This window comes from Cavia porcellus, unplaced genomic scaffold (assembly GCF_034190915.1).
Source record: "Cavia porcellus strain 051 isolate PalLab524CR breed Dunkin Hartley unplaced genomic scaffold, mCavPor4.1 scaffold_18, whole genome shotgun sequence".
NCBI lineage: Eukaryota > Metazoa > Chordata > Mammalia > Rodentia > Caviidae > Cavia > Cavia porcellus.
In genome coordinates, this window is record NW_026947501.1 from 57,114,961 (window position 1) to 57,344,001 (window position 229,041).

General features: G+C 43.4%; 3 protein-coding genes and 1 long non-coding RNA gene across 5 annotated transcripts; all 4 read left to right on the forward strand.

The window, feature by feature from the left end:
- The first annotated feature begins 5,626 nt into the window (after positions 1–5,626).
- LOC101787739 (uncharacterized) lies at positions 5,627–71,644 on the forward strand. Of its 2 annotated transcripts, XR_010040822.1 has the most exons (7): positions 5,627–5,758; positions 18,759–18,863; positions 22,401–22,546; positions 25,027–25,182; positions 54,556–54,637; positions 69,589–69,660; positions 71,294–71,644. It is a non-coding gene; the product is annotated as an uncharacterized LOC101787739 (long non-coding RNA). The 2 variants fall into 2 exon arrangements; XR_216201.4 differs by lacking the exons at positions 5,627–5,758; positions 18,759–18,863; positions 22,401–22,546; positions 25,027–25,182; positions 54,556–54,637 and adding an exon at positions 68,773–68,818.
- Positions 71,645–77,574: 5,930 nt separating this feature from the next.
- On the forward strand, positions 77,575–81,811 carry LOC100733580 (amine oxidase [flavin-containing] A-like). Its single transcript, XM_005001555.4, has one exon. It carries the CDS (start codon positions 77,590–77,592, stop codon positions 80,197–80,199), a length of 2,610 nt encoding a protein of 869 aa, XP_005001612.3. The 5' UTR covers positions 77,575–77,589; the 3' UTR covers positions 80,200–81,811.
- A 33-nt stretch (positions 81,812–81,844) lies between these two features.
- On the forward strand, positions 81,845–144,709 carry LOC134471457 (liprin-alpha-1-like). Its single transcript, XM_063230350.1, has 21 exons — positions 81,845–82,676; positions 94,730–94,831; positions 95,219–95,383; positions 95,789–95,863; positions 96,186–96,281; positions 103,679–103,830; positions 104,868–105,040; positions 105,431–105,506; positions 106,403–106,676; positions 114,505–114,626; positions 124,626–124,707; positions 124,808–125,008; positions 127,312–127,374; positions 127,873–127,895; positions 132,002–132,181; positions 132,407–132,504; positions 134,987–135,162; positions 135,457–135,525; positions 138,974–139,139; positions 141,890–141,959; positions 143,100–144,709. Exons 1-20 carry the CDS (start codon positions 82,416–82,418, stop codon positions 141,946–141,948), a joined length of 2,613 nt encoding a protein of 870 aa, XP_063086420.1. The 5' UTR covers positions 81,845–82,415; the 3' UTR covers positions 141,949–141,959; positions 143,100–144,709.
- A 3,076-nt stretch (positions 144,710–147,785) lies between these two features.
- LOC111757938 (src substrate cortactin-like) lies at positions 147,786–173,859 on the forward strand. Its single transcript, XM_063230030.1, has 8 exons — positions 147,786–148,056; positions 155,139–155,225; positions 155,350–155,423; positions 157,404–157,533; positions 160,066–160,167; positions 161,147–161,257; positions 167,083–167,152; positions 172,911–173,859. Exons 1-7 carry the CDS (start codon positions 147,916–147,918, stop codon positions 167,128–167,130), a joined length of 693 nt encoding a protein of 230 aa, XP_063086100.1. The 5' UTR covers positions 147,786–147,915; the 3' UTR covers positions 167,131–167,152; positions 172,911–173,859.
- Positions 173,860–229,041: the final 55,182 nt, after the last annotated feature.

The following is a 229,041-nucleotide window of genomic DNA, read 5'->3' on the forward strand; positions in this document are numbered from 1 at the left end:
TTCTGAGGTTGGTGACACTGTTTCTTTACGACATCTAATTCCATCTCCCTTCTCATTGATTCAGACAGATCACTTGAGCACTGTGCCTGCATTTGTCTGTTATGATTAAAGTCCATTTTTGTTTCACAAATAGAATGACTAGGAAAGGAAAGCAAATACAGAGGTGGAGAGAGGGACTATGAGACAGGAAAGAAAAATGAAGGGAAACAGATTTCTTTTATGATATTAAAAAGCTGTCGTGAGTTCGATCCCTGGTACCGATAAAAAGGAAAAAGACAAAAAAAAAAAAAAGCTGATATAATAAGCAAAATAGTTCAGGATCTTCAACTGCACCAGATCCTAGGAGAAAGAGACAAAGAGAACAGGAGGGCAGGAGGTTCACTTGAGGAAAAGAAGGAAACAGAGGAAAAGTGGGAGAGGCTGACAGTTATCTGTGTTTGTGAGGCCCCAAAGTACTATTCACTCAGGGTACTGGCTGGGTAGAACAGTGGTGGATCACAGGGTTCTGGCAGAAGGAATGAGGTATTTGTAAATTCAGTGTTCATAATTTGAGACTGTATGTTGTTTTGAGATTATATGTTATATATAACAGTCAGGTATTAAGAGAGGTTACACTGGTGATGGGAATAAGTTATTCTTTTACTTTTATTATAAGGTGAGTGTCATCCAATTTTGTATCAACTAATTGATGAATTTTATTAATTCACTCATCACACATGAATTGAGTTTCCACTGTGCTGTAGTTCTTGGGGCACAGTTGTGAGAAAAAAGAGACAGGGTGCTTCCTCTCCAGGACTTACAATCCCACATAGCAGATAAGAAAGAATGAAATAATCACCGAACATGTACATCTGCTTTGGTCATCAATATGATCTACAAGGGAAAGCTCTGGCCTGGTCCTTTATGCAATGAAGCTCCTCCAAGGAGATGATGCTTGAACTGAGTTCTGAAAGGGGACAGAAGGCACTGGGCTAAGATGCGAGACAGAGCGAGAAGAGCAGAGTGGGCAGCAGGTGCAGAGGCCACACAGTGGGAGGAGCCACGTAAGGAGGGGACCCTCCAAGAAGAAAGAAGAGGGTCAGAGTGCAGATCTTGGTGGGTGGGTCCCATGCTGGAGTTACAGATGAGGCACCTGAGGCTTCTGTTATTTGAGCGATATAACACAAAGGAGCCAGAGCTGGAGTGAATCTTATAGCCTAGAAAAAAGCCTATGGCTCTGGTTGACGTTTCCTCTAATGTGTCTGTCTGAGAAGGGCCATTTTATTATCCCTGATTGAAACATTAACAACATTATGCATTTCTAATCAAGCATATAGAATACATATACAACACCATGCTAAGTCTTCTACTAACAGAAGTGTTAACTAAGAATGTCCATAATAACCACACACAACCTTATTTAACTTCCTGACATGCTTCTAGAGTATTTCCAGTTAAGGAAATCTCAACAGCAAGAATAACTATGCTATTCTAAGTTGAGAAGATCATCTCCAGCCCCATGGGAAGATGATTTCAATGACCACAGCACAATGGATTGCATGCAGTGCTTCCTAGAACATATGCTTCGGGTCATCACATATTAGCAAACATCTCTAAGTTCAATATGGGAAATCCAAACTCTGCAAGTAATCCAAAGAAGCATTTTATTAGAGCTGTATTTGATGCATTTATGCCTTTGCCAACCAATTTTTTTAAAGTATGGTTTTCCTGCCTGTCACTCACATTTGAGGGCTTTCTTTTGAACACTTTAACAAGGCCTTTGCTGTCTGTGTGGGAGAAGGTGTAGATGTCTAGGTTGATGTCTAGGTTCATACATACACAGTTTTAAAAACTGGCACTTACCATAGGATCTATAACTAATATTATGCATACTTCTAATTGACTTTGGCTTTCTGTACTGGGTCAAATGTCCATCTGCTTTGGCATAGATGATTCAGGATGATTCAGGGTGGCGACCTTCAAAGTGTGCTTTATCTGCAATGTACTTTACCTCCCTATGGCCTGTGCCAAAAGCCACTTCTCACTGCAACCTTAAATGCCCTCCATATCATTTCTCAGCCTCCCTGCTCTTACCTGCACCGTGTCTGACTCCTTTCACTTCCAGGAACCCTAAATGCATCGCCTATCTGTCCCCTCATGGTTTTTTGCCTAGATCTTTTCCTTCCCTGCTCAAATGTGTCTCACAACTTTCACTCTTCACTTCTTTTTGTTAACATTTTGTCTTTCATCTTGGAAAAAACCACTGATAATTTACAGAGTCACTTATTCTTTCTTGAGGGACTCCGGAATAGATGTGGCCCAGATACTGACTGGGTATGGAGCTAGATGCTGGAATAAAAACTTTGGAAGCAAGCAGACCTAGGTTGAATCTTCATTCCACCAATCACGACTGTACTGCCTTGGCAAATTATTGAAAATCTCTAAATCTCAGCTTCTTCCTTAACTATGAAACGGTATAAAAAATCGCAGCATTACCCCATTCTCTTGTTGCAAAGATAAAGTACATAAATTACCTGGCACACAGTAGGTGATAACACTTGGTAACTCTTATTTTATTTCTAACAGGGCAACATAAAATAGGAAAATCCTAAGGGTGAACTTAAAAGATCAGAATTTTGCCAAGAGGGCGGGATGGTAGAGAGCCAGGAAAGAATGACACTAAATTAAGAAGTGGACAGATGATGAATAGGTTAACTTTGAGGAAAGATGGGAAAGTGCTCACTGAGCACTGGCTTCCAGGGTCCTACTGTAGTTGTGGTCATGATCTATTTAGGGGCAGGAAAGCAGTGTTGCGATCAGGTAAGCCCTCTGCATTCCTCTTATACCAGTCCAGCCCCTTCCTCCGCCAGCCAACCTGATGGACTTGTGTTCTTCCAAACATGAAACTGCTTTCTGTATGACTCAGTTTCTCCATGAGCTGTTCTTATTTCAACCAAAATAAATTGAAGTCTGTGTCACTTTGAGTGATTAGGCTACCAGTCAACTATTTTCATTTCTAAAGCTGAATTTCCACCTGGCTCGTCCACAGCATTAATCCTGGCAAGTCACAAGTTTCATGCTATAAAACTGTGATGGTTTTATTGACCAATTAATGTAGGTTAATGATGATTGTTTTTATGAAAGTTGGCAGGTCACTTTCTGGACGGCAGGCGAAGCAATGTCATCTCAGTCCTAATCAGAGATCATAAAATGCTAGAGCTAGAAGGGTCGCAGAAGCCTGTAGTCCCACCCTCTCAGTTAGGACAAGGATAATAAGGCCAAGAGAGGTAAACCTCTGGGTTAAAATTGCCAGCAAGAGAGTGACAGACAGGAAAACATCCAGAAAGACAGTCTTTTCTTCCAAATAGCTCGATAAAAAAAGCTCTAATCTTTTTCTCACAACCACAAAATTTAGGCCTTTCAAGTGCCAATGGCAAAAATGACCCTGGTAGGTTCTGTAAGGAACTGAATATTTTAAAGCCTAGATTTTCTCTAAGATTTTGATCAACCTTGACATTCTGTGGTGTTATATTGTATGAGATACATGGTACTGCGTGTATAATGACTTGTTTAAATTCTTTCTTTCCTGGACAGAAACTTCTCAAAACCTTAGTCCATGTCTTAGGCACTTTTCTCTCAATGAGACATAATCCCAGACACCCATAATTTATAGGAGAGAAGCTTCATTTTGGTTCACAGTTTCAGTCCATGATTGTCTGGCATCCTGGTAGAAACAGATGTCACAGGATCATGGTGGAGGAATTGGCATTCAATTTATGGCAGCCAGGAAGCAGACAGTGAAGGGAAGAGCTAGGGAGGAAGACAGCCCCTGCCAGGTCACACCCCTAGTGACCACCTCACCCAGGCCCCACCTCCTAATAGCATATTCAGCTACTGACCTTCTCAGTGGATGAGCATAGTGCCCCTGTGATCCAGCCCCCCTCCTCACACAGGAGAATTTTAGGGGGCATTTTAAATCTAAACCAAATCAGACTATGTTGTTTATCTTTGTTTTCCCTGTAGCCTTACTTATCTAGCATGTGCTCAATAAAAGATTTGCTGAGTGAATGAATGGATGAGACTTTTTGGAATTCTGTGAAGAGTAACCAGCTCCTTGACATAGAGGGCAAAGTGAATTTTAGAGCAGAGTACACTCTCATTTGGCCAGCAACATTTGAAGAAAGACCAAAGCTACAGTCAGATAGAGAAGGCTTCATTTTGCATTGAAATAATGAGAGCTTCAGCCTATCTTTGCTTCTTTTTCTGGAAAGATGACAATCTTTTCAAATCCTACTGGTATTTGTTTAGCTCAAGAAAAGTCTCTGAAGACAAGCTGAGATGTGGAGCCATTTTGACTGGGAAAATAGGTTTTATGGGTGAAGACAAAGTCAGGAAAACATGGCTGAAGGCCAGGCCACAGGTCTCGGTAGCTCTGGTAGTAAAACCTGAGGCTTCTGACCCAGCTTGCTACCCTCTTTGGGCCTAGCTCACCTCTACATTCTGCTGCAAATTCTTACCCTGCCACAGAGAAATGGACATGACAATCTGAGGTCTCCCACTTCTTTGAGGAAAACAAAGCAGTGGGAGAAACATTTCGACTCTACTCACACTTCAATAGATGGCATTTTGACTACCCTCTGCAGGGTTCTAGACCCTTTAGGCTATCACTGTGCATGTGCCATCTGGTGACTGTGTTGTCACCTGGACACCCCTATTGTAACTGAGCTGGAGGACTCTGTTGCCAGCACCCCTGTTCTGCCTGGCAACCTCTTGCTCTGAAATCTGGTTGCAGTGCTGATGGATTTCTTGAATTTTACTGGCTCTTGCTCAAGGCTGCTGATCAGAGCAATCTTAATCTTCCAAATGAGTCTGCCGCTGCTACTCCACACCAGCAGTGTACACCCAGCTTTCCACAGTGCTGGCTTCAACACAGGGCACTGAGGAGGTAGAGGCTCCCTCCCCAGGGCAGCAAAGGGAGACTGAATCTGCTTCCTTGTTCCTGGGATGTGACACACGCTGGCAGACTGGAGAAAGGTCTTCTACCTTGTTCAGAGAGTGCTGATCCCACTGAGAGCATGTCCACAATCCATCCTCCCTCCACTGCCTCTTCCTTCGGCTTCTCTTCTTCCCTTTCCCCTCATTTCTCCTTTCTTCCTTTCTCTGTTCCCTTTCCTCCCTTCCTCAAATATTTATTTATATTTATTTATTTATTTATTGAGAAGCTGCTGCACACCAGATATTAAATTGGGAGAGGGTGTCATGGACAGAACGAATACAAAATTTGGTAGAATCTGCCCCCTTTTTCAGGAGAACTCTGCATAGTCACGTAGTAGAGAGAGAGAGAGAAAGCAAAGTTGTGCACAGATGTAGCTGTCTGAAACCTACACGGAGAATCCCCGTTGTGTTACAGAGCTTTGGCAGAGCAGCACAAAGCAGTATATTTCTACAGAAGAAGGCATTTAAACAAAGCTGGGCATCTAAGAAGCCATCAAGTGGGGTATGGCTCTGTAGCCAGAAGGATGGGCATGGCCCATATTCTCCATATCCAACAATGTTCCTTCTGTTCTCTGATGTCTGCAGCCCTTCATCTCCTCCCCCTTGTGGCATCTGCTCGCTTCTGGAGAGCTCTTCTCTTCTGGGAGGCAGATCTGGCTGCCCCTCTTGCTAAGGGACTGTACTTAAGGACCATGACTCTGAGACTCAGAGAACCAAGGTCCCAGTCCCCACAATTTAACATATAGTGCAGACAGTGACAAGGACCTCTGTCTTCAGGACCCAGGTAAGACTATGCATTTTGAAAACAAACTTTAAACTCAGCCATCAACATTAAATCAACCTAGAAGCACAATTTTTAAAAGAAGATAAAAGTAGTTTGGGGACAGTTTCCAATAAGGAACAGTAGTACATTTTGGGAGGATTTGGAAAACAGCCTTTCAGTCCAGAGCCGATCAGAGAGAGTTTTATGAAGGAATTTGGGCTTCGGAACCTGACAGGAAGCCAGAAATTGAGCCAGAAGGTCAGGGTGGGAATTTTTGGCTGTGGAGAGCTCATCAGACTGGAGCTCCTCGAGGGCAAAGTCGACAGTCCTAGATTCCCTGGTATCCCTGCCTTGTCAAAGGCAGGAAAGGTGGCTGAGAATGGAGGTACTGCAAAGGGGGTGAGCACACAGGGCTGGGATAGAGCAGGGGTTGATGGCAGCCTGGCAGAGGGCCTTGAGGAGGGAGGCACTTGCGTGGCAGGCAGCCAGGTGCTACCCTGGGGATTCAGAATCCTGTCAGGTGGAGCTCATCCAAGGCATGGGCCACAGGAGCCTAGGGTCCGCTCTGCCTGAGAGAGGCTGTGACTTAGGGCAGGTTCCCTCACTTCACCCGTGTTCCCTGCCTTCTCTAGGAATCCAAGCTGGTGACAAGGCCAGACTAGAGCAGGCTGAGTGGCTTGGAGAGGCAGTAGAACCCATGACTGTTGCTGAAAGAAGAGAGGATAAAGCTATGAACTAAACTGCTGGCACTGAGGCATTGAGAAAGGGAGAGAAGCTACTGTTAGGTAACTAATTTGTCAGGAGTCAGTACAAAAATATCACAAATCAGGAAAAAGACAGCATCGATAGCCACTTGGTAGGTGTTTAATTTGTTTCTGGTGCTATAGATATGTTATCTGCTTCTAAAGTGGCCTTACTATCAAATCTGTCTCCCATCTCATGGACGGAGAAGCTGAGACTTAGGAGAGCAAAATGACTGTCTGAAGGAAACCCTGTAAATAAGGGATAGAGCTGGAATTTGCAAGCTTGAGTTTTCACTCTCGCCAGAAGACTTGGCCACTGCTTTATTTTGCCTCCCCAAATTGATTCACTCTTTTGGGGTTTTAAATGATTTTGTGCCATGGTGCTTCATGAGGCAAAGGGGGTGCCTGCAGCCCTCTGAGTTCAGACCCTGAAATCACTGACTGTGTGCACTTTCTGCAGGGCTAGCTGGAAGCCCAGCAGGGAAGCAGGGTCTGTCATCAGAAGGGGGCAAAGAATAAGAAGTCCTCTCCCTGGTGAAGTGCTTTCACAGCTTTTGCCTTAATTGATTCTCATGACAGCCTTGGGAACTTGGCATAGATTTTTTGCAAATCCCCATTTTCCAGTTGAGGAACCTGAGGCCTGGAGAGGAAAAAAGAATTGTTTAGGGTCATCTTACTGGAACATGGCAGGAGAGGAGAAACTGGTTCTCTTTTTCTGGTGTTTTCATCAGCATTGAGGTCTCCAAAAGGTGCCAACTTGCTGCAGGATTAGAAAGAAGACGAATGGAGCATGTAGGGCTGGGGTCCTAAGAGCTGAGGTGGGAGAAGTTCCCAGGGATGTGACCTTGTTCTCAAAGTCCTGACCAGAGTGAACCAGTCCCTGGGAGAGCAGCATAATCGTATGCCCAGAGCCCAGACGACAGTGCCAATGACAAGCAGCTCAGGAATGAATGAGCCACCTGGACTGGAGTACCCTGTGGTGTCCTCTCCAGATCTGAAGCAGCAGAAGAAGGACCCTTTACCATCCTAACTTTCCTGCTGCCTTAAGTCAAAGGTTGTCCAAAAAGTTCTGCTGATGGGTGTCTGCAAAAGAGACAGAATGCTCTGGATCCAAATCTCAGCCTTTCCACTTCCTGCTGTAGGGATTTTGTGTCTCTATAAAAACTGCTTTTTTATAGTCATAGGTGCAACCTAGTGAATACATATTCCTGATAGCAAAGACATTTTGCTTACTACATGAGTCCACCACTTGCTAGTGCTGTGCTGAGACCTGGGGGTGGCTCTGTGAGAGCCCTGCCCTCTTGCATTTGACAGTGGGCCCAACACAGCATCTCTACCCCCAGCATCATTTCCCCTCTCTGACCTGAAAAGGTCACTCTTTCCTGTAGAGTTGAGTTTCCTGCTATCTGCTGGGGGGGGGGGGGGAGAGGAAGAGGAGGAGGACCAGGAAGAGGAGAAGCTAAACCTGACCCTCAAGCATGTTCTGAGCCATAGTTTCAGAGCAAGCTGGAGCCAGAGGTCGGCAGGGGTGGCACTAGGGCATGAAGTGGTGAGTTGGCACCTTCGGGACCCTTTATCAAGCTGTCCTTGCACCAGAAAGCCCAGAGAGCTTGCTGGTGATGATCTTACTAGTGTTCCAAAGCTTCCTGAGGGAGGAGCAAGGCTAAGGGCAGAGCAGAAAGCACTGGGGTGTGCTTGCATTGACAGCTGCTGGTGTCTGGCTCAGGATCACAGGCTACAGGGGTGGCAGGCAAGGTGGTGCTGAAGACCCAGCACCCCTGCCTAGGGACCCATGGCCAAGTTCACCAGCACAAACTCAACAGAGCTGCTTTTGCTAAACCAATAGTGCTCATGGTGGCCTGCTAGCTGTTTTTCCATATGGTCGCCCCTTTCCTCACTCCCTAACTTGAAAATCAGGATTCCTAATATCATTCGCTAAATGGGGAAACTAGGCTCAGAGGCGTGAAGTGGCTTGGCTAAGGTCACACAGCTCCATCCTAACAGGGTACAGGTTCCCCTACATGTACCCATCACCCAGCAGGTGTTGCAGCGACTTCCAATCCAGGCTGGCTAATACTAGGAGGAATCAAGTGAGGACCCACCTGATCACAACCTGCCTCCTGCATCCCTCCAGCCTGGGAGGACAGGGGGACAGCACTCTCCAGTACCTCAGAGCTCAGGAAGATGGGGAAGGAAAAGGATGGGAACCTCCCACCATCCTTACTGGGTGTTCACTCGTGTATCAGATGCCTCTTTTCCTTCTTTTAAACACCGCCTTTGACTCCATTACTTGGGTCTCTATTGCTCCCCACTGATTCTGGGCTGTTCCTCCCAGTGTTTTCCCTTCCTTTGTCAGACGTCTCTCCCCTTTCCTCCTACTCCCCCTTCCCCTCTTCCCCCCTTCCCGTCTTCCCCTCCACCCCTCGACTTCTCTTTGTCTCGCCCTCCTTTCCCTCGAGCGCCCTCCCTGCGCGCGCGCTCCATCTGCGCCTCCAGCTCCATCCCCCGCCTCCCCGCCCCCCACCTCCCTCCGCCTCGGGGCCGCGGCTCCCCCTTCCCTCTCCGCTCTTGCTCTCCGTGATTTATTACTTGCCCTGCTGCTTCTGACAAACTATTTGTAGGAAAATGAGATTTGGTCCGCCCTGGATGGCTCCTCTGGGAGGCAGGCGTGGGGGTCGGGGGTCGGGGCCCCCGTGCGGTGCCCCCACCGGAGCCCACGGCGCTTACGGAGCTCTTTAAGATAAATGAGCAAAATTAAGAGACTCACTGAGGGAAGAAAACACTGGTGGCAGCGAGCGAGAGCTGATGGTACATGGTTTCCTCCCAGAAAGGCACCCACGTGCGCCACACGGGGCCTCCCCCATCTGCCGTGGACTCTAGGGAACTCCCTCCCCGCTAGAAGAACTTCCAGCCCGGGCGTGCTTCTTCCTTCCCCAGGCCGTGGCGCTGATGCAGGCTGAGACCTCTTAGCAAGGTGCAAGCAACAGATTGGGGGAAGCAGCAGGTCTCCGGAGGTGGCCTGGGAGAGGGCCCCGGGGGAGGGGAGGGGCGGGGCAGAGCAGCGGATGGGTGGGCAGTGAGATGGGCTGCGGGGGCACCGGCATGGACTTGGGGGACTCGGTTGGGAGCCGAGGCTTCTTCAGCTACACCCTGATCCCAGGGCACCGCAATAGGCTTCCTGAGCTGCATCCTGATAGCCCCACCTCAGAGGCTGCCCCCAACTGCTCTGCCTTCTGGGAGCAGAATTCTTGGGTTCTCAGGGGAGAGGTGGGGCTGTTTGGTTTCCCAGATTAGGGCCAGATCAGTTGGCCTGAAGTATTCCTGAAAAGCAGGTGAATGCTTGAGTAGGAGTGTGTCTTGTAAGCCCCAGGCTCTGTTGGGATGTGCAATGGAACCAGTTTCTTCAGAGTATTTTATTTTTCTTCTTTTGAAAAAGCAATGCACTTCTCTTTTTGACAAGCACTCAGACAGCAGAGATATGTGCGTGGAAGAAGATAGCTACGATGCAGCTCCTAGGTGGAAGACTACCACACCATCACACTCAGCAGGGGAGGCCCAGGTTCCAGCCCCAGCAGAGAAATAAAACACAACAAGGAAGGGTATAAGCAAACAAAACAAAACAAAACCCTGCTATCCTATTGATATCCCACTATCTGTCCTATATTACAAGGTTGGGGATTTAGCTCAGCAGCATAAGCCCCTGCCTGGCAAGCACAAGATCATGAGTTCAATTCCTGGTATCAAAAAAAAAAAGATTATATTACAAACATTTTTGGCTTGATTTAGCTACTTGACGTTGTGTTATGAATGCTTTTTACAGCATATAAAATATTTGTTCTAAAACAATTTTAAGTGAATGTGGTGTTTCACTGAATGTATTTCTGTGTGTTATTATTTTTAACAGGGCCTATATTTTCATTCAGTTTGTAAACGTTTGCTCTTATAAAGATATACAAACTTTAGCATTTACCGAAGAGATCATCTTATTTTTAAAAATCAATATCAGTGATAAAACAATGTATTTCACCTCTCTTTTGCTTCCTAAGGACAAGTTGTGACTTATTCCTAACACCGTGGTTGAGAGTCCCCTGGGCTTGGTATATATTCCCATCCTAGATCTTCAAGAAAAGGCAATCTGAGAATGTTCTGGAAGAAAAGAGGTGGCTAAAGTTTCCATTGTCTTAAGAACCAAAGGCAATATGGTGTTTGAAGATAAAGATTACGCAATTTGAATCTAAGACATTTATAAATAAAATGTATGCTAAATTACACTGGTAGGTGGAATCAACCTCCAATTGGCACTGTGTATATTATGATACTAATTTCAAAGTGTATTAAAATGTAAAACTTGAAAGTGGTGATATCATACTAACATCCCATTATGAAGTGTGTAGTATCATGAGTGGAGGAAAAAGTGGGGATTTGAACTGTAAAGAGCACAGGGAAAATAAATCAAAATTTTGTGACCTCGTACAGGGGACTGCCATATTGACATGTGCAGGGTCGCCTTTCTCCCTTGCAAAAGAAGATGTGTCAGTGATGTCAGTTTGGGGCATGTGGGTTTCAGGAAGCCTGGGTAGCAATGCAAAATACTTGGGTCATCTGGTTTTTGTGTGTTGCCATCAGCATGTTTGTTGTAAGCAAAACGTTGTACTGAGATTTCCACTACTTGACCCTTCCTATCAAACTAATCTTGGAGTTTCTGAGAAAACTTAACACCACTTGTTCTAGACATCAGTGCCCTGGTTTTCTGAGCAGCAATCTGAGACAGTGATGGAATGGGGAGGGATGGAAGTCCATGGACTTCTTTCAACATTGTCTTACAATAAATCGTCTTGGGCTAGCAAAATGTCATCTTTTTCTGTTTTGAGTTGACTTATACCCAACTGTGGGAGTACATACTATCTCAAATACATCACTCTGATTGACATTTTTTCTTGGTTTTTGATTACTAAACAGATTACCAATTGTTAAATAAACAGAGTCTGTTTTTTTCTCATCATGTAAGAATTCATGGTGGGCTAAAAAAGAAATCTTTAATGGGACAAGTTTGGAACGAAGAGTATAGCATTCAACTATAGCTCTCTTTACTGTCTAGCTATCTTTGAGGCAAAATCTCTCTAAACAAAATAGAACACTTCTGACAGTCAATTTGACAGTATGGTAGGAATTTTCTAGAAAAATCCATCTAAATCTTTTTCCATACCCAGATCACGAAAAAGAGAGGTGGGATCTGTTAGAGTTGGTACAGGACCAAAGATATCTACTGATGACCAGAGAGAAGGCAGAGATATGAAAATACCAGGACCGAAGCCAAAAAAAAAAAAAAAAACCAAACCATGATTCACAGCTGATTCAGCCTAGCAACCCCCCCCCACTTCATTTTATTAGCAAGAAAAGATGTGGTGGTGGCAGTGGCAGGGGGGACAGAAATTAAAACACCATGATACTTTTAATACAGCCCAAGATTTACTCTGCATAATCCAGTCATATTTTTGATAGGAAATTCATGGCTCCTCTGTCCCCAGTAACAGAACGGTGATCTTTATGGGGCCAGTGTGAGGAAGCCGGCGGGCACAGCCCCCATCCCATTAAACTGTCTCAGTGAAGAGGCAATTTGTTTGATATTAAGAGTTATAAAAATATCAGTGCAGTGCAGTGATGCCGGGATATTGCACAAGCCAATCTGAATTTTAATGCAGTGTGAGCAGTAAGCACTGTGGTCGCCCAGCTCGGGCCAAGCTCCCTCTGTGCAAATATTTGAAGAGCAAAAAAGCAGAAGCTTTGGGAGTCTTGCTCTTCTCCACTCGGGCCTCTGCCAGGCTCCTGTCTTATCAGTGGGAACTGGCAAGGATTTCTGGGTGCCTGCGATGGGAATTGTGGGGCACACAGCTGGAAGAGCCAGGAGCATCCTTGGCATTGTGAGAGGACAGGGTGGAAGTTGGGGTCATGGGGACCAGTGCCTCTCGTGCCCCTTACTCATGCAGGCAGCAATTCCAGTGCTGCCAATATCAAGCCCTTTTGCCCACCAAAGTCTCAGGATTTCCTTCTACAGCATCCTTAGTATCCTCATGCAACAGAACTTCACTGTCCAAATACTGCCTGCCCCCAAGACCCTCCCATCTGTCCTAAAATGTCCTTCTTATCCTCTTGGCAAGCCTCCTCACACTGGTCTCTTTTTTTTTTTTTTTTTTTTTTTTTTTTTTTTTTTTGCTTTTTTTAGTGGTACCAGGGATTGAACTCATGACCACACACTTACAAGGCAGGCGCTTATGCCACTGAGCTAAATTCCCAGCCCCTACACACTGGTCTCTTTATCTCACTTCTTGGCCCATAGGAGCATACTCTGACCTCTCCCCCAGTCTCCTCCCCTCAGTCTCCTCATTATTTCCATTACTGCCATTCCTCTCCCTTCACCTCCCAGTCACCTCTTCCCAGCCTCTTCTCCCATAAATATCCATTCGGCCTTATAGACACATTTTCCTGAAACATGCTAACTGATTAATTTCACTTCACAAGGAGAGCCTACTCTGTGTAAGGCAGCTGAAGACCTGCTGAAGGAGACACAGACACGGTGGGCTCTGCTCTGCAGGGACTCTTAATTTGAAGGGAATGTGGGGTGCATGCCTTGGACACGTTGGGGAGCCAGCACAATGAGAGGCAGAGAGACATGAGATCCCAGAGAGGGGACCGGCAAGGCAGTAGAAGGTCTAAGGAGGAGAAATGGATGTGACTGGGTGGGCCTAGGACTGTGTGTTTGACAGGGTCACCCGTGACTGACAGAATACATCATGGCAGGGTGATCAATGGCTGGGCCTCCAGGGAGGAGTACAATGGATAGCAGGCAGTTGGCGAACTGGCTGGAAAAAAAATTATTTCAGAGCAAAGGAAGACTGGATGAGGGGTGTCCCTGGGGACTCCTTAAGAGCCAGTGAGTCATCCAGCTTGGCTGAGGTTTGGAGGAGCTCAGGGCTTGTTACACTCAAGTTAATGAAAAGTTAGTTGGAGCAAGTGCCCAGTCTGATTCCCAGCTCAGGACACTTTTCAAGACCCCACAGAAGTCATTCTCAGTGTTGTGTGGGACCTCTGGGCTTCCGGAGACCTTTTCAGGGGCCGCCAACACTGTTTCAAAGTCACTACCCTTTGCAGAAAAATCTGCAAAACCCAGGGAACCTGCATTTTCCGAGTAAACTGCATAATTTACAAATCATTTTAAAGCGAACACAAAAACTTTATTGATGCAATGACAGATTTTACATTGACAATAGGCTTTTGCAAACTGCCATCTGTTGAGTTTTGAGGGGTTTTAAGAGAAGTATGTCCATGATTATCAAAAAAAGTGATTCATATAATCCCTTTTCTAATTATGTATCTGTTTGAGGCCCGATTTTTTTCAATGCACTTGGACCAAAACAATGTATCATAGCACTGAATGCAGAAGCAGATATGAGAATCCAGCTATCCTCTCCTAAACCAGACTATGAAGATATAAATTATAACGATATGCAGTAATTTTTGAAAATATGGAACCTGGGATTTAGCTCAGTGGCACAGCCCTTGCCTGACAAGGGTGAGGTCCTGAATTCGATTCTTGGTACCTTGCCACCTCCACCAAAAAAAAAAAAAAAAGAAAAAGAAAATACAGTCATTTTCTATGAAAAATATGTTATTTACATTAACATGAATGAATTTATTATTATTAATTATTTAAAATAATTATTAATTATTAATGATTTTGTATATTCTTAAATGTTTCTGTTTTTTATTATTATTTTTGTTATATAAAAATATTTTTTGTTTTATATATGGCAACTATTAATAGGTATAACCCACATAAACAAATGTTTTTGGACAGAATTTTTCTAAATAAGTTTTTTAGACCATAGAAAAGTCATATGGTCAAGTTTTTGGGAACTAGTGGGTGACAGTTTTTAAAAGGTTACTAGTAAGGCTGGATTTGGTTTGGCTTAGAAATAACAAATCTCTCTCTCTTTCTGTCTGTCTGTCTGTCTCTTTCTTTTCTCTATTTCTCTTTGCTGCACGTTTTCTCCTTCCCTCCTCCTTTCCTTCTCCCTTTCTCCCTTCACTCTTGTTCTCACAGTACCTGTGCTCCCCCATTACAGCAGCTCCATTCTCAAACACCTTTACCTGGAAATTTTCTTCCTCCTCTGCTCCCCAACTACCCAGCCACAGCACCTGCCCCCACAGTGCTTCCTTTCCCACTCAAGTCCAGATCTCCACTCTGTAGACCCCTCAAGCTGGCCTCCCTCTTCCCCTGGCTCTGATCTTACCCAGGTCTCCCTTGCTAATCCCTCCTAGTTCTCCTGTGGACACACTCCCTGTTTCTCTAGAATGGGTGGAAGCTGTACACACTCTCCACTTCTCCTCAGTAGCTTCTTCTCAAAGTCTTTGCTGCTGGTGAGAGGTACTCAAGTTTGTGCTGAGAACCATCTTCATTGTTTCTGGGAGCCAAAGGACTTTAAGCCTACCCCTGGATCAACCTCTGGAAAAGAGGAGGAATGTTATAGCTATAGTGGAGAGAGTACAGTTTGGAGACAGGCAGGACAGGGTGAGAGCCCAGCTCTGTACACATTAGCACATGGCTTCCACTGAGTCCTTCCACCTCCTTGAACTTGAGATTCTATTTTATAAATTAGAGGACAGAGTTCTTAGGGTAAGTCTGCCAGAGAACATGTATGTGGCAGAGGAGTAATGGTCACGAAGATCTGCTATTGTCAGAAAGAAACATGGTGGCCATCAGTGGCTGTGGGTATTTACAAACTAGTGAATTACCTGTCTGGTTAATTGAAATTAAAATAAGCTGTCTTAGACTACTTGTTCTCAAACTTCTACGTACAGAAGAATCATTGGGGTGGTTTGTTGACTCTGAAAACATCCAGAAATCTGTTCTGTAGTCAGTATGTGTGGAGTCTGCACATCTATCAGTTTAAAGACCTCAGATACACACAAAACAATGTCTACAATGAAATTTTCCCAAACCTTACATTTCTGCATCATTCTACAAGACTGCCCAGTCCTCAAGACCTGTTGTGTTTGGTAGTGGTTACCAGTGTCTCACAAGTTGTTTGTGCATTATATTCATCAAATGGCCGATCTCAGAGCTTTGCCTAGTTAGCATCCGTACTAACCTGTAACACTCTGTCTCCCACTTTAGCACAACCTGATATTCAGGGGACTCCAGAGACCACAGACATATTATTTAAGATAATATGCAAAACGTCTGTGTCTTTTGTTTTTAAATTGAACATAGCCCTATTTTGTGAGACTATTGTGAGAATTATGTGGGCTTCATATGTGTATGGGTCTTCTACAAATTATATTTTTAATTATTTTCCTTTTTTTTTTTTTTTTTTTTGTCTTTTTCCTTTTTATCGGTACCGGGGATCGAACTCACAACTGCCTGCTTGCAAAGCAGGCGCTTATGCTGCTGAGCTAAATCCCCAGCCCCTAATTATTTTCCTGTGGAAAAGTCCATTAACCTCTCCATGAAAAGGGTCATTGTTCTCTGGGGCTTTCACTCATTTAAATCTACTCTAACTCCCTGCCACTCTGAGGATAGTAATGGTTTACGCTGGGCTGTGTAGACACCAGTGTATGGCTTTCTGCCCTTTCTTCTTCCTCCCATCCAGTCCTGACCAAGTGGCACCCCTGTCCCAGCATGGGCTTAACGCTTTGGAAGATCTTGGCTTTGTTTTTTCTTTTCTCTCTCCTTAATCCTTTGTTCTTGGTCCATGTACTTTGAGCTGGAGGATTCCTTAAATAATCTAAATTCTCTTTCACCTCACCTCACCACCTGGGAGTAAAATCAGGTCACAGGGTTCTGTGGGTTTGGCTCTTGGGATAAGAAAGTTCACATTTGGAAGCTTGTAGGTATCACCATCCCTCTCCTCCACCTGACCCTACTTCATGGCTTCTCCCATTCATCTCAGGAGTTGCCTGGAGGTGTCACAATGCTTTCATGAATCTCTTTGCTCTTCTCATCTGCTGGTTCCACTTCTTTCTCAGCTGTGTGCACTCTATCACTCTGTTTGGGCTGCCTCTTTCAGGGTAGTCACTGCCACATATTCTGGGTGACCATTTGTAAGCATCTAAAAATAGGCAGGGAAAGGTTCCTGTCTTCCTGCATGACTTCTTCACAGGATTTTGAAACAGATTTCCTGATCATGAGCTGTTACAGCTATTTCAGGCTTAGAAGTCCATGGCATCTTCTCTGCAGAGGGACCTGTAGATTACTAGAGTTGACTGAACTCAAGTAGTGTCATTCTTTACAGGCTAATTTTGTCCGTTGCTCAGGTCCACTCCAGACTGATTCATAATGGTGGGTCACTGGCAGCATCTTGAAGTTTCTCACTGTAAAATGACCTCTGTAAAGACCCTGCCAGTGTCACCAGTCATGTCTGTGTATGTTGGATTCCCACATTGTTTTCCAGGAACCATATTTGTTTTGCATAAGTCAGCCAGCACACATAGACCCTGGGGGTTGTTGGGTGCAGGGAGCCCAGAGTTTACTCTGAAATATACAGTTGTGCCAGTAACCATGGAAAGGTGTGCGACTCCTTCCCAGCACTTCACACAAGAAGCCCTTTTGGGTAGAATCAAATTAGAGTCTAATCTACTGGTAAGAATAATGACCTGCCTTGCCTATGTGAACAGATATATTTTTTTTTCTTTTCATCATTTATTCACATGGAAGATGGTGCCCCAGGGTAAACGTTGAAGTGGGTAAGGCACTTGAAGTGCCTTCTGCAGAAGGTGAAGGAGTAATCTGGAGGCACAGAAGCAGAAGGCCAGTGGTCAGGAGGAATCAAGACTGTTAGCTCCTGTAGGCAGACTGCTGAGTTTACTAGCAGACTATACCGTGTACTGTCATGATGTGCTGATGAGTCCAGTTGTATGGATATTGCATACAATAAGAGTGATATTGTAGAGGTAAGAGAAAGAGTGATGCTGTGGAGGTAGGGCAGGGGAGAAACTTTCCAGATTGGCTTAGGAGCTGGATACACTTGCATTCAGTCCTGCAAATGACTGCTTTAATCATATGGGGCGAGATACAGCAGAGGAGCCCTCTCCGGAAGAAGTGGATGCAGGATCATGTATTGTTCCCATCATCCCTCATCTCGTGCTCAGGGAGTGCTCCTTATGACAGTGCAGACAGCCCACATCCACTTTTGAGCCCATCTTGCAAGGGTGCCACCAGTAGCTGCACCAATGTTCATGCAAAGCATGAAGGGAGACGCTCAGGGGTCCCAGCAGAGCGAGAAGCAGCCTGGGTCAGAGAGTACTTTGGCTGGGAAACCTTGCTGAGAAAGAACAGACAGGATTCATAGAGGCAGTAAACGCCAAGAAAAGAGAAAAATGAAGAGCAATGACTGTGCGGTCCTAAGGCTAATTGGGCTGCCAGTAATAACGGAGAAGCTGGGAAGGAGCCCTGGTTAGGAAGGAAAGATAACAAGTTCTGTTTTGGATGACTTTCACTGCAGGGATTGGAAGGTCAACCAAATAGAGATCTTCCATTGACAGTGAGAAATATGGGTTGGGCTGGGGCAAGGGTCAGGGACCCAGACAAACCAAACAGGCATTGGATAATGGAAACAATGCTGGGCTAGGGAGGCCCTTCCTTGCCTATCTCAGAGATATTCACTGAGTGCCTACTGCGTACCAAGCATGCCCTGACACCTGGGAGCACTGCGAGGAATCACATAGAGATGGCACATTGAGTGTTTCATGTAGATGACCAGACTAAGTGTCACCAAGACACAAATGGGACCAGTGGAAGGAAAGTGCATTGAGGGAGAAGCCAGCCTGGGTTGCAGGAGGACAGGAGAGAAATGAAGAGGGTGATGGATCAGTTAGGGTCTGAGTGGACCTGCATGTAACAGAAAGACCGAACAGAGCGAAGGCCTATGAAGTTCTCACAAAGCAGTTTATGTGGAGGTGATAGCCCCCGACTTCAACTTCAGCAGGTTAACAAGGACTGAGATCAGGGGCTGCACGCACCTGCCTGCCTTGTGTGATCTGGGTGTCAATCACAGTCTCACTGCTTCCCAGCCCTAAACCCTGACTTTCTTCCTTCTCTGGTTTAAGGTTGTGTCTTCCACAGTGTGCTCCAGAGAGCTCTAAGGCACTGTGCAGATGCCTCAGAGGAGAATGTGGGGAATGATGCTGGGCAGGCCAAAGGGGCTGAACTTCAGCATGCTTGGCCACATTGGAACCAGAACACTTACATTATTTTTTGTTTGTTTGTTTCTGTTTTGCAGTGCTTGGAGTAGAACTGAGGCACTTGCCTGTACCAGGCAGGCATTCTACCATGAACTGAATTCCCAGGAATATTTCACCACTGAGCTACATCCCAAACAGTGTTGGTATGTATTGTTTATTATTTTATGTAGTTTAACCATCAATTGTTCCCTCTCTGAAGAGCCCCTAAAGTTACTCAAATTTTCTACAGTGAGTAGAGATTCACTTGCTGAGACCATGGCTGCTGGACAAGTGGTCTACTGAGCCACCTTTCTGGCTCAGTAGTGTGTGTGTGTGCATGTGTGAATGCTACACATGTGTCTCCAACCTGTGTGCTCTCACCTGTGTATCCCTCAGGGACCTGAACCCTTGCCTCTCTAAAGATCACTGCATTCTGCCATCACAGGGCATTTCCAGCCAATTCTGAACCTGGGATCTTCTCTGAGCTTCTGGTTTGAAAGCATAATGCCATGTCATCATCATTAGGACTTGCAGACGTGGGTATTTGAAGTAGGGAGAGAAGGAACATTAGAGGAGGCACAGATGCCAATTCATGGTCTCAGAAAGAAACCTTACTTGGAGGAATTACAGTCATATGACCATATACAGCCCTGTGTCTTTATTTTTATTTTATTAAACAAAATTCAAATTTTACAGCAAAGTAATGATAATAACAATACTTAACACACTGTGTATCATAATCTTAAAAGTAGTTACTCAAAATATAAGATATAGACAAAAAGACTCTCTCTTAACAAAGAAGAAGCAAACAGATAATAGCACAAAACTTTCTTTTCAATGAACCAAGTATGGAGATTCCTTGAAAAACCAAAAATGAAAATTCTGGGGAGAGATGTCTCAGCATCTCTTGGGAGGATGATCTTCTGTTTGAAGGTAAAGGTTGTTTTCACTGTTTTGTTTTGTTATGTTTCTTCTGCTCTATTCAGTATTCTCAATTGGTTTTATAATGTTCTATTTTTGGCTTGATTTTGCTATACCTAATTGACTGGACAACTATTGTGAAGTTAAAGAGATATATCATGGTACCTATTACTACTATCCCAGTATCCTACTGTGAAATCCTGTACCAGTTTCACTGCATTGTCTCGATTGGCTTTGTTCTGTCTTGTGCTGTTGCATTTTTACTACTTTCAAAACAAAATGTAAAAAAATGAAAATTCCATTTAACCCAGCTGTCCCTTTGCTAGGTATCAACCCAAAAGGAGTTAAGGGGATACACACATACCCATATTTATATTTATAGCAACACAATTTATAGTAGCCAGACCTTGGAAACAGCATATGAGTCCATCAACAGATAAGCAGATAAAAAGAATGTGGTATTTATACACAACAGAGTACCACACTGCCATAAGGAAAGATAATCTTGAAGCATTCTTAGGCAAATGGACATTTTTCGAGAGCACAATGTTAAGTGAAATAAGGCTGACACCCAACCTTCAATAGTGCATGGTTTTTCTTCTATAAGAAATTTTTAAAAACATATATACAAATAAAGAGCATTGATAAATAGGAAGGAGGGAGAAGTTCAAATAATCCCACAATTTACCTATTCTGTTTCCATTCTCCTAATTGGTGCAATCACTTTCCAAGAGCTGGGATGGACCCTCATGTTTGGAGGAAGTGTGAACCATGTGCTTAGCATGGTCCTAGGGATTTCCTACGATCATTTTGCCTGCTTATCGACCCTGTGAGGCACCAATTTTATGCTCATTTCATAGATGAGGAAACGTTGCTCTGTTTATAGATTAAGGCTGCTGTGAAAGCCAATGCAGAATGCAAAAGAAAAACACAGAAACCAAGAGGAGATGTCCACATTCTGGGTTGTCACCAATGGCTAACTTTGCATCTGAGCCATGAGACAATTTAGTACCCAGGGGAATTTGTTCTCCCTCTTTCTGCCCTTTGCTTTTTGACCAGGAGAATGAACTGGGAAGAGGGGGTGATGTGAGAAGGTCCAGCAGGATTTCTTCATGGTAAAGGGGTGAGATACAAGGGCTGTGTCTTAGTTACTCTTCTACCTGTGCAGAGATGAAATACCTTACACTATTTGTAGAGGTTTCAGTTTGTAGAGGTTTCAGTCCTGAACTGGCCTGGCTGCAAGGCAAAGGGTGGTGTGGCAGACAAGACTCAGAGAGAAGAAACACTGATGGCTGGCAGAAGGTAGCAAAGAAGGGAGGGAGATTTTAGCAGCTTTTATCTGCCTATTATATTCTCTCTAGGATACCAAGATTAGACTGTTGTCAAGCCAATCAGTGGATTGATTCAGTTATCACACATCCTTTATCCCAGCATCACACACTCCAAATTCAGGCATTTCTGAAAAAGTTCCACCTAAAACTGTATGAGGGTTTGAGGATTGAGACACAAATCATAACAGGCTGTTCTAGACACCTGCAGAGAAGCAGTCCAGAAAAATAGCCAGATTTGGGTTTGCATTGCAGACGTACTCTATGGTCTTTGGTTATCCAATCTATTGCAACCTTTGTTTTTCTTCTGTATAATGGGGTTCATTATTGGATCTATCTCATGAGATTGTGGTGAGAGATAAATAAGTGAGTACATAAAAAAATAGTGTTGCAGTATCTGTCACAGCGAAGACTAAATATAGAAACCAAGAGGAGCTGTCCACATGCCTGGGTTGTCACCAGTGACTAACTTTGCATCTGAGCCATGGGACAATTTAGTATCCAGTCCCAGTATGGAGACTGCCCCGGGGCACTGAGATGGACCACTGACCTGACCTGAGTCTGGTAGGAAGGAAGTATGTGATGGCGGGGTGACTTTGCGTGGTCACAGAGCTTCCAGCAGTTTGATCATTGCACTGGCCCCATGGGCCAGGATGGAGACACTGGTGACTTAACCATTAAGGGGAGGGATGCTGAGCAGAGGAAACACAGACAATCAGAGGGGAAAATTATGTCTGGTCTTCACTTTCACTTGGGGTCAGTCCATTTTTTTTTAAAGACAGTGGACCTGGCAATAGAGATGAGCAGGATTATGGAGATGAAAAGGGAGAGAAATCAGGCAATAACACATAAAACAATGTGTTAAGGAATAAAACCCAGTGGTAGGATTTAATGGAGAAGTCAAGAGATCTAGAAAAGAACACCAAAAAAAAAATGTAGCCCGTGCATACGCAATATCTATAATCATAGGAGTCTTTTGAAATAACCCTCTTTTCCTTTTTGATGCAAAGGAGCCTGTAAGAGAATTGGTTCTCACATCCTTAAGGCAAACCTTGAGCTCTGCCTCTCTTCCTACCATGCATCCCTGGTTCAACCCCTCCCTTCCCCAACTCTCAGGACCAATGCTAGGGCTCCCAGATAGCACCTCTCACCTTCATGGGGTGCATAATCCACACACAGACTAAGCTCAAAGAGCACCTGTGTAAGGGGTTGTGATTTGGTTCAATGTATTAACATTTGCCACTTTTATTTTCTCTTCTTCTAACCTGGGTGATTCCGCTATATTTAAACAAATATAGCAAGGTAAAGCAACAACCTTCATAAACAGTATATTCTCAGTATCTTGAGTCTCTTTGGTCTCTGGGTTTAGATGAAGGCACTTGAATTGTGAATTCAATTTTGCTATCTTTGAGCTTCTACCTGCTCATCAGTTTCTTCCTGTGCTCTCTCCAGACATTTTTGGACTACCCAGGAGGTGGATGTTGGAGAATTTTTATTCTAGACTACCATTTGGTGCTGGCTTCTGTTGTTTTGCCTATCACTTCCTCTACTAAGAGACCTTACTCTTCATGCTGCTACCAGGAACTCTGCTCTCTGAAGTAAGTGCCAGCTGGCTTGACAACTGACTTCAGAAACAAGCTTATTGTACCCACTGTGTTCTATTGGAGAGACTCTCAAACAAGGCTTGCCTGTACCTCAATTAGTCCAAATTTAGTACCAAACAAACAAAAAACCCCAAACACTTCTTCCTATTTGCAAATACATGGACCAATTACTCTCTTTGTACCTTCAGGATAGCTGACTTGGGCTAAGCCTGTAATGTAACACAAATCCTGCACCTAGAACCACAGTGACCTCTAAGCCTCTAAGCTTCTTCCCTGCTGCTGAGTGTGGCTCATTTTGAAAGACTTTCTCCCTTATGGTGAATTAACCTACAGCTCCCTGTCATTATTGTCTGCAAATAGACTTCTATGAGGAAGCACCACATAGTGCATCAACCAAATCTGTTTATGTGCCAACTCCAGCAGATGCAGTTAACGATCCTGCTGGGAGGCACTGAGGTTCTGCCATAGTCCAGCATGCAGAGAGATCTTTGAGACCGAGCAATTTTCCAGGTCTGTCTACCAGACTATATTTCAGGTTCTTCTCTGGTCCAGCTAGGACACCTTATTATTCCATTTACCAGTTTTATGAGACAGACATCTCAGTCCAGAACTTTCCTGAAATCTGCTGAGAACTGAAACTAGATACGGTTTTATTGAACGTGTCCCGATGCTATCATGAATTCTAGGACTCTAAAAGCTCTAAAGGCTAAATAAATCACATCTCCAGGACAAGGCATGCTCCCAATTTCCTGTCCCATGTCATTTGATCAGCAAAGATCTTCAGTATACTTGGAAACTGTTACCTTGTTTTCTTTCATGCAACAGGGATGCCAGACATACAGGAAAGAAAGATGTCTTAATATTCACCGATTATGATGCTTGGTAACCGCCACCATGTACGAGTCTGCTTAGAGCAGAGTGGGAGTTCCAGAGAAAAGCAGACATTCCTTTCTTTCAGACCCATGGAGATTTCTGCAAAGCCTTCTTCTTGGTCACTTATTACCTGTGGGCCAGGCAGTAAGATGTGCTTCATGGGATCTCCTCAGACCAATAACAACCCCCACTTCCCTGGCATTTCTTCTCTTTTCTTTCCTTCCTTTCCCTCTGTTTCTCTTTTTCTTTCTTTCTTTCTCTTTCCTTTGTTTGTTTCCTTCCCTATTAATTTCTTACTATATGCCTCACACTCCGCTGGGATCAAAGAGATGAGGGATGGGTAAGAACTGTCCTTGCAATTGAAGGGCAAGCGCATTACACAGTGGGGAAGGCAGATGTGTACACAATTAACTATATTAAAATATGGTGAGCGATATAATGGAGATCTGCCCAAAGTGTCATGGGAGTGCAGAGGAGGGAGCAAAGGAGCTGCCTTAGAGGTCATCAGGAAAAGCTCTACTGAGAAGATGATTTCTGAGTTGCCTTTGAAGAGTGAACAGAAATTTTCCAGGTGAACAAAGATGGGAAGGACATTCCAGGCAGGGCAACAGTGAGTACAGGACATGGCAGGGAGTCTGCTTTGGCCAGAGTATAGAGCGAGGTTCACAGGGATATTTTGAAAGGTAAACTAGGATTGGGACCGGATGGGCTATGAATGTCATGATTAGGTGTAGATATTTTGTTTATGATGGAGACCTGTGTGCAGAATCACTCTTTGGGCAACATTTCTTTGCTGGCAAGGCTAGCAAAGAAATGATACTGAGTTTGCATTGTGCAAATGTGTATATGTAGTGTTTAATCAACCAGTTGATTACGTTTTTTTTTTTTTTTTTTTTTTTTTTTAGTTAACAACCAGTGTGTATGTCAGGGCCTGTGTTGGTTACAGTGATACTGTATCACAGGCATCATAATTCATGTAGTGAGGAGTTCAGAGTCATTCACATTAGAGAAATCTGGGGTTGGAAGGAGGGATTGGATGGTTGTGAGTTAAGGTGGGAGACAGCAGAGAAGCCTGATTTGACTTCTTGGGGGAGGGCTCTGAGGAATCACTGAGGAGCCGTCCTCCACAGGGAAGGCTCACAAGGAGTCTTGCATTGAGCACGTGTGGAATCTGGCCTGCCTAGACATGCACTGATACATTGAGAAACAAGATCAATGCAGAGATGAGATCAGAAGCAGAGGGTCTTGAAGTCAGGTGCAGCATCACAGGACTCCAAAGTGGGAAGGAACTTTAAATGCCTCTGAGGAAAGCTCACCCTGCCTCGTAAGCCCTACGTGAGAGTGTGTTCTACAATATCCATACACACAATCATCAATTTTTTTATTGGAACATAGAGATGGTAGCGGTCATTTTCGTATGAGATGCCTTGGCCTGTAGGAAGTTTCTGATAGGTTCTAGTTTATGTTTTTGTGTGTGTGTCTCTTGGTTCTGGATGGATTTTACCATGTCAGTCATCATTTCTCCCCTTCTGCTGCCAAACCACACTTCTAGTTTTTAAATTAAGCTCTGCAAATATTTAACTTCCTTTTTTTTTTTCCAGGTTGGCAACTTTCAGTTTCTCCAACTACTGAAGGAGGCTGTTGGCCTTGGGTTTCCTTCTAACAATGGCCGCTGTTTGAAGACACTGCTCAGGGGCTCGATTCTCCTTTGAAGTGGGATCTGCTCAAGGTCGTGCAGTCTGGACACAGTTGAGTAGGTGAGGACCAGCCACAGTGAAACAACCTGTCGGAAGTGGTCTCTTGTGAAAAAGAAGCAGGTCTCAGGGTACAGGATGGATTGTGAGAATTTCACAAGGCAGTGAAAGTTGGAGAGTTGCTGGCGAAAGTCCAGGACTTAGATCTGCATCAGAGGGACTCAGGGTCAGCAGTGAGTGGGAAGGAATGAGACCAGGAGCCATGTCACCACTTTGATAAAAGAGAAAGACAGTAATGAGTCTAAATTTTCTGATGTGAGAGCCTGAAAAAAATGATAATTGCATGGGCAGAAATAAGGTGATGGGGAAAGGCAGCTGTAGGGTATGAGGCTGAATTTGTCACGAGCAGGGCTCTGGCTCTGGAATGGTGAAAGGCAGGGAGCCTAGAGGGCATGAAAATACACAGAGAAGGCACAGACCGTCAAGGAAGGCTCCTGGGGAAGGTTTACAGTGTGTAGACTGGAAACCAAAGAGACTCTTGAGGGAGACAAGCAACTGCTGCCTTCATAAAGCAGCAGTATGAAGGATGTTCAGGGAATGGAAGCTTCCAGAAAGACTGGTTCAGTGACACACAGTGTTTAGGTAGACAAAGAAAACAAGGTCACTGGATGGGCCAATGGGGAGATCAGTTCAGTACCTCGGTGGAAACCATGGCGACACTGGAGGATGTTTAGAAGGGACTGTGTAATCTAGAAACCCCTCCCCACACCCTACACCCTACACCCCACACCTCAAATGCCACACCCCACCCCAAGAGGGCTGCAGTTATCCTCTCATTGCCCTTCTACTTTCGCTCCCTATTCTCCAGTGGCAGAGCTGGCCAATCAGAGGCAGTGCTCTTCTTGGTGGCATAGCTGGATCACCTTCCCAGTGGGGAAGCTGGGTCCCTCTCTGCAAGGAACAGCTCCTGAGGGTGGCTGAGAGATTCTGGCAGCCCACCCTGCTGTGAGGGGAGAGTGAGCAGAGGGTTGGCCTGCCTGGCCCATGCAGGAGGCTGAGGGTGCCCCTCTGGCCCTGCAGCTTCACAGGTCCCTGGATAGGCAGCTGAAAGCCCACATCTATTATCCTTGACATCTGAGTGCTGTGGTTCCAGGAGGCAGAGGGTGAGCGTGGCGAATATCCGCCTCTATCTCTTCCTGGCCTGCCCTTTCCTGTGCTTGGGCTGTCCAACTCACCAGCCTCCTTCCCACTCACCCCTGCATCCCTCCCTTCTGACAACTTCCTCCTACTTCCTAGAGCCCAGTGCTCATCTCACTGTGTGTGCATCAGCTTTTCACAGTTTAGGAGTTCCAGGTGAAAACAAGGGCAAATGTCTGTAGATGTGAAAGGGCTATTTCCAGGCTTTCTCTGCAGGGACTCCAGAATTCTAGCCACAACTAGGCAGGTCCTGCCACCCCGGCTCTTCCCAGGATGCACTGGGAGCCTGGGAACTAGGAGGGAGGGAGGAGGCTCAGCTGAGGAGCTCAGGATTTAATTCTATGCATCATTAAGTAGTCCTCTGAAAGTAGTGTCCCCCTATACATCATCCATGCTTAGTAAACAGCACGCTGACATTACATTAGCGGCTGGAAATGAATTTTCTCTTTTATAGGGAAATTGAGAATCCGCCAAGAAGAAAGAAAGAAAGAAGAAAAAAAAAAACCCTCAAAACCAATTATCTAGGCATTTATGAGTTCCACCCTGGTCCCTCTCTCTTCTCTCACTCAGATGCAAAGAAGCATTTAATATTTAATATATTAAGAAAAGAAAGAAACTTTGATAGATTATGTGGAATCTGGCATTAATTCCCTCTGCCCCTCCTTACTTCCAAACCCATGCTTGGTTCTAGCTGACATTTAAATGGATTAAGGTGTTCAGATTTCCTTAGTAGTGTTGACATTTTGGAAATATTTCTGGCTTTTTTTCTGTTCTCAGAATAATAATAATAAATAAATATCTGAATGAATCCTCCACCTCCACTCGACAGGCAGGCTCCAGCTCCGCCACCCTTTCTGGTATTGGCAGGATTTACATTTTCCAATCTTATTTACAAGATTAAGGATGAAGAGAAGTCAAAGTCCTCCTTGGCGGTCTGTGGGGCTGAGTGTGGGAGCTGTGTGCCACTGAGTCAGAAGGAATTGCCCTGGTCACCAGGTTCTTCCCCAGGCCAGCATCTCCTTTCCTTTGTCCCCTTACCTCTGTCTGCCTGTCTGGCCCTGTTATCTGCTTCTTTCCTTGGTACTTTCTTCTTATAACTGGACTGCCCTTTCTCTGAGCAGTGTGGACTGGCCCACTGGCCTCACAGGCCAGACAGATGCGTACAGGTCCCTCCCCTTTGGGGAACAAAAGAAGAAGGAAATGGGGCGCCCCTTTTTCTTAGGGAGCAGCGTTTCCGGCACTGCAATGTGATACATTCTCACAAGATCTAGATGCCAAGCTCCTGAGTGTGGGCGGGCCCATGTCATTTGTATCTCTCTATCTCAGCGCCTAGCACAATGCTTGGTACAGGGAAATGATGTCAGTGATGCAGAAGAGAGAAGACAGGGAGGAAAGAAAGGAAGGCTGAAGAAAGGAAGAGAGGAAGGAAGGAAGGAGGGAGGGAGGGAGGGAAGGAAGGAGGGAGGGAGGGAGGGCAAGGCTACAGTGAAAGAGCTCAAAGCTCAAAATATAAGAAGTATCTGCTCAAAGGTTTAGAAGGATAAATTAAAAATAAAAGTCATATAAGAATCTAAAATCAATATATAAATACTGAATTAAGAATTAAAATTATTTCTATTTCCTTGATTGGTTAGAATTTTTTTCCACTGAATATGTTTGCATTTGATCTGGTTTAGTATCTTTTCTGAATTGTTCTTATCTTTGGGCTTGAAAAGAAATGTTGTAAGCTTGTCAGTGCAAATTTACTGTAATTGTATCTTATTTTATTTTATTTTTACAAATAAAGATGTTTTGCAAAACAACAACAAAAACAACAAAAAAGGTAGAAAGGAACAAGGGGTGGGAAAGAAGAGGAAAAGTAAAGAAGAAAGTCTCCAGAAGTTGAAGTCTCCATTGGTTAACGGTTTCACAGCCCTGCTGCCCTATGTGGCTTCCAATAAAATTCCATCAGCTCACATGCTGAATTGTCTGGTGTCCAGCTCCGTGCTGATGCCTGCCCACTAATTCTCTGTGTTTATGTTTACTCTCCTTGTAGGCAGAAATAACTGACAATGCTTACCTAGAGCTGCTGTTCCTTAGAGAGGACTCTAAAAATATCAACTAGGAGGAGATTAAATCAAATAATCCTGGAGAATAATCACATGGATGTGCTATATGATCCCTCCAAGTCTTGGTTTTCTCCTATAGAAAACAGAAAGTATAGTAAGTGAAATAAGTTGTACATGGAGAGTTAAATATCACACATGTTGTCTTATAAGAAATCTGCAATATAAATAAATTAAACAAATGAATTAGTATCATAAAGGAGACATGGCAAGAGGAAATGAGAAGGAAGGATTTTAGAAATGGGAAGGAAACAATGCAGGTAGAAAGGAAGAGTAAATTTATCAAAAAATGATCCCAATATATTATATGAATTAATCAGTTCCTCCAAAATGAGCATAACTGTTATTCATTGTAAATGTGCTCTAATAAAGCAGTATCAGCAGATACTATTAGAAATATGATGAAGATAGTGCACGTTGGCTACTTCAGTTAGGGCTTGCATATAATGTGGGGTCAACAAGTTGGAACTGCTTTGTTGTAATGCTAGGTACTGTTTGGGTGCTGGATGTTTTATCACTCATCAGGCCCAACTAGCCAAGATTTGGTAATAACCCTAACAGGAAGAAGAAAATAAGTCATCTGAGTCAACTATGTGTTCTAACCTAATTGCTTCCCCAAGTTCTATGCTTAACATTTGGATACAAGAAAGTGTGTATGGTATAAACAAAACTAAAGAATTTGCAATAATTTTAGTTTCCAGCCATTTCTACTAGAAGAATTTCAACAAAGTTTGGGAACCAGACCAGACAGTAGTGCATGAACAATGTGGCCTGAGAGATGAGAACCTTCATTAATTGAAGCATTTGCATTTGCGTGTGACCTCCCCACCCTCCACACTTGCCTGCCTGTGCTCCTGTACTTTCACTGGGCCTTTTTGCTTTGTACCCTTCCAGGGTGCATCCATGTGAATGCTTCTTATAGCTAAATACCAAAAAAATAATTTTCATTTGGAATGTTGCATTTTTACAAACCTGACTTTTATTTCATCTTCCAAAGACCTCGCAGCTCAAACTTTATGGAGCCACTTTCTGCCTGAGTTGTGTGTGGCCCGCAAGGTATCTCACGAGCACCAGGGCTTGGCTTAGCACAGGACTCAGCAAGACTTCAGGGCTTAATTTAAATTGCTTTTTTATATCTTAACCATAATCAGCCTAGAGCCTACTTTGTATTTTCACCCTTTCTTCTGATTTTGAGATTCCCATTCTGCTAATCTATTAATTCTGTGTTTTGAGTCATTGACTTTAGATTCAGTACCTTCATGGTCTGTATTGCAGCGTCTGTTAGTTTCAAAAGAGTTATGCATTGTCTAGCACACATGATCTGCCAAGTGCTATAATAGGTGCAGGATTAGCTGATGAATAAGGCACATTTCCCTTCATTGAGTTTATAGCCTAGAAGGTGCTGGAAGAACATTAAACTCACAAACCAGTAGACATTCTCCACAGACAAAGTGCATTCAAAGGATTGCCTTGGCATTGTTTGGCAAACAGGGTTCAGGACCGCGTTGGAGAAATCCAGAAAGAAGAGGCCATTCTGCAGACAGACTGGGCGTGGGTGGGAGAGTGTCATGCAGGATTAACATACACATACTCTTCTTTCCATTTCAGAAAGAAGGATTTACTTAGATTTATGCTAAATTGCATGACCCTAATTTTATCTGATTGAGTGCAATCAGGAGACAGGAGGAGCATCCTGGTCATGAACCCCACATCATAGCCTTATTTGGTTCTCTCAGTTGCTGAGGGCTTCTATTAAACACTTTACAGTTATTTAGGCTTTGAGCCAGTGACTCTATTCATTCACCCATGAACTCATCCACCCCTTCAACCAATCCTCCACCACCCGTTCCCTCATCACGTTATTTTTATGTTTCTATGCTAGCTAATGTATGAGGCACTGGCTATGAAGTCCAGTAAGAAAAGCTTAGAGTGTTCATACTGCTAGGTCGGGATGTGCAGAGAGTGCTAGATGGCTGTTGTACTGTTTTATAAATATTAATTTTCCCTATCTCATTCCTCTACCAAACTCATATTTATAAAACAGCCTGTAATGGCATATAAAAGGTGAAAACACTGACTTAATAAACAACAGTGCAAACATCATGTAATTTGAGAGATCAAACAGTGGAGGTGCCAGGTTCCTTTCCTGCAGGGTTGACCACTATTTTGAAATCTGGATTTATTATTCCTTTACTTATCTTTATAGATTAGCCTTATAACTATGTATTTCAAAAAAATTTTATTCTTTTATATTTTTACGTTTTAATTAAACGATGTCATGGAATATGTGTTGGTATTCTTGGGCAGCTTAGCATGTCCTTGATTTGTTCAGTAGTGTATTTGCAAAGTTCCCCTCTGCTGAAGTTTGCATCTGTACTTTCCTCTCATGGCTGTGGCATAGGCATAAATTTTCCTGAAAAACATTTGGTTTTGCTTATTTGTGTCCAGTTTGTTTTTAAAAATTTTTATTTAAAGAAAGACAAAACAAAATAGAAAATGGGCAGAAATAGTACATACTTTCAAAGAAAAGAAGTAGACAGTAATAAATCACTAGCTGATGTATACATATTGTCCTCCTATAAATAGTTGTTCAAGGTACACAAGTGGAACATATAAATGGGATTTCAACCAGGGAGACGGCAAACAGTTCTGTTCAACTATCCAACAAAAACTAAGTAATATGGCTATCAATCCTATAGTTAGACATGTATGCATTTATCCATATCTTCATTTATGTTGAGACCTAACACAGCTTATTAGATTAAAATCTTTCTGACCAAAGATTAAAATATTGCTGGATTTCACATCATAGCACTCCAGAATCAGGATTGTGTACTGCAGTGCCACTTTCTTTCCTTCAAAGTTTTTGTTCATTTCATCATGTGTCATAAGATCAGTTCTCATAAACTGTTTATAGGTTTTACGTAAGCATGAGTCTTAACATGTATTTCTATCTTTTCTATATTAGAGGCAGAAACTTAACAAAGCAGGACAGAACTAAACTTTTTCCTATAGACATATAAAACTAAAAAGACATATAAATCTGTTGTATAAGGAGTTCTACCATGGTCACTGTGCTGTTTCTCATTATCATCAACAGAATTGGCTATATCATCAGATAAGGTATAATTGAGCATATCAGTACATTACAGAATTAATAGAAATACAACTTTGTAGATAATGTAGAGCTACAAAAACAGGTAGTAATCAAATCAGAATGGATATCATAGCAAATCATTGTCATTTTCAGTATAGTTGTCTATACTCCTCAACTTGTTACCATCAACCTTAAAGTTTTGAAGAAAATCTGTCCATAATAAGCAGCAATCAAACAAGTCAGATTTAACTAAGATCAGTCATGATACAACAGTATAAGTCATACATGGATCCTGATTGAGTTAATAGGGAATTAAAGATGTCCCCTGTGCTATGGACAGCTGTCTGTGCCCCTCAGATCCAGTGCTTGTATACAAACTAGAATGAAACAAGTTCCAACCAAGCAGAGTGGTGCAAGCAATGGGGTTTTAATTCCTGATACACTATTAGCTATATCTTCTGCTGTTTGTTTTTTGAGGACTATTCCTCCCCTTTACTCCCCCAGAATGAGCTGTGTATTTTTGGGTCTCCCCAACACTCATGGTTTTGTATTGGGGGGGAGCAACCTGCTATTTACCTAAGTGTTTCTGAACTTTCTCACTCCTGGGCTGGATTTCTAGTTATATTTCTTCATTTATTAAATCCTGTCTGTTAAACCTATGCATAAATACTGGTCTAGTTACCCCTAGTACTCTCTGGTTCCCTATCATACCGAGTTCCATTTTCTCATGTTTGATTTTGGTCCATATAACTTTCTTCAAGCTAATTATATTTCCTACAAAGAGTTTCTCGGTGGACCCTATCTCTTGATCCACTTTGCCTGCAATTCTCCCTTTTTTCCCTTAAGTTAGTGTATCTAGGCCATCTATATTAGAAATTATATCCAACCTTCTCTGCCTCATTTTTGTTGAGCTCTTTTTCTGTCATTAGTTGTCAGTTTGTCTTCTTCATTTCGCTTTCTGCTCCATTCATTGTGGCCTCTCTGCCACTGTTTCTGGAATCTTGGTATTTTTCTCTTTTAGACTATCCTGAAGTATTCTCTGTAGAGTTGAATTGGTGGTTGCAAATTCCCCTAGTTCCTGTTTATCCTGGAAGCACCTTGTTTCTCCATTAATTTCTAGAGACATTTGTGCAGGATATATCAATTTTGGCTGGAGGTTATTGTCTTTCAAAGCTTGAATTATTTTGCCCCATGCTCTTTGTGATTTGATGGTTTGTGCCAAGAAGTCTGCTGTAATTCTGATGTGTTCCCTTGTAAGTGATCTGTTTCTTGTCTATGACAGCTTTTAGTATTCTGTTCTTATAATGGATTTCTGGAATTTTGATTATTATATGCCTGGGTATAGCTCTGTTTGGGTTGTAGGGGGCTGGGGTCCTGTATGCCTCATACATCTGAGTATCTTTACCTTTTCCCATATTAGGGAAGTTCTCCTTGATTATTTCTGTGAATAGTCTTTGCAGTTCATTTGTTTTTACCCCTGCTTCTTCCTTTACATTCTTAATTCTTAAGTTATAGATCCTCATATCATCTTCTAGCCTGTGTATTGTTACTGCTTGTTTCCTTGTTATTTTTAAGAAGTTTTTCCTTTCACACTCCCACATTACAAATCTGTCCTCCAGTTCAGATAATCTATCCTTAGTTTCTTTCAAGCTGTTATGCCAGCTTTTGATAGAGTTTTTAGTTTCCTGGTAATCTCTTTGATCCTGCTTCACGTATTCTATGTTTTCTCTATTTTCTCCATCAAACAATTCTCCCCTTTTTTTCTGTTCTTCCATTCCACCATCTGTTTTATCTTGGGAGGTGCTTAGCATTTCTTTAACTATCCTACTTATATCTTGCTTTACTTGGTTAAATATTTCACTTTTGAACTCGTCTATGAGGTCCCAGAGATATCGCTTTATGTTTATTGGTGCCGTGTCTCATATTGCATGTTTTCTGTCCTCATTCTCCTTTGTATTTACCTTTCCTGGATCAGTGTTCTCAGGATTGGGGACTGAGGACCCTTTCTTGTTGCTCCCTTTTCCCATATTTTTTGTTCCTTTCATACAAGCATATATAGGAGGCCCAGTTTCTTTTGTCAGTTACAGTTTGTTTGAATCACACTGGATAGGTGTTCCCACCCACTGCAGTGTACTAAAGAGACACAGACCTGGGCAGCCTATCCTGGCGCTCCTCCAGGTCAGTCAACCTGCTGAAAGCTTCATTGCATTAGAGTGTACTGACAGGTGCAGGGACCCGGTTTGGGCTAGCCTACTGGGTCTTAGTCCACGGCATCACCCAGGTCAAGCACTCCCCACCAATCCCGCTTGAGAGGGGAATATGTGACTGAAGGCACTGCAGTGTCCTGTTCCGGCTAGTCTGCCCGGTCCTAGAATGTCCTCTGTTGGAGCTTCCTAGTCTATGTAAGGATCCCCGTTCCTCTCACTCACTGCAGGTCAATGCAGAGCTCCCCACCAGCTCTGCTCTTAATTTGGTTCACCGATTCCCAGTCTCAGAGTTTTCACATCTCTATCACTGCTGTGCCAATTCAGATGCAACAGTGCCGGCAGGAAATTCAACCCGCAGTTTCCAGAGGCATGGGTTCTGGCTTTGGCACTGAGACTTTTGCTGTTCCAGTCATAACACCATGATTGCATTTTCAGTTGGTTTCTCTCAGCTTAGCTCGTTCCTGGGTTGGCAGGGTATATCTCCTCCTGCTTAGGACTCCCCACACTGCACCATTCCTGGAATCTCTCCAGTGTTGCAATAATATTTTGTTGCAATAATATTTTTGAAAAATTTTTCCAGTGGCTTTTTGGTCAAGTTTCTACGTCTTGAGTCAGTGTCTCTAAGTCAAATGGAGTGTGTGTGTGTTTGTGTGTGTGTGAGAGATGCTCCTATGCAACATTGTAACTTGGGAATCACAGGCTAAGCATGACTTCAAACATATTAGATAATGTTGATTTTTAAAAATGTGATTATATCAACTTCCAGTCCCACCAGCAACGTTTGTCTGTTCCACTTCACCAACACTTAGTATTATCAGAGTTTTAAATTCTGAGATATTTGTCTTTATGATTCTAATTTTAATTTTCTGGATTATTCATGAAGTTAAGTGGACTTTTGTGTTTTTATTGGTAGCTTGTGTTTCTTCTTCTACGGATGACTTCTTTTAGATTCTTTTGTTAGGTTATCTTTCTCTTGCCTCTTTGTAGAAATTCTCTTTTGAAAAATCTGTGGCTGATTATATGGACTGTAAATATTTTTTTCCTAGTTTGTGTGGCTTGTCTTTTCATCTGCTTTATTGTATTTTTTTTACAAATCCATGTTCTTGATTTCAACATAATCAAGGTTAACAATCTTTACTTTATGAGGTTTATTTTATTAATTGTGTTTTAAAATAGATGTATCTCCTATCTCGAGATCATAAAGATGTTCACCCATATTTTCCTGTAAAGTTTTAGGTTTTGTCCATTACATTTAAGTTAGTAAGGCATCTAGGATTGATTTTGTGCATACTGTGAAGGAAAATTACACTTTAGTTTTTCTTTATGGTTAAACAGTTGGTCCAGTGAGATTTGTTGAATAGTCTCCTTTCTTCATTGATCTGCAGTGTTCCTTGTGTTTTTATTAAGCAATGTCCCTACACATCTGGCTCTGAGTTCTCTAATCTATTCCACTGGGTAGCTCACCTGGCTCATCTCTGTTAATGAACCAGCAGGTGCAAGGACACTCTTGAGTCAACATACTATGTGAAGAAGCCAATATAATTCATTTGGTTCACAGTGATTTTTCTTTAAAGAGGCCTTTTACCACTGGGCAGAATACTGTACATAAAGGAAAAGATTAAGATCCTTGCTTCTTTATGTAATTTTGGCCACCAATTTTTTTTCAGTATTTCTGAGCCCACATCCCTTCTTCTGTTAAGTGGAATAATGACTTCAACCCCAAAGGCTGAATAGAAGCTTAGATTAAATGTTGTCTTTTAAAGGATGTGAAAGTGCCAGCATTAGACTGAGTCAGAGGATGCTCTTTGTGACACTCTTCTCCCAAGGCCACATAAAAGTTTTCTAATAGCTTTAGTCAAAATCAAGCTCAGCCTTGGAATTACCCCTGCAAGAAAATGAGGCATAGATACCAAAGTGAATGACTTGTTTCAGCTCACAAAACTCTCTCCCTATACTTCCTTAGTTTCAAAATCAATTTAGAGAGGATAGGACTGATGGGGCTGTGACTTTCCCTGCTAAAAATGATGGAGAATAATTGATAAGAGAAACTCACTCTGTATTACAGAGTTGGGAATGTCAGATAAAGAAGTGAATTATGCAAGGAAAGTCATCATCATCATCATCATCATTTGAACTCCAGGCTGTTAAGTCCAATTTGAAGAAAAGATCTCTTCATGTACTGGCAAAGGCATAATACAAACACAAAGTTCTATAATTGATGATGTGTTCCTGTATATTTTGGTAGACTGATCTATTTTGTTGTCTTTAATTTATGAAGTCATCTCAAATCAGAGGTCAGCTGCAGGAGCCTGAGACAGGCTTAAGTTTTACACAGCAAGAGACTGAATGGTACCAAGACTTAGACACAGGTTGGACAATTGAAAATATTTTTGTACTACACAAATATGACTCTCTATGGATGTGCTGGGACAATGTAAAATATATTGTTTCATCGTTCTCTTATGTGCTTTTGTAGGTCAGATTGCACAGCTCAGGCTGAGGTTGAGAAAACATTGTTAGCAACTGAGCCAAGATTTGTAAGAGAACTAGGGTTGGGCAATTTCCCAGGCAACTGCCAAGCTCTCTGAAGCCCCTAAAATGCAAGCAGCTCTTTAAATATTATTTGAATGGAGATGGAAATGCTTTTGATTGGGTTTCCCCCTTATGTATTTGCTGGAAATTTCCAGTCAGCACCATGGTGCTCCAGTGGCATACAGATCTCTGGACAATGGCAAGACAAGTAAGAAACCTGCTCACAGTGTCAACATGGCACCAGGAAATCCAGGCTGGGTGTAGCGAGCAGGATGTTGAGAGCTAAAATCTTGGCAGCAAAAGGAATTTGCCAGTCACCTGAAAGAATTATATGTTTCTGAGCCTGCCTACCTGCCCCAGACTAACTTACACACACACACACACACACACACACACACACACACACACACTCATGTGTATTGCTCTCTGTGTCCCATTACCAGCAGGCACTGGTTTCAGGACACCAAAGACTTTCTTATCATCTTGAAGTGTCAGTACATTCAGCCTCTTTCTCCAGCATTGCTTATAATTGTCCCACTTTTAATTGAAATGCTTCTTCCTACCAGCCTAGAAGATAGTCCTATGGCTCACCATGCTCTCCTTGCAACTTAAGATTTGGGCCTCCTGCTTTTGTCCCTTGTAACCCATTTCCTCCTTGAAGATAATCTCGGAGTTCTCATTACTCATACCTGACTATTGAGAATTTTACCCCTCTTTTCCAAACACTTGCTCAAGGCTTCCCACTCTTTCCTAAACTCATCTGGCCTCATAACGTAATGCTTCTGATTTTTCTTTATCCTTCAGTGTTAGCACCATTTCATTGGTGATCAGGGGTTATCTCTGACATCTCCCCTCTCTCTGATTCTTAAAGTCTTCCCTGCAGTCCAATTGTATCCATTCTTCCCTTCATCGGAGCTCTTTCTTGCCATCTTGGCAACACCCTAGCCTAGGTTTCTGAAACCATGTTCTTATAATCTTCTGATTTACTTTCTCATGGGTAATTACAAGATTTTCAACTCATCTTCTCTCATCATTCCTCTTCCTCATGTCAGATTTTATGAAACCTTCCTCTTCTGTCACTCTGGAAGAGTTTTCTTGCCCTTCTAATGATGGGGTTTGACATTATGCAAACATATTCATTAGCACTGTGACTTCTGAGTGGTCTCTGTAGTGACTTTTACCACTGAGCTTATAGACATGTGAAATTCTGACCACCCATCCGTGGAGTTTCTTCCATATTCTATGGATCTCTATCCAGGCATTTTATGCTTTGGTTGTGCCTCTCTCTCATAGCCACTGCCCTGATTTATGTATATCATATACCTTCTTCCCTGTCTCTGTCCAAAATAAAACCCTGCCTTGAGTCACCTACTGTTTCTTTGACACACAATAACACATAGTGTTCCTTTGACAAGTTTAGTGGAATAGACAGACAGATTGTTGATTCTCAGAATGCAGGAGAATGTTGGCACTGGGTTCTTTTTGGGTCAGTGCAATATTAGTCTACCTTCCTTAATACTCTCTGTACTGCTAGATGAACTTTGAATTCTTTCCTCATTGACTTCTTTTCCACAACTACATGTTCTACCTTTTCAGCTGTTCTTAGCTTCTAACCCTTTTCAATAATCCACTTCTCTTAGTTCTGCTTTGGGACACAGCCTCAGTTCCCACTTTATGGAGCTGTCTAGGAAATAGTGCAATAAGTTTCTACCATACATTAAGGAAAAGGGGATGCAAAGTCAGAAAAATTTTATGACCACTTGTGGCCTTGGAAAAGTCATTTGCTTTTTCATATACTGTATCTTACATGAGCTAGAATTAGTAGTGTTTCCTTCTAGTAAATGGCCCAAGGAAATAATGAGCATTAAAAATCATTTCAAACCATAGAACAGTAAGTCGAGGCTCTTCTCTGCACCACCAGAGTCTCAGATATTTCTGTCTTTACCCCTAAAGAGTTTTCTCCGTCTTACATCTCACCCACTTTCTGCATTTTTCCCTGGTCTTTCCTCTCTAGTGACAGCCCCCACCCCTACAGCACACCACCATTTTACTTCACCCTGATGCCTGCTCCGCCTCCACCTCCCCCAGCCGGCACCCTCCTCCCTTTCCTTTTGTAACCAGAGAGGAAAACAAGTGCTCACCCCAGCCAGCTCATTGCCTGCCCTTTCCATAACTCCTGCACTTCTCAGCTGCTCTTCCCAAACCAGAGATCTTTCTGCCTTTTCAGTTCTTATCTCCTTAAGTCCTCTGCAAAACCTAACCCTGCAAACCACTTCTTGCTTCTGAAATTCCCTGTTCTCTCAGTTTTCACCACACTCACATTGCTATTGTGTAGCTTTCTTGTAGTCTCTGGTTCTTATAAACACATTGTGCCTTGTCCCTTCTCTGACCTGGTATCACTCTCATTTCCTTCTTTGAGGGCCTTTCCCCAGGTCCAGTCTTCTGCCTGTTCTGCCTGCCTTGGACTAGGAAACAGCATCTCATTTTACTCATGTTATTTGAAACAGACCTGAAGTATTGTGTTTACTTCTAGGTTTCACTTTCAGTGAGAGTTACTATAAATCTAATGCTATTCAATAAAGGGTGACCAAGATGGTGAAAGAGCTAAAAATATCTTATGGAACACAGATATATTTAACACACAGAACAGAAACTTCTGAAGAAATATAGTCTTTGCACTGTCAACACACTTGAAAGATGCAAAAGCATTTCCACCTACCAATTCCTCCCTAAAAGAGAATTTGGTAGACATTACAGATAAACAGATATGGAATCACTAGTAAGCAACCACTTCTAGTCTTGTGAAGGCTGTGTAGCCAGATAACATGGGTCAAATCCAGCTCTGCAGCTTCTTAGCTGTGTGATCCTATCCAAGTTATTTAATTTCTCTGTGCCTTGGTTTCATCATGTGTAAAAATAAGGGTGCATAATGACAGCATCCATGTCCTAATGTTCTTTTGAAGACTAAATGAGGTAATTAGTGTAGAGTGCCTCATAGAATTCCCAGTGCAAGAGGACTGCGCAGTAGCTATTAGTTAACCCTCCTGCATCATCTTGTTATCTTGTCATCATCACCACATTGTAATCACCATTATCTTTAGAGCTGTTTAGCAGTGGAAGCACCTCTGCACAGTGGACTTCCTGTTTCTAGAAAAATATTCAGGCCACATTGTGTTGGGGACATGGTAGGAACTTCTGTTGTTGTGAGGTCAATAGGATTAGATGATGTCAGAAGTACCTTTTTGTGTTCATTCTTCAACTCCACAGTCCCCAAGTTCCCCTCCCGGGTTCCTGGGGCCATCACAGTGGCTTAGCACTCTGTGACACTCAGGTCTAAGTCATTCCCCCAGTTCCATGGTCCCTCTCCTATACTGTACATTACAAACACAGAGGCTTTCTGAGGCCAAGCCCTTGAAAATCAATGTCCTCAAACCTCCATTCTCTCGTCTGGCCTTATGCTCCCTTTTATCACTAATGCCAGAATCTTTATACTTTGTCCTTAGGTTCAATATGTCTTGTAGACTCATCCTGGCATGTAACCTTAATCAAATTTCTAACAATCCTACTGTCTTACTTTTCTCATTGCTGAGACAAAATATAAGACATTCAAAATTTTAAAAATAAAGGACTATTTGGCTTACAGTTTCAGTCCATATTTGGTTGGCTCTGGGGCAGGATGGCTGGCAGAGGACCATCACAGAGAACAGCCAAGAGCCACAGGGGAGAGACATAATTTTTCTGTCCCTTATTTTGTACACAGGCAACCCACTCTAGGGTGAATATAACACTTACATCCTTAATCATAGTCAGAACTACGCAAACCAATCAGTGGACTGATGTACTAATCACATATCCCTGATCCCAGCATCACACACTCTAAATTTGGCCACCTCTGAGAAAGTCCTATGACTGCATGAGGCTTTGGGGGGACATCTAGACACAAACTGTAACACCTCCCATGGTAGATCTGAGCCTTTAGTTCCACTTTCTCCTCAAACTGATCACAGCTCATGCCTTGTTTTGACTTCAAACAGCACCTACATTTCTCACAAAAATTACCAAACTAGAGTGTGAGCCAAAACATTTATTCATTTAGTTGCCATCAACAGAATCTGTGATTCTCTCTTTGCTGAATCTCTTGCATCCATATGATGATTTCTCTTTCCTTGTTTACCACTCTACCCATGTCATAATCGCTCCTTTATTACATAACTCCTTAGATAAGACACCTACACCCAGTTTCTTCTTTCTGATGCGATCAGTCTCTTCCTTTCTCAAGCATCCGCTAGTACTTCTGCAAAAAACAATAGAAAGCCCAAACACCTTAAGGTGCACCCCAAAGTCCTCCATATTTTGGTCAATTTTCCTCTTATATTTTCTTGTGGTATAGTTCCATCCAATAGCATTTATTCACCTTAAATACACTGTTAGTGAGTTTTAGAATATGTATGTAGTTATGCAGCTATTGCCACAATCAAGTACATGTACACTACTTAACAAAGTTCTCTTTTGTTCCCCAGGCATTCCTCACATTCACCCTCTCCTATACCAACCTGTGAATTCATACAATGACTAATCTGGTTTGTCTCCATAGTTTTGTATTTTCTAGAATTTCATACAAATGGAATCAGACCCTATAGTTATTTACAACTGACTTTGTTTGCTTAGCACAATGTCTTTGAGATTTATCCATGAATTTGCAAGTAATAGTAGTTCATCCCTTTTTGTTGCTGAATGGTAGTTATCCCTTCATATTGATGTGGACATTTGAGTAGTTCGCATTTTGGAGTTATTTAAATAAAGCTTCTGTGAATACTCATGTATACATATTTGTATGAACATATTTTTTAATTTAAAGCTTTTGTAAAAATATTTTTTTATTTTGAGACAGGGTTTCATTATGTAGTTCAGGCTGGCCTTCAGCTCACTGTGTAGTCCAGGTTGGCTTTGAACTTGTAGCAAACCTCTTACCTCAGCCTCCCAAGTGCTGGGATTACAGGCAGGTGCCACCACGTCCTGCTCCATATTTTCATATATTATAAGTAGGTATCTAAAAGTGAAATTGTTGGCTGATGTGCAAAATGTTGAATTTTTGAAGGAACTATGTGCAAAATGTTGAATTTTGAAGGAACTACTTTCACTTCACTTCCTTCTAATCTTGGCTTTTATCAGCCCAGCTGGCCCCTTTACTGGCCCCTGTACGTGCTTCATGATTTCTGAGTTCTGTGACTATATTCATCCCACAACTGACCAGAAAATTCCCATTCTCTTTCCACTTAAATCATGATAATAGAGATGTACTATTTCCTAAGCTGGCATTGTATAAGGATAGAGATACAGTCATGTCCAATGGAGAGTACAATCTTCCGAGAGATAGATGCACACATGGGTAATTGAAAGACAAATCAGATAACTGACCTAGAGAAACCAAATATCATGAGAAAAGAAGAGGTTTCACTGACTGAGGATCAAGGGGGATTGCTTGGGAGAGACAGAAGAAGGATGAGTAAAGACCTGGGGATGGGTAACGGGAGTTAAGGGCTGGCACATCTGCACATCAATCCTATCTCATGTGAAGATCTTTCTTGTGAAGCCATCATCAATGCTTGTCCTTCCTGAGACTTCTGTAGTGCATGCCTCATGCTGCTGGGCATATTGTCAGGGACAGGGTCCTTCAATTTACTCTACAATAAAGCTGTATCCTAATAGCACCTGAGCCCAAAAGCCAAAAAGTTGATCTAAGGCAAAAAGCATGATGTTGGAGACTCAGAAAGTGTTGAGAAGAGATTAAGTGAACTGGAGAATGTGTCTAGTGACCAGAAAGTCAGCTAGAGGGAGGCGCAAGTCCAGAAAGGTAGGTGCAGGCTTCTGTCTGCGCAGTCTGAACACATGCGCATAGGTGTCTCTGTTTGTAGTCCACGGCAGAGCTATATAAACAACAGGTCCCCCATGAGTGAGTGAATGAACGAATGAACAAACCAGAGTGAAGGAACATGTGTCACCACGTAGGCACTCACATGTGTTATAGTATTTTATATACATAACCTGGGTCAGTTAGTCCCGCAGATGCTGGAGCAACTTGTGGTTCTTGCTACTTTCTTAAGTGCTCGGCAATCCACATATGGAGTTGAACGTCTAAGAAAACAATTTCTTTGCATTCTGATGCTGTAAAATGTTGTTTGGATTAAAAGGGCAGGAACAAATTGATGGATTGGAATTTTTTTTTTCTTTTGGCTTGGAGATGACAAGGCAATCCATCAGACAACTTCCTTGGCTCCCTGTGACATTTTAAGCTCAAATGTTATAGCTTTCTTATTTTTTTCTTCTCTCCCTCTCTGCCTCCTGGCTCCATTTTGAACTATGCCTCTACAAAATGCATCCTGTGGAGGTGGCTTCTTTGACACTTGTCATAGGGCAGGCACTGGATTGTGGCTTGTCCAGTGGTGGCTGGATATATGCTGGCTCGTTTAGCAGATGGTGCTAAAAATGAGGCAACTTCTTAATCTACCTGGATTTATCTATGTCCCAGAACACCTACAGAGAAGTGCAGCAAACTTTAAACAATGGCCAAGGACAAAACAGGCCATGGAGGGTGATTTTGGCAGTTGGATTGGGTGTGAAGAGAAAGTTTTAGAAGCTTGTATGCTTGGTTTCTATATCTGTTACCTTGCATCTTTAGAACACTAAGCTCTCCAAATCAAAACTTCTTGACTTTTCAGTCAGCAATAGATAACCAAATGAATAAAATGAGGCAGCAATGTGACTACATTGTGAAAACTCACAACATACCTGGAAATGGTATCCAGTGATGGTGAATCTTTTAGAGAAAAGGGCCCAAACTGCAACCCTATTTATTGTAAAATGCTATCCATGCAATTAAACCTGAATACTGAAGATTTAGTTTAGAATATGGAGCTTTTGATGTCTTAAAAAGAAATAACATGTGTGCCACTGGATCGCCACCACTAGTATGTATCTTCATAATGGACATCGCTGCCGTATTGCAAATAACTGCCAACCTTGGTGACTAGAAGCAACAGCATTTATGATCTCTGTTTTGGGGCATCATGACTGGAAGGTTCTGCTCACGGCCTCTCAGTCCTTGCCTGGGGCTGCTCTCATCTGACAGCTGGACTGGAGCTGGGGCTGGAGAGTCTTCTGAGATGGTTCACTCACACGGCTGTTGGCTGGAGGCCTCTGTTTCTTGCTGGCTGTTGTCAGGATGCTACAGTACTCAACTCCTGGGCCCCACTGTAGGATTGCTTTCAGTGTCATCAGGCCATGGCAGCTGGCCTTCCACGTGGAGTGAGTAATCCAAAGCAGAAGCCCCCATGGACTCTATGACATAGGCTCAGAAATCACACACTGGGATACCTGTGGCGTCCTGTCCTATTGGTTTCACAGGTCATTACTACTCAATTTGGTGGAGGAGGGGTTGTCTACACAAAAGTATAAATTTCAGGAAGTGGATGTCAGTGGAGGTCTTAGTGAAGGCTGACAGCCACGCCCTTTATTTTTAAAGCATTCCTCTGAGAAATGAGAATACAGCTGATTATCTCTGAAGTCTTCACTCTGCAACCATATCACTGTCGGCTCCAAAAAGCTCCCTCTCTCAAGCCTGCCTCCCTCTTGCATCTAGCTGAGAATTCTTGCTATCATTGTCAGTCTCTTGATCTATGTCAACAATTCAGCTTATTATATCACTGGGTTCTGCAGAAGCAGCTGTGCAGTGCATCTGAGATGGTCTCTGTGTGAGCTGCACTGGCTGGCCATCCTCTTGCAGGTGCAGCCCATTGTGGTTTACACACAGCCATCAGCACTTGTGTCCTATGGGACAGATCCTCCACTTTGAGAATCAGTAGAGAGGTCATTGTTATTGTGGCTGAGTAGGGTTAAAGGCAGTGTTATCATCTCCAGCCTTGGCAATCTGTTTTGCATTTGATATTTCCCAATATGAGTCTATATCTGGGCTCATGACTGATTCCATCACCTGAGGTAGAAAGAGTTGGCATTGTTCCTTTCATTGTGTGGGCTGAAAACTGGATTCTCAGGAAATCCCAACTGAGACATTTATTTGCTAGAGTAAGGGACATAGAAAGACATTGAATGGTTAAAATGTAGGGTTTAGCTTTAAACCCTCTTGAGTTTGATATGTCCAAGGTATATTAAATGAAGTTTCTGTGCACCCTTGAATATAGCTTCCAGATGATTAAGAGGGACACAGAACAAGATCTAATACCTAGATTATTATTATTACATTTTATCTGTGCATATCTCTTCACTTTCCAGCTGTTGTATCATGTTTCACCCTCTGAGTCCTGATACCCTGGGCTGGTTTCCTCAAGACTGTCTTCCTTGGTCTCACAATTGCATCAACATCTTTTTAGTACCCGACGATGGACTGGGAACAGCTTTCTGGCAGGTTGGGTTCCAACAGTTTCTGTGAGTCCCTGACAGGAGGGGCTGGGGAAACTTTAACGGAGTCCACCTCAATGTCCTCCAAAAAGAGTGGAGTCAGGACACAGCCTGTCCATGGAAAGAAACTTCCACGTTCTGTTTCTAAAGGGGTCCAACCCGCCTTTACCAGCTGGCTGTGAGGTAATGTGACTGATGGGAAAAGCCCCTTGGAACCAACCCAACAGACCTGGTGTTGGCAGGAGCCCACCATGATACCCCTGCTCTGTTGATACCAGCTAAGCCCATAGCCCCATGTGAGCTATACTCGACCCCAGCTTCACAGCCTTTGGGAGCTCACCAGAAGAGGGGTTCCCTCAGGGCTGCTCACCTGCACATCTGGTCTGATGGCCATTTGGGCAGCTGCCTCGCCAACCTTATCTTCCTTCTGCCTCCACAGAAACCTGAGAAAGACAGAAAGGGGGAAGTGGCATGGTTTCCCAACACAAATAACCCCACAGAGCTTTCTCAGCACTGACCCTTAGCCTGCTGTGTCAGCCTCAGGCTGAGGGAGGAAGGAAATAGACCTTCTATGGAGTATTTTTCTTCCCCTGTCACAAAGATCAGAGGAACTGAGACGGGAAAGAAAAGGAGTGAAAAGCACCTTGTGGCCTCCTCCTGCAGGGTTTGTGTTGCTTGTCCCCCCTTCCTGGGCTCTAAGTAAACAAATGCCCAGCCAAGGGAGGCCTCAGGCCCAACTCCAAACAGGCCATAAATAAGAGCCCTTCAGCCTTTCACTCTCTGTGAGTGGAGAGAGCACTTCTGAGTGGAACACTTGATAGCGGAGAGGAGTGAGTGGCCAGGGGAGAGGCCTTCTGTTAATTGAATCCCAATTTCCTTCTCCCAGGCTGGCTCTTATCTTTTTAATTATACAAGGCCTTTAATCTTCCCCTGGACTTGTCTCTGTCATTAATGCATGATCCCTGCTTAGAGATAGGGTCTGCTCAGGGGTAATGGGAGCCACAAGCAAAGGCCTTTGGCAAATCTTTTTGCTTTTCAAAAACACTCGTAGTTATGCAGGGCAAATCCGAATCTGGGTTAAGGTAAAGAGATGCGGGGCTCCCTGTGGCCCTCAGCTGCTGCTCTTTGGGCTCTCCAGGTTTGACATGGTCATCTCTTCGATTAGGGAAGGAGCCTCTCATAGTAATTTCTGTTGTTGTGGCCCCCAAACCACATGGTCACTTGCTCAAGCAGCTAAGGGGCAGACGAGCTACCTGAGAACCTGCCTCAGTAACCTGTTTAGGGAAAAAGAAATCACTAAGAAATGTCCTCACAGATGCTGGGTATCCAGGAGGAACCCAGAAAGGGTTGGGGTGTTTATATTTCCTAAATGATATAGTGTGCATTAAGGGCTTATGAGTGGAAACTTACATTCTCACGGCTTCCCCTAACATCCCAGAGGTGCATTATCTCCAGGTGACAATGGCTTGGGACACTCCAGGGTTACCTTTCTCTTCAACCCCTGCCCTTCCAGCTGCTCTGTCATGTGGCTGATGAGCTGGAAACTGATACTGAGGAATGCAGGGGACACACTCTCCTGGAAGAGGTTTGGCTCATATGAGGTGTTCACTAAATGTTTGCTAAATAATATATGATCCATTCAGTTTAAAATGTGAATACACAAGTATGTGTTAAGCAGTTGTAGCTTTTGGTTCTATCCCCTAGTGTACAAGCTGGCCTTTAGTGTCCCTTCACTCAGGCACTCTGATGTGGCACATACCATGCGGGCCACCAGCCCTGTAGGAAGATGGGAGGTTTGTGTCTCTGCCAGGAGCTCAACCCTTATTTGGGAATATATATTATTAATTTTTTAAAATCATTATATAAATTTACAAAAATACATGTATATACATATGTATGCACATGTATAAGGTATACGTATATACACACATTCTCTGCAACTGCATAGGTATGTGTGTACAGATATAGACATTTGTGAACTTCTGTTTTATTTAATGCATGTAGATACACATATGTACACACATATACAGACTAAACTCACAGTGGGCGTCTCTAAGGGCAGGAGTCCACACGCAGAGCATCAAAAGCAGCAAACTCTTTTTTTTTTTTTTTTTTTTTGTCTTTTTCCTTTTTATCAGTACCAGGGATCGAACTCATGACTGCCTGCTTTCAAGGCAGGCGCTTATGCTGCTGAGCTAAACCCCCAGCCCCAAAAGCAGCAAACTCTTATCCTTGTAGTGGTGCATGTCTGTGCAGGTGCCAGCTGAATACCAAGTCTCACCAACTCCCCAACCCATAGTGCATAATATGGCTGTCATCAGCAAAGGTCACATAGCCAGAAGGTGAGAGGGTCAGGCTTCTAATCCACATCTGACCATGAAGCCCCAGAGCCTCACCCCTAGAATTGCTCTCCTGGCTTGAAATCAGTCTGTGTGTATTCCTGAAAATGTACAGTTCTTGTGAAGACATAATGAACCTGGACATGGTCCAGAGAGGAGCAGTTAAAACACTTGAGGGGAGGGAAAGACTTCTGATTCAGGACAGATTTAAAAATAAACAGCAGTGAAGTCTGGGAGAGGCTGGCAGAGGGAGACTCAACAGAAGTCCATGGCCCGGGGAGACAGCAGAGAGGGAGAGACCATGTGACTGCCAAGGGGGCACCTACTGAGGCTTAGAAGCACCTGTTTGTTTCAGGACAATGATGAGAAAGTTCTACTTAACACGTTCCATAAGTTTGCTTCCTGCTGTGTGATCCCAACAGGCGACCCGGCTGAAAACTTAAATAGGTTCTCAGTGTATGGATGCTTCGCTGCGTGCCACCTACAGAATATCTGGTCTCTCATTGTCTAATTTAAGCTCTTTCAGTTTCTAATGGTCAAAATCAGAAGTCAGCAAACTTTTTCGGTAAAAGATCAGGCAGTAGGTTCTTTCAACTCTGTGTGTCAGCTCTTACCACTGCTCAACTTTGCTATCAAAGTGTGAACACAGGCATTGCTGTGTTTCAATAAAACTTTATTTATAACACAGGCAGAGAATGACCTTTGAATCGTAATATCTGGGTGATCATACCCAGTTTATAGAGGACAGTGAGATCCAGAGATACCAAATCTGCTTGTTGAGATCACATAGCTGGATCATGGACTCACGAGGTTATAACGAGGCATATTTAGATCTTCAAGAGTTGGTTACAGGGCATGTCAATCATGCTTACCCATGCTGGGCATTTTCCTTTGACTGTATGCTGACGGCCAAAGACTTCCTTCTCTTATAAAATATTTCACGTAGGGCAGGATTTTGAAATATAGCTTACTTTTGAAAAACTAAGGGATATTTAAATTTCCTAAAAATTAGAAAATAGGAAACATATCACTTCCCTCAAGTCTTTTCACCTGGACCGCTCTTTCTGAAAAAGGAGAAAAATTTCTATCTTGATGGCCTGGGCAAGTAACCTTGACACTGAGAGCTGATTCTTTTGATAGCCTGGAGTCGCTAATGTAGGCTGTACATCTACCTCCCCCAGGGAAGGAGGGGCTTCCAGGGGGTCCATCCTGTGTGAACATTCATCTCCTGAGCAAGACTGCTGGGAACAACACCTGCCTCCTTTACTGTGTTGGCTAAAGCTAAGAATAGCTCAACTCTGTTGGTGTTCAGAATGCTTATGGGGGAAGATTTGTGTGTGTGATGTGTGTTTTTATGTATGTAGCTAGTGGCTGGGGTAAGGGAAGCTTAAGAATGTGTAAGAACTTCAAAGATTCTGAGAACTATTATGTCTGTGGCTTATTCTTTTGCTGGCACTCAATGAAGATCCCTCATGAAAATAAGCACTCACTCAAGTAACCCTCCAGAAGTTGAACATTGTGTTATTCTACAGTTGATATCTGGAGCTCTCAGTGGTGCCCTCTGGCTGGGTCCCTGGCTCTCCGTGTCCTGCGTAGACTCAGCATTCTCATCTGTGAAGGGAGCTGTGCTGTCCATTTTTTGACACCTTACAAATGGCTGCAGGTGAGGCAGACAGCAAAGATAAGAGAGGAGAGCTCAGATTATTTTAAATGGGAGAGTGATTTGCTGCTAGATGTAGCTTCTTGCTTCATAGATAGAAGGGAATCTGTTTACAGACTTGAAAAGGAACAAAAGTTTGATCCATGTAACAACTGGCCCTGAGGAAGCTTGGTTAAAATGGACCTTGGAATCTCAAGTCAGTTGTGTTCTGGCTATTCCCTGAGCATCCCACCTTCACCACATGAATCCATCAGGACACAGTGCTTCACAACAGATCCCAAGATCTCTTCCCTCTGTCCTGACACCAAGAGGATTTGCAGGCTTCTGGACATAGAAACAAGCCTGGTTCCTGCAGTGGGCAGGGCTGCATCCAAATGAGTTTAAGATGCAGAAAGTGCAGGGTTCAAATTCCACCCCAATTCCTAACATCTGCAGGTAATTTCAATGTGGAAGTTATCTGACTCTGGTTGTCAAATTGGGAGCCCAGAGACTGCTGGTCCCAGGTGCACAGCTAAATTCCTTTTCATCCCATCAGTGCTCTTAGCCGGCAGCCTTCTTGTGTTCCATCTCCCATCCTGTGCAAATCTGGGTTCGATGTCAGGGAGGTCACATCTTCCTGGGAAGCTGCTTCATTTCCTGAATCTCAGAACTGACCACCTATCACATGTACTCTATATATATTATTAATATACATATTATTAATATGTACTCTGTATATGTTAATACTTTTCTCCTGATGCTGAAGATGATACATATGCCTTGCAGATTTTAAAAGCATACAAAAATTAATAGGGAGGAATCACTGATCAATGTAATTTGCAATGATAAGCATATCATTAGCATTTAAGTCTGTTTCCTTTGTGTGTGTGTGTGTGTAGGCAAACATGCATTTTTCAAAATTTCAATCTGATTGGCTATAGATTTTGCATGTAGTTTATTCTTATCACTGAGGTTGTGAACATTTCTCCTATCACTAAATCATTTCTAAAGACATTTTTTAATGGTTGCTGAATTTACTGTGGCAAGAATGTATCACAGTGTGTGGATCTTATCCTTGGTATTGGATAGTTAGGTCATTTCTTATGTTTCAGTATTGAAAAGAACACTGCAGGAACATCACTGAAGGGAAATCTTTGTCACATTCTAATTGCTTCTTTGAGACAGGTTCCTAAAATTAGAAGCCCTGGCCCAAGGACATAAGGATTTCTGTGGGTTTTTATGTCTAGGGCCATGTTTCCTCTGGAATTTCTATGGGTGAGTTATGTTTCTCTGTACTCACCTTATAAAACTCAGGTTGAGATAAGAAGTCTCACATATAACCAACCCATCAAGTATTAGAAGGTGACTCACAAATATCCCAAGTTCCATCCCATCCATCGGCTAAACAGTAATTTGTTTGTTTGTTTGTTTTGTTTTTGAGACAGGGTCTCACTGTATACTTCAGGCTGGCCTAGAGCTCACTACGTAGCCAAGGCTGGTCTTGAACTCATGGCAATCCTCCTGCTTCAGTCTCCCGAGTGCTTCGATTACAAATCTGAATCACTATGCTTGGCTCCACAGCCATTTCTTTAAAATTCTCCCAAAGCTACTTTCCAAGCTCCTTGCTGTACTAGTGATTGAGAATTCTCTGGCTTGTAGTTATAGTTTTAAAAATGTGCTACTTAAACAAAAGCAATATACCAAATGTGGCCTGATCATTTCATCTCTCTTATTTTGTGTACTTTTGTAAATGCAATCTAGGATTATGTAGGATTTGGTTTTAGCAGCAGGTGGTCATGTAAACTGGTGGTGTGCTGACACTCTGAGGTCTTATACTCTGGTTAATTAGAATTTCTTCCATTTGGTACTTACGTGGTTGATTCTTTGAGGCTGGCTGCATTTGGCAGTAGGAGAGGTGAAACTTGGGATTGAACCCAGGGCCTTTGCACTGAGCTACATCCTTACCCCTATTTTATTTCTTATTTTGACACAGGGTCTTGCTAAGTCCTTAAATTACCTGAGTGGGGCTCAAACATGTAATCCTCCTGCATCAGCTTCCCAGAGTGCTGGGATTACAGATGTGCACCACCATAGTTTAAAGACCAGTGATGTCCCCAGAAAGCCCAATGCTTGGTCCCTCAGGTGTTATCACAGCACATTGTCCAGGGGTCTCACCTGAGGCGTTGGCCCAGCCTGTCCCTATGCGGAGGTTGGGAGAAGGTCACAGGGTTGATGAGACCTGGACTGCCTGGCGCCACCTGGGCCGCCCATCTACTTAAAAGCTGTTCTCAAGAGTGACTGGGATCTTGGCTTGAAACAACTCTGGAGAAGAGTGTGTCTGAGCCCTCAGAGAAGGACTCTCATGTGACGCAGGATGGTCCCCTAGCCTGTGGGGGCCCTCCAAGTCCCTGCCCACTGGGCTCCTCTAGCCAGACGCAGAGGTGGGTGTGGAGACAGCCAGGGCTCTGACTTGCTCTGCCTCTCTTCCCTATGCAAATAGAAGGCAATTCCTTCACAAAGCTTGGACTTCACTGGGTTTTATAGACAGGTCTGAGTATTAGCAGGACCTGTGGCAAGAGTATAAATCAAGGCCTGAGGCCTGCCCTGGACCCTCAGCCCCAGCTCTTAACTCTGAGAGGTTTTGTGCACAGATGTATGCACATTTCTTCTCCTTTCATAGACCCCCTGACAGCCACTCCTAGGTACCCCCAAGGCATAGGCGTATATATAGGAGCAGGCTTGACAGAGTGGGGTTCTGGGTGGGCTTGTTCCCTTTCCTCAAAACTCCTTACCTCATGGGAAGAATTGTGAATGAGGCGGCAAAGCAGAAGCCAGAAAAGAGCCTTTGAAGTAAGCACATGGCGTAGGGCAGGGGTCCTGGCTGTCCCAGGGTCTAAGGTGGCATTGCTCATGGTCAAATTGTTAAATCAGTCTTTTCCTCTGTAGATCTCTCAGTTTCTGTGAGGAGGGTGGGCAGAAGGGAGGGCAGATGTCTGGAAGGAGCAGCTGAACCTCCCCCCAACCCCATGGACAGAAAACCTACCTACAAAGTGACTGGGCCCAAGTCCAAATTATCTGTGGTACCCAAAGGCAAGAAACCGCAAGGCCTCGAAAGATGCTGAGATGGCAGGGAAGACATTGGTCAGGGGCCAGAGAGCCTGAATTCTCATTCTGGGACCTAGTCACCCAATGTTCTGACCATGGCCTCAAAACATTTTGGGTACCTGGAGTTAAGATCACAGGTATGAAAGAATATGCCTCTCAGTGGCCTCCAGGACCTCTGAAAGCAGGTCCCACGGCACCCACATATCCATGTGGTTGGCTCTGTTGCTGCCCTCTTCCCTGTCCTAGGGAAGACAGCGTCCTGTTCATCTCAGGAGCTCCTCTCTGTGCTCATTCAGTATTTGGTTACCACGAAGGATAATGAAACTCTTATTTAATTCAAATCAGTTCAATTCCCTCTTGCTCAACTGTCTCCCATCAACTATGTCTCTGTCTTTTATTGCAATCATCATTTGCTTTTTCTGAAGGAGGTAAAGCAGAAAATAGAAACATACATTAAAAATAAACCCCCTGCCTTGTACTTCATATTTTTAACGTGCTTTCACATAAAGTATTTCATTACAGACTCAAGCAGCTGCTGTCGTAAAATAAGGTCTCAGATGTAGAACCCATGAAAACCAAATGAAAAGAAACCTTGAAAGCAGAAGGGAGGAAAAGAAGTGCGATTAGGCCTGTGGCCCCATAGTGATTGGGTATCTGCTTGTAGCCACCACTAGGTGATGGGTTTGGAAACTTCTCTTACTTCTAAAATCTCCTGTCTTTGTTTTTAAAGTTTCTTTTCCCTGTGTTGTGCTGCTCCTTGGAAATGAAATTTTAAAATCTCAGAGCTAGAAGAAGCTGAATTCATCGGTTAGGATAGAGGTTCTCATAGTGCAGCCCCTGGGTTGCTGTCCTGGAATTTGTCCCAGGGTCTCAGGCCCCACCCCTGTCCAGCTGACAAGAGGCTCTGGGGCTGGGTCCAATCCTCCATGCTCTAACAGGCCTGGCAGGTGATTCTGGCCCATGCCGGAGTTTGAGAACCAGTGATCTGGGCCAATGGCCAAATTTCAAAGTGAGGTCCCTGGGCAGAAAGGCCATGTCACACACACAGCCAGCCACGGAGGCCAAGTGCACAGCCAGTTCCCAGGATCCCTCTGCTGACCTCTGGGCTCTGTGTTCACTGTCCACTCCATGTGTGAGGCTGCAAGATTATAAGGCCAGTGTCCCCCTCAGCAGTGAGGGCTAGTTTTTGCTGGTAGGTGACTTATGTGTTCTGTCAGACATGTGCTTTGGGAAGTCGCAATCTTTTGGGGCCACATGATGACCGAAACTGGGAATACACCCTTACACCTCCCACCTCCCACAAATATGTGTGAAGGAGTAAGCCCAGAGTCTGCCTTGCATCAAGTAGACCAGCAGCCTTACCAAGCCGGATCTGTTAGCTGGGGGTGGTGGAATTGGGTAGTGTTGCCCCACTCTGATTCCTGTTTAAACATGCAATACAAAAACAAAATAAAACAGGCAGAAGTGCTGGCAACTTGATCCTGGATACTGACATTCATGGGATAGTTTTGAAACAATAAAAAGTATTTATTACGCGTCAACCCTGGACCTGCGTAATTGGATATTTACTGAGTAGCTGCCATGTGTCAGACTCAAGGCCAGGCCAGTGAGTCACTGGGATTGCAGTAGGGCACAGCTCCCCTGTGTGACGCCATCTGTGCACTCTCATTGCTCCCGCTAAGGGGCCCAAGGGCCATGTGATGGACCCAGGCCCAGGGTCTGGGTTATCACGACAAAGATGCCAAGTCACCTGCTGAAGAGGAAGATGATCATGGAATCAGGCTCCAGACAGCTGGGCAAGCTTTTGGAAAACTGGGGAAGGAGTGTCCAGATGAATATAAAATGATTCAAACTTTGTGTGGCCTGGAGCTTTGCCATAAACTGGATGGAACTGGAAGAGACAGGGGCTGCAGTGAGCCAGTGAGGTTGGTTGACTCAAATCCAACCAAACAAGACCCAAGCCTGGTTCCCTGGGGATTGGGAGGCCCAGGGAGGAGCAGGAGTCTGGGGATGGCAGGAAATGAGTAGGTGGTCATTAGGGAGCTGGGAAGGCAGTGGTCATGGAAGGCAGCCCCTGGCATGAGACGCTAGCCAGGCAAGGACTAAAGCTGATCAGAAACAGTGGCTATACTTGCGGTGTGTGTGTGAACCCAGGCCTGGGATGCCTGTTTGGCCAGTACTTTCCCATTTGTCCCTCCTGAAAATTTTTTAGGCGAATTATAATATGCCAAGAGCCATCTCAAAGACTTTCTGAGTCCCCATTTCACTAATCTGCCTCTTTGCAGCCTGGAGGACAGATGTGGAAATTAAGGGACAAACACTTAAGTCTCTTGAGACTTGCCAGGGACCCATGGCCAGAAAGGACCTGAACTGGTCATAGAGTTGAGATCTTCCTGCTCAAAAGCCAATGCTGTTTAAAACATGTCTTCTTGGGTTCTTGGTGCTTAGAGAGGTTAGAGAGAGTGACAGGCAGAACACTCTATGGCAGGAGACCACAGGGAGCCCAAATATCTGGTATACCCTGAAGCTGGTGCAGGAGAAAGGGAAGAAGGAAGCAGAGGGCTGGCCCTTAACTCAGAACACTCTAGGCAGCACTCCTGTACCTCCCAGTGTGGCAGCATGGGAAACTCACGGGATATAGACTCAAGACTCCTGTTGTTGCTAGTTACTGAGAGGCCCCCAAGGGGCCATATGTGTCTGGGAATACCTGCTGAGGTTAACGCATACAGATGTCAGGAGGGCTAAAAAAATCCAGCTGTTCCATGCAAAGGACAGTGACTTCTATTTATCCATTCAACAGGTATCAGTGAAGCACCTGCCATACCGCATAGGTGCTGTGGTCTCAGCAAAGGTGCCGGGGTCTCTGCAAAGACAAGTCAAAGGTGAGATCCCAGCAACATCACAATAACCAGTAAGGGAGGAGTGCCACAGCTCGGAATCCCCAGGTCATCTGTTACTGTTGGGGTCCTCCTTCCTTTTAGTCCAAACACTAGCTGTAGTTCTGAACTTCTTGAGTAAGTTGATGCTAAATGCTGCTGTTGATCCCGTTTCACCCACAGTGAAACAATAGCCTATAGGAAGGGTACTAGACAAGTGGGCTTTCCTGAAGCCCAGGCCTTTTGTAAATAGCCTCAGGGCCTCTATGCCTTTGCTGCTGAAACCCACTGATTTAGCTTCTTTTTAAGAGATTTCTTGTAAGTTCTGCTTGTAATTAGATTCCCAGTGAATTGAATGACCCCAGATGTAGACAAATAATGGGACTGGGGAAGAGTGATAAAATCTTGCACGGGTTGGCCATTTCAGAGGACTAGGGGACAGATTGTCTCAGTATACTCTTATCAAGTTCCATGTAATGATTTAGGATTTGCTATTAGGCACAACTCAGCTATAGTTTGGATAATCCTTGTACTCTGATTCCCCAAAATGAAGGATCATTCTGGTGTGAATCCTCCTCCCCTTCTGGGCATCTGGATTACTCACTGAGTTCCTGGTAGCAACAAAATGGAACTTGAATTAGGTGCTCTCTATACTGACTATGTGACCTTGAGTGAGATGCCTAGCTTGTTGAACCTGATTTTACTCAACCATGAAACAAGGATAAAAATACTCATCCTGTCTGGATTAGGAGCAAACTACCGTCACTGTGATCACTGCTATTCTCTTCAACGAATGTACATTTATTGCATACAATGTACTACGCATTTTATGTGAAGAACTCTATTGATTCCTCAAAATATTTCTGTGATATGGATGTTTGTGGTACTTGTACCTTGTCAGTAAAGAAATGAACAGTTCTCAAGTAACCTTCCCAGTTAGGCAGTAATGAGGCAGTCATCTGGATCCAGCAAGCTGACTCCACGTCTGAACTCTTCGATTCCCTTATTATTACTTGGGGAGCAGGTCTCCCCTTATTTTCAGTTGCCTCTGCACCTTCTTCTGGTTTTATTGTTTTCTCCATTCTACTTAGGAAGACTAGATTCTCCTTTAGATAATATTTCCCCAAGTGCAAAGAAGTACAGTGGCATCTCTTCCTTGCATGATTCCTACTCCTTCCGGGTAAGCTGCTTTCACTTCCAGGTGACTAAAAATGTCCTCAGGCCACATCCAACATGGCTGATACCTGGCTCTTTCAGTATTAAATAGCACGTGAGGGACACAACTGGGCCTAAGAACAGGAGAGAGTGGCTTGTGGAATGAGCTCAATTTGTACACTTTCCGAGGGCGTGGGGGAAGAAAGGACAGTGACTTGTTGCTTGGGAAATGCTTGTGAGTGGCCTGGTATTTTGAGAATGTGCTCAAACGACCAAGGGATGTTTTTCCAACCTCTCCTTCTCCTCCCCATTCCTGGGATGTTACTTTGGACTTCACCACTTTTTCCCAGGCACTAAAGAGAGCGTGAAGTCTTGTTTTTTCAATGCTTAGTGCTAATTTCATCATGAGCAGCCCTATCTCTGTACCAGTATGTGCCTGAGTCAATGTTAGTATTCCATGCTGTCTAATTTACCCTTTGCCAGCCTGTGAGGGAGTTTATTATCTTCATTTTACAATTGAGAGAGTGGAAATTTAGAAGAGTGAAGCAATCTCCCCACAGTTGTATAGGTGGAAATAATGAAACTAGGATTCAGATACAAGATCTGGAATCTTACCCACTATGTTACTCTCCATGACTCATGGCATGCCCCTAGGCATGTTCTCAGCAGAGACAGTGCCAACCTGGTGGCCCTCTATTGGTTTTTATGTACTCATCTAGGCTCTATAATGCTTCTGCACCCCCTGGGCACTTGGCTTTTTTGTTCATGCAGTCACTTCAGGGATGTTCTCACCTTGCAGGACCATTGCAAAAACAAATCAAAGACTGTTATTCAGACCTAATCATTTTCTGGTGTTGAACATTGGAGGAAAAGTGACCAGGCACAGATTTTGATAGGGGTTGTAAACACAGGGAACCAGCAGTGTCAACTAAATAACCCAAAGCTGAGAGAGGCGATCCTGCATGTGAATATTCAGGAGAGGTGAATGAGACAATAACCTCACCACTGGTTTGCAGAAGGAAGTATGAGCCTGGCTTGGGAAGACTTTGAGAGCTAGATGATAGGGTGGTGAGGCTATGAGAGAACTCTGACTGCAGACCCAATGTGTGGTATTGTTCAGGTGCCAGAGTCTGTCTGGGAGCTTGTTGGAGGAAGCTGTGGCCTGATGTCTTAGTCTGCTTGGGCTCCTGTAATAAAATGCTTTGGAGTGGGAAGCTTATAGGCAACAAATATGTCTCTTGCACTTGTGGAGGTAGCCAGGAAACCTCTAAGCTGTCTGGTGAGGACCAGCTTGCTAGTCCCTGAAGTGGCTACGTGACCTTCTTGCACGGTCCTCACACAGCGGAAGTGATTGGGTCTTTCTGGAGTCTTTTCTCTAAGGTCACTAATTCCAATCATAGAGGCTTCACCCCTACGACCTAAATCATCTCCCAAGGATCTTATCTTCTCACACCATCACCTTGGGGATCAGATTTCAACACGAGAATGTGCATGTGTGTGTGTTTGTGTCTGTATGTGACACACACAGATATTTGGACTGCAGCACCTGTCCTTTCAGGCTTTTAAGACATGAGGGAGACTTCAACATAAGCCCCTGCTGATTTTGAGTAGGGAAGTAACCTATTTCCATGGCCTGCATGGATGCCATGAAGCCACAATGCCACCTATTTCCATGACACCACTTATTTGGGGAAGATCTTTGCACTTTGACTTGGAGGGACTCAGATAGCCCACCAGGTGTTATGGGAGTGCTATAAGAATCCAGGTGCCAGATAAGGATGGCCTGGCCCAGGGCCGTGGCAGAGGGGATGGAGAGGAAGTATGGGGTACTAGTGACATCATAAGAGGGAGATGGCCAAGTCATGGGCAGTGGGAGAAAGGAAAGGATTCCCTGCATGACTGCATTGGGCTGAGCACTGTCTACAAACCCAGATGCCCCACATACTAGGACAACATGGCAGGAGCTTCTGTGCTGGTGCTTCTGTGTGCTGGACTTTTAAGTTTGCACAGAGCCTTAGAATCCCCACCTTTCTCTGCTTTCTTACATTTGGATTCTTTTCCTCCTAATGATGGTCATAGTCATAACTATAATAATTATGAATGCAATAATATGGTTCAGAATGGATTGAGAGCCTTTCTCTGTCAAGGCTAACGAGGGAGAGGTGAGGGTGGGAGGGGTGCCCGGCAGAAAGAGGATATTATCCGATTGGCTGGAAAACAACTTTCAGCTGTGTGGAGAGGACACAGCCAAGAAGGACGTGTTTCCGACCTTTCAAGCATGGACATGTCTTAGATAAGATCACATGTCCTGTGCTATGAACAGCAAGGTAGAGCCCTGGTGCCTCATGTGTCTCCTAGACACAGCTGGTAATGATGGAGAAGAATGCTTTGAAGCTTTGTGTCCCCTCCCACCTTCCAGCTCTGAGAAGCCTTCCCAGGGTGGCCAGTGGAAAGTGACCCTCCATTCCTACCTCAGCTCTCTTGCTGCCAATCATACAAGTCATCTTTAGTAGTACACTCCAGAGCACAGCTCTTTATCAAGTGTTAAGCCTGTTTGAATTCATTATCTTGTGTAATCCTCCCAACTGCAGAGCATTATCACTATCATTCCCGCTATAGATCCATCTATTGGAAAAACTTGGGTGGAGCAGAGAGTGCTAAGTAAAAGTAAAGTCTGTGTGGGGACAGTTACTGGACACCCAAGCCAGGTCCCCTTGGGTTAAATGGCTGAAGCCCACACTACATTTCCGACCCACCACACAAACCACCACATTCAAGCACTTTTGCGTGTTTCAGGTGCTCATTTCTTTTCCCCAGACACATGGGACAAACCTTAGAATAAATCAAAGGACTTAATTTCTCTCCCTGTTCTAAGTGGGAGGGCTAGATTGCTTCTTTGACTGTGCTTATGCTGCCCTCTTGCGGTGAAACTTAGTGCCAACTGATCTTTTTTTTCTCCCCCAGGAGGAAATGCAGGGAAGGGTTTCAGTACTAGGCACCAGGTGCTGGCTACACAGGTAAAAGAAAGGCACAACGTTTTGTCTTCTTAGAGGGGAGGAGAACAGAATAGAGAACTTAGGTCTCAGCTAATGCACTGGGAGAAAGCTTCAGATGAGGCCTTAGAAGCGGCAGAGGTCACATCAAGCATAGCTTTCTAGAACATCCTCTGCACAGTGAAAAGCACTGCAAGGGTTTAAGAAAAAGGGTGAGTTAGGGTAAAGTCTGTAGGGTCAGCTACTGGATACCCTAGCCAAGTCCCCCAGAGTTAAATGGCTGAAGCCCACACTACATTCCCAGCCCGATGAGATACCCGTCGAGGCTCTCTGTATTTGTACCTGGAGTTTCCATTGAATTCAAGAAGCAGGTGTCAAAAGCCATGCTGGCCACACAGTGACTCACCCTTGGGTAGCTGCATGTAGAATTTTACAAAACACTGAAGACTGGGCCCCATTCACAATCAATTAAATCAGAAGAGCTGTAGATGGGCCCAGACCCAGGCAGATGTTCAGCAGCTGTGTGTGGTTGTAGTGCACTGCTATAGTTGAGAACTGCCATGCAGCACAACTTGGCCTCAGATCAGGGTGCCCAGTAAGGACCCACCTGTGAGGCTGAGGGCTCCAGGGGCCTATGAGATTCTGGGGCAGTGGACTGGGGTGCTAGAGGGCTGGCCATCGCCCTTGTGGCTGTGAAGGGAGAAGGAGAAAGTAGATTGCAGAGCCTAGACGAGAAAGACCCAGGCTTGTGTCTGGCTGGATATGAAAGTGACACACGTGTCAACATGATTGTTTTTATTGCAATGGAGGAAAAAGAGATCCAGAAAAGTCCTACGTTGGAAAGGAGTCAGGGCAGAGTTCTGCAGAGGCAGACAGGTGGTGCTGGGGCTCTTCATGGTGGCCACTTATGGACCTGCCCTTTTTTCACTCTACCTTGTTTCTTAGCTACCTCATCTCTCCTCAGAAGCTTCCAGTCAAAGTACCATATGGATGACTTTTCAGTCCTGTTGCAGTTGCAAGTGACAGGAAGACTAACCCAAAGCTGCTTAAGCAAATAGGCAACTTATAGGCTCAAATGACAGAAGAATTTAAGGATGTAGTTTGGCTCCTGGAACCAATCATTGTGGCAGAGGAACACAGAGCTCTGATTGGTCAAGCCTGAGTTGTGCTGCAACAATGGGAACAGAACCATAATGGAAGAAGAGTATGAACTTCGTAACCTTCCTTGCTCAGTTGATCAGTGTGTGCAGCTTTTGTTTGAGTTGGAAGATTTTGAGGAGCTCTGAGGCCATAACCTCATGATGGAGGGATGGTAAATAACATTTGTCCAAGCACCAGATGACCTGATTGTTCTCCAGTGACAGATGTATACTGGAGAATCACTGGTTAACTGGCTTGCTTTCTCCACACAGCCTCTACTGCCTGAATAGAGTGATTCCCTGGGGGAAAGATATGCCATCCACAGTGGCAAGGAATGGATGAAAGAAGGATTAACCCCCTACCTCACTCCATATTTGGGGTGACCTGTAGGCACATTTTCCCTTCTAAATATGCTTCATTTTTTGCATGTTTTTGTTTATTTTTTATTTGGAGACAGTGTCTCACTATGTAACCTATGCTGGCCTCGAACTCACAGAGATCCTCCTGGTTCAGTCTCGTGAGTGCTGGAATTATAGGCATGTACCGCTGTCACTCAAAGCGCGTTGTTTACATTAGAGGTCATGCTTGGTGTTGTCTAGTCTGTTAGTCTGAACACAGGTATAGTTGTTACAGGCAGCTGAATTAGTTAAAAATATTACAGGCAGTGAGAGAGGGCTAGGTCCTGCAAGGAGCCAGTACAGAAGCCCAGATATCTTGCAACTGTTGGGGAGACAGACACCTCTGCTGTGGGGCAGGCCTCAAGACAAAACATCAAACAAATGCATCCATATCCTAAGGACTGATATTCTAAATAGTTCCCTATCACTCTGAGGAAGCCAGGAGTCACCATCCCAACCTCCTGGGAAAGTCACTGCTCTCTAAAAATGCCCACTTTCTATGTGACTTGCTTCCCCATTTGTCCCCAATTTAATCAATTTTACCTAACCTATTAATATTATTGGATAACCATAGTTCTGTCCCACCTTATGCTCCTCTGTCTTGTGAATTCCCAATTTCCCTGCTTAAACTCATCTCACTCACTCCATGATTTTACTCTATAAACGTCCCTAAAAAAAGGCAAGAGTCTTTGGCAACCCACTCAGGATCCCTTCTGTCTCTCAGACAGAAGCTTTCTTTCTCTCAATGAATATATTCTGTTCTTAACCTCCGTTGTTCCTAAAATTAATTCTTTGATTTTAGAGAACATGAACTTGTACCAGACATAGTAGGTGGGGAATTTCATTTCCCTGTGTCACAGTGGCATGCATCAACAGTGCAGCATCATAAGAGGACTGTCACCAGCCTGATCCTCCTCTGAGTTTCACAGTTCATCCTCTGTTCCTCCTTCCTCTAGCAGTCACTGATCCTCCTCCTCTGTTGTCTCCATAGTGTTGCCTTTTAGTGGAGTCTTTTTTTTTTTTTTTTTTGTACTGAGGATGGGACTCATGACCTTGAGCTTGTCAGGCAGGTACTTACACTGCTGAGCTACATCTCTAGCTACATGCAGTCTTCTAATATTGGCTTTTGCCACTTGATAATATACACTTAAGCTTCCTCCATCTCTTTCCATGGAGGAATCATGATAATGCATCTTTAATGCTAAGTTATATTTCGGTTTCTGGGTATGACATTTATTTATTTAGTCACCTACTGAATGACATCTTGGTTACTTTCAAATTTTAACCATGATGAATAAACTGCTACAAGCCTCATGTGAAGGGTTTTGTGTAGACATACTTTTTAAACCCCTTTGGGTAATACCAAGGAACACAGCTGCTAGATTATACAGCAGGAGTATATTGGTTGTGTATGAAACTGCTAAACCACCTACTAACAAGAGTTTTTGTTGCTCTGTATCCTCATCACTATTTTATATTTCTGGGCTAAGGTTGTTCTAACAAGTATGTATTTATTTCTCATTGTTTTCATTTGCAGTGCTCCAGTGATATATGATGTGGAGCATCTTTTAATATACTTTTTACTATTTTTAGTGAAATATCTACTCAGATATTGGCCAAATTTTCCAGAGATTGTTTTCTTACTGAGTTAATTGAAATAATTCTTTGTATATTTTAGGTAACAGTCCTTTCTTAGACTTTTTTTTTTTTCGAACATTTCCTCCCTGCATGTGGCTTGCTGTCTCATTCTCTTGATGTTAATAGCACAGCTTACATCTCTTGACTATCTATCCAAAGGCCTTTTCCTTCACCCAGAAGTACTATAAATCCTTGCTGTGAGGTCCAGAGCAAGCAGGGCATGATGGACGCCTGGGCTCCTGGGGCTGGATTTGGTACTGGTGAGGTGTTACACAGTTAATGAGAAGAAGTAGCCGGGGTCAGTTTAATGCCAGCAACTATAATTATTTAGATTTAAAGAGTGTTCTCAAGATCAGGCTCAGGAAATAAGCATCTGGAGGTAGCTGCTTTGTGCATGTGGCCTGGGGCAAGACCCAGATTAGTGTAGAACACAGAGATAAGCCTTGTTACACAGCAGGGGCTTAAACTGTCATTACTGATGGATCCCTTATTGCTGGACTCTCTCTGCAATACTTTGAGCTGGGCCAAATAGGAAAGAAAATACTTAGATTTTCTTCCTGATAATGTTTGTGAATCCAGAAATGTGGTCAGAGATCAAGAGGAGAGGGAAGAAAATAAAAAATAATCAGGTTCATAATATTGTCATTGCCAATTTGTTATATGTATATGTGACACATCATTCTTTGTTCCTTCTCTAATAAGAAGAGAAGTGCAATCAAGAAGAGCCACAGTAGCTTCCCATGGACATGCCACCCTTTCTACTCTTCCTATTCTTCCAGAAGGTTCTCTGTGATTGTCCTCCCACTCTTTCTATCTTTGAGAAGTTTCTCCTGTGTGCTCTTTGCTGTTTATTTTTCATTGGTGCCAACCTTACCTTATGGACGTAGCTGGTGGAAAGGATTTCACCAGAAATTTTGGCTCCTAAATTGACTTTTGCTTTGCTTTGCCTGTTGGTGCTGAAGTCTTGTAGCTGAGCAGAATCACCTGGAAAGCTGGCCTCACCCCTAGAGGTTTTTTTCCATGGCAGAAGGTACAGAGCTCCCCAAAGCCTACAGGTGATTCTGATGTGCACTGAGGGTTAGAGCTTCTCTGGCCCCTGGAGCAGTTTAATCTTTGCAATTCACTGTTACTAAAATTCAGGAGCACTGGTGCAGGTTTTTTGAGGGCTTTGTTAAAATATATGTGAAGAGGCACTTTCTTTTTCCATTAAAATATATTTTTTATTCTTAACTGATACATAGCAATTGTACATAATTTGTTGGATACTGTGTGACATTTCAATTCATGTATATAATATATAAGGACTCGAGCTAATTGGCATAATTATCACCTTAGACATTTACCGTTGCTCTGTGTTGGTGACATTCAAACTCTTTGCTAGGTATTTGGAAATATTTGACTAGTGGTTGTCAAGTTCCCACTGTGCTATAGTATAGAGTGTTGCAACTCATTCCTCCTGTGGCTCCATATTCCAGCCACACTCCTGTACCTATTAAACACCCTCTCTCCATGCCCGTCTTTCCCAGGCTCTAGTAACCACTATTCTTTTCTTTCCGTGGTGGATAGTAACCTTTTTGCTTCTACATGTAAGTGAGATCAGGGAGCATTTGTGCCTGGCATACTTAACATAACGTTCTCCAGTTACATCTATACTGTTGAAATGGACGGAATCTTCTTCTCTTTATCATTAAAAGCTTCTGTTGTCTATTCATCTGTCTGTGGTTGTCTAGGTCGGTTCCATGTATTGTCTGCAGCAAAAATGGGAGTGCAGATATCCTTTGGCCTATGACACTTTCCCATGTTATACCAAAATCATCCTGGTGGACTGAGAAACGGTCTGTCCTTCCTCCTACTGAGAATCCCTGCAGAGAATTTCTGTAGGTAGAAGTGCAAGTGACGCCTTTTGTTGGTTTGCTTGCTTGTTTTTGATGCGTTTATAATCCAATAGAAAATGTTAACATGAAATAATGAATATAGGAACAAAGAATATAGATATTCTATAACTTCATCATAAATAAGTAGAATAAGGTACTCAGTTATTTGGAGATAGCACACTGAGCAGAGATAAAGCCAGTAACCAGAGAGGATGCAAGAGAAGCAGTTATGAGCCTAAAATGCGTAGCACTGATGCAGAAAAGAAAAATTAAATCTTATATGGAATACCTAACCAAGTAATTAAAAGAGTTAGGAAATCAACAAATCAGTCAACCCTTGCAAAAAAGGTAATTGCAACTTGTAAAAAAAAAAAAAAACCAGAAAAATTGAAACATAAAGAAATATTAGCCCAAGAATGGGAAGCAAGATTTGATTCTTTATTTAAAAGTATGATTTAAATAGTCTGGCTTGACCAACCAACAAAAGAGGAAGAATATTATGAGGATATTAACTTGTTTAAAAAGGTTATTATCATCATTTAAAAAAGTAATTATCATCATAGAAAAAACATATTTTTGTCAATGCTCTATGCCCATGCATACAGCTGTAACTGCTATTAATTACTGTGCAAATTAAATTAAACCACTCGAGAATCCAGAGTTTCAGAGAGCCCAGCCCTTGACTTATAGGGAGGGCTTATGCTGTCCGGACTTGGAGGTCACACAAAGCAGGGGCCCTGGGGTCTGGGAAACGATGGTGCCTTTGCTGCCATCCCCTCCCACTGGCCACAGAAGCTGCTGTTGATGGCTGTCTCCTCCTGTCCCAATGCTGCTTGCTGGCCCAGGTTTTCCTCTCTGAGGGAGAGCACTCAGTGGTGATCCCACCTTCAGGGTGCTACCTTCCATCTCCCAGGTTCCTGAGGTCTCAGCTCCTTATGCTGAATCTGAAAAAAGTCCAGCACATTGCTAGGGAACAAGAGATCACTTTGTCTTCAGTGAAGGCTTCTGTGAGGGAGGAGGAGAACAGGCAGGGCTCTTGTAGACCTTCATTTTCATCTCCCTGTTGTAACTTCAGTTACTTTTTGGTTGGTGGATTTGTCCATTTTGACAAATAATCAGAGCAGTAAACAGTTAACAATAAACAGATTCACAGTAAGTTTACATTTTGGGTACTGCGTTTTTCAGCTATAGAATTTTCATTTGGTTCTTTTTTATAGTTATTGTGTCTTTATAGAGATTTATTCAGACATTTAACCATTACAATTGATCTTTCTTTGAAAACATGAATCACATTGATTATGCTGTTTTGAAACCCTTGTTTTGTATTTCTAGCATCATCTTTGGTTCTGTTTCTCTTGGGCCTCTTTTCTCTTGCGTTATGGGCTACATTCATCTGCTTCCTCACATGTCTAGTAATTTTATGTTTTATGCTGGGCACTGAAAATACTATGTGCATCATACAATGCATAGTGGAAGGAATTAATTTAGAAAGGGCTTGTTTTGGCTCACAGTTGGGAGGTTCCAGCCCAAGGTTAAATGATCACATTACATTGGGCCTCTATAGAGTGAGGACAAGAAAGTGAGACAGAGTACACTGCTCACCTCATGTCTTGGTTATTTTTCTCTTGCTGGAACAAAATGCCCAATATCCAAAATGAAGGAAGGAAAATTTTATTTAGCTCACAGTTTGTGGAGGTTTCAGTTCATAGTCAGCTGGCTCCAAGGCAGAGTGGCATGGCTCCGAAGTAGTATTTCAAGACAGCAGCCAGCCAAAGCAGCCAGAGCAAAAGAGGGGCAGAGCAAACCTCATCCTTTATATTATAAGCAAGCTACTACCCTCCTTCCCCTGGAGGAGTGTAGCACTCACATCATTTTTGTACCCTCCTCTTACACAGACCGAGGATGTTTACAAAGTGGGGATCCTGGCTTCCTGCTGAGTCTCTTAGTTAAATTTCTAAACTTCTCAAGTTGACAAGATATATCAACCATAATACCTCATAAGCAGGAAGCAGAGCAAGAAAGAGGAAAAGACTGAGATCCTTTCATCACCTTCAAGGACATGACACTAATGATGGAAAAACTTTCTCTTTAGCCTCACCTTCCAAAAGTTCTGCCACCTCTCAATAGCACCACCTTGGGGGCTAAACTTTTAACACCTGACTCTAGGGAACATTCATCCAAACTATAGCGTTATGTTTTGGGGGGAGAGATCTGAATTTTATTGTTTTCTTTTAAAGAGAAATGGGCATGGATAATTTACTGGTGAATACTTATAGGCTTGATCATATTAAGACTTGGCTTTAGACTTCCTTAGGGTGAGCCTGGAATTTTTCTTAGCCTATCATTAACCTACTCTTAAGGTCTTTCTTGGGAGCTAGATTGAATCCTCAGGGTGTTTAGGACATTTTAGGTGTTCAGAACACCGAAGTCTCACAGTACCTGTCCTCTTTGGAATCTCTATTCAGTTCACAGTATCTCTTCCCTCAACCCCAGTGACTGTGCTCAGTGTAGCTTTTAGTGCTTGACTAAAGCTTCAAGGTGACCCAATGCAGATTTCTAGGACTCTTTTCTTCCTTCTCTCTGTTATTCTGTCAAATCCAGCTACTTTAACTGCTCTCATCTCTGACCTCTGTTTCTTCTACCTAGAGATAGTGCTATCATCTGGGCTTTACTTCCTTGGTCCGCATTTTGGAAAATTATCCTACTCAGGAAGCTGGGGTAGTTTTTAGGATTTACGTTGAGTGGCTTTTTATTTTTCATGGATCAAAGCACTGCTTTTTTGTTGTCTATCACCTGAAAAATATTTATTTTATGTAGTTTGTTCAGTTTTGTCATTGATCAGATTACGAGGGCATATTTGATATCTTTTACCCCACCATGACTGATTTCCTTCTTTTATCACATGTTCATAAATGTGTTTTCACAAAGAAACATTTTACCCAAGGATGAGAGTTCACTTGTTTATCTCTTAGAGAGATTAATGTACATGAGTAAAGAAGCTTGGATGAGTTTCGCTGTATTGGAAAATATGTGCCGGGTGTAAATAGTATTTGATATTCATCTTTATGGAGATGCTACTGTGCAAGAATGTGTTCTTGGTACTACTTTTCCAGCCACCATACTACAAGCAGAATCTAAATAGCAAGGCCTCCTTTGAGATTCTCAGCTGGAGTCGATTTCCTTGACTGACCTAAGTATACCAGTTGTCACCACTGGTTTATCCTACTTAGAGTAAGCACCATCAGGGTGCTACTGCCTGTGGGTGTGATGGTGACAGGAACACTGTACTTCAGTCTAGTGCCACATTTTATGAGAGACACAGGCCACCCAGAGCTCATCCAGAGAAGAATGGGTAGGGTCCTATAGGTCTCCATTTTACTGTGGATCAGAAAATAAAACTGTAGCTATTTGATGCATTTATTTTGCCTTAGCCTTTGTTTTACAAGTTCTCTGTGATTATCAACCATTTTTATTATGTCAGCAAAATATTTCTAGTGATTCTTATTCTTTCTTTTCACTTTTATCTTATATAATAATTATATCGGTTCTCAATGGTCCCCTTAGACTGCTAATCTACTTGGTAGTATTATTCTGTTTTATACTCTTATCTTTGACCTCTCTTCTTTGTGCACTAAATTCTTTAGAGTGCAGAACAATTATGAAGGGTTTCCCTCAGCTCTTTGTGGCATTATAATCAGGGCATAGTTCCTAGGGCCCATAATAGTATTGGAAGTCTGGGAATAGTAGCTCACATTTTTATCACTTTTAAAATCAGAAAAATAAATATTATTAAATATGTAGTATAAAGCCACATTAGATTATATTAATATTTATGCCAATGTGATCATAAAATATATATTTTTAGTATGGTTTTATGGAGAGAGGGTCATCCAAAGACAATAATTCCTAAAGACCACAAAAGCAGTAGTGTGATCTTGGTTAGGCTGCTTAGTAAAATTAACAATAATTCCTTGGTATCATTTATTAATGTGATCATAATTGAGCTCCTCTAGCTGCATCAAAAATATTGTTATAGCTGGCTGTGAACTAAAAGATCTAATGTGAGGTAAGACATTAAATCTAAAGACTGTTGAGCCTCTCTTCGAGGGTAGCTTTTCTTCCCTCTTCACCCCTGTACCACCGGATCTGTTATGGACATCAGGTTAACTGTTCTAACCAGGTTGTTATTTCACGACCTAAGTTTATTTGTTTGTTTCTCCAATATCATTAACTTCTTTCTCCATTTCATGTACTTTTGGCAAGGGAAGTTAGCTTATTAGCACTACGGACTTAATTAATTTGTGCTTAGCTTATGAGAAGGTGATTTCTGGAAATTGTGCTGTGTTTCATCACTAAAGAGGCTCCCAGTGCCTGTTATCCTGATTTTATTGATGCTAAACTTAGCAACTACAGTCTGGTGCTGGTAGATAATCACTACATGCTTAATACCATTGCCTGAAAAATACTTTACTTCATTAGACTTTAAAAATCACGAGTTTTATCCAATTTGCTCATTCTAAGATGTTCAACATCTGGAATTATTTTGTTCTTATAGTCTACATAGAAAAGTTGGGATAAATGTTTTATTTCTTTCTCTCTTTAAATCACCAATTTTGCAGTAGGTCGTTAATGATCTGATGGCTTTCATAGATATCCAGTGAGGTTTTTTGTTTGTTTGTTTTCCCCATGAAGAATGTGTTCCCCATGAAGAATGTGTTCAGGGTTCCTGTCTGCTCACACCCCCCACCCCCGAACTCTTTGTTTCCCTGTTAGAATGGCCCTAGGCACAGTGGTCTCCAGTGGCAGCAGTGGTCCTGGGAAGGTCCCTGGTATTCTGGGATACAGGGAACCTGGGGATAGGTCTGGAGTCAGGAAACGGGCTTCTGTTACTGTGGCATTTCCTCTGGACATCAAGCACCTGTCTGCTGCAGGACAACCTTAAAGGTGACACTTTCTGCAGCTTGAAGATGGTGCAGGTGTTTCACTTAGGTCAGTGTGGTGAACCTATAGCATGCCTGCTGCAGTGGGTATGCGCAGAGCCCTCTCTGTTGGCTCACAATCCAAGTCCCGCCAGAAACCCAGCGTTGAATTAGGTTATTTTTGTAAACTAAAACCTCGGTATTCAGGTTTAATTACAGCATTATCACTTTGTGATACATAAGTGGGTTTTGTGTTACAGTTTGAGTAGTTAGTTGGTCTCCAAAAGGTTTTCTGCCCCTGATCTAGGTGAACACTGCAGTTTTGCTTATTGTCCTTTAATACTGAGGTTTCCTGTAGTACACCAGGTCCAGCACAGACCCCTTATCCCACATGGAGCAATGTGGTAATGTGGTCGGTATGGAGGGCAGGAGCCACTTGGGCTGAGAACACACGTGACGGGGGGGAGGCCTCTTACCTTGACAGCGTCACAGGCATTGATTGCCCTGTCCCTTCTCTTATTCACTTCCCTGATGATGCTAGATATTTTGCATTTTAAAAGTTATACTCTCAAAATGGTCATGAGAGCCATGTTCCCTGGGTGATGGCAGAGCTGGGAGTCCATGGACTTGCTCTTGAAAGCTGGAGTCTTCTCTTGAGTTTCCAGGAGGTGCCTCCTTTCCTCTCTCCTGCTGCCCTCAGAGTGGAGCTCACTCACTGAGATTTTTTTCCTAGCAAGTGCTCCTGCCCCAAATCTTGGGAATCATTGTGTGAAAAGCAGTTACAGTGGGGAGGTACAGGTGGGTACCAGCTGCTACTCAACTGTCCCCATTTCCTTTCAGAAGAGAACACCTATGACGAGTATGAGAACGACCTGGGCATCACAGCCATCGCACTTTAGGACTACCAGGCTGGTGAGGCGCCTGAGCAACTTCCTGCCCTTTGTTCCTGCCAACTCAGCCCCTAAGAATCTGACTTTTCCAGTGATGCTGCAGTTTCTATTTTGAAATAGTTTCAGTTACAGAAAAACTCCCAGTACAGTGACAAGGACTCTCATGTCTCAACCAGGTCCTAATTTTCTGCATGTGTGCATGTACAAACTCATGCACTTAACCACTTCAATTACATTTATTCTCAGATCCATCGGGGACCTGCAAGGTCCCCATTGCCCCTAAAAACCCCATTTGATGTGATGGCACGTACCTGCAATCCTGGCTATTTGGGAGACCAAAACAGGGGAATGCAAATTTGAACCCTGTCTGGGTGAATTAGCAAAACCCTGTCTCCAAAGAAATAGATGTGTTGGGGATGTAGCTCTGTGAAACGCCTGCAGGTGGCCCCCATTCCCTCCCTAGTATTACAAAAATACAGAAAACAAAACTCGAAAACTGCACTGTGCATGTCTAGGACATCCAGGGTCTCATATGAGTACTTCCAGCACTCTCCACCCTCTGGGAGGTCACTTGTGCACATGACACACCCCTCGGCGTTGGTCCTGTTTGGCCCTGTTCCTGGGCCGTGTCCTTCCACAGTTGGCCAGGGCCCAGCAGAGTTGGTGCTCGCATGGTAGGAAGGCCACAGATACAATTCGGTGCCTCCCTGTGCTGAGTTGTCTTTTTTGTGGTACCCAGGATCGAACTCCTGACCTTGTACTTGCCAAGCAGGTGCTTACACCACTGAGATAAATCCCTGCCCTACCCTGTATGTTATTTCTGTGGCATTGGTCACTATCACCTGCCAATCCACACCACTCCAGTAGCAGTTGATGACTGCGAGGCGCTATGGTGAGCCCCCCAGGTCCTGTCTTCTCTCAGCCTCACTTGGCCTTCCCTGACAGTAGCTTCCCAGTTCCTCCTCCCCGCTGAGTGGGGGCGGTCAAAGGCAGAGCGTGGCCTTTCTGCACCTGCTATTATTTATTCCCCTATCTATACATTTCTCTTGCTTTTTTTTTCTTTTGAGGCAGGGTCTCTATTCAAGTGATAAAACCTTTTTATCACCTGAAATAGAGTTGATGCTGGCTTTAAACTCACTATGTAGCCCTTGAACTTGTGCCATGTGATCCTCCTGTGTAAGCCTCCCGACTGCTAGGATTACAAATGTGCACCACCATGCCCAGCAGCACACATGTTTCTATTTATTCTTCAATGGGTTCTCTGATATTTTGGCATCTGTACATATGTTTGAGTTCATCCCGTGACCTGTGTTCCAGCCCGTCACCTGGGCTTCTTTCTAGACCCCTTCCTGTGTTCAGAACCACCCACCCTGACCACCCCTCCTACATGTCCTCGTCCCCCTGTGCCCTGTCAGTGGTGGCACCCTTCCCTCACTCCCCCAGTGAAGGTGGGAAGGAAGGCGAGTTCCCACCCATCCTGGCCATTTCTCAAAAACAGTGTCTGGCCAGGGTGGATGTTTTTGGAAGACGCCGCTCACATTTGTGCATCCCAGCCTTACACGGGCTGTGGCTGCCTCCTTCTTCTTGCTGCATGCTCCTCCCAGCCCCCCTGGAAATGTTTTCCATTTGTGTCTCTCTCTTTGCTTTTTTCCTAGCGCGTGGTGACGAAATCTCCTTTGACCCTGATGACATCATCAGCAACATAGAAATGATGCATGAGGAAGGCTGGCAGCGCAGCGTGTGCAGGCGCCTGTACGGGCTCTTCCCGGCCAACTATGTGGAGATGTGGCAGTAGGCGGCCCGCCTGCCCTGCGGGCCTGTACAGAATCACACTTCAGATCATGCCTTTGCTGGTTTGGGGCTTTGGGTTTGTATTTTTTGTTCTGTTTTCTGAGGGTGAGGAGGGAAATATACATATTGATTTTATATTTAATACTTCTACTGATGCTTTTGAAAATGTTGATGCCACAGAATGTGCTAATAAATTGTAATCATGTTCCCTAGGAGGACTTTGGTGATTGTTTTTGAACTTTTTTTTTTTTTTTTGCCAAATTGCCTTGTCATGTGTAGCCACTTCAGGTACCTGTGGCTCTCCTGAGGTCAGCAGTGCATGTTGTCTGTATGTTTGTCATGACTGTTGGGTCTCCCAGGACTGATGTCCATGTCTGCAGCTCTGGGAGTGGCTGACTACATAAGCTCTGTGGGGCAGCAGTGTTCGGAAGTGGAGGGAAGACCCGGGTCAAGAGTAAGACTGGTGGGAACCCCTGGAGGGGTGCTGGCTCCCCTGTCAGGTGGGACACCCCCACATCTCATCCCATGTGACCCAAGGTTGTGCGAGGCTTTCTCCTGTGCCCCTGTCTTATCCCTATCTCCATGGCTCTCCTGACCCCTGACTCCTGCCCTGCTAGGTGTCACCACATCCTTCCACTGTTCCCTCACTGCTTGTCTTACACACTGGCCCACAGTGAAGGGCCCTGGGCTTAGAGGTGAGCTTAAAGCTAGTGTTGGGCCTGGGTGCCACCCAGGGCTGCTCCCATGGCTGTCTGCTCATGCAGGGGGGGTGACATGTGTGGCTGGATGGCCCCCAGTTGGGGGAGGCAGGTACCTTGCTGTGGACTGCCAGAAGGACGCCCTCAGCAGGGGGTTGTGCATTTTGCCAAAATCTCGTGTTTAGTTATTAAAATGTGATTGAGTTGGCTAAAATACGACTGGGAACAAGCAAGTGTTCCTTCCCGTTGTGCCACGGTGGTCTCTTTAAGCCACTCTGTCCATACTGCCTGCTACTTGCAGGGGGAATACCTGTCCTTCCTGAGACACCAGGGCCAGTCTTGTTGGTGCACATGATTGGGGGACAGATCCACGGAAATGTTATGACTGTTGGGGACACTTGGCGGTCCTGATGTGCATGTTTTCTCTCTGGAAGTGATTTCTGCAGTCTTGCTTTTCCCACTATTAGGTTGGGTTTTACATACAACTTACTGTATCTGGATTTCTGTAGTATACCTCATACGTATGATTTTTTAAAAATCAAATATTCCGAATAAACCTTTTTTTTTCTTTTTTTTAACTGATTTGCTGTGTGATTTGCTTTGATACTTGGTCACTTTGTTCTGGAGTTGAAAGTGCCTTTATGGGTGTCAGTGTCCTGCATTCCGTGAGAGACCTGGCCTGGACCACCCTCCAGCCAATGTGCCATCCTGCTGCTTCTCAGGTGAAGCAAAGTCCCCTTCTCAAGGGCACGTTTTATCACCTGAAATGCACCCTCAAATCTTGATTTGAAGGAAGTCTCCAATCAGAACAGAAAATGCCATATTTAGCAATCACTTCTGAGCTGCAGCTCTCAAAATGAATCCTTCAGTGGTTGCCGTGTAGTCAGAGGCATTAGTTTCCTTCAGCTCACACACCTCAGGGCCTGAAGGAAGTGCTGAGCCTGGGCAGAGGAGCTGGTGTCTGCAGCAAGGGCCTGGCTCCTGGACCTGCCCTGGGCTCTGGCCAGTCTGCTTTAAAAGGAACAATCATGGATGAGGGACTAGCCACCTCTTTGGAAACCCCCAGGGCAGTGGCAAGGGAGCTGGTGCTCCCTCCAAGGTGGACAGGCAGACCTTCCTTCCTGGGCAGCTCCCAGACCCAGTGCCAGCACAAGAGGGCTTTGAACCTTTGGGAAAAGGCACTCTGTTATACCTGGAAGCAAGGGAAGCACAATGCAAATCATAGCTGTGCAACGCTTTTATGTTCGTGTCGTTTGCAGGAGTTGAGAGTAGCTTACTGCAGCCATAGTCCTGGTGTAGGGACAGGCCCAGAACCCTGAGCTTTGGGCACTGTCCTTGCTGTCTGGTGAGGTCCCTTGACTCTTCCTGCCAGCAGGAGCCAGGAGCAGGGCTTGAAAACCTGGTTCCACTCATACCCTGCCTGCTGGGCCCTCCTGTGGAAGCCCAGCTGAAAAGCCCCTCCAGCCTCTGAGCTGGCAGCAGCATCCCCAGTGCCCTGCCTTGCCTCCACCTTGATAGCAGAACTTTGCCAGTGTTGCTTGTGTGATACAATCCTGAGAGTCCATCTCTCCTCCCACAAAAAATTTGGTGCATCAAGGGGTCCCCAGTGTGGAAACTCTCATGTATGACTATAGTTTGGGGATGGGAGAAGGGAACTGTCTACCAGTGAAGCTGCTGCTACCTGTTGGAGAGGGTGGGCAGATCTTGAACTCGGGTGTGACATGATACGGGATATATGGTAACAGTGTTTCCATTGCCCACTGTTTACCCATTTGCTCTGTGACCATAGATGTGGCAGGGGCCTTGCAGACCCCGGACACAAAGTGGACAGGTCCCTTTCCATTTTGCTGAGTCATACATCTGTAATTCTTAAGTTTGATCTCAAGGACCCCTTTAGTCTGAGGAACAACTCGGGACTGGGTTTCTGGGCCCCTTTGTGCTCTCAGCCACTGGAAGCTGGAGGTCAGAGGTTAGCAGGCTTTTCTCTGTTGAGGCCCAGCCATGAGGAGTGATTTCATGGAATGGAGGCAGCAAGGGTCTCTGGGAAGCACTGCAGTTTCTGATGGCCACTTTGGGCAGCTCTGAAGTGCACACAGAGAAGGAAAACTGAGAGCAGGTGAAACTTCTTGTCTTGTGTGTGGAAGATACTTTTGCTGGTCCTTGTTCAACCAAAGATGTCCAGAAAGGGACTGCATGGGAAGTTAACGGAGCATGTCCCGGGTGCTGTCCCTGCATGTGGAATGACTGGTGAGGGAGGGCTCTGGTGGGGAACAGCTGGTTCCACCTTCATTATTACCTCCAGCTACAGATTGTGTAACCAAGAAGAGAACACAGGTGCCCCAGAGCTGTGCCCTGTGCTCTTGCACCCTGCAGACGCTGGTAGAGTGGGCAGGTGCTTTGCCTCCTACACTGGCTTGCAGATATTCAGCTTCTTTATCTGAGGAGGATTAAAAACAGCCACCTCAACTAGCTGAAGTGGCACACTCTTGAAGCTGAGACAGGAGAATTGCTGAAAGTTTGAGGCCAGCCTGAACTAGATAATGAGTCCTCGTCTTCCAAAAACCAAAAGACAAGACAGCTCTCTCTCTCTAGTCAGGTGCTTGCTAGAAGCATTTCACATGCTCAAGTGCCAGGACACACCTTCCCAGCTGGATGGGCCAGGCACAGTGTCACATGCCTTTGGTCTCAGCACTTTGAGGCTTGCCTGAGCCCAGACAATCCAGGCCAGTCTAGGCAACATAACAAGACCCAGCTCAAAGCAACAACTGCATGGAATGATTTGAGCATGTATTGCAATGTGATACAGTGATACATTGAGTAACTGGCTTTTCTGGAGACACCAAGATGCCTTCAGGTCCTTGCTTCCATCCAGTGTTGTGAATTCTGTTTTTTCTTCTTTCTTCTGACATTTTCTGCCACGGAAACAGACCCCTTGCTTTTGATTATGATTGTGAAGGTGATGCCATGTAAGGAATATAGTCATTCAAGTACAGTAAACACAGGCTGCATGGTGAGGTTGTTTTTCCCCCAACATTATCATTGTTACAATAGTGCTTATTCAATGAACATTTAAAAATTCCATGAGCCAGACAGCTCAGTTGTCATTTCTGCTCTGTAAGATTTCCCATAAACAAGCCATCTAGATTTAATGTGGTTAATTTCTCTGTTAATGAAACTTCCTCCTAGTAAATAAGGAAATCCCACCTCTCAGGTGCACTGTGAGACTCAGTAGGCCCAGGGCGCTTTTCCAGGCAGAACAGTGACTTCCCACAGAAGCCCACCTTGTCATCCCAGGGATTTGTGAGAATGTCCTGTCTGGCACGGGAGAATTCGGTTGCAGATGGAAGCAGGAAGAGGGCGCTGAGGAATCAGTGGTTAAGGGGGCAGAGCTTCAGTGTGGGAAGATGAGGACATTCTGGAGGTGGACGTGGGGACAGCTGGTCAGTAGTGTGAGCATACCTAATGCCCCCGACCTGTGCACCTGAACATGGTTCAGATGGGAAGTTTTGTGTGTGTTTTACCATAACGAAAATATATCTTGTTGTCTGTTTGCTTTTTGAGACAGGGTCTTTTTCATAGCTCAGGCTGGCCTTGAACTTCTATGTAGCTAGCCCAGGCTGACCTTCACCTTGCAGCAATCCTCCTGCCTCAGCTAGAATTATAGATGTATGCTGCCACACCCTGCTGAAAACAAACTTGTCCAACAGAGATTAGAAATTTCTGAGTCGACCCAGCATAATCCAAAGGGGTCTTCAAGAGGCAAAGGGAGGGGCCTGGGGATTTAGCTCAGCGGCATAAGCACCTGCCTTGCAAGCAGGCAGTCGTGAGTTCGATCCCCAGTACCGATAAAAATGAAAAAGAAGCAAAGGGAGGCTAAGAGCTCAGAGTCACCGTGGTGGGATGGGAGAGGACCTTGACTGTTACTGCCAGCTCTGAAGTTGAGGAAAGTGGACAGAATCCACAAGTCCCTCCAGAAACTGGAGGCAGGAGGAAGTGGATTTTCCACTGGACCTGCAGAAAGGAAGGCAGCCTGGCCATACCATGTCTTTAGCTCAGGAAGACCCTTGCCAGATCCAGACCTACAAAACTGAAGGGACACTGTTTCTTTAGGTTATCAAGCTTGTGGTGTCACCAGAGTCTCCACAGACCATCCAGTCTTCATTACTTGGTGGTTGGCATGGTCTGTGTCTGACCACAGAGTCCCTTTCTCCACTAGGTGACTGCTGGGTGCCCAGAAGGTGCTTTGCTTGATAAATGATGCAAACCTGATGGCATGAAGAATCAAGGGACCCACGTTTGGTGATTTCTCCATGTGATGTTTCCTCCCACTTTTCTGTGGTGCAGGGTACAGAACCAGGACCCTCACACACGCTCTAGTCAGGCACCCTGACACTGAGACACACTCCCAGACTCCCCTCCTCAGGTTTTAATTGGCAGGATCAAAATTTGTCTATATTTATGATTGGTAACATGCTACTTGTTTTGTTCCTTGGATTTTTGAGACACTTTTGCTCTGTAGTTCAGGCTGTCCTTGAACCCACAGCATTCTTCTTGCTTCAGCCTCCCACGAGCTGGGAATAGCGGTGTGTGCCACATCGCCCAGTCTGTCACATATTTTGATATGTGTACACACTGCAGAACAGCTAAACTGAGCTAATTCACGTGTGTTATCGCTTGGGGTTATTTTTTCTTCGTGATGACAACTCTTAAGTCAACTGAACCCTTTTTGCTTTTTAAGAATGGTTTTTGTTTTATATCGCAATGTTTAAAAAGACTGCGCGCAAGGTAAGGAGCGGGAGACTGAGGCAGGAAGGTTGGAGCTGGCCAGGGGCCACCCGCCAAATGTCACCCGGGGGTGCGCGTGGGCGGGGGCAAAGCTTCAGCGCTTGGCTGGCGGTTGGTCCTGCGCTGGCGGTTGGTCCTGCTCGCGGCTAGCAGGACCCCCTAGGTCTCGAGGGACGGATTCTAAACCACTGCACATTGCCCAGGAGACCCCAGTGATGGCACTGTGGACTCGCCTGTATGGCCGCGTCCTGGAAAGCTCTAGGGTAAGTGGGGCCAGAACTTGTACAGCACCCGGTGAGGTGCTAGAAATCATCGTGGTCAGGTGTGCGGTCGCGGGGATCTCTTGCTGGAGGGTCGCACCTGCCTGGGGTACTACCTGGAAGTCTTCAGCGATCCCTGTCGCCCTCATTAGGCCCGTCTGTCTATGTGACACAATAGCCTCTCATGATCGTACCTCTCACCTTTCCTTCCTAACCATTCTCCACTGTACTGACCTGCTGTATTTCCATTGTGAAGCCTTCTTCTTTTTTTTTTTTTTTTTTTTTTTTTTTTTTGAGCTGTAAACTTAAGTTAGGTTGACTGAACAGCCACTGCAGTCCTTGAAAAACATCTCTCTAGGCTGGTAAGGGAGGGTGAGAATAAGAAACGCCTCCCCTGGCGACCCAAAAGCTAAAAACATGAATTCACACAGCTCAGTCCCGTTCCGCGGTGGCCGCGGCAGAGGAAGAGGGCGTGAGTCAAGGCAGGGTTTCCAAAACTCGGGTTCCAATAACCAGGTCCAGAACCTGGCCCCCTCTTTTCGCGCATCCGCGACCCACTGGTCAGAGCGGAATGCCTTAGCTGAGAGACCGACTCTCTCCCACTCTCGTTCCATCAACCGGTTACACGCGGTCGCCTTAGACCCAAACTCCGGTGGGCCCTCCGGCACTAATTGTGCCCGGAGCTCTAACCGTGACCGCACGACTGGCTTCAGGGGCTTCCGTGCGGGAGGCTATAGAGGGCAGAACTCAGTATCTGCCCCTCATTCGAGTGCCTCTGTTGGGGCCGCCCCAGCTTCCAGTCATGACCCTGAAGCTAACCACCGCCGTGTTGTAGAACCTGCCCCATCCTTGAGCTCCTCTGCAATGTCGCTGTATGGCTCTTCAGAGAGATCTCTACCTAGCTTTGTCCAAGATTCGATACGGAGTTCCCAGACTTCAGTTTCCGGCACACCCCAAGGGTCTCTACAAGAAATCACTACGAGCTTAAAGTCTCACCCTCCTTGCCTACTGGAACCGGGACCTTCTGCACCTAGTAATGCTTTCCACTCGCCGGTGCAGGTTCCTTCTACACCCAGTATCCGTCCCCGACCCTCAGCACAGGAGCAGCACTCGCCCAGCCACCCCTGGATATCAGTAGCTCGGCCTTCTGTACCCTATTGTAGTCCTACCCAAGAGTCGGTACAAGGGTCTTTATCCAGTAACAACGGGGGAGCGCGCGCCGGCTTCGCCCGGGGAGCTAAACCACAATCAGCCCCGCCCCCGGGCGGTCTCAGAGTGTCAGCACAAGAGCCCGCCCCAAGCTTGGGGCCCGGCTCCCCCGGGATATCTGTAGGAAGATTGACTCCGCCCCCGAATGCTAAGCTAGGGTCAGTAGAAGGGGCCGCCCCGCCCTTGGCTGTCCCTACTTGTGTGTCTAAGCCTCAGAAGAATCTCAACCAAAGCATGGCGAGTTCGGAGAAAGCAAGCCCTGCAGGCCAGATATTCGACGTAGTGGTGATAGGAGGCGGCATTTCAGGATTGGCTGCTGCCAAACTATTATCTGAACATGAACTTAGTGTTTTGGTTTTAGAAGCCAGGGACAGAGTTGGAGGAAGAACATTCACTGTGAGGAATGAATATGTTAATTGGGTAGATGTTGGTGGAGCCTATGTAGGACCAACCCAGAACAGAATCTTACGCTTGTCTAAGGAGCTGGGGCTTGAAACTTACAAAGTGAATGTCAATGAGCGTCTTGTTCAGTATGTCAAGGGGAAAACTTACCCATTTCGTGGAGCATTTCCTCCTGTATGGAATCCTATTGCATATTTGGATTACAACAATTTGTGGCGGACAATGGATGACATGGGAAAGGAGATTCCAAATGATGCACCTTGGGAGGCTCCACATGCCCAGGAGTGGGACAAGATGACCATGAAAGATCTCTTCGATAAAATCTGCTGGACAAAGACTGCTAAGCAGTTTGCTACTCTATTTGTGAATATCAATGTGACCTCTGAGCCCCATGAGGTCTCTGCTCTGTGGTTTCTGTGGTATGTGAAGCAATGTGGTGGTACCTCTCGGATATTCTCAATCACCAATGGAGGCCAGGAACGGAAGTTTAAGGGTGGATCTGGTCAAGTGAGTGAAAGAATAATGGGCCTCCTAGGTGACCGAGTGAAGCTGAACTGCCCTGTCACCTATGTTGACCAGTCAGGTGGCAACATCATTATAGAGACACTGAATCATGAACGCTATGAGTGCAGATATGTGATTAGCGCCATCCCTCCAACTTTAACTGCCAAGATCCACTTCAGACCAGAACTTCCACCAGAGAGAACCCAGTTAATCCAGCGCCTTCCAATGGGGTCTGTCATTAAGTGCATGATGTATTATAGGGAAGCCTTCTGGAAGAAAAAGGATTACTGTGGCTGCATGATCATTGAGGATGAAGAAGCCCCAATTTCCATTACCCTGGATGACACCAAACCAGATGAATCAGTGCCCGCCATCATGGGCTTCATACTTGCCCGGAAAGCTGATCGGCTTGCTAAACTCCATAAGGAAATAAGGAAGAAGAAAATCTGTGAACTGTATGCCAAAGTGCTGGGATCTCAAGAAGCTTTAGAGCCCGTGCATTATGAAGAGAAGAACTGGTGTGAGGAGCAATACTCTGGGGGCTGCTACACAGCCTACTTCCCTCCCGGGATCATGACCCAGTATGGAAGAGTGATTCGCCAGCCAGTGGGCAGGATTTACTTTGCTGGCACAGAGACTGCCACACAGTGGAGCGGGTACATGGAGGGAGCAGTTGAGGCTGGAGAACGGGCAGCTAGAGAGGTTTTAAATGCTCTTGGGAAGGTGGCCAAGGAGGATATATGGGTGCAAGAACCTGAGTGCAAGGATGTTCCATCAGTTGAGATCACCCGTACCTTCTTGGAGAGGAACCTGCCTTCTGTGCCTGGCCTCCTGAAGATTATTGGAATATCAACCTCGCTAACTGCCTTCGGGTTTGTGTTGCAAAAGTACAAGCTACTGCCACAGTCCTGAAGTTTCAACTTCTGGCTTCCATCTTACTCATTCTCAGTACCACCAACCACCATCAAAAGGAAAGGGTGAATTAAAGGTTGTGTCATTGGGCCATTTAAGTGCACTTGATTTAAGCGCTTTTCAGTTTATTCTCAGTCTGTGTTAAAGTAAAAATAACCCAAAGAATTATCTAGTTAATTTCAGTAAGACCAAATTCTGTCTTGTCTGTGTAGACTAACTCATGCTTGTTACTCTATTAAAACCTTGTGATTGCTCTGTTGATTTCAAGAAGTTAAAGTGTTCATGAGAAGCAACTGTCTTTTTCTCACCTTTAATGTAAAACACCTAATGATTTCAGAAACATCATTTTCTCTGTAGAGCTGGAGTAAGTTAAGACTTTGCCTGTGACATCTTTAGGAACTGATGAAGTGTTGGTACACAGCCCAGAAGTTCACAACTTTCTAGGGTGACCAACTGCCACTATGGATCAGGGTCCCAGAACAGTACTCACCTCCTGTTCTTCACATTTGAAAGACTCAAGTTTTTGGCTGGGGATGTAGCTCAGTGGCACAGTGCCTGCCTGGCAAGTGCAAGATCTTGGGTTAAATTCCCAGAACTAAAAAGAGAGAGAGAGAGAGAGAGAGAGAGAGAGAGAGAGAGAGAGAGAGAACATTCAGGTTTTCAAAAGCCCCTTCCAAAGGTTTAAAACAAAAACATTTTCTTTTAAAAATGTTTTTATTTAAGAAGAATTAAATACTTCTAGATAAAATCAGCCAACTCAAGTCTATTAGAACATTAATTTTATCCTAAATGCAAACTTAAGTCTCTGCACTGATGTGGAGAGTTTCCAGTGTTTATTTTATCCTCAGTGCAAAGAGCTGAATTTTTCTGCCACCTTTTATCTTGCAATTCAAGAGCATTTTAGCTAACTTAAGTTTTGATAAGGGCTTGAATATGTTCCAGTACATGAGCAATTGCCATGTGTCATATCAAACAGCTGTGAGAAATCTCATCCCTAATCACTTGCAGTTGTTTCTATTCATGTACTGATTAACTCAGTCTTGATATGCCTTGAGAAATTTTGGTTTAAACTTCTGAACTGGCAACAGTTTTAACAATAATCAGATTGTTATCATATTGAAGTTTTGGATGTTGGAGGCCTCCTGAGGGTGCAATTTCCCCTCTTCTCTTAAGTTTTAGAAAACCAGTGAATTCATCTGAATTAGATCAACCCTCCTAAGCCACAGATTGGGTATCAAAATGAATGCCACTCTACACATACTTAGGCATGAAATTGGAGCTGAGAACACCCACCATGTGTGGGCTTAACCCACACAAAGAAGATACCATAGATGTTTTCTCTGGACGAGAAACAAAAGTCAGTTTAAGAGACTGACAGACCTACTCTGGCTCTGTTGAGACATCTCTTTCACAGTTCTGAAATCTGACCCCGAAGTTAAGTTGAGAATTAAAAACTCAATCTTCTTGTCACAATTATTGTTAAATAAGGTCTTATACTCCACTGAAATCTGCCCCAGTGCTAATATGCATATTTGTGTGATTTTCCATTAAAGTAAATTTTTGCCTCTGTGGTACTGTTTTGTTTGTTAATAAAGTACACTGCTACCCTTAATAGCCTAAAAAAAAAAAAAAAAGAAAAGAAAAACATCTCTCTTGAGCCATAGCAAATCCAATTCCTTTCTGTGTTCACTAAATTAAGCCCAAGAATTCAGGCAGGCCTTCCCAGGAGCTGACTGCACACAGTCAATAAGATGTAAGATGTAAGATGCCTGTTGGATTTTGTACTTGTCAGTTTTCCTGGCTGTATACTGCTTCTGTGCTTTTCCTGAAAAAGGATTGAGTGGAATGGGCCCCTACCAGGAAATAGAAAAAATTAGGTAACAGAAGCGCACTTGTTTTCAAAACTAAAAAGTTTGCTTTTGCAAACAAAACCTCACATGGTTTGCTCTATTCTTTATAGGAGAAATAAGTAGCTCTCTTTGGGCCTTACATCTTCCCAGCGTTGTTGTCTTCTTTAGTGTCTTCATGTGGTGGCTTTCTGCATTTAATGGGTGCCTGGGTGTATCTTCACAGAGTATTTGCATCCAAAGAATAACAGATCTGTGAATAAAGAGATTGTCAGCTTTCCTTTATTAGCTACAGATACTCATAAAGTTGTAGATTTGTGGGAACCTGTATTTTCCGTATAATGACTAGTCCTGTGTTTTTGTTCCAAAATGATGTGTGAGGTGATGCCCACCATCAGTGAAGAAGGCCCTTCAGGAGGAAGTGAAAACCATGGATCTGGCTGCCCTTCACAACCAGATACAGATTCCCATTTTGAACAGCACATGATGTCCATGCTAGAAGAAACATACATTGCTCAGAGCACACTGATAGAGACTCAAGAAACATTGGCGTTGACCCAGGGGAAATTACTCGAGGTTGGTCATGAGAGAGATTCGTTGCAGAGACAACTCAATACTGCGCTTCCACAGGTATGTGTGGTTTTCACCTGAAACTACAGGTTTTTTCTGTTACGTGTCTTTCTGTGGTACCATCTTTTGTTTTTGTACCTGTATATTTTGTGTAACCAACCACTTGTCAAATGATAGTTCCTAGTGTTTGTAAGCGCATGCAGAGTTCCTGGGGATTCAGCTACTTAGGGCAAACAAACTAGTGTTCTGTAAAGTCATGTGAAAATATCTTACTACTTTCACTCTTCGCTGAGGAACTGCTAAAGATTTGGGAATGCACTTTGAAGGTTTTTTAAAAAGACTTGAAACAACAACCAAGCGGCATGGTCCTTGGTTTCTTTGATTCTGTTTTGTGAGATCTCTTGCTTAATGTAGGCTTCCCATGGCTTGTATCTCAGGAATTGTATGTGTGTTTAGGATTGTATCTCAAGGATTTGCAGTTTTCTAATGAAATTTGGTAGATAATAATTTTTTTTTGTTTTTGGTATCAGGAATCGAACTGAGGACCTTGCTCTTGCCAAGCAGATGCTTGTTGCTGCTGAGATATTATCTCTAGCCCTTGAAATTTGGTAGACAAGGATTGATTTCACAGAGAAAAATTTTTACAGACTATCTTTACAGAATACCGGTGTTTGTAAATCACATTTGTAATAAGGGATAGAAAACTGGAAATTTATTCTTTAGGAACTTTCTCCTTTTAGACTAGACTTCTAAGTTTAAAACAACTGGGCTGGGGATTTAGTTCAGCAGCATAAGCTTCTGCCTGGCAAGCATAAAGTCATGAGTTTGATCCCCAGTACCAAAAACAAATATATAAAAGTAAAAACCACCTCAAAGTTGGAAACAACTGTAGTTCTTTCTTTAATTATATTACATTCAGCCCAGTATCTCAAAACTGCCTCTTGTGGAATTAAATGGAGACTGAATGGCATGCGAAGGGAGAACATAGTAAAACTAGAAAAATGTAAGGTAAATGGTACACAGCATAGTGGGAGATAAGTAGCTTATTATTTAGGTGTTTATAAGCCATCGAGTACCATTTTACTTGTTCATAATAGTTGCCTTTCTGGTCCATTCAGGTAGACCTGAATAAGCATACATCTATGCTGTCATGATGAGTCTGCAGTGATAAATCGGCAAATGAACACTAGCCCTAATGTATTTGTTGGCTATAGTCAATTCTCCTGAAAGATTAATAAGCCAAGCATTTGAATTTCCTTTTTAGAAACAATAATTTGATGTTAGTGCTATATGTTTCTTTTGTTGGTTAGAGAATCAGTAAATTGTTTGCTTTTGTGGAGCATAGGGTTGAAGGAGGGCTTCATTTGTGTTTGCCTAAGTGCTCTATCACTGAGCTCCATCCCTCCTAGTCACATTAAGATTTTTCTCATTGGAATCTTATAAATGTCAGAGTTTATTTAGGTCAGATTTTACTATAGAAGATTATAAGAACTGGCCAACTTGTATTTGTGTAGGGAGGTAATGGGGAGCAGTTTATGTGAAGGATTTTATAGTATATACAGGTATTTGTAAATTTGTGATGGTTTAGTTTTGTTTTTGTAATATATTGACTATAATTTGAGATAGATCTACAATTTATCTAATACATAGTTAATCTATTCAGTTTTTGGAAAAAACAGGCAGGCAGGACCTGAGAGGGAAGTGACAGGAGTTTTGTAGAGTTGGTTTCAGGCAGTGGGTGTTGTCACACCTGCTGATGAGGTGGTTGCCTGGTGATTTGTTTCTGGAGGGTTCTCAGTGTAGCAGCCTGGAAATGCTTAGTTTAGTGCATAATGTGATGATGCCACCAGGTCCCGTCACCATCTGAGCACCTGATGCAGCATTTCAGAAACACAGAAACCATGAAACAAACTTGTTTTGGTCCTTTTCCTTTCCTGGAATCAGGCTCATCTTTGGTAGTTGTTTGACTAGAGAGGCCTGTCAAGTAAGTGCCCGGTGTACTTTTGGCACATTGGGTAGGCAGGTCAGAATGTGCCCTACTTCTAAAAATTGAAGTAAAAGGCTGGGCATGGTAGTGCATTCCTGGAATCTTCAACCCTTAGGGAGGCCAAGGCAGGAGGATCAGAAATTTGAGCCCAGCCTGAGAAACTTAGCAGTTGTCTTAAATAAAAAATAAAAAGAGAGCAGAGAATGCTCCTCAGAATGAAGGCCCCCAACTATAGCAAATATCAGAAATCTTCTCAGCGAATTTTCCATAGAGCCAACACACTTGAGAAACAGTTCCTACATCAAAATGAAACACTGGAAGCCCCTGCCTAGTTTCCAGTACAGGTGTTTCTCATTTAATTACCTGCTTAACAACTGTTTGGACTTCCCTGCTGCTCAGACTTATGCCTCCTCTTTTTTTATTTTTTGTAAAGTTCTGCACATCTGGTTCAGAGACTCTCAATGGTTTTTTTTTTTTTTTTTTTTTTTTTTTTTTTAGTTTGTAATGTTTATACAGTACTATATTTTTTCTGATGGTACTCTATGGTACTGTAGTTTCATGTTCTGTTGTACATTATATACTGCATAGAAGTTGTGCAAATAAAGGCAAAGTCATCAAGTTGGAGTTTCCTTTGACCATTTCTTTGTGCTGAGTGTTGTAATGTATGTATTATATACAGCTCCTCATTTAGCAACTAATTCTTTTAACGCTGTACTGACAGGAATAGGACTTGGTGGTTAAATGAGGAATCCTTGTACCTTTCCTCCAATTCTAACAATGGTCTTGATCTCTCACCATTGATTATTTTTGCTTCTTCTTGACTAAATGAAGTAAAATAGTACCTATATTGTGTTTCTTGGTTGTTTCATTGTTCATGAGATTTACCTGTGTCCTATATTTTTTGCCTATTCTCATCTGTTGTCTGGTAATCCAGCATACCAATATATCAAAATTTGTTCTTTTCTATTCATGAACATTCAGGTTGATTCCAGTTTTTATCAATTCTATCCTGAGTATTCTTGTGTATTATTTCTTTTGTGTATGAGAGTGAAGCTATGGCTGAGCATGGCGGCATATGCCTATAAACTCAGCAGGGCAGAATGTTGAGGCAAGAAGACTGCGAGTTTGCGCCCCTCTTGGGCTTTATACTGAGAACCTGTCTTTTTTGGGGGGGAGGTAATGGGACTTGAACTCAGGACGTTGTGTTGCCAAACAGGAGTTGTGCCACTAAGCTATATCCCTGGCCCTCGGATCCTTTAAAAAAAAAAAAAAAAAAAAGCAGAGAACTGTGGAGTGATAGATATCCCATGCATTTGTTCAGCCTTAAGAGATATTGCTAAAAGTGGCATTGTACTGACACCAACAGCATGTGAGAAGTCAGTGCGCATATCATCTTTACCCCTGACACTGTTCATTCTTCTTTTTTTTTTTTAAACTGGTATCAGGGCTCGAACTCATGACCACCTGCTTCAAGGCAGGCACTTATGCTGCTGAGCTAAATCCCCAGCCCCCATTGTTTATTCTTTTATGTTAGCTTTTCTGGTGCCTATTTAATGGGAGAGGTGACTTAGTGAGAGAGGTACCAGAGATCGAACTCACGACTACCTGCTTGCAAGGCAGGTGCTTTTGCCACTGAGTTAAATGCCCAGCCCCTTATCATGTATTTCATGTATTTCTTTAGCATTTCTACTTCTTCATCTGAGAAGGGTCTGTTCATTTTTGATGCCCATTTTTTGAATTTGGGGGTGGTTCTGTATTTTTGAGCTCCTTATATATTTTAGGCATTAATCCTTTGTCTGAGGAACAGCTGGCAAAAATGTTTTACCATCGCGTGGGTTGTCTCTTCACTCTCTTGGTAGTTTCTCTTGCTTTTCAAAAGATTTTGAATAAGATGCAGTCCAAGTTGTTGATTATTTCTGATAGAAGCTTTGCAATTGGGGTTTTTTTCCATGAGATCTTTGCCTATACTAAAGTCTTCAGTTCTGCCTGTCTTCCAGCAGATTGGAGTTGTTTCTATTTTCATATTGAAGTCTTTGAGCTATTTGGATTTTAGCTTAATGCCTGGGAAGGGATATGGGTCTAGTTGTAATCTTTGGCATGTGGAAAGCCAGTTTTTTCCAGCACCATTTCTTAAAGAAGCTATCTTTCTTCCAGTGAGTATGTTTGGCTCCTTTGTCAAAGATAAGATGATTGAGTATGCTGGAGTTGTTTCTACATCTTAAAATCTGTTCCATTGATCCTTGAGTCTGGTTGTTTTGTTTTGTTTTGTTTTGTTTTGTTTTGTTTTGTTTTGCCAGTTTTTATCACAATAACTTTGTAGTATAATTTGCAGTCAAGGATTGATTGGATTCCTTTCTGGTTTTGGTATCAGGATAATACATGCTTCCAGGAATGAATTTGGGAGTATGGCTTCTCTTTCAATTTCTTAAAAGAGACTGAAGTAGTAGTATTAGGTTTTCTCTAAATTTCTTGTGGTGTTCAGCAGTGAATCTGTCAGGGCCTAGGGTTTTCTTTATTGATGGGTTTTTAATTACATCTTCACTTTCACTGACAGATACTGATTTATTTAGAATTTTTATACCTTCTTGATTCAGCTGTGGTAATTCATATGTAACTAGGAATCTGTCTATTTCTTCTTTGTTTTCTATCTTACAATACACATTCTGAAAGTAGGTTTGGTTTTGAGGATCTTCTGAATATCTGTAGGACTTCTTGTGATTTCCACCTTTTGATTCCCAATTGTATGTGTTTGGGTCTTTTTTGTTTTTAATAAGGTTGGCTGAGAGTTTGTCAAGTTCATTTAATGTAACACAGAACTCTTTGTTTCATTGATTCTTTGTATTATTTTGTTAGTCTCCATTGCTTTAACTTCTGCTCTGTTCTCTATAACATCCTCCTTTTTACAAGCTTTAGGCATGACCTGCCCTTGATCTAAAAGCTTGAGGTTCAACAGTAGGTTATTTGAGCTTGCTCTGTTTTTCAGCTATGGGTATTCAGTGCTGTAAATTTCCCTCCTAGGACTGCTTTCATTGTGTTCCTTATGTTCTGTTACAATGTATTGGCATTATCATTTAATTATAGATACTATTTAATTTCATCTATAACCCATTGGTTATCCAGGAAGGTATTATTGAATATCTATATGTTTATGAATCTTGTAGTTGGCCATTGATTTCCAGTTTCACTGCACTGTGGGCTGATAATATGTCTGGAATAATTTTAACTTCTTTCCATTTCTTTAAGCATGTTCTGTGAGCTACAATGTGTCCTATTGTGGAGAAGGTTGCATATGCAGCAAAAAGAATGTGTCCTCTGATGTTCTGGTGTGGAATACACTGTAGAAATCTGCTAAATCCGTTTGTTTAACAATTTGGTTCAGTTCTGACATTACATTGTTGATTTTCTTGTTTAGTTGATCCACCCATTTGTGACAGTGGGATAGTGAATTCCCTGTTATAAATGTATTAGCGCATATTTTGCTTATCATGTCTATTAATATTTGTTTGTATAGTTGGGTTTTCCATGGTTGGCATTTGGTGCATATATATTTATGACTGTTATCATTTCCTCTTGGATTGTTCCCTTTACAAGGATACAGTGACCTTTGTCTCTTAATCAGTCTTGGCTTGAAATCCCTTTGTCTGCAGATAGAATAACTACCCCTGCTTTTTTCCAGGTTCCTGTTACATGAGTATTGTTTTCCATCCTTTGACCTTTCAGTCTGTGAATTTCTTTTTGAATAAAATGTGTTTCTTGTATGCAGCATATTGTTCGATCCTGCTTTTTGATCCATTCTGCCAGTCTGTTTCTTTCGTTGGGGAACTGAGGCCATTAACATTGATTATAACTGATATGTATTGACTTATCTTTTCATGGTTATTCTCTTATCATTGGTTCTCTTTTTCCCTCCTCTGTGAATTGCTTGCCTTGCCTGGTTGATTGATTCTGTTGTTCTTCATGGAGTTGTAGTCCTTAATATCTCTTTCAGGAATGTCCATCAGAACATTTTGGTGTGCTGGTTTGGTGTTCGTGGGTTTCCTCAGGTGTTCTTTATCATGGAAAGTTTTATTCATTAATTTTGAAAGTTAGTTTTCCAGTGTAAATCAATCTAGTTTGGAGGTTGTTTTCTAGGGCTTGAAAGGCTTCACTCCAAGCTCTCCTTAACTTGAGCATTTATGTTGAGAAGTCTGCTGATTCTGATGGGCTTTTCTTTATAAGTGATTTGTTTCTTTTCTCTAACAACTTTTAATAATCTGTTCTTGTGGTGAATTTGTGGAATTTTGAGTATTATATGCCTTGGGAAAGATTGTTTTTGTAGTGGTGAATTGGAGTTTTTATAATGGCTAATTTCTTCACTTATCTCTGTGTTGAATTTTTTACCCTGCTTGGGAATTTTTCTCCCATTACTTTTGTGAACAAGTTTAAGCAATTTGTGGTATCTCCTGCTTTTTCATTGACTCCAGTCAATCTTACATTATTCCTCTTTGCATCATTTAGTGGCCACTGGATTGACTTTTTTTTTTTTTTTTGGGTCCTTTGCTTCTTTTAAGAAATCTTTCTTTCCATGATTGCTAACTGTAATTCATCTTCTATAATCTCCTGGATATCTGTTTGAATCTATTTCTTCTTGGTTCCTCTCCCCCCAAACCCATTTTATTTTGAGAAAAAAAAAAAACTAAAACAAAAATTTCAAAACAGCAATCAGGGCAACAATGGCACATACATTATTCATTATCATCCCCAAATCATTCACTCAGAGCACAATATTTCTTTCCTGTGCTAGGCATTCATGGTCTCCATTATTTCCCTAAGCTCTTTATTTATCTTTTTATCCATATAGTTCTAGAGTCACTCACCATCTCTGTAGTTATCTAAGAAATTATTTCTGTTTTTATTTTTATAGAGTTTTGTTCATCTGCTTATTACAAGATCTCGCCATGCAGTTCAGGCTGGCTTTGAACTCGTGTAGTACATATTGGCAGTTCTCCAGGCTCAGATTCCCAAATGCTGGGATTACACTCTGCACCACCATGCCTGGCTGTTCAGTTTTATAATAGATATTGCTGTAACATCCTTGTCATCATGGGAATATTAGAGAGTAGGTGGTTATCAGGGCCCTTTGTTCTATAGTGTCATGCTTTAAATCGCATGTGTTCAAACAGAATGTGCTCTTTGAGTAGTAATTTATAGTGTTTTCTAGTAAATCTTGGATAACTTAGATTTAAATTTGTGATAAACGATTATTTGATTTCCAGTTATATTTCCTCTAAATCCTGTCTCCCTTATTTCTGTCTTGTCCTTTGTATTGTAATATATTTGCCTGAGTAGATCCTTGAATTTTTAGCTTTAAATCGTGTCATAAATCTGGTGTCTATTTCTATGCATGCGTCTTGTCAGCCTAGCAACTTAAGGAACTATCATAGAAAGGCAAATTTTCCAGTAACGGAGCATACCTTTGTATGTTCCTAATGCATGGAAGAGTATAGTATGTCACACATAAGTGTAATGTTGTCAATATATTGTAATGAATAACTGATGTTTCATTGGAAATGTTTAAACTGACCTGCCACATCACAAGTTACTGTTCTCTTGGCAATCAGCCATCCATGGAACATGGGGACAGATGTCAGTGCTTGCTATACTCAGAGCTTTTGCCTCTAACCATTGCATGCGTGTGTATAATAGATGGAAAATTTAGGATTTGAAAGGAGGGAATGATTGAAGCAGAGCCATAGGCTTTAGATGGAGGAAAAACAGTTTTTTCTGATATGGAAGGCTAGAACTTAGTAAGCACTGCTCTCTGCCAGGTGCCAAACTCAGTACTTGGCCATTTTTTTGCTATATTTAGTCCACAAGCACATCCCCGTGAGAAACCAGTTGCTGTGCTTGCCCCCAATTACAGATGTGGAAACTGAAATTTAGATCACATGATGTGCAGAGCAGGTATAAGTTAAGTCTGTTTTGATTCCAAAACCAGGACCATTTCTCCCTTGAGCCTAGATTTTTCAAGATGTTCTGATCTGCTGACAGTCTCCTTCTCAGAGGAAACCTTGGAAGTAAAAGCGGTGCCCTGAAAGCAGTGGGGATTGCGGAGTTTTCTTTCTGTCAGTCTAGAAGCTCCCCCTAATGCCTGCTGCCTCTGGCCCTGTGCCATGCCCGCTTCATGCTTCCTGCCTTCCTGGTGGTGCACTTGTGGGGCAGTGCTGCTGCAGGTGCCAAGTGGTGATTGTCCTCAGCAGCTGTGTGTGAGCTTCTCTATGTGGCTTAGCAGAAGTGTAATTTAGTAAGGACACAGGTACAGATCCTCACTCTGTTGCTGATTAGTTCCTGGCCTGGGAGCTGTTCCTTGGCCCAGTGGAACCATGGCTTGCTCTCTTGTAAGTGAGGTAGTGATCCACACAGTAGTGCTGTTTGGAATGGCCCTGATCTGTGCCCGCCCAAAGTGAGATGCCGCGCTTTCACCAGCAGCCGGCCTCAGAGCTTACCTCTGTTCAGTGGACTTCAGTGTGGTTTGGATATTTTGGTTTTGGCAGTAAGAATTTCTCAGCAAAGGAAGCAGTCTGTTGACTTAGACTCAGACACTGTAGCCTCGTCTTGTTCACTAGTCATCTCTCCTCAGCATGCAGCCTGGTGACTTAGAGGAGACTTGCTCTGGGCTGGCTATGAAAATTAGCCTAGCAATGAGTCTAAGGACAGCAAATATGGACCAGACAAAGACTGGTATGGGATGGTTACTTTTACACTTTAGTTTTACCTGGCAGAGCGAGGTGACTTCTTGGCACTTGTAGAAAGGTCTGAGACAAGGCAGTGGGTCCTAGCCTTGGGTTTCCTCTCACAAGAGAACAGAGGCAGAATGAAGGCCTGGTTCAATGAGCCTAGAACGCTCTGGGCAGAGCGGGGCCAATGTAGGGGAGTCTTGGTGCAAGAATCTCTTTTTGTGGGTGGAGCATAAGTATAGTGCCTTACCTCTTCTTTTTTCTTTTCTATTTTAACAAATGATTGTTTTAACCTGAAATTTTAAATGATGCCTGGTAAACAACATGGTCTTAAGTTTGATTTTTGGGTCCCTCCCAAAAATATTTTTGAACTTTTATGATTCTTGTTAGTAATTTCAAGCATGATGGCCTTCTTTAGAGATGAGATTGCTGGACGTTAAACACGGGGCCTTGAACATAATAAGTAAGCATGCTCTGATTACCCCAGCCCACAGCAGTCTTGTTTTGTTACTACAATTAGAAATGAGAGTCAGACAAGGTGGTATATGCCTGTAATCCCAGCACTCAGGAGGCTGATACAGGAGGACTGCTGGAGTTTGAAGCCAGCCTGGACTACAGTGTGAGTTCATGGCCAGCCAGAACTGTATAATGAAACCTTATCTCAAAAAAGAGAGAGAAAGATACAGAATTTGTCTGTTTATCTGTTAAGATTATATCATATGTTATATATCCTAATTTAAGATTGTATCCTAAGTTAACATTGTATCCTATGTGATTTTAGACTTGCAGCCTCTAGAACTGTCAGAAATAATTATCTGTTGTTTATTAATACCCAGCCTATGACTATGGTAGTTTTTTTTTTTTATAGTAGCTGGAAGTGACTGGGAGAGGGAGACTGCTAACAACATAAAGCCTCCTCATCTAGATGAGCATGAAACTAGATTCCACAGTGCTTAAAAATAGATAATACTAAGACATGCTTACAGAGATGACTACTCACAAACAGGTGCCTATTTCACTCGATCACAAATGGGTGGAGAATCTGCCAAAACTGCCAAAATAAGTGAGCATGATACTTAGAGACAGATTAACATCCATAGTAACAGGGACTGGCGGTAAAACGAAGCAGGTATGACAAAAAAACAACTTGGAATCTAGTAAATGAAACAGACCTTAGCTAGAATGATACAGTCTGTTGTGGACACGGTCAAAGACGGAGCATTGGCAGTAAGTCACCAAAGGTGAGCCAGATTGCAGCAAGAGAGACAAAATGAGAAAAATTCAAGGCCCTCAATTCAGGCAGGCCTAGAGGCAGGACCACCTATTGATGTGATAGGTGTGTGAATAGAATTGATTTGATTTTTGACTTAGAGTAATTAGAGTCTACTTTTCTTCTACCTGCCCCAGAATCTTTCTGATAAAAGATTCCATTAGAGAGAGGGCACACTCTGTCAGGAATGGTACTTATTAGGTGACCTGACAGTGAGCTCTTGCTTATCACCATGGCCGATGCCAGTTAGTACCTCGATCAGGGCCGTGTTGGCATCTACAGGAGAAATCTGTACCACAGGGAAGAGCTCACACTTAGTAGAGAACATGACAGAAGTCTAGATGGCCGGCTGGCCAATACCCTTTCCCCTACTGCTTCGCATCCACAAGTCCCATTCCTGAAGGTTGGCTTTGGGCCTATGAAGATGTCTCAACACTGGCTGGAACTCTGTCAGGTTTTAAGACACATTTGGATGATTTTTACCTGGTTGGCAGGCAGGAGCAAGCAGACCCTATGTTAGTGGCCTTGGTGAGGGGGCATTTGAGTGTGAGGAGACAATCCTGCATGGCAGGTCCAGGGAGCAGAGCCTGTGTTGTTGGCCTGGGGAAAGGACCTTACCTTGTTGGCCTGGGGGAAGAAGGGGCCTTCAGTTGGTCTGGATATGAGAATCATGTGTTGCTAGCTGGGAAAGAGAAGGCTCTGCTGGCCTGGGGAGAAGAATCTCTATGTTGTTATCTGGGGAGCCACCATGGTTTTGGCCTGGTGAAGGGCCCTGTGTTTTTGGCTGGAGGAGTCCGCTATGCTGAGCTGGGTGGGGGAGGCAAATAGAAGTCCTAATTCAAATACCATGGACTCCTGGCCTTATTCCTGATATTTCTTGAATAGATAATTTCCTCATTTGCTGTTATCCTTTGAGCCATTTCCAGAAGCTTTGAAGAGTGGTTTTCATCATTTCAGGTCTCCCTGGGGAGCAGGCTGCAAAGTTCCTGCCAGGCTAAGTTCGGCTCACCCACAGTCGTGATTTTTTGGAGAAGAAAAACTAGTTTAAAAGAAATTTTGCTCTTTTCCAGTGCTTTCTGTGGCAGTGTCATCTCTATTTCTCTCTCACTTTACTTGCCCAATCTCACTGTGGCTCACATAGGCACATGAGTCGTGGTCTGGTTAAAGCAGACTTCATGGGCCTGTGCTTTCTGTGATGAGATTGACTGTGAGCTGCAAACAATTGCTACCAGTGCCCTGTAAGAGCATCGCCTGTTTTAAACTAGCTTTCTAGAATTATCTAGCTCAAGCACATGTTCTTTTGAAGGACTGATTATTTATCCGGTAGATCTTTATTCTTGTCTTTTAAAGGAAAAGCACCTAAAGCCAGAAACACTGGCAGATGATTTTACTTATTTCAGAGTTGCTTTGCTCCAAATTCACATTGCTCAATTCAGTTCATTTGTGGTATCTGTGAACCGGTGTCATAACACAAGGTTTAGCACAGAACAGTGCTGCAGGACTCCTGCAGCTTCTCTCTGCCTTTTGCAAGATCTCCTACACTGCTGCATGCATAGTGTTTTGAGAATGCCTTTACAGAGAATACAAAAGGCTTCCTAGTCCTAGCAGTAAGCCCATTCTTCATAGTTGACTTTGCTCCAATGATTCAGGGAGACTATAGGGACTAAGGGAAAATCAGAATAGAGAGGGGACTAGAATTGGATAGTGACCTTCTAGGCCTTTTTTCCTTGATTTCTCTAAGGGCTCTAGGTCTCAGATCTGTGACTGACTTACAAATGTCTTCAGATGCTTCATTTTGGGATGCCAATTGAGGAAAATGCTTTTATTTCCTGAAGTCTAAAGAGGTGGACCTGGACACTCATTATCCCCTGCTGTGCTTTCAGCAGTGCCAGGGTGGAGGGAAGTCAGATGGCCTGGGTTAGACTCTCATTCCATTGGGAATACCTATGTCACCTTACGGCAAATGGTTGATCTCCATTTCTCTGGAGGAGAATGGGAATCCTTTGCCATGTATCTTGAGATTGGGCTGCCTGTGTGTGTGGACTATGAGGCCAATGGAAGTCTTGCTTAAGAGGTTTTTTTTTTTTTTAAATTTATTCATGTATGTGTTGATTTATTCCTTTACTTTGCTGCTTTGCAGGAGTCTTCAACGCTTGCAAAAGAGCTCAACATTTGCAGGGAACAGCTGCTTGAGAAGGAAAAAGAAATTGCTGAACTGAAAGCAGAAAGGAACAACATGAGGGTCAGTGGAGCTCTGGTTTAAGTGTTTTGTGCTTTTTCCTTCTGTAGAGTGTGTTCAGTATTAAATGTTGCTTAAAATTTGTGATAGAAGGCAAAGCATGGTGGCATATGCCTTCAATCCCAACATTCTGAGCCAGGAATGTCTTGAGTTAGAGGTCAGCCTGGGCTAGCTAGTAAGTCCTCAAGCCAGCCTAGACTACAAAATGAGACCTTCTTGTTAATAAAAGAAATTAGTGATGGAAATTCATGACATTCGAATACAATTGAGGGAAATTTACCTAACTCTACTGAATTGTAGGAATTTGAACTTGTTTGACCATGAGATTATGAAGGATTTGAATGTGAAATTGAAGGTGCTCTTTACACGCCCCCTTTGGCCTGGTTTCAGCTGCTCCTGGAACATCTGGAGTTCCTTGTCTCCAGGCATGAACGCTCTCTCGAAACGACTGTGATGAAGCGGCAGGCGCGGTGTCCTGCAGGTGTGTCCACAGAGATGGAAGTGCTAAAAGCACTGACATCCTTATTTGACCACCACAAGACCCTGGACGAAAAGGTACATGAGCTACACTAGTGGTTCTGGGTTCTTACACTTGCTGGGTTCATGGCAGACTTTGCATGTGTTTGTTTACCTTTAAGGTTTGCTAAGTTTTTGAGTTCTTGTAAACAGACTTTCTGTATTAAAAGGCAATGTTCTGCATAATCAACAAACACTAACTGGAATGTGAGTCTTCAATTGATTATTTCTGAATATTGACTGCCCATTAAGAACTGGATAGTGTTCATTTATTTAGGAACAAGAGTTTCCCGGCCTTAATATTTAAAGCCATTAACAAGGACATTTTCTTGACAGTACTAGCAATGAAAGACATTGAAAGTACTTTATTATATGCCTTTCATCAATATCAGGATAACTATATGGAAAGTGTGCGTATGCATATAAAAACTCAACTCTTTTCAGGTGCGAGAGCAATTACATGTAGCACTGCAAAGGTGCAGCTTGCTGGAAGAGGAACTGGGCGCCACGCAGAAGGAGGTAATTGTGGGACATCATCCTAGCCCTGAAAAGGGAAAATTATTTTATTTTAATCTCTTAAAAAACAGTGTGAAGCCTGTAATACTATTGGATTAGATTTTTATTTCAGATTGCAAGAATCTCTAAATTTGTTGTCAAGCAGTCAGTACATTCTGTTTCTAGTAATCTGGTTCTGCTATGGATGGTCAGCTTTGGCATGTACTGTCTTTTTTATACTATGTTCAGCACTGTAGAATTATGTTTTTCCAAATGGAATTTTGCTGTCTTTACTCATTACTCTTCCATAAGTTATTGTAGTCTCATACTCAGTTTTCGATTGTAGCTAATGACTCTTAAAAAACAGAATAATGAGAAAAAATCACCAAGAGATGGAGTGCTTGACCATGAACAAGAAGAAACACCAAGCACTAGTGGAAAGGTAAGTCCTTGAGATCTCTCTTTGTTCTGTTGCTGATTTCTTATATTTTGTGGTTCGTGTGTGATGCTGTTTGGATGCTGTTGCTGGAATGGCCTGCTTCCAGCTAAAGTGATTGTTGAGAGTCCTATCATCCAACAGATGGCATAAATCCATTTTGATAGTCCCTATGTTCAAAAGTATTTTATTTGGTAGTACACTAAGGTTATTTAAGAGTGTCCATTTTACCCATCAGAGATCTTCTGCTGGCTCCTTAAGCCATGAGGAAGACCTTGCCAAAATAATTGTGCTCCAAGAAGTCATACACAAACATTCAAAAGAGCAGAGTCAGATGAAGGAGCTCCTGGCTGCACTTTCCAGCCATGTGTCAGAGCTGCAAGAAAATCTTGACACAGCAAGAAAGGATCTCATCAAGTCTGAAGAGATGAACAAGAAATTGGAACAAGATGTTCATGAAATAAGTGATAAAAATTACAGGGTTGTCATAATGTTGAGTGCTTGGAGTGTTAAGGATAATGATTCCTTTTTTTTTTTTTCCTTTCCTTGGTCGGTTATTTTCAGCATTTGCACTGTTGAATGAGTATAAATATGAATAATACAACACAGTATTGCTGTCAGATCGTGACATACCACCTCCCCCTGGTTGAGAAATTTCTCCTTTTCTGTGGTCTTTTAAAAAGGTAGAGGAGAACTTGCCCAGCTTTTCCCACTTAGTTTATGGGAGTTTGTCCTCCACCCTCATGTGGATTCTTCATCTTTGCAGCTTCTTGGCTGTCATCATGTGTTCTTCTTTATGTTCAGCTTCTCAAGTACATGCACTCCTTAAACAAGGATTTTCAGTACTAGTTGTGCTTTGAGTTCGCTAAAGAGATGTGAGTATTCTCTGGGACTGTGGCAAAGGGAGCATTATCAGGTGTCTTCTAATTTTTTCATATTTTTCCTCAGGCACAGAGGTATGGTATTGAATTTTGGATGTTACATCAGCTCTAATGTGTGAATAGTTTTTGGGTAGTTTAGGCTTTGTGCTTATCTTGCCTATGAGATCTCATTTCATGTGAAATTGTATTTACAACATTCTGCTTTGCACCTGTACTTGTATCTTTGGTTTTATTTCTCTTGCTATACATTTTACTTTTTAGTGGCATTCTTAGCCAGAATATTAATCAAATTAAGCAAGTCATTTTAGTGGAATGTTCAGTGTCAGCAGTCTGTTTTGTGACATTTGGATGTATTTATAATTTATACTGTTAACTAACTGAGCAATATTTTTCTTTTCTTTTCCTGTTTTTTTTTTTTTTTTTTTTTTTGGACATATTGGGTTTGAACCTAGGGTTTCTCACATACTAGGCAAGCACCAAACCACTCACCAAACCATTTTCTTTTCTTTTGGTACTATGAATTGAACTCATGATGTTCTGCTTGACAGGCAAGTGCTATGCCATGGAGCTATATCCCTGACCCTTTTTCTTCTTTTCAAACTTATTTTATTTATTAGTGTTTAGTTTTTTGAAAAAAGGATCTTGTGGTGTAATTCAAGCTGGCCTTGAACTCATGGCAGTTCTCCTGCCTCAGCCTCTCACATGCTGGGATTACAGACATGTGGCACCAAGCCTGGCATTGTATTTTCATCTTTTTGACAATCTCATTTATCAGTTGTGTCCTTCTTTCCAGTATTTGTAAAAGAAGTGCAGCAACACATCTGTAATCCCAGCTACTTGTGGACTGAAGTGGGAGGTTTGCCAGTTTAAGGTCAGCCTGGGCAATTTAGGAAGACACTGACTCAAAAAGAGCTGAGTATCCCAAGCATAGTGGGTGAACCCTATCTTTCTAGCTACCCAGGAGACTGAGGCAGACAATCATAAGTTCAAGGGTAGGCTGCCCAATTTAGCAAGACCTTGTTTTGAAATTAAAAGGAAAAAAATATGGGACCATAGCTCAGTGTTAGAGTACCCCTGCCTTCTATTCCCAGTACCACACACAACCACGGAGGAAAACTCTTTCTTCCTGGTTCTCTAATTCAGCATGCTGGCTGACGGTCTGTGTGCTTCCATTGTTGGTTTTGATTTCTTATGCCACCCTTGTGTTTGTTTTATTTTAACCATCTCCAGATTCAATTCTAATCCAGGCCTCAGGTCCCTATCAATTTGTAGTTTGTCCATGAAGCTCCCCTCTCAGCCCCTCCCCATTCTGTGATGGCTCTGCACAGCTAACCAGGCAAGCACGTGTGAGTCTGAGCTGGATTATGACTGATTAGTGGGGCTTGGGGTTTTTGTCATTAAAAATGTATTTTGCTCAGTAGTGATCAATTATATTTAATATATAATTTGTCAATGTGGTTACAAGCAAGATATAATTGGTTGAATGTTTTTCCTTAGATTGTACAGGATCTGCATGATTCATGAGTGAAGTATTTCCTAGGTTAAAAAATAATCTGGGCTCACTGCAGTGGCACATGCCTGTAATGCCAGCTACTGGGGAAGCTAAGAAGGAGGATTTTAAGTCTGAGGCCAGCATGAGAAGTTTAGCAATGTGCTATGTCAAAATAAAAATATAAACGTGGCTGGCAGTGTAGTTTGTTGAGTGGCCCAGCTGGATTCAACCCTGCATACTGCAGGAGCAAGGGGAGGGGCCACTGCTGAGTGTAAAATTTATGGGAACTTTATACAGACAATACGAATCAGATTTTATTGATTATAATCAGAATTCTAAATCTCATCAACTTATAGGGCATATGCTATAGTCTTTAATGGACTACTTTTTAATTAAAATGCCTCCTATCTAGTACTGTGCTAGCTTTTATTGTTACGTATTTTAGGATGCCTAGCTTTCTTTCTTTTTTTTTTTTTTTTTCCATTCCATTCCACTCCTTTGTATTCCACAGTATCTCGGATGGAATCTAGGCCTGTGCACTGAGATACACACATGACCCTTTTTTTTTTCAGTATTATTTTTTATTGTGAGACAGGATCGTGCTAAATCACCAAGATGAGCTCAAACTTGGCAGCCTTCCTGCCTCAGCCTACCAGAGTGCTGTGATTTCATGTGTATGCCACTGCACGAGGGATAAATGATATATTTTAGGAAGTTGTAAATCATATTCTAGGTGAAGATTTTACTGCATTGCACAAAAAAATGATTAACTAAAAATAAGTTTGTTCAGTTTTTTGTGTTTTTCTGAGACAGGATGACACCATGCAGTTCAGGCTGGCTTTGAACTCATGTAGTGCAGGTTGGCAGTTCTCCAGGCTTAGCTTCACAAATGCGGGGATTACAAGTCTGCACCACCATGCCTGGCTCTTCAGTTTTATAATAGATGTTGCTGTAACATCCTTGTCATCATGGGAATATTAGAGAGTAGGTGGTTATCAGGGCCCTTTGTTCTATACAGTGTCTTGCTTTAAATCGCATGTGTTCAAATAGAATGTGCTCTTTGAGTAGTAATTTATAGTGTTTTCTAATAAATCTTGGATAACTTAGATTTAAATTTGTGATAAAAGATTATTTGATTTCCAGTTATATTTTCTCTAAATCCTGTCTCTCTTATTTCTGTCTTGTCCTTCATATTGTAATATATTTGCCTGATTAGATCCTTGAATTTTTAGCTTTAAATCGTGTCATAAATCTGGTGTCTATTTCTTTGCATGCGTCTTGTTAGCCTAGCAACTTAAGGAAACATCATAGAAAGGTAAATTTTCCAGTAAGTGAGCATAGCTTTGTATCTCCCTAATGCATGGAAGAGTATAGTATGTCACACATAAGTGTAATGTTGTCAATATATTGCAATGAATAAGTGATGTTTCATTGGAAATGTTTAAACTGACCTGCCACATCACAAGTTACTGTTCTCTTGGCAATCAGCCATCCATGGAACATGGGGACAGATGTCAGTGTTTGCTTCACTCAGTGCTTTTGCCTCTAACCATTGCATGCATGTGTATAATAGACATAGAATTTAGGATTTGAAAGGACGGAATGATTGAAGCAGAGCCATAGGCTTTAGATTGAGGAAAACTAGTTTTTTCTGATATGGAAGGCTAGAACTTAGTAAGCACTGCTCTCTGCCAGGTGCCAAACTCAGTGCTTGGGCATTTTTTTGCTATATTTAGTCCACAAACACATCCCTGTGAGAAACCAGTTGCTGTGCTTGCCCCCAATTACAGATGTGGAAACTGAAATTTAGATCACATGATGTGCAGAGCAGGTAGGAGTTAAGTGTGTTTTGATTTCAAAACCAGGACCATTTCTCCCTTGGGCCTAGATTTGTCAAGATGCTCTGATCTGCTGGGAGTCTCCCTCTCAGAGTAAAACTTGAAAGTAAAAGCAGTACCCTGGGAGCAGTGGGGATTGTGGGGTTTTCTTTCTGTCCATCTAGAAGCTCCCCCTAATGCCTGCTGCCTCTGGCCCTGTGCCATGCACGCTTCATGCTTCCTGCCTTCCTGGTGGTACACTTGTGGGGCAGTGCTGCTGCAGGTGCCAAGTAGTGATTGTCCTCAGCAGCTGTGTGTGAGCTTCTCTATGTGGCTGAGCAGAAGGGAAATTTACTAAGGACACGGGTACAGATCCTCACTCTGTTGCTGATTAGTTCCTGGCCTGGGAGCTGTTCCTTGGCCCAGTGGAACCATGGCTTGCTCTCTTGTAAGTGAGGTAGTGATCCACACAGTAGTGCTGCTTGGAATGGCCCTGATCTGTGCCCGCCCAAAGTGAGATGCCGCGCTTTCACCAGCAGCCGGCCTCAGAGCTTACCTCTGTTCAGTGGACTTCAGTGTGGTTTGGATATTTTGGTTTTGGCAGTAAGAATTTCTCAGCAAAGGAAGCAGTCTGTTGACTTAGACTCAGACACTGTGGCCTCCTCTTGTTCACTAGTCATCTCTCCTCAGCATGCAGCCTGGTGACTTTGAGAAGACTTGCTCTGGGCTGGCTGTGAAGATTAGCCTAGCAGTGAGTCTAAGGACAGCAAATATGGGCCAGACAAAGAGCGATATGGGATGGTTACTTCTTCATTTCAGTTTTACTGGGCAGACTAAGGTGACTTCTTGGCACTTGTAGACATGTCTGAGACAAGGCAGTGGGCCCTAGCCTTGTGCTTTCCTCCCACAAGAGAACAGAGGCAGAATGAAGACCTGGTTCAGTGAGCCTGGAAGGCTCTGGGCAGAGCAGGGGCTAGTGTAGGGGAGTCTTGGTGCAAGAATCTCTTTTTGTGGGTGGAGCATACGTATAGTGCCTTACCTCTTCTTTTTTCTTTTCTATTTTAACAAATGATTATTTTAACGTGAAATTTAAATGATGCCTGGCAAACAATGTCCTAAGTTTGATTTCTTTTTCCCTCCCAAAAAGTTTTTTTGAACTTTTATGATTCATGTTGTTGATTTCAAGCTTGATGGACTTTTTTAGAGATGAGATTGCTGGCGGTTAAACACAGGGCCTCAAACAAGCTAAGTAAGTGAGCTCTGGTTACCCCAGCCCCCGACAGTCTTTTGTTTTGTTACTACAATTAGAAATGAGAGCCAGACAAGGTGATATATGCCTGTAATCCCAGCACTCAGGAGGCTGATAAGGGAGGACTGCTGGAGTTTGAAGCCAGCCTGGGCTATCATGTGAGTTCATGGCCAGCCAGAACTGTATAATGAAACCTTATCTCAAAAAAAAGAGAGAAAGATACAGAATTTATCTGTTTATCTGTTAAGATTATATCCTAGCGGGCTGGAAGTTTAGCTCAGCAGCATAAACACCTGCCTTGTAAGCAGGCAGTCGTGAGTTCGATCCCCAGCACCAATAAAAAGGAAAAAGACAAAAAAAAAAATTATATCCTAAATGCTCTCAGCTCACACTAGTCTAGGTGGTCTTCAGTGAGCTGCTACAGGACTATAATGGAATCTGTATCCTTTATACCATTGTACAGATAAATAAATTAACTATTCACCACTTGTTGTTCACCATGAATGTTTCATGAAATCTAGTCCTGCTTCAAAACCCAAAAATAACAACCTTCTAAACAGGGCCTAACCAGACCCTGAAAGAGTTCACATATGCACTATTTCCACAGTCCTGCCTTCCTCAACACATAGGCATACTCATGGGCCATCCCCTAAAAGAAATCCCAGGGTCTGCGTGACCCTCTTTTAATAATATACCCAGGATTATTATTATTTTTTTATTTAAGGAGAAAAAGAAAAAAAAAACAGAAAAAGGATACAAGTGATACAGAATTTCAAAAAAAAAAAAATAAACAGTAGGAAGTCACTAGTTAATAGATTACATACTGTCATCTTAGAAATGGTTGTTCAGATTACAAAATTAAAGCATATAAAGTAGACATTCAAACTGTGAGACTACAAACAATTCTGTTCAATGATCCCACAAAAACTTAGCAATATGGTTATCTATCTTATACACTTAAATATACATGCAATTATATCCTTTAGAGCACTTTCTTTTCCTCTCTTTTTTACTATGACAATTATACATTTTGGGTTTTATTACTCCCACAGTTCTTATTACTTTCTATTTGAAGAGAATAAAATCCAATGTGACATAACAAAACAGAGTCAGTCAAATCAAAAGAATGGATATAGTACATAATATAAAAACGGAAGACAAAGTGATGATCATTGGTTACCATAATGCCTCTTGCTATCTTAAAAAGAATTGCCTATATCATCAGTTATAATAAAACTGAAAACATTAAAGAACAAAACCAATAAAAGCAAAACATTGGAGACATTGCAGGACTTCAAAAAAAGATAATATGCAAACCCAAAACCCAGGATTATTTTATGAAGCCACATGGAAGGAGGGTTTTAGGCTGCATGCAAATGCTTCTGCTCATAACATTTGGTCCACACAGTGAGAAACAGAAGCCACACACATGCATATTTGGGTCTTCGCTCATGCTGTCCTTGTCTTGTTTCTTGCTAGAGGTAAAAGTATTGACAGTTTCCCTGAGGCTTCGGCCCCCACTAGTGTTCCTTTGAGTGACATCAGTAACTGAAGATATGTGTCACAGGCTCTTCAGTAATGAGAGTAACTTTGTTAACCTGAAGTGATAAAGTGCAGTGAACAGGCTTCGTTTAGGACTTCACTGTCCCTCAGTAACTATCCTCAGAGGTACCTGAGGTTGTACGGAGAACAGAATCTTGAAGGGGGGGTGATGCTGTCCCTGGGCTTCCCGGGGCTTCCATGAAGGAAGGCTATAGGTCAACCTGCCCTGCTCTCTCTCTGCTATGTGGTCCATTTCCCCCAGACAAACAGGCCTTCAGGTTGGCATTCAATTAAAATGAGACTTCTCAGGACAGGTAGAAAGTTTAGCTAATAGGTTTTGAGTCAGTTTATGTTATTTAAAGCCTATGTGATGTGTTTTCTTATAATGTACTGTTAGCTGATGTTGTTTTTTCACTCCTCAGTTGCTAGCTTGCAGAGAAGAAGAACGAGATGACAAGACAACGATAAAATGTGAAACTTCCCCTCTCTCCTCTCCGAAGTCCCTTCAGCTAGACAGGCTGCACACAGGGGCGTTGCAAATAGTCAGCCACGAGGACATCAGGGACATGCAAAAGTAAGGAGCAGGTCTCGTAGGCCACCAGACCCCTGAGAAACCTGCTTGTCTTAGTTTTTAAGAACATCTATTAATCTTTTCCTGTGAGAAAAACCAAGTTTTTAAAGAATTCTCAGCAAGCTCATTTGGTTGTGATTATTTAAACGTTAGACCTAGAATGTGTTCTCCTGTTCTGCGGCTGTAGTGACATCCAGTGGAAAGGGCCATCTGTTTGGGCAAAGTTTAGAAAGAATAGGAATTATTTGAAATTAGCACTTGAGAGAAAAGCTCCATTTCTTCAGATCCCACACACTCACTTCTTTTAAGAACTTTCTTTCTATTCCTGGTGAAGAATTTGCCACACGGATGTGGCAGGTTCTGGATCGTGCTATTCTGTGGACAATCGGTGCCTCTCAGGTACCCTCCCACACTCTGGGTCTTCTAAGCTCTTGAGAGTCCCACATTGTCCCTATCCCTTTAGGAAGCATGTTCCATCAGGAGGCCATGAAGGCTTGGTTACTTATAGACTGTTGTTTTCCACACTTCCTCTTAGAAGCTTTTGTTCCATACCAGGCAGTATGATCAAGCAGGCACATTGGTCTCCACAGTGTCCTGAGCGATAGTACAGCTCTCACTTTGCAGGAGAGCAGGATCCAAGGAACCAGCCTGCAGGAGCTGCTGAGAGGGAAGGTGGAATTCCAGTTCTTCTGGCTTCTGAGACCTTGTTCTCTTTCCTGAGGGCTGAGTGTAAACCTCACTGGCTGAGCAAGGCCCCTGCAGAGGGTGTTCCCTTAGATGTCCAAACCAGGCAGGCTAGAGTACAGGCCTCCTCTGAGCAGGGAGCAACATCAGAATCTTGGCTTTCCAGACATAGGTCTGTGGAAGCATTACTGGGACCCTGCATTGCTATGCATAGTGTGCTGTGGGTAAGAGACTGGAAAGGATCTTCAGGGAGTTGAAGTAGGAATATTAAAAATGCAGACAGTTTTGGTACATGTGAGTGGACTGTGGAGTTCTAAAGAGGGCATGTGGTAAAAGTCCATTTTCTTTCCTTCAAGATCAAAAAGTGCCCAGGATGGTCCTGTGAGCAATCCCAGTAGCAGTGACAGCAGGCAGGACTCGCCCCACAAAGCCCCAAAGAAGAAGGGCATCAAGTCCTCCATTGGTCGTTTGTTTGGCAAAAAGGAAAAGGGTCGGCCTGGACAAACTGGCAAAGAATCACCAGGACAAGGTGGGTGGCGTTTTGGCAGCTGTCCTAACTGCTGGGAATGGGAGAACGTGAACTTTGTCCTGTGTGCCTGCCGCAGGTGCGCAGTGCCCACGTGGAGTCATGGCTGAGGGTTCTCCAGAAAAGCCCAGTCTGCTTTCTCAGTCTGCCCATGTGTGAACCAAAGCAGAGCAGTGGACATTCATTTGGCGTGAATGAATAACCCTCATAAGTGCTACTTTACACTCTTGAACATTTGTATGTGTTTGCTTGGAAGCTTACACTTCAGAAATTATTTAGCTCTCTACCTGCAGAACCTTCAACCTATTTGTGAAACATATAACTTTGCCATGTTAATTTACTGTAAATTTGGGGGCTTTTCTGATTTTTTAATAGCTGTTCTTTCTGAAACAGAAACCTCATCTCAGGATGCGTTCCAACTTAGCAAATTGGGAGGAAAGGCTGAAAAAAATCGAAAATTTCAAAAAAAGTAAGCTTTTTGTTATTTCTCCATCTCATGAAACAGGTTTCTGAGTTAACAGTAATTGTTAGCTGATTTTAAGTGTAATTTCTAGCTATGTAAATACATTGTCTTTTGAAAGATGAACCTAAAGCAGTGATAGAGCTTTCAGTGATACAAAGAGCTTGCTGCAGCATGCACGCGATAGGTTTGCCTCCATTGACTTAAAGCCTGTTTTAAGCCATCATGTCTGGAGAACAGAGGACATTTGGAAATTTGGACTGAACTCACACATGTATTCTCAGTCTACCTTTTCAGAGTTGTCTCCCAGGATGATAGAATGGGTAATAGTTAGGCTTGGCCATTTGAGCTCTGGCCGCTGAATCCTGGTTAATTCTCTAGTTAGCTGTGTGTCTCTGACAAAGTTACTTATCCTGTGCTTCAGTTTTCTCAACTGCCAAATGGCAGTTACAGTTGTTCATACATCATGTGGCTGTTTTTCAGTTCAATAGAATTATATATGTGCATGTATATGTTTTATAACATGGACACAATTCCTAAATAAGTTACAATTACAGTCAGGCTTCTGAGACCTTGTTTTCTTTCCTGTTGACTGAGTGCATCCCTCAGTGCCTGAGCAAGGCCCCTGCAGAGGGTGTTCCCTTATGTGTCCCAACAAGGCAGGCTAGAGTACAGGCCTGCTCTGAGCAGGGAGCACATCAGAATCTTGGCTTTCCAGACACAGGTCTGTGGAAGCATTACTGGGACCCTGCATCACAATGCATATTGTACTGTGTGTAAGAGACTCGAAACGTTTTTTAGGAAGTTGAAGGTAGGAATATTAAAAATGCAGACTGTTCTTGTACGTGTGAATGGACTGTGGAGCTGGGAAGAGGGTGGTAAAAATCCATTTTATTTCTTTGAAGCTCAACAGGCTCCCAGGAAGGTCCTGTGAACAATCCCAGTACCAGTGACAGCAGGCAGGACGCGCTCCACAAAGCCCCAAAGAAGAAGAGCATCAAGTCCTCCACTGGTCGTTTGTTTGGCAAAAAGAAAAAGGGTCCACCTGGACAAACTGGCAAAGAATCACCAAGACAAGGTGGGCCCGTTTTAGGCAGCTGTCCTAACTGCTGGGATTGGGAGAGCATGAGCTTTTTCCTATGTACCTGCCACAGGTGTCCAGTGCCCACAAGGAATCATGGCTGAGCATTCTCCAGACAGCCCAGTCTGCCCACATGTGAACCAGAGCAGAGCAGTGGACATTCATTTGGCGTGAATGAATAAAACTCTTATATGCTAATTTATACGCTTGAACATTTATATGTGTTTGCTCGGAAGCTTACACTTCAGAAATTATTCAGCTCTCTACCTGCAGAATCTTCTTCCTATTTGTGAAACATATAACTTTGCCATGTTAATTTACTCTAAATTTGGTGAATTTTCTTCTTTTTTGTAGCTGTTGTTTCTGAAACAGAAAACTCATCTCAGGATGCCTTCCAACTTAGCAAATTGGGAGGAAAGGATGAAAAAAATCATCAACTTCAAAAACAGTAAGCTTTTTGTTATTTCTCCATCTCATGAAACAGTTTTCTGAGTTAACAGTCATTCTTAGCTGATTGTAAGTGTAATTTCTAGCTATGTAAATACATTGTCTTTTGAAAGATGAACCTAAAGCAGTGATAGAGCTTTCAGTGATACAAAGAGCTTGCTGCAGCATGCACGCCATAGGTTTGCCTCCACTGACCTAAAGCCTGTTTTAAGCCATCATGTCTGGAGAACAGAGGACATTAGGAAGTCTTGACTGAATTCACACATGTATTCTCAGTCTACCTTTTCAGAGTGTTCTCCCAGGATAATAGAATGGGTAATAGTTAGGCTTGGCCATTTGAGCTCTGGCCGCTGAATCCTGGTTAATTCTCTAGTTAGCTGTGTGTCTCTGACAAAGTTACTTATCCTGTGCTTCAGTTTTCTCAACTGTCAAATGGCAGTTACAGTTGTTCATACATCATGTGGCTGTTTTTCAGTTCAATAGAATTATATATGTGCATGTATATGTTTTATAACATGGACACAATTCCTAAATAAGTTACAATTACAGTCAGGCTTCTGAGACCTTGTTTTCTTTCCTGTTGACTGAGTGCATCCCTCAGTGCCTGAGCAAGGCCCCTGCAGAGGGTGTTCCCTTATGTGTCCAAACAAGGCAGGCTAGAGTATAGGCCTTCTCTGAGCAGGGAGCACATCAGAATCTTGGCTTTCCAGACACAGGTCTGTGGAAGCATTACTGGGACCCTGCATCACAATGCATATTGTACTGTGTGTAAGAGACTTGAAACGTTTTTTAGGAAGTTGAAGGTAGGAATATTAAAAATGCAGACTGTTCTTGTACGTGTGAATGGACTGTGGATCTGGGAAGAGGGTGGTAAAAATCCATTTTATTTCTTTGAAGCTCAACAGGCTCCCAGGAAGGTCCTGTGAACAATCCCAGTACCAGTGACAGCAGGCAGGACGCGCTCCACAAAGCCCCAAAGAAGAAGAGCATCAAGTCCTCCACTGGTCGTTTGTTTGGCAAAAAGAAAAAGGTTCTGCCTGGACAAACTGGCAAAGAATCACCAAGACAAGGTGGGCCGGTTTTAGGCAGCTGTCCTAACTGCTGGGATTGGGAGAGCCTGAGATTTTTCCTATGTGCCTGCTGCCGGTGTCCAGTGCCCACGAGGAGTCATGGCTGAGCGTTCTCCTGACAGCCCAGTTTGCCCACGTGTGAAACAAAGCAGAGCAGTGGAAATTCATTTGGCTTGAATGAATAACCCTCTTATATGCTAATTTATACTCTTGAACATTTATATGTGTTTGCTAGGAAGCTTACCCTTCAGAAATTATTCAGCTCTCTACCTGCAGAATCTTCTTCCTATTTGTGAAACATATAACTTTGCCATGTTAATTTACTCTAAATTTGGGGGCTTTTCTTCTTTTTTGTAGCTGTTGTTTCTGAAACACCAAACTCATCTCAGGATGCCTTCCAACTTAGCAAACTGGGAGGAAAAGATGAAAAAAATCATCAACTTCAAAAACAGTAAGCTTTTTGTTATTTCTCCATCTCATGAAACAGTTTTCTGAGTTAACAGTCATTCTTAGCTGATTGTAAGTGTAATTTCTAGCTATGTAAATACATTGTCTTTTGAAAGATGAACCTAAAGCAGTGATAGAGCTTTCAGTGATACAAAGAGCTTGCTGCAGCATGCACGCCATAGGTTTGCCTCCATTGACCTAAAGCCTGTTTTAAGCCATCATGTCTGGTGAACAGAGGACATTTGGAAATCTTGACTGAATTCACACATGTATTCTCAGTCTACCTTTTCAGAGTGTTCTCCCAGGATGATAGAATGGGTAATAGTTAGGCTTGGCCATTTGAGCTCTGGCCGCTGAATCCTGGTTAATTCTCTAGTTAGCTGTGTGTCTCTGACAAAGTTACTTATCCTGTGCTTCAGTTTTCTCAACTGTCAAATGGCAGTTACAGTTGTTCATACATCATGTGGCTGTTTTTCAGTTCAATAGAATTATATATGTGCATGTATATGTTTTATAACATGGACACAATTCCTAAATAAGTTACAATTACAGTCAGGCTTCTGAGACCTTGTTTTCTTTCCTGTTGACTGAGTGCATCCCTCAGTGCCTGAGCAAGGCCCCTGCAGAGGGTGTTCCCTTATGTGTCCAAACAAGGCAGGCTAGAGTACAGGCCTGCTCTGAGCAGGGAGCACATCAGAATCTTGGCTTTCCAGACACAGGTCTGTGGAAGCATTACTGGGACCCTGCATCACAATGCATATTGTACTGTGTGTAAGAGACTTGAAACGTTTTTTAGGAAGTTGAAGGTAGGAATATTAAAAATGCAGACTGTTCTTGTACGTGTGAATGGACTGTGGATCTGGGAAGAGGGTGGTAAAAATCCATTTTATTTCTTTGAAGCTCAACAGGCTCCCAGGAAGGTCCTGTGAACAATCCCAGTACCAGTGACAGCAGGCAGGACGCGCTCCACAAAGCCCCAAAGAAGAAGAGCATCAAGTCCTTAACTGGTCGTTTGTTTGGCAAAAAGGAAAAGGGTCCGCCTGGACAAACTGGCAAAGAATCACCAAGACAAGGTGGGCCGGTTTTAGGCAGCTGTCCTAACTGCTGGGATTGGGAGAGCATGCGCTTTTTCCTATGTACCTGCCACAGGTGTCCAGTGCCCACAAGGAATCATGGCTGAGCATTCTCCAGACAGCCCAGTCTGCCCACATGTGAACCAGAGCAGAGCAGTGGACATTCATTTGGCGTGAATGAATAACACTCTTATATGCTAATTTATACGCTTGAACATTTATATGTGTTTGCTCGGAAGCTTACACTTCAGAAATGATTCAGCTCTCTACCTGCAGAATCTTCTTCCTATTTGTGAAACATATAACTTTGCCATGTTAATTTACTCTAAATTTGGTGAATTTTCTTCTTTTTTGTAGCTGTTGTTTCTGAAACAGAAAACTCATCTCAGGATGCCTTCCAACTTAGCAAATTGGGAGGAAAGGATGAAAAAAATCATCAACTTCAAAAACAGTAAGCTTTTTGTTATTTCTCCATCTCATGAAACAGTTTTCTGAGTTAACAGTCATTCTTAGCTGATTGTAAGTGTAATTTCTAGCTATGTAAATACATTGTCTTTTGAAAGATGAACCTAAAGCAGTGATAGAGCTTTCAGTGATACAAAGAGCTTGCTGCAGCATGCACGCCATAGGTTTGCCTCCACTGACCTAAAGCCTGTTTTAAGCCATCATGTCTGGAGAACAGAGGACATTAGGAAGTCTTGACTGAATTCACACATGTATTCTCAGTCTACCTTTTCAGAGTGTTCTCCCAGGATGATAGAATGGGTAATAGTTAGGCTTGGCCATTTGAGCTCTGGCCGCTGAATCCTGGTTAATTCTCTAGTTAGCTGTGTGTCTCTGACAAAGTTACTTATCCTGTGCTTCAGTTTTCTCATCTGTCAAATGGCAGTTACAGTTGTTCATACATCATGTGGCTGTTTTTCAGTTCAATAGAATTATATATGTGCATGTATATGTTTTATAACATGGACACAATTCCTAAATAAGTTACAATTACAGTCAGGCTTCTGAGACCTTGTTTTCTTTCCTGTTGACTGAGTGCATCCCTCAGTGCCTGAGCAAGGCCCCTGCAGAGGGTGTTCCCTTATGTGTCCAAACAAGGCAGGCTAGAGTACAGGCCTGCTCTGAGCAGGGAGCACATCAGAATCTTGGCTTTCCAGACACAGGTCTGTGGAAGCATTACTGGGACCCTGCATCACAATGCATATTGTACTGTGTGTAAGAGACTCGAAACGTTTTTTAGGAAGTTGAAGGTAGGAATATTAAAAATGCAGACTGTTCTTGTACGTGTGAATGGACTGTGGATCTGGGAAGAGGGTGGTAAAAATCCATTTTATTTCTTTGAAGCTCAACAGGCTCCCAGGAAGGTCCTGTGAACAATCCCAGTACCAGTGACAGCAGGCAGGACGCGCTCCACAAAGCCCCAAAGAAGAAGAGCATCAAGTCCTCCACTGGTCGTTTGTTTGGCAAAAAGAAAAAGGTTCTGCCTGGACAAACTGGCAAAGAATCACCAAGACAAGGTGGGCCGGTTTTAGGCAGCTGTCCTAACTGCTGGGATTGGGAGAGCCTGAGATTTTTCCTATGTGCCTGCTGCCGGTGTCCAGTGCCCACGAGGAGTCATGGCTGAGCGTTCTTCTGACAGCCCAGTTTGCCCACATGTGAAACAAAGCAGAGCAGTGGAAATTCATTTGGCTTGAATGAATAACCCTCTTATATGCTAATTTATACTCTTGAACATTTATATGTGTTTGCTCGGAAGCTTACCCTTCAGAAATTATTCAGCTCTCTACCTGCAGAATCTTCTTCCTATTTGTGAAACATATAACTTTGCCATGTTAATTTACTCTAAATTTGGGGGCTTTTCTTCTTTTTTGTAGCTGTTGTTTCTGAAACACCAAACTCATCTCAGGATGCCTTCCAACTTAGCAAACTGGGAGGAAAAGATGAAAAAAATCATCAACTTCAAAAACAGTAAGCTTTTTGTTATTTCTCCATCTCATGAAACAGTTTTCTGAGTTAACAGTCATTCTTAGCTGATTTTAAGTGTAATTTCTAGCTATGTAAATACATTGTCTTTTGAAAGATGAATCTAAAGCAGTGATAGAGCTTTCAGTGATACAAAGAGCTTGCTGCAGCATGCACGCCATAGGTTTGCCTCCATTGACCTAAAGGCTGTTTTAAGCCATCATGTCTGGAGAACCAAGGACATTTGGAAATTTTGACTTAACTCACACATTTATTCTCAGTCTCCCTTTGCAGACTTGTCTCCCTAGTGGACAGAGTGGTTAAGAGTTAGGCTTAGACATTTGAGCTCTGGCCGCTGAATCCTGGTTAATTCTCTAGTTAGCTGTGTGTCTCTGACAAAGTTACTTAGCTTGTGCTTCAGTTCTCTAAACTGTCAAATGGCAGTTACAGTTGTTCATACATCATGTGGTTTTTTTTCAGTTCAATAGAATTATATATGTGCACGTATATGTTTTAAAACATGGACACAGGTCCTAAATATGTTACAATTATAGTCAGGCTTCTGAGACCTTGTTCTCTTTCCTGTTGACTGAGTGCATCCCTCAGTGCCTGAGCAAGGCCCCTGCAGAGGGTGTTCCCTTATGTGTCCAAACCAAGCAGGCTAGAGTACAGGCCTGCTCTGAGCAGGGAGCACATCAGAATCTTGGCTTTCCAGACACTGGTCTTTGGAAGCATTACTGGGACCCTGAATCACAATGAATATTGTATTGTGTGTAAGAGAGTTGAAAAATTCTTTAGGAAGTTGAAGGTAGGAATATTAAAAATGCACACTTTTCTTGTACATGTGAATGGACTGTGGAGATGTGAAGAGGTTGGTAAAAGTCCATTTTCTTTCCTTCAAGCTCAACAGGCTCCCAGGATGGTCCTGTGTGTGTTCCCAGCAGCAGTGACAGCAGGGAGGACCCACTCCACAAAGCTCTAAAGAAGAAGAGCATCAAGTCCTCCACTGGTCGTTTGTTTGGCAAAAAGGAAAAGGGTCCGCCTGGACAAACTGGCAAAGAATCACCAAGACAAGGTGGGCCGGTTTTAGGCAGCTGTCCTAACTGCTGGGATTGGGAGAGCATGCGCTTTTTCCTATGTACCTGCCACAGGTGTCCAGTGCCCACAAGGAATCATGGCTGAGCATTCTCCAGACAGCCCAGTCTGCCCACATGTGAACCAGAGCAGAGCAGTGGACATTCATTTGGCGTGAATGAATAACCCTCTTATATGCTAATTTATACGCTTGAACATTTATATGTGTTTGCTCGGAAGCTTACCCTTCAGAAATTATTCAGCTCTCTACCTGCAGAATCTTCTTCCTATTTGTGAAACATATAACTTTGCCATGTTAATTTACTCTAAATTTGGGGAATTTTCTTCTTTTTTGTAGCTGTTGTTTCTGAAGCCGAAAACTCATCTCAGGATGCCTTCCAACTTAGCAAATTGGGAGGAAAGGATGAAAAAAATCGTCAACTTCAAAAACAGTAAGCTTTTTGTTATTTCTCCATCTCATGAAACAGTTTTCTGAGTTAACAGTCATTCTTAGCTGATTGTAAGTGTAATTTCTAGCTATGTAAATACATTGTCTTTTGAAAGATGAACCTAAAGCAGTGATAGAGCTTCCAGTGATACAAAGAGCTTGCTGCAGCATGCACGCCATAGGTTTGCCTCCATTGACCTAAAGCCTGTTTTAAGCCATCATGTCTGGAGAACAGAGGACATTTGGAAATCTTGACTGAATTCACACATGTATTCTCAGTCTACCCTTTCAGAGTTCTCTCCCAGGATGATAGAATGGGTAATAGTTAGGCTTGGCCATTTGAGCTCTGGCCGCTGAATCCTGGTTAATTCTCTAGTTAGCTGTGTGTCTCTGACAAAGTTACTTATCCTGTGCTTCAGTTTTCTCAACTGTCAAATGGCAGTTACAGTTGTTCATACATCATGTGGCTGTTTTTCAGTTCAATAGAATTATATATGTGCATGTATATGTTTTATAACATGGACACAATTCCTAAATAAGTTACAATTACAGTCAGGCTTCTGAGACCTTGTTTTCTTTCCTGTTGACTGAGTGCATCCCTCAGTGCCTGAGCAAGGCCCCTGCAGAGGGTGTTCCCTTATGTGTCCAAACAAGGCAGGCTAGAGTACAGGCCTGCTCTGAGCAGGGAGCACATCAGAATCTTGGCTTTCCAGACACAGGTCTGTGGAAGCATTACTGGGACCCTGCATTACAATCCATATTGTACTGTGTGTAAGAGACTCGAAACGTTTTTTAGGAAGTTGAAGGTAGGAATATTAAAAATGCAGACTGTTCTTGTACGTGTGAATGGACTGTGGAGCTGGGAAGAGGGTGGTAAAAATCCATTTTATTTCTTTGAAGCTCAACAGGCTCCCAGGAAGGTCCTGTGAGCAATCCCAGTACCAGTGACAGCAGGCAGGACGCGCTCCACAAAGCCCCAAAGAAGAAGAGGATCAAGTCCTCCATTGGTCGTTTGTTTGGCAAAAAGAAAAAGGGTCCGCCTGGACAAACTGGCAAAGAATCACCAAGACAAGGTGGGCCGGTTTTAGGCAGCTGTCCTAACTGCTGGGTTTGGGAGAGCGTGAGATTTTTCCTATGTGCCTGCTGCAGGTGTCCAGTGCCCACGAGGAGTCATGGCTGAGCGTTCTCCTGACAGCCCAGTCTGCCCACGTGTGAAACAAAGCAGAGCAGTGGAAATTCATTTGGCGTGAATGAATAACCCTCTTATGTGCTAATTTATACGCTTGAACATTTATATGTGTTTGCTCGGAAGCTTACCCTTCAGAAATTATTCAGCTCTCTACCTGCAGAATCTTCTTCCTATTTGTGAAACATGAAACTTCGCCCTGTTAATTTACTCTAAATTTGGGGGCTTTTCTTCTCTTTTGTAGCCGTTGTTTCTGAAACGGAAAACTCATCTCAGGATGCCTTCCAACTTAGCAAATTGGGAGGAAAGGATGAAAAAAATCATCAACTTCAAAAAAAGTAAGCTTTTTGTTATTTCTCCATCTCATGAAACAGTTTTCTGAGTTAACCATCATTGTTACCTGATTTTAAGTGTAATTTCTAGCTATTGTAAATACATTGTCTTTTGAAAGATGAACCTAAAGCAGTGATAGAGCTTTCAGTGGTACAAAGAGCTTGCTGCAACATGCATGCCATAGGTTTGCCTCCATTGACCTAAAGCCTGTTTTAAGCCATCATGTCTGGAGAACAGAGGACATTTGGAAACTTTGACTGAACTCACATGTGTATTCTCAGTCTTCCTTTGCAGAGTTGTCTCTCTAGATGATAGAATGGGTAATAGTTAGGCTTGGCCATTTGAGCTTTGGCCGCTGAATCCTGGTTAATTCTCTAGTTAGCTGTCTGACAAAGTTATTTAGCTTAGGCTTCAGTTTTCTCAACTGTCAAATGACTGTTACAGTTGTTCATGCATCGTGTGGCTTTTTCTCAGTTTGATAGAATTATATATGTGCATGTATATGTTTTAAAACATGGACACAAGTCCTAAATAAGCTATAATTAAGGTCACTGTGGTGACTTCTATTGTTTACACAAGTGGTCCTCCAGAAGCATTTACCGTGATATAATTTTACATTTTATCTGAGATTGGATCTCTACTTTACAGTGTATTATTGAACTATAATCCTCTACTAAATCTTAAGGGGCTGAGGAGTGGAGTATAAGTGAGAGCGTACTGGCTTGACATACCATCCCTAGGCCCACATAAAGATAGATTCTGAAAATAATATATACTGTTCCGAATGATTTTGCATAGGGGAGCACAGGCACCAACATATCAGGGAAGTATGTACACTTCTCTGATGTAGGATTGGTTGTGTAAGCTGATCACACCCAAAACTAGAGTTATAAGTGAACTAGATAGGTTGAGACATTTTCCTAGTGAGATGATTAATAAAATATCAATCAAAAAGCTTTCTGCAACAAAATCAGACAGTATGTAATGTCTAAGAGGTACAATTTGAACTTGACAGTAGGGAAAGTTTGAAAGCCTAAGGTAAGATGGGCACACTGGTCTTGAGAAAAGGTGAAAGTTGGTGGGTTCTTGGATAAATTTGTATATGGGAAACATCAGGTGTCCACTTCTCAGTGAAGCCAGTACTGTGTGGAACTCAGAGTGCAAAGGCCCTGACACTAGCATTGCACTCGAATCCCTAGGAACCCTTTCTGCTGGAAAGTTATGAAATCTCACTCATTTTAGTTGTCTTCTCTGAATTCATGACTGCCTTTTTTTTTAAACTTCTATTGGTATGTGTTTGCAGTACATAATAATCATGTTGGTTCTTGGGAGTTGATACATGTCCATGACACATTTCTATTCTTTATTTTCCACCATCCTTGTATTTTGCCAGAATCCCATTCATGCATTTCTCTTATAAACCCTTGTCATGTATACAGATTAAAAATAAGACTATTAAAAAGAAATATATATATATAAGATATATATATCAATATCAATATATATTATATATATATATATATATATCAAACATACCAGACTATAAGCCAAAACACATATAAAAGATGGAACACAGTTGTACTAAGTCGAAGTATTCCTTTAGATATATTTTCCATGCTGAGTTACAATAACTTTTTTCTTCTATTGTCTGTCTTTTATTTCATAGCTAACTTATATATGAAGTTTTTCATATTATAATGAGTCTTTTGTTTTTTATTTTATTCATTTATTTTTTGAGACAAGAATCACACTTTGTAATTCAGGCTGGACTGAACTCACAGCAGTCCTCCTGATTTAGTTGCCCAAGTGGTGGGATTACAGGCATATGCTACCGCACTTGGCCATAGTAACTGTTTTAAGCAGCTCAACAGTGATGACATGCCATTGCAGGTGAAATTCTGTTATGGAAACATTCTATACAAATACTCAATCTTTGGTGCTCTGTAAATAGAATTTTATAGTACCATTTAACCACAAAATCTGAACTGTGTAAAAGTCTTTTATAATAATTTAAGCAATGAGCAGTTGGCTTTGTGGAGCTTAATATTAAAGCTAGTCATTTTCCCTCTCGAAACCATGCTAAAGAAATAGTGTTGCCTAGATTTTGCCAGTGTCTTTTATTTCACGTGCTCATTTCAATGTAATAAAAACAACAGCAGCACAGCTTGATCATTCACCCCATTGCCTTCTGAAGTTTATGTTTCATGGAAGAGAAGAAATAATTTTCCTAATATGTTTGGCTATTTTGCTGGGGATGTGGCTCGGTAGTGTAGTACTCTTAGCATGCATTAAGGCCTTAGGTTCAATCCCCAGTACCACAATAAAAGCAAAAAACAGAAAACCAAAATGTTTCCCTGTTGTAAAAATTGACTTTCTAACTCTCAAGAAGTGTGTGTTCACCCTCAGGACAGGCTTTGAATTATTTGCCCAAACACATGATTAAATTGCACACCAGGCATGCATGTTTACAGGTTTGTGTGCGTGCGCGCGCGCGCGCGCGCGCGCGCGTGTGTGTGTGTGTGTGTGTGTGTGTGTGTGTGTGTGGTGGTAGGGAGGGAGATTTTTCGGTAGCAAGGAGATTCAAGTTTATGCTGCTTACTCCAAACATCTGTTGTGGCTGTTTCAAGGTGTCTAAGAATGGGTCTTTGCTCTGTACTTTATAGTTCTATGTGGGATGCATATGTGATTTCTCAACCATAGTAGAAAGTTCATAGGGAAAATTCTAAAGTAGTCATCTGACTATGGTGGGCAGTTTTGTGATATCTGTCAGATAACCTGAATTGTAATTGATTTAAAGAAAAAAAGTATTTTGTGAATACAGGGTACAGTTTAATACTTTGAGCATTATTGTTTTGTTTTGTTTTGTTTTTTTGTTTTTTTTTTTTGTTTTTGTTTTTGTTTTTCTGAGACAGGTCTCACTATGCAGTTCAGGCTGGCTTTGAGCTCACTTTGTAGCTCAGGCTGACCTCAAACTCACAATGATCCTCCTGCCTCAGCCTCTCAAGTGCTGGAATTACAGGCATGCACAACCACATCCAGCTACTTTGAGCATTCTTGATGTAATAAAAAACTGTTCTGTGAATACAGAGTACAGTTCAACACTTTGGTACTTTCTCAGAAATACAGTACTTCTTGTGATGAGCCCTAACTTGGCTGTAGGCCATGCTCCTTGCCACTGAACCACTAGCCTATCACATTGACTGAAGGAGGGTTCCCAGGACTCAGTGCACACGTTGACCAGCTGAACTCATGCTCTCTGAGAATTACTGGAAGAATTTGATGCTCTGCTGACACTTGAGGTGCTCAGTAGTCAATGCAACTATCAGCATGACTCAGACTGGAGTCCGTTCATCAGCTCATAGAATGCTGTGTGAAGTTTCAAAACATGGATCTCCAACTCACCTTTGTCTTTGTAGTGCTCTCCTTCCGGTTGCGTGGCATTGTGGTGCATTTGCTGTGGGAAGTTGGTTACACATGGAGCCATACTCAGTGGTACTCTGAATCATATAGTGTGGAGTGCTGGTGTTACCAGCTTTGGGTTCTCTGCTAAACTTCCCAAGAGTATATTTCTGTTTGGTGAGAAAAGTTGCTTCCATTCCTCACTTGTCAAAACAACACACTGGTCCCCAGTACTCTTCCTCACAGTGTGACTAGCATGTGAAATGTGAGCCTGAGCTGCAGCCATGAGAAAGGGTCTCCTTAGCCCTTGTGCAAGACCCCTGAATTTGAAAAGTGTCCCATCTCTTGGAAATACAGTCATGTATTTACTATGGAGAGTTAAAGTTCTTGCTATATGTCACTTAGATAATGTTTATTCTGCAGAAACTCGCACAAGCTTCTTGAAATGAAGGGCAGCTTTACCATTGTGCTTTTGCCTACATTATAAAATATATCATAATTCATAGATTACATGACATTTTTTGTACCAGGGATCAAACTCACAACCTCACACTTGCCAGGCAGGCCCTTAAGCTGCTGAGCTAAATCCCTGGCCTTCACGTAACTTTTATTTTACGCATTTGTTCCCCAGAGAATTTAGTGTATTTTGGTCCAAGAGAATACAGCATAGCTGTAGAACACTTTCCTAGTATGCTAAAGCCCTGAGCTCCATCATTAGTATGACAGAATCTAAAATAGCTGCCTCCTCCAACAGTATGTATGTATGTATGTATGTATGTATGCATGTATATACATGTTGGTGCTGCAGATCAAACATAGCACCTTGTGAAGGCTGGGCAAGTGCTTTACTAATGAGCTACACTCAGCCCCCAGTCTCTAATTTAAAGGCAGGAAGGTTCCCATATCAGTTTGCATTAGAGAAGATACTCTGTGTTTGTGTGTGTGTGTGTGTGTGTGTGTGTGTGTGTGTGTGTGTGTTCGTTTCTTTTCCTTTTTTGGTACTGGGGATCAAACTCATGCCCTTGCACTTGCCAGGCAGGTGCTATGCTGCTGAGCTAAATTCCTGGCCTCCTTTTCTTTTTTTAAAAAAGGGTCTCACTGTGTTGTTCAGGTTGGACTTGAAATCATTATGTAACCCAGGCTGACTTTCAGCTCATAGCAATTCTCCTGCCTCAGCTTCCAAAGTGCTGGGATTACAGGTGTGTACCATCATCCTGGCATTAGAGCAGATATTATAAAAATCAACCCTGGTGTCTAGTGTTTGGTTCTATGGGAGAAGCTATAAGCTGAAGAAAAGAAGCTCTGACAATGTCAGGAACAGAGCAATCTAGTGCCCAGCCACCTTCTGCAAAGGGCCCCAGCTTGGCCTGCCTGTCACATCTATTGGGATATGATATCTCACAGCCCAGGAGCAAGCAAATATCAGAAGAAACCAAAGGGGTTTTCTTCTGGAGTTGATGGATATGACACATCAACATCTAGGATTACTGACATATTATTCAGATGCCCTTGGTGGCTATTCAGTGTGGACAGATGATGGACATTCTGCAGAGTATGCCCCCCCCCACACTGGTTACTATGTTTTTATTTGCTCTTTTTAAATTTTTCCTTTTTTTCCCCTGGGGGCTCCTTATGTAGTCCAGACTAGCCTTGAATTCATGGTAATCCTCTTGCCTTCATCTCCCACATGCTGGATTATAGATGATGCCACCATACCCAGCTTGATTACCTTGCTTGAAGCTTTGGGGCTCAGAGCTGGAAGAGTTATTATTTGGGAAGTTGAGCAAGAAAAGAATGAATGTTGCTAAAGCTTAAATGTTTGCAGCTTTAGTAGAGGGGGAGGAAATAGGTGGTTCTCCTATTCCAAACTAATCATATGGGTAGACGGATAACCTTACCTAAGTGGATAGTCAGGTAGGTGAGTAAACACTGTGAAGCCATTTAGTTCTTGGAGGTCACAGATTTGGACAAATGGGTGTCTGTACTAAGTATGTGCAGTAGCAAGCAAAAGAGATCCAGTTTCAATACCCAGTGTAAAAGGAAGGTAGTTGTGCATATCACCAAACATTGCAAAGAGCCAGAGTAGAGGTGCGCAGAAGTGTCTGCAGGCTCCAGATTCTGCATCTTAACACAGGATCCTTCTGTACACTTTTGGGAACAACTCTCAAGAAAACTGGACTCTAATGTGCCCACCTATCGTGTTAACCAAGGTTAGGTGCCCAATCTCGTAGTCCTCAAACTACCTGGTAGGGGAGGTGTAGCTACCTGTAGGTGGAACTTGGGCCAACTCCCCAGCCAGGGTCTTCTGTGTTATTTCCTAACATCCCATGACTTTTGAATGCATCATCCTACTTCTGCTACCTTCACACCACTCCCACTGCTGCATCTGGATGCAGGTATAAGGAGGAGGAAGGATGTAAAGGCAACAGCAGTTTATACCAAGCTTCAGGTAGTGGGCCTTGTTCTTGTTTGCAGTACATGTCTGGTATGTACTTTCACAAATTACAGCTGTGCAGTGGTATGTACCTTTAATCATCCGAGCTACCTGGGAGGTCCAGGCAGGAGGGTCATTTATGATGACAATGCCATTGTTCTAGGCAACTTAAGAAACTGTCTCAAGATAAAAAGTATAGTACAAATGGCTGGCGGTTTAGTTCAATGAGTGCTTGGTTCCATCCCCAGTACCATCAAAAATAATGAAAATACCAACAAAATCATTTTTAGACTACTGAGGACATAGTTCTTACTTAGTCTATTTGAATAGGCACATAATCTAGAAGTGCTTCTGACCTACAGCAGTAGTCTTCCTCTTCCCTGGCCTGGCCAGAGCATCTAGGACAGACCCTCACTTAATATTACAGAATTTCAGATCTTTACCCAGAAATGGATTTACACTGCTTCTTGGGGTCAGTCTGTCTGTCTGTCTGTCTGTCTGTCTGTCTGTCTGTCTCTCTGTATGTTTGTCACACACTCTCTCTTTCTCTCTCTCTCTCTGTGTGTGTGTGTGTGTGTGTGTGTGTGTGTGTGTGTGTGTGTGTTTTTCTTGTTTCCTTAAATGAGTCATAGCAGCTCTGTAGCCAGGTTTGGTAGCTGTCTTAGTTACTTTTTACTCATTGCTGAGACAAAATACCTAAAGGCCAAGTTGGGAAAGGAAAGGTTTATTTCTTACAGTTTTTGGAGGTTTCACACACTCAGTTGGCTCCAGGGCATGGCTGGGCCACAGTTCATGGTGGCTGCAAACAGCAAGCAGGAACAGGCAAAGAGCAAGACACACCTTCTCCCTGCCATTACATTACATCCTGGCTCCACCCCTCTGTGGGTATAGCACTGACACCATCAATCCAAGCACTAACAATGAACCATCACAAATGCACAATACAAATACATGAAGCCTGGGGGCCCACAGACATAAACCATGACATTCCTCCCCTGGCCCCCAGGACTCTTGTACATCCTTTATACAAAAGACATTTAGTCCACCACCAAGAGTTTCCAAAGTCTTAAGTTTCAGCATTGCTGAACAGTCCAAGTCCCATGTCTCCTCCATGATCTATGGCAAACTCTTAACTGTAACCCCTGTACAAATGAAACAAGTTTAAACATTTCTCAAATGCAAAGGCACAAAATAAACATTACTATTCCAAAAGTTACAAACAGGGGAATATAAAGCATTGGAAACAAAGCAAATCCAACATCCAGCAGGATGAACATTAAGTCCTGGAGTTCCTTGCTCTGCATCTGAAGCAATATGGTTACAAGCTCCAAAAGGCTTGTGTGATTCCACCCCCAAGGCACTTCCAGGGATTTCACCTCCTGCAGCTTTTCTCTTAAATCCTCTCTGCTTGCTTTTTGGAGCTTTCCTTGGATCGTCCATGTTTCTGGCTTTTCCAAACTTTTGGGGTCTCCACTGCACCTTTGGCTTCACCTTTATGTCTTCACAAATTGCCCTCTCAGGGGCACACAGCTTGGCCTCCCAGGCCCTTTGCAATAGAGGTAGAAGCCATCTTACCCTCAGAATTTGTGCATTTTCCTAGCACCTAAGATCAGCACCATGTGGATGTTGCCAAGGTTTGCTGCTAGCTAGAGCAGTACTCAGGCTTTTCTCTCTCTTGGCTGTAGGGGTCAGTTGCCTGGATCACAGGGCTCTGTTTAACTGATTGTGAGGAAAAGCTTCTCTATGTTGCCACCATTCTGGAGCCTCATGTGGCCTGTCACCATTCTGGAAACTCATGTGGTCTCTGTCGCCATTCTGGAACCTGGTGCTCTGCAGCTTTCTCCTCTGAAAAAATTCTTTTACCTTTGCAGTGAGGCTGCACAGGGTGGGGACCTGCTTCCTGGGATGCCCCCGGCCCATCTTTCTTATTTCTCTGTTTTCCCTCAGCCATCAGAATCTCCACTGTCTTTACAATCCACAGCTTTCCTGAAATATTCTTTCTGGCCAAACTCACAGTATTGCAAATTATCCCGCTGGGCTCTTTCCTCTTGATTTGCAACATAAAGCTGGCTAAAAGCCCTCTACAGTAGCCATGCCACAGACTCAACATTTGATTGCTTTTTAATTTCTTTTTCAAGATTAATCAGTCCATTGCCCTTTGTTTCAGTCTCAGGCAAAGTCTCTGGACATGAGCAAAATGTAGACAACTTTCTGCCAACCCATAACTCACATCATGGGGAGTCCAACAACCACTGCAGTCCTTCTTCCCAGCAGAAATCTCCCAGGCCTGGTCTTTACCATCAGGCTTCCTATCAGCCTTCTGGTCTCCTGAGCTGTGACCACTATCTCCTCTACAGAACTGCCTAAGCTGCTCTAGCTCTATGCATCCAGGCAACACATCCAAACCTTTCCAAACTCTGCCCACAAGCCATTTCCAAAGCCATTTCTTGAAAAACATGGTAAGGTATAGTCACAGCAAACAACCCCATTCTTCGGTACCAAATTCTGTCTTAGTTACTTTTTACTCATTGCTGAGACAAAATACCTGAAGCCCAAGTTTGGAAAGGAAAAGGTTATTTCTTACAGTTTTTGGAGGTTTCAGTCCATACTCAGTTGGCTCCAAGGCAGGTGGGCATGGCTGGGTCACAGTTCAGGGTGGCTGCAAACAGCAAGTAGGAACAGGCAAAGAGCAAGATACACTTTCTTCCTACCATTACATCATATCCTGGCTCCACTCTTATGTGGGTGTAACACTGACACCATGAATCCAAGCACTAGACAATGAACCATCACAAATGCACAATGAAAATGCATGAGGCCTGGGGGCCACAGACATAAACCATGACAGTAGCCTACTACTTCTTGTACTTAGGAGCACACTTCTGCTGATCTGTTTCTCTGTGAATAGCTTTGCTTGTTTCAACTAGAAAATTGTTGTTGTTGTTGTTGTTGTTGTTCTTCTTCTTGTTTTTTTCTTGTTTCATCTGAGATAACACATTTGCTGCCTTCTCTGGTACAGTTACTCCCTGGTGATTGTTCCTGTAAGCTTAGCGGTAACTTAAGGAACTCTTAGTTGAAATTGTATATGAAACATTTTACTTAGGAACATAAGTTTCCAAAAGAAAGAAAAGGGGAAGAGAGACTGATTGACTGAGACTGACTAGGGTTTTTGTGTATCTGAAACACACTTGTCCTTTGTGTTCTAATGTCAGACTTACCATGCTTACAATGTTACTGTTTCACATAACTGTGTTACACAAATCACTTTTAGAGATGTTAGTATAGTAAAAGTGTGACTTGAGTCTTTAGAAATAAAGCATATATGAAACCTCAAATCACATTACGGAGTGCATGCAAGACTCACCTACCCACTTCCCTGCAGTACTGCCTTGGTATTGCATGAGTTTCTGTGCTGGTGATACATTCGGCATTGAAGGAGGTGTTGAATGGCTGGCTAAAGAAGAGATCAATGGGTTAAAACCACAGAATGACCCAGTGACTTAGCAAGTACCCGTTTACTTAAAGAGCAGTGTACAATAGAAACTGTCCTCTGTTACTTGTTTGCTGTATTAGACGATAATCTTTTTGTGGTTAAAAGTCTGCATTACAGCTGGGAGTATGAAACACATCTATAATCCAAGCACTGGGGGAGACTGGTTACACAGAGTTTGAGGCCAACCTGGACTACATACATAGCAAGACTTTGTCTCAACATTCCCCAAACCACAACCACCCCCCAAAAACACTGTTTTTTAAAGTCTCTCACAAAATTAGGCACTGATGTCTCAACTGAGGTGTGGTTTCCTCTTCCTAGATACTGTTTCTTCATTGTTGAAGTAGGGTTTCATGTTTTCCCCTAATTGTCTTACTACCTTGGATATGAAAATTCTGCTTGAGTTTTATAAGTTGGTAGTAATTCTTCAATTCTCTGAAGTAATGGTGATTTGACTGGGAATCAAGAGAACTCTGTAGCATTTTTTATTTACTCAGGCATTCTCCATAGTATGTGTGTGACTGTCATTACAAGGATGATGTTAATAACATTAAAACTGTAGAAGATAAAAGGAACTGAGAATATGTGTTATACTTTTGAAAATGCTCAGAGACTGTTCCATTAACTTGTTGGATGTGTAACAGTGCTTCTTTAATTTGAATGTCTTCTTTTTCACAGGCCTGAGTTGCTGGAGGAAGCCCAGAGGCAAGGCTTACCATTTTCACAGTGGGACGGGCCAACCGTGGTTGAATGGCTGGAGGTACATCCCTTTACTACAGAGACCTATGCTACATGACACAAGCTTGTCGTGCATCTCCTGTCTCTACCTGATGTTCTGGTCTTTTCATTCTTCTTTCTAGCTCTGGGTTGGGATGCCTGCTTGCTATGTGGCTGCCTGCAGAGCAAATGTGAAAAGTGGGGCCATCATGTCAGCTCTGTCAGACAGACAGATCCAGCAAGAGATTGGCATCAGCCACCCTCTGCACAGACTGAAGCTGCGGCTGGCCATCCAGGAAACCCTGTGGCTCACCAGCCCTTCGGCTCCACCCACATTGAAAAAGGTATGTTCACAGAGGCTCTGTGTGCCCTCTGTGGAGGAGGAAGGCAGAGCCCACAAAAGCAGTAGCCTGCTAATGTTTCCGTGCTGCTTCCTAATCATACAGGGTGGTTTCAACTTAAAATTTCAGGAAAGCATAGTACAACCCCTAACTTGGAGGGGTTGAGTGATCCAAAGAAAATGTGTGAACTGCTTGTGTAAAAGTGTGGTTAAAGCCAGGCGTGGTGGCACATGCCTGTAGTTCCAGCACTCAGAAGGCTGAGGTGGGAGGATCACTGTGAGTTCTAGGCCAGTGGGTTACAGTGTGAGCAGCTTGAACTGAGTAATGAGATCCCGTTTCAGAAAAGACCAAAAAATAAATAATTAAATAAATGAATAAAACTTGGTTAGAAAGGCCTTCTTTAAGAAAGAAGGCTTTTTGAAAGGTAGAAAATTGATTGTCACAAATGTACGTATGAATTTATCAAAACTGAGTAAGTGTAAGGACCTCTTGAGGAAGGAAAAGTTAACATTTTAAGTAGCATTTCATCCTTGAACTTTGATTTCTATTTCATAGTTCAAACAATAATTAGTACTTGTACGGTATATAAAGGTACTTGCTAAGCAAATTATATGCGGAAAATATTGTTTTTCTTCAAGTATACAGGTAGCAAAATATACAGATAAGCCCAGGAATGTATAAACCCTTGCATACAATCCCCGGGCATAAATAAGCTCCTGGCTACGGCCCCTTGGCTATAAACTAGGTTGGGCTGCCCTTACTTTGTTGTGTGTGGCTTCTTTCCTTCAGTCTTGTGCGTGTGAGTGCATCTGCATCACTGCACATATAGGCGGGACTTACAGAGTAACTGTAATTTGTGGCAGTCCAGAGGTGCCACTGACATACAGTTGACATGCTAACAAGGGGTGGTCACCTCCCAGAAATCCACTGGTTCCTGGACAGTTCTAAGCTTCTCTTCTTTGTGGATGTCTTTTTTTCCCTACAAGAACTAAAGGAGGAAAAATGCTGAGTTTCCTAGATGCACTGTGGTTGTGTGTCACGGCACCAGCAGGTGCTCTGGGTCTTGGGAGCTGCATGTGTCTGTCCAACCATGCCTGTGCTCACAAAGATGCTGTCCACTTGGGGAGTAGTGAAGAGCCCTCAAAGAGCTTCCTGGTGACTCTTCTGATGAAACATTGGTGGTTATTAGAAGGGAAGAGCAGGCCAGCTCTTAAGTTGCAAAGTTCAGGGTTTTTTTCATTTAGATGTTCAACAAACTCTTATTGCTGTGTAGACATCCTTCTGAGCAGCAGAGCAAGGTCTGCCTACAGTAACTTTATACACAAAAAAGTGTGAAGATTTTGTTGTTAGAGAATTATGAAAATGAACAATAAGCCTTTTTTTTTTTTAACGTATGGCCAAAGAACACTTTCCCTTGGTGGAATGTTTTGTAACCAGTATCAGTCTGTTCTGCAGCTATTTCCACATTAATGTGGGCTTTGTAGAAATGAAGATGCTGCATGGCTTTTTCAAAGCTTTTAAGAACCCTCTTTCAAAAGGGAGCTTCTGTGATTCAGTTGAACTATTGGCAAGGACTAGACCTCACATCAGAAAGACTCTCCATATCACCAGTTACAAACACAGAAATTGCTGTTCTTGGGGAGCTTACAGTGGGCTAGCAGAGTGGCCATCAGTCTCAGGTTTGACTCAGATGGTGACAAGTGCTTTGTTTTTGGTGTTTGCATTGTTTGGCTCTCCTGTGCTCACTATCTTGTGCCCTGGCCTCCTGGGCTTCCTCTGGCTTTGGATCATCTGCTGAAAGCAGCCACAGGAAGCCAAGGCCAGAGCATCCTGTTGTTAGCCTGTGTTGGGGTGAGACTGCTTTCTGTGTGTTTTGTTTTATTCTTTTGTTTTGCTGTACTGAGGCTTAAACCTAGTGCTTTGGGAGAGCCAGGCAAAAACCCTATCATGAGCTATACCTCCAACATGGTGAGACTATTGAAAATACTGTCTATTGAATCATCAGTTACTGGGGAAAGTAACTTTTCAGAAATATAAAGTATGTTCTCATCCATACTTTTAAGCATGTGATCTGGAAATTGTGTGCTGTTCTCCTTATATTCCGACCACACTGTTATTGTTTAAAAGAGGATGAGCCTGTGTTAATGATCTCTGGCTTTCTCTGTGGGTGCCTGAAATGAAAATGTGCAAAGAGTGACCTTTGCCTCGTGGCTCCTTACTGTGCCTGTGGCTCATATGTGCGTCCTTCTCCTTTCTGTCACGCTTCCCTTGCCCTGGATGTGGCTGGTGCACTGGGGTCACCTTAGACCACAGGAAATGTCTGGTTAACACATGAAGAGATGGAAACACTCGCAGCCACATCTCAGATGGTCAGTCAGCCCTGCAGCTCATGTTCCAAAGTGGGTTTCCTACTCCAGACCAAAGGGCCCTTTGTCTTTTGTTGAAAACAAAAGTTAATTTGCATTTGTTTCAAATATAATGTGTTCTTTTTAGGTTATTAGCTCATAGCGTATAGTCGTATTTGCATTTTTTAGATTTTTACAAGAATTTAGTTTATAGATTTGCCCCATTTAGAGAAGATGTAATTTGCTTCTCCTTTTGGAGAGACCTCCATTGAGCACTGCGTTGTGGTTGTCTAACGCCAACAGTCTACTGTATGAGGTTAGTTGGCATGGAAAAAGTCTGCTCCTTGCATGGAAAATTGAAATTCTTGGATTTTCATGAGTTTTTGCATGAGGCATTGATATTTTGAATGTTTTTCACTCAGTCAAGGTGCATGTTCCCTGCAGAATTAATTTGCTTACACTACTAAAGTTCACTAATACTAATAGTTATGTTCTTTTACATTCCTAACAACCTAACATCAGGAAGATGAGGAGGGAAGCTGGATAAGGTTGGAGTCTTTCTATAATATTTCTTCACTCTGTAGCAACAAAAAGCAATTGAGGATGTAAACTTGTGTGACCTGCTTTAGTAGGTGTTTTTCACACCTTAATTTATTCATAGTATCATTAATGACTTGAAGAATGTAATCAAATAAATCACAGGATTAAAGATTACATCTCATGGATAATTTTGAACATTTCCCATATGGGATCATGGAAATTACTTTGAATGAAGGTTGTTTTATTTATGAATAGAATCTTTTATACAAAGTCCCCTGGTTTAGGCAACTCCTGAGTTTATGTACATGTAGTTCGTTGCTGGGTTAGTTTTGTTCTAAAATGTACTGCTGAAAAAAATCATGAAATACACTTCTAAACCTGAAAGTTGGCACGGGGCCTTTCCCTCTATGTCTTTATATTGTTATTTGACTAAGTACTGCCCTACTGTGTTGAGTTAAAGATCTTAGTAATGGAGTTCTCAGAAATTAAGGCTTATCACTTCACAGAGATTGAATTTCAGCTGCCTAACTCTTCACTACACAGAAAGCTCTGCCCCATGTTTTACAGTGTCTGAGTCAGATGACTTGGTTAAATTCCCAGCATCCCTCTGCCCTCTTGGGTCTTTGGTGGGCACAGTGCAGTACCAGGGGACTTGTAGTTCTTCAGCTTTTCCCAGGGGCACGGTATTCGGGGGCTCAGAAGAGTTAGCATATGTCTGAAAGCAAGTATAAATGAGTTAAGATTAGAATTTGCTGATTCCAAGATGATGCTTGAAACAGTTGCTTCTGTTTGCATTTCTAAAGGTTATTCAGTTATAGCACTTGGTTGTTTGTTTTGTTTGTTCATTTGAAAAAAAGAGAGGTGGAACTTGGTGACACATATGGGTCATCCCAGGACTTGGGAGGTTGATCAAGCATGTTTGTTGCAAATTTGAGACCAGCATAGGCTACATAGTGAGTTCAAGGTCAGCCTAAACTACATAGTAAAATCCTGTCTCAAAATTACAAAAAGTTTAGAAACAAAAACTAAGAAGAAAGAGAATAGCTACTAACTGGGTTTCCCTCCCTGGGTTTAGATACTCCCTGCCTCTAGAATCACTTAAATTCACCTAGTTAGAGGTCTCTCTACAGGACCAACAATGACCATCAGTGAATTAAGCAGTGCATTTCATAATTACGTAAGTTTCAATATATTCCAAAAGACAAAGTAGAATATGGTCACCACTTCAATATGAAATAGCATCAGAGACATAAAGTGTAGTTGAATAAGCTTAACATTTGCTTTTTGCAGTGACCATATAAAAGGGGCCCATGCAGAAGATTCCAGATTTACCCCACATGCAATGTTCTGCAGAAGCTTGGTGCACTTTGCCACCATCCTTTCCCAGACAGAGCTGCTAGGACAGAGCTATGCTAGCACAAAGCATTGTGCTTTGCCCGTGCTGGCACTGGGTGGCCTCACTCCTGACTGAGCTTTGGAAGGAACACTCAAGTGTGGTCAGAACTGTTCGCATATCAGATGTAAGATATGACTGGCTGTGTAAGAAGGCTGTGCCAGCTGCCAGGAGCCATTAATGAGCAGGACAGCTGCAGTCCCACTCTCATGGAGCTCGCATTTTACTGACCTTGAGACTGAGCGTGACTTGTCCATGCTTGGAGCATGAGGTCCCTTTGCACACTTCTTCAGAAGGCTGTGGTGGCAGCCAGGGAGAGGAGGAGGCTCTCCCTCAAACTGAGTCTGAGCTGTCAGAATCTGCATTATCAGCAACTGCAAAAGTAGTAAATAGAGATATGGAGGGTTTGCTTCCGCACAGCTTTTTATTTGGAAGATTTCTTCTACTCATTAGAAGAGAGCATAGTCAGCAGGCCAGAAAACATCAAATATTCAGGCTGTGAATCCCAGGCCCATGAAAGTATGACTCAAAGGACTGCATCATGGTAACATTGTTAGGTATCTTAATGGTTACCATAGTGGTATATTTGTCACTCATCATTTAAAGAAAGTTATGAAATCTTTTCTGTTAGAATTGGAACATTCCTCTTAGCTGAGCCATCCCTTGTATCTTGACTGGAACAAATAAAATACTAGAGTGGAATCCATTGTTCTAAACCAAACATGGAGGCCATGCATGGTGGTTTATGACTGTAATCCCATAACTCAGGAGGCTGAGGCTGGAAGATATCAACTTAGAGACCAGCCTGGGCCTAGTGAGACCCTGTTGTAAGGGGTTGGGGATGTAGCTCAGGTTAGAGTGCTTGCCTAGCAGGTATGAAACCCTGAGTTCAAGCCAGGAGAGGATGGATAGGAATGGATAGTTTTTATTTTAAAGGATTCCTCAATGTACCTTAGGATTCCTGTGAATGTAATTTAATCTTCCTTAGCTGGAGAGCATAACGAACCATTCTCTGTGAAGTGGTTGTATATCATGTCTATTTTTCATTGTACAGACCTTGGACATATTCTGTTGAATTGGTTGCTAAGGATTTTATGCAGTTTAGTGCCATTATATAAGATACTTCTAAAATCTCAATTTCCAGTTCATTTTGTATATTTAGAAATGTTAATTTTTGTGTATTCATTGTATATTCAGCAGCTTTGCTAAATTCATGTATAAATCCTAATAGCTATTTCATAGACTTTTTCAACAATGATAATCGTGTCATTTACTAATAAAGAGAGGTTTATGTCTTTCTCAACTCATGCCATTTTTATGTTTTTCCTGCCATTACAGTGGCCAGGTCTCCAGCACAGCCAAACATAAACGGTGACAGTGGACACCCCTTGTGCTTCTTTCCGTTCAGGGAGACATTTGGTCCCTCATTGTGAGGTTTTTAGCTGCAGGCTTTTGGTAGATGACCCTTAATAGATTGAGGCGGTGGGTCTTTCGTCCTAGAATGCTGAGTTTCATAACTGAATGATGGATCTTGTGCCACATAAGGTATTATGAGACATGGCTTTCTTTGCTGATCTCGTAATTGGGCAAATTTCATTGATTTTTTTTTTCCTCCTCAGTTGGTGAACCAACCTATTCCTGAGTCAGTAAACCTACTTACCATGATTCCTTATTTTTGGTGTAGTGCAGACTAGTCCCAAACTCGAAATACTTTTGTCTCAGCCTCCTGAGTGCTGGGTTTACAGGCATGCACCACCATACCACACCACAAAAAAGTACGTCCTGAAGCCAGATGTGATGATGCACCCCTGTAGTTGCCAAAACTCAAGAGACTGAGCCCAGAAGTTGGCTGTTATAATGTCCTATGACAATTGGGCATTAAACTAAGATGGACATCATACTAAGAGTGGCATCAATATCTCTTTGCATAGGGAGTGCTTGTGCATAGCCACTGCACTCAATCCTGGTAATATAATGGGAATCTCTGTCTTTAAAGGTTGTGGGGAGGGGCTGGGGATTTAGCTCAGTGGTGCAGCACCTGCCTTGCAAGCATGAGGTCCTGAGTTCAATTCCCAGTACCCCCCCCCACCCAAAAAAAAGAAAGGAAAAAGTGTAAGTTATATCTGGGTCAGATTGATTGACAGTATTGTTTTTGTCCGTAGCCTTCCTGATTGTTTTCCTTTTCTTAGTCCTTTTTGGTTTTTTGATTGGCACATTGAACCAGTTGTTAAGAGAGGAGTGTTGAAGTCTTCTAAATTTAATTGTATTTTTCTGTTTTTGTTCTTAGTCTCATTAGTTGTTCGTTTATCATTTTAAATTTACTTTTCCTGATTTTCAAATACACTTGTCATTTAGGAAGACAAAGTATTAAAAATAAAATCAAAACCAGCTAGAGCTCATTTGAATGATTTGAATTGATTCTTCAAACTTGTTCATGAGTCATGATCATTCTTTATTCCTATATTATTATATTGAAAACTAATTCAGAAAAGGAATTTATAGACAGGTATGATTTTTCTATAGCTTGGTAAATTGTCCTAAATGAGTCATAAAATTTTGCCAATATGATTTCTGTTGGATAAAACTTTAGGAATTTGAAAAGGTAGGAATGGGAGACCAAATATTTAGAAATTATGAAAAGCAATGTTGTCATTCATTTAGCCTTTAAGAATGTTGTCTAGATTAAAAATCTGAACTGATGTCACTCATTTGTTGAAATCAGACACTTGCATATGGGGACATGGACCACGAGTGGATTGGCAATGAGTGGCTGCCCAGCCTGGGCCTACCTCAGTACCGAAGCTATTTCATGGAGTGCCTTGTGGATGCTCGGATGCTGGACCACCTGACCAAGAAAGACCTGCGGGGGCGGCTGAAAATGGTTGACAGTTTTCACAGGTGAGGCAGTGCAAGTGGTTCTTCCTAACGGATCAAGAGACTTCACATAGGGGCTGGGGATTTAGCTCAGTGGCATAAGCACCTGCCTTGCAAGCAGGCAGTTGTGAGTTCAATCCCCAGTACCGATAAAAAGAAAAAAGACAAAAAAAAAAAAAAAAAAAAAAAAAAAAAAAAAAAAGAGACTTCACATTGCCACCGTTAAATAACCCCTTATTTTGTAAATAGGAACAGCTTCCAGTGTGGACTTATGTGCCTAAAAAGGTTAAATTATGATCGGAAAGAACTGGAAAGAAGAAGAGAAGAAAGTCAGGATGTAGTTAAAGGCAAGTACATTATGCAGGATGGATGCAGCACATGCCTGCTGCCTCCCAGGCAGCCTGGGTGATTGCCTGTTTGAAAAAGTATAGCAGCCAGCTGAGCTGGCACATACCTGCAATCCTAGCACTCTGGGAGGATATAGCAGCAGAGTCACAAGCCTAGCCCAGGCAGCTTGGACTCCGTGAAACCTTCTCTCAAAATGAAAAGTATAACAGGGCTAGAGATGCAGCTCAGTGCAAATCCCTGTGTTTATTCCTGAGTACCTCAAAAAGAAATCAAGGGCTTAGTGATAAGGCACTTGCTTACCACTTGCATTGCCCTGGGTTTGATCCCTAGGACTGAAAAAAAAAAAAAGCACAAAATAATCATACATTTATCTGGGAATTACACAAATTACAGTTCCAGCTACTAAGAATACTAAGGCAGGAAGATCACAAATTCAGGGCCGACCTGGCAATTTAGTGAGACCCTGTCTCAGAACACTAAAGCTAGATTTGAAAATTAGGGGTGCTAAGAATGTAGTTCAGTGAAAAAAGACTTGCCTAGCATGCTCAGGGCTCTGGCTTCTGTCTCTAGTACCACAAAAAAATAAATCAGGGAAGACTTTTAAGTGGAAACAACTGGCTTGGCATGATAACAAGAGGAGGGATGAAAAGGGGTGCCCTGAGACAGTGTGTGCTTATCTCAGTCTGTAGGCTACCCTCTTGGTGCTGGCATTCTTTCATGTAGTTTTCCTTTTGTTGTTGTACACTGTATACGCTCTCTCAGAGATGCTGCCTTATGCTATTAGATCAGAGCAAGGCAAACAAGCCACTGCCTTTTGCTTACTGGATAGAGGTTAAAACTACAGCTTTGGGAGCTTTTTCTAAGGCCTGTGGCAGCATGCAGGGCACACAGTTCTGCTCCCAGAGGGAGGGAGAGGTCAAGGCAACCAATAGCCTAGCACCCATAATTTTGTAATTTATTTATTTATTTTGAGACAGAATTTCACTAAGTACCCTGGTCTGGGATTACACCTGTGACCCTCCTGTCACAGCACCCATACTAACTGGGATTGCAGTCCTTACAGAAACCACAGAGTGTCCTGTGGGCAAAGGAAAGACATGTCAGAAACAGGCCAGGAGGTAGGAGAGGGCATGGCAGCCCCCTCAGTATGACAGGGACAGGCATTTTCTCTGAAGACAACACTGAATGTCATGCTCACGAGAGTCTCTCAGAATTCTCGGTAGTTACTAATAGCACTGCAGTGATGAGAAGAAATGAGACTTACTGAATAATGATCAAGCACTGTGTCAAGTCTTCCATAGTTGATTCATTCAGGCTGCATCGTGGTTCTGTTATTTTCATCCTCATTCTGATGTCTTTTTCTAAATAAAATAAAGGATTATCTATTGGCCAGGGATGTAGCCCTGTGGTAGGACACTTGCCTAGTCTGTGCAAGGCCTGGGTTTTAATTCTTTTAAAACAAAGAATACGTTGAGGTCTATTTAGAAAAGAAAGTCATGGCCGGGGATATAGCTCAACAACAGAGCGGCTGCCTGGCAAGTGCAAGGTCATGAGTTTGATCCCTGGTACCAAAACAAAGTTGAGAAAAAAAATCAGACATGAAATGTATTAATCCATTTAATTTGTTTTCTATATCCCCTCTCCATATTTTGTCAGTTGGCAAAAGCAGTCTTTGAAAAGATTGGTGGTCAGATATATTTTTACAGAGTGGCAATTTTTTGGTCTGTAATAGAATACATTTAATAATTATCTTTGTATGATATACGATTGCCAAAATCTAGTATGCTGGAATGTCTTTAAAATTCTTTCTTTGTAATATATTAAGATGTTGATATGACCAAAGCTTCAGAAGCACAGGGGCTGGGGTATGGCTCAGTGGCTTAGCACCTACCTGGTAAGCACAAGGCTCTGAGTTTGATTCCCAGTACAACAACAAGAAAAAGTAAAAGAAAACGAAGGTCAGAAGGTCAGAAGCAAAGAGTTTGTGTTGAACTCAGCAAGGTATCTGAACTGTCATGGTATCTGCCCCTTTCATGATGGAGAAGCATTTCAGGAGACTCTGGGGTCTGTGTAGGAAACATGCTTATACGTGCTAGGTCTGACTCTGACCCTCAGCCTGATGTTTTTGCAGTCTTAGGATTGAACCCCAGGCCTTGTACATACTAGGCAAGTGATCTGCCACCAAGCTACATCCTCAGCCAATCATGTTGTATTGTTCCCTGAATATATCCTATCCACAATCTTACTGTGACACCTGAGTGCACTAGGGGAGGCTTCTAAAGGGAAAGTTTTTATTAGAATGAGGCAGAACCAAAACAGCTGTGTCTAGGTGTGTGTCTGTCAGTATTTGTGAGTGTGGAGTCCATTTTCAGGAGCTGAGGGATCAAGATCCATGCTAGGAATCTTTCCCCTGCATTGCAGGACATGTATGATGAAGAGGTTTTCTAAAGCCACATTTACAGTTGTTTTGTTCTTTCACAGATGTGCTTGTTTGGAGCAATGATCGAGTGATTCGCTGGGTCATATCCATTGGCCTTAAAGAATATGCAAACAACCTCATAGAGAGTGGGGTTCATGGCGCACAGCTGGCCTTAGATGAAGCCTTCGATTACAACACATTGGCCCTGTTGTTACAGATCCCAACAGAGAACAGAAAGGTGACAACGGAGTCTGTGCCTCTGTCTGCTTAGCCACAGTGTTCGGTTTTTCTGTGGTTCTAGAATACTTATTTTTCATTTGAATGGAGAGAAAATTTAACTCTAGACAACTAGTAATCACTTTCCATAACTAATCTATAATATGGTAGTTCAAAATAAGCAAATGCTTGATTTTTCACTATCTTTTCTTTCCAGCTTGTGTTGCAAGCATGTGAGTCTTTGAAGTCTTTGTTTTAAAAAATTGTAATGTGTAACATCCTTCAGATATATTTAGTTGTTGTTTTGTTACTTCAGGCTCGAAATGTCTTGGACAAAGAATTTGCCGACCTTTTGGTCCTTGGGACTGTCAGACGTTTTGATGTCGTAAGTTTTCAGCTTTTTTCTCCTCTCACTGCTAGGAATCAACCTCAGGGCTTCACATATGCCAGTTGAGTGCTCTACTACTGATCCTTGCTCTTGGTCCACTACTTAATTTTTGGCAACCTTCAAAAATTATTTCTATATTGTCAAACAGATTGCAGCCTGCGATCAAAGTCTTAAGTTGTGTTTTGGTGACAGCTGACTGTCCTGCCCCAGTTCTTCTGTTTGGAAGGTTTCTTTCAAAAGTATATTAAATTTCCCCTCATGCTAAATCATAACTAACCTGTTGCCATACATTATGATTGTCTTCAGTGAGCTCCAAGAGTACTTGATTTTCACAAAGAAGATGGAAGCTGAATCTGGAAGCAAAGCATTTGTTGGATTATTTGTAGCCAGAATATTTTGAAAATAAATAAAAGTACATTATATAGCAGGCAAGAGCTTGTCCACAGTAAGAAATAAAATATTCTGATGGGTGAGAAAATCACATCCCTGGTGCCCAGGACTGCCCTCGTTTCTCCAGTTGGGGTCCAGCAGGAATGTAATCATGTTTCCTCTCACACTGAAGTTCCAGTGTGTGCAGCACTGTTGGGAGCCGCGGCCGACACCGGTCGCCTTACTTGGCGGACATAGGGCCTGTGGGTGGGAGCGGAGCCTGAGCTAGATTGCCCCTCCCATCGAGTGAGCCAAGTTGGCGCCTGCTTCCTGCCCCCTGATTGCGCTGGCGACTTAAACAACCCGCTCTGTAAGATAGTCTGCCTAGCAACAACTGATGTTAGCCAATCAGCCCGCATCGCGCGCTTTGAACTGATTGGCCACTGTTACCCTATAAAAGTAAATGCCTCTCCCGCCACAAGAGAGAAGCACAGAGGAAGCACAGAGAGAGATAGAGAAAGTCCACCGGCGAGAAAGGGCTGGTGACAGAGCGGAGGCCTCGCGGGGCCCACGCGGAGACAAATAAAGGCAAGGTTGCACACCGCCAGACTTTGTCGTGTGTCTTTCCTGCCGTCCGGGAGCGACCCCGACATTTGGTGGCCCGTACGGGGACTGATCAACCCCGAGACACGGTGGTGGTGTGCAACGCTCCAGCGTGGTGCTGCCGGACAGGTGAGTTGGGGATAAGCCTGGGCTCTGGGTGGCGCGCACCTACAGGGCTTTTAGACTCCCCTCAGGCTCACGCGTAGGTGACGGGTTCTTTAAGTCACACGCGGTGAGTTACAGCCTTTAGAGGTTAAAGATGGGTAATTTACCGAGCGCGGAGGCGCGGCCCTTGGTAAAGGCCCTTAGAAAGCTTTTAAAAGCTAGAGACCTCAGGGTAGGTCAAAAAACACTAGAACTATTCATAGCAGAGGTAGATAGGGTGGCTCCCTGGTTTTTACCCACAGGGCATTCAAACCTGCCGTCATGGGAGAAGTTAGGCGGGGACCTCGCCTCGGCGGAATTGGGAGGCGATATTTCGCCGGCTATTCGCCCCCTGTGGGAAATGATACATGCGTGCCTTGACTCCTATGCCGAGTTGCGCCGCGAATTGTGTGCGTGCGCCGCTCGAAAAAAGCAGAGAGAGGAAAAAGGACCCCCGAGCGCCCTCTGGCGGGGAGGAGATAGAGAGCCATCCGCTCCGCCCTGGAGCTCTTCTCCAGAAGCGGCTCCCCGCCGAGAGGCCGCTACAGGGAACCCTCCCTTCTCTCAGCCGGCACAGGAAGTGACGCCCCGTTCCACTCTGTCAGGACCGCCGTCCTATGACGTTGCGCCGCGGGGCGGACGGTATTTTCATGGGCGGCTACTCTGCCGAGCAGGCTGAGAAAAACGCCGGTCGAGGAAACGGGGGCTGGGGATTTAGCTCAGCGGCATAAGCGCCTGCCTTGTAAGCAGGCAATCGCGAGTTCGATCCCTGGTACCGATAAAAAAAAAAAAAAAAAAAAAAAAAAAACGAAAAAGACCAAAAATAAAAAAAATAAAAAATAAAAAATAAAAAACAAAAAGGGGGAGTAAGCCAAGGCCTGCCTCCAAAGGCACGGTTATCTATGGCATGACAATGGATGGGCCCGGATCCTGTGGTTAGCTGGAACCGAGGCGCGGTTTGTGTTTTTCCGCAGGAACCGGGACGAAAACCACTGTGGGTCCCAGAGAGGTTGACGCGACAAGTCCCTCGACTGAAGATCAGGCCTGTTCCACCAGAGGCCAACCGCAGACCCAACAACAAGATGAGCCCTAAAAGAACTGCAGGACAATCCCTTTTTGGGGGCCTGGAACGGCTTGCTCCCCTATGTGCTACCCTTGTTAGGCCCTCTATGCTCCTTGTTCTTGCTCCTGCTTATAGGACCATGCTTGCTCCGATGGGTTACATCATTTATTAATGGGCGCCTTGCGGCGGCCCGGCGTCAAGTACGCCTAGTTGCCCATGCGGCCCTGGCAGCAGCCCGTGATGGGCACAATGATCCCCAGGCTTACGCATGGCTCGCTCGACTGGCCTACGACCGGGTCTAGGTGTGGCAGGTCTTCCGCATTCCTTCCCTAATGACACCACACAGCAGGGTAGGTGAGTCAATGACGGGTAAGAGCGTGCCTCCCCAGCACGACTCGACCTAAGCCAGGCCCTACCCCATACTGCACGAAAGCCGCTGGATTACTAGAATCTGCCCAGATCTAGATGCCTCTCCGAGGGGATCACACGGAGGGGCATGAGTGCATGCCTATGTGCATCCAGGTTCACTCCTGGCCCTGGAAAAAGGACGAGGGTCTCAAGGCCTTGGCGGACCCGGGGACGGCCGACCAGGGTCCAAGCCAAGGGCCTACGGTGGGCCTCAACACAGGGCATAAGCCTCTGCACTCGATCCACGGCGGGCTGCGATGCATACATTCATTCAAAGTAAATAAAATAGGGGGAGATGTTGGGAGCCGCGGCCGACACCGGTCGCCTTACTTGGCGGACATAGGGCCTGTGGGTGGGAGCGGAGCCTGAGCTAGATTGCCCCTCCCATCGAGTGAGCCAAGTTGGCGCCTGCTTCCTGCCCCCTGATTGCGCTGGCGACTTAAACAACCCGCTCTGTAAGATAGTCTGCCTAGCAACAACTGATGTTAGCCAATCAGCCCGCATCGCGCGCTTTGAACTGATTGGCCACTGTTACCCTATAAAAGTAAATGCCTCTCCCGCCACAAGAGAGAAGCACAGAGGAAGCACAGAGAGAGATAGAGAAAGTCCACCGGCGAGAAAGGGCTGGTGACAGAGCGGAGGCCTCGCGGGGCCCACGCGGAGACAAATAAAGGCAAGGTTGCACACCGCCAGACTTTGTCGTGTGTCTTTCCTGCTGGCCGGGAGCGACCCCGACACAGCACATTGGAAGGTCACCAGGAAAGGCTAAGTAAAGCAAAACAGTCAGGGGCTTAGGAGTCCTTCTGAAGGACAGTTATCTTTATTAGAGTGTGCCTGTTCTGTGTTTTCATTTGCCAGGAGGATGACAAACACTTTAGGAGAGCACCTTCATGGAGAGAGAAGGTTAGAGAAAAGGCCATTCACGGCATGGCAACTGGGTCATCAGAGACACTCCCTGCAAACTTCCGAGTCTCTTCTTCCAAGTCTTTCTGCTCTATGCAGCCCAATGAGATCCAGATGGATGGTATGTGGTGGGCCATGTAATGCAACACTGGCTGGGAGCATGTGCGCGCTAATAATTACCTAGAGTGGCCATTGTATGTGTTACAAAGCATCTGAGTTTGGTTGCATGCCCAGGTGTCAATGGTTCAGGATTAGCCCTAACATTTGTTGGAAAATGGTTAACAACAATAATAGAATTTTTAAAAAATCTGTCTGGTTGAACCTTAGCATCCTTGCCCAACTAATAAAGTGGAGCACCCATCTGTGCTCTCAGGGCTGAGGCTGATGCACCTGTGGGGTGCAGTGTGTGGCAGGCAGCACTGGCTTGCCAGGAAAATTGCAGTGTGACACTTGGGACTTCTCTCCACACTAGAAGAAATGGCAGAGTAAACTTTAGCTCACAACTTCCAGGTTCTGCCAACTCTGTCTTTCCTTTTCCCTTCCCTCCAGTGTTCTCTTTCCATATACTTACCTTGTGCCACCTGAAGAGGGACAGGGAAGAAGGCAGAAGCCTTGTGGAGACCGCTAGGGCAGCCCTGCTGCCTTCTCAGTGAGAGATGGCAAGGCATTGACCTTTCCAGTGCAGTCGGGATGGCCCTTATGTAACTGCTGACTGAAGAGTGCAGTTGGCTGAGAGGAGACCTTGAGTCCCTGACAGTCCTGCCCACCTAGTAAAAGGCACTGATAGGGTCCTGAGAGAGCCCACATCCACATCCAGCTCTTGTGGTAGCAGGGACATGACCTTGAGCAAGTCATGCAGCTGTGCTGTGCCTCAGTTTCCATATCTGTAACTTGGGCATCATAGTAATGTGATTTTGATGCTTCAATGTGTCATGTGGGTGAAGCTGATGGAGTCCTGAGCCTCGTGCATTGCTGACAATCTCAGTGTTAGGTGGAGACTTCATTCCTTCTCATCCCTGATGTACATGGTTGTGCTGTATAAACTGTACCAGTGGGGTTTTTACAAGTTTCCTGTTGTTAGCCCCCTGTGTAGGTAGTTTTCCTTTTTTCTCTTTCTTGCCTGTATGAAAATCAGAGAAAAATACATTTATATAAACTTTTTAAAGCTGAACACTTTCCAGTGTGTCTTTTAACTAGTAAGTTCTTAAGAATTAACACTTTCTCCCTCAAGGTGTCTTACAAATGTTGGCAAGGCATGGAAGTGCATGCCTGTAATTCCAGTACTTGGGAGGCTCAGGCAAGAAAATCATGAATCTGAGATGTATGTGAACCATAAATCCAGGTTAAGGCTATACTGAGCTTCATAGGAAGACCTTGTATCATAAATAAAATAGATAAGTAAGTAAGCTGTGACGGGCCTTGAGCTTAATTTCCATTGGCTTACTAAATAGTCTAAATGAGTACTCTGTTGTTTTCCCTGTACCTTCAATTTCTGTTTCACTATAAGAATCACATTTTCTCTCTGAACATTGCAAGCAATATTAACATAGCTGGGTGTGGAGATCACCTGTAATCCCAGCACTGGGGAAGCTAAGGCAGGAAGGTTGCTGAGAGCTCAGTACCAGCCTCGAATTCACAGGGATTGTAGGGCCAGTGTGAACTACACAGGGAGACCTTGTTTCAACAAAACAAAACAAAAATAAAGGGTAGTATTAATGAGTTTGTTTGTTGTTGATTTGTTTTTTTGGTGGCATTTTTGTGGTTGTGGTTGTTGTTTTGGGGTTTGGGGTGGTACTGGGGAGGGAGCCTTCTACCTGTACTACACACCACCCCTTCTTTTATTATCCAGAAAGGGTCTTGTTAAATTGTCCAGGCCTGGTTTGAACTTGGAGTTTTCCTGCCTCAACCTCCCAGAGTGCTAGGATTACAGGCATGTGCAGGCAAACTGTGTAACACTAAATTTAAATGGATTGAATAGAAAAAGTTGTCAGGGTAAATTACATAGAAGATGTCTATGCCACATTGGTAAGAAGGTGGACTGTTACAAATGACTTGCGAGGTGGAGAGTATAAGATAAATTACAGCATGTCTCCTAGACTTTAGAATGAAGGTTTACAATGACTGCCCAGTCTTACCAACGCGGCCAGCTATCTGTCTTTTCTAGAGCTATGGCAAGATGTTGCTAAGAAGTATTCCTGGTATACTTGCAGGAAAACAAAACACTGTACAACTGGGAGTGTAAATATCTGCAGAAGATGTTGCAAGCTCTTTACCCAGTTTGTGACAGGGCTGTACTGCCTGTTTAGCCACCCAGTGTTTGTCAAACAAGGACCCCTGCCTCCGTGTTCTCCATCCTTTTTTGTAGAAACTGAGACAAGCTTTAGTCTTCTGAGAAGCACTGGCCATGGCCTCTGGGCTGTGCCTCTTTGCCTGCAACCCACCCTGAGAGCAGTGCCTGCAGAGCAGCTGGGGTTCCCTCCTCCCCTTCGTGCTGCTGATTCACCCCATTCATTCCTGGAGGTCTAGCTGTAGGGCACAAGGAAAAGTCCAGTTGCTATATCAAAGTGTGGCTTAAGGAGCTGCAGAGTAGCTATGTTAGGTGGTTGTCCTCTCTGTATGTGCACACTGAGGTGGTTTGCACTTCCAAGGGGCCCTATTGCTATTTTAGGTGCCAGTGTCCCCTTGGGTGGTGACAGAACCACTCTGGGCAGCCCTCTGATGCTCTTGCCTCACTCTCCCAGGCAGTCTTAGGATTCCTCAGTAGACACCATTGTAGGTGTGGAGATGTGTGTCTTACCTGTGCCCCGTGTGAAGTGTTAAAACTAACAGCACTTTGTTTTTGCACACTTCCTCTCATGGTTGTTGGAACAGGCAGTGTATCAGAAACACAGAAGTTGGATTCTGCGACAACCAGGACTTCCTCCTGTTAAGCCTCCTGTTGGTGAGTAGAGAGCAGCGTAATCCCTGGAGATCATCCCTGTACAGCAGGGTGAAGCTGTAACAGGGCTAACAGTGTGGGTTTAGACCATGCCAATTTACATGGGGAACTTCAAAATGACAGAAATAGTAGCTCTGTACCCATCAAGGCGATTTTGGTTTTTAGCTGACCATAAAGAGGGCTGTGTGTCATTTTTGTTCTGTTAACTTTTATTTTTATTAGTAAGTTAGTTGTACTTAAATTCATCATGGAGAGTTGGTACCTGTACTAGGACATCTTAAATCTTTTTACCTCCCCTCTCCTGTCTCCCTTGTGTCTCCAGTTTTAAAGAAAAACACGTTCGTTCCCATTTTTTCCTAAAAGCTAAAAATGCCTACTCACTTGAAGTGATGATCTGCTGATGCCATTGTTGGGGGGTGGGCAGGAAAGCAGCAACTGAGGAAAAAAGCACCCCAAAAGCTGACCACACCAGGAGGCCAGAGCCTGAGATTGGGAAGCATCTCTTCCACTGTGTTTATACACAGTGGTACACAGCTCCTATACTGGCTTTGTTACAAACACACATGTACGCACACATATATGGGGAATTGAACCCAGAGTGTTCCCACTGTGCTATATCCCTAGCACCCCATCCCCTTTTTAGTGGGGACAGGGTCTTCCTAGATCATCTAGTCCTTGTTCAAACTTGCAATCTTTCTGCCTCAGCCTTCTGACATACGGGATTGCAGACGTGCCACCATACATGGCAGACATTTTAAACACAAAGCTGCATTGCCATGCCTGGGCGCCAGTGAGCCACTTGTGTCCTCATGGTCTAGAGCTCTGACTGACTGATGGCAGAGGTGTCATTGACCCGTGATCAGAACCCCAGCTGGAGCTCTGCCTACTGTGCTTGTGTTCAGTGCCTCAGCTGGAATCTGGGATGGGCTCCATAGTCTTTTAACTTTAACTTTTAAAACTGTCACAAAATGTAAAACCTCTCTAGTCCATGAGCAGGGTCCTCAGTGTTCTGTCTGCTGACGCTCCAGCAGGGAGGAGGCAGGAGGCCTGGGGAAGTGGGCCCCAGCGTGTGTGTCTGAAGTCATGGTCCTTTTCCAGGTGGTTTGTGTTAAGAGAGGCTTTCTGTTTGTTTTTATCTTCCAGTTTTCCTGCACTACTTCTACAGATGATATGCAGCATTTTGAATCCAACAGAGACTACGTTTTTTAATTCAGTCGAATCGCTATCTGTTAATACTTGTTATATGGACTCCTAAGATATTTTATAACAGAGTTTTTAATTAGTGAAAAATTCATCAATAACATAGAGAAAATATTTTAGAATTTAATGTTTCTTCTATTTTTGTAAACTTAGGACTTTTCATTTATATAGTTACTTACTTTTTCATCTATGTTTAGGCTATAAATATCTCTGGAAGCAATTCATGTTCTTATATCTAATTTTAGTCTTTCAAATGGATGTACTGTAATGCTTGTATGTATAAACCCTATGAACAAATACACGGCTTTTGTAAATTGTGCACATATTGTAATTATTACTATTTAACTTTTTAATGATAAGCCATCCCTGAAAAAATTAGTTTACTACACTTTTTTTTGTCTTTTTTGTTTTTATCGGTACTAGGGATCAAACTCAGGACTGCCTGCTTGCAAGGCAGGTGCTTATGCCACTGAGCTAAATCCCCAGCCCAGTTTACTACATTTATAAAATTGTTGTGACATAAGCAATGTGCATTATCTTTCACCTTGCTCTACATCAGTCATTTTAAAATCAGGAGACTTCATTCCAAGCAGTTGTCATATTTTGAGGTTGACTGACCTTAACTGTTCTTTTTTTAGCAAGAAATCAGAGTCTAATAAAGTCGGGACTGAACCGTTGCACCAGAGCACTATAGAACTTTCTTAGCACTGGTTCCCTTTTCCCCATCCTGTCTCTGGACTTGGGGAGCTTGTTTTCAGAGACTTGACCAGAAGCCATGAGCTTGGAGCTGCTCTCAGCAGGGCTGGAGTGGCCAGGGGTGGACCCCAGCCTGGCACCTTCCCTGCCTCTTTCCTGTGAGCATGTGGAAGGTGCCTCCAGCTATTCTTAGAGGACCAATCACTGAGCACTGTGCTCACATCTCACAGACATTGGTGCATGAGCAGATGAGAGCAGGAAACCCTGAAAATAAAGTTGTACAACTCTAACTAATCAAGGCCTTATTTTTCATATGTCAGTCACCTTTTTACATTGGTTTATAAACATGTTTCAACTAGTCATACATTTTTAGATTTTGATGACATAGCCATTTTGGATTGAACAAGTAGCAAAAGCAACTTGCTTTTCACTGGCATATTAAAAAGCCAGCAAGGAAGGAGTCAGATCAGGGTGCGTGTTATTTATTGTGCAACTGATACATGGGTAGAGGCAGCATGCCTTTTTAATTTAGTTTATGCAGGGGCTGGGGATTTAGCTCAGCGGCATAAGCGCCTGCCTTGCAAGCAGGCCGTCGTGAGTTCGATCCCTGGTACCGATAAAAACGAAAAAGACAAAAAAAAAAAAAAAGAAAGAAAAAAGAAAAAAAGAAAAAAAAATAATTTGGTTTATGCATACAATTCACTTGTACAATCCATATTACTGCCCTTTTTCTATTAATTTTTGTGGAATTTTCTGAGTATGTAACAAAGTATACAGTCATATACATATATATACTTTTGAACTATTTTAATCACAGTATTATTTATTGCTTTCTTTCAATAAAGTTCTGAATCATTTTTCACTGCCAATGAAGAGTTCTTTGAATAGGCCAAGATTTTGTTAAAAGTTAAGTGCGGCTGGAGTGTGTGTGTGTGTGTGTGTGTGTGTGTGTGTTACCAGACATCGAACTCATAACCTCATGCTTGCCAGGCAGGCACTCATGACACTGAGCTAAATCCCTGTCTCAGGCACAGCTGTTTTGCTTCCTGCTCCAGGCAGGTTCTCTGAAGGTAGTGTCGCTATGGAAATCACCGGACAGAAAGCTGGATGACATAAGTGTAGCTGGGCATGAGGCAAGAGAAGATGGGGTCCTGCTGAAGATTGGGCCTGGTTAGACCAGGGCGGGGAGGTGCCCCCAGCACAGTTGGGGGTGGGACACTGACAAGCTCAGCTTTGCCTGCTGTGTCAGACCCTTTGTTCATACAGTGTTACCCTCCTGTTTTCAAGTTTCACATGGCGCATCTCAGAGTAATCATGGGTTTGAGCTCTTGGTTCTCAGCCTTTTTCCCTGCAAACTGTGTGTTTTTGAATGGGGTTTGCAGAGCAGAGAGAAGAGGCCAGACTCTCCAGCGTTCCTTGGTATGTCCCTGGGTGGTAGGTGAGTAGATGGTCCATATCCTAGTGCTATTGCTGCTGCTATTCTGGACACCCACATATCACTTAATGCATTTCAAATATCCCACATGCATTTATGTCTCATTTCCTGGCCTTAATTCCCTAGTGACAATGATTAGTCAGTGATTTTGCCTTCCAGTCATCTGTCGTATTTCATGAGGGAATTTACCCCAAGGATCCCAAGAGCCATGGCTGCTCGGGCCCTGGTAGAATATACATCATATTTGTAGAACCTGCATGTGTCCCTGCATAGATGCTTTGTGTCCTCTCTGGATAACTTACACTTAATACAGTGGCAATGCTATGGGAATAGTAGTTTGCTCTTTAGGAGATACAAGAAAAAACATCTGCATGTATTCAGTACAGATACAACGTCCCTCACCAAGGTGCTGGAGGTGGAATCCAGGGCCTTCACACTAAGCTCTGTCCCCGGCCCTTTGTATTTTGAGGCGGTCTCAGTAAGTTGCTAAATTGCTTAGGCTGGACTTAAACCTCAGCCTCACAGTGCTGGAAGTATAAGCACACATCAACAAACCAATTCAGATGCAGATTTTTAAAGAAATATTCTCAGTCTGCAGTTGGTTCACTCCTTGGATGTAGAACCCATGAGTACAAAGGACCTGTGGTGCTACTTGAGGACAGTTTTTCAGACCCGTGACACCTGACAGAGCAGGAACACACAGTGGGCGGAGGTAGCAGAAGGAAGCAAGCAGTTCCTCTGGGAAGTCCTGGAGAGTCCTCACCTCTACAGCTTGCAGGGGTGGCTCTCAGGGGTGCCTTGGGTCACCTCCACTCAGCCCCGCCTGGGCTGCTCCCAGATGGAGGGTCTGAAATCTGCTCACACTGTTTGGGGGTTTGTTCAATTGAGGCATCCTATCTTCCTCTAGGAATCCACATGTGAACTGTTCTCACGCCTCAAGGACCCCAGTGAAAACCATCCTGTGTCACATGAGAGCCTCACTCGTCTCACCTGTCCACAGTGTTTGCCGGAACTGGCTGATTAGGCTCCTCCCTGGCTGATGTTCTTGTCATACATTCCATGCACAACAGCCACAGGGATCTTGGTACAGTGCAAGCTCTATGAAGTCTCTCCTCTGCTTGACTTTCTCCAAAGAAGTTCCTATTTCTTTGACAATACACACCAAAGTCCTTGCTGTCCCGCGTCAGCTCCTTGATGACCTTGTTCCATCTCTGTCATTGACCTGGTGCATCCCTGCATCCTGGTCATGCCCAGCTTCTTTGACTTCTTCCCTGGCAAGACCTTTTGTGTCTCAGGACCTTTGGACATGCTGTTTCCTCTGCCTGGAAAACTCTTCCCTTCTCATCTTGTTCACTCCAGAACTGCAGATTTTGCCTCATATGTGAATTTCTCCGACATATCTGAATACCTGACTACCTAGATATGTTCAGGTCCTATCTGCTCACCAGTAGAACTCTTATTAATTTATAACATTCGTCTCATTTCCATATATATATATATATATATATGTGTGTACATTAATGTGTCGGACCCTCCTCCTCCTTTGGAAGGCTCCTGGGGGCCAGTCCCGCGTGGCTTGTTGATCTTACTATCCCTGGCACACATCTGCCTTCTCTGGGTAGACACAGGAATAACTGACAGATGAGTGTGTGCAGAGATGGCTAAAGAATGGAGAAATGGGTGTGGTTGGACAATGGACGAGTGAGTAAATGAGTGATGGGTGTGTGGGTGATGGCTGGAAGAATGAGTGGAGGGATGAACGAGGGCTGGAGGGTGTAGAGGCATGTTCCCTCCTGCAGAATGGTCACAGTCCCTGAGTGCGAGTCCTCAGTGCTCGAGGGATGGGGCACTACCTCCCCCTTGTGTGGCTCATTTTTCCCTTCTCGCCAGGGCGGGACTATGAGTTCAGAAACCCCAGGCTTGATTGTCTACTTTGCAGCTCTCTTAACATACCCGTTCTACGAAAGAACTTCCTCCAGCCTCCACAGGCTGGCCCGCGCCTGTGGCTTCCCAACAGCCCCAGCCCTGGTGCGGACAGGGGGCGGGGCCAGGGCGTGACCTTGCGCAGACCCGGATGCGGCCCCGCCCCTGGCGAACCGGAAGTGAGCGGGCTCTGTGAGAGCACGGGTGAGTCGGGACTGTGGCGGACCTACGGGGATCCTGTGGCATTGAGCGGGCGAGGCTCTTGTGGCTGGGACGGGCAGCCCCAGCGGGCGGTGGAAGCAGCGCCCGGAACAGGAAGGAAGCGGCCGTCTCACCGCGCTTCCGCTTGCGGTTTTGAGCTGGTCGGGGCAGAGCAGGCGAGGCTATCCTGTCATGCATCCGCGTCCGAGGCGTCCAGCGGGTAGGCGGGCTCGGGTTTCTCGGTAGGGGGCCAGGAAGTGAGGTGGTCGGGATCCCAGGCACTGGTGGAGCGGGTCTGGAATGGGCACCTGGGCGGAGGAGGAGCTCGCGGGGAGTGGGTCAGGACTCTGGGGCGGAGGGGCCTGGAGACCGAGGTGCTGGGGCCCCCGGGAACTAGGGAGGTGTAGGTCTGAGGGGGAGGGGCTCGCGGGTCAGGGGGTCCTGAACCCCGGAGAGAGACCCTGCACCAGAGGTGTTCGGGATCCCAGAGGGTGGCATAGGTGGATGGGGTCGGAGTGGAGAGGCGGAGGTCAGAAGTGCTGGGGAAGAGGTGGGAGCCTGGGAAGGGGTGAAGGTCGGAGGGCGCTGTGTGTGGAGGTCGGGCTTGCGCGGGAGTTCGGGATCGGCCATGAGCACCTGAGAGAGGTTTGTAAATGGGGTCAGTTGAAATGCTGCGGCGCAGGGGAGCTGGGAATCTTGAACAGGCCCTCCCTCCTGGGTGTGTGCCAAGGCACCAGAAAGGTGCTTGGGTGTGTTTCGCTTCTGTGTTTCCGTGGATGGGATAGGTCTGGCACCAGAGCAACCTTAGCCGCCCAGCTGGAGGGTTTGGGTGGGAGGGGCCCTGTTGGGGCCACTGGAGGCGGAATTTCTGTTTTTGGCCATGCACCTGAGGTGCCTGCAGGATATGCTCAGTTTTGACTTGGCTGGGCGTTCTGTCAGGAGTGTGACCCAGGAGACCCTAACAGCTGATGCAGATAGCAGTTCTGTCCAGCTGGCCTTGCCAGGCTAGGCTAGGCTGTGGAGAGGGAGGGCTGACTAGTCCATTTCTGAACTACAGTGAGTCACCCACTCCAGGGCCTTGAGTCAGTGCTCCTTCTCTCTCTGAGTAGGGAAAGTATGTCAGAAGAAATTGAAGAAACAAGGAAGCAGCCTTAGGTTTTAGGGACTTTGAGGTATGCAGGAGTAAAGAGCTGGGGGATACAGAGCTGTTGCTCATATCAGGTCTCCAGTAATTGTAAGTTTATCCTGTCTAATGATGACATCCTTTTTTTTTTCCTTTAGTGCTGGAGTTTTTTAACCTGGGGCCTTGAGCATGCTAGGCAAGTGCTCTACTACCTCCCCAGCCTTAAAAACATTTTTTTGAGACAGGGTCTTCTAATTTGTGCAGGCTGGCCTTGAATTTGAAATTCTGCTTCAGCCTCCCCCCTGAGTAGCAGGACTACAGGCATGTGCCACTGTGACTGTTGAAAGCTGACTTTTAATGGGACCTGTTTTTAAAGCATTTTACATTTAGAGTAAACAGACTTGGTGATTCAGACATTTGACCTACCCCATGCAGTAGGTGCTCTGGCATGTGGTTGAATGTGTGCTTCCTTACCAGTGCCTTTAGTGCCCTGAGTCGCACTGTTCCTTGACCTGGGCAACTGATAGCAGCAGACCGAATGCCCATCAGCTTGTCTTTCACTGGTGTCTGTGCCAAGCAAAGCCACTGCTCTCTGCTTAGGCATGAACCCAAAAGTATGTGCTCTGTTATAAGAGGCTTCCTCTGAGTAAGAGTGGGCCTTGTGACATCTACTGTGGCTTCAACAGATGCTTTTTTGCTCCTTTTTGGCTTTTTTCTGAGCTGTCTGCAGCGAAGTTCAGGGAAAGCCGATTCTGAATGGGTGCTTTTACCCCATGTCTTACAGCATTCTTTCCTAGCAGAGTTTTTCACCCTGTTTGTTCAAGGCAGGATTATTTTGTCTCTCCACACTCGGGGGGGGGGGGGCTTTTTTTTTTTTTTTTTTTTTTTTTGCGAGAGAAGTTTGTATTAATGGTGTTTGGTGACAGTCTTATCTTTGAGCAGTAATTTTTTGTAACAGTTTTAATGAAATATAATTTGCATGCCATACCCTCACCCATTCAGAGTGTATAAGTCAGTGGTTTTCATTCTATTCTGAGAGTTGTGTGGCCCTCATCGCTATGCACTTTGGAACTGTGTCATTAATTCAGCAATCCTAGACTGGCTGCTCCTGTTGTCCCAGCTACTCAGGAGGATGCAGGATTGCTTGAGCCCAGCAGTTGGAGGCCAACCTGTGCAACATAGCCAGAAACTCTCTTTATGTTTTTCAAAAGAAACCCTGTGCCCCAGCCATCATTTCCCAGTCTCCCCTTCCTCTAGCCTGGGGCAACCATTATTGTACTTTTTGTCTCTGCAGGTTTGCCAACTCTAGATGTTTCATATAAATGGAATCATATTACTGTATGTGGTCTTTTGTGTCTGGCTTCATTCACATTGTAGCATGTATTATAACTTCATTCCTTTTTGTGGAGGAATGCTATTCCACTTGGTAACTATATCACATTTTATACATCTGTTTGTCTGTTGATGGATTTTGGATTGTTTCCACTTCTTGGCTATTATGAATAATGATGTTGTGAATATTCATGTACAAGTCTTTATATGAACTTGTGCATTGATTTCTTTTGAGTGTATACTTAGAAGTAGAATCTCTATGTCATATGGTAGCTGTTTAACCTTTCCAAGAACTGCCTGTTTTCCATTTCCACCAGGACTGAAGAAGGGTTCTAATTCTCTTATTACTATTTTTTTTTTTTTTGGATGCAGTGTTGGGGATTAAACCCATCCCATCAGGGCCTCACATAGCTAAGCGTATTCTGTACCACTGAACTACATCCCCAACCTCCCCCTGGGGCCCTGCCCCACTTTTTTTTTTTTTTTAATAAGATAGGAATCTCTTTGTCTTGTCCAGGCCAGTATTGAACTCCAAACTCACATGAGCCTCCTGCCTGAGCATTTGGAATGCTGGACCTAGTGGGCTACTGTGCCCAGCTCCTTTATCTGTTATTAAATGGGGGTGTGTATCTTTTCTTATTATGGAATTAAAAGAATTCTTTATATATTCTAGATATATACTTTGAAAATAGATTTCTCTCAGTGAGTCAGTCATCTTTTCACTTATGTCTTAAGCAGAGTTTTAACTTTTGTCCAGTCTGTTTTGTTTTTCTTTATAATTTTGGTGTTACATCTAAGAAACTGTTGTCAAATTTATGGTCTCAAAAAATTAAACCGATTTAAGACATGCATTTATTTACTTACTTATTTATTTGTGCTGGGGATTGTACCCAGCGCTTTGCACATGCTGGGTAAAGGCTGCACCACTGAACTACATCCCCAGGCCTAAATTAACTTTTGTGCATAGTATGAGGTGGGGGTCCAGAGTCTTTCACTTTGGATTAGAAGTTCATTTTCCAGTCAGTTGTTTTTTTGAGCTTTGAAACTTAACATGCTGATAGGATAATAAATGAGTGTAGGTTTCAGCCCATCACTAGCTGCCCTTTTGTTAGTACACATTTGCATTGATGACATTCAACACAGGGACTTAGTACGCGTGCATAACATATCTTAATTCTTTTTTTAACTTGCTCTTTGGGTAGATTTTTGAAGCTGCACCGTGACTATACTTACAATGTAGTAGCCAGAGTGTACTAAGCAATCCACAGGGACTGCAGAAAGAGAAAGAGCAATAGCTGGGTCAGGACCTAGGTAGGAAAGTGAAGGCCAGTCAGGACCACACTCTCTTTCCTGGGTGGAGATCTAAGCGCTGGTTCAGGTTACTCTGCTAGGGCGTTTTGTTTTCCCCACAGTGTGTGCCATGGAGCAGTGTGGTGCCCATTGAGGCTGATGTGTGGTCTTGGGGACTAGGTTGTGTGTTGGTGGACTGGCCAGCATGTGGGCTGAAGTCCTGTTCCCTGTTCAGGAACTGCGTGGTCCCTGGGAGTGCAGTCTGCTTCCTGTGGTCTCCATCTCTGCACACGTCTCTCATGTGGCTCATGTGACAGACAGTACCTACAACACTGGCCTTTCCTCCCAGGCTCATCACGGATCCCTTCAGAGAATGTTTCCCTTAAATCACTTATAAAAACTAACAATAATAGAACTGTATTGTTCTTAGCAGCATTGTGAATTAGAATAAAGAATGGAAAGGTACCAGGATTATAGCAGACAGGAAATGCAACTAAGGCAGTCATTTCTGTTTCCATTAAGAAATGCTGTGTAGTTGTCTTTTGAAACATGTCACTTTTAATTTTTTTAAAATTTTTATTAGTATACATTTGCAATACACAGTGATGACATTCTTCATGGGCAGTTGGTGCATGTGGGTAACATCTAAATTCTTTTTATGCACCCCCCCCCAATCTTTATTAAGTTCCTGTGTTGAGCTTTTTAATTAGTAAGATGAAGATCTTCCTAAAACCTTTTTATGCTGGGGAGGAGTCCTGAGGTACTCTACAAAGCTCTGGAAAGATACATTTGCCCAGAGGGCCTGGCAGCAGATGTCTGTTTTCACCCTTAATCTTTTTATAGACAGAAGCATTCCAAATGTCTGGACACTCGGTATTGGCTTATTGTGTTTTAAGTAGAGTTTTGCAAGCAGGCATTCATCACTTGGGAAGAAAGTGTTGTGTATTGTGAACTTTTTAATGTTCTTTCCCCAGGGTCCTAAGGGTAAAACCACTTTACTGAAAAGGAGTGGGAAGTTGGAGGGAGAAGCACCAACAGTTTTCTGAAAAAATTTTCATTGTTGACAAACAAAAGTCAGGGGCTAGGAATGTAACTCAGTGGTCGAGTGTTTTCTTAGCAAGTACAAGGCCCTGGGTTTTAGGCTGAGCACTAAAAAAAGTTCAATTAAAAACTGAAGCCAAGCTGGTTGTGGTGGCACATGTCTGTAATCCCAGCATTACAGAGGCTGGGGGTCACTGTGAGTTCAAGGCCAGCCTGGACTACATAGCAAGACCCTGTCTCAAAAAAACCAACCAAACAAACAAACAAACTGAAGTCAAAGTTTTAGTGTTGCATCTGTCTTAGAAAAGGAAATTGCAGAAAGCTCGGGAACTAGGGGTAGGAGGCCTTTCTCAGGGGAGTCCTTCACCTCTTTCCCTTGTGTTCTGCATGTGGCAGGAACCACTAGGCCTGATGGTATAAAGCCAGGTGGAAGGTCTCCCCTCCTAGCTTGTGATGCTGGTCTGCAGAAAGATGATCCGATAGGCGTAACTCTTTTCCCTGATGAAACTGAAAGAGGCAGGCAGCTGACTATTGCATCTTCGACTTGGGGTGAATGGAAGTTTTGCTGGCCCCACAGCGCCTCTTGTCCTTTCCAGTGACTAAACCTGTGGTTCCTGGATTTCTGCCTCTAGGCAACTGCCCTATGGAGGACAGTGTGTTGCTCAGGGCAGGAAGCGGCCATGCACACAGTGTAACTTTTCATCTGTGAATGGATGATTGGGACCAGACTGTCTGGTCATGCCTCTCAGTGCTAAGGCTTGTTTATCTGCTCTTTAAAATCTGCCAAAGGCAAATCACAGCCGGGAAATTCTTTTTAGGGGGCTGGTGGGGCTCAATACAGTGGCTTCTGTATGTTTATTTTTATTAAGTTTATTGGTATAGTTTAGATACACATGATGATCACATTCATCATAGGGACTTTGTACCTGAACATAGCGTACCTTGATTCATTTTTTTCCATGTTCCCCTCGCTTCCCTTCAGTCCCTATACCCCTCCTTAGCTATTAGTCCTTTGATAAGAAACAATTGGCTATTTTTTTCCTCACTCTGTGAGTTGTCTCATTATTCTGTTGATCATTTCTTTTGGTGTGCAAAAGCTTTTTAGTAAGATGAGATCCCAGTTGTTGAATCTTTATAATATTTTCCATGTGATTATGTTTTTTTGATTGTTTTGTTTTATTTATTTATTTATTTATTTTCTTTGAGTTAGGGCCTTACTGTGTAGTTCACACTGGCCTTAAACATATTGTGTAGACCAGGTGGGCCCCTAACTCGTGGTGATCCTCCTTCCTCAGCCTCCCCAGTGCTAGGATTATAGGCATGTGCCTCCACGCAGAGTAATAGGTTTTGTTGATAGAGTGTTTTCCTACACTTGTGTGTTCAAGAGTTCTACCTGTTCTTTCTTCCAGCAGATTTAGTGTTTCTGTTTTAATATTGAGGTCTTTGATCCATTTTGATTTTAACATCTGGGAAGTTCTTGTCATGCTTGGGCATCTAGAGGAGGTTCAAGGTGATTCTCATTTGAGGGGCATTGTATAGGTCCTGCCCACCTGGTGGCAGATGGGTCTTCACCTAGAGGAGGAAGCAGGAGTCCCATGTAGAGCTTGAGAGCAGTGCACCATCATCCCTCTCACTGCTCTCTGGGATGTGGCCGTTAGACCTAGGAGACCTAGAATGGAAGCTTGGAAGGAGGTTCTCAGGCTGGGAAGGGCTTTTGTCCAGGAAACACAAGCTGCAAGAGCTGTTGTAGTGCTGGAGGAGGGAGGGTTGGAATTCTTAGTTCAGACTGGGGCACAGCTTTGGTTAGTCTAATTAAAAATTATTTTAATTGGTACATCTCTCAGTTACTTTGTAACCTCAGTGAAATTTTATGATTATTTTCATTCTCTCTGGAAAATGCATCCATTCTTAATAATTGTTTAAAAGCCTTTGAAGGTTTGAAGTTACAAACAGCATCTTACTGGTATCTGCAGATGTGTCATTGTTCTCTATAACAACAAACCTTACAGAACCAACTTAAAGTGCTATGGATAAAGGTGACTGTTTTCTAAGCCTCCTAACATAGGAGGAGTTGCATCTTCTATGCTGTGCATTTGCCCCAAAACATGACAAGGTAGCCCTCTACTAAATGATTTGAAACATTTATTAAATCATTAAAGTACTTGAAATCAAAGGGTGATGTTTATAAAGATTTACAACAAGCTGGGCTCTTAATTCTCAGTTGTTTTTATCCCTACAGCTGTCATTTAGGTTTAGTGATGATGGAAGGGCATTTGGTCATGTGGCTCCTGCCATGTGTTGTGCTGGCATCGTGGTAACCCAGAGCCTCATGCAATCACAGGGTTTGTTTTGGAAGTGACTGTATCTAGAGTGGGTGATGCTGGGTTTAAGGCTGTGTGATACTGGTTGGTTTGACAGCACCCTAATCCTAGCAGCCTAGAGTATAAAATGGTCAGAAAGATGCTATTAAGGCTGCTTGCTTGCTTTTGCTATCTTCTGCTGCTCTGAACTTTTGCCCCTGTGCCATGTACAACCCTGTCTCGGAACCAGCTATGGACTGAAACCTCTACAATGTGTGAGCTTTCTTCCTTTAACTTTGGGTGTCAGGTATTTTATCTCAGCAACAAGAAAAATAACTTAAGATTGGCCACGTGCTGAGCCTCACTGATGTGCTGAACACTGCCCAAGTGGCCAGACTAAGCATCTGCCAGGTAAACTGGCATAGGTGGCTAAGGTCAGGATGTGTTTTTAAAAGATTTACAACAAGCTGAGCTCTTAGTTCTCAGTTGTTTTTATCCCTACAGCTGTCATTTAGGTTTAGTGATGATGGAAGGGCGTTTGGTCATGTGGCTCCTGCCCTCCATGTGTTGCGCTGGCATCGTGGTAACCTGGGCCTGAAGGTGGCTGTGCTTACTCTGTAACCTTGGTGCTGCTCTTTCAGATGTGGAAAGCATCAACAGCCTATGCTGTGTCCATCACCCAGGACGACAGAGGAGCTGACAACTGGGGGACCGACCCTGACTTTGTGGTAGGAGTCACCAGCCTGCCTGTGATTTGCGTTTCTTTGAAAGCGATTTTCCTGTGTTTTGTTCATTTGTGTGTTTGTGTTCACAGTCGTGGGTGTGGGGTTTACTAGTTGTTTTTCTTTCCAGAATGATGTGAGCAAAAAGGAACAGAGATGGGGCTCCAAAACCCTGCAAGGGTCCAGGCACCAGGAACACATCAAGTAAGAGCCTCTGCAATGCTGTCGTGAATGGGGGCCCCTCCGCACACTCAACTAGTGGGTCTTCCGCAGGATGGGAACAGGCCCCAGCAGGGACATCTACTGCTGACAGCTGAAGGGGCCAATCAGGCGTCAGAGTTGCTTTTGCTTATGGTATTGACCTGGTGTTCATACAGCAGATGAATGAATATAAGTCGTGGCACCTAGATTTAATGCATGCTTTTATGTATATGTGCTTACACGTGTAATTGGCCACCAAGTTAAAATGTCCACAATAGACAAGTTTCCTCACTTACAGTTCTGGGACTCCTGCTTCTGCATCTGGTGATTTTCATCAGGGCCCACGGTTGCCTAAGTTCTTTCTCTAAATAGGAGGCTTCTCAACTGTGAGATGTCATTGGATACTTTAGATCTTAAACACCCTCCTTCCTTTGATTATTATTATTACTATTTTTTTCCTCCCTTTTATTATTGTCTGAAAATTATGGTGCTTTGCAGGATTTAGTCACTGGGGTGTTTGAACTGAATTCCAGGCTTTGAGAAAAGCCTAGACTAGGATACAGCGAGCTGTATCATCATTTCTGATCTGGCACTATCTGAAATGCCAGCTCTGGGCAGCTTGTTTTCTCTCAAGAAGCGATGATAAAAGGGCCTTTAAAATCATGCGCAGAGGTTGGTTTTAGGCCACACTGGTCAGGATTGGTTGTCCCTGTCCTGTATTGTAAAGGCAGCACTGCTGACCTGGTGACCTGCTTTGAAACATGGGGAAAGTTCCTGTCTTACTTGGCCACAGTATCTGGTTGAGGAGGATACAGTAAATCACCTGGAACAACAGAGTCTACATGGTGACATTTTAGAATATCACCTTTTATTTTTTGTATTTTTTTAATGAAACAAATTCTTACCATGTTGCTTAGGCTGGACTCAAATTTAGTCTTAAGTGTTGGTCCCTCCTGGGCTTGCCCAGCCCACGTTTCCCACAGAACTGAGTTGAGAAGTCAGAAAGCTAGGAGAGGGGATGAAATGGTCCTGGTAGGAACACCTGCCCCAAGTTGGTTAGGTCATCTGGACCTCTTCTGTTCTTGGTGGCCTCAGCCTGTTGGGCAGGGAATATGGACTGTCTGGGATGGCAGCATCTGGATGAGTTAAGGTTCCATGAGGAAAATGTGGGGATGGGATCGTTTTTGGCACCCTGCGGCTCTTCCCAGAGTTCTGCAGGGGCTCTTCTTCTCTTGCTCATGGAGGGTCAGGTAGTTTCTAGGCCTGGTATGTATTTTAGCCACATTCTTGTGATGATTGTCTTTGTGTTGATGGTGTGGGCCTTGTGTCTTCTGGGCAGAAGGGCTCCATGCCCAGGTAGCTGTTGTGCTGCTCTGGGTTCTCATGGTGACAGCTCTTTCCTGGCTTGCCAGATTTTGACTAAATCTTGTGATGTGCCTCCTGCCTTTCTGTATTTAAAATAAAAAGTGGCTCTTAGGTGATAAATTCTGAATGTCTGTCTGGACAGGTATACAATGCTTGAGTACCTCAAATAAAGACAGACTGTTATAGGTATCCTTGGTGGCCTTGGAGATCTGGAGGAAGGGACCTTGACTTTATCCCCCCTTCTGCCTCCTGATGGTGTTTGTAGGACTTGTGTTCCTAACCCATTTGTCTACTGAAGTTAGCGGCCTTTCTCCAAATGAAATGGAGTTCAAGTTTTAGCTGGGTACCTTTGGGGCGGAGTTGGATGAGACCATGGTGTGCATTTGGTACAGCGTTCCTCCTTCCATCCATTTCTGCGCAAGAACCGCTGAAGTGGGTGCCCCAGCTTCAGGATAGTCAGGAACATACATAGAAGGTAGGCAGTTGATCAGCACCAAAAAAAGAAAGCTTTCAAGTTTGCAGAGGTGATGTTGCCTGTCTTTATTTATCCCATTGCAAAACAAGGATGCACATCCATTTCAGAGTTTTTTTCTTTCTGCTCTTACCTTTCTTCTCAAGCATATACAAGATAAGAGAAAACGTCTTTCAAGAACATCACACTCTCAAGGAGAAGGAACTTCAAACGGGACCAAAAGCCTCCCATGGCTATGGAGGGAAATTCTGCGTAGAACAGTACAGCATGGACAAAGTAAGTGGGCGACAGCTGTCTGTGCTGGGTCCCTGGTTGTGTGGGCTGCTTGTGGTGGGCCATGTAGTCCTTACGTTTTTCCTTAGCTTAAATGTGTCAAGTTGGTTTGTCAGGGGTGAGATCTGTTCACAGTGGGTCTCTGTCAACTGACCCCACCCACTAAACTCTCTGGCTTTTGGAAGTTCCCAGAGGTGCTGGCGAATGGTAGAGAGACCCTAAGGGGAGATTAGCTGGACTTTGTAAATGGGACAAAGTCCAGAAACAACTGAGCTGCAGATGTCCTAGTCAGCACTACCTGTGTTTCCAGCTTATGGCCCAAGTTGTACCATTCCGTAGAGTAACCATACCTGTGGGCCCCTCATCACATCATTCCTGGAAATTGTGCTAGCATGTAGCTGACGTCCCATGTGGCTTTACTGACCTCTGCATGTAGCATCAGCACCAACCAGGTGGCTTCTGTGAGCAGTCAGTGATGGGACCAGGCTGCCAACACCGAGCAGATGCTCATGGCAGCTGCTGATGAGCACAGCCACCTTTATGGCACTGCACATTGTTCCACCTAAGAGCAGGCGAGTGTTGGCTCGAGACAGCTGGCTGGTTTCTCCCTGGAGAATAAACAGTGCAGATAGCAGCACGTCTGTCGTAAAGCAGGGCAGACTTCTGCAGACACCCTTGCAGCAGTGAATTTTCAGGTCTGAGCAACTTGGTGTTGTTCAGACCGGACTGATGTGTTGCCCGCACTGTGGACAGAGGTAAAAGGATCAGCTGGCATTAGATTCTGGTGGGTAATTCCATACCTCTCCTCCTGTTGCATGAATCGAATTAAACATCTGAAGCTGGAGGCTGACTAGGTGCCATCTGCAGGAAAGAGACATGGACATTTGCTGTGTCACTTGTGCTTGTCCCACAGAGATATCCTAATGGTGAAATAGATAGTGTGTGCAAAAGAATCTCCCTGGGGCTCTGGATACGAGTCTGGTAGCCTTTCAGAGCAGCAGAGCAAAGTGGCAGACAGAACCTTCCATCAAGTAGGTGGCTAGGCTTGTGCTCAGTGGAGGTCATGGGGTGTTTGTGCAAAAAGAGGCTGACTATATCGGGCCCCAAGTTAGGGTTAAGGAAAATGATCCCGGTTTATACAGCACAAGTCTGATTTAAAATGATTTCTCTGCTGTTTCTTGGGCTGTGTCTTTTGTTGGCCTGGATCCTGCTTATCCTTGAGCCTCCAACTTGGGCTTTTTCTAGCCGAGAAACTTTCCTAAAGAGCCCATCTCTTCCTTCCGCCTAACTTTCCCACCCTGAGACCCCGCTTCTCCTTCACGCTGGCCTTGGCTTCCCCTTCAGTTGTTGCTGCCACGTTGTGCTGTGGTTTGCAGTGAGACTCTTCTCTGGCCTGGCTTTTCAGGGCCAACACTCATCATTCTCATCTGTGGGTGGCTTGGTGTTGTGCAGGGTGCTCAGGGACATGTGGTGAGTGTGCAGAATCATGCTTTGTGGCTGACACACATACATGCAGGTCCTTACTGGCTCAAAGAATCACTCACTTCTCAGAGGGGCTGATAATAATCCCGCAACGGTGGACCTGGAGATGGTTGTTGCCTCTGCTGCTTCTTAGTGCTACTGTTCTCTGGGCCTACATGTCTAAGAATATTCAGCTTTCATCTCATGTGAGCACCATGAGACCAGCCTATTTTCAGAAAGAACTGACAGTTAACCTGGGAATAAGTGCTTAAACTCTTTGTAACTTGCCCTGTCTAGAACCTGCATAAATAGTAGTGAGGTCCTTCCTTGTGCAAAGAATTGAGGAACTAGTGACAGGCACTGCCAGAATCATATTTTGAGGAAGCACAGGAGCTGTCGGGGCTCTAGTTGTGCCATTGTCTGAGCACATGGCCAACTTCTTCTGGCTTCCTGTTTCTGTGGTCTCTGCTGCTTCTTATACCTCAGCCTTCAGGGTGGAGCTCCACTTGCACAACTGTGTAATAGCAAGTGTGATTGTGCCAGTAGAAGATTAAAGATGCTTTAGGAGCATGTCTGTTTCAGTCAGAAAGCTGTAGCTGTTGCCAAACATGGTGATCATGACTGTCTTTTTAGAGTCATTTTCATGTAACTTTCTGAGTTACATGAAGTTATGCTGAAGAATCCCTTTGTCACAGTGGCCTCTCGCCACTCCCTCACTGACATTTTCTGGTTGAGATCCTAGAGGTCATGCATGGGGTATGTTACGGTTTATGTCGAGATGTCCCCCCAGAGCCTCATGCAATCACAGGGTTTGTTTTGGAAGTGACTGTATCTAGAGTGGGTGATGCTGGGTTTAAGGCTGTGTGATACTGGTTGGTTTGACAGCACCCTAATCCTAGCAGCCTAGAGTATAAAATGGTCAGAAAGATGCTATTAAGGCTGCTTGCTTGCTTTTACTATCTTCTGCTGCTCTGAACTTTTGCCCCTGTGCCATGTACAACCCTGTCTCGGAACCAGCTATGGACTGAAACCTCTACAATGTGTGAGCTTTCTTCCTTTAACTTTGGGTGTCAGGTATTTTATCTCAGCAACAAGAAAAATAACAAGAATGGCCACCTGCCGAGCCTCACTGATGTGCTGAACACTGCCCAAGTGGCCAGACCCAGCATCTACCAGGTAAACTGGCATAGGTGGTTAAGGTCAGGATGTGTACCAATGGGGCGTGGGCATATGTGTTTGGATGTGTGTGTGTCCTTCCCACACCTGTCACTGTGTTGCCTGTCCTTAGCACCCATGGAGCGGTCCTGGGGGACTATGTACTGTGGGATTAGCTCTGGAAGCCTGGGTCTTAACTGTGCTCAAGATCGGGAACCGTTGGGCCCAAGGCAGCATTGTGGTCACACGATCTATCAAGGTGGCTGTACTGGGTAGAAGAATCATAGACACAACCAGAGACACTGTGCTGGTGAAGAGACACAGCTGGGTTCCGAAGAATGTCATTGCTGGAGAGGGCTGCTCTTGAGGCTGGGGTTTGCAGACCTCAAGGTGAAGCATGCCAAAACCCCAGACTCTGCTTCCTTACTTTACTACCTGGTAGACATGTAACATACAGAAGATTCCTGAACCTGTGCTCCCTGTATGATGGGGGCTGACAGTGTTGGTGATTGCGACTCTGGAATGAGCCAGTTTGGGTGACAGCAGCTGGTACCCTGTCTACACTGTATGCATACATCGGTGTTGATTCTGAGTCTGTGTTATTACTAAAATAGACCTTTCTATGCTTTAGTGTATGGACAAAATAAATATTTTTTGTCCTGATTTGTAGTTCTTACAGTATGAAAAAGCCTTTTTTCAAGAGAGTAAATGTATTGCCAGCAATGTCCATGTAAATGGCTCTTAGGAATTGTGTGGTCAGCTGCCATTATCTCTTTTTTCCATGCCCTGTTGCATCCAAAGCTCCACTCTAGGTCAGGCGTTGTGGTGTGAGAGCCCTGCAGCTGCATTGGAGGAACCCTGCACCAGAGACTCAATGGCTCAGGCTGCAGTTTCTCCCGGGATTCTGGCCATGGGTGCATGGAGGAAATGCCTGCACCTGGGTTGTTAATGTTGTGCTAGGCGTGAGTCTGTGATATTTTATTTTTGGACTCTCTTCCAGTCAGCTGTTGGCCATGAATATCAGTTGAAACTTGCTAAGCACTGCTCTCAAGTCGACTCGGTCCGGGGTTTTGGAGGCAAGTTTGGTGTCCAGATGGACAGAGTTGACCAGGTGAGTGATGGGCACAAGAAGTGACCCCGAGTTCTGCTGAGCACAGTGCCTTCCACCCCAGATGGTGCTGGTGCTATGTGTGTCCTTTGGGTCACTCGTAGCAGTGTGCTGGGAGGGATGTCTAGAGAAGAGCCGAGGCCTCTTCCCCTGGGGTGCTCTGAGAGGCTGAGCCAGCTGGGTGAGAAAGGGGGGTAGTAGCATGTAAAGAAAGGCCTTTCTCACATGGGCTTAGAGATCCCTGTGTTGCTGTCTACTTACCAGATGGACTGGGGTCCTTCTTTAAGTGCCCTGGGCATAGGACACCCTTAAATTTATTGCCTAAGAATGTGCCAATGGGGACCACTCCCACCCATTTCCCTTCCTATATATCACTGTGGCAAGTGCTGCTCAGAGTTCTTCCTGTGGAGCCCTCCTTTTCAGGGCTGCAGGCTGGGTCCAGATGTTCTGGCAGGCTCAAGCTTGAGCCTGTTCTGATTCCCTTTGGATCAGGGCCATTAGCCCCTTCCTTCATTTTGTTTCATGGCAGGCAGAGGCCTGGATGTGGACAGGCCTCAGTCTGTGTTCCGACTTTTTGACATCCTAGCTGTCTTGGAATTTCTATTCCAAGTGAAATGGGAGTCATGGTAATCCCTCACTCATGGGGCTGGGTGGAAAGCAGAGCAGATAGTGTGCCCATATGCCCACCATGGTGCCTGGCTCCTGCTGCTGCTGTTGTTATTAGTATTCATTTTGTTCTTAGGATAGCTTATTTGAAGAATGCGTTCCTGTGTGGCATAGAGAATTGTTCGAGATGGGCAGTATATGGCTACAATACATTAGCTGAGCCTGATGTGCAGCAGCCTTCTGGGGAGGAAGCCACGTTGCCCTGGATGTGCTTGACTGTGGTGCCTGCCAGACTGTGAAAGTGGTTTTTTTGTTTTTTTTTTTTTTGTTTTTGTGTGTGTGTGTGTGTGTGTGTGTGTGTGTGTGTTTTAACCAGCAGTACTCCAGATTGAACCCACAGCCTTGCACACTCTAAGCAAGCACTCAACTACAGAGCTGTACTCCCTTCCCATTTATTCATGCATTCATTCATTGATTGTTTAAGAAGGCAGCATTTCATCTTCACGCTGGCAGACTGTTGGATCTTGATACCAGGGGACTGGTGCAGGATAATTCCACAAAAGCAACTCCTGAGTTTACAGAGAGCATAGTATACAATTTAAAAGTGGGCAATACAAAGCAAGTAACAAAATGTTACATACTTGGCTACATGCCCTGAGTTGTATTGTGACAGGTAGACTAGCCTGGACCAGATACAAAGGAATTGTTTATCGTAATATAGAAACACTCTGGGCACAAGAGGAGTGGTCCTTTACTGGGTGAGCATAGGTAAAGGAAGCCCTTTTTATCACATGTGGATTTCCAGATTATCAGACTGGTTTCGGAAGCAAATTTGGTGTTCAGTCCGAGCGGCAGGACTCCTCCACTGTGGGACTCCTGAATATAAGGAAAGACTGGCCATGCACGAATCCCACCAAGGCACAGTCCCCACCTCCTGCCTCTTCCCACACTCCCTTGCGGTACAGCCACTTCCAGCACAGGCTTCAGGGTTCACCTCGGTGCTCTAGCAGGCTCTCCTGCTCACCAGCTGTCAGACCATTGGGCATCCTCAACCCACTGAAACTAAGTTCCCGTTTATCCCATTCTCTTTTTTCCCCCTTTTGACCTTTCAGAGGAAAGTTGGGGTAGAAATTATAGTTCGCAGGTTTCTGGGGTGGTCTTCTAACAACCTTCTGCGTGTTTGCTTGCTTTTGACCACGACTTCTTGGGTCATCGTGCCAGGCCTTGTTGCCTCTGAGGTTAGGAAAGAGAGGTTTTAGTTCCAGCACCTCTGACCCTTCCATCAGAGGGTTCGTAGCAGTGAGGGCTGAGAAATGCGTGTTCTGTGTGATTTCTGTGTTTCATTGTAGCAGTGGTGCTTTTCAGACAGGGGTGGGTAGTTTTGTTTGTTCTGATTTTTTTGCTTGTAACACCACCCACGTGTAGGATCTTCACATGTAGCCACACAGTGTGTACACACAGCTGGAAAGTAACCTTTCTGGGGCCACACACTGGAATTCCAGATAGTTGACGCATATTCCTTAGAGCAGTCACACTTTCCATCAAAGTTCTCCAACTGAGGCCTTGGTTACTAGAACCTGGACCCATCACCGGCTGAACGATGATGTCCAGCAGTGAAGGGCAGAGTGTGGGCTTTGAGCGCAGTATTAGGACCTGCGCAGTGCTTGGGTGTAGGGTGGTGAACGCACTGGGCCTGACCCTGCAGACTGCATGGAGAGAGCCTTCGAGTCTCAGCGGCATTGAGACTGCATGACAGTGTGACTTCCATGTGGATGTGTGTTGCTGCAGCAGACATATTTGGCTGGTAGAATGTCCACATGGAGTATTTTCTTTCTTTTAAAAAGCAAGAAAACAAACTGCGACTGAGCCTGTATTTAGTGCTGGGTAGAGTGGTTGCATAGGAAACAGATGAGCGTAAGCCCTGTGGTTGGTGTGGAAAACTGTGCTAGTGAAGTGTCCCATCGCAAAGGCCTCCTGTGCCCCTTTCTTGGCTTATTTCTTGCCAGCCTGCTGCCCGTCTCCGCCCTTTCCCCAGGAGAATGCCAGAAGCATGCCCACGCCTATCCTGCTCCCTGCCTGTGCACTAGACATTGTGGTCAGACGCAACTTGCCTGTTCCGGAAAGCCTGTGTTGTGGCGGTTCTTGGTTCTTTCTGCCAGGGTGCATTTTCTTGGGCTGTTTGAGCCCTATCTGCATGCACCTGCGATCATCTCGGACCGGGCCTGTCCTCTGCCTCAGAGTAAATCTTGTATTTTGTCACCTCCAGACTATTCCAAAGGATTCAGTGTCAAGGAGAGGGTGCAGAAAGATCAGATGGATAAAGTAAGGCTGTCCAGCTCCAGATGTGGAACTTTCTGCCCGCAGGCCCAGGGATTCCTGCAGCCCCCACTCTGTGTCAGTTGCTGTTTGTAGCTACCATCAGGTAGGCACTGTGCTCGTGGTTCTGGCCATCTACCCACTCAGCTGGCATATGTCACTACGGCAGCAGTGGACTGGCTCCCAGTCGAGGTCTGAACTAGCCAGTCTTGAGTGCTTGGCCATAGCATGGCAGTGAGGGAGCTGTCACTGGATCATACTGCTGTTTGAACTTTGATTATGAATGGTAAATCAGACTGGGAATTGAGTTAATGTGAGACCACTTGTAGGGTCATCCTGCCCTTGGCTGTAGTGGTGGGTGGCATGGTGGAGCCTTAGAGCTCTGTTCCTATACAGCTTGTGGCTGACCTCACAGCCTCTCCTCGGGCACTTCCCCATGTCACCAGGGTCCATGGGAGAACCCTGGGGCACACCGCACAGGCCGAGGGGTCTGGAGAAAGGACTAGTCACAGCCCAGTTCTGAAGAGCTGGGAAGAGTTTGTTAGGAAAGTCAGGGCTAAGAGAGTGCAGAGCAGAGGGCACAGCATATATTTCGGTGTGGGGGATTGAGGGATCACTGCAGGGCTGGAGAAGGGAGCCGCACAAACCATGTGAGGTCCTCAAGTTGTTCAAGGGACTCTGGAGCCCTGGATGGGCTTAGCAGGCAGAGGACAAGAGTGGCATCTGCCCTGAGTAGCCCCTGTCTGCATCGTGGGAGATGGTCTAAGGTTGCTGTGAAGAGGTGGCCCCAGAGGCCTGAACAAGGTATTGTCTTAGGCTGGAATTGCAATGGGAGATGCATCTGATGTTATAGATGTAAAGGTGGCAAGTGGCTGGGCTGGGGTTTGTCTTCAAGGGCCCAGGAGGAGGGAGGAGCCAAGTGGCCAGTGGGGTGACTGTGGAGCTGGAGAATTTGGATGAGCATGTGTGGTAAGTGCTTGTGATGCCTGAAGTTCGTCCAGTTTAGGGCTGCGCCTGTCTGATGGAAGTGTCAGGTCAGAGGATGCTGGGCAAGGAGGCTCCTCGAGGTGGCAGCAGGGAACTCCAGGAAGTATCTGGTGGCTGGGGCCCCTGGTTTAGGAGGACGGAAGGAGCTAATGAGTGAGAGAGTCAGAAGTTGTGGCTTGGCGGTTGGGAGTTGAGGAAGTTTCTGTCTCTTGTCTGTGGTTGATGCCAGTGGTAACCAATGACTGCTGGGCTTGTAAACGCCGTGGAAGTAAGCATGCGAGGCTGGCATTGCCTCTTGTAACCCTATGCGTGAGGCATCATGATTCCCCCTTGGAACTGTTGTGCTGTCATGGAGCCTGGTGCTTTCTAAGTGAGGCCACTGGCCAGGGCCCAGGCTTTGCTATGAGGCCGTCCTAAAAATATGATGGGTCGCTGAGGACTCGAGTCTGCAGTTGTCTCTGTGGTGATGGAGATCAATGTGAGGCCAGTGACCTTCTGTTTTGGAAATGCCCAGCCTGTCCTGTCTTGGACAAGGTTGGCTGTAATAGGCATGAGGGGATCAAGGGCAAGAGTAGTTGCTCTTGTGAATCTTGGAGCCAGGCCAGACAGGACAAGGAGGATGGAGCAAGGTTTATATGGGTAGGAAGGTGGCAAGTGCGAGAGGCTGTGGTCTGTAGGCAGTCACAGGCTGGAGTGTAGCTCAGTGGGAGGATGCCTGCGTCCCACGTATAGACTGGCTTCCCTTTCCAGCATGCAGAGCAGAGGTGGGTCTTGGTGACGGAGTCACTGTGAGGAAGGCTGAGCACAGGGATGGTGTGGGAGGTGATATGGATGGGGAGTGGATGTGGACAGAGAGATGCCCCTGCCTGAGCAGCAAGCCAGAGGCCTCCACTGCAGGAACTGGGATGAGAGGACTGGAGCCACCCTCCCAAAGCAGAGGGCAGGAACCAGGGCAGTGATCTCACTGCTACCCTGAGGCTACAGGGCAGGCAGGAGTCACCTGGACAGCTGGGCAGGGATTGTTCTAGAAAAGGTGGCAGACTGTCCAAGGTCAGTAGGTTTGGGAAAAGGGAAAGGTTTAGTCAGGAAAGCTGAGCAGCCAAAGCTTAGACTCAGCAGAGATAAGTCTAGGCCAAAGGCCCTTAAGAGCTATACAGCTAGATCTGTTGGGCATGGCGGCTAGGAGGACAGGTGACTGCTCTGGCCAAGGCGGGAGTCCTTTGGGGTGGGCTTTTTGGCTCCCCTGTGAAAGGATAGGCACAGGGGAGGGTGGATGTGAGCCAGATTCCTTTCTGGTCTCCTTTGGGCAGCTGGAGCCATCTGTGCCTGTGCCGCAGGGAAGTGTGGTTTTGCTACCTCGAGGGGCTGCCTCTTTGGGCTGCACTCTAGTGTGCCATGTGGGGAAGCAGTGAGCATCCTGAGCTGGAGCACAGTGCTCCCATCAGCAGTGGTGCAGCTCTCAAAGGAACTGGGGAAGGTCATTAGTTTCTAAGAACCCCATCAGCCTGTGCTAGGTCCTGCGGTTTAGGGCCTGATGTCACAGCGGTTTCCCTGGGGTGTAGCTGAGAGCCCAGTTGAAATAAAGTGGTGGCATCCCAATTACAGAGCCACGTGGAACATCTGGCCAGGCAGGCCTGTGTGTCCTGAGGACCTGTCCCCACACAGCAGAGGTTTGTAGGCAGGGCGGGGGCAGGCTTGATCAGGCTTGAGCAGCACAGAGGTGGCTTGTCCCTGAGCAGATGGCTGTGACACTGACTAATGGTCAGCAGTGTGTGTGGCTGTACCTCCGCGAATCTGCAGAACACAGGGGCAGAACTTAGGCTGCCTGGTCTGTTGAGGGATCTGGGGAGGCTGTAGCATTTCCGCAGGTAGGGAGGGGCAGAGGAGCACACTTCTGATTTCTTTTTCCTTCTCTGCAGAGTGCGTCGACCTTTGAAGGTGTGGCACAGGTATCGTCTGCCTACTAGAAGACTGTCCCTGTTCAAGCTGGTGAGTGTCACCCACACAGCCAAAGCGCTATTTGGTCTTCTCTGGAGGAAAGTCTAGGGAAAATCCCAGGAGGAAAAGCAAGGTTGGAGAAACAGCCAGGAGCAGAGGGACATGTGTGACTGCCCCCATAACCCTGCCCCCTACATTGCAGGGACCCTGGAGACACAGTTAACCCCTCTTTGCTTCGGAAAGTAACTCTCACAACAGAGCCTACACCAGAGTCCCTGTGAATGGGGGTCCACTTAAAATTGGGAAGCAGAGGCCCACTTTTGCTCACTTCAGAGGAAATACCTGCCAGTAGGTGGCCTGTGCCCAGAACCCCAGCACTCTGAGAGCCTGAGGCAGGAGAATTGCAAGTTCAAGTGCTGTCTTGGCAACTCAGTGAGAACTGTCACAAGAAACATTACACAATGAAAGAGCCCTGGGCTCAAGTCTCAGTGGGGTGAGGGGGCGGGGAGAGGAGAAGAAGGAGGGGAGTGGAGCTCAGAGTTACTGTAGCTCCGCTGCAGGTGCCTTGGATCACTTCCCGATTCTGTGGTCCCAGACCACCTTGGCACTTTGAAAGTCATTGAGGACCACAGAGAGCCTCCATGGACCTGGATGTGTTTATTGGTATGTATTCTAAATTAAAATGGAGGAAAGTTTTCAATTCATGTAAAAATAAAACTATGGTAAGTCTGCTTATTAAGTTTGCTTTTAAAAAAACTACTGTGAGTTCCAGAATAAGAAAATTTAGGGGAATGACATCATTTTATGTTTTTCTAAATCCCATTACTAGAGGATGGTGGATTGGGGTCTCATATCTGCTCCCACATTTTGTCTGTGGCAGTGGCCAGATTGCTTCTACAGTTAAGGTAAACTGGACACAGGTGGACCAGCAGGTGGGAAGGGAGGGCCCTTGGTGACCTTGGGGTCACTATGGTGTTCTGTATTTTGCCTGGTGCGTGTGGGCCATCTTTCCTTAAAGGCTAGTTCTGCATCCTGGGAAGCTTCCCCAGAGTGACAACATCATGCTGCAGCCATTAAAAAAACAGTAGACCTACAGATTATCCTTGTTGTCCTGCGATTGATCCCTTTCATTATACTATTGAAGAAAATCACATTTGTTCTCCATCTCCTTGGTGCAGTCTTTAAGTGACAATGCTCACTCTGGCACCTACTAATTTCCTAGAACTCTTTAATTCTGCTTGAAAGCATTAATTTTCCTGTGGGTAACAAATACTGCTATAAGTTTTGACATTTGACAGAATGATTTGATTCATTTACTTTGGAGGAAGTGTCTGCCAGATCCCCAAATCTGCATAACCAGAGTTTGTCTGCCACTTGTTATCTTAGGGAAAATCATGTTCCATAAGAAAACCGTTTAGCTAGTGCAGAGAGGCTGTTCTCTGAGATGCACAGGAGTGCTTTATGACTATCCCATTTCTGCCACACGAAACACCCAAAATGCATATGTAAAGGTCAAAATCTGCTGAAAATCAGTATCTTTTTTTTAAACTTCTTTAACAACAATAGACTTGCATCTTTTCTTAAGGATGCCTGCTTCTTTGTTTTTTCAGCATGTGGTGGCAAGTAATGTGATGATGGGTTATGTAAAAGTATTCCAGCAGGGCTGTGCTGGTTCACACCAGTAGTCCTAGCTACCGGGAAGCCTGAAGCAGGAGGATCAAAAGTTTGAGGCCAGTTTAGGCTACTTAATGAGACCGTCTCAACAAAGCAAATAAAAATGACTGAGGATGTAGCTCAGAGCTCTGGAGTTCACTTCCCATCATCTCAGAAAAGAATACGTGGGAAGCTAAGGTTCAGACACAAGTGCTGCTACATACAGTGTAGAGAGCTGGCCCAGTTGGCAGGCTGAGCACAGTGGGGTGGGAGAAGTGTGAGCTCTTGGTGGGGCCAACTGTTGCTGCAGAAGGTCACCCTGCTTGGGCTTTCAGCCCAGGGAAGTGTTCCGAGGTGCTGTGAGGCAGACGCCCTCTTTCCTTCCTCTACAGCGAGCCAGCAAAGCCAGCAACATGAGGGCAAAGTTTGAAAATCTCACTAAAGAGAGAAGGCAGGAGGACAGGTGGAAGCGGAGAGAGCACAGTGGATGGCCAAGGAAAGGCAGGAGCAGGAGGAGGCTCGAAGGAAGCTGGAGGTGGAGACAGAGAAGCTGGCCCAGCGCGTGAGCATGCGTGGCCAAGGGGGTGCTCGTGCTTGCGGTGGCTGCCACTTTGCTCCGCATTCCCAGAAGTTCTCAGTAGAAAGTGTTTTCCACTCAAAGAGTCAGCCACACAGGCTGGCAGGGGTCGGCCAAACCCATCTGCCAAGGTGGCCTGCCCTGACCTCTGGGGCTGGTCTGCCACTTTTCCCTGTGGTCTGCACACTTTGACTAGAAGAAGAGGTTACAGAGGCCGTGGAGGTTGGACAGAGTGCAAGGACTCTCTTTCCAGGATTTTTTGGCGGGCTTTGGCTCTGCTCTGCCACCTGCTCATCAGGAGCCACGGCTGACAGCCTGGCTGGTTCTCTTGGGTAGTTGAGCAGTCGAGGCTGAAATAATGTACACGAAGCTGCTGGGCCAAGTGAGGTTCTGGATGTTTTCTCCTTACAGCAGTGCTTGGGTTCCAAGAATCCCCAGCGGGAGGAGGTCGGTGTGCAGAGGCAGGGGTGCTGGGAACGGAGGCATTAATGAACAAGACCCGATTTGCCTTAGTACAGGCAGGCACGTGATGGGAAGCAGAGGTTCGTGACAACACTGTTTTCCTGTTCTTAGTGACTAGAAACACCTAATGACCTCTCCTTCATAGTTTCTATAAAATAAGGTGTTTGTTTGTTGTTCTTTGTCACAGAACACCCGAATACACACAGGCACTCTTTACTTGCTGTCTCGTCTTTTTTTCACGTAATTGGGGCCTTCCTTATTTCATGACTGGATTTTAATCTCTGTCATCTGGGACACAACAGTTTGACCTGCTTGCTTGAGAGGAGAGATTCGAGTAGGGTAGTTATTGTTTAGCCCCTTTCTTTGCAGGTTGCTTGCTGAGTCCTTTTCTGTTTACAGGCCCCCCTCCTCCCCAGGAGTGTGCTGAGTCTCAGGTGGACCCCCTCCGTTACTTAGGAGCACCCCAGACAGGTTGGCACAGTGCGTCCTGGCAGGAGAAGCCTATGTGTCAATCCACACTGTCTGGTGGCTGCTGTTGAGGAGGCTTCTCACCCAGCTGGGTTTGGGAAGGGCTGGAGGTAGGCCCTTCGGCCTGCAGCTGTGTTTGTGAAGTGATCCAGTTACCCTGCAGCCAGGGGCCTGGGTGCTGAGGCTGGTGGGCCCAGTCCTGCCCTTCACGGCTGCCCGGGACTCAGGCCTTGGGTTTTGAACCTGTGTAGGATTCCAGGTGACAAATGCTTGCAGGTCAGGCTAGTCCACAGCTATGCAGAGACCTGTCGAGGACCAGGCCTGCTTTGCTTTCCAACAAAATGAGACAGTTTCGTTGTCCCATGGGGGAGGTGTGCCATGGGCACCTGGGGTTCAGATTATGCCTCTACGGTTCCCTGGCTGTGTGTCCTCCACAGTCCTCCCTGGAGCATGCAGGCCATCAGTGTGTTTCCTGTGGCTGCCATTTCAGGTCACCCTCACTGAGCTTGAAACAACACATTCTTCACTTGTGGCACTCAGGAATCCCCAGAGGTGTCAGAGGGGCTGCATTCCTTTGCAGGCTCTGTGTGTCTGTCCTTTTTCTAGCTTTTAGAGGCCCTTGCGTTTCTTGGCTCGTGTGACTCCAGACTCTGCTTCCATCCTCACATGTCTTGACTGCCTGTCACACTCCTCCTTGTCTTATGAGGACCTCGTGATGACATTGGGCCGACCATGGAATCAGAGCAGGGGGCATTATTTGTCTACTGCATTGTATCCATGACGGCCAAAGAGTCACACTTTCCTCCCACTCATAATATAGTCCCCTCACGTCATGGTCCCTGAGAACCTTAGTCCACTACAGCATCAACTCATCATCTATATCCCCTCAGTGAGTGAGGACTCCACAGCGAACTATAGGCCAGCGCCAGCACTGCAATTGTGCCTAGTGCCCAGTGAAGTGCATCTTCCAGGCGTGGCACCGCGAAGTGCTGCAGGCCGCCGAGGTCTTTCCTCTCAAGGTGGTCTGCTGACTGCATGACTTTCCTTTGCTGCAGCAGCTCCTTCTCTAGGATGTGTGACACTGTCTGCTGTTGCATCAGGCCCATTCTTCAGGCTAAGGTACCTTCCTTTTCTGAGTTGCTGGTGTCATCGAGACGGTCATGACCTTCTGGTTGCTATTTTTCTATTGCAGGAGCAAGCCAGAGCCAAAAAGGAAACACCCCCTGAGTCCCCCACTCCTCATTCAGCTGAGGAGAGGCAGCCTTCCAGCCCCATCTATGAGGTGGGTGTTTTTGTTTGGTTCGTGAAGGAGTCTTGAACCTTTTGCAGTGCCCGTGTGGATGTTTGACGTGCTGTGCTCTGTGCCCACACTGGGCTTGTGGTGTGGCAGGGTTCAGGGATGGCATCCTTGGAGTGAGGCATCCTCCCCGTTGCCCTTCTTTACCTTTCTGCACCTCCCTGCAGTCAGACTGCCAGCTGAGGAGTGGGTCACTGTCTCCCTACAGCCCTGGGTAAGTCGCTGGATGCCAAATGCTCAGTCACATTGGTTTTGTTGGTCTTCTTTCACAAGCCTGTGTGTGTTGAGCTGGCTGCACTTCTTTATGGGAACCAGCCTCCTTTGGCACTGAGGCGCCACCACCAGTGTCACTCCTGTGGCTCTGATGGTGTGTTCCCAGACACCTCCCTTCTGTGCCACATTGGTGCCTCTCACAGACCTGCGATCTTGCTTTGTCCCTCAGATGCTAACCTGCCTGACAGCTCCTGGCTCCCCCTCCACTGTGGCCCTTGTCCTGTTTCCTGTTTCCCCCATAGCCACTCTGGGCTGCACATTTACTCTTTTATCTAAATAGCACTTTGTGTCAGTGAATTGCAACTGCTGAGGACTCAAGACACAGGGAGGTTACAGACCCGTGAAAGCTATGGAGATGCACAGGGCCGGGCCTGGGTATTCCTGGTCTTACTCCCAAATCCAGAGAAAGCCAGGCCTCCCAGCAGCATCCTGCAAGTGCCATTCCTGACCACTTGCCTTGTTTTTTGTGACCCACAGAGGGCACCTGGTCAGAAACATTGGAGCCAATGTTAATGTGTGCTTCAGGATGCCTGTTAGAACTCAGAAGTCATATGGTTTTTTTTTATTTAAAAAATTTTTTAGTCACGCAGTTTTAAATTATAAGGTGTGTATTTTCTCTGAGTACCTTTGTCTTTGAACATGGTTCTTTTGGTGGTTCCCTTGCCTCACTCTGTGCAGAGGATTTGGTTAGAAGACAAGAAGCTGCTGGCTGGTGCTGATAGGCAGCACTGGACAGGACAGAAACCTGAGACCTAAAATACAAACAGGCTAATTTGAACTCAGGATGGAATGACTCGAGCCCTGGGGATGCAGTTTGGGGAGTGTATGGTTCCTGGTGAGGAGAGTGGACTTCAGTCCCTTCAGGATTTGGGAGTGTTGGGGGTAATAAGGACTGGGGCTCCCTGGATGAGAGGTCAGTCAGGACTTTGAACTGATGCCTTCCTGACTAGTGTCCTTTTCCTCAATCCCAGCCGAAGCTAGGAAATAAGTCCCCATGTGTTAGGTGGCATTGACAGTGTAGCTGTAAACTTTGTAGGTGCCAGCCAGGCCACAGGATATGTCCATTTGTTCCTTTTCAGGATGCAGCCTCCTTGAACGCAGAGGTCCTGCAAGTGAAAGTGAGCCCTAGCATGTGTACAGTGCAGAGGCCACAAACTACCTTCCCACAGGCCAGCAGTTAGCAGAGCCTGGGCTATGATCCGGAAGCCATCTAGGACACCACCAAACCCTCTGGCCACTATCAAGCAGGTACTGTGCCCACGCTCCCATGCCCTTCCTGGGAATGGGGCTCTCTGAGAGATCCCACCCAGCTTCTCTGTTCAAAAGCTGAGAAGCTGCAAGAATCCATTAACAATGACAAATGTGCTCAGAACCAACACGGGGCCTGCTTAGCTCTAGTCTCCAGAAAAGAAAATCCAAATATTTTAAAGGATAAGAAATCAGTTGAACAATTAAAACTATTGTTGATTTCAGGTTTGCACAGGAAATGCAATGATCCTGGAATACGTTTCATACTAAGAAGCTGTGATAGAGTAATGGTTTGAACCAAGAGGACAGAGGGGCTCTGCCTGGCCAGCAATGGGAGAACACAAAAGTCAAAAAAAGAATAATGAAAACAATTGATTAAAACAAATTGAAATCTAGGAGCTTACTACATACAGTGAAGGAGAGAGAGAAGAAGAGAGAGAGGAGAGAGACCCAGAATAAAAAAATATATACACGCATTTTCTGAAACTCCAGATTTCCTCTGCACAAGGCTTGCACACTGTGTATTACTTCCAGGAATGGATATGAGCTCCCATCCCTCAAGGGACTCACCAATACAGTGGCATCTAGGTATAGATTTTACTTGTGCTGGTCTTATGAGCCACACTGAGAAATTTTCTTATGCTTAGGATCTTTTCAATGAACTTCCAGGTACACCAAAAAAGTTTTTTCAAGGGTTCTTCTATTCTTTCCTGAGCTATTTGTATCCTAGAGACAGTAGCGTTTTCTGTAATAAAGCTGCAAATATATTTTTCCACCTTCTCACCTGTTTTTGTAGTCACTTATTTTGACATTCAAAGAGTTTCTTGGGGGCTGGGGGTTTAGCTCAGCGGCATAAGCACCTGCCTTGCAAGCAGGCGGTCGTGAGTTCGATCCCCGGTACCGATAAAAATGAAAAAGACAAAAAAAAAAAAAAAACAAAGAGTTTCTTGGTTTTGTTCCATTTTTCTCTAATGCAGTTAGACTTATCAGACTTTTAAAACTGCTTTTGGATTTTGTGTCATTAGATGGGCAAAATGTCCTGACTTTTTACAGCACACCTGAGAACTGTTTGTTCTCCTGCTGAGCTACACTGGACTGAGCACTATTTGTCTTCCTTTGAGAAACAGAAAAGCCGACAGGCAGAACTGGCTTGGCTCTGTCCACTGGGCCATCACGTGGACCTGAGCTGCATGCCACCCCAAGAGTTGGACCACAGTGTTTTCCCACTAGACATAAACAATTTCACAGAATGCCAACATCAGACAAGGCCACTTTGTGTCCAGACCTATCAGGACCAAAGATCACTCCATGGTCACGTCTGATCACAAACACGGCAGGAACATCAGTCAAATCTCTGTAGGGACCATGTGTCTCCCCACCTGGTGAACAAGTGGCCTCTGCTTTGTGAGCGGTGATAATTTTCCCCTCTTCAGCAATCACAGCTTCAACCCACTACAACTTTCTTATAGCATCATGTCCTTGTGATAAGAGTCATGGAGATCCCCAATTCTAGACTTGTCCCAGCTCCTGACAACATCCAATCCAGAATAAATCCCATTTCCCTAAACCCTCTTCTGAAATCATCACCTAACACAAGTTCCAAACTGCGAAGTCTTTCTCTCATTCTCTTAGTTACCTGGAGTGCGTACCGTCCCTCGCTCACTGGTAATATACCCACCTTGCTCGACTGTAGATGCCTCCCTGTCGATCATTGATCAGAGCATGTTGATGTCATTCTTTCTGCTGGTCACATAGTGGGTGGGAGTCCATAGATGGCAAGGCCAGCCCAGGAGGCTCGAGTATCAGTAGGAATCTTGCATGCATACCACTCCTCTGGGTATGGGTACCACGAGGCGTCCCTGGCTTTGGGCTCGTTTTCCTGATTCCATGTGTAGCCATGACTGTGGCAAAGAAAGCCCACCCCAAGGGGCTTCCCACACTGCCACAGTGACCTTGTTCCTCTGTCCCTCCCTAGCATCCATTTCCACTGTCATCATCAGTGTGAGGATCCCGCTGTGCTGGTTTGTTGAGCTCTGTGTTTTGGTGTATCAGGGAGGACGCTAAGGATTTGGAGCTCTCTCTCTCTCTCTCTTTCTCTCTCTCTCTCTCTCTCTCTCTCTCTCTCTCTCTCTTTCTCTCTCTCTCTCCTTAGTTCTCTGTTGTTTTTTGTTTGTTTTTGTTTTTGGCTCTCTTGTATGGGGTTATGGTCTTTTCTTTGTTTGCTTTTAGTCATTTTGTATGGGTTTTAAATTTTTATTTACTACTAATTTTGTTAGTCCTGGGGGAGGGAAATTCTGCAATGCTTCTTTTTGAGTACTAAAGCTGTCTTCTCTCTTCTCCACCTCTCTACTGGGACACTTTTTATTTATTTTTTTATGCTATCCTGCAAGTTGTTTTTCTTTCAATTTGTGCTTTTGGAAACAAAAAGTGTTTTGTGTGTGTGTGTGTGTGTGTGTGTGTGTGTGTTACAACATACCTTTTCTGAGTATCAAAACAGATTCTTGATTTAAGAAAGGAAAGGAAAAAGACAAATGCACTGAGAAACCCATAAAATTCCCAACACTTTATAGAATTATGATTATGGAATCATCTTCTTTCAGCAGGACTGTGTCCCCTCCTTTCAAGCTGCCTGCTCGTGGCCCCATGCTCATGGGGCCCCTCTTAGTGACTGGATGGTTCCAAAAAAGGAATTTTACCAGGGTGTGGAATAAAACTTTGCTCACCAGGTTGTCTTTTTTGTGCTATTATAACACAAGTACTGAACAATTTATACATTGAAGTTAAGGTTTCACAGTTCTTGGGGCTGGGAACCCTAGATCAGGGAGATAGCAGATTTTTGGGGGGTCTGATGTGCATCAGATTTTTTTCCTCCAAGATGGAGCCATTTTCACTGCACCTGCCAGAGGGGAGGAATTTGTTCTTCGTGTGGCAGAAGAACCAAGGGAGTGAACCACTCCCACACACCCGAAAAAAGTAGAATGGTAGTGTGCTAATTCATTTATAAAGACGGAGTCCCTGGGGCCTAAACATATCTCCCAAAGCTCCCCTCCTAAGACAGCTTGTTAGGGAGGTAGTTTCCAATGCATGACATTTGGGAAACACACTCACGCCGTAGGGCCCAGTAAATCTCACCCCTTAAATTAGTGCCGTTATTTGCAAGAACGTCAAATAAATCAGCTATCCAGTCAAATGCCCTCCCAACCAGCAGAAGCTCAATATCATTTTTCTCTTTTAGCTTAGTCTTTTTTCGTATAAACCTCTGCATTTGATAATACTGCCTTTATATTATAGGGCAAAAAACCTTTTTACCCACCTGCAAACACAGTGTGTATGGAAATTTGTGGTTTGAAACACATCCCTCAAAGTTACAGGGATTAGGGAGGTTTATGGATTTAGGCTACAGCCATGCCACACTGTGGTTATGTATAAAATTTATTGTTGAGATATTTACTGGAGTTTTCCTAACTTAGACTAATGTATATTTAAATGTTTAAAATTCAATGTAAGATGTTTCTGTCACCAGTACACTGGTGCTGATTCACTGTGCATCTTGGCACCTGCAGTGTAATTTGTGAGAGATAGCCTGAGTCCTTATTCCTAGTGTGTGAAAAACTCCTGGGAAACTAACTGCACAGATCATCTGTGCTGTGCACAGAACCAGAACCAGGACCTCCAGTGCCCCTCAAGATGCGAACCTGTATCTCTCCCACAGTTGCCAGGACCTTACTGGGATGCAGCTCGTGGCCCTCCATGGGCTGCAGGACTTCCCTGTGCATGACGCTTATCCGTGTGGGAGCAGCCTGTGCGCTCAGAATGTTCAGCCTGTCTCCTCCCTCTTGAGTGTTCTGAGTTCCTGGGTGACACAGTCGCCTGCTCCTAGGTGCAGAAGAAACTATGCTGCACAGGCTTGCCGAGGCGAGGACGTCTCCAGAGGATGCTGTCTTACCTGTGCTGCTACAGCACAAGACCACAGACACACACTCTGTAAAGAACAGAACATCTTGCTTTTGTGTTTCCAAATTAACTAGGTTTATTGGTACAGTTCACGTATACATAATGATCACAGTCATTACGGGGAATTTGTACCTGTGCATGATGTAACTTGCTTCTGTTGTTCCCCTCCCACTTCCCTATCTTCAACCCCTCCTTTTTATTTTTTACAAAAACTTTGTCTCATTTTTTCCTTCTTTTTTCTTTGCTTTTTCTCCCCCTCCTCTCTCCATAGGTCGTCTTTCCATAACATTTCCCTTCCTGTTTTACAATATCTATCATACATTTTGGTCCTTATTTACACTTTTGGTTTCTCACACCAGAGAAACAATGTGGTGCTTACATGTCTGTGTCCGATTTATTTAAGAGTGTGATCTCAAGGTACATCCATTTAGCTGGAAACACCTCAGATTTATCCTTCTTTATGACTTGGTAGTACTCCTTTGTATAAGAAGCCACACCTTGCTTATCCCTTTAACAGTTGATGGGCATTGGGACTGAGAATGCATTTCCTACAGTTCTGAAGGCTGAGAAATTCAAGGTCAAGGCACTAGCAGGCTTAGTATCTGGGCAGATCCTTTCTCTTTTGCTAAGATGGTGATTTGAATGTTGCATCTTCCAGAAGAGAAGAGCACTGTGTCCTCACATGGCAGAAGGTGGAAGGCAAAAGGGCCGAAGCTGCTTCTGTTAAGTCCGAGTGTGCAGCTCCTAATGCCATCCACAAACTAGGGTCCTCCTGCCCTAACTATTTCCTAAAGGGCCGCCTCTTAGGACCACTACACTGGCAACACCTGAACTTGGGAAGAGCAGGGAGGGACAGTCATAAAACTCACACACTCAGCGTCTAACGCCAGAGAAAGAGAGGCTGGGGGTCTGGGGAGATCTGTGAATTTTACATCACGTGTTCTATTCCCTTGTACAAATAAATGAATTAATGAAAACAGGAGAAGGGAAAGGTAGCTGGAGAATTGCATCATGGGCCAGCAATGCCAATTATGATGTCATAAGAGGTGGAAGATGTCCAAGAAAACCAGGTGGCTGTCTCTTGAATGGCACCTGGAAGATGCAAGCCTCACTGAGTCCTGGCTTCTTTTCTAAGGCCAAAAGAGAAGCAAAGACTCATGGCTAAATGGAGCAGGCAGTGTTCTCTCCTCAGCATTCCTCGGATTGCGCGGGTGTCATTTAATTCCCCACCTGACTTAACTTTGCCATGGGTGCTTTGTCCCATGCCCTGGGCTGGGTCTTAAGGGAGGGAGGAAAAAAACATTTTTAATGAAATAGTCTTTGTGTTCACAAGTGTGCAGGGTGGGGTGAGCCTGGCCAGACCTATGGATGAGAGGATGCACCATGCGTTCTCTTTCCCCATTTTCTTCCCCACAACCCGCCTGCTCACTGGGGCTCTCCTCAGTTCCTCAGGTGAGGAGCTGCTTCTGCAGGCCTCCCACCCTCGTCTCATCCAGTGACCTCTCAGGACCCTGCTGGCCTTTATCAGAGCACAAAGTTGCTGGATATACATGTGCCTTTTTTTTTTTTTTTTTTTTTTTTTTTGTATTTTGAAAGTATATAACATAACAAGACAGAATAAAGCCAACTAAGATCGTACAGTGAAATTAGTACAGAACTTCTCAGCAGGTTACCGGGATAACAGTAATAGGTATCACAGTATATTTCATTATCCTTACAATAGTTCTTTCAATCACATATATCAAAATAAAATGAAACACAGAACATTATAGAACTTACCAAAACAGAATATTGAATAGAGCAGTACCATTAATCAGAAAAGAGCGAAACAGTAATAAAAATATTTGCCTTCAAAGAGATGGTAGAAGGAAATCCCCCTTATTTGCTATGGTCATCCTCCCAGGAGATGCTCAGATTTCCGGTTCCCATTTGCTAATGGGTGGTGGTGGGGGAACAGCATTTCACTGGAGAGCCCAGGCTGACCTTAAACTTGTGACCCTCCTGCTTCAGCCTCCTGAGTGTTGGGATTTCAGGCACCACACTGCTGAGAAGAGAACTCTTGCAGGACAGAGAGGATCAAACTTGTAAGCTCTGCCATGACCTGCATCAGGGGCAGAATCAGGATGACAGGTGGAACCAGAAGAGTGGACGTTGGCTTCACACCAGGCATCTTATCAAAAGCAGAAGTAACCAGACACATAAGAGGGTGGGGTGGATTGGCACTGCTGGGCAACTTGTAACAGGCAGCTGAACTGAATCAGATTGGTGCTGGAGGATTGTTGCCAACAGCATAAAAAGGAGAACTGAGAAGAAGAAGGGTGTTGGTTCTCCTGTTGCCATTTGCTCTCCTGGAGGAGCTTGTCAAGCTTCTTTACTGACATGAACTTGGCTGTTCTTATCACCAGAGGAGCTCTGGACCTTGCTGTCACTGAAAATGGCTGCAGTTCTCCTTGTGGGAGCTCTGGTCCTTACTCTGAGCATAGCTTCCTGTCTCTGGAGGGGAAGATGGTATGCTGTTCGGTCTCCTGATTGTTATGCTGGCTTCCTGATATGAACTCAGTTGTTCTCATTATCGGAGGAGCTTGGGAGCTTGCTGTTGCTGAGGATGACTGTGGTACTTTACGGAGGAGCTGTGGTCCTTACTTTGAGCATCGCTCTTGGCTCCTGTGCAAATCCCTCAGCCTGCTGGACCAGATCCTTCACCCCACTGGCATAGACTTTCCACCTTCCACTATTGACCTCGGGGCCTTCTCGGTGCAGATCCATGAAACAGACTTGCACAGATCATTGTCATGGGATCCAGGTCTTTAGCTGGCCTCATATAGGACATTGCCATGGGATCCAGGCCCTCAGCTGGATTCTTCGGGTCTTAGTATGTGGACGGATTTCCTGCACTTTTATTTTGTATTTGACTCTTTGACTATTATAAAATAATCCTATAAATTATATGTGTGTAGCATATGGTTTTCCTTACAAACCCTGACTACAACAGAGGGTGCTAGGGACGAGGGGGTCCTCCTCACTGGGGTTTTCAGAAACAAATGGAGACACGTGTGCTTTTATTGCTGATGCCAGGAATCAGGGAATCTATTACAACAGCAGAATCTATTAGAAAATTCACAGCATGAGTCTCTTTTTTCTTTTTTTTTAATTTTAAAGAGAAGAAAGATTAAAATAACAATGAAACAGTTTCAAAACAGGTTAGTAGGACAATAATTAATTACACTATTGTTACAATAATTAATACACTGCGTATAGTTGTCTTCATAGTAGTTATTCAGAGTACAAGATACAGGCAAGAAACATTGTCCAAACAATGTTAGCACAAAGCTTTGTTTTTAATGAACTAACAGAAGCTAGCTATATAACTACCTTAACTGTCTTGTGCATAAACATATTCTTTTTTCTGTTTTCCTTTCTTGCTTTCCCCTTCCCCCATCACATTTTTTCTTTTCTTTTGAACAATTCCTTCCCAGTTCACAATATCTATTGTACATTTTGGATCTTATTTAGTTGTTCAGTTTCTCATACTAGAGACAGTATGATGTTTACACATGAGTCTGATTTATTTCACTTATGAGCATGGTCTCGAGTTGCATCCGTTTACCTATAAATGTCTCTGGTTTATTCTTCATGACTGAATAGTACTCCAGTCTGTAAACATAAACACACCTTTTAAAAATCAATTCCTCTGTTAATGGGCATTTTGGGTTGTTTCCAAGACTTAGCTATTGTAAATTGTGCTGCTGTAAACATGGATACACATTATCGCTGTGGATGATGTTTTTAATTCTTCTAGGAAGATACCCAGAAGGGAAATAGCTTGGTTGAATAGGACCTCCAATCCTAGGTTTTAAGGAATCTCCACACTGATTTCCACAGTGGTTGTTTCAGTCTATATTCCTATCATTCTGGGAAAGGGTTCCTTTTTCCCCCACAGTCCTGTGTGCATGTGTTATTGGTTGATATATTGATGATAGCTATTCTTTCTGGAGTGAGGTGGAATCAGCATGATATTTTAATTTCTATCTCTCAAAGGATTGATGATGCTGAACATTTTAAAAACATATTTATTTGTTGTTTGTATTTCTTCATCTGAGAAGTGTGTGTTTATCTCAGATTCCCATTTTTGGAATGAATCTTTGAATTCAGGGGCCTCTTTTATACAGTTCTTTATGTGTTCTAGATTGTGGGAGACAACTCCAGTGTTTCCCTTTGAATTCAAAACAATTACTGTGACTTTGAATATTTGGAGACTCATTTCCTTATACTGATAAGTAAAAAGGCGGCTTTTTATACTGATAAGTATATTTTTATACTGATAAGTAAAAAGGTGGTTATGGTATTTCCTTCTCTTCAATTAACTCTGAGCATGTCAAACAAGGCTACCCAGGTGCTAATGTGCAGCCATCACAGATGTGAGAGACCAACTCTGGTGACTCCCTTTGGATCCAAAACAATTGCTGTGACTTTGATTACTTAGGGACTCATTTCCTTATACTGATATGTGAAAGGCTGGCTAGGATATTTCCTTCTCTCTTCAATTGGCTCTAAGCATTGCAAATAAGGCTAGCTGAGGTGCTAATATGCAAAGTCTGGCCATCAAACAGCCCCTTTTCTTTTTCCTTGCAAGGTGCTCTCCACATTACAGGATTGAGCTGGCAAGATGCAGAGCAAATAGGCCAAGGAACATCAATGCATGGTGCTCTCCACATTACAAGATTGCGCTGGTGAGTCGCAGAGCAGACTCCAGGAATGTCAACTGGGAAGGAGCCTCAACATAAGAGGCCATGACTCCCCAGGGCACAAGAGTTTGCATATCAAAAACTGAAGCAACAGCCCGCCCAAAACAATTCCCTTGCTACCTTAATCAGGTTGTATAAATTGATCATTCTGCATGATTTTATCTCTGCAAATTACAGAGATGCCTTCCTTGCACCTGACCAGCTAGCTCAAGTTACTCAGCAATCCCCGACATCCTGACTATCACTCATCCCCGAGCATCCTCCCCCACTTTTCTACACAAGAGAATAAATGCTGGGAGAGGCCTAGGATCAAGGCCTTTTTCCACACGTCCTCATGGGAAATGGACTTGGGTCCCCTTGGCTGCCCTTAACTTGGAATATGTCTTGGTGTCTTTACTCTCACTGTGGTTTGCTTTGGTGGTGGTAGACTGAAATTGACTGGCTGGGATTCCAATAACATCTCAACAGGATTACAGATATAACTGTTTGGATTGTGAGAAAGACTAGAAAAAAAGATTACAATACTCGGATGACTGAACTTGATTTTTGGGTTTACAATACTAGATGTCAGTTCTTTGAGGCATAATTGGCTATGAATTTTTCCCATTCTGTGGGTGTCTTTTCAGTCTGTCTGTGGTTTCTTTTGTGCAAAAGCTTTTTAATAAAGTGAGAACCTATTTGTTGATTCTTGCAGTCTTGGTTTTGTTCATGAAGTCTCTGCCTATACGTATGTCTTTGAGATTTCTCCTACTTTCTCTTGCAGTAAATTTAGTGTTTTATGTTAATATTTAGGCCTTTGATCCATTTTAACTTAGTGTATAGTGATAGACACGGGTCTGGATTTAATCTTTGGCATGTGGGAAGCCAGTTTTTCCAGCACCATTTATTATAGTGACTATTTTTCTTTTGTTGAACATATTTGATTTCTTTGTTAAAGTTAAGGGGGCTGAGTGCATTTGTAGTTGTGTTGCATCTTCTGTTCTGTTTCACTGGTCCTCAGGTCTGTTTTTTGCCAGTACTATGATGATTTTGACACAGTAGCTTATAGTATAAGTTCAGGTCTGAGATTATGATTCCCCTCGATTTGCCTTTGTTGCCCATAATTGCCTTTCCTATTCTAGACCTTTTCTGGTTTCAAATGAATTTTAACAATGTTTTCTCTAGCTCTGTGAGGTATGCTAATGATATTTTGATAGGGATTGCATTAAATCTGTGTGGCAGTTTTGGAATTGTAGCTTTTGCTATTTTGATTCTTCCTAGCCAAGGGTAAGTGATATCTTCTCATTTTTTGATACCCTCCTTGACTGTTTTTAAGGATACTGTCATTTTCACTGTACAGATCATTCACATGTTTTGCTAGTTTTATTCCTAAGTATTTCATTATTTTAGATGCTATTATGAAAGGTGTGTTTTCCCTAATATCTGTATCTGTAATTGCTTATATATAGTAATGCTATTGATTTTTGAATATTGACTTTTTACCTCCTACACTACTGAATTTGAATATTAAATCTACAGATATTTTGATGGTGTTTTGGGATCATCTATGTAGAGTATCATGTCATCTGCAAATAATCATATTTAACTTCTTCATTTCCTATCTATTCCTTTTATTTTTTCTTCTTGCCTAATTGCTCCAGCTAATATTATACAAACAATATTGAATAGGAGTGGTGATAATGGATATCCTTGTATTTGTTCTAATTTTAGTTTTTGATGATTTAATATGGTGTCAGGTGTTAGTTTGTCATAGATGTCTTTTATAAGGTTGAAGGAAAGACCATGTACTCCAATTTCTGTAGAGTTTTATCTTGAATGGGTGTTAAACTATACCTAATGCTTTTTCTGCATCTATTGAGATGATCGTGTAAATTTTGCATTTGGTTCTGTTAATATTGATGTATTTATTGATTTGCATATGTTGAACCACCCCTGAATCCCTGAGATCAATCTGATTTGGTCATATTGCATAATCTTCTTGTTGACTTGATGCATTCTGTTTGCCAGTACCTTATTAAGGATTTTTGCCTCTATGTTCTTTAAGGAGTTTGGCCTATAGTTTTCTTTTTTGGTTGTGTTCTTCTCAGGGTTTTGAATCACGGTAATACTTGCTTCCAGGAATGATTCTGAAAGTACTGTTTTGCTTTCAATTTCTTTAAAGAGTGTCAGCACTAGTGGTTCTAGTTCTTCTCTAAATTTCTCATAGAATTCAACAGTGAACCCGTTAGAGTCTGGGCTTTTCTTTGTTGGTAAATTTTTAATTACATTTTCAATTTCACTGGCTGATATTGGATTATTTAGAATTTTTATATCTTCTTTAGTTTTGGCAACTTAATTGTGTTTATGAATCTGTCCATTACTTCTTTGTTTTCCATTTTATTAAAATATAGGTTTTCGGAGTAGATATTGGTGATCTCCTGGATTTCTGTGGGATTCATTGTGATTTCCCCCTTTTTTTCTTTCTCTTTTTGATGAAAATGGTTAATGGTTTATCAGGTGTATGTATTCTTTCAAAGAACCAACTTTGTGATTCAATCTTTGTATTGTTTTCTTAGTCTTCATTGTGTTGATTTCTGCTCCTATTTTTATAATTTCCTCCCTTGGATGAGCCTTGGGTTTGATTTGTTCTTCTTTTCCTAGAAGTCTGAAGTTCAACATTAGGTTGTTTGTGTGAGCTCATCCTGTTTTCCTGATGTGTGAGTTCATCGCTATAAATTCCCTTTGTAGGACTGCTTTCATCACATCCCCTAAGTTTTGATGTGTTGTATTGGCACTATCTTTTAACTGTATATAATGTTTAACTTTATCTTTAATTTCCTCTGTGACTCATTGGTTGTTCAGAAGGGTGTTGTTTAATTTCCACGTGTTACCGTAGTTTTTGTGATTTCCTTTGTCAATGATTTCCAGTTTCACTGTGTTATGATCAGATAGTATGCATCAGATAATTTCAATTCCTCTATATTTATTTAACAATGTTTTGTCAGTTAATATATGGTCTATTTTGGAGAGTGCCCCATGTGCAGCTGAGAAGAATGTGTATTCTGATTTTGGGGTAGAATACTCGGTACACATCTACCAAGTCCATTTGTTCATAGGCTTGGTTTAATTCTAATATTTATTGATTTTTTTGTCTAGTTGATCTATCTGTTTGTGAGAATGTGGTATTAAGGTCCTTCACTACAATTTTATTAGTGCATATTTGGTTTTTCATGTCTGTTAATATTTGTTTTATGTAGCTAGGTGCATAAATATTTATATTATTCTCTCTTCTTCTTGGAGTTTTCCCTTAAAAAGTATGTAGTGAACTTTGTATTTTTGTCTAGTTTTTTTTTTTATTTTGTTTAAAGAAAGACAAAACAAAACAGAAAATGGGCAGAAATAGTGCATACTTTCAAAGAAACGAAATAGTAATAAATCACTAGTTGATGTATACATATTGTCCCCCATAAATAATTGTTCAAGATACAAAAGTGGAATATGTAAATGGCAATTCAACCAGGGAGACTGCAAACAGTTCTGTTCAACTATCTAACAAAAACTAAGCAATATGGCTATCAAACCTATACACTTAGACATGTACGCATTTATCCATATCTTCATTTATGTTGAGACCAAACAAAACATAGCAGATTAAAATCATCCTGAACAAAGATTAATAGTATTGCTGGATTTCACATCATGACACTCTGGAATCAGCACTGGGCACTGTAGAGCCCCTTTTTTTCCTTCAGGCTGTTTGTTCATTTCATCATGTGTCATAAGATCAGTTCTCATAAACTGTTTATAGGTTTTATGCAAGCATGAGTCTTCACATGTATTTCTATCCTTTCTATATTACAGGGAGAAACAAAACAAAGCAGAGCAGAACAAAACATATTCCTATAGACACATAAAACTAAAAAGACATATAAAACTGCTGTATAAGGAATTCTACCATGGTCAGTGTGCTGTCTCTTGTTATCATCAACAGAATTGGCAATATCATCAGATAAAGTATAATTGAATATATCAGTACTTTACAGAATTAATAGAAATACAACTTTGTAGATAGTGTAGAGCTACAAAAACAGGTAGTAATCAGATCAGAATGGGTATTGTAGTGATTCATTGTCATTTTCAGTATAGTTGTCTATACTCTCCAACTTGATACTATCAACCTAACAGTTCTGAATAAAATCTGTCAATAATAAGCAGCAAACAAACAAATCAGATTTAACTAAGATCAGTCATGATACAACAGTATAAGTCATACAGGGATCTGGATTAAGTTAATAGGAAATTAAAGATGACCACTGTGCTATATCCTGATATCTTCGAGACAGCTGTCTGTGCCCTCAGATCCAGTGCTTGTATACAAACCGGGACAGAACAAGTTCCATCCAAGCAGAGTGGTGTGAGTAATAAGGTTTTTAATTCCTGATACACTACTAAGCAATAGTTCTGCTGACAGCAATTCTGCTGTCTTTTTAAAGACTGTTTCTCTCCTTTCGCTTCCCTAGGATGTACTGTGTATTTTTGAGTCTCCCCAACAACTCTCGGTTTTATATTGGGGGGGGCAACCTAAGTGTTTCTAAACTTTCTCACCCCTGGACTTGATCTCTAGTTGTATTTCTTCACTTATTAAAGCCTGTCTTTTCAACCTATCCATAAATACTGGCCCAGTTACCCCTATTACTCTCTGGCTCCCTATCACATTGAGTTCTGTTTTCTCATATTTGTTTTTGGTCCATATACACTTCTTCTGGTTAATTATATTTCCTATAAATAGCATCTCAGTGGACCCTACCTCTTGATCCACTCTGCCTGCGATTCTCTCTTTTTTCCCTTAAGTTAGTGTATCTAGGCCATCTATATTAGAAATTACATCCAATCTTCTCTGCCTCATTTCTGTTGTGCTCTTTTTCTGTCATTAGTTGTCTGTCTTCTTCATTTTGCTTTTTGCTCCATTCACTGGGGACTCTCTGCCACTGTTCCTGAAATCCTGGTGCTTTTCTCTCTCTTTAGAATGTCCTGTGGTTATTTTCTGTAGAGTTGGATTGGTGGTCTTGAATTTCCCCAATTCCTCTTTATCTTGGAAGCATCTTGTTTCTCCATTAATTTTTAGGGACAATTGTGGGGGATACATCAATCTGGCTGGAGAATATTTTCTTTCAAGGTTTGGATTGTTTCACCCCATGCTCTTTTCAATTTGATGGTTTGTGCCAAGAAGTCTGCTGTAATTCTGATGAGTTTTCCCTTGTACAGATGTTTCTTGTCTCTGACAGCTTTTAATATTCTGTTCTTATATTGGATTTTTGGGATCTTATTATATGCCTGGATGTAGTGCTGTTTTGGTTGTAGGTGGCTGGAGTTCTGTATGCCTCATACATCTGAGTATCTTTTCCTTTTCCTATGTTTGGTAAGTTTTCCTTAATTATTTCTGTGAATAGCCTTTGCAGTTCCTTTGTTTGTACCCCTGCTTCTTCATTCACATTCTTTATTCTTAAGTTATAGATCCTCTTGTCATCTTCTAGCCTTTGTATTGTTACTGCTTGTTTCCTTGTTATTTTTAAGAAATTTTTCCTTCCATGTTCCCACATTGCAAACCTGTCCTCCAGTTTAGATAATCTATCCTTAGTTTCTTTCAAGCAATTTTGGCAGCTTTCAATGGAGTTTTTAATTTCCTGGTAATCTATTTGAACCTGTTTCAATGTATTCTATGCTTTCTCTATTTTCTCCATCAAACAATTCTCCCCTTTTTTTCTGTTCTGCCATTCCACCATCTGTTTTTTCTTGGGAGGTGCTTAGCATTTCTTTAATTATTCTATTTATGTCTTGCTTTGCTTGGTTAAATTCTTTACTTTTGAACTCATCTATGAGGTCCTGAAGAAATCACTTTAGGTCCATTGGTGCCATGTCTGATATTGCATGTTTTCTGTCCTCATTCTCCTTTGCATTTACCTTTCCTGAATCAGTGTTCTCAGGATTGGGGACTCAGGACCCTTTCTTGTTGCCTCCTCTTCTCATATTTTTTGTTCCTTCCATGCACGCGTATATAGGAGGTCCAGTTTCTTTCTTTGTTGGTTTAAGTTTGTCTGAAGCATGCTAACTTTTGTCTTTTTTTAGCTTAAAATTTTCACTGTCTGAAAATAGAATAGGTACCTCTGCTTTTTTCTGGGTTCCTGTGGCATGGAAAATTATTTTGCATCCTTTGATTTTTAGTCTATGAATTTCTTTTGGAGTGAAATGTTTTCTTGAATGCACCATATTGTTGGATCATGTTTTTGATCCATTCTGCCGTTCTGTTTCTTTGGATTGGCAAGTTGAGACCATTTATATTGATGGTTATAATTGATATGTATTGGGTTTTCTTTGTCACATTGTTTCCTATGCTTTCCTGTCTTTCTCCATTTGATTGTTTGCTCTGCCTGACAGCTTCTTTCCACTAGTGTTCTTTGTGTTTGCAGTCTTCATTATCTCTTTCTCATATGCCCTTCAGTGCATTCTGTAGAGCTGGTTTGGTGGTCATATAGTTCTTCAGTTGTTCTTTGTCATGGAAGTATTTTATTTCTCCATCAATTTTGTTGCTGTTAGTTTTGGTACTGGGAGTTGAATTCACAACCTTGCACTTACCAGGCAGGCATGTAAGCCTCTGACCTACATCCCTGGTGACTCCACCAATTTTGAAAGATAGTTTTGTGAGGTACATCAATCTGGGTTGAAGATTGCTTTCTGTTATACTTCAAGTTCTTCTTGATTTGAGTTTGTTTTGAGAAGTCTGTTGTGATTCTGGTGGGCTTTCCTTTCTAGGTGATATGTTTTTCTAGCTGCTTTTACTATTTCATTCTTGTGCTGAATTTCAAGAATCTTGATTATTACATGCCTTAGTGTAGATTTGTCTTGGTCACGGCTACTTGGAATTCTATAAGCTTCATATATTTCTATGTCAAATTCTTTATCCATGTTTGGGAAGTTTTCTTCCTTATTTCTTTGAAAAGGTTTTCAGTGGCTTTTGCCGTCTCCAGCTTTCTCACTGATTCCAGTCACTCATACATTGTTCTTCTTTGCTTCATCCTGCAACTGTTGGGTTGATTTTTTGTGGTTTCTTGTAGTATTTTATATATATTTCTTTTCCTGTCACTAGTTATGTTTTGTTCCTGTCTTCTAGATCTGATAGTCTACCCTCACCTTCATTCTGTCTGCTCAGGGAGTTTCTAATCCCTGCATTTCTGTTTGGATCTGTTTCATTGACTCCATTCTCATGTATGTTTGGCATTCATGGTTTCCATTGTTTTCCTGAGCTCCTCTATTTATCTGTGTACCTTTAATGTCTTTATTTTGATAGTCATTTCTTTTTACACTTTAGAGATTCTTTTTCCTGTGAACTCCCCCCCCCCCCAGTTCTGTGCCATTATTTCAGAGAGTTACATTTGTGGCTTCCGATTTCTTCTATCTCTTTGTGTTCTCAGCTTGTCTTGGATAGGCTGGGCGTTTGAGATTGCATTTTATTTATCTTATCTTTTTTTTTTTTGATATTGGGGATTGAACTCATAGCCTTATGCTTGCCAGGCAGGTGCTTACACCACTGACCTAAATCCCCAGTCCCATCTTGTCATTTTCTATTTTGTTTTATCTTTTCTTGTTGATGTTTGTAGATTTCTTATGATAGGTAGCCCTATGTGAAGCTTCCATAGGATGCGTCTCTTCCTCTGGATGTCTTCTAGATGTAAGTGGTTCTTGGTCTTTATGTCTATACCTAGAACCTTCCCTCCCAATATATAAAGACTGAGGAGTTGTTTTCTATTTGAGTTAGAGCCTGTTTCTTGCATTCTGGACTATGGTGATGCTTATGACCCCTCCACTCACCAGCCGCTCTGTCCTGGGTTGATGGAAGATGGGAGGAGTTGAAGTCAGACCCCTCTCGGCAGCTCCACATAATCTTCTAGTCAGCTACGCTGTCATAGGATGATGGAGAGAGGGAGATGCTCAAATTCACACTCCTCTTGCTGGCAACACAATCCCAGGGCAATCACAGTTCTTTTATTTTCTTAAATACAAAAGTAGAAGTGGGAAAGATGTATGTACAGCTGACTAAGTGTGTGTGTGTGTAAGATTAGAAGAAAAGGTGATTGGACTTGAACCATGAATGCTGCTTGCACATATGGAACTATTACATGGAATCCCATGACCATGCAGCATTTCACGTGTGTCAATAAAAATTTCAAACACACGAAAGTTGTATCAGTTCTTGGGGGAAAAATTAAAGGAGAAAAGTAACAATGATAGTCCTAGGAATGAAAACACTAATTTTTGTTTCATTTCTTACATATGCTTTTTATGAATATAGTCAGGCTCAAAATATAAAATTTATGTTGGTTTCTCACTGAACACTATATATACACACCATTAATGTAATCAAATCACTTATTTTTAGTGCTTTATCATTTAAAAGAATGAGAACCTTTCCCCCTTCTATTTCCTGTTTTGGGTTCTTGGTACTAATTTTTCTGTAGTGTGAATAAGCCTACGTGAACAGAATATATAGATTTATAATAATTTTCAAATGAAAATCATGTAATACTAATAAAAATGTCAGTCATAGCCACACAAGCATTAGAAAAATTTTAAAGTATTTTTTAAAATAAAGTTCATGTTTTTATAGAGGTACGTAATATTCGCTTTTTACTCTTACACTTTTAATAAGCTATTGGGCAAATGGAAAGGGCATTTTGCTTCTGGCTTTGTCTGACAATGCAGGTGATGTAGAAATGGGCAGGTATTCCTTTGCCCTGCCTTAGTCAGCTGTACATACAGGACAGCAGTGCCCTCTAGCGGTCAAAGCTACTATAACGAACTAAATTAAACTCTCAGCCATGTGGCGATTCCTGTCTCCCTCTTGTGGCTAAAATGGACACGTCCAGGGTTTCCTATCTCAACAGCTGATGTTGCTCAATTTACTCAGCCTAAGGGGATGAGGACCTGGGAGAAGTCTGAGAGACCAAGCACTTCAACTTCTTCATTTTCAATGAAAAAATAAGCAACTAAAATCAGAATAGAGAAGTGACTTGGCCAAGACATTACAAATATCTTAGAATAAATCTCTGCTTTCCTGATGCCTAGATTAATATTTCCTGCTGAGCCCAGCTCCACCCCTGGAGATGCAACTGTTTCAACTATGTCTCTGCTTTCCCTTCGGTCCCAAGGTCACTGGACCCCACGCATGCCTGTGTGCACCTGCATATGTGTACAGGCGGGTGGGATAGGAGTCCTTTCTCTCTAACCCCCTAGTACCTCATGAACACCGGGAGTCTTCCTTCCTACGTTTGCCTCCCAACATGCCTTGGACTCAGTCTCCCTTCTTAATGACTTCCTGGGACTGTCACCCTCAGAGTCTGACAGTGACTGTTTGCCAGAAACCTGCATTCCCATGGATACAAGGCTGGTCACTCAGCAGGCCTTTCCTGCTGTCCCATCTCCGCCAGGGCTGCTCTCAGAGGCAGGGCACTGAGGAGGGCTATTTGATATTTATCTGATATTTGATAGGTGAAATCAATGGGTGAGCTTGGAAGTCGCTACAGGGAAGGGGTGAGGAGTAGGGCAGAGGAAGGGAGAGACAGTCCTGTAAGAGGGGTATAGTAGGGTTGGGCAGTAGGGTCACATCTTCATCTTTTGGATTTTCTGCTCTCCATCCCAGCAGCTTACTCGATCCTCTAAGCTGATACTTCTCTCAGACTGACTTACATAACCTGGGCCAGCTAGGGTGAACTCCAGGGGGAGAGGGCAAAAAGAACTGAAGGTTTGCTCCTTTCAGTTATGTTTTAATTGTATATTTTAATGGGAAACAGTGAGGTTTCAACCCATGCACTAATATCTGAGTGGCACCATCAGTAGGTTCTGTTCCACTCTGAATTCAGGAAAAAATTCACCCTTGCTTCACAAAGGGCTGCTGTCTTAGGATCCTAAGTATAAGGGTCATGGGGACCTGCAGTGGATTCTCAGGAAGTCCTGTATCATCAACACCACCCCTGTCTGCCACACAAATTAGTACTTACCTGTGAAGGGATCCTCATGGCCTATGAAGCAATGGCTGTTGGATGATTTGGAGGAGACTGAATGGACCAAATTGGATGAAGACTCACAAGACTCAGCCCTTCTCCTGGTACCTTTGATTTGCATGTCTCCTCCTCACACAACCCCCAACCCATCCTTATAAGGATCTGGAGCCTTGTGTGGTACCCAGACTCTGAACACACCCTGCCAGCATGTTCTCAGTAGCCCCAGGGTGGCTTCTTTGGAGCCTGGCTTTCTCGGGAGCAGGTGAGGAGGGAGGGCCCTGGAAGAAGCCAGTTCAGCAAAGCCTGTGTCCTAGTTGAAGACAGCTCCTACTTGGTCCGTAACAATGCCATGCACTGTAAATGACAGTTTCCTTTTTTACCTTTTAGGAGTGAGTGAGGACATCACCTTGACCCAGATACCAGCATCCTTGTCTGCATCTCCAGGAGAGACCTCTCCATCTCCTGTCAGGCTAGTGCTGATATAAACATAGAGATATCTTGGATTTCGATTAAACTTGGCCAAAGACTTGAAGCCCTAATATCTCATATGACCACTGTGGCCCCAGATATCCCAGCCAGGTTCAGCAGTAGAGGAAGTGGAACAAGCTATGTCTTCAGCATCAGCCCTGTGGGATCCGGGGACGCTGGGGAGCATTTCTGCGTGCATGACTATGGATGGCCAGTCCACAGTGGTGCAGGCTATGAACAAATCTCCAGCAGTGTGTCTCAGAGACTAGAATTCTAGGAGTCAGGCTGCACCTGGCTGACTCTTCCAGAGATACGCACCATATTCCTATTTGAGTACACATGGCAGTCTCTGTCTTACATTTGGCTCTTTTTCCCTTTCCTATCTTCTGTAGTGTTCTAATGGCCATGTCTGCACTGCACCAAGCTCTGTAGAGCTGCATACAGCAGCTTTCCCTGCAAACTTGGAAGATCACAGGGCCTGGACTGAGCACCTCCCAGGTCAGCTTCAGAGGATGATGGCAGGTGGAGGTGCCTGTTCCACCCCGTGCTCTTGCTCCAGCTGTGGTAACCAGACTTCCTCTCCCTGCGTTTCCATAGGGCATAAACTCTGGTCATTCTCATTTGTAGCCTTTTACTTCCATCTTTTCTTCCTGTTTTGCTTCCCTCTTTTCCTCCCCAGCTTCCCTATGGCTCACAGACATGCAGCCTGCGTGGGAATCCTTGTTGCTGTGGGAACTGACATAGGAGAGCAAACAAATCTTCATCTTTGAGGGAATCTCTCATCTGAACTTTTGCAGTTTCTTTCTTTCTTTTTCTTCCAGGGGAAAGATTCAGAAAATTCAATTTAATTTCCTTTCCTGCAATGACTTCCACACCCCCCATGGACTTCACCTGTTAGATCCCAGCCTCCTTCCTCTGGTCTGCAGCTCCTTCTGGCCACCACATGTTTCTCTTTCTCTCCCTTTGCATTTTGCTGTCAGAGTTGCCTGTATCCACAGTTACCCTTTCCTTGCTGACCTCTCAGTCTTCAACCTATTGCAACCAGCCCTCTGCCTTCACTTCACAACATCCTTTCTTAGATTAGCTACCTTTGCCAGCCTCTCTCTGATTAAGTTTAAAATTGTTTTTTTCTAGGTCACAAAACTAAGGAGCCTCTACCCAGCTGTGCCCCTGGGCCCACAATAGGGGCAGTGGTAGAAGAGGTTCTGCAGCCCCTGAAACCTGAGGGCCAGCAGCCCCTGACTCTCAGGTCCCAGCCAGCTCTAGCCTCATGAATCTTTATGAATCTGTTTACTTTTCCATGTCCTCTCTTTCTCCCAGCCATGGCATTTTGAATACTTCTTTAGGTAGGGAAGATAAGAATGGTTATAAAATTGAATATTTCCATTCAATCCAATGATATCCATATCCTTGTCTTGAAGCCCATGCTACCTTATACAGCAAAAGAAACTCAGTAGCTGTGGTCACACTGAGGACCTTGAGTTGGAAGTTGAGCTTGGATTCCCTGGGAGGCCCCATCTAACCACAAGGTTCTCAGGGCAGGAGAGCAGGATTGTTGGATTTAGAAAGGCAATGTGGCCATAGAGGAAGATGATGGGGTGATGCAAGGAAAGATCAGTGGGCCAGGAAAGGAGGATGGTGGTTTCTGAAGAGGGAAAAGGCAAGGAAACCAGTTCTCCCCACAGCTTTCCCAAGCAAGCCCCAGGTAAGCTGGGGTGCAAACTTCTCCCTCCCAGTACTGTAAGAGAATCTGCTGTGTAGTTTGAAGCCAATGAGGTAGGTGACTTTTTAAGAAGCCACAGGAAAGACTTCCGGGAGAACATGGCGGACAGATAACAGCTACTACGGAGGCTCTCTGAAAGGCTCGGCTCAGAAGTCAGGAAGGGTGCAGAGTAAGGAGACATAAGCAGGTGGAGATATGCTCTGCTGACTCAAGAACGAACTGGGCTGAGAGAAACCAACTTGGAATGCAGTCCTGGTGCTAAAACAGGAACAGAACAGCCTCAGTGTGGAGGCTGGAACCCGCGCCATTGGAAGCTGCGATTTGGGTTTCCCGCCGCACGGTGGCTGCCATCTACATCAACTCGGCAAGGAGAGAGACGCACGGAAGCTCTGAGAACGGGAATCTGCGAACGGAGTCGAAAACAGGACGGGCAGTGAGGCGTGCACTGACGTGTGGTGAGGTGAGTGAGAGAAACTGACACTCTACCACAGTTTGACTCCAGCGGAGGACATTCTGGGCCCAGGCAGTCCTGCGGGAGCAGGGCGCAGTGGCGACTCCAGCCACACATCCCCCTCTCGGGCGGGATTGGTGAAAAGTGCCTAGCCTACATGACACTGCTGGCAGACCCAGTAGGCTAGCCCAACCCAGACCCCAGAGCCTGACTGTGGCCAGAAGGGGCGGGCCCCGCGTAGGCTGCCTGGTCTGGAACTTCCTGGTGTGCTGCGGTGGGCAGGAACACCTAACCGGCACAATTCGAAAAGACTGTGGCTGACAGGGAGAGAAACTGGGCCTCCTATATAAGCTTGTATATATAAAGAACAGAGAATATGGGAAGAGGCAGCAACAAGAAAGGCTCCTCGGCCCCCAATTCTGAGAAACAGGTAATAGCAGACACCGCACCAATAGACATAAAGCACCATATAGAGAGCCTCATAGATCAGTTCAGGAATGAAGTTATCAATGACCTGAAGCTAGAAGTATGCAGAATAGTTAGAGAAATGCTAAGCACCACCCAAGAAAAAACAGATGGTGGAATGGAAGAACAGATAAAGAGGGGAGAAATGTTTGATGGAGAAAACAGAGAAAGCATAAAATACGTGAAGCAGGTTCAAAGGGACTACCAAGAAACTAAGAAGTCTATCGAAAACTGGCATAACAGCTTGAAAGAAACTAAGGACAGACTATCTGAACTGGAGGGCAGATTTGTATTATGGGAGAATGAAATGAAAAACTTCTTAAAAATAACAAAGAAACAAACAGCAATAATACAAAGACAAGAAGATGATAAGAGGATCCATAACTTAAGGATTAAGAACATAAAAGAAGAAGTAGGGACACAAACAAATGAACTACAAAAGCTACTCACAGAAATAATCCAGGAGAATTTTCCTAATTTAGCAAAAGGTAAAGATACTCAGATGTATGAGGCATACAGGACCCCAGCTAACTACAACCCAAACAGAGCAACACCCAGGCATATAATAATAAAAATTCCAGAAATTCAATACAAGAACAGAATATTAAAAGCTGTCAGAGACAAGAAACAGACCACTTACAAGGGAACACCCATCAGGATTACAGCAGATTTCTCTGCACAAACCATCAAATCACAAAGAGCGTGGGGGGAAATAATTCAAGCTTTGAAAGATAATAATCTCCAGCCAAGATTGAGATATCCTGCACAACTGTCCCTGGAAATTGATGGAAAAACAAGGTGCTTCCAGGATAAAGAGAAACTGGGGGAATTTGCAACCACCAATTCAACTCTACAGAGAGTATTGCAGGATATTCTAAAAAAAGAAAAATGCAAAGAATCCAGAAATAGTGGCGGGGAGGCCACAACGAATGGAGCAGAGAACAAAATGAAGAAGACAAACTGACAGCTACTGACAGAAAAAGAGCTCAACAGAAATGAGGCAGAGAAGATTGGATGATAGGAACAGCTATTTTGGAGAAAATGATATCTTAATAGGTAACACTGATTTAGTATCATCTTGTTTTGAAGTCTCATCAAGCTTTTGTTCTTCTGTCTACATTGATCTAAATAGGTTGTATCTTATTGGATTTTATTATGTACGATAGTGTAAGCAAAAACCTTTTAAAGACAAGATTATACAGAAACCATTGTTCATTTTCTGTTAGTCGATTCTAAATACTCTGTAATGCTGTCATTCTCTTAAATAGTTTTACATTGTTTTGATATATTTAATGCTATAGTATACGAAGTTGTACTCAAGGATTTCAAGGAAAGAGGCAATATGGTAACTACTTTTATGTCAGGATTATCTGGTGGTGAAACACTATTCTGCTTAAATGGTTATGTTTTGATCTGCGCTGTCTTGCTGTTATGCCCTCTTTTATCTCAATCTCCACTCCATTATTTACTTTTTTATTTTTATCCTTTTAATTAAGGAAAAAATAAATAAAAATAACAGGGTATATTATAGTAACCCACTTTGACTTTCCATTATCTTGATTTAAAGCCCTGTATTACTCTCACCATCTTGTTTTTGACTGATGTTCCCCTATTCTGTTTTGCTGGATAGTATCAGGTTCGAAAATTTAGGCAACAGCTGTGAAGATAATGAGATTCATTATGACGCCCATTCTCGTTGACTTTTATCTACTTTTGAAGACCTACAATGTCTCCAATGTTTTGGTTTTGTCAGTTTTGTTCTTTACTGTTTTGTTCAATTTTATTATAACTAATGATATAGGCAATTCTATTAGAGATAGTGGGAGGCATGATGGTAACCATTGTTGATCACCTTGTATTATGTTTTTACATTATCTATTATGTCCACCCTTTTGATTTGACCGACTCTGTTCTGTTATGTCACATTTGGTTTTATTCTCTTCCAAAAAAGTAATAAGAACCGTAGGAGCAATGAAACCCAAAATGTGTAATAGTCATTGTACAAAAGAGAGGAAAAGAAAGTGCTCTAAACTATATAACTGCATGTATATTTAAGTGTATAAGATAGAAAATGATATCACTGAGTTTTATTGGATCATTGAACAGAACTGTTTGCAGTATCATTGTTGGAATGTCCACTTTACAAGCTTTAATTTTGTGACTTGAACAATTATTTCTAAGATGACAATATGTAATCCATTAACTAGTGATTTCCTACTGTTTATTTTTTTTCTGTAAATCTGTATAACTTGTACCCTTTCTCTGCTCTTTTTTTTTCCTCCTTAAGTAAAATTAAAAAAAAAAAAAAAAGAAACCACAGGAAAGCCACACAAATGGAGCGAGTGTCTTTCCCTTTTTGAGGGGATCTTCATTCTCTGCACCTTCCCACACAGTGATCTTTTGGTCCATTTTGGCAAGAAACAGTTTCTACAGAGAAAACAGAATTCCTATTAGGATGAGAGTCTCCTGGTGAGGTTCTTTCCTTGACCGTCATGTAGGGGATGCCTGAGACCCCAGGGCTCAGAGCTCACAGCCCTGGAGAAGAGCATGGGGTTCACAATAGAAGGACAACTAGATGGACAGGCACTATCTGAAAGGAAGGACTGAGATAGAGACACAGGAACAGAGAGGAGAGAGAAGGAAAATTACCCTGAGCCCAGGGTAATGCAAGACACCCAAATTACAGTCATTTGGATGAGTAAAGGCTGAGTTTGGCCCCAGAAGGGCTGAATTTCATGCCAAGGTCATCGTGGAAGGGAGGAGGAGCAGCAGGGGTCTGTGACTATCACACCAGCCTTCTGGATTTCCTTCTGTGCCTGTCTGCAGGGTGAATATGTTTACATGGAAGGAGCGGTGGAGGTCACACAGACCTGGGCTCAAGTCCCAGCCCCAGCCTTCACTAAATATGTGACCTTGGCCAACCACCCATGCTGGAAAAGGTTCTCTTCTCTGTGAAATGGAGCACTGTGGATACAAAGGGAGACCAGGGTGGGAGGCCACCAGATGATGCACCAAGGGGTACAATGCCTTTACAGAAGGGTCCACTGTGCTCTGCTTCATGCCCCCTTCAGTGTCTTAGAGCGATGAAGCTGTGTGAAGTCTGACCAGCCAGATGTCATTTCAGACTAAAAGTAACCAGTAATTACTGCGCAATGCCTGGTTCCTCACCAGATGTTCCTGAACCTTCATTGAATGGGCTCGAGCTTCTTCACACTAGGTATTTACTGACATGGACTGAGAGTTGTAAATATGAACCTCTTCTAACTCAGAGTCATCTCTATGGACCCAGAGCAATTTCCAAAAACGAAATGATCAAAGAGTGAGATTTCTGTCTCCAGGACTCATGGCAGGACAAAATACTTTGAACGCGGGAGTGGGCAGCCCTCAGACATGGCTGGCCCAATGTCATGTGCACTGACTGATGCCCTGTTGCTCCTCACGTCTCTGACCCTATGAGCCCTCTCACTCCCCTCTGGCTCCACACTGTTACAGGATGGAGCAGGGACCAGCAGCATTTCCTGGGTTCTGATGGTCCAGTTTGGTGAGTTGATCAGGACAGCTGGATATGAGAGATTGCTTTTATTTTATGTTGGAAATAATCCCGGCTCCAAACTGTAACAGAATAAGTTCCTGTTATTTTTTTATTTTAAAAACAACAACAACAAAAAGAATAGGACAATAATACATAATTTAAAAACAAAATAATAGGAGATTAACGCTGATTAATATATTGCACATTGTTATCTTAAAAATATTGTTCAGATTACAAGATGTAGATTATGAAAAAAGTGATCAAACAATGAAACAACAAAACCACAAACTGTTCTTTTTACTGAAATAACAGATTAGCAGCATAGTTTTCTCTCTTGTACACATATATGTATACATATATGAATTATACATACAGATACAGAATCTTTTCTCCTTTCCCTATCCCAGTTGCACTCTCCTTTTGAGCTGTTTCTTTCTATTTCACTTTCACAATATCTATTGTACTTTTTGGATCTTATTTATTCTTTCAGTATTTTTACACTACGGAGACAGTATGAGATGTGATTATTCCATTTATTTAAGGCAAAAGGGTTTGGTAATTTTTGATGATAGCCTTGGAAGCTGGCACAAATGGGGTTCAGGGCAATCCCAGACTGAAGGTGCTGCGGTCGTCATCTGTGATCTCCTTGCTCATCTTCCTAATGCTCCCGTAAAGGGGTTAGTGGAGGCTTTGCAGCAGAAAAAAGTGCACAGAAAAGCTGCGAATGTGTGATTGTGTGCAAGAATTCACTGACTGATGCACCAAAGCCAAAATTATGGCACCAGCTTTTGTGCAAAAAGAAAAATTCTGTCACAGATTAATTGATGAGAGGCCTCAAATCTGGGTCCCCAATCAGCTGGGCCAGTGAAGAAGAATTTTAAGGGCTCTGGGGAGTAGGCAGGTCTGGTTGTGTCTTGGATCTTGATTGTGTGCAGTTGTGTCTTCCAGGGCTTTCACTCTTTCCGGCCTGTGTTTTGAGTTCATGGTCAGCATCCCTTGCTCTTGACTGTGGTCTGCGTACCTCACAGTCCTGAACCTAAGCTTCTACAGATTTGATTGCAGGGATTGTTAGGAAGATGTGCTTTCCCACCTGTTCCTGGCACTGTGTCGTCCAGGGAAAGTTTCCTGTTCACAGAGTTGATTCCTAACTCAATCTAGTGGTGAAGAACACTTGCAGAGCCTAGTGGGCTTCTTAGACTCACAGGCTGGTGGTGGCCACTCTGGTGACTGTGCTGGCTGCTCAAAGTTAACTTGGCTTCAAGCAGGAGAAGAAGTAGAGTCACTTCTCACCTGCATAAAAACAGACTGCACAGTGACCACTCTGCTGACACTTAGCTGACTACAGGGAGACCTCAGCTGTATCTTCTCAAGAGGTGCCCTGGGGATAGGGCAGCATCACTGCCTCTCTCTCTCTCTCTCTCTCTCTCTCTCTCAGCCCAGGCTCTGCAGGATTCAGGCATCCCCATCACCTTTGCCTCCCAGAGCTGTAGTAAAGTGAGAATTGCTCAGAATTGCTAAGTGAGAATTGCTCAGAATTGCTGGAAAACCCTTAGAGAAGAGCTCTGATTAAAGCCATCACACACGCAGTGTCCAAAACCACCTCTGCTTATTTAAATCCCTGACCATAACCTTTAATTCCTGGCAGTCCTGACAGGTAACCAGCTGCCCAAACCCACTCCCCTTGTCCTTATATCCAGAAGCAGAGCATCTGTGGACCCTGGAAGGTGAGATTCCTGGTCCAGCGTCTCTGCCTCCTGATGATGGGAATTTATGGGAAGCACATTTTCTCTGCCCATCTTAAGCTGGAAATTTAGCCCTTGATACAGAGATGAGGTGCTTTAAATATATTTGGAAATGTCAGTGTGACATGAAGAGTTGTTTTGTTTTAGGTCTTATTAGGAATTTGAGGACGGAGTGCAAGGCAAACAATGAGGCAGAGATGCAAGTGGATTTGAACCCATCCACTGCTTTCACCAGGACCATGGGCTGCTCTTTTTCTTCTAATTCTCTGACTCAGGTGCTGCCTGGATGCAGTGCCCTTGCAAGTGCAGAGGACAGGTTACCTTGACTTAGCCTTCAGAGACCCTGGCAGCATCTCAAGGCGACTGTCTCCTTTACCTGTCTAAGCAGCATGATGGTAGGAATCTCCACATCCTGGTGCAAACAGAAACCCAAAGGACCTCCCAGGCTGCTTGTGTATGTGGCTTCTGCACCAAGGGGTTTCTTTGGGAGCCCCTTCTTGGTTCCAGGGAAGTAGCTCTGGGTATGGCTTCTGCCCCTTCTCCCATGGAATGGAAGCTGAAGATGTCGTAGTGTTTCACTGCTGGCAGCGCTGCAGCCAGCCTTGCACAATGCCAGCTCCCCAAAGCAAAACAGCCTTTACAGCCAGAGAACTTACCCTGCAGGAGCTGCAACAAGGAGAGGTGCAATCAGCCCATATCTTGAATGTCCACGAGCTCAGAATCTGTGTTTGGAGATCTGATGAAGCAGAGGAAGGTGCAGCATTGCCTCCCATGTAAACCTGATCTATGGAGAGGAAAAGTGGGTGAGAATTAGAGCTGTGTCGGGGTCTACACAGATGCTTTGAACTGGGTCATTTATTGGCACTTCCCTCACCCACTACAGCACAAGGCAGCATTCAGACCTTCGAGGCTCACTGGAATGATTTGTCGTCTCTTGTGATTTTGTGCCTCATCTGAGCAGCTTCTCCGCTGCTTTGCCTGGGAGGCCTCAGGCAGTTGCAGGCAGCTGGGTTACCTGTGTCACCTGCACAGCTGTGTCACAGATGGAATGGGCTCTCAGCTGGGTGGCTTTGGTTCTCTTCCTGCTGAGCGGTGCTGGGAACACTTCACCTGATCCTCAGGCATTTAAAGGTACATTCTTGACACACATTTTACAATTAGTGAAAGTGAGTTTTTATTGTGCAGGGGCACACTAGCATTAGCAATTCTGAGCAAATTTCAACAGCAATTCTGAGCAACACTAGAGATAAAATATTCCACCCTACTGGAATGACCAGGCCCACTGCCCACTGCATCCTGCTTCCTTCATTTCCTCTCCTTCTTCTAGTCTCTTTGGGTATGAATTTTTATTTGAAATCTTTGTCTTTTTAAATATAGACATTTGTTTCTATAAAGTCTTTCTTTAGAATGTCTTTTGGGCCATCTCACAAGTTTTGGTATTTTGTGTTTCCATTTTAATCTGTCTCAAAACAAGATAATTTTCTTTTGAGTTTTTGAATGACATTGGTTAGTTCAGAAGCATGTTTTGAAATCACCATATATTGTGAATTTCATAAAACTTGTTACAGGATTATGCTTTCATACCATGTGATTTGAGGAGCTACTTGGTATGATTTCAGTCTCCTTCAGGTTTTCAAAACTTGTGTTTGTTACCTAACATGAGACCTATCTTAGAGAATACTCTGTGTGTGTTCCAGGAGAGGTATATTCTGCTGGTATGGGGAGTAAGGGTCTGCATATGTCTGTTTAGTTCATTTGATTTAAAGTATAGTTTAAATTCAATATTTCCTCATAGATTTCCCATGCGGATCATCTATCCAGACACTGCCATCTGCTGCTATTGTTGTATTTCTGTGTCTGTATTTTCCTTCAGAACTCTTAATATTTTATTTATTTTTTATGTGTAGGGGTGCTAGCACTGGGTACTTACATATTTATAAACCTCATGTTCTCTTGTTGAATTCACACCTTTCATGATACCTTTTTCATGTCTTTACTCAGTTTTCATCTCAAAATTTATTTTCCCTATTATATTGGTAGTAACACCTGCTTCGTATTTATTTCTGTTTGCGTGGAACGTATTTTTTCATTCTTCATTTGCAGACTACGTGCACCCTCAAATCCAGGATGCATCTCTTGTAGGCAGCATAGAGTCGATTCTTACTTTTTAAGAATTTTAGGCTACTCCATTCTATATGCTCTGCCTGTAGATTTTAATCCATTTTCATTAAAGGTAATTATTAAGAAAGACTTGACTACTGCTGTTTTGTTAACTTTCTTATTTTTCATTGCTCATTTCTTTCTTTTCTCTTTCTTAGTGTATTCTTTTGTGATTTGATGATTTTCTGTGGTGTCATGACTTGATTTTATTCTCTTTATCTTTTGTGTATCTGCTATGGGTTTTTGCTTTGCATTTCTCATGGGACTTATGTCAAACATCTGGTTGTAACAGACTATTTGGAACTGCTAACCACTTACCTTTAATGACATGCAAAAACAGAACCATTTTTCACTCCTGTCCACACCAAAATTTATACTTTGGTATCAATCAATAATTAACCAATTTTTATATTTAGTATTCTTTAACGAATTACTGTAGCTGTGGTTACTTTTTTTAGTTTTGTCTTTCGATCCAGCCAGCAGGACCTGGGCCTAGTACATGGTGTAGTTCACATTCCGGGTGGATCTTATCTCATTTTGCTGCCCAAGATGCCAAGTCTCGTGTGTAAATACTCTTAGGGACACACCCAGAATTGTGCAGTTCTTGGGGATTTCTCAATGCCATCAAGCTGACTCTCAGGACAAATCATCACCCTCACTACTTCAGAGTGCTGGTCATTTTCAGTCATGGGTCTGCCTCAAAGCACTGACTGTGTGATGCCATTGAAATTCCCCTAAATAACTGTGGTGGGATGGCTTGGGGAATAGCAGGAACACACTGAGAAATTGTATGATAACTAAAGTGCAGCACTTGACATTGCCATCAAGAAGAGGATACATCTCAAGCACTATAGATCTCACCTAGAGAAAACTTGGGGAAAAAAGTCATCCCTGCTCCCAGCAAACAACAAAGAAACTGAAAAACAAGTATTAGTCAATTTTACTTAAAGGACTCAATAAGGTATTAAAATGCCTGCTGGCTGGAGTTGAGTAGAAGGTGAACTACACTCAGGTTGCTCCCTGCATGGGGGACACCATTTCACAGATTGTCTTCTAAGAAGTGGAGCGACAGGACCATGTGAACTTCACTATAATACAGATGACACCCAGAAGCCTGGGTGACAGCAGAGTGGTTGTCATGTGATAGGACATAATAAAATACAGGTTACAGAAGGACACAAAATCCACTGTACTGACAGAAGGTTTAAAAGACTTGTAGTTTCCTCCATTTTTATGTATATTACCAATTTTTAAAAGTTTCGGTGTACTAGGAAGAGAAAAAACCCAGAGTATAGAGTGATTATAAAGTTTCCATGCAAATTGAGTCATTTGTGGACAAAAAGACAATGCTATTAATGACCGTGCTAGAATTCTACCAGGCAAACTAGGGAGCCATAGTTATCCTTGGATATGACAATGTAGTGGGAGAAAGTTAATGAGAAAAATGAGAATCAAGTCACTCTAGAAAATGAAAAAGTTAATAAAAATGCATTAATCTCCCAAATAAAGAGTTACTCTGGTCATGGAAATATATTCTAATAAACTGAGGCTCTTGTCTATTGCATGTTTTCTCTACTCTATGTCCCAAGAGGTGAGGCATAGATTTGCTGAAAGACATTGTCAGAATTACAGCACAGTTCTCTGCACAAACCATCAAATCACGAACAGTGTGGGGGGAAATAATTCAAGCTTTGAAAGATAACAACCTCCAGTCAAGATTGACATATCCTGCACAACTGTCCCTAGAAATTGATGGAAAATTAAGGTGCTCCCAGGATAAAGAGCTAGGGGAATTTGCAACCACCAATTCGGTAGGGAGCCGAGTGACAGGCATTGCTGCCTCGATGTCTCTCTCTATCTCTCTCTCCTATGGGCACTGCGTCTGCCTACATTAACCATAATCCTCTTCTGCTTACGTCACTTATCCGGATGTGATGGTAACCCTGTTGTATTCATCTGTTTAACCTCTTCCTGTCCCAGCTCCCGCCCTTAGCCTATAAAAGGTGTGATTATTTTCTAAATAAACCAGAAGCTTGATCAGATTATTTCGACTTGCTTTCGTCTCTTTTTGTCTCCCCCATGTCTTTTATTTAATCCCCGTTTCCCCTCCAGGAGTTCTAAACTTGTTGATCTGCAGGCCGGATCACAATTCAACTCTATAGAGAATACTACAGGATATTCTAAAAAAGGAAAATACCAAGACTTCAGAAACAGTGCAGAGAGGCCCCTATGAATGGAGTAGAAAGCAAAATGAAGAAGACAAACTGACAACTAAGGACAGAAAAAGAGCTCAACAGAAATGAGGCAGAAAAGATTGGATGGTAGGAGGAGCTATTTTGGAGAAAACAAGACATCATAATAGCTAGTGCTGATTTAGTATCATCTTGCTTTGAAGTTCCATCAAGCTTTTATTCTTCTCTCTCCATCAGTCTTAACAGATTGTATCTTATTGGATTTTATTATATGTGATAATATAAGCAAAAACTTTTATAGACAAGATTATACAGAAACCATTGTTCATTTTCTGATAGTTGGTTCTAAATACCCTGTAATACTCTCATTCTCCTGAATGGTTTTACATTGTTATATCTTTGGTGCTACAGTACATGAAATTATACTCAAAGATTTCAAGGAAAGAGACACTATGGTAACTACTTTTATGTCAGGATATCTTGTGGTGAAACACTATTTTGCTTAAATGGTTAGGCTTTGACCTGCGCTGGTTTGTTGTTATGCCCTCTTTTATCTCAACCTCCTTTTTAAAAAATTATTTACTTTTTTATTTTTATCTTTGTAATTAAGGGAAAAATAAAAAAAGCAGGATACATTATAGTAACCCACTTTGATTTCCTATTAACTTGATTTGAAACCCTGTATTGCCCTCACCATCTTGCTTTGACTGACTTTCCTCTATTCTGCTTTGCTTGATAGTACCAAGTTCGAAAGTATAGGCAAAACTGTGAAGACAATAAGATTCATTATGACGCCCACCCCAGTTGACTATTATCTTCGTTTAAAGTCCCGTAATGTCTCCAATGTTTTGGTTTTATTCTTTATTGTTTTGTTCAATTTTATTATAACTGATGATATAAGCAATTCTTTTTAAGATAGCAAGAGGCATTATGGTAACCATTGATGATCACCTAGTATTTTGTTTTTACATTATCTATTATGTCCATCCTTTTGATTTGACTGACTCTATTCTGATATGTCGCATTTGGTTTTACTGTCTTCAAAAAAAGTAATAAGAACTGTGGGAGTAATAAAACCCAAAATGTGTAATTGTCATTGTACAAAAGAAAGGAAAAGAAAGTACTCTAAAGATATAACTGCATATATATTTAAGATATATATTTAAGATATATAATAGATAACATATTACTGAGTTTTGTTGGATCATTGAAAAAAACTGTTTCCAGTCTCACTGTTTAAAAGTCCACTTTATATGCTTTAATTTTGTAACTTGAACAACTATTTCTAAGATAACAATATGTAATCTATTAACTAGTGATTTCCTACTGTTTATGCTATCTGAAATTCTGTATAACTTGTACCCTTTTTCTATTTTTTTTTTCTCCTTAAATAAAAATAAATAAATAAATAAATGAACAAACAAATGAAAGATTTAAGTCTTGGGGGCCAGGTAGGAAATCACTCAATTTTTTGGTTTCCTTATTCTTAGAAGGATGTCTTATTCCAACTGGACAGGCCTAGACCTCAAAGACAAATGAAGACCAGAAAAAAGACTGATGTTTTGTCTTACAAACACCAAGAAGAAATTCATCTGGGACCGAATGTGGTCACCAGAGGGAACTGAGCCCTTGTGTCCCCAGCTCAGCCCAGAACTGTGCACTGCCTCGCTGAATTGCATGTTTTCCCTAGAGGCCATTTCTGCTCCTTAGAGTCCTCTTGAAAAGCTGCCTGGTGGATCTGGGCAAAAAGAGCCTCAGCAGAGGTAAGAGAAAACATGGGTGTCCGGACTCCTTTTTTTCTGCTTCCTGCTGCTCTGGTGCCCAGGTGAGGGAGGCAGCTGCAAGGAACACACCCCAGATGACAGGAGTTCCCTTTACCTGGTGGTCAGAGCCTCTCAGGGACTCTGGGACTCTCTGGCTCATGGTCCTTTCTCAAAGACCCAGGTGCCCTTAGGTTAAGGGACCAGGAGAGCCCATGTCTGCTGGAGGAAAATAGGTGGGGACCCACTCACTAACACTGATTGTGTTTTCCTTCCCTCTCAGCCACCAGTGGGAGCGCTGCCCTGACACAGTCCCCAGCCTTCCTGAATGTGACTCCAGGTGAGTGTCTCCATCACCTGCAGGGCCAGTGAAAGCATTAATGATTATTTAACCTGGTATCAGCAGAAGCCAGGCCAGTCTCCTAGGATTCATATCTATGATGCTGATAACCAATATCCCGGTGTTTCTGATCGCTTCAGTGGCATACAGAATGGGACAGAATTCATTTTCAAAATCAGCAGGGTAGAGGCTGAAGACACTGGAACCTATTACTGCCAGCAGGATTATGCAGTCCCTATCATAGTGTTACAGCCCTGTACATAAACCATCTGCACAAGAGGTTCTGTGGTTTCAGCAGCTGCCCTCTCTCTTGTGCCACGTTGACCACTGTAGCCTTTGTGATGGGGGTGGGTGGGTGGGTATGCAGGATTCTGTGGTGAGGGGATGGAGGACTTATCTTTCAGAATCTGTTCTGTTGACAAAACAACTCTTCCAGCCTTCAATGAAGTCTGAAAATGAGATCTCTATGCCAGGCCTGCCAAGGACTCGTCGGTAACATGGTCTTCTAAACCCTTTCTCGGAGACACTTTATAAAATATGTGTTGTGCAGAGAACTAAAGCACAATAGGAAGCATCTCCAGGGAAATATGGGAGATTCTTCTAGTATTACAGCACTAGTAATGAAAATAAAGAGCAAAGCTGCCCCTGTAGCAATCGCCACATACTGGTCTTGAGGTTTGCTCTGTGTTGAACACTGGACTCCTCCAGATGGCCTAATCCTCTATGAATCCTCTATAGATAAGGAGTCAGAGGTTCTTGTAGCATTGCTTGCTGAAGGTACCAGCACTCAGGTCAGAAGATGGAAACATATTTTATTCCTCAGAACCCATAACTTCATTGATTCATTCACTAAGATGAGATGATATTTAATGCAATAATGTATGTTTATAGTACATAAATTTAATACAAATTGTATACCTGGTGACTTCATACACACTTTGCCTTGTATCACTACTCAGAGTGAGATACAGCCCTGTCTGCAGCATCTCACATGCCCCTTTTGTTGGTTCCACCCTAGTGACATCCTGTCTCTTCCACCTTTACAGGAGGCTGCCATGTTCCTGTCTTCTATCAGTGAGAACCGTATTTCCTCAGACTCCACAGCAATGGCATATTTATATGTCTTGGGCTTCTTCCTTCTTTTGATCAACATGAGTTTTTCAATTTATCTATGTGTTTTCTTAGGTAGTAATTTATTCCTTTTATTTTGAATAATTCTGTATATGAACATGCCAATTAGTAAATTTATTCCTGATTTCATGAGTTGCTTAGCATGGAGGTTGTTATTAAGTTTCAGGGACTTTTAAAGTGTCTTTTATGGACTTGTTCATTCTCTTCCCCTGACTATTATCTTAGGACTAGGAGTGCTGAGTGATGGAGTGGATTGGTACTGGTATATGTTTAGCAAATGCTACCAGGCCGTTTTATAAAACTGAGAACAAATTTACATGCTATCAGCCATGCACAAAATGTCTGTTGCTCTGAAGCCTTTGCAATACTCATTATTTTTTTACTTTTAAAAATTATATCTCTGTTAGTAGACATGGAGGTGGTATTGTCATTAAACTGATGTTTCTTAGATGAGTAATGATGCTGAATAACTTCTTATTGATTTTTAGTCATTTTAATGCTATTTGGAGATGACTTGTGACTAAATAAAATAGTACACACAGATAAATGTGCAGTTTCCTACTTTGTTGGGTAGCTTTTCTATATCTTGAAATAAATTTTTGTCAATTCATTGATTAGGATTCTCCAGAAAGAATTAGAATTATCTCTCTATGTATGTATGTATGTATGTATCTATCTATGTGTATTTATCATTTATATCTATAATACATATGAACTTATTAGTTGGTTCACAAGATAGCTGAAGGTGAAATGATCTACAATGACTGCAAACTGGAGAGCCAGGAATGTTTATACCTGTTTTGCCCAAGCAGCTGGAAACCTCAGAATGAAAGAGCCCAGCATACTACCTTCATTCATAACAAAATCTTGAAAGCTCCCAGGGAGAGATTTCCTGTCGCAAATCCATATTGAGGACTGAAAAGCATAGAATCTGAGATCCATGGCAAGAGAACCATAAGATGCACCCACTTGAGAAGGAAGAGCAAAAAAGATGAGAGAACTGAATCTCTTCCTTCTTCTACATTTTTATGCAGGATGAGACTTCCCCGGGCTTCTATGACTAAGAGTTTTAGAGTCTACATACGTGAGACCACATCGTATTTAATCAGCTGTGTCTGGGTCATTTCAGTTAGAATGGTACCCACTAGTTTCATCAGTGTTGTCATGAATGATAGGAATTCCATTTTATTTTATGACTAAGATTCCGTCATATATGTTGCTTCCACACCTTGGCTGTTGTGAATAATGCTTACTGAACATGAAAGTGGAGATGTCTCTTCAAGATTCTGATTCCATTTCTTTCAGAGATACTCCCAGAGATGAGATTGTATGGTGGTTTTATTGCAAATTTTTTGAGGAACCTCTATAACTGTTTTCTACAATGGTTGTACCAGTTTACATTTCCACCAATAGTATCACTTGGTTTCCTTATTCTCTACACCTTCAACAACAGGTGGTGTTTCTTTTTTTTTATTTAAGGAGAAAAAGGAAAAAACATAAAAAGGGTACAAGTTATACAAAATTTTAAAAATAAACAGTAAGAAATCACTAGCTAATAGATTACTTATTCTAATCTTAGAAATAGTTGTTCAAGTTACAAAATTGAAGCATACAAAGTGGACTTTAAAACAGTGAGAGTGCAAACAGTTTTGTTGAATGATCCAAAAAACACTCAGTAATATGGTTATCTTATACACTTAAACATATATGCAGTTATAACCTTTAGAGCACTTTCTTTTCTTTTGTATAATGACAATTACATATTTTGGGTTTTATTACTCCCACAGTTCTTAGTACTTTTTTTGAAGAGAGTAAAACCAAATGTGACATATCGGAACAGAGTCAGTCAAATAAAAAGGATGGACATAACAGATAATGTAAAAACAAAATATAAGGTGGTGTTTCTTGTCTATTTGAAAATCATTATCCTAGTAGCTACATGGTGATATTTATTATGGTTTTCATTTGTGTTTCCATCATGATTAGCATGATTAGCAGCATTGAGTATTTTTTTAAATATCTACTGATGTGTGCTTCTTTTGGAAACAGTTGTATTCTGGCCCATTTTTAGGTGGTGCTGTTTGTTTTGTGTTTACTTTTGTTTTTGCTATTGAGTTGTGTGCATATGTATCTTAGATATTAAATACCTGTCAGATATTTGATTTATAAATATTTTCTTGCATCTTGTAGATTTCCTTTTCATTTTGTTGAATGTTTCCCTTTTTTGCAGAAAGCTTTTCTTCCACTTGTTTAGTTTTTGTTGGGTGTGATACATCCGAATAGGCACTGCCAAGGCCAAGGTCAAGGTAGTTTACCCATCTCTTTTATTTTAGATTTTATAGTTTCAGATTTTACATGGAAGTCTTCAATAAATTTTGAGTTACTTTTTATGGATAGTGAGAGGCAAATGTTTAGTGATCACTTTGCTAGTGTATATCCATTTTTCCCAGCACTGTTTGTTGAAAATACTTTTCTTTCCCCGTTGTGTATTTTTGGTGCTTTTGTCTAACATTCATTGATCTATAGGGAAAGTTTTGTTGTCTATCTTCCAGGAAATGGTATCAGCACAGGGAAGGAAGAGATACCTGGTGCTGCTCATCTGTGCAGGTGTGGCTGTCCACTGGCCTATACTATTGAGCCTAAGTGCAAGCTGCCCTTTGTAAACTCACAGGTCTTGCTGCTCCTGGACAGACATGGTAGACTCTGGTGTTCTGGACCTGCCAGCGCCATCATTCTAGATGCAGGGCAGACTGGGGTGAGTGTCTCCGCACCATCCCTTGAGCCCAGGTAGTTTGAGATATTCTATCAATACTGGACAGGGAATTTCGCACGTTCCTGGTATACTGGACCATCTTGGAATGTCTTGAACCAGCCTGCACAGATCTTGCCGCTCCCTGCCGGACTTGGCAGACTCTGGAGTTCTGTGCCTGCCAGCGCCATCCATTCAAGAGGCTGGGCAGCTTGGGGTGAATGTCCACGCACGCATTACTACAGCCCAGTTAGTTTGAAACCCTCGCTCAGCCCCGAAACGGAATTTCGCAGGTTCCTGTTGCACTGGACCAGCTCGGCGTGTCTTGAACTGGCCTGCACAGTTGTTGTCGCTCCCTGCCATCCTTCACTGACTCTGGAGTTCTGGGCCTGCCAGCACCAGCCATTCCAGAGGCTGGGAAGCCTGTGGTGAATGTCCCTACACCATCCCACAAGCCCAGCTAGTTTGCAACCCTCGATTGACCCTGGACGGGGAATTTTGCAGCTTCCTGTTGCAGTGAACCAGCGCAGCGGATCTTGAACCAGCCTTGCAAAGGTCTCATTGTTCCCTGCCAGGCTTGGCAGACTCTGGGATTCTTGGCCTGCCAGCACCAACTGTTCCAGAAGCTGGGTGGCCTGGGCTGAGTGTCTCTGCACCATTGCCCTATCCTAGCTAGTTTGAGACGCACTCTCAGCCCTGGACAGGGAATTTCGCAGGTTCCTGATACAGCCTGCACAAGTATTGCCACTCCTTCCCGGACTTGGCAGACTCTGGAGTTCTTTGCCTGCCAGCACCATAGGTTCCAGAGGCTAGGCGGCCTGTAACACTCACCTGCACCATGCCCCTAGCCCAGCTAATTTGGGACTCTCCCTTGGCCCCGGACAGGGAATTTCACAATTTCCTGTTGCACAGGACCAGTTCGTCGAGTTTTGAACCAGACTGCACATCTCACTGCTCCCTGCCAGGCTTCAGGGACTCTGGAGTTGTGGGCCTGCCTGAGACATCTGTTTCAGATGTTGGGCGGCCTGGGTGAGTGGCCCCACACCATCCCCCAGGAATGAGACCCTCGCTCAACCCTTGACAGGAAGTTTTGCAGGTTCCTGGTACAGTGGACTAGCTTGGCAGGTCTTGATCAGGCCTGCACAGGACTCGCCGCTCCCTGCTGGGCTTGGCAGACCCTGGAGTTCTGTGCTTGCTAGTGCCATCTGTTCAAGAGGCTGGGCAGCCTGGGGTGAGTCTCCAGGTACCCATCCCCACAATCCAGCTAATTTGGAACCCTTGCTTTCTCCTAAAAGGGAATTTTGCAGCTTCCTGTTGCACTGGACCAACGCGGCATGTCCTGACCGATCCTGTAAAGGCTTCACTGCTCAGTGCTGTGCTTGGTGGACTCTGGAGTTTTGAGCGAGCTGTCACCGTTGGATTCAGAGGCTGGGCAGCCTGGGGTGAGTGTCCTCTGCACCATCCTCAAGCCCAGCTAGCTTGGGACCCTCACACAGTCCCAGAAATGGAACTGCATAGCTTCCGGATGCACTAGACCAGAGCGGGGGGGGGGGGGGGGCCTGAGCGGGTCTGCAATGGCCTCACCACTATCTGTCATGCTTGGTGTACTCTGAAGTTGGGCGCCATCAGTTGAAGAGACTGGGTGGCCTGGGGTGAGTGTCCCCACACCATCCCCCGAGCCCAGCTAGATTGGGTCCCTCGCTCAGCCCTGGACAGGAAAATTCGTGGCTTCCAGTTGCACTGGATCATTGTGGCGGATCCTGAGTAGGCCTACCTACTGGCCTTGCTGCTCCCTGCCATGCTTGGCAGAATCTGGAGTTCTGAGTGAGCAGGCACCATCGGTTCCAGATCCTGGGTGGCCTGGGGTGAGTGTCCCCGCTTCATCCCCTGAGCCCAGCTAGTTTCAGATCCTCTCTGGACCCCACACAGGGAACTTTACAGCTTCCTGTTGCAATGGACCTGTGGGGCGGTTCATGCGCTCGCCTGAAACTGCCTCGTTGCTCCCTGCCATGCTTGGCAGACTCGGGATTTCTGAGCTAATGGGTGTCATCAGTTCCAGAGGCTGGGCAGCCTGGGGTGAGTGTCCAATGCACCATCTCCCAAGCCAAGCAAGTTTGGGATTCTCACTTGGTTCTGGACATGGAATTTCATGGATTCTTGTTGCACTGGACCAGCATGGAGGGTCCTGAGCCAGCCTACAACCGCCTCCTGACTCCCAGGCATGCTTGGCAGACTCTGGTGTTCTAACAAAGCAGGCACCAACTATTCCAGAGTCTGCTCGGCCTGGGTTTAGTGTCCCCTGCATCATCCCCCCCCCCTCAGCACCAGGAAGGTGAAAAGAGTGAGGTAAAAATAGGGTGGGGTCAGCACCAAGTGGGGGTCAGCATCAGGAAGGTCAAAAGTAGGAGTGGGGTCAACACCAGGGGGAGCAGGACCAGGCGGTCAACACCAGGGGTGGTCAGCACCAGGAAGGTGAAAAGCAGGAATGGGGTCAACACCAGAGGGGGCTCAGCACAAGGGGATCATCAACAGCAGGGGGAGTCACCATGGGGGCAGTCAGCATCAGAAAGGTGAAAAGTAGGAGTGGGTTCAACACCAGGGGGGCGCAGAACCAGGGAGGGGTTAACACCAGGGGAAGCATTGGGGGGATGTCAACACCAGTGAGGGGTCAGCACCAGGAAAGTGAAAAGTAGAAATGGGGTCCACATCAGGGGGTGTCCACCAGGAAAATGAAAAGTAGGAGGGGGCTCAACACCAGCGGAGAGGTCAACACTAGGGGGCGCTCAGCACCAGGGGGGGTCAGCACCAGGAATTTCAAAACCAGCAGTGGGATGAACACCAGGAGGGGGTCAGCAACGGGGATGATCAGCACCACCAGGGGTTCAGCACCAGCAAGTTGAAAAGTAGGAGTGGTGTCAACACCAGCGGGGGTCAGCACCAGGAAGGTGAAAAGTAGGAGTGGGTTCAGCACGATGGGTGTGTCAACACCAGGGGGTCATCAGCACCAGGAAGTTGAAAAGCACGAGTGGGGTCAACACCTGGGGGGGTCAACATGGGGGGGGTGGTCAGAACCAGGGAGGTTCAGCACCAAGGGGGGCTCAGCACCGGGGGGTTCAGCACAAGCATGGGGTCAGCACCAAGCTGGGGTCAGCACCAGGAAGGTGAAACGTAGGAGTGGGCTCAACAATAGGGGTGGTTTAGCACCAGGAAGGTGAAATGTAGCAGTGGAGTCAACATCAGTGGGGGAAAGCAACAGCAGGGCGGCAGCACCGACTGAGTGGTCAACACCAGGATGAGGTCAGTAAATGGGGGAATCAAGATCTGGGGAGTTCAGCACCATGGGGGGATCAACAACAGGTGGGGGTCAGCACCGGGTGGGTCAACACCAGGGGGGTGCCAACACCAGAAAGGTGAAAAGTAGGATTGGGGTCAACACAGAGGGGGTCAGCACGAGGAGGGGGTCAGCACCAGGGGGACAACACTAGGAAGATCAAAAGAAGGAGTGACCAAGTGGGGGTCAACATCAGCAAGGTGAAAAGTAGGAATGTGTTCAACATGGGTGGGGGAGCACGAGGGGGATCAGCACCAGGGTTGACAGAACCAAGGGAAGGTCAGCACCAGGAAGGTGAAAACTAGGTGGGTGGTCAACACCTGGGTGGGGTCAGCCCCAGGAAGGTGAAAGGTAGGATTGGGGTAAACACAGCACTGGGGGTTAGGCACCAGGGGAGCAGTCAGCTCCAGGGGGGATCAACACCAGGAAAGTGAAAAGTAGGAGTGAGGTCAAAAATAGAGGGAAGATAAGCACCAAGAGGAGTCAGCATCAGGAAGATGAAAAGTAGAAGTGGGGTTAACACCAGAGTGGAGCACCAAGGGGGTCAGCTCCTTGTGGGAGTCATTACAAGGGGGTGATCAGCACCAGGAGGGACTCAGCACCAGGAAGATGAAAAGTAGGAGTGAGGTAAAAATGGGGTAGTTCAGCACCAAGTGGGGGTCAGCATCAGGAAGGTCAAAAAGAGTGGGGTCAACACTGGGGGGCGGAAGCACCAGGAGGGTCAACATAAGGGAGTTCAACACCAGGAAGGTGAAAAGCAGGAGTGCGGTCAACACCAGGGAGGGCAGAAACAGGGGGTGTCAGCACCAGGGGGGTTGAGCACCAAGGGGTGGTCATCACCAGGAGGGTCAACACTGGGGGGATATCAGCACCAGGAAAGTAAAAAGTAGGAGTGGTGTCAACACGAGGGGGGAATCAGCACCACAGGGTGTGACAACTAGGGGGGATGAGCACCAGGGGGATCATCACCTCGGGGTGTAAGCACCAGGGAACTGTTGAGCAGCAGTGGGGCATCAGCAACAGTAAGTTGAAAAGTAGGAGTGAGGTCAACACCAGTGGGGGGTCAGCACCAGGGGGGTCAGCACCAGAGAGGGGTCAACACGGGGGGGGGGCAGCAACAGGGGGTCAACCAGGGTGGGTTTAGTACCAGGAAGGGGAAAAGTATTATTATAACCTAGTTTTAACCATTGAGCCTCATTTCTGTTCTGTATGCGCCGCTCAGACCCCCCCCCACTTCCCTTCCTGTCTTTCTAGGTTAAGTTTCAATTTCCTGAGAAAGCTGTAAAAGCCTTAGGTGTCAGTTTCCTGTAACCCCCTCCCCTACCCCTCATCCAGCTATCTGTAATAAAATGTGCTGTTCTTTAAGAAATGCTTAACTTCAGGAAGTTCTGTAAAGCCCAGATGCTATCTGTGTCAGCAACTACAACACTCCTGTAGTTTTCAGCTTTAAAGCCTAATTCCCCAGCTGTGAGGTGTGCAGTCTCCAAATTGGCTCCTGGGGATTGCACTGCCAGGCCTGGCCTAAAATAAAGCCTTTGCTCCCCAAATTTTAATTTTTTGCTTCCTTGGGTTTTATTCCGGGGTCCGAGCTATCACATTTGGGGGCCCGTCCAGAATGGGAGCAAGACCCCAGACTCATTTCTGAACATTTGAAAGTAAGTACTCTGGAGGATTTGTTTGGGCCGTGGTCAGTTTGTACTCTTGGGGAGGGGATGCCCTCAATTTGGGAAGTGGGGACCTCCTGAGGACAGAGACAATTGGTTTTTTGGGACAATCTCGTCCATTTGTATAGTTTTTCAGGACAAACTTCATCCATTTGTGACTCTGCCCCAGGTGAGGAACCGCTGTGTTGGTTAATTTGTTAATTCCTCCAGATCCCAAAATTTCACCAATTTTTGAGCAAAGGCCATTTTGCTGCAGCTTGTCTTGTCTTGTATGTCTGTTTGTGTGTTCATTTGTTCTAATTGTTCTCCTTTTGGTTACCTCAAATCTAGGAACCCCTTCTACGAGCCCAAAGCAGACAAAGGGATTTAGATACTTATGTTCAGTGTTTTTGTACTTCAGAATTGTCTGCCTGTTTGAATTTGTTACTAACTTAGAGGCTTGCTGTCCATTTCTGTTGCAGGATCTATATGATTTATTAGACTCAAGGTTCATAGTAAAAAAATTATTTCCTTTTAGCTCACCAAACTGTGCACAAAGCAACCTTTGTTTGTGTCTTTAATGTTGTGGTGCCTTATTTAATGTTTTAGTCCTCAATTGATTACTTACAACCTCAGCATGCCTTTTAAAAAAGAGTATTTTCTTTCTGGTTAAAATGTAAACATATGTGCACATATATATGTATATTTATGGTTTTTAAGAATCATATCAACTTTACCAAGTAAAAACCAGGTCATCCTATATTTGAGCCAGTTAAAAGGTTACAATTTTTTTTTAAATACAGCATTTTAATGTGGTAAAAAGACATAAAATAATTATATATGTTTTAGACTACTAAAAGGTGAATTCAAGTGTTTTGTTGAGAATTTTAATGTTGTCTGAGAAGCGAGAGGAAAGGTAATTGATGTAACCTCATTTGACAACTTATTTATTAGTTGTGCTTAGCAGTCTTTCCAAAGATAAAGACCCACTATAATGTTAAGAACCATGACCTCTATGTTTTCTTCAAATACTTTTATAGATACAGGTCTCTCACTTACATTTTTAATCTCTTTAATAAGTTCTGGGGACTGCTGCACTTCACCATCGGTGTGCAGCAGAGGGTCTGGTCAGATCTGGGGCACCTACATTTGCCTCCCCGTGCGTCTAGAGAACTGAGAATATCTCATCAAGCAAGGGAGCATCGCAGGTTCCAGAGGCCCCACGGCCTGTGGTAAGTACTCAGCGCACTCTGCCCAAAGCCCAGACTGTTCAGGACCCTCCAGGCTTCCGGGTGCACTGAAGTGGCTAAGTGGTTAGAGGCATCTACATCTGGCTCCCCATCCCAGCTGCACTTGGAGAACTGTGGACCTTCCAACAAGTAGGCGGGGGCATGCTATCCCCGGAAACCAGCCTATTTGGGACTCCTGCACCTAACCATTGGTGTGCACAGGAGAGGCTGGGCTGATCTGGGACACCTACATCTGCCTCCCCGTGTGTCTGGAGGACTGTGGATATCTCAGCAAGCAGGGGAGCATCACAGGTTCCAGAGGCCCCGTGGCCTGTGGTAAGTGCTCAGCACACTCTACGCAAAGCCCAGACTGATCGGGACCCTCCAGGCTTCTGGGTGCAGTGAAGTGCATAAGTGGGTTTGAGGCATCTACATCCGCCTCCCCATCCCAGGTGCGCTTGGAGAACTGTGGAGCTTTCAACAAGCAGGGGGGGCGCACAGTGTCCTGAAGCCCAGCTTATCTGGAACTACGGAGTTCTAAACAAGCAGAAGAGGGCCACTGGTTCTACAGGCCCAGTGGCTTGGGGTAATGGGGTGCCAGAGTCTCAGGAGCTGCGAACATAGAAGGAGAATTCCAACAAACCTTCAAGAAGCTTTCAAATAACACTTGAAACAGAGAAATATAGGAAAATGACAAAACGAAAGACCAAATTACAACCTCAAACCTCCGGCCCATCTTAAGAAACCCTAGAAGAAATGTACAGAGAAGAAAATATATGCCATTCACCTCAAATATCGGACACAATAGCTACTGAAATTAACAAGCAACTCCAGGAAGCTTTAAAGAAATTCAAACTCGAAAAAATCTCCCAGGTAAAAGAAGAAATGATAAAAGAAATGAAAGAGATTCTGAATATATCTAAAGAAAACACAGTTTAAAAAATTGGAGAAACTAAAAAAAACATAGAATCCCTAGATGAGCAATATAAGAAACAAACAGAATACATAATGCAGATGCACAGAGATATACAGGAAATAAAAAACTCCACTGAAAGTTGTAAAAACCACCTCAATGAAAGTGAAGATAGAATTTCAGACCTTGAAGACAGCATTGCAGCTAGTGAACAGGAAAGGAAAGACCTTTTAAAAATAACGAGGAATCAGGAAACAACAATTCAACAACTACAAGCTGATGCAAAGAAAAATAACATAAGAATGATAAGGATTAATGAAAAAGAAGGAGACAACATAAAGGATGTCAAGAGAATATTTAGAGAAGTAATAGCTGAAAATTTCCCAAGCATGAGATCAGAAACCGACATCGGGATCAGTGAAACATACAGAAATCCAAATGGTCATAACCAAAATAAAACTACACCCAGACATATAATAATCACCATCCCAGAAATCCAACACAAGAATAGATTATTAAAAGCTCTCAGAGAGAAAAGACAGATCACTTATAAAGGAAAAGCTATCAGAATCACAGCAGACGTCTCAGCACAAACAGGAAAGTCAAGAAGAGCATGCAGTGAAGTATTCCAGATCCTAAAGCAAAATGATTTCCAACCTAGACTGATGTATCCGGCAAAACTATCATTCAAAATTGATGGTGAAACACGATACTTCCATGACAAAGAACAGCTAAAGAACTTCATGAAAACCAAAAAAACGCTGCAAAAAATATTGAAAGACAGTTTAGATACACAAAGGAAAAAACCACTAAGCAAAGCAGATAATGAAACAGAACAAAAAGATAAAGATGCAACAGTAGAGTGATAGCATGTCAGCAATAAACCAGCACTTAACGGTAATAACCATTACTGTAAATGGTCTCAATACACCAATCAAAAGAAACAGACTAGCAGAATGGATCAAGAAACAAAATCCAACCATATGCTGTTTACAGGAATCTCATCTAACCCAGAAGGATACTCACAGACTGAAAGTCAAAGGATGGAAAACAATTCTTCATGCAGCAGGAATCCAAAGCAGGAGTAGCCATTCTGTTTGCAGACTATGTGAACTTTAAACCAACAATGACCATAAAGGACAAAGAACGTCACTACATACTCGTTAGGGGAAAACTCCAAGAGGAAGAGATAACTATCTTAAATATATATTCACCAAACTCCAGAGCACCGAGTTATATAAAACAACTATTAACAGAAATGAAAACTCAAATTATCAGTAACACAATTGTAACAGGAGACCTTAATACGCCATTGACACCAAGGGACAGATCAACCAAACAGAAAATGAGCAAAGAAATAATAGAAATAAATCACACCTGCGAACAAACGGATTTGATACACATATAAAGAATGTTCCACCCAACAACATCAGAATACACATTCTTCTCAGAAGTACATGGATCATTCTCTAAAATAGACCATATATTAGCTGACAGAACATATTTAAACAAATGCAAAAGAGTTGAAATCATCCCTTGCATGTTATCGGATCATAGCGCTCTGAAATTAGAAATGAATGATAAGAGATACTGCAAAAATCCCGCACACATGGAAACTGAATAACACACTCTTGAGTAATCAGTGGGTCACAGAAGAAATTAAAGAAGAAATTAAACAATACCTAAAAGAAAATGAAAATGCAGATACAACTTACCGGAATTTGTGGGATGCAATGAAAGCCGTCCTCAGAGGAAAATTTATTGCACTGAGTTCCCACATGAAGAAATCAGAACGAATACAAATAAATAACTTGATTCTACACCTCAAACAGCTAGAAAAAGAAGAGCAAGTCAAGCCCAAAGCCAAAAGAAGGTAGGAAATTATACAAATCAGAGCAGAAATCAATGCAATACAAACTAAGAAAACAATCCAAAGAATCAACGAATCAAAGAGTTGGTTCTTTGAAAGAATAAATAAAATCGATAAACCCATAGCAAACCTTATTTTAAAAAGGGAAGAAAAAGCTTAATTTCATGCAACAAGAACTGAAAAAGGTGAAATCAGTACAAACCCAACAGAAATACAGAATATCATCGACACCTATTTCAAAAACCTCTACTCTCAAAGGTTTGATAACACAGAAGAAACAGACAGATTCTTAGAAACATATGAAGTACCAAAGCTAGATTAAGAGGATGTAAAACTGTTGAATAACCCAATCTCTGTTAATGAAATTGAAAATGAAATTAAGTCCTTACCTACAAAGAAGAGCCCAGGCCCAGATGGATTCACTGCAGAATTCTACAAGAAATACAAAGAAGACCTAATGCCGACACTCCTCAAACTATTCAATGAAATTGAAAGGGAAGCAATCCTTCCTAAGTCATTCCTGGAAGCAAATATTACTCTAGTACCAAAACCTGAGAAAGACCCAACTGAAAAAGAGAACTATAGACCGATCTCCCTAATGAACAAAGATGCAAAAATCCTTAATAAAATATTGGCAAATAGGATGCAGCAAATCAATCAAGAAGATTATACATCATGACCAAGTGGGATTCATCCCAGGAATGCAAGGATGGTTCAAGATACGTAAATCAATAAATGTAATCCACCATATCAATAAAGCCAAAAGAATCACATGATCATTTCTATAGATGCAGAAAAAGCCTTCGATAAGGTACAAAATACATTCATGATAAGAACTTTACAGAAAATTGGAATAGATGGTCTTTACCTCAATATAATAAAGGCCATTTATGACAAACCAACAGCCAGCATCATACTAAATGGCCTAAAATTTAAAGCCTTAACTTTAAAATCATGCACAAGACAAGGATGTCCTTTATCACCACTCCTATTTAATATAGTACTGGAAGTACTAGCCAGGGCAATTAGGCAAGAGAGAGAAATAAAAGGGGTAAAGATAGGAAAAAAAGTTAAATTATCATTGTTTGCAGATGACATGATACTCTACATAGAATACCCCATAAACTCCATTGAAAGACTCTTAGATACAATAAATAAATTCAGTAATGTAGCTGGATACAAAATCAATACTCAGAAATCAATAGCATTCCTATACACGAACAACAAAATCACAGAGAGGGAAACAAGAGAAACCGCACTCCTCACATTAGCAAGCAAAAAAATGAAATACTTAGGAATTACTCTTACGAAAGAAGTGAAAGACCTATACAGGGAAAATTATAATACACTGAAAAAAGAAATTAAAGATGATCTCAGAAAATGGAAAAACATCCCTTGCTCATGGAAAGGAAGAACAAACATTATGAAAATGGCCATTCTCCCAAAACTGTTATAGAGATTCAATGCAATCCCAATAAAAACACCATCAACATACCTTATAGATCTAGAGAAATTCCTAAAATTCATCTGGAACCAGAAGAGACCTAGAATAGCAAGGACAGTTCTAAGCAGCAAAGGCAAGGCAGGAGGCATCACAATCCCTGACTTGAAGTTATACTACAAAGCAACAGTAGTAAAATCAACATGGTATTGGAATCAAAACAGAGCCGAAGATCAATGGAATAGATTATAAGATACAACCACAACTAGAAACACACTCAACCACCTTATCTTTGATAAAGGAGCCAAGCAGGTTCACTGGAAGAACGACAGTCTCTTTAATAAATGGTGCTGGAAAAACTGGCTCTCTATTTGCAGAAAACTAAAGCTAGACCCATGTCTATCACCATATACTAAATTAAAATCTAAATGGGTCAAAGATCTGAATATTAAAACACAAACACTAAATCTATTAGAAGGCAAATTGGGTAGAAACCTTGAAGACATAAGAGTAGGTAGAGAATTCATGAACAGGACTCAAATCGCACGGGAAATACTTCCCAGAATCAATAACTGGGACCACTTCTTATTAAAAAGTTTCTGCACATCAAAAGAAATCTCCAGCATAGTGAAAAGAAAACTCACAAACTGGGAAAAGATTTTAGTGAACTCTCAGACAAGGGACTCTTGTCTAAAACATATAAAGAATTAAAAAAAACTAAGACCCCCAAAATTCAAAGATCCAGTCCAAAAATGGGCATCTGAGATGAATACGCACTTCTCACATGAAGAAATACAAATGGCAAATAAATACATGAAAAAATGTTCATTATCATTGGTCATTAGAGAAATGCAAATTAAAACCACACTGAGATACCATCTCACTCTTGAAAGAATGGCCAGGATCAACAAAACCAACAATAACAAATGCTGGAGAGGCTGTCGGGAAAAAGGAACTCTCCTACACTGTTGGTGGGAATGTAGACTGGTACAACCTTTGTAGAGGTCTGGAGCTTTCTCAAAAAGCTAGGATTGGAAGTCCCATGTATTCCAGCTATTCCACTTCTAGGCATATTCCCAGAAGAACTGAAAGCATCATTCCACAGTGATATATGTGCACCTATGTTTATAGCAGCAATGTGTTTATATGTGCATCTATGTTTATGTGGCAGTGATATATGGCAGCAGTGATATATGTGCACCTATGTTTATAGCAGCACCTATGTTTATATGGCAATTTTTAATCGCCAGATCTTAGAAACAACACAAGTGTCCATCAACTGAGGAATGGATAAAAAAGTTGTGGTATTTCTATACAATGGAGTATTACTCAGCTATAAAGAAGGATCACATTGAGATATTTATCAATAAATGGGCGCAGCTTGAGACCATACTCATAAGTGAAATAAATCAATCTCGCATGTGTGAATACCGAATAGTTTCCCTAATGTAAAGAATGATTCAAATATATAAAAATATGTGGTAATCATGATTCCCCATTATGTGGCCTTGAAGCCTTACAAAGTTTTCACTTATTAATTGGAAAGGCTTTATTCTGGGCTTCTTGATCTGGAAATATTTGAAGCTATAGTATATGAAGTTTTATTTAAATATTTCAAGGAAAAAGACAGACACTATGGTAACTACTATTAAGTCGGGTTATTTGGTGGTGAAGCACTAAGTTGCTGAAACAGTCATGCTTTGACATGTATTGTTATATTGTTATGTCCTCTTTTATTTCAATCTCTCCCTTATTCATTAAAAAAATTATTTAGTTATTTTTATGGTTTTTTTTTAATTAAGGGGAAAAATATAAAAAATTAGCAGGATATATAATTGTAACTTTTTTTGATTTCCTATTAAATTGTTTTGAAGTCCTATAATACTCCCACTATCTTGTTTTGACTGATTAGACTCTGTTCCATTCTTTATGACAGTATCAAGTTTGAGGGTATAGGCAACTACTTTGAAGGCAATAAGATTCACTAAGATACCCATTCTGGTTTGACTATTGTCTCCTTTGGAAGTCCTGTAATGTTTACAATGGTTAAGTTTTATTGGTCTTGTTCTCTGCTGTTTTGTTCAACTTTATAATACCTAATGAGATAGACAATTCTTTTTAAGGAAACAAGAGACATTATGGTAACCATTGTTGATAACCTTGTACTCTGTTTTTACATCATGTGCTATGTCTATCCTTGGTTTTGACTGACAGCTTTGTTTTGCCATATTTGACTTTATTCTCCCCCCCCAAAAAAATAAGATCTAAGGAGTAATAAAACCCAAAATGTGTAAATTTTGTTGTAAAAAAGAGAAGGAAAAAAAGTGCTCTAAAACATACAACAGCAAGTATGTTTAGGGGTGTTAAAGAGCTGAGCATAATAATGTTTTTGGTTGGATCATTGAACACAACTGTTTGCAGTCTCACTGTTTGAATGTCCACTTTGTATGCTTTGATACTGTGACTTGAGCAACTATCTCTAAGATGATAATATGTAATCTATTAACTGGTGATTTCTTACTGTTTTTTTTTCTTTTTTTGTGGTTCTGTATTACTTATACCTTACACCGCTTTGTTTTGTTTTTTCTCTTCTTCCTTTTAAATAAATCTTTTTTAAAAAAAGGAACATATTGAAAGTACAAAAAAAATAAGTTATATATAGTGAAAAATAAGGATTCAATTTCATTATTTTTTATGCAGGTATCCAATTTTCATAGCACCATTTATGGGAGATTGTCCAACATGTGTTTTTAGCTCCTTTGTTAAAAATGAGTTTCTTTGGATTGTGGATATATTTTTAGGCTCTCAGTTTTGATCCACTGATCTGAGTGTTTCTTTCTGTGCAGATTCCACGGTTTATTTTAGTTTTAACTATAGCTTTGTAGTGCATTTCAAAATCAGATAATGTGACTCCTCTGACACATTCTTTTAGCAGTATCACTTTCCTATTCCATGTCTTCTATGGGTCTATCTGAAATTTAGGATTGTTTTTCCTAGCTTTATGAATTTGATAGTTGTAGACATCCTTCTTGTCAGAGTGCTAATTTTCTGCAATCTGTTTGTGAGTAGCTTGGTAAGGAGTTTTGCATCTATGCTAATTCACAAGAATGGCCTGTAATTCTCTTTTTTGTTGAGTCTTTCTCTGTCCTCCACTCCCAAGGCAATTCTTGCTTCCAGGAATGAGTATCAGAATATTGCTTTCCTTTAAATTTCATTAAAAAGTTTGAGGAATAGGGGCACTAGTTCCTCTCCACAGTTATTATAAGATTCAGCAGTGAATTGGTCAGGATCTCGGCTTTTCCTTGTATTTTTAAATTGCTGTAACCATTTTATTGATTAATACTGGATTATTTAGAATTTTTGTATCTTCTCGATTCATGTTGTATAATTCATCTGTTTCTAGAAATCCACCCCTTTTGCTGGAGTTTTCCAAATTATTAGAGTATAATTTCTCAAATTAAGTATTTATGATCTTTTAAATATCTGGAGACTCCATTGTGATTTCACCAGTTTTCCTTTTAATTGCATGGATTTGGTTCTTTCATTTTTTATGAGATAGATTAAAGGTTTTTCTATTTCATTAAATCTTTCAAAGAACTGACTCTTTGATTCATTGATTCTTTTATTGTTTTTTACTCTTAATTTCATTTAAGTCCTAAAAGAAAACAACTTCTAACCCAGATTGCTCTATCCTTGCAACATTGTCTTTCAAAACTGATTAAAAAGATACCTCCATGAAAAAATAACATATAGAGAAATTCATGGCCACCAACCCATCAGTCCAAAATGTTCTGAAAGATGCTCTAGAAAGTGATAACAATGTTAATTCCAATAGTCCCAACAAAATGGATCCACCAGGCAAGACAAGCAAATACACAAAAGGGAAAGAAAGAGAACCAACAACAAGAAAATATGATAAGGATATATCAGTAAATATTTATAATCAACATTGGTGAATAGTCTAAATTCACCAATCAAAGAAACAGACTGGCAGAATTGATCAAGAAAAATGTCCAACTATGTGCTTCATGTAAGAAGCATTTCACTCAGGGCTGGGGATTTAGCTCAGCAGCATAAGCACCTGCCTTGCAAGCAGGCGGTCATGAGTTCGATCCCCGGTATCAATTAAAAAAAAAAAAAAAAAACAAGAGGCATTTCACTCAATTATATAAGATGAACACTAATGAACATGAAAAATAAGATAAATGGTACAATATACAATTGTAATTGTAATACAATTATAGTGAATAACCTGATTGCCCCATCATCACAAAAAAAGACCAACTAAATAACAAATCAGTGAAGAAATATCAGAGCTGCACCAAATCTCTGAGCAAGTGAACTTAGTACATATCTACAAAGTCCCCATCAAAAATGCACATTTCTAGTATCAGTACCCAGGACTTTCACCAAAATAGACCATATCCTATCTCATAGAACATGACCAAATAAAGACAAAGGAATTGAAACTGTACCATGCATATGATTGAATCATAGTGCAGTGAAATTGAATATCATCAGCAAAAGGAAACCACAAAAGAACAACATAAAGGGATGAAAATTAATAACACCATATTATGAAATCATAGAGCAATGAAATTGAATAGTATCAGCAAAAGGAAACCAAAGAACTACATAAAAGGATGAAAATTAATAACATGCTACTGTCTAACCTTTGAGCTACAGATAAAAGAAATTAGACATTTTCTACCATTGAGCTGTAATATCAATGCAACATATGGGTAACAATGAAAGCATTCATATTAGGGAAATTTATGGCAGTGAATACTCACATCAGGAAAACATTCAGCTTCAATAATGTTCAACCTCCAGTTTCTAGAAAACAAAAACCAAAACAAGTTAAACCCAAAGTGTACAAGAACGGGAATTTTAAGCTGGTATTTTATGCCACTTTACTGTTTTGATTTTTGTCTAATTTGAATTAATCTTAGTCTTCTTTGCATCATCTAGATGATGTTGTATTCATTTTGCTTGTTCAGTGATTATATCTAAATTTTCTTGAAAACAACTCTAATATCTAATTCACATTGGACATTTCAATTGACCATATTTTTTATAGAATTTCTGATCCTCTGAATTTTTATGTGGAGTACTGATATGGACTGTAATACTTTCTTATGATTGTCACACATATTTTGCATCATTTTGTTTATCTGTTGTAGCTTTTTATGAATGTCTTTTACTGTTTCACTTATTATTTGGACCAATATCTTTTTAGTTAGGCCCTCATCGTGCTTGCAAAATGTCTTGTTGATGCTTTGTTGTCTTTGTTGACATTATTTTGAATAGATCACGCATGTGACATTAGCTTTCTCCCATTGTACGCCCAACTGATTTTCTTTGCAGTAGTTGGGAGTATTTGGAGTATTTTATTGGCCGTGTCTCATGTTTATATTTTGTTTATGTGCCTGCTATTGTTTTTGTTTTTTATGTGTTCAGGCTTATAGGTTGAAGTAGAAAGCTTTATTTTTAGTATGGAGATATTAATGTCTGTTTTTCTGTGATGCCCTCTGGGCATGGCTAACAATTGGTCTTTTGCTCTGCCCCAAGTATCCAACCACCTGTTGATTTGAGAGATGGGATGTTGCAGTGTACTTAACCAGTACAGATTTCCAGGAATTGGCCATATTATTAATGACTACAAGGCAATTCATATAGCTGTTATTCCATGACAACAGTAACAGATAGTGATGCACAGGTAGCCCACTGGTATGCATTTCATGCCATAGGTAAATTCCTAGGGGCGGGGAAGATGGCCTCAAGATAGAGCCTCTGGTTCTGCCTCTCAGCTTTCCTCTGGCTACAGTGTCCCATCTAGGGCAAAAACCTTTCAGGGGTGTTTTAATGTGAGGTTAGGGAATAGGGCATGTGTATGTTTTTAGGGTGAGCCTGGGTAACAGGGCATGTGTTTTTTTGGGTGAGCCTGGGGAGCAGGGAATGTGGGTTTTTAGGGTGAGGCTCAGAAGCAGGGCTTCTGTGTATTTTAGCATGAAGTTGGGGAACGAAGCACGTGTTTTTACGGTGAGCCTGGGGAACAGGGCTTTTGTGTTTTCGAGTGAAGTTGGGGAGGGTGAGGTTGGGGAACAGCGCTTGTGCGTCTTTTGGGGGTGAGGTTGGGGACCTGGGCATGTGTGTGTTTACTGTGAGATTAGGGCACGGGGCATGTGTGTATTTTTAGGGTGAGGGTGGGGAACAGGGCATGTGTGTGTTTTATTAGGTTAGATGATGAGAATCATGAGAGCTCAGACCCTCTTTGTGTGATTTTCTGTTTTACAAAGCTTTGGACACAGAACTACCAAAAACACACAGAAAGACAGACAGACATCCCATCTGGAATGATGTGGCTAGCTAGAATCTGACATTGCTTTTTGCTCAGGAGACACATACACCCGTCGGTCTCCCACTTCTTTGGTCAGGCAAACTGGCGGCTTCTTGTCCCATGTCTGTGTTTGTGACTGGGTACTGCTCTTTCTGATTTGCTCATGGCAGGGGGACTCGTACCCTGAGTAATCTTCTGGTCTCCAGATTCAGATACGAGAGAGCTACTACTTACAGACATGCGGGGCTCAATCTCTGGAGTCAGGTATAGGTCAGACACTAGTTGCACATAAGCAGGGTTCGCTCCAGATGGCATCTAATCAGTGATGCAGAGCTAAGACAGACGCAACTGTTTCAAAGCCTGGCCAAGGGAATGAGTTAAGCGTACCCCCAAAGGACAAAGTCACAGAGCTTCTGAACTGAGAGAACCATAGAAAACAAAGACAACCCATCAGAAATGAGATTTAGAGGGTCTGGCATTGACTTTGCGTCGACAGACACCACAGCCATCTCCCCAATTCAGTGGTTTGTTGGTGCAGTGAGGCTCCAGAGATGGCTATGTGGACATCAGCAGAATCCGAGTCCAGCAGTGGTAGGTCATCAGGTCATCCCACTCATTATGCTTTTCTCAAAGGACTCACTCAGACTCTTAGCAATTCTCAAATGTTTCTCTCCCTCCTCCCTGGTGGGGGTCCAGATACGGGACAAGGGTTAGTTCAATGCAGAGCTGGAGAGAGATGGTAGCTGGTGATGCCGAGCCACAGGGGCAGGGACAGAGCTGAGGGAAGGCCCTGTCCCAGTGGGTGGAAAAGAGGGGAAATTGCAGGAGAGTCTTCTGCTTGTCCATAGCAACAGAGGTGAGGTGAGGTGAGGAGTGCAAGGCTGGCGAACCCAAGGCCCTACACGGGCTCCTGGCCTACGACACTAACCAGCCCTGTTCAGAGCTTGGTCTTCAACCCATGTGTTTTAGCACCCCGGATCCTCAAACAGGGCACTGAAAGGTAACCCTGAACCATGAAAACAACCCTTGGCCCTAACCCTAACCCTAAGGCATCCCTCCCTGGGCACTCTGGGCCCAACATTCTGAGCATAACCATCAACCGACCCAACCCTCACTCAGAGCCCAGAAACATGACCCTATACCCTAAAACCCTAACCCAAACTTTCGGCCTACCTGACCCTCACTTGGAGCCCTGAAACACAGCCCTAAACCCTAAGCTGAATACTCATGCAGAGCTGTGGCATGGCTGGACTGAGAACGAGACGTCTCAGGGAGCAACATAGGCTACCGCTAAGGACACCTGGCTCCAATCCCAATTAACAGGATGGAGATTGTGGCATGTCACTCCTGTCATGGAATTTACCTGGACTTCCTTCTAAGACAGTTCAAATTAATTAGCACAGTCTGTTGCTTTGAGGGGTCCTTACGGCCTTCCCAAGGTTCTTTTTAGGTTTCCTGATTTTTCCATTCTAACCCCTTCTTTGTTTGAATACTAAATAAATACAGGCCACCCAGAAACATTCCCTATCTTATCCCAGTCTCGAACTCAGAGTTTTGATCCTCCTGGAACCCTAAAAATCACCATTTGTCACATTTATTTAAGCCTTCACCATACATTCATTTGAGAGGCTGCGGATCTTGGCCAGGCTCTGATAGTGGATATGGAAATTACGATAGGGCTGAAGACTGTTAGGCCTTTGGGATGCTATGGCTACCAAAGAAACAAGGATGAAAGCAGAAAAGAATCAA

Coding starts and splice junctions, on each gene's coding strand:
- LOC111757938 (XM_063230030.1), top strand. CDS start 147,916: ATGGGGTCGGAGTGGAGAGGCGGAGGTCAGAAGTGCTGGGGAAGAGGT. Junction 155,226..155,349: donor GGACCGACCCTGACTTTGTG/GTAGGAGTCACC, acceptor TTTTCTTTCCAG/AATGATGTGAGCAAAAAGGA. Junction 155,424..157,403: donor AGGCACCAGGAACACATCAA/GTAAGAGCCTCT, acceptor TTTCTTCTCAAG/CATATACAAGATAAGAGAAA.
- LOC134471457 (XM_063230350.1), top strand. CDS start 82,416: ATGATGTGTGAGGTGATGCCCACCATCAGTGAAGAAGGCCCTTCAGGA. Junction 106,677..114,504: donor CAGTGCCCACAAGGAATCAT/GGCTGAGCATTC, acceptor AATTTACTCTAA/ATTTGGGGGCTTTTCTTCTC. Junction 135,163..135,456: donor TCCCAACAGAGAACAGAAAG/GTGACAACGGAG, acceptor TTGTTACTTCAG/GCTCGAAATGTCTTGGACAA.
- LOC100733580 (XM_005001555.4), top strand. CDS start 77,590: ATGAATTCACACAGCTCAGTCCCGTTCCGCGGTGGCCGCGGCAGAGGA.